Here is a 246,166-nt window from a genome sequence, read left to right as displayed (position 1 = left end):
GTAGTAGTATTNTTTNTTTTCTTTTTTTTCTTTTTTGCGGTATGGACAAAAACAGTTTCTTTCTTGCGCTCTCTCTTTTTCTTGACTGTCAGCATGCGTACAATATCAAGCTGACTGTAGTGTCATACCTTGGGCCAAAGTGATTTCGCTTCGTGGCACTTATATGCGGCAAGGCTCAGCTGAGCTTCAGCTACCCACGTCTCCCTTTTCTAAATCGGTAGCAGGCTGCCACGGGATACCGCTACGGTATGTGAGCCTGCTCAAAAGGTCAAAGTACCAACCCGACAATTTTTTATTTTTATTTTTTTCCCTGTTATCTTGGCTCGGTCGCAGCAGCTTTGAAGCAACGCCCGAAGAGGGCGGTGATGAGATTGAGATGGGGAGATGAGGGGAGGGGGGGCCGAACAAGATGTCGGTGTCGGCGGTCAAACGAAGAAAGATTCCAGAGGTAATAAGCCTGTCCACTGTAATGAAATGGTAAAAGACGCTGTGTGTATGTTACCGTCCGTCCGACTTGAGAATGCCGAGTCCCATTCACCCTTTAGGCGGGCAAAGGCGGTGCGAGACTGGCGGGACTTGGCCAAGAAAAACACCAAAAAAAAAAGGTATATATCTCTCAGGCTATTTGGGGGAAAGTTGTAAGAGCCAGAAAGAAACGAGGAACAGATGCTGCAAAATTGCAGTTTCTTTTTTTTTTCCTGGTGCCTTAATTTCTTCAGCGTTTCTTCGTGTCACCACCACTAACGAAATTTTTGGTGTATCCCACCCGTCTCTCTTCTTTTTTTCTCTCTCCCTCGACTATTTTCCTCTTGCTCTCGGCGCTTTTGTCGTGGATTCTCCTATCCACGGGCTGCACCTGGCCGTGACGAGGTCTGTGTGTGTGTGTGTGCGTGTGTGTGTGTATAAGTGCCGAAAGAGAGGTAGAAGCAGGAGCGGATGGCTGCGTCAAAGAAGGATAAAGTCGTCAAGTCCAACCTTTCGTAGTACCGGTCAAGAATATATAAGAATTTCAAGTGTTTATATAAAAAGAAAAAGAAAAAAAAGAGGTTAAATTGGAAAAGTCCAGATTGCCGAATCTTCAAAAATCGACCGACGGCAGACCCGCAACTTACAAGAAGTTATGGACAGATGGCCCGTGTTCGTGATCAACTTCTCCTACTTACAAGTTACTTCCTCCCACTGCACCAGTTTAACCCCTCCAAGGGAACGAAGAACGGAGTGCGGGCGCTGAATTGTGCGCGGTGCCGCAGCGCAAGAGCCAACTGTTGTTGCCTTGGGTGGCGTCCGCATGATTCCCCATGTATGCGATCACATCACAAAAAACTTAGCCTTGTTCGTCCTTCTGTTTCCATTTTTTTGTCTTTTTCTTTCACTTCCCCATGTCTCTCGTTGTTTAGTCTTTTCTCGCGAGGGTGGTGTGTGTGTGTGTGTGGCGCGCCAGCCCTTCTTGGCTGTCAAACATTAACAAGGACACAAAAAAAGTTGTTGGTGACACCAACGACGGACACAGCGAATAAAACACTTTGTGAGATGAGCAGATGGTTACGCTGCATACAGTATTCACTACTCGTAGCCTGATGTGCAGCCAGACTATCGAATCTTGTGCCTTTTCAGTTGATCCTATAGCCCTTTCCACGGGATCCTATAAGCTGGGCAAGGCTCTCTCTAATCTCTCCGACGACCAATTATAGGCACCTCATGCTTGCTGTCTGCTCAGAGCGTACCGACGCAGCCTCAAATTCGCCACGTCTCGTGAATTGGCCCAAACACTCTTGGCGATATTCCTTCTCGTTCTCTTGGCGCAGTTGGCGCATCCGATGCGTCTCTCTTGGTTATCTCGTTTATCGCTTCAACCACAAATGAGTTTAATGAGCACAACGGAACAGGGTCATCACCATCACACACATCAATGAGCTCTTCGTCCCGTTAGCGCACTTGGCTTCATCCGGTGCGTCTTGTCTTCTTCACTCGTTTTGGGTCGGCTTTGCCTCAGCAGCATGTTGGGCAAAAAGGGGGGCGTCACCATCCATCACACACTCACAAACACGGTACCCTGTCCCTTTTTCCACACCATCTATGATCCTTTTTGACAAGGGGATCAAATTATCTGCGCCTCGTTTTCGAGACAGGGGACAAGGGTATCTTGGGCTTGCGGCCGCGCGGCGCGGCAGCGGTGTGTTCCCGCAGGCGAGTCCACCAACAAGAAACTAGTGAAGGCCGCCGTGACCAACGGCTAATGTTGATAGCTTAAATTGAAATCGCGCTCGATGAGATTAACGAGAGCAATGACCAGGCGGCAAGTCCCATGTTACATGGCCTTCGGGAGGTGGGAACCGAAATATCACAGCAGCCATCTCAAGTACTGTGTGTTGTATAAGTAACGCTCTTGTGCAAGAGATGAGTTCAGATGACAGTAGATTGCCAGCCTGTGTATCGCAGAAAACGGTGTGGTACCAGAAAACAGGACTCGCGTAGTCTTGGCACGAATGACGAAGCAAAGTGATTGTCTTGGTGTAATGCAAAGACTTGAGAAAAAGTAGATCGAGAACAAGTATAGCATTGATCTTTCATACCATAAAAGCAGTTTCTTTTTTAAAGGAGCAGTCGCACGCAATAGCCATGAGCAAAAAATGAATTGCGTGACAATCATCCTCCCGCATAGCTGTTGTCCTCCATATTCTACCCAAAAGACCATTGAAACCCCCAAAAAGCCACAATGCATGAATAAAACCACCGCTCTGAATTAGGGAGCATGGAAAGAGCCTAGTCTGTTATCACCAGAGAACAATGCAGCAAGTATACCACCGGCGACACGCTCTGAAAGAGTGTAGGTAAAGTTCGGTCCGTCATCACCAAAGCACAATGCAGCAAGTATACCACCAGCGACTCCCGCTTAGAGGGTGTAGATAAAGTCGGGTCTGTTATCGCCAAGAGCTTCAATCTCCGCCTCCGACTTTCCTTCAATGAGGGAATCACGCTCACCCGCCAGACGCTTCTTGTTCTCCCGGCTAAGCAGAATTTGAAAGAGCAGACTGCCGCCAAACATGGCAATCACAAGATAGCCGATAATGGTGGCGTGACCGGCAAAGAAACGCGGGGCGTCAAGGAATACGTTGCTGCTGACGACGCCATTGAGATTGCCCCAGCCAATGACAATACCAAGAACGACGCCGCGCTTGTACACGCCCTCGACGTTGTTGGCGACCCATGCAATGGTAAGCGATACCGAAGGATAGATACCAAGAGCGCCGAGAAACGTGCCAATATACTGGACAACAGGTCTGGTCGTAGAAATCATCATGATGAAGCCAACCGTTCCCACAACAGCACATGCCATGTTGAAAATGCCGCGCCTGTTGATCCTGTCAGACCAGAAGCCAATGACAATAGTCATGATGGCGGCCAGAACATATGGCGGGACACTGAGAAGTTGGTTCTTGATAATGTCATTCTTGGGAACCAGATGCATGCTCTGGATAATAGTAGGGAGGAACAGGCTGAAAGCATAAAGTGGCATCAGAGGTCCCATGTAAATGAGCATACCGCAGTAGGTCTTCCAATCCCTGAGTGCTTCCATGAGATAGCTCGTCTTGAAATGTTCATCATGCGCGGATGCTTGCTTGTCATCCTCCAGACGGCGCACCACACGAGCGCGATCCTCTGGTGTCAAAAACTTGGCCTCGGAGGGAAAGTCGTCAACCATGAAGAAGGATGCGAGTGCAATCAGAACTGTGATGGCGCCTTCAATGATGAAGATCCATGACCAGCCAGGGCGACCTCCGATTCCATTCATATTTTGAATGGCAGCAGCCAGCAGGCCGCCAAACGAGCCAGAAATGGCAGCGGCGGAGAAGAAGACGGCCGCGCGGACACCAAACTCGCTGCGCTTGTACCAGCAAGACAGGTAGTAGTTGATGCCCGGAAACAGGCCAGACTCCGTCATGCCGAGGAACCATCGCGCGGCCATGAGCTCCGACCAGTTGCGCACAAAGCCCATGCCAATCATGGTCGCGCCCCAGAGTACCCTGCGCACAGCATGTCGGTGGTTAGCCAATATTCTCGGACACGGGCAGCGTGCCATGTTGTGCGCATGCGGGCGGGCATACACGTGGTCTGGCGTGGCACTTACATGATGACAGGAAGAAAAATGGACGGCCGCAGGCGCTTGAGCAGGACATTACAGACGGGTTCGAAGAGGGCGTACGACACGAAGAAGATGGTGAGCGTCGCATTGTACTTTGACGTCGAGTGTACACCAATGTCTTGCTCGAGGTGCGCGATTTTGGCATTGCCAATGTTGGTACGGTCCAGGAATGCAATGAGATACAGCAGAGAGAGCTAAAATGTACCATGTAAGTAATGTGCGGGCGTGGAACGGAGGATTGGCCCAGTGTGTGTGAGTGGTGACTTACCCATGGCATCAATTTCAAATCGAGCTTCCAGAGTAATTTGCGCTCCTGTCAAAGGGTTACGTACGTCAGCATTGGCGAGATTTATTTCTTTGAGCCGCTCACGAAGCAAAAAGTGTTGTTGCGTGCAATCAGAGAAAAGCACAAAGCACCAGGGCAAACATACAATCTTGGCGCGCTCTTCGGCGGAGAGCCCAGCATCAGGATCCCCGACACTCCGGCTGACCTCTGTTTGGGAATCCTGCTCGAAATTGGGGGATTTCTCCAGATTATCTTCGTCATTCATTGTGTCCGTTGTTCTGTCTTCTTCTTCCTTTTTTTTTCTTCGGTGGCTGGCTGCGCGGATGTCCGGAGATTTTGGGGTGCGAGAACACAGGTTCGGTTCGGTGATGCGCAGCTGGCAGCTTGGGGCTGTCCGACGGGACGAGTCACCGCTTCACACCTTTAAACAGCAACAACTTTGGACGTTGACGACGGGAGTTGATAAGAAACGGCAAGCAGGCGGATGAGCAGCTCCCAAGATAGAAAAGAGAAGAAACTCAAAAAATGATACAAGGAGAGGAAGAGGAGGCGATGCCAAGAACGCCCTGGGCGCAATCGGGAGAGGGGAAAGGGTGTGATTTACATAGAAACGGTCAGCATGGCTTGGGAATTGGTTATTCTTTATGCTCCACCGGCAAAAGAAATCGGGAACAACAAAGTTAGGTGTGGCGCGAGAAGGCCACGGCCAGTGTGCAGACACAAGTGCAGCAAAGGGTTTGGCTCTCTCTCTCCTAATAAAGGCTGCAAGGGGCCATTGTAACCCAGTGCCCAGCTGCTGGAAGCTAGCAGGCAGCAGGGTACGAATAGTTAATATGGGACGGGACAGCGCCATCCATCCTCCAGCCAAGGGGGGTGTGGACGATCACCCGAGATAGGCTTCTCCGTCTCTACATACCTGCTACCTGGCTGCGGGCACCGACTGGCATGAGCCCGCGTATGACAGAAGATGCCAATGGCGGCGCACCCCGGAGGTGGAGGTGTGTGCGGCCCTATTTTGCGCCACTTGAACCAGTGATAATGCCCATATGGCTAGCCTTGTTGGGGGGATTGCGATTATTAGTTCTTGCACCTTTGGAGTTGGGACCACCGGCCCTCTCCGTCAATCTCTCGGCGATGGTTTTTTGGGCTCTTTTACCCCAGGCCAAGTCTTTTTTCGCTGTGGAGGCAAACTAGTCCCAACCTAGCAGGCAAAAATCGTGGAGCGATGCGACGCGTACTGCGGTATCGAAGAGGGAAAAAAAAAAAAAAGGGACACTGAACCAACCTCCCAATGGCGTCACGGACCTTTGTCATATTTTCAACGTAGGACGGCCGGCCGGAAGGAAGTGATGCCAAGCAAAAGCAAGGCTTCCCGACTCTCGGCCGATTCTGCTCCCGCGGAAATACCGATTCTTTTTTTGGTTTTTTTGCTGGGCATTTGACAAGTTTGCAGTAATACCAGAGCAATTGCGGTCAGAATGCGTTTTTGCGCTAATCTCAACCCGTCGGGCGTATCGTATCCTATCCATCACCGTTGAATCTCTTCAGCCTGATCCTGGGACTTTGGGCCAAGGTGAACGGCAGCCTGCGTGAAGCCAGGCCCTATGGCACACAAAATAGTGGCCGACAAGTCCGGATTTTTTTGATTGATTACAGTCTCAGTTTCGGGTTCATGCGCCATCGACAGTTTGCGGGCGTGTGGTAACAGGCTGCAGGGTGCGCCGCATCGAAATGCAACTCCAAGGGACCGGTGGGCAGGGATCTTCGTGTCATCTTGCATCGAGCATCGTTGTTTAATGCTCCTTCACCACTAATAGTGCCAACATTATTACCTTTTGCCAAGGAAAGGTATTATTCAGATGCTCCGTCGCGGGATCCACGAGAGTACCACTAATCCGTACATTGCACAACATCGATCAGCAAAAGAAGAAAAACTGTCCGAAAAAAAATTTCTCCAGCTCACCAAAAGAAGAAATACTCCCTCTTTCTCTCTTCAATCTCACCCACCGTCTTTTTTCCGTAACTACCACGTTTCCTGCTTCCTTTCAGTTGGGGGCCGGCAACTCTGACCAAACGGTGAGGTGAGGTGCACGAGGGCGCGGCCGTATGCATCTGCATTCTGCCTCGTCAGCCGTCCCGTGCGAGAGCCGAGTAGAAGGGACCTGGGCAACGGGCGTCCACTTCGAATCAAAGGAATTCTCCCGTCTAAAACAATGTGTCATCGTTAGCCCGAGCCCGACGGTAGGTGTCTTGACGGCGTATAATGCAAGGGATGGGCAAGGCTGCCGCCCCCCTCCCGTTTGGCTTTGTACTTTATCGGGCGGCGGACTTGTCAGCCACAACCAGCCAACAAGGTAACTAACCACTAACCAAAGGCGTTTGCTCTGCAAACAATACGAATTATATATGCGGTTTGCTATGCAATACAGTGGTCTATACGTTGCCTCGTTTCGTTCTTCTCGTCTTTAGTTTTGTTCCCTTCTCTTCATCCTACTCTCGTTCCCATGTCCTTACCCAGACGTTCGGTCATCGTACAACGCCAAGTCTAATTACCACTACCACATCCGAGCCTAATCATGAGCCCAACGTGGCACACGGAAGGCTTTCCGCATCATCTATGCACACAGCCTTGCGTTTATATCAAGACTTGACAACATTAGCCGGATCCCCCTCTTCTTCTTGTGTTCGACAATGAGCCGCTGTCCACCTCGTCTTCCCGTTTGACGGAAGTCCCTATCCACGGTGTAACGTCAAGTATGGCAAACTTTTCCTATTCCAGTTATACTATTGTTTCGAGAAGGCTATTCGTTTAGATAGTTCCATTTTTGAATATTTCACGCCAAACCAAGATCTTTGTAAAAGTTTTCCGGGTTGGGCTCCCTGCCAAGAAACTCGTACAGCATCACGTTCTCATCCATGCTACCGCCACGCTCAAGCACCAGCTTGCGATATCGGCGACCGGCTTCGCCATCCATCGGGTTCTCCTTGAATGCAGTATAGAACATGTCGGTTGAAAAGACCTTGGAGTACATGTAGCCATAGTATCCTGCATCATACCCTCCAACAAAGTGCCCGATGGTGGCATGCTTCTGGCCCCACTCCCTGTGCATCAAATATTGTTAGCATATCTGCATCTCTTGTCTCGGGTTTGATCTTCTTTCTTGGCGCTCAGCTTACATTCCGTAGCCTACGGCTTCCGGTCCCTTCACGCCGGTGATCTCGCCGCGCAGCTGGTTCCACAAGCGGCCGCAATTGAGCTTCTTCACCGCTTCGTGTGAGTCAGGGCTGTGAACGGTCAAGTCAAATGTTCCGATGGCGATTTGTCCCAAAGTTCCCATGGCTTCATTGAGGTGTTTTGTCTTCATTAATTTGTCAATGAGATCTGTTGAGATCTTTTCTCCCGACTTCCAGTGGGATGAGAGCCCCCGCAAAACGTCAGGTGTCCAGCACCAGTTTTCCAGCATTTGAGAAGGCGCCTCAACAAAGTCCCACATCACAGCTGTGCCGTGGCAGTAGGAAGATTGAGTCTTGGCGACGAGGTCATGAATACCGTGACCCAGCTCGTGGAAAAGGGTGACGGCCTCGTTGTGCTTTAGCAGAGCTGGACGACCTTGCGACGGCCGGCTAAAGTTACAAACGAGAGCAGTAGAAGGATAGTTTCTAGTGCCATCCGCCTTGACATATCCTGGGCCAATACTGAAATTAGCATTATGACCGTACTTGTTGGCTCGCGGGTGGAGATCAAGAAACAAGTAGCCGACAAATTCACCACCAGAGGCTTCATCATTCCAAACGCTCATGACCACCACTTCATCGTGCCAGACAATGTCTTTAGCGTTGCCGGTAGGGCTAAGTCGAGCCTTGGCAGCCTCATCCAGCTCAACAAAATGAAGGCCAAGTAACTTTTCGAATATTCCAAGCATGCCGGTAAACGTCTTCCACATGGGAAAATACTCAGCCACTTCGTTCTCGTCGAGGCTGTATTCCTTTGCCTTGAGAATTCGTGAGTAATAGCCAACATCCCAGGCGTAGATTTCCCCATCAAAATCAAGACCACGTTCAGCGTAGTCTTGCTTCTTCAACTCGCGAAGAACCGCGATTTCCTTCTTTCCGCCGTCACCTACGCGAGTTCTGATATCGGCCAGAAAAGATTTCACTTTCTCTGAATCCTTGGCCATTTTGGCAGAGATGGTAAGATCAGCATGGTCTTTGAAGCCGGCTTGTCTAGCTGTTTCATCTCGCAGCTCGATAATGGTCTGGAAGATGGGAGCATTTTGGTTGACCTGGGCACATGTTAGTCACTTCTACAGTATGCACATCTTCATACTGCGATTCAATATTCTTACCTTGTTAGTTTCGGCGATATAATAATCGCGACGCGTAGTCTCGTTCTTCGCATATTTGAGGAGAGGAGTTGACGTCGTGTACTTAAAGTCGGCCTTGACCTTGCCCTCGTTGTCTCCAGTACCCTTTTCGAGGTCGCCCACGTCAATGTCCGTTTTAGGGATCCCCTCGAGCTGTTCTGGAGTGAACCAAACACCACCTGTCTCATTATTGAGATTGTTCTGTGCCTCTAAGCACAGACGGCTGAGCTCGAGCTGCTGCTTCTTGAAATGGTCGCGCTCGGGACCATGTGGAAGACGAAGACCGCTAAGAACATACTGGGTGTACTCCTTGTCCAAGATAGTAGCAGACTCAGTGTCGAGATTGGCCGATGCCTTGTTGTCGTAAATGGCTTGGACGCGCTGGAATATGTCGTCGCGCATTCGCAGCTCAATGCCTAGCTCTCTCATCTTGCCGTCCGCTTTGAGGGAAGCCTCACGGACAGCGGCGTCGGGGTGAACATTCTGCAGAAAGCAGATTCTGAAATTTTCACCAACAGTCTCGTCGTCAGTTCTGAGTAGGGGCTGCACGGTATTTTGAAAAGTGGCCGTCTCGGGGGTGGTCGAGGCGATCACATTGTCAGCGACACCTCTTTTCGTCTCAATGATCTTGTCAATCCCGGCGCTCAACTCTTCGGGGGTGTAATTGAAGACGGGGGGCCGCTGAGGCGGGTTGGCAAATTTCTCGGAAGCCATGGTGCTGACGAAGCGCTGAGCCAGTGGAATTTGGGATAGCAGTGGTGTCTTGCGCAGCTGCTGGGCCAGGGAACCGAGGCGGAAGACGGAGCGTGAGGGAGCCAGTATGACGGCGAAAAGGACAACGAGGCACGAGATGAGGAGCAGACGAACCGCCTTTAATGCAGAGAAGGCTACCGGTGCTGCACTACGGAGAGTGCCCGGTCGGGGAGGGTCTCGCGTGATGATGGCGGCTCGCAAGTCGGCACCCAATGGGGATGAGTGAGCGCGCGGGGGGGGGTTGCTTGTTACGCCAATTGTGAAGAACGGGTTGGGTTACGTCGATAAAAAAGGTCCAATTGAGCGGAGAAGATGGCACATGGACTTTGGTAATGAAAACTAGAAATTGACGATTGGTGCGAACGCGGTATCTGGAGGCGATGGATACGGTGGGCAGCCAGTGACCAATGCTTGCGCGACGATGCTACGAGACAGGCAGGTCGTTAGAGGATGGAGATGTGGTGTTGCGGGGCAGTATGCAGACATGGTTCGGTGGCATGTCACCGTGTAGATACCGGCGTAGAGTGGCCACGTAGACACAAATTACACGGGCCAGCAGGGGTATTTGTGCCTAATAAGCACGCAAAGTGCAATGCATCTTCAGATTCAATATTGTTCAAACTATCAAGTATCGTATCCTTCTGTTCTTATCTAAGAATTTCTGGCAGCGGACACGGGTACTGCAGGCGGGCAAGTAAGTATAGCGGTTAAGGACGGCACTTGCGCTGCACGGCGGTTTGCATCGCTTCTCAGCTCATTCAAATGCAGAGCTTCATTTGATGGAGCTAGCGTTATCGATCAGCAAAGACAATTCTCGCAGAAACCTGCATGCTGTCGGGCACATGCTTCAGACTCTGGTTCACCCCGTTCCACTTGTTGGGGGCTTTGTAACCATACGGAAGGAATATCACCTTTTGAAAGGGCAAGCAATGGCGAAAAACTAGGAATCGTCTATTCTGGCGCTGAACCGCGCACTTAGCACAAATATACATGACAAGACACTAAAATAAACCCTCCCCGTCTTGTGTCATCGTTGCTTCATTAACCCAATCAAGTTGCTTCCTGTGCCATGTCCCATAGTCAAACAAGTAAGAAAAAGTATCAACGCCAGTCCGTCTGTGTGATGCATTCTGGCCAATTTAGTTGGCAAGGATCGTGCGAACGAGATCTGCATGGTGGTGCGGGGTTAGCAAATGCCATAAAATAGGGGCACTGCGCAAAGAACGTACCAGTATAATTGACCTGGCCAGAGCTGGTATCAACAGCCTTGAGCAGCTCATCGACCTCATCCTCCGTCATCTTCTCTCCCAAATTTGTCAGAATATATTTGAGCTGGCCGACGCCGATGAAGCCCGTCATGTCCTTGTCAAAGACCTGGAAGCCGCGGCAGTATTCTTCGGGTTCGCCGTGGTCGCGGAAGCCGCCGGGGCGGTTGAGAACGCGCTGGAAAGACTCAAAGTCGACTGTGATTCATGTCAGCGCTGTGCTCGTCGCCCGGCATTGATGCGCTGGGATGCAGCTGGCAAATTCGCCGCGAAAATAATGGCAGCGCCCATTGCGACCCAAGCCCGCATCAGCACTCGGCGGCAGAGCATCTACTCACACTCGGGGCCGAGGCCCTTTTGCAGGTCATCAATTTCCGAAAGAGTCGGGTTCTGGCCGCAGGCACGCAGCAGGTCGCCGAGAGAATCGACGGTGCAGCGACCGTTGCCGCGCTTGTCAAACAGGGCAAAAGCCTCCTTGTAGTTGGTCGAGGCCTGCGAGTCAAATTGATTAGAAGACATGGTCATGTATGTGTGCTGAGCGCCCGATATTTGATGCGGCAGAGTAGCAGAGAGAAGATGCTGTTATGTAGGTGATAAAAGGAAGCACAGGAAAGCCAAAATGTATTTGGTGCAATGATGCGACGACTGTCCAGCAAACGCGCAAAGTCACTCCGTCAGCCACAAAGATTGGGCGTGCGTTCTGGGCTGGGCTGGCGAATCAAAGACGCCAGAGGTCCGCGGGGTTCGGCCACTTGTTTACATTGGTGCTGGTGCCTGGGCAACTCACCATTGTTGACTTTTGGACAGGTGTGGTGGGTGGGTATTGTCTGTGTGTCTTGATCGTACGGTCGCTTGTGGTTGGTATCGACGGAGCAAACGAAAGCTTGTTACGACACAGAAACAGAGTTTGTTTCTTCAAGTCGAGATTTATCAAGTCGATGAGTTTCTTGCCAAAACGATGTTGTCAAGAACAGAATGCACAAGACCACACCGGTTATGAGAAAAAGGGACTGGTCCCCCCTTGCTGCCCTCCTGAGACCTCACTAGCCCCACGCTTTAAGCCCGCGACCTGCTCTTCCGTATTTTCTCCCTGTCAGCTCCTCCCTGTCAGTGCCACTTTGTCAGGGCAACGACCACTGAACAAGGTATAAGACAGGGTTCAACGTCTCAGGATCCTCCTCCCGATCCATGCACACGCATTCTTCGTTGCTTCGCCCGTCAGTCACTGACTCACTGGTTGACGGCGAAGGCGGTGTATGGTCTCTCCCACGCTCGAGTCTATCGTTGAGCTAATCTCACAGTAGTGATATAATCGATTCAAAATACACTCATAATACTCCATCTTACTGCTCCCCAATGTCTGGACTGGTATCCGTAGATGTTGGCTGCCAGCGGGAGCACCCCTTTTAGTCCCGGATCATGCGATTTCTTTCGAAACGCCTCTTTAACGCGACCGAGTGCCCTCAATTATTTTCGCTTCGCCATTAGAATAAACGAGCCCCAGACCGTCTTGACCTTCGCATCGCGCCAGTTGTCTCCCATCTCCTTCCACTTTGGTTCCGACGCAACGATCTCGTCCATGAGCATGTCTACAATGTCCCCTTCTCCCCCGTCTGCGCGGCTCTTCCGCTCCGGATGCGCCCCTTTCCAGCCGAGATAGCTACTCGCCGTCCTCACGTAGCTTTCAAAGCCGCCCAGCGTCGTCTCCTGGACCATCCACGCATCGCCAATGTCTGCCTCAGTCGCCTCGTCATCGACCTCGTATTCGATACGCTGCACCGCTTCCCACTGGCTCGCCGGCGGCACAACGTCCGCGAGCAGCTTGCGCAGGATGTTTCGGCCTGGCTGCTCCCAGTGGCGGCCCATGGTCTCGATACCCGGCGCGATATCCTCCTCGCCGTAGCTAAACTTGTCGAAAATCACATTGGCCTTGGGATGGCCGAGTAGCACGTTATCCTTGTAACCCCAGAACGCCAGCGACCCTCCTGGCTTGACCACGCGAGCAATCTCGGGCCACGCCTTGCTGTAGTCGAACCAATGCGCCGCTTGGCCCGACACTACCAGATCTACTGACTGGTCCGGCAGAAAGGACAGGTCTTCGGCCTTGGCCTGTCGAATTTCAATCTTGCCATCCTGTGTCATGCTCTTGGCCTGCGTGACCATGTTTAGGCTGGGGTCTGTCGCAATAACTTTGGCAAATTTAGGGCTCAGCTCGCGGGAAATAAGTCCGTGGCCGCACCCCAAATCCAGTAATGTGCCGTCGGACTTCTGCGCATTGTGATAATTGAGTACTGTCTGGAACAAAGCAGCAGGATACGAGGGTCTGCTCGCAGCGTAGCCAGCCGCCGAAAAGGCTTTTTTCCTGTTGCTAGTCAGCGCATTTCGTCCATCCGTCTGCAAGCGTCGCCCAGTAACTCACGCAAACAATGACATGATGATTAACAGCAGCTACTATCGAGCAACCGTCAACGTACTTTCGCTTCTAAGCGGTCCAAATGATGACTTATATACGTAACTCCATTGGCGGCCACTCCGAGCTAATTGCCGACTCGGCCGATGCTAGCGTCTGTGAATGTTAGGCTCAGCTGATGTTGCAGGGTATGCGTTAGGCGCTTGCGCGCGAAAGCTTTCAAGCATTTGATGGCGACTATATATGTCATAAAAATCCAAGATGAATTGTTCATCAAACCTGGACAATTTGAAAGCATTATTTGAGGAGAATAAAAAAAAAGACATCGTGATTCGCACTGCTGGTTGTTGCAATGTACACGACACCATGAAGTCCATTAGCTTAATTACAACTTAGCTGTGCCACTCAAGCAAGCCATGGTATTCCCGAACACCTACGGATAGAGCGCCATATCATCAATTACAGCGATTAGCCGTAAAGCCTTGCGGTACCTCTGTAATCTATGTAAATTCGAGCGCCATAATAACTAGCTGGCAGACCCTCGATACTCAACGACAAGACTATGGAGGAATTGTCTGTCAAAGACCGTTGAACTAAAGAGTATACTACGGTCTCGGAGAGCAACAATCCCGTACGTATTACAACTTGGACAACAGAACTCATCAATGATAGTTTGTCAGCATGCAAGATGGTATGGGGCAAATTTCTTGCCCGAGTTGCGCCATCACGTCAATCCTCCGGCGGAGGCGGGGCAGGCTGGTTTACCTCCACGTCGGAGCACCCCGCTAAGAATAGCCGTGGCTCGGAGCACTTCATCGCCGTCAAGACGACCGTCTATTCTTCTCCAAACATAATCACACGCTCTGGAATAATCTCAGGCCTCGCTTGAGAGATCAACGTCAAAATTTTAGCAATCAAGATGGCCACTGAAGCTACCGCGCGCAAGTTCTTCACTGCGCCGTCATTCGCCGTTGTCGGCGCAAGCTCCAACCCGGCCAAGTTTGGCCATAAAGGTGAGCCGTCACTATTTACGAGGCAGCATCCCGCTCCGGATTCAAACTTACTTCTTGCCTGGCAGTGCATGCATGGTATCTGGACCGCGACCTCAAGGTCACCCCCGTCAATCCTGCCTCACCGACCGTGACGGTCAATGGCAGCGAGCACGCCACTGTGCCCAATGTCTCAGCCTTGCCCAATCCCAAGGAGACGGGCGTGTCCATAATTACACATCCTGGCATCACGATCGGGGTTTTGAAAGAAGCCAAGGCGGCTGGCATTCCGTCCATCTGGCTGCAGCCGGGTACATGGGATGATGAGGTGCTCAAATTTGCGTTGGCTGAGGGTACGTTTGAGGCTGTCGTCTACGGAGAGGGCGACCGTGGCCATGACGGCTGGTGCGTCCTGGTCGATGGTGACAAGGCCTTGAAGGCCGCCGGAAAGCTTTGATTGGATCATAGCTAAATTGCAATCGACCCCTTTGTAAAAATTCCATGCGGCTTCTGCGGTAGAGTGAAGTCGACATTTGCAACGTGCAATGCGAAGTCGAGCCGAATTAGGACCCGATTCGCATCTGTACGCGTGTTGGCAGCAGCGTGTTGCAGAGCAACAATTGCATCTCAATCAGCTCGCAACTCTTCAAGTTTGTAGGTCCGAAATGGGAAACAGTCAATGTTCTCTCTGATTGAATAATGCAAGTTCATGTATGCAGCTAGAATGTTTCAGCACTGGCTTCGCTACAAAGGCCGCTGTTGTGGCTCGCCGCCCCACTCCAGCACAAAGTAAACAAACGCGGTTCTAAAATGGCCAAGAAATACCACCAGCAACACCACAAGCTTGAAGGGCGACCAATCTTTTTGCGATTCGTGCGTTGAAAAGGTTTATATCTGCATCTTGCATCTTATTCATACAGGAACGATTCTAGATTTGAGATATGGCACTCCGGTCTCTCTAGCAACACCATATCTACCTTCCAACCACTTTGTGACGCACCTCGTCGCGCAGTTGTCGCGCGACCCATCTCTCACGACCTCCTTTGCACGCATTGTCTCTGTCACCAATCTTGCGGCAGCCGAAAACCGACATAATGGCCGACATCGAAAAATACTTTACATACGATGGCCGCCTCGCGTCCTTTCGGAAAACTACCAAGAAGCGCGGATCTACCGCTGGACGCAGCGCAAAACCATTAAACTGGCCACACAAACAGATTACACCCGCAAGTGTACGTAGCCAGCAGTCCAATTGCTGCTAGACTCCATACAGCTAACCGAGATGATTACAGCTCGCAAACGCTGGGTTTTATTTCAACCCGAGCCCCAGTAACCCCGACAATTGCACATGCTTCCTCTGCCAAAAGGGTCTCGACGGCTGGGAAGCTGGTGATGATCCTTTGGTAGAACATCTGACCCACGCCTCGCACTGTGGATGGGCCGTAGTCAAAGCCATCGAGGCCGAAATTGAGGAATACTGCAAGCAGGACCCAACGCTTCCTCACATGGCAGAGGCCCGAGAAGCCACTTTTGGTACTAGATGGCCGCACGAGGGCAAGAAGGGATGGGAGTGTCAAACGAAGCAGGTAAGAATGCCTCTCCCAGTAGAAGGAGCAGTTCCCGATGTTGACTTGCCTCTTTCTTCAGCTTGTTGATTCGGGATGGGTTTACACCCCAACCGACGAATCCGATGACATGGCCACATGCATGTATTGCCAGCTGGCACTAGATGGATGGGAACCTGAAGACAAACCTTTGTAAGATGAACAGACGCATATTTATCCTGATCGTCTCAATTGACATCTTTTAATAGCGAAGAGCATTATAAGCGCTCCCCGAGTTGCGCCTTCTTTTCACTCTCGAGCGAACCCGAGCCTGCACCGAAGAAGACTGCACGTGGCAAAGCGGCCAGAGGATCAAAAGTGTCCCGAGCATCAACACAATCAGTGCAATCTGTTTCTACAAGTGCATCCGAGGCCATTGCTTTTGACGAGACAGCCGAGCCAGAAGACAGTGTTCTCACCACGACGTCAATGGCCCAAGGCAAGAAATCTCGGCCAAAGAAGGCCACGGCCAAGGCCACAAAAGGTGGTCGAAAGAAGATCAAGAAGGAGACGACCCCTGTTGAAGATGCCAGCGATGCTGGTGATGAGAGCGAAACCATCAGCAAGCCGCCTCCCGCTAAATCAACACGCGGCCGAAAGCGAATGAGCGAGGCAGCCGAAGATTCCTTGATGAGCACAGCCAGTGCGCCAGCGACAAAAAAACGAGCCACAAAAACACGGGCCAGTGTGATGGAATCATCTACTGCGTCCGAGGACACTGCTGTGCCTGATGCCCCGGCCCCTGCCAAGGCCAAAGGTCGTCCGCCCAAAACTCGCAAGCCCTCTGCAGCGGCATCGGCAGCAAACACTTCCATTGTTTCACTACGTGTCACACCAGAAGTATTTCCAGATGATGACGAAATCGAGAGACAATTGGAGGCGGACCTTGAGCGCCAGCTTACCGAAGACGAGTTTGTGTATGAATATCAGCGGCCATCAGCTCAGCCAGAAACAGAGCCAGCGGTTGAGGCGATACAGAAGTCGGCGGCGTATAGAATGCTTGACCCTGAACCATCAGAAGCTGATGAGGTTGAGGTTGATGGCGAACTCCAAGCACTTCAAAACGAAATGGAGGTTGAGGAGCCAGTCAAGGAGCTGAAGGTTGGCAAAAAAGGTCGAAAGGCAGCTGGTACACGAAAAGCCGCGAAACAGACGAAAGCGAAGAAGGCAAAAGAGCCTTCTCCTCCGCCACCCCCTTCCCCATCACCCCCTCCTTCTCCGCCTGTCCAATCCATCGAAGGCGAGATTGACGAGTCAGACATTCAAAGTGTTGTTAGCACCGATACTGTGGTAAAGAATGCCGATTCTGTGAACTCAATGACTGAGAAGCGGGGCAGGGCGCAGCCCAGAAAATCATCCGTTGCTTCTGAAGACTCTGTTGACGTGGTCACGTATGTGGAACAGGATGAGACTCCGATCAAACATGGACGTGAAGAAGCAGATGAGGCTGAGCAGTCGCCGGAGCCCTCCCCAAGTCCGTCACCTGGGCCCGACGCTCAATTGACAAGCGAAGCACATGTCGCAGCAGACATGAATGACGACAATCTCCTTGCAGCGGATGAGGATGTGCAGATTGCAGAAGACCCCATTGAAGCTGCTACGTCGCCAATGGCAACCTCGGTGGCAGAGCCACCATCTACGCCTGGTTATGCGACATCACCCGCTCCCTCTGCGAAGCAAGCAGCACTTTCGCCGTCACAGTCGCCTCAGTCGTCTGATGCTGAGAATCAGCCACCATCGTCCAGGCCCAGCGCATCTGCGAAACGCACCGTGTTGGCACAAGTGGCCGCTACTCCGTCTCGAATGTCGCCTTCAAAGCGCAACGTCATTGCGGGGTTGCAAAGTACGACACCATGGTCGCCCACGAATCTGGATGCCATCTTTGGCTCTCCAAAGGCAGGGACCGACAAGGAGAACGGTGTGGAACGCCTGCTCAAACAAGGCAAGGAGTTGAGTAGTCCTGAAAAGCAGATGACTGTGGAAGAATGGATACACTTCAACGCGGGGGAAGCGGAGAAGAAGCTCAAATATGAATGTGAACGGATGGTCAGTCTGTTTGAGAGCGAGGGCACGAGAGCCATGAACGTGCTCGAAGGCTTGACCGTCGAATAGGAGGCATATGGTACATGATGACGACCGGCACTACGAACATGGTATAGAGATTGTTTCTGGGCATTGTTTAAGCGGGCTAGGGTTTTGCACACTTGGGAAGCTGTGCGATTTTGGATTGACGGGATACGTGCTGCATTTACAATGTTGGAGCAGAGGATATGTTGATAATTGAAAGTATATGATTGATTCTGGGCCCGTGATAACATGCTTGATGGCTCTGAACATGTATTGTGCGAAATTATGCCACAGAAGCTGTGATGTAATTGTGCAGAGAAAGTGGTGGGCAATAGCGTAATGCTGACCTCGCCGTGTGCATGGACTTGGGCTTGCCAACTTGGATCGCGTGGCCGATGTGATGGGAAGCGGCACAGATATTGAGGCGAAGCAGCCACTGGGCGTTTCGCATATTGATTGATAGTCCGTGTGAGCCGATCAAGGCCAAAGGACCTCGCGCTCGCAAAGGAAAACCCTTTGATCTACAACGCCCCCCTTCTACATGTTGAAGTCATGCGCAGTGAGGGACAGAGGTCGTTTGCCGCCTTGCCCCACGTGCATCAAACCAATATCGCTGGCGATCCCTCGACCAATGCTGCCAAGGCTTCAGTGACTTTTTTCCTCAGAGCTCTTTTGGAGACGGAGCTAGCTTAACGTTGGTTAGCGCAAAAAGCAAAAAGCTTGTGTCTCAGACTTTGGCCAAAGTGACGATGAACGATAATTTGGGGAAGAAGGGGAGGGTTGCAATTGTGGGGGAGGAAGACGGGAGAAGACAAGGGAAGAAAGGGCGAAAGCGAGGGGTAGATGTGAATAGAAGAAGAAAGAAGAAGCTTTCCAGCCCCGGATATTGGGCAGCTGACCACCGGTTTGGTATGAAGAAGACGGGGGGGGGGGGGGGGGGCGGGTCACTGGGGGAAGCAACGGGATAAGAAGTTGTGGTGTGTGGTGGTGGCGGGGATTTGGACCCGGGGCCAGTGCCGGGCCCAGTGACTTGTGTCTTTTTTTTGCGCCGAGTGTTGGAGGCAAAAGAAACCGAGTTGTCAGAAAAAGGTATGGTGGTGGTAGATGTTGGTGGACGGCGACTTGATCCCATTCGCTCATCGCGTGAGGGGAAGAAATGCCCATGACGATTTCCCCCGCCCAACGTTGGTGTGAACTGTTTGGCCTATCTTTTATCAGCAGTCCATTTCCAAACAAGTTCGGCAGTTGTTGCAAGTTTCGCTCGTTAGGGCCCCGCGCGCGCGCATCGTTCTCTGCCGATAGATATGAGAGGCTGATGCTAGTGCTGGTTCATTAGTTGATTGTGGGTGCGTGGTGGTCTGACGACGTCGGTTTTTTTTTGTTAGAGGCTGCATCGCCGCACAAATGACGAATGGACTGGTACTCGGTTAGGTTTGGGACGCGTTCTGTATGGTGACCCCCGAGTCCTGATTGGGGGGGTTGAAGAAGGGGGTTGTAGGGTTGTAAATTATTAGTTGCAGTGTAGGTATGCGTTGGCGCCCGGTGCGGGACCTTGATGAGGCTTGGCCTGATCATCATCGTGGGGTGTAATCGCAAAAGAGTGTGACCAAAAAAAAAGTATATATTCCGGGTGGCCACTTCACATTTCAAACTTCGTTCTGATTCTTCTTTTTTTCTTCCCAACGAGGAGAAGCGCTCCCCAGCCTCTTTGCTCTCTCATCGCTGGATGAGAGACAAGAGCTGGGGTTGTCGTGGACCTCACTTTGTCATTTTCAGCCTCATGTTGTTTATGCTACTCAAAAGAGCATCTTATTTTTATTTGCTTTCAAAGCACGATTCTTGCCTTTGGAGGCGAATTCATAACATTGCGAAAAGGAGAGGAAAAAAAAAACAGACAAAAGAGGCGAACAGTTTGGTTCAGCTTCTCGTTGAACGTTGCTTCATTTCTAATCTTCTTGTCCTTGTCATAACCAACCGCATTCTACACAAAAAAGAAAAAAAAATCACTACCCCCCCGATACAAAAAAGTCTTGCTCGTCACTCTTCCTTTATTTACACCAGCTGCATCTTTCCTTAGATTGCAATGCTTGGCGTTTCTGTCTACCTCGAAGAACCCTCTTTGCTGTTGTCCGGCGTATCCTCCTCCTCCTCCTCCTCCTCCCCAGCCCAACAACCAAAGTCTTGAGACGTTGTTCCTTCAAAGGTGCTGGGGGCGCCGACACACGCCAATTTTCCGAGTATTTCCGATTCCAAGTACTCGAGGGGGTCTGCTCTACTCGACGCAATTCTACACCACAGAAAAAAGCAAACCAATTGCTTATACTGTCCTTTCTCCCCCCTTTCACGGCGTTGATGGGCCACCTATTCTTTACACTCTTACTTGGGCGACTACCCCTGCGACTCTTTTTCATCACACACAGAAAAATGCCTTTGAAAAAAATAATGGAAATGTCATTTGGTGGATTTTATTCTAATGGGGCTTCTTCTTCTACATAATGTACTATTATTGTCAAACCTTTTTTTCTTTTGGATTCCGAGGTTTTTGCTTGTGTTGTCTTGGTTTCCTGTAATGCAGTATTCTCAGATCGACGGCCTCAATAAGATTGGATACTCTTTTTCGCTACATTTTTTAATTCAAGTGAATGTCCCAGCAACGATTGTCGTTTCAATTAGATCAAGTGTCTTCGTAAAGAAATTACTTTTCATTGTAAATCATTAGCTCTGATGGTCATTAGGTACATGTAATCATGTCTTGGCGAGGCCGCTGACAATGCTAAAAATCAAAGCACACGACAGGTCCTTTTTCTCGTCCTCCTCATGAATCGTTTTTCCTTTCATTCCCTTCTCATGAAAACACATCATGCCTTTGAAATGGCACTAGATTATCAGAACAATCATGGCCACAATCAATGCTGGCGCCGCACCGGCAAGGCCACAGCGACCAGTGACCCCATTCACAAGCACCAGTGGCATACCAGTACTTTTGGGCGTCAAGGTAGCGCTGGCGGTGACAGGGGGATTCTGGCTCGTAGAGTCAGACTTGACAACAACAGGGGTCGTGGACATTGCATGATGCGTCGACGACTCATCTTCTCCCGCCGCACCGCTGTGGTGGGCAATTGAGGAAACGGTTCCAGCTTCCGGCCGACTACTACTAGTAATACTACTCTGGCTTGTCTTGGCGGCAGAAACGGCGCCGGTATTGGAAGCAGTAGTTTGAAGATCCTCGGCGCCCGAATCAACACTGCTAGACACCCTTGGTCTCTCAGTAGTTGTGGCCGAGCGGGTGGCTTGCGCGGTGGTGGTGGTGGTGGTGGTGCTTGGCGAGGGCTCAAAGCCGCCCGAGCTCGCACCCACCTGCGTCGTCGTGTGCAGTGGCTGGGAAAACAGTGCCTGGTCTGGGCCAGCTGGGCTGCTGCTGCTGCTGCTGCTGTTTGGCTGTGCAGAGACCATCGTGCTTCTCGTCGGTTCTGAGCGGCGGCCGTTGCAAAAGTTGAGAAACTGCGCAAACACCGACCCAATGTAGTCGTCAATCGTGCTGCTGCTCGACGACGACACGCTGGCATGCGTCTTGATGCACGCGGTGCACAGCTCGAACCCAACCTGGAACGAGGAGCGGGGCCGACAAAGCTCGTCAGTCTTGCCTCCGGCTTCGGCGATGAGATAGGCATTGTTGCATTCGTCAAAGCATCGAGAGGGAGGAGCCGGTGCTCGCTTCACCAAGGACCGGCCACGCTGCCCCCGTGTCTGACCGGCGTGGTTCACAAACACATCATAGGTGAGGCCAAAGTCTGTTGGATCGAGATTAAAGTAGCCGTTTGACGGGGGATAGTAGTAGCTTGTCGCATTGTCCGACCAGTGAGTCTGGGTAAAGGGCGGCGAGGGGATGCACTCGTTTGCGCGGCACACAAAGTCGTCAGAGGGCAGCCCCGGCCACATGTCGCAGCCCTGCGGCTTGGGCGGCGAGCAGACGCTGCCGGGCGAGCAGCCAAACGTGAGGTTGGAGCTTGGCGCAAGCGGTGCGTAGAGCCCGGTCGGTGCAGGACAGACGGTAATTTTGCTTGTCGATGCCGGCTGGGTCAGGGTAGAAGCTGGCTGGGTCAGGGTAGAAGCTGGCTGGGTCAGGGTAGAGGCTGGCTGGGTCACCGTCGAGGCTGGTTGAGTCACGGTAAAGGCCGGCTGGGTTATCGTAAAAGCTGGCTGGGTCACGGTCTCGTACGAGACGACGGGGTAGCTCGTCGTCAGCGTCGTGACAATTGTCTCCGTCGTAGTCTCTGTTGTAGTCACAGTCACATCATGTGCCGACGTGACAGTAACAGGATACTGTGACGTGCGCGTGATAGTTGCCGTATAAGTCGTCGGCACCCACACCGTGACGGACTGGTTGCGAGTCTGCGTCACCGTCGCCCTGTCGGTAATTGTAGTTGGCACAATGGACACGGTAGGGACCAGGATTGTAGTCGGGACCAAAACTGTAGTCGTTGACGTGTCGGTTATCCATTGCGTTGAAGTCACAGTGTCGCATTCGAGCGGCGCTTCTTGTCCATGGCCAACGGGGGTGCGTCTTGTTCGTGATGCAGACGGCGCAGGCGGCTTCTTGGTGCAGCTTGATCAAATGGTTAGCCGCTGTTTTGTGCGGGGGGGACGTAACAAGGACACACTTGATGAGACTGGTGATGGTGACGGGGTAGCTCTGCGAGAGAGAAATGTCAGCAAAGCTTCCGGCTACTGTACTGTATTTGAGCGGGTTACTGACAGTCGTCAAAGTAGACACGGATGTCTTGGTCACAAACTCTGTTGTGTACTGGATCTGGGTAGATACATCGCGCTGAGTGGCGGTAACAGTAGTCTACGGAAATCGTCAGTCAAGCACCCCCCAAAACAATCAAGAGAAATGCCTCTGTACAGTCTCTGTCTGGGTATAACTATTCTGCAAGTCAGCAACGGCATGTGGTGGGCTGATATATGGTCTGTCCTTACTAGTACGTTTCCCTGATGGTCGTATGAAGAATTGTCTCTGTGCAACACGTTGGACATTGTGCCCTGAATATCGCCGCGGCTTCTACAGTCAATATATTCCTTGGGATGAGAAGCTGAAGATTGGCAGACGCAAGCCCTGCGACAGAGGCCACCGCAAGTGCGAGGAGCATCTTCATGCTGATCAGACTGTCCGCCGCCAGCCGACAACTTGGCCACCCGAAATGTGACTGCAGCTTGAAAGGAATACAAAAATAGGTGGCAATAGGATTTGAATGGTAATTGCACGACTTTGTATTTTTGCTGAAATCACAATGCTGCTGTTTGAGTAGGAGCCTCAGCTTGGGAACGCATTGGCCTGTCAAGCACCTCTGTTGAGATCACAGACGCTAGAGCGTAACCTGATTTGACATATCAGTGATGGCAAAAGTGAGTTGAAAGGAATTCTTCCAATAGATCATAAATCTCTGCACACCTGTTGTAGAAGGGTGTGTTCTGCATGCAGGTCCTAGACTCGTTGCTTGCGTTGCGACGCGACCTGCGCCCGCAAACACGTTACGCAAGTAGTGTCTAGAGACAATTAATTACACAATACCCCGGTCAACCACGTTCTCGAATTGAAATTAGCCTTCGAATCTGAATGAAGGCGCAAACATGCAGAGCCTCAGGCTGCGCACCTCGCGCGAATAATTAGCACCGGAGGGCACCAAAACTAGGGATCAAGCTTTTTTTCCCTTTAGCGTTCGATTTGAACCTTCGAGAGATCCATTGATTCTCGATTGCAACGGTGAACCCCTATGCACACCAGAGAGGAACCCCCTGTTGCCATTCCTGCATCCTTGTTTACACACCTGACCCATTGGCAACTGCAGCAAGTGCAGTCATCACACACAACTCCATTATTATTCTTGACAAACAAAAGACAAAGTCTCAGTTTCCTCGAGAGGCGCCGGGCGCACGGATAGCAAACAACAACGGCCCTCTCGCGGGCCGCGGGCGGCCTTGCTGATTGGTCCCTGTGGCTTTGTCTAAGCCTGTTTGGACAATCACTCGAGAGGTGGCATTTTCAGCACGCCAAGCCACTGACGCCTCTTGAAAATTGAAAAATATATTTGGCCTGAATAGTGCGCTATATCAGTACGAATACGGAACGTTTCAATGCCCGAGTACCGTGTTGAATCAGGCAACTTGGCAATCAATTCGTGTTGAATCATTGATTTTTGTAGAAATGGTGTTGAAGCTCAGTTGAGAGGGGGTTGAGTTCCCTGCTGCGTTGAGAGCGTTTTAAAGCCTCAACGTCTTCGGTGTGCGAGGGCTGGGCATGCTAATAATCGTCTCCACGACTAATTACTTCCTTGTGCCGTTCTCGGAGTAAAATGGTCTGACTTTAGTTAGGATTTATCTTCAGCGGTAAGCGCTCTGACTTACATGCTCGAATTGTGCCGAGTACGACCCGGCAACGTCAACCAATGGAGCATATGCTTCCAAGATGCCATTTGCTACAAGGCAATTAAGCTGCAAAAGTATCAGCATGCAACAAAACTTTATCAAGGTCAAGTCCTACCCCAGCGACGTAGCGATCAACTCCGAGGCGGTCAAGATATCGGCGCGCAAACACAAGGGTACCAAAATTTTCCTTGACTGTCTTAAACACCCGATTGGCCGAGGAAAGAGGAAGATGTACATGCGATGGAGCGTCGTCGTTTAGTCCGTACCCGTAAATGCCATTCTGTAAACGTTAGCGACAGGAAGCGCAAATCAGTCTGGGTCTAGTTATGGCGCAGACCTCTTCGCGGGTGTAGCCGCGGCCAGTCGACCCAAACGTCTCAATTGCGAAGACTTCGCCCTCTTCCATTTTGGTCACATCCGAGTTCTTTATGAATGGAATCATCTTTTTACCGTGAATGTGGTACTGCTTGATGTCGTGGCCACACAGATTTCGCACCGGCTTCACCGGGTAGACTTTGCCATGAATCTCGACCTCGTAGCTCTCCATAGTCTCTTGAATAGCAGCACTGACATCGCAGATGCGCACATCTATACCTGCAGTCTGAAGCCAAATTTTCAGCAATGGCGCACATCTGGTTTCAATGGCAGCCCTTCTTACCTTGATGCCAGTATTCGTGGCGTCCTTGACAGCAGCCAGCAGGTCATCATACATCGGATTAAACGCCATAGTAAAGGCGCTGTCGACGATCCAACCGTTGATCTGGACGCCAAAGTCCACCTTCATAACATCGTCATACTGAAGAACTACATTTTTCTGGCCCGGATTGGGCGTGTAGTGGGCAACGCAATGGTTCAGCGAGAGACCGGTAGGAAAGCCCAGGCCAGACCGAAGAGAAGCGCCAGGCTCGAGACACTGGTTACCGAGGAGTGCCCGGACACCGTCCTCGATGCCAACCGCAATCTCGGACAGAGTGTGGCCAGGTTTGACCGTTTCTTGAACCCAGTGTCTGACCTGACGATGAATCTCTGCAGACTTTCGGTAGTTGTTGAGAAATTCAGCATCGTCCAAGTTGGGACGTCCTTGCAGGCGCAATTCTTTGGCCTTGAAACGCACACTCGTATCCAGAGGCGCATTGTACTCCATGAGCTGGCCTGGCCGGAACTCTCCCAACGGGAACAGTTCATCCAATGGAATCCGAGGAGGCGAAGACTGCTGCAGGGAAGCTGCAGCTTTCTTCTTCTTCTTCTTGGACCGCTTACGTTTCTTCTTCTTGTCCACTGTCGAGACAGCAGCACCTGCTAGCGCGGCGGCGGCGGCGGCTTCTGCCTCGTCATCATCGTCATCGTCCTCATCGCATCCGTCACTTCCCACGCACCCGTCGCCATCGCGAGAAATGTGCTTGCCACGTGGTTCACCGCCCGTGCCGTTGGATCCGTTGGCAGGCGGGGCGTCTTGACGCCATCAGCAACTGCTACAAAAGAAATTGCACTGGCACGCAAGCAGTTTTACGATAAACTTTGACGTACCTTGCCTTCCAGGATCCTCATCTTCCAGAGTCTTGGAGCCCATGCTTGCATAGCCAAAGGGCGTGTTGTTCCGTTTTATCGGTTCGAGGTTGCAGGTTCGAAACTATTTTTCCTGCTGGCCGCGTTCGCTCCGAGCCAGTACTGTGCTACACGTGATGATTTTCGGCAATACCTATTTGGGTAATGGCTAATGTTTGGAGAAACAAGAATTCGGAAAGTTCAACAGCTTCAATTGTGTAATACACATAAAACAAAACTTCTCTTCCGAGTACCATGCCCCGCGTTGCTGTATTCACACTTGTGCCGCTCCTCGTTTCTCATCTCCACCACCTTTGACGGTTTATTTAGCGGCCATTGCGGCTTGCTCGACACCCAGCGAGAGCCGAAGAACTCGGCCGTTCCATATGGCTTTCGGTATTGGCTCTTTCAGTCTCTGTAGCCGTTAGCGTATGTAATGCATCTTGCTAAAATTATCTACTTACTTGACCAGCTCCAGGGTCCCGCCAACCGAGCGATCCAAGTATGCGACCTGCACGTGCCCGCATGAGAGCCTTTTACCGCTGCACAAGTTGGAGAATCAAACGTACAAGGTTTTCTCTAAGAACTCAAGATTCTTCCATCACACCATTATATACTCAAGAACCTTCCAAGGGCTCAGATCCTTCGAAAAGGGTCCGAGACACAGAAATGACATTTCACACCCAAGCAGAGACTTTATGGGGGCAGCCCCATTCTCAAGCGTTGGGCCTAACTAGAAAGAATTGATCTTTCTTTCGCAGGCAGACTTGACAAGTGAAACAACCACACGGGTTGTCGTTGCTGCGGGCGCTGTGGCCAATGCGTGTCTTGACAACGCCCAGCCACCATGTTTGTTTGTTCAACGCCACACCAAGCCCGAGACAATAATGATGAACCACCAGAACTCCGTAGACCTCAATGAGATCGGCGAATGCTGATGCAGGCTACCGCATGAGACACGCTTTGCCACCGCTGGACACTCAACATGGGCACGTAGGGGCAGCAAAACAGCACGATTGCATGCAGTGCTGGTTGCAAAACTGCAGCCCTTGAAACCTTCTACGCCGGCTATCACTCGCACAACTTTGAAATTATTGGTAGAGACACTACAATACTTTTGCGTTATTTTTTGGAATCGCTGCTGTCAGATCCGTTCGTGAAGCTGGTTCAGCTAATCGCAGTTAGTTACCAGTCGCTGGACACGTATCGATACTCAAAACGCAATAAATGTCCCCATGTTACATTCAAATCAAATGAGATCAATGCTGGCGTCGGTATTTATTATCCCAATCGGTCTCACTTGCGCGCAATTCGGTGATTGGGCACCAGAACAAATTAACACAACCATCTGCGTGTGGAACCAACCTCGAGGTAGGTGAGACCCAAGTTTTGCATGCGACAGAAGCTCAATATTCGATAGCGGCTTTGGTGCGCAACAAGATCTATATAGACGGTGGCTCAATATGGTGGTCTCCGGGGTTACAAAACGGAACATTTGGCCCCGTGTCTAATAAAGGTGAGTGCCCACCCTTGACGACAAGATGCCTGCTCACTGTCTCGTCTAATCCTCTCGTAGGAAATTTTCAAGGAATGATACTTTCATATGATCTGAGCAAACCATTCACGCGCGACACGAATGTGACGGGACTTTTACTGGACGGGACTTTGTCAAAAGCCCGAGGTGGCAAGGGCAATGCCAACGGCGACGCACCTGTATACTATGATGGCGCGATTCTCGCCAACGATGCAGAATTCTTCCTCTATGGCGGAGCAGTCTTTCAAGACAACGAGCTGTACGACCCGCCTCCGAGCTATGAAACCCTCAAGTACGAGGCGTACCCTTACGGCCCCGATAAGCCTCTGTGGAAGCCCGGCTTCAGCAGCAGGCGCCTGCCAGACGGCATTACCAGATATGTTGCCTATGGCGGCGCAGCCAGCGCGCCTTCCGAGAACAAAGCATGGCACTTCTCAGGTCTGACGGCTCCCAGTCGTGGTCCCTTTTTCTGGAATGCTGCAGCCTCTCCTGATGTGAAAGCGTCTGTTCCCTCGGATACCCTAATCACTTTGGATATGGCCAGTCAACTGACAGAAAAGTGGACAAACTCTACTTTACCGAGCCATATACAAGGACGAGCGAATCCAGAAGTTGTATGGGTCCCTGTAGGGGAGCAAGGAATTTTGGTCGTCCTCGGCGGTGCAGTATATCCCGAATGGGCTGGCGAGGCGCATGTTTCGCCCAATGAAACCCTCAGTGTAAGTCCGAAGAGGATTGTGTGAGCCCAGAACCGTGACTGATTAAACAAAGGAGAAAGAGAGCCCTGTATTCATGAGTACAGTTGACATATACGACGTTGCGAATGATACATGGTATCAGCAACCGACCAAAGGAGGCCCGGGTACCAGAACGCGGGGCTGTGCTGTCATCGCCCCTGCCGCAGATCGTTCGAGCTTCAATATCTACTACTATGGCGGTTTCGATGGTATTCATTCGTCAAAGGACTTTTATGACGACGTCTGGGTTCTATCGCTGCCATCGTTCACCTGGACCAAGATTGGTGAAGGAAAAGCAAGCCATGCCCGTGCCGGACACAAATGCTTCCTGCCATACCCTGATCAGATGATGGTCATTGGTGGCTACACGCCACTCTCTGGCACCACTTTGACCTGTTTGGAGGACGGGCCAATTGCTTTGCTCAACATCACAAGCGGTGAATGGATGGAGCAATATGACCCTGCAAAGTACGGTGTATATGGTGTACACCAAAAGGTGCAAGCGACCATTGGCGGGAACAGTGCCGGCCATGCCACGGCAACAGCACCCGTGCCGTCTGGATGGGCAACGCCAGCTCTCGGAAAACTGTTTGCGACATCGTATAACTTTGACAAGATGAAGACCCATTGGCCGTATAAGCCATCAAACACAGCCAGTACAGAGTCCCCCAAACAACCAATTCCCACTGGTCAACAGCGCAAGGGCGTGCCCGCCTGGGTCGCTCCAATATTAGGCGTCGTGCTTGGTCTCGTGTTAATGACAGGAAGTCTACTTGCATTCTGCATTTGGCGTCGTCGAAGGGCATCTCACGAGGGATCTGAAACGTCATCTTCGCGCGAGGCCATGCCGGAGCGACTCTACTACTGGGTTAAGGGCCACCCCCAGCGCCAACCAACTCTCACGTCGACACGCTCCTGCGAAGACTCGGGAGCAGACCGCTCTCCTACACTGAAACTCGTATCCCCGAGTGAGACTTGTTCATCTCCAACTACCACTGCATGTCACGAGATGGAAAATACTCAGCTTGCCGAACTCGACGGTAAGTCCAGCTTCAACCGCACCAGTTTCGCTCACGCACCCGTTCGCAGCTAACCTTTGTTTTTCTTTCCTTGTAGACACGTCGTCGCCAGTGGAACTTCACGATACGGGCCTCAGTACTGCAGATGTGATGTGGCGGAACGCTGGTTTCACGCCCCTCTTGACCAGCTTTAGCTCGCGGGCCTCTCTCAGGTCGGCCGTGTGCGAATCACCCGTGATAAGTAGCATCAGCGCCAGCGCCAGCGACGGTACGCCTTCGACGCCCCTTCATCCTCTACGTTGGACCTCAAAGGTGTCCGCCTTTTCTTCTGTCAGCGCCGAGAGCGGCGAGGGAACGAATTCGTGGTCGCCGAATGGCGTCGTCAGTCCCATCGGCCCGACTACATCGCCTATTGCAGAAAGTGTTGCAGAAAAGATGATGAGGATGCCGACCATGACGTTGCGGCGAGAGCGAGTCCACTGCAAAATGTAATAAGCAAGGATGATGTACGACAGGGGTCGAGTTGAATTGGAGTTGTTGCCATATAAAGCGTGGGCCTCGATTTGCCTTTCTATATGTGATTATTCTGACTTGAGGTCACTCCTCTACCAGGAGGATATTTGCCAGGTGACGTGCCGCCGGTTTTGTCTATACAATATCCAATGCATGCTACTCGTTCGATTAAACCTCGGTGATCTCTTCCTCATCGTCTGCAAGCTCTGTAAGTCTCTTCTGATCGAGCTGCTGGCCCTCGCCCTCCTCGTCACGCATGAGAACCTGTACCAATCTGTCGCAGGCCTCCCGGACCTCGTCGTCGTCGACTCGGCTGTGCGTCTCACGTACCACGGGGTAAACGTTGACTTGGCGAAGATAATCGCGCCCCGGTCGCGTTGTTGTGAGCAGCAACAATGTCTCGAGATGCGTCTGAATAATGGTATTGTCCGAGTCACGCTTCTTGTCTGGCGGCAGCAGCTGCAGATCCGGGAGCATGCTCATGGTCTCATCTACATCGTACTCTTCGTTGCCAGTGATTGGCAGAAGAATATATGGGAGGATATCGATGCCCTCTGTGGACAGGAATGATGGGTGCGAGTCGAGATCGAATGCGACGTTTTTTAATGTGCTGGCGACACCTTTGCGGCGAATGTCGGACTCGTGCTCAGTAAACACCTTGAGCTTTGTAATGGGGATGACCTTGTCGTAAGTCTGTTCCGTGACGAAATACTTGCGAATGTCTTCGTGTTTGGATAAATCGGCCAAGACATAGGCGAGATAGTCAAAGTCCGCCTTGGGGTTGTAAGAGCCATTCTGACCCTTGACCAGGAGATCCATAAGCTGGTTGAGAATGCAGTCGTCGGAGCCCAGCTCCTTTGGAGATTCCTGTCTCTTATCGATGATGCGCTTGAGACTATCTGATTTTGTCATGTTGGCCAAGACCATGGCGAGTAGATTGGCATTTTCTTCTTTGGGGCCCTGTGTGCAAAAGTGTTGGCCAAGCCCGGATGATACCAGCCACGGAAACAAGTAAAAAAGCGTACCACGATGAATGACAGAACCAAGTCCAAGAACTTGTCGTCTGAAGCTAGGCATTCTAGAACTTCTGGGTCACCAGAGAGATTTATCAAGCAGCTTAATGCATACTCTGCGACTTTCTGCAAGAACGTGTGTGTAAGCAACGGCTTGCCGTTTATATGCACCCAAAAAAAAGCTCAACATACGTAATGATCATTGAGCAGAACCTTGAGGTTCTTGATCGGTCTCATATCATCCACCTTGAATATGCTGGGTTCTGAGAGCGAGTATGGGACCAGGTTCTCAGTGGCGAGGAGCCGAATCTGAGGGTTCTGATGGGTGATGAAGCCCACAAGCTGCAGCCGGGGTTAGCCATGTGATCTGTGCTAGGGATGAGTGAAATATACCTCTTCGAGTTCTGTAGGCATTTTTGCAGAAAATACAGAAAAGAAAAGTTAATAACAAACAAGGCCTTTTCGGCAAGATTGTATGAAATTGTTAGATGGCTGATGAGCGAGAGCTGCTGCATTGATAAATGCTTGGAGGGGCCATTTTTGATCTTTGGTGGGGCAGCCATTGGCTTACAGTGAGCGGCGTAGTGACTTCTAGAAGGCTAGGCACAGAAGAATAGCGTGTGTATATTACGGCGCAGATAGAATATGGTTGTCAAAAATGGGCTCTATGGGATTATAAATGTCTTTTCGGTTCTGCTCTAGATCTCAATATGTTGTCCAAAATATCATTGCAGCTTGTACGTGAAATCAATCACCCCCACCACATACAGCGAGCCCAAAGGCGGTCAGCGTGAGGTACCAAATTTGTGAGCGCGCTAAGCTATTCAGGGCTAAGAGGGGTGGCAGTACCGCCCGCTAGACACAAAATTTCAACTTTTTGTCGCACCGGCTACAGAGTCCACCAGGAAGAAGTCGACGCAGAATATAACCAGCACATCGTGCAAGTCGTAGCCCTCGAAAATGCCCAAGGCGACGACTCCTACCGCGACTCGCGGCTCCCGCCGTCACAACCCCCTCGAGGACGATATTCTCGCCACCGGTATCCTCCGCAACAAGCCTGCCAAGAAGGGCTCCAGGAACGGTGATGAGGATGAGGGCCAAGATGCCTTTGTCGACTCTAAAGCGTCCAAGAATATTCTCCGTATTGGTCGCGAGCTCGCTGAAGAAGACAACTTCGAGCGTGCGGGTGCCGTTGCCCCTCCTACCGTTGACAACTTTGGCTACGACTCTCGCTTCGGAGATGTCGACGACGAACCCAAGGTCTACGGCGACGACGACGAAGCCTGGGGTGATGAGGAGGAAGAGGTAGAGGAAATTGAAGTTGATCCAAATGATCTGGAGACATACCGAAAATTTATGCCCGATGAGGAAGACGACCTGCTCAAGCATGGCTGGGACCGTCGTCCCACTGGCCATGAACAAGTGGAAGAGCCTACAAACCTCGCCGACCTCATTCTCCAAAAGATAGCTCAACACGAGGCCCAACAAGAACGCGGCCAAGCGGCCCCTCCTCCCGACGACTATGAGATCCCCCCCAAGGTTGTCGAAGTGTACACCAAGTAAGTCTTTTTGTTGATCCATGTTCTCGAGATGTTTGCTAATCAGCAACACAGAATCGGTGAAATTCTCTCCCGCTACAAATCCGGCCCCCTTCCCAAGCCGTTCAAAATTCTGCCCACGATTCCTCACTGGGAAGACATCATCGACATTACCAAACCCGAGAAATGGACGCCCAACGCAACATACCAAGCGACTCGCATCTTCGTCGCAGCCAAGCCCCACGTCGTTCAACGCTTCCTCGAAATGGTCGTCCTCGAAAAGGTCCGCGATGACATCTATGAGACCAAGAAGCTCAACGTCCACCTCTTCAACTCTCTCAAGAAGGGTCTCTACAAGCCCTCGGCATTTTTCAAGGGCTTTCTCTTCCCTCTTGTCGGCAGCGGGTCCTGCACCATCCGCGAGGCACACATCATCTCCGCCGTCCTCGCGAGGGTTTCCATCCCGGTTCTCCACTCAGCCGCGGCCATCAAGGGACTTTGCGACATTGCCGCCCAGGAAGCTTCACAGAACAACGAGGGCGGTGGCGCGACCAACTTGTTCCTCAAGACCCTTCTCGAGAAGAAGTATGCTCTGCCTTACCAGGCCATTGACGCCCTTGTTTTCCACTTTCTCCGGTTTCGCAGCGTCGACCCTGCCTCGGTGCAAGAGGATGAGGCTATGGCTGGTGTCTCCGGCGACACACGAACCAAGCTGCCTGTCATTTGGCATCAGTGCCTCCTCGTATTCGCCCAGCGATACAAGGGCGATATCACAGAGGATCAGCGTGAGGCCTTGCTAGACCTGCTTCTGACTCATGGCCACTCTGCCATTGGCCCTGAGGTGAGACGAGAGCTCCTCGCTGGTAGAGGTCGTGGCGTGCCGCTGGAGCCTCAGGGAGAAGCTCTCGACGGTGATGATACCATGATGATTGATTAAACATTATCCATAATCAGCACAGGAAAAGTCATGATTGCATGTTTCGCGGGGCGTTCTGGCGTTTTTTCCATGGATTGGAATGCAGGCGTGGTCTATAGTAGTCACGCACACTCAATATATCATTTTTGTACAAGCTCCTTCCGAACGTGAGCTGCCAGCCCTTCTCGCTGTTCGTTCCTGCCGCTTCGCCAGCAGTCCCGTCACCTTACAACGTAAGGACTCAGTGCTCGCACGCAATGCAAATCAAGCTTCAATAAAAAACTTCGCCTTCGACCTACTCCCTATCCAGTTCATGTCTTTCCACGCGCTCGTGGTTGTGAGCATTTGATTTTTGTCTGCTTTTTTGCCTGACGAGTTGTAAATTTGTCGCTTCCTCTTGTCTCGTCCGTCTGCAGACTTGCCTGGGATTGCCTGATCTTAAGTTACCTGGAACAGCTGACCACCATGACGACTTCATTGCTCCATAGGCCATGGTCACCTCATGCAGGCTCATCTGGGGAAACAAAGTATGTTGTGGGCCAAGGCGCCGGGGCACGGAACCTCGCACATTGACCATGCACTGATACTCGCGCTATAGTTACTTCAGCCTTCCTATGCAAGCGTTTTCCTCTGCGTCTCCGTTCTTATTTATGAATTTCGTTACGCCTTCACCCGTGAGCATGAACGAGAGCCTCAGACCATCTATGTGGAGGCCTTTGGGAGCTGTCGGCGCTGCCACCGATGCTGCCACCGACGCGGCGTCGTCGCCGCACGCGAATTCACCAACGCAGAATACCGGGTCATCGCCCCCATTTGGGATTGATCCTCCTCGTCCGCCGCGCGAAGGGTACGAGTAGGTATGGTTTCCTGAGGGCTACTGGGCAGAGCGACAACCTTCGTTGCTGCCAAGAAGAGGCAGCATATCCAGCGCTCGCTTTTAGAAATGGCGCTCACGCTCCAACAAGTCGACGAGTGAGCATGAAGCAAGAGATATCTCTTATACATCTCCCATGTCCTCCATGTCCGCTGAGAATCAGCTTCATGTTCAACAATCATCGAGTCCGTATTTGTCCGAGTCAGCCCACGTTCTCTCATTGCAGAGGCCGGTTCAAACTTCTTTATCCCGCCGCGCCAGCCGCCCGTCACGACTTACACCTGTCTCTGCCAGTTCTCAATCAAAAATTCCTGATGTTGTAGTGGATGTTAATATTAAAGCTGAGCATGCTCAGTCAGAGAAGCACCATGCGTCTGCTTGGCACAGACTATTGCAGCATGCGAGGTTTCGTTTCGGCAAACATAAGTCTGTTAGTACAATATCAATGCTCTTTTTCCTTCGGTTTCATTTTCCTAATTATCGTAGAAAAATTGTTTCGGCGAAGACCTAACAGACAATGGCATGTCTTTTTCCACTGACGATCACACGCATCATGAGAGAGCCGTCCCAGGTCTGGGCAAAACAGGGACTTGGCTTCGGGAGGAATTCGGGAGCCCAAAGAGGGCGAAGAAAATATTCGGTCGCGCCCCGTGGAATCGCAAAGATTCTACTGCTACTTTTAGTAGTGTTTCTAGCTCTATAAGAGAAGTCCTCCGCGGAGACACACCGCCAGCCTCGCCCTTGATGCCGTTCACCACTACCTGCGAGTACATTCTCCCGCGCCAGACGCCATTCTGCTAATTTCCCTAGATCACAGCAATACATGGATAACAAATACATTCCCAGGCGGCGTATGTTGCATTCATTGGCAGTCTTTCAGCCTAATGTCTAAACATTGTATAGGAAGCGGTGCGGGTGAGCACTCCCCCGATGGACGAAGACACAGCAGATGGCAAGCCGCGCGGCTTCTTTGGCCCGTTGACACCACCGGAGTCCGATACAACTGGATCGCAGACTTACCACACTCCCATGACTTCTACGTATGCTAGTCCGAAATACAACGCCCACCGCATGAGCGTAGCCATCCCGTCGCGAGAGTGGTGGGAAGGAAAGCTCCAGAAGCCGACTCGACACAAAGACATGAACTGTGCCACCAAATTCGAGTTTGACGTCCCCGAACATCTGCCCAATAGTCCTATGTGCCCAGCAAATGTGCGTCATAAATCTGGCGGTTCTGGCTTGTGTGTCTATCATGGCCGGAGGAGAGCGCTTTCTACAGCTGGCAACGGAGGCCCCAAGAGACATGACTCGAACAGCACCAGTTAATTTCACGTACGAGTTCTTCTCAGGGTGCAGCGGTGCAGCGAAGAACAATGAATTTTGCAATGTGGTCCCTAGTCTTCTTTACACCTAGTATGTATTTGCAATTAATTCTTTCTGTAACACTTCTTATCAATAGCTCAATGGCTTGAATGTCAATTTCTAAGTTTTCAACTTTTTCTACTTTCCATTCTTTGTTGTTGCTTCTCACGCTTCTTGTGTTCTTTGCCTAGGTTGAGTAGTGAAAGTGTACAGGCGCGTTGCGATCATACCTGATGACAATCCTTTTCTAGGGCGTAAATCCCACGATTGGATCTCATCAAGTACCAAGGACGCAACGGTACAAAAAAAGTCCCAATCACTGAAATTACGACGGACATGGGAGAAGTGAATCGCCAAAGTTGTCTCTAGCTCTGTCGTTGCGTGGCTAATAGCTGGTAAATGCACGTGAGATAAGTGCTTATCGAAGCGACCACGTCGACAGCCTACAGGCATGCCACCTTGGGGCGGCGCTATGAGTTCGAGCAAGCTCAAGCTACCTCGAGAAGATTAAACTACAACATCACCGATCGCTGCCCCCTCCGCTATTTTGACCAGGTATCCCAACATATGATAACTGTCGGCAAGAAAGGATAGCTCGGCTCCTAGCCCCACCCCTATTCTGCCATCCCTAGGTTGCCTGGAAGAGGACACTCTACCACGACCTGCGCGCTGCGATTCTACAAAGAAAGACGAGAAGCTGAGCGAGCGCATACGAGAATATAAGCATTTGAATCTCAATACAGACACACCCAGGCTGGCGAACGGAGGAGGGCGCTTCGATTCAAGATGTTTTTTCTCGGCAACCTGTTCTACGTCACCTGCCTCCTGATCAATGCGGTGGCTATTCTCTCAGAGGACCGCTTTCTGGCGCGCATAAACCTGTCTCCGGGATCGCACGATCCCGGATTCGGCACGGGCTCGGAGCCGCAGAGCGTGCAGGCCAAGATTGTACACTTGATTGCCAGTGTACGAACATTGATGAGGAGTACGTCTTGGCCCCCCCCCGCGCGCGCGCGCAATGTACGGAGGAGCTCCGTGGCAAGATTGCTGACCGACGTACAGTGCCTTTAATAATCGCGAATACGTTAATTATACTTTACGAGCTGATTCTCGGATAAGGGTTGGCATGAGAGGGCGTTGAGAACTAGAGACGACGACAAAAACACAATTCATGATGGATAATACAGGAAGATGGGATCATGTTGGCGGTACTACAGCGACTTAATTTCTTCCGCACCTGTCTCAGGATCAAGCACTTGGCGTGAATGGTTATACAAGGCGATGCAATCAAATCGCTCGAGATTAGATAGCTTCTAATACAAAGGGCATATATACAGCTATACCCTGCAGAGTTTCCTTGTCCAAAGCAGATTTCGCTGTTCCATCTACCCTTTTCCTATTTGTACAAAAAAAAAGAGGAGAAAAGGAGATAATATTTCAATTCCCCGGCCAGTTCTGCCAGTCGCCATGCAAACTTTTCTTTTCATCTTTTGAAGAATCACCATCGTGAGAGGAGCATTAACACATCGTGTCTGACCCAACGCCGGCCCAATATGTATCCCAAATTGTTGTTGTTATAGTACACGCGGAGTGCCCTGTCCATCTAGGAGTCGGAGCCTCGCAAATTAGAAGACGCTTGTCATGCAGTTCTATCTGCAACTTAGGCGTTCTTGACGACGCCAACCTTGGCCGCGCGAAGGACGCGGCCGTTGAGCTTGAAGCCCTTTTGCTGCACATGGAAGACGGTGTTGTTCTCCTTGTCGGGCTGCGGGGTCATAAAGGTGGCCTCGTGCTCGTTGGGATTGAACTTTTCGCCCTCGGGCTCGATGCGCTCGAGGCCGTGCTTGGCGAGGGTCTGAAGCAGGATGCTCTCGGTCATCTTGAGGCCCTCGTAAAGGTTGACGAGCTCCTTGAGGTCGTCGTTCTTCTCGGCGGCCTTGATCTTGTCGGTGGGGACATTGTCCAGGGCGCGGTCCAGGTTGTCCACGCTGTCGACGAGGTCCTTGGCGAATTTTTGAATGGCAAAGTCGCGGGCCGTCTTGACCTCACGCTGGGTGCGGTCCTGGAGGTTGCGAAAGTCGGCGACGGTGCGCATGCACTTGTCCTATAAGTTGCGAGCAATCGCGCGGTCAGTCTGGGCGGTAACGGGTACAGGTGCGGGTGTGGGCGCGGCAAACCTTCCACTCGCGTGCTTCGGCGTCCTTGGCCTCGAGGCTCTTCTTGAGCTCCAAGACTTCGTCGGAGGCGGGTGTTTCCTCCTTGGTCTCGGCCTTGTTGTCCTCGGCCTTTTCCTCCTTGGCCTCGCTGTACCATCTCAAGGCAGCGGGCTGGAAGGATCTGAGAGCCGGTGACGTGGCGACGGCGTATGCCTGTGGGCGCACCAGGAGCTGGCTGGCAGAGGCCCTGGGCGCAGCAGCGCGGAGAGATCGGGGGAGAGCGGCGGCAGCTTGGCGCAACATTGTGATTATGGGGTATATGTGTAAGGAAGAAGATGGGATATTCAATTGATGCGGTAAGAAAAGGCCAAAATCAGATGCGCAGGGAAAACTAGGTGCGAGCTGCTTCGGCGAATGTGACCTTTTAGAAAATTCGACGTAGCTCTTATTGCGGCGGTCCGCTCCGGTTTAGGGGAATTCAAGGCAAGGGTGCATGTCTTGGCTGGCGGATCAATGATTGGCCGAGCGGTTTTAGGCGGGTGAGTGGAAGGCTCCAGCAACTCTGAAAGCCGCGGGGGCCGCTACAACCTTGTGTGCCAACTAAGCCACAGCAGGACAGCCCAGTGGCTGGAGAAGCTCTCAGCGAAGGTGCCTAGCCACAGGGCGGCGGCGGCTCTTACGTCGCGCCGTGGCAACCTAGAAGCTCACCAACCGACCGTCTTCGGTGTTCCTGTCTGACCATCATCAATTCTATCCTTGCCAGCGCATCAATCGCGACGGACAGAAAAATACGGGCACCTATACTGCGACGCTCATCCTACCTAGTCGAATTTCTGCGACCGCCTTTCAATCCCGCCTGCGACTCGACCAAATCAAACAGCCCAAGCCCAACATATCCAAAATGGCAGCCGGCGACTCGAGCCGGGTTCAAGAAGCGCAGAAGCTTGCAAAGACAGACCCCAGAAAGGCCGAGGCTATCTACAAAGAGATAGTGTCCCAGGCTCCGGCCGCGACTTCAGATGCGGCAACGCGCGAGTACGAGCAAGCTTTAATCAGCCTGGGAGAACTGTACAAGGATGAGAAGTTAGTCTACCGCCGCTTCGAAAGGACAATCATGGGTGCGATGGCATACTAACAGACTCTTTTCACTATATAGGAAGTCACAAGAGCTGGTCGAGCTCGTACGACAGAGTCGCTCGGTTCTATCCTCATTTGCTAAGGCAAAGTCGTCAAAGCTCAGTATGCTTCCCTGCTCCCGGCCAACACCGTGACTTTACTCATGCAATTTTTCACTGTAGTCCGTCAACTTCTCGACCTGTTTAAGGAGATTCCGAATAGCACCGATATCGAAGTCGCCGTCACAAAAGACTGTATCGAATGGGCTACGGCCGAACGAAGAGCCTTCCAGCGCCAGGATCTCGAAGTCCGCCTAGTTGCTCTACAAATGACCAAGCAGTCCTACTATGAGGCTCTCACTCTGATCAATGGACTTCTTCGCGAGCTAAAGCGCCTGGATGACAAGCTGCGTCTAGTCGAGGTCCAGCTTCTGGAGTCTCGCGTCTACCACGCACTCGGCAACATCCCCAAGGCCCGTGCCGCCCTCACGAGTGCACGCACGAGCGCAGCCAGCGTCTACACTCCGCCGCTGCTGCAGGCCAACCTCGATATGCAGAGCGGCATGCTTCATGCGGAAGATAAGGACTTCAACACTGCCTTCTCCTACTTTATCGAGGCTCTGGACGGCTATCACTCCCAGGATGAGGGCCACAAGGCTCAGGCCGCCCTGCAGTACATGCTTCTCTGCAAGATTATGCTGAACCTCGTCGACGATGTCAATCAGCTCATGACGTCGAAGCAGGCTGTCAAGTACGCCGGCCAGAACCTCGAGGCCATGAAGGCGATTGCACGTGCTCACGGCAACCGCTCCCTCGAGGAGTATGAGCGCGCCCTCTCTACCTACCGCTACGAGCTCGGCAGCGACGCGTTCATCCGCAACCATCTCCGCCGTCTCTACGATGCCATGCTGGAGCAGAATCTCATCAAGGTCATTGAGCCATTCTCGCGTGTCGAGATTGACCACATTGCCAAAATGGTCGGCCTCGACACCCAGCAGGTCGAGCGCAAGCTATCGCAGATGATTTTGGACAAGGTCATCATTGGTGTTTTGGACCAAGGTGCTGGCTGCCTCATCATTTATGATGAGACGCACCGCGATCAGTCGTATGACGCAGCTCTCTCAACTATTGACAAGCTCAGTAATGTTGTTGATGTTCTATACACTAACCAAGCTTCTTTGCTGGAGTAAGGGGAGAAAATTTTTAGTGAAACGCAGGCGCCAGTCTAGAGGATTAGAAGTCTCGGTTTTGCTTTGATAGATAGGCTATCACAAAAAAACCAGTTGCATTTGAATCTGCATTAGCCTGTCCGCAAAGTGAGTTTGTAACCAATACGGGTTTCGCCATTAAGGAGTTAAGAGGCTGTGATGACGATCTAGAACTATCTCTTTGCGAATAGACAACAATTTAGTTACTCCGTAGGTTAGTTGACATTGTTGGCTAGCTGGATGGCAGATCCATATTTCAGCCCCCATATAGGCTACAACCCTGGTTCACTTTTCACGTCTGTACGAGTGCTAGACAAAGTCTAATCAATAGTATGGGTGCAAGTCATATATGTCATATATGTGGTCAGGATGGAGAAGTGTTGCCAGCTGACAGACAACCAGCAAACACCCAACCTGCGACAAAAGCCAACAACAACAACAACAACAACAACAACAACAAACACCAACACTTATATCACCACCAAGCATCAAGCACCGCACTTACCCGCACAGCCTCCTCCACGATGCATCAGATTATCAATGGAATGGCTTTCCAGTTTTTCGTTGCAGAGTGCACCGAGTCAGGCAATCCGACTCCTGCACCTGCGCCCCTTTTAATGGCCCCGACGGCGAGCCCCGTACATCATTTGCCGGTGGAGCAGCGAAGCCTCAAACGGCAACATCTTGAAAGGCCGTCATGCCAGGCTAAGGAATCAGCCCTGCCCGATATCCACTGCCGACTCGCGCCGACGAGGCTCCCGATCATTACTCGCTGGCCATCGAAACTAACTAGTCCGAGAGAGACTTTTCAACTCGAGGCCTGTGGGCCTTGGCCTCTTGCTTGAGTTGAAGAAAGCCTCATCACTACCCCGTTCTTTCGCTCAATCGCCCTTTTTTCCAATCTTTGTCTTCTTTTCCTTCTATTCATCAGTCGCTTGTACTGTCGGTATCGTTGCAGAAGGACATGCCTGCATATCAACGCGCACGATGGCAGCCATCAAAATGGACCACGAGGAACCTCGCATCGTCGCCGCAGAGAAGCCGACATGGTTCAAGAGTCCACTAGCGATTGATAGGCTTCGGCGCCCTTCCGAATCACAGCCGCACCATGACCTCTCCAAAGACTCCTTGTGTGCGTACTCGGACGGACAGGATCGTTACAGCGGCTACCCTCCTTTCAAGCGAGTACGTCCAGTTTATCACCATTGTACGACCGCTTCGCGATCACTAATATGTCAACTAGTACGAGGAGCCAACTTTGCTAGAAATCTTTTACGATCTGTTCTTCGCCGCCAACTACAACGTCTTTGCCCAGAGTCAATCTGTCACCAATCACCGACGCTTTAAGGCCTATGTAGGCTACTTTAGCTTGATCTGGGGCACTTGGTTCGTCGTCACGCTGTACGACGTGCGCTATGTTACGGATAGTATATTTGGTTAGTACTGGTGCTTGTTGCGGTCCCGTATAAACGGCCGCGTCTAACTGTCATTGCTAGAGCGTGTAGCACGAGCTGTGCAGCTCGGCGTGCTTATCGGTTTCACTGTGGTTGCGCCGAATTTCGATCCCGAGAATCAGGACGAGGCAACCATGATGACAATGTGTTAGTGTCGCTCCCTCAAACTGCAACCAACATCCACTAACGGCACAGCCCTCATGTTGTTCGCCTCTCGCATCTGCCTCGCAATCGAATACGCACACACACTTATCCAGATCTACAAGTACAAGCGTGCACGACGACCTCTTTACCTCCAAATCGCCATCAACGTCATCAGCGCGGCTGTGTACCTTGGGATTACATTCCGCTTCGACGGGAAGCAAAGCCGTGTTTACATCACATGGTATATCTTCACAGCTGGAGAGGCCGTCGTGAGCCTTGTACTCTCTAATTATTGGAAGACACTGAGCTTTACGCGCACACATTTGATGAAGCGGCTCAGCCTTATCACAGTCATGATTCTGGGCGAGAGCATTCAGAGCGTGGCACAGAACATTGCCACGATTGTGAACACACCCACAGCATGGAGTAAGCGGACTCTCTCCAAGCAGAGAACTAGCCAGAGCTAACGTTTGAATGTTTAGATTCTTTCACCATTGGTATGATTACATCTGCCACAGCCACAATCTACTGTGTGTTTCTAGTTTATTTTGACTGGATGCGGCATGTTCAACTGCCTGCCATACGACAGCAGATCTGGACAGCCCTACACTACCCATTCCACCTGGCTTTGGTACTCTTCATGCGAGGCTTCACTCAGCTTATTCTCTTCGTCAAGGCGTTTGATATCTTCAAAATGATTAGCGGTGACTGGCTGTTTGACCTGGGCAATTTTGTGGATGATCTCGACGTCAACGGCGACAAATATGGCAATTCGACGAGCAAAGTGTTCGCCGCTATTCTTGCCAACAGGACGGGCCAGGTCTTCGAATGGTTCCCACCACAGGATCCGCTGCCACGCTCCGTCGTGAATAACTCAATTGCGAATATCTCAGCGATTCCAGAGGCAATGTGGGCAAGCCTTTCGTCCTTGGCAACCAATGCTAGTGCGGTACTAGACGATCCCATGGTCAATAACTACTCCAACTTCATATCGCAACTCATAATTATACTCACGACACTGTCCAACACGGTCTTTCAGTCGTTCAAGATTGACGTCAGCACAGAGATCAAGTCAAAACATCCCGGCGACAGCAATCCCTTCAGACAAGCCGAAGAGCAGGTCGAAGTCGACGATAAAACGAGACAGCGCGCTCGCCTCATAGTATGTTTGCACTCGCTCCACCGCCGCCCTCCCACGCTATTTCGTAAGAGACTGAAACCTAACAATTCGGTCTAGTTTGCCTACACATATGTCGCCTGCGGATGCACGCTACTCCTGCTCGTCATGATGGCGCTTGTATCGCGCATGGCGCCTCTCGGCCGGCTTCCGCGCTTGCGTTTCGTCATCTGCACCCTTTTCGGCGTCGGCATCGCCCTGACCGCTGTCATCTTTTACGCTCCTGACAAGGCTGATACCTTCCTCGACAGCGCCTGGCCCATACCGACGGTGCTCTTTGGCTGGTTGGTTGTCACTGCCCTCGTTCATATCCGCGGCAGCGGCGGCGGCTGGGGCAGAGTGATGCTCGATAGGATGCGCAACGTCGCGAGCTTGTTCCGACCGAGGAGGCAGGGCAGAAGAAATCCTCCGCGGGATGACGATGATAGCCAGAAAGTGGCGCTGCGGCTCTGGCCACCGACGCGGGAGAACACGGACGCCTCGGGCACAGAGACGTTGCGAAGCGCTGAAGGCACGAACTGGGAGCGACGGGCGTCGTATCGAGACGTGTCACCAAAGGCAACGCCTCGGTCAGACTCGCCAGATTCTAGGCTTTGTGATGCAGACCGCGATCATCGAAAAGCTGACAGCAGCTATCAGGTCTAGACCTGGGTTTGCCAAGAAAAAAAAAAGTAAAAGAAGAAAGGAGAAACAAAAGTGATATTTCAAGCCATATATTGACATTATCAAGCATTTACGTTTCAGTAATAAGCATCTGTATTTCTCATTAGCTACAGTCGCGTTAGAGCGAGCGGCCTTCATTGCAAGTGCCATGTTCTGGGTAAGGCTCTCAGCTCGTACCAAGAGTTGGATGATTACGTGTAATGGCCCGATGATAGACAACGGGGCACGGACAATGAGGCGTCGAGAATCTGGGGATAAAAACACTGTCACTGTGTATAAGACAAGTGTGCCATAGTATTTCACGCCAAAGCTCAACGCGGGGAGCTATCATAAATTGGCTGTGTTTGAACAATACTATGTGTTATGATCTTGTCCATTATGCTATGACGGTGCTGTACATGACTCTCTCGCGCGTATGGGGCGCAGCAAGTCGATTGAACGGAACGGCAAAAAGATATCGTGACTTTGTATGTCCCAGACTAATCTGACTCTGCGAGAGGTTTGAGGTTTCCGTAGTTGCCCCTAACCACTCCTTCGGCGAAGGTGGTTAGAGAAAGGGTTGTGGTGTTGCTGCTCTGTTACAGGCAATTAATTCTCCGGTCCTGTCGCCGTCCCATTTGCCGTGCAAGTCAGGTTTTACGTCAAATGGCCAATTCATTGCAACAGGATTCTATATTGACGCAGAAGAAAGTAAATTCCATGGTGGAGAGGAAATATAGATCATTTATTCATGTTTTTGAGCTTTCTGCAGTGCATTGTTGTCAAGAGGAAATAATCACAGATTACTCCAGGGTGGGCCGTTGCAACAGCCGAGGCACCTGCTACAAGTACGCAGTCGCTTCCTTGCCGCAGGCGAACTGGATTGGGCAGAACATACATGAAGCAACACCTGTTTCCCTACGTCTATTTCATTTTGAACGAATCACCCGTCCCAGAAAAATTTACTGCTCTCATGGCAATCGAAATCACAGAGCGTCCCCAACCGGGGCAAAAGACGGCGCTCATCACTGGCGCCGGCGTCGGAGGCATCGGCGGCGCCCTCGCAATTGAGCTGCACAGCCAAGGGTACTTTGTCTTTTGCGCCGTGCGCCGCCCCGACAGCATCACCGAGCTCCTCCGACCCGGCATGGTCGTCGTCCAGCTAGAGGTGACGGAGACGGCGTCCATCGAGGCGGCCGCGGCGCAGGTCGCGGCGGCGACGGGCGGCAGGCTGGACGTGCTCGTCAACAATGCGGGCGTCGTCAAGCACCGCCCGGCGCTGGACTCGGATATAGACGGCGACGTGCGGCATACGTTTGACGTGAACGTGCTGGGGCCGATGCGCGTCGTCAAGGCGTTTGGAGAGCAGGTCATTGCGGCGAAGGGCGTCATTGTGAATATCGGCAGCGTGGCGCCGATTGTGCCCCTGGCGTTTTCGACGTCGTATAATGCGACAAAGGCGGCGCTGCATGCGTACGGCGATGCGCTGAGCATGGAGATGAAGCCGTTTGGGTGCGTCCTCAGATGAGGAGAAAGAGGACACTTGCCCTCTTCCTCCTTCGTTCAGTCATCCTGTGATAACTAACTACTGGTTCAATGCTAACTCGTCCGTGACAGCGTGGACGTCGTGACCGTCGTTACAGGCGGCGTCAAGAGTAACATTGGTACGTCATGACTGATCTTCCTTCCTTGTTCACATTTTGCCGTCACTGTGCAACACAACTCGCTAACAATTTGATGGTGAAAAAAAAGTTCGCGGGAACCCGAGCCTGCCCTCCAACTCGCTCTACATGCCCATCGAATCGTTTTGGCGCCATCGCACGCAAATGTCCAATGGCGACGAGTCCATGGCAACGGATGCGTACGCTCGCTCCGTCGTGCGCATGATTGAGTCCAAGAAGCGGCCGCTTCGGTTCTGGGCCGGCGCAAAGTCGACGCTGGCATGGTTTCTTTACAACTTTGTGCCTCTGCGCCTGCGCCTCTACGTGATGGCGAAACGATTTGGCCTGCTTACGCTCGGCCAGGGCGCCAAGTGATGATCAGAATACAAAAATTGTAAGAATTAAATTTAGTCTTATACGGAAAATGCTAGCCGTCCTGAACGTGCCATTTTAAACTGTACCGCATCGTATTGTGCCTGCACTGATTGTGCCACAGGATTGATGCCGATCTTGACGATACAGACTTGCAATTCCCGTATAATTGCCAGACATTGTGGGGTGACAAGACATGGGCCCTTTGTTTTCCCTTTGCTGTGGAGTGATGAATATGTAGAAGAAGGCCGCCCGCCAGTTAGAAACTGTGACATCATTTACAGAGGAAAAGAAAAGAAGAATTAATTCTTGTTTCGATTAATGCAAAGTCAGGAAAACAGCCGAGACAAATCAGCAATATGCACAAGAAAAACCAACAGAAAAGCCACTCTTAAGCCACACCAATATGGCTTACGTATAAACAGACTTTTATTTTTCACGCTCATTGACCTTTGTATGCTGAGCGCCTACGCCTCAGCCACTATAGCCACTATCCAGGAACACCAGCCCAAGTTGATATCTAGACAAATATACCCCGGATTGTGGAAGCTGGCTGTACCTATGGTACTTAGGTTTCCATGCTGTTCGCGGCGAAAGTCAATTACCTTGGCCTCAAAATCATCGCATCCACTTACTTTAATATCTTTGTGCAGGATCCTAACTGTAATATGGAGTGGCGCTCGCGCTCTGCACACAATGAGATGCTCGGACGCCACCATCTGCTTGGGCGATTACAGAACACAAGCCCCAGGCTGAAATATGCTTTCAAATATATTTCAAACTTTGTATATCATTGGAGGTGGCTTTTTTCACAGCTCTTGCGGATGTGGTAAAATGATAATAAAAGCAACGATCCCCCATCTCTCAAGACTGTACTCTTACACACGCCAACCTCCTCCTTGTCACGCCCTCATTCTCGTCTATGCCTCTTCGTCTCACCATTTGCTCGTCATTTTTTTTCTAAACCACCGTCACACTCTCATCTTTCTCAAGCTGCCTACAGGACAACGATGAAGCTCACCTTGTCCATCTACGCCGCCGCGTTGTGCGGTCAGCTCGCCGTGGCCGGGCCCAGCATCATCGGCGGCGAGCTTGCCAGCCCCGGCTCCGCGCCCTACATGGTCAGCATCCAGAAAAACGACATTCACCTCTGCGGCGGCACGCTCATCCGCGACAACCTCGTCCTCACCGCGGCCCACTGCCTCGTGCACGAGCACCCGCGGTCACTGCGAATCGCCGCGGGCTCTCACTCGTACCATAAACGCGCCGTCACGCGCGGCGTCGCCAAGGGCATCATACACGCCGACCACGACGGCAAGAAGCGCATCAACGATGTTGCGCTGATCCGGCTCCGCCGCCCCTTTAAGCTGACCGACACCGTCCGCACCGTCGAGCTCTCCCAGCGCCCGCAGATTGACGGCGGCACCAACGTGACCGTGTACGGCTGGGGATACACCAGCTACCCGCATCAAAAAAGAATACCAAAGCTGCAGGTTCTGCACCGCAACATTGTCGACACGGCCGCGTGCAACGACGCCTACGTCGAGTACAATGGGAAAAATGTCACTGTCAACCAGCTCTGCACGCAGACGCAAGGCCAGGGAACCTGCTGGGGCGACTCGGGCGGGCCCCTTGTCTGGATCGACGACGATGGCAAGGAATACCAGGTCGGCATCGTCTCTTGGGGCGTCTCGTGTGCCAGAGAGTGGCCGGATGTTGCCACCAAGGTCAGCTCGTACCTGAAGTGGATTGAGGACAACTCTGCATAGATGAGGACGCAATCTCTTGCTCGGCACAAAGCGCGGCACAACTCACATTCCCTTAGAGTTTCGTTTACTTCATGGCTAGAATGAACACATTAGTAGAGTAGGAAATGTTTTACCTAGTCGAATAGAATAGCAGAAAGAAAGAATCAACGGGAAAATACTGAATGTTCGAATGCATTTCCATTTTGTTCGCAGAAACACCTCAACGCCAGATTACATAGCAGCTACAGGCTGCAATCACATATCCATGCTCATCAGGTACATTTCCAGAATCCTCATAAACTTGGCCACGAACGCCTCTAGGTGGAAAATCACCTTTGTTCCCGTCTTGATACGGTGTTCGTAGAATGCGGACCATCGAATCACCTCGCCCTTGAGCCCATCGTCAATCATGCTCAGCAGCTTGAAAGTGAGTGTTTTGAGGATCGTCGTCGGGGGGATGCAATGTGTCAGGAGGTCATATAGCTTCGATCGGACTTGCAAAATTCGAGCAGGAGTGTGCTCGTCCATAATCTCCCTGGCAATCTGTCCAATGAGTGCGTCCCAGTCCGCAGGCGGTATCGGAGTGCTGTCAGTCACCTTTTCGCTGCAACAAAAGTCAGTCCAACCCTGTAAAAAGTCTATACGTAGACACGCGAAACCGAGTATATACTGTAAAACATACTTTTGCGCATGCACTGCCTCATACATCAACAGAGCCTTGCGGAGGTTACGCCCGCTCTCCACAGCTATTCTTTGGTGCAGTCCCTTGACTACGCTCCAATTCTCCTTCTTCGCCGCGTAAGCGAGCACGTCGCAGATTTCTTCGTGCGACGGCGCAGCAACCCGGACAAGCAGTGTTCGCGAACGAATCGGGGCGATGATGTTCGAGGTGGAGTTTGCGAGGAGGATCAGTCGTAAATTGGGCGAGTACTTCTCCATGGTGCGACGCAGCGCAGCTTGCGCATCACGGCTCAGGTGATCAGCTTCGTTGATGACGACAACCTTGAAGCGCTGCTTGGCCGACTGATCGACCTGCTGCGTCTGCGCTACCTCCTTGAGGAGGTCCTGGACAACCACCCTATCATAGTTTCCGACGTCCGACGGCGTGATTTCCTGGTGGTAAACGGATGCGACAATATTGAACTCGAGCTTGCGGTTGCTGCTCGTCTGGAAGACGCGCGAGTCAATCTTGATTTTTTCCACGCCGGGCCCGTAAAGCTCCTTCAAAGTGGCCACGATTCTAGTCTTTTTTCCCGCGCCCGACGGTCCGTATACGAGGAGATGGGGGAAATCGCCGCTTTGTGCCTGGTGTCCGGTCAGCTAACGGTGCATTAGGCAACAAGGTCACAGGTCCTTTGTACAAGAGAGCGAAGGCGATCCGTAAGCTCATCGTGATATGTGAGCGCGTCGAGCGATCTTGGCCTATGCTTGTCGACAATGAGAGCCATTGCTGCTGCGATTGCCTGAGAACTTCGTGGTGATGGGGGGTTGTAAGGGCTTTTTCGGTCTGGGTAGCTTAGCTGGAGACGCGTCGGCGCGTTAAGTGTAGTTAGTGGATGACCCTGGCAGCTCCCCACCAATGGTTGCCTGGTCCCTGTCATCACCATATTACAGCGGCCCAATACTTGATTGTATCATCAGCGTATTGTAGTTTGTATGCAAAACTGCGTACTTCAAATAAGTTCCTGCAATACGGACAGATCTAGATCGACATTATGCTGTACAGTTTCAATCCTCTATTGGGCATGTCGCTGCTGGCCACACTCTGTGGCATGATAATATACATAGTTGAAATTATACATTGGATTTGAGTTATGAGGAAGCAGGGGGTTGACCACCGCTGCCTGCCTCTGCAATGGAGGGAGCAGTTCCAACCTCTTCGAGGATCCGCGCTGGTGGAATTTGGCGCCTGGGACGCTTGAGCTCCTCGAGTGTAACACCGTCGAGCTTAGTGAGACCGACAACCGGCGCCTCGCCCTTCTTAACAAACTCCCATTGCCCTGGAACCGGTCAGAACAGGCCTTCCGAGTAGGGTACACTTGATGAGGAATACTTACCGGGCAGCTTATTACCGGCTAGTCGGAAGGCATCACGGACAACCTGCTCGTGGATGCGGCCGCGGACCTCAAACAGGATCTGGCTGACTGCCATTCTCGTCGCCCAGTGATCAAAAGAACCCTTTCCCTTACCCATTCTCATCTATAATGTGTCAGCATAGCATTCGAGGTGTCGATTCGCCGGGTTCTTTGGCTTGGTGATGACGAACCTCGTTACCGCTGACATAGACACCAACGTTGCAGCATTTCCGCTTGTAGATTCGGTACTTTTGTCCTCGGAGTCGCGTTTTGATGGTATCCTCTGCCACCTTCAGTGACTTTGCGCTGATGCGACGTTGCTTGTCCGTCATGCGTAGGCCAAAGTCGCCCCAAATGACAGTAGTGCCCTTTGTTGAACCCCCTGTAGCCACGCGGGCGCGTCCCTTCGCCATCTTCTTCTTTCGGTTGATATCGGGCTCGAGCCATGTTCCGAAAACTGGTGCGGTTGTCGAAAAGGACTTGGGTTGTTGCGCCCAGGCTGTGGACAGGACTCCCGATTGGCGGAGCAAGGGCAACTGGATTTGTCGCAATGGTGACGGACTACATATTTGCAGTCCCCTGAGGGCATTGACCAATGTCGATGAGGTGCTAGGCTTCATCTTGGCGGATAATTGATCACCTACGAGGAGTTGCTATTCCTCCTTGTTCCTGACGCTCCGAAAATCTTAGCCTCAGTCTGCAGTACCACACTGTGGAGGCCTGACGCATCAGGCACTAACAGATGCCCATTAAGCAGCTCGGCTGGTCACGCACCTCGCGTCACCTTCGCGTCCACCTTGTGGAGCTAGCTAGGCAAGTTCAATGTCCATGCCACGACCTCTGCCTAAGAACCTGACAAGAAAAGGGCCGTCAGCTTAGCTACGATTGATGCGCCTATAAAGCAGAGTACTTTGTGTCGCTGCCTTTTGTCTGGCACTGTGCCATTAATCACCCGCAATGCCTGACATTCGCTCGTTTTTCACCCCGAAAGGTGGCGCTGTCGCGGCCCCCGTGAAAGCTGAGCCGCCCAGCCAGAAGCCGCCCGATAATAAAAGGAGAAGTGTGTGACATTTCCAATTCAAATCGCGACTGCATGCTAATGGCAGTATAGAAGTTAGCCGCAAGGTAGTTGAGGATAGTGACGACGAAGAGGTCGTCGAGTAAGACTGCCACGGAAACCACCGGCAGCTCATAGTGCTCACACTCGGATAGGAAGAAACCCGCTGTCAAGCCTACACCGAAGCGCACCAAGAAGAAGGCCGAGTAAGTTCATTTTCAGAGAGGTAAAGCACACCGCTGATGAAGCAGCAGAGATGAGGGCGTCGAGATATCGACTACGGACTACTTCACATCCAACAAGACGCAGCAAAGCACCAAGCAGGCCACACCTAAGAAGTCCAAAGCTGCTACAACCAAGCCCGATGTCCCAGTGAGAAGCAGTCCCCGATCAAAAGTGACTGCTGCAAAACCAGCTGCGCCGTCCAACGATAAACCAGCGCCAAAGCGAACGACCAAGGCTTCGCACAGACAGACACGAGACGACGACGACGATGCATACATGGAAGACGCTGATGAGGATGGTGACGACATATTTGCTGCCGATATCAAGGCCCGCGGCAAGGGAGATGACGACTACCAGGAGGACTCTGACGAAGACTTGCTCCCTCAGCCGTCGCGTACGACATCCAGAGCGAAACAGACTCAGGAGACCAAGCCCGGCCGTGCTACCGCAGCGAGGAAAAAGCGAAAGACTCCTGAGCTAGACTCAGATGACGAAGAAGAGGAAGAACTCCCGCGAAAGAAGCCTACGGCCTCAAAGCCTCGTGCGCCCCGGGCTAAAAAAGCCGACGAACCCGAAGATGCTTCAATCCAGAATATTCTAGATAGCGTTGCTACAGTGCGGCCTCCAACTCCACCCCCAAAGGACCCAAATGTCAAGTTTGATTGGCGAAAAGCTGCAGGAGGTGGAAATGCGACTGTGCAGCCTGTAGGCAGCGCCGACATCCCCGAGGGCGAAGAAGAATGCTTGAGCGGCCTTTCCTTTGTATTCACCGGTGTTTTGCGCACAATCGGTCGAGACGAGGGCCAGGCACTCGTGAAACGTTATGGCGGAAAAGTTACTGGCCAGCCCAGCAGCAAAACTAGCTTCGTCGTCCTCGGCGACGATGCAGGCCCCAGCAAATTGGCCAAAATCAAGTCCTTCGGTATCAGAACTATTGACGAAAATGGGTTGTTCGACTTAATTCGAAAGCTTCCTGCTCACGGTGGAAGTGGCAAAGGAGCCCAGAAGGCTCAAGAAAAGAAAAAGGCCGAGGAAGAAAAGATCAAACAGCAAATCGCAGAGATGGAAGCTGAGGAGAAGGCCAAAAGAGCCGCCGAGATCAAGGCCGCCAAAGCAGCAGCCAGTATACCGGGTGCAGCCCCCCCTCCGCCTCGTTCTGACACCCCTACACAGCTTCTCACCTCCAAATATGCTCCTACTCAACTGAACCACATCTGCGGCAACAAGGGCCAAGTGGAAAAGATCCAGGCCTGGCTGAGGAATTGGCCAAAGGCCAAAAAATACAATTTTCAGAAGCGCGGTGCGGATGGAATGGGCGGCGAGCGAGCAATCATTATTTCGGGACCCCCCGGTATCGGGAAAACAACAGCAGCCCATTTGGCTGCCAAGCTGGAAGGCTATGACGTTCTTGAAAGCAACGCCAGTGATGCCCGTAGCAAGAGACTAGTCGAAGCAGGTGTCACCGATGTCATGAACAACACTTCGTTACTAGGTTTCTTTGCAGGAGACGGGAAAAGCGTGGACATCACAAAAAAGAAGATTGTGCTCATTATGGATGAGGTAGACGGTATGTCTGGTGGCGATAGAGGAGGTGTTGGCGCAATGGCCAAATTTTGCAAGAAGACTGAAATCCCCTTGATTCTCATCTGCAACGAGCGACGTCTACCGAAGATGAAACCTTTCGACCACGTTGCGTTTGACGTACGATTCAACCGACCAACGGTGGACCAAGTGAGGTCACGCATCATGACAATTTGCCATCGCGAAGGCTTGAAGTTGCCACCCCCTGTTGTCGATGCCTTGATTGAGGGGAGCAACAAGGATATCAGACAAATCATCAACATGATTTCGACAGCAAAATTGGACCAGACAAGCATGAACTACGACCAGGGCAAAGCCATGACCAAGGCCTGGGAAAAGCACGTTGTTCTCAAACCATGGGATATCTGCCAGAAGATGCTAGGTGGCGGGCTCTTTGCACCGGCTAGCAAGGCTACGCTCAATGACAAAATTGAGCTCTACTTCAACGACCATGATTTCAGCTTCCTCATGATTCAAGAGAATTACCTCCGCACCAAACCAATGGCGCTCAACGGCAAGGGTTACAACAAGCGAGAGGAGAAGCTCAAGACATTGGAATTATTTGACCAGGCTGCGGAAAGTATCAGTGACGGCGATTTGGTCGACAGAATGATTCATGGTCCTCAGCAGCACTGGAGTCTGATGCCAACGCACGCCGTATTCAGTACCGTTCGTCCCGCGAGCTTCATCGCTGGCCAGCTCATGGGTTCGACTTTCACCTCATATCTCGGAAATCTCAGCAAAACTGGAAAGCTTGGAAGATATATCCGCGAAATCCATTCTCACATGCGCTTGAAGAGTTCTGGCGATCACAATGAAGTTCGCCAGCAATACATGCCCATCCTCTGGAAGCAGCTCATCGATAAACTTCAGCTTGAAGGTTCGGAGGCTGTATCAGAGGTCATCGATCTGATGGACGCATACTATTTGACGCGTGAAGACTTTGATGCTATCCAAGAGCTTGGTGTTGGGTTCATGGATGAAAACAACGTCAAAATTGAGACCAAGACCAAGGCTGCCTTTACACGAACGTAAGTATCATCTGGTCTTTGCAAACTGGATGCCATAACTAATGTATCACTTAGATATAACGCCATGAGCCATCCGGTACCATTCATGAAGGCTAGTACGAATGTTGTAGCGCCAAAGAAATCAGCCAAAGACATGCCGGATCTGGAAGAAGCAATCGAGGAAGAAGACGACGCCGAATTGGTAGAAGCCCCCGTCGAAGATGACGACGAAATTGATTTCAAAAAGGACAAGTATATCAAGCAGCCAAAGGCAAAGAAGGCAACCAAAAAAACAAAAGCAAAGGGGGATGACGAAGAGGATGAAAAGCCCAAGGCAAAATCGAAGGCCAAGGCTAAAGCCAAGAAATAGCGCCTGTCGGATGCCACTGTTTGGGTTGCATAATCCGGAGTTTTGGAGTTGATGGCCACATTTGTATGTATGGACAACTAGCTGTGTGTGTATTGCTGTTTGGGAATATGAGGCAAGCTGATCTTTCTGTGACCTAATTACCAACATTGTGACCCGTTGACGTCGGTGAGATGACCCATCCTCAATCGGCGACATGTTACGACTGCCGATCAGCAGAGCAGCGCTAGTGCTGTTGAGTCATCAGTGGAATGTTATCAACACCCAGACGACAAATAATCAACTTAAAATGACTCTAACTGTGAGATCAAATTCTGGCAACATTTAAAAAGTAAGCACTGTGCACAATGACGACGACAAGCGCCGCCTCTGCAGGGCCCTCTCCCATAGAGTCGCCTGTCTTTGAAGTAGTAAGATTCACCCACATCGCGATCCAGGATAACCGTCGTGGCACTTACACAGATGTCATTTAAAACAAATAGATACGACCTCAGCTCTCCCGGACGGCAAGTGACCAGCGGCCAGTCGTGCTCATGACCTGCGGCATAGCAGGTATGCAGCCCAAATGCACCACAGACATTCCAAAACTCTGGGAACCATGCTCTCGCTCCCTCTCCCTCTCTCTCCCCCATGTTATTAACCCTCAATACAAATATAGGCGCTGGCAAAAGCACCCTAGCCAAGACAGTCACTGCGCGTCTGCCCAACTTTGTGCGCTTCTCCGCCGACCAGACTGTCCACGAAAAGCACGGCCTCTGCGGCATCGACTTTGCGCGCGACAAGCACGCCGGCTACCTGGAAGACGCGCAAACAGTGATCAAGACGGCCCTGGCGGCGCTCATAAAGTCTGGCGGCGCGCGCGACGCCGTCCTGGACTTGTCCTTTTACAGTAAAGAGTACCGCGACGAGTACAAGGCGATTGTAGAGGACGCGGGTGGGCGCTGGGTGCTCGTCTTCTTGGACGCGGAGAAGGAGCTGCTGTGGAGGCGGATACAGGGTCGGCGCGCGGCGCGGGATAGTATACCGGTGGAGAGCGGCGCAAGAGATGGCGACTCGGCGTATGATATTGAGCGAGAGACTTTTGAAATGTATTGGAAGGGGTTTGAGCCTCCTATGGGAGAAGGGGAGATTAGAGTGCAGGTGTCCTAGTGGCGCAGAGATGATGTCATACTATCCTCTGAATACATGTTCTCGTCGGCGGCGCTTTAGGAGTTTTTGAAATTGTATGCTCGGAACTTGGTCAAGTGTAGAGACTCGACATCAAATTGTCAGCGCCGGCCGGCTTAGTCTTTCACAACACCCTCACTCTTTACAGACTGTCGCGCGGCTGGTTTCGCCTCGAAATGGTTCGTGAAACAGGTGACAAAGATGCCTTGTCCAACTAGCAACCTCATTCGGAGTAGAAAAGAAGACATCGATTGCCGTGAGTGGTCCAACCTAGGTCGGCCAACCTTCATCAGACTTCCTCACTTGGGTCTGGAATCCGGGCAGAATTGATGTACATCAACAGGTATGCATGTGAGCACAAGGACGACAGAAAGTGGGCAATGCATTGAAAAGGTAGACACCGTCGTTTTGATTAAAAGATTGTCCCGAAAAGGATCTTCCGTCTAGTCTACACGAACAAAAAACAATGACCTGGTCGTGGTCGAATATGAAGAGATTCCCAAACAAGAATATAGACCCCCGTCTCTCCGTGCCCTCCTTTTCTCTTCTTATTCAGCAGACGCCCTCGCGAGTGCCTCGTGCAAATGCGGCGGGAAGCGATAACGCAGCTGGCTAGTATATGTCGTCAAGTCGAGCGTCATCTGCTTGAGCTGATCCACCATCATCCTGCGCGTTCCCTCGTTGCCGCTAAACTGGCCATTGGTGAGCTGCTCGCGCTGTCGCACGCAGCAGATAATGGTCCACATTAGCAGATTCGGTACGTTAATGGAGACAGGCTGCGGGAGGGCTGAGAATTTAGCCGCGTAGGAGCGAATGGCGCTGGCGTCGCCGCTGGCCTCCAGTGGCAGGATCTCAAGACCGCGTATTTTCTATTTCGTGTTAGCAAGTGATTGGCATGGTCCAAGTATAACATCAACTCACGTCAAGACATTGTGCCCACTGGGCAGTTTCGACAAGGTTCTTGATAGTGCTCATTTCCAACAAGACGCGGCAGGCCATCTTATTGGTGTCTTGGATCTTGCGGTAAAACATGGCATCGCGCTCGTACATGTGCATCATTGTCTTGGCAAGCTCGATCGGATCGTCAATGGCAGCCAAGCTCAGGCTGGTCCCTTGCTGAGCATCTGCATCATTGCCGCCGGCTCTAGGCTTGATGGGCATCAGGCGCATGGGATCCTCGCCAATTTCGAGGGAGATGGCTTCACTGATAGCGCGGCTGACGATTGCAACGACAGCGTCGTACTCACCCGCAAGGTGGTACAGCAGTACAGAGTCGGTGGTTCTCCCGTTCTCGTCGGCAAAACTTGCCGCCTGCAGCGTGACCGTGTTAATGAAATCGTCCTCATCGCTCAGCCCAATAAGAGGACCCCGGATCTCGATAATGCCGCGGATGCGCTGGCCATCTGGGCGAATATCACCGATGAGTTTGCTAAATTCGCGTGTCTCAAGTACCAGTTCACGCAGGGCTTCGTGGCACAGGCTGCTCTGTCGTCGACCAGCTTCGCCACCCAAGTCTTGATTGAGGCAGATCAGCGTCAGATAGTCGACAGCTGATACGACATCGGCGGCACGGAAGTCGCGAGTGTAGTATCCAATCATTCTGCCAAAGTTGATCTGAGACAGATTCTTGCTGCTATAGCTGCGAAGATCGTTTGGCGCCGACATCGGGTCGCTAGGCCGCAAAAGGCCATAGTATTCGAGAGCGATACCAAAGTGGACAGCATCAATGTATGAGAAAGAGTATAGGTAGCCAATCGCATCTTCAAACATGCCGGAAAGTACCTGAAGATAGAAGAACATGCCAAAGCTACCACTGTTGTTATCATCGGAGACAGTCTTGGGAAAGTGCTTAAGACCAATCTCCCGGATACTGGTTTGCAGTTCTGCAAGACCATACGACTCGCCTGCCATCTCTACAGTCTTGTCGCCTTCACGCGCGAGGTTGAATTGCAACCAAATCCAGTCGTTGATGTCTGTGTTGAAGCCATTCAGATCGCGGTTCGCTAGCTCGATTCGACCAATGATCTTGTAACAAGCCATGCGGAACGGATCAATGGAGTTGTCGGGGGCATTGCGGTATCGCTGGACGTATTCATTCGTACAGCGCTCGAGCAATTTTCTGTTTGTGATCCTGCGGTCTTCGCTGGCAGCATAGTTGTTGAGATATGTCGAGAATGTCCTGTCGATTCCTCTGAAATGATTGCTGTTGTCGTTGACATATTTTGCGGCTTCGTTAACGTTGCCGGAACGTATTAGGTAGAATACTATCGCCCACACAAATTCACCCTGAACCTGCTGCAGCTCCGTGTTGTCGGGTACCAAATCCTTCCTCGCTGAACGAAGGCGGATGTATGCCTTGATCTTGCTTGTGATGTCGGGAAGACCACCAAGCTTGGCCTCGTGAGGATGCTTTGCGATGAGGCTCTCAACCTCTCGAATGAATTGCTTTTCCAAAAATGCATTTGCGCCACTGAGAATTTTCTTCTTCATCTCAACAGACTGAGGAGAGTTTGGATTTTCATCCAGATATATGCCAGCGAATTCGCGTTCCTTTGTTGCGCTGTAGCCCAGAGGAGAGTTGACGGACTGCTCCCCGACGACTTCAATCATGGCACGGTATGCCTCGACTATATGGAACGCATGAGGCTCGTGCGACTTTTCTTCAACCTGGCAGAGCTCATGTAGAATGGGATAAGGGCGGTTATCGAGTCGGCACATATTCAGATTGCGAACTTTGTCGGCAAGCTTCAGCTGTCTTTCGCGCGTTCCCCGGTCCTCTAGTCCACCCTTCTTCTTGACATCCGCGGCTGGATCGATGTCTGTAAACTCGGACTCGTGCATTCCGATGCGGCTAGGAGCACCAATTACAGATCGATGCAAGGCGGAATTTCCGAACACTGAGGCGCGAGAGGCCTTGGGAGCACCATCCTGTGCTTTGCTTCGTCGAGAGCGGCCGAAACCGCCCTGACTTTCGCGGCTGGCAGCTCCATTCTCCTGAGGTTTGATGCCAAAGTGGTCATAAATCCGCTTGCGCTGCACATCCCATTCCATCGCAACGTTGTCTTCGAGAAAGTTATCAAAGTCGCGGACCGATCGTTCCAAGCCGTCCGAGATCATGCTTAATGTTGTTTTGGTCTGCAGATTCGAGAGGTAAGTTTCGACATCAATTTCGCTCGGAGCGTAGCCGCCATGCGCGGCGCGTTCGGTACGTCCCTGCACGTCCAAAAGTCCCAGGTCCTTGGCCGCAGCACCAGGGTTGACGCCTGCTGCCGCAAGCAGGTAGTGCGCCTTGCCTTCGAGGGGTTTCTCGTTAGGCTTAGACTGAAGCTTGCGCAAACGGTGGCGGAGATCGCCGAGGCCGAGCTCGAGGCTCGGAAGATCTTCCATATTTGAATTGTTCTGACCACCGGCTTTTTGCGTCTTTGCAAACAAGCTATCGAAGTAAGCGCCTGCGGGCTGCGAGGGCGCGGTCACGCCATTCTGAGTGTTGCTTTGTGGTTGGTTGGTGAAAAGACTGCCGCCAAGAGCAGACCCAGCGGGTTGCTGTTGTTGACCACCAAGAACGCTCGCGCCGGCTGCTTGAAACGCATTGGAGGGCTGGGTTTGCGCCGGTTGACCAAAGACGCTGCCGCCTGTCGCAGGCTTCGCACCGAAAAGGCCACTGCCTGTGGTTCCAGCTTGTTGCGTCTGAGCTTGATTGTTCTGACCGAAAAGCCCGCCGGCGGTTGTAGCTTGTGTCTGGGCCTGGTTGTTTTGGCCGAATAGACCGCTGCCGGTCGTTCCCTGCGTCTGGGCCTGGTTGTTCTGGCCGAAGAGCCCACCACCAGTCGTCCCAGTCTGCTGCGTTTGGTTCTGCGTGTTTTGCCCAAAGAGTCCACCCGTCGTGCTTGTCTGTTGCGTCTGATTCTGCGCAGGCTGTCCAAACAGTCCACCCGTCGTGCCCGTCTGTTGGGTCTGATTCTGCGCAGGCTGTCCAAAGACACCGCCAGTCGAGGCCGCAGCCGGCTGGGTGCTTTGGCCAAACACTCCGCCCCCAGTCGCGGGCTTGTTCTGCGCGCCAAACAACCCGCCGCCGGTCGAGGTCGCGTTGCCCGTCTGTTGCTGATTCTGGTTATTTTGCCCAAAGAGCGAGCCGCCGCCGCCAGTGGCGCCGCCACCACCACCACCACCGAAAAGAGACATGGCTGCTGGTCGGGCGAATGTTGAAGCTCTCGGGTTTCGCAGGGTTGAGCTTTACCCAAAACAACAAGACGTGGGCGGTGGCAGGGTCGGAGTTGGGCGCGGCGAAATCAACGGGGACGCGGTAAAGAGAAGAATCACAAAGCTCTCTGAGTTCGTGAGCAATGAATTGATGCTATTGTGCGCCCAAAGTAAAGTGTTGATGGTGGAGGCTGGATGTGCCGTCGCGTTGATGTTGCGTTGCTACTTTTTGCGTGGTTGCTAGATTTTTGGCGGTTGGTTGCTGGCCAGGCACGGGAAGCTTAGACCAATCATAAGGGTTGGCAGAGCGCATGTGGGGCCGTAGAAACAATAAGTTCATGAGCATCGCTACAATATGTCTTATGCGCCTTTATTTACGATAAGTGTGATTATTCTTTGTCATTTCTAAAAGTGTATATGGTAGGCCATGTTTAGAAGATGGCGACAGGCACACCGTGGACTGATCCGGCAGGCAGAAATCCTGGCTCACTTTGATAACCCGGGCAAGCGGGTGACAGAGCAAGAAGCCGATTGCAAGAAGAAAGTGATAGATAGAAAATGTAGATGATTGAAAAACATGAAGAGGGTAAGAGAAACACTTCAAATATGCGCGTTCGTAGTAGATGTGTCCAAGCCTCTATTTTCTGTTTCGTCATGGTTTCTCGTATCGAATAGGATGCTGGTGCATACTGTCCCCATCAGTAAAATCCGTACCACTCTATATCATAATTATTTGTTTTGTCTATATCAGAATGCGCCTTTCCCATATCGGATTCAATCATGCGTCGCCGCCAAACTCCTTCTTCCACTTTAAAGTAGCGGCGTCCACCTTTTTGCGGTACGCTTGCTGACTGTTGCACATCTCGAGATAGACTTCGTATTTGGCGTCGAGCATTGCCAGCTCGCCGGCATCGGTACCCGGCTCAACCAGACGACCGCGCTTGCTCATGCGATCCATGATGCTCCAGAGCGACTCAGGGTCGCGACCTTCTTCGTTGTGGCTAGCAGCCTTGGCACCCAGCATGGCAGCACCGTGCACGACGGCGGCGTGAACATAGCGAGGGATCAGAATTGGCATTCTGCAGACAGTAGCCATCAGGTTCATCAGAATCGGGTTCTGGCACTGTGAGCCCGACATGAAAATTGACGAGATTTCGTGACCAGACTTGTTCATCTGCTCAATAATTTGGCGCGTCTGGAAAGCGATAAACTCCATGGTAGCATAGTACCAGAGAGCCATATTGTCGGTGCTCTTGTCACTGTCAAGTCCAATCATAACACCCTTCATAGTAGGATCTGCGATGGGAGAACGGTTGCCCCACAGATCACCATAGAAGAAGTGGTGGCGGCCGAGGTATGACACGGCGGGTGCATTGTCCTTCTCGGCCATGTATTCGAGGTGGGCGTTGAGCCAATCGTAAATGTGTTTATCCTCGGCTTTAGCCAGCGCCTGCGTCGCGTTGAAGGCGGGGTGGATATCCAGCATGTGTCGAAGCAGCTCGCCGGTCGCGGACTGGCCACCCTCAGCCATCCAGAACTCTGGTAGGAGTACATCACGGTAGGGACCCCAGACGCCTGGAACAAAAACCGGGTTCTTGGACATAGCAAGATGGCAAGTCGAAGTACCAGCCACAGCAGCCAGGCGAGTAAACGCCTGAGCAAGGTCGTTGTCGGGGACATTGGCGTTGAGCTCGTCATCGCCGAGTTCAACCTTGGCGCCAACAGTTCCAATCCAGCCAGCGTAAGCATCAATGACACCACTGCCGACGGCGATGCCTTGGGGAAGGCCCAACTGAGAGGCAGACTGCCTGCTCAGGGTGCCAACACATTCACCAGCACTGGCGTATCTTCCGTTCTGGAAATTGACATAGTTAGCTTCTGGCCCAGATCATTAAACTCGAGTGAATTTGGGCTCAGTTGGAGCAAAGACGAAAATCAATATGATGGAAGAAGAGAGTGGCTCACCACCTTATCGACGCCTCCCATGCGTTTAAAATTGTCTTCAACCAAATCACTCAGACCAATCGTGTCATAAAAGTCTTCCTGCCAGCCCTTGACACTGCCATCTACACCAACTGGGACAAAACCCTGCTTGCAGACGGTGCTGCAAAAGCTGCGACTCTCATTTCCCGTAGCGATATGAGTGAGGGCATCTCCGAGATCGTAGAACTTGGATCGGGCGAAAAGCTCTGGGGGCATATTATTTTTGAGCCAGAGAATCTTGGGAATTTCCATTTCGATGCTCATTTTGCCTCCGACGTATCTGAGGAGGTTGTGGCCTGTATTGTTGATGAGCTCGGTTTCCTCGACAGGTCGGTGGTCGAGCCACAGAATGACATTGCGGTCATTGCCGTCGTTTTGGAAGTCAGGGCCGGTAACGGCAATCGGTTCGTCGGTGTCGGTCGAGAAGACGGCCAAAGAGCAAGTGGCGTCAAAGCCAATGCCTTTAATGGAGTTGGGGTCGACTTGGGATTCGCCGACTACCCTGCGAACACATTCGCATATGCACTGCCAAATGTCTGTCGTAGATTGTTCCTGTGCACCATATCATTAGTCCACAGAGCCTAGCTTGAGTCTATGCGACGTACGTAGTAGCCAGTCTGAGGCTGCCACAACTTAATGTCCTGTGCAGCGAGGGCTTTGATGTCGCCAGATTCGTCAATGATGCAGGCGCGGGCGGAGCCTGTGCCAACATCGATACCAATGTAATGGTCCTGGTGTGTCATGATCAGTCTTGCGCCGCGCTTCCACTGAGAGCTTTGGGGTTTTTGACAGCGGCGCCAAATGGCGGCACGCCAGAGGGGCAGCTCTATGAGGGCGTCTTACCAGCTCCGCTAGAGGTCTGTTGTGAGATTCTCGGTCAGTTTCCATATTGGCTGGACAAACGTGAGGATGAATGGTCGCAGTACATACTCCATTGGGTTGATAGGCTTATTGTAGGCGTACATGGCGGCAGCTTTGGAGCAATTCGCTGAATAAAAACCAGTCGATTAAGCTCTCCGGGCTGATAAATTGATTACCAATAGGTCGCTAATCGAGAGAGAGAAGCAATTGACCGAGCGCGTTTGTAAGTGTGATACTTGTCGGATTGTCGAGAAAATTACGAGGGAAAATGAAGGTTCGGGGACCACGGGAGATACTGAGGGGGAGGGGATGGCGGGGAACTAGGGGCGTGTGCATAGAATAAGTAGAAGTTGGCAGACGAAGAAACGGGGCGAGATGGAAGTTGCCACTGTAAATGACGATAGTCCGGCGGCCAGCAAATGGCCAGTGGCCGGGGAGCTCGGCGACGGCGACCGAGATGGATAGATTCAGGGCATTTTCCGTCGTTTACAGCGCTGTTGGGCCCGGCATCGCTGGCTTCTCCGCTGTATCTTCCCCGCTATGAGCTCAATGCTGGGGCACCTCCAGTTTTCCGTCTTGCTCGGGCAACATTCACCAGTCGCTGGGATGATTTTTTTGAGTTGACTAAGAATTTGGCAGTCATTTCAAATCTGAACCGAGTTTCATTGGCTCTCGGTTACAAGTTTTCAAGTGGCAAAATGCGCATGTGGCCGAGTTGGCTTCTTTCTTCTTCGGCAGTGAAGAGTGCTTCAACACGCCCCGCAGCATTACCCCGACAGTGGTAACGGGAAAAAACGATTCTAGCATCTACACGTGCCACGTGTATTAAGTATCATATACTAGCTACTCAAGTAGAAGCAATGGAAAAAAAATCCTTGGCAATGAAGAGCAAAACTGAATGAGAGCGTGAGGTGAGCAAAGAATCAAGGTGTGAAATATGTCAGTACCGCACTGGCGAGCTATTTCTGTTTCTTGCATATTCAAATCTGACCGGGTAACTTATTGCTTGTCCCGCGGATGAAAGGATGCTTAAGCTTTTGAACGGATTGAATCTTCACAGTACGGATGGCATCCGTATATAAAGAGGCACATTAATAACTGAGACAAAAACGTTCGTGGCTACGCTAGTTCTGCGCTGAATGCCTGTACGGATATAACGAGGCACATTGAACTGAGACAAAAACGATTCGTCAATATCAGTACGTTCGTTCCGCGCTGCGCTGAAAGAACAGTGGTGCTTGTGTGCTATGTGTCGTATGTCAAAGCCCAAGTCCAGCAGATGCTGCTGCTGCCGTTTCTCCTGCAGTCATCAATTACGATTGCGTCTTGCAACCCCAGTGGTATTGTGCCAGAGCTGTGAATCTAACGGCTTGAACAGATGGCAATATAACTAACGAAAGTAGGAAAAGAAAATGTATCGATCTCGCATATGCTTTGCAATCCGCAGCCCGATGCCAGTCTCTCTGGTGCCGAGGGTCATACAATATATCAGCAGATCTGCCGAGCGGCGGCGAGAAGCGGCCAAAACGGTTTTCTACTCTCAAGGCTGTGGAACTTTCTGTCAATCTCGAGGATGCGCGGCTGAAGACGCAAATGAAGATACTGCACGCACCCATTGTCCCGAGACATTTGTGTAGAGCTGCCCAGCGATATGCTTGTCAAGCACCCTGCCGACGTACTTTAAACATCAACTCGTCAATGATTTACAAGAGCTGTTTTTCGAGCGAATCAGAAATCTGCAAGTAATTGCTGGATTTTCACCAGACTATCCCTGCGATTGGTGTAAGTTGTTGACCTTCGCAGCATGTGGCTGGCGTAAATACCAGCACGTCCCACTCCTGTATTCATGCTGGATAGAAGAACGCATATTTCATCATATGTGCATAGGCCAGAACAAGCCTCTACCTTGCAGCCGCAATTCCCTCAGGCAATTCAGCTAGCCTTGGCTAAGACCTGCAGACAACGGGGCAGCCGGCGAAAATGTCGCTATCAAGTATTGTCATGCCAGTATAAAAGCTTCATGTCCATAGCATGGGCCGTCGTGACACTCATCTTCAATCCCATCATCTCTCGGTTAATTAAGCCAAGGAAAAGCCCATTGGCAATCTGTTATAATGCCAGGCCCAATTCCACTTCGCATGCAGCAAGTGCATCTTGGTCGAGGCGCACTTGGCCACTTGGCCATCAACCCAACACACGATACACCAAAAACTGTTTATGCAGGTGAACATGCGGCACAGGAGTCTATTCTGCTCAAAAGATGCCCTGGAGACATCTGGCCAGGCGGTACATCGTACACATATGGCTGCCCGCGGCCGATCCTCATGTACCAGCACCACCATAAGCAATTGATCCTGTTTCATGAGTCGATCACGGTTGCTATCGTAGATATTGTCAGAAGATGGTTCGCAGATCGAGATGCAAGATTCCCAGAGAGAATGCCACTTCTCGAAGAGGAAGAGAAGTTGTTGCAGGTACGGGATTATGGACTTATCCGGTATAATTCGAGCATGGTAAAGATTCTGACATATTGCAGTGGATGGATTCGCAAGTCGCACAGGGTAACCTCGCACCTTACTCGGCAGCAACTCTCGGGTCCTGGAGACCAGACTTTCTTGTTGAGGATGACAAGGGTTACGAAAACTTTCGTCTAACAGAGATAAATGCCCGCTTTTGTTTCAATGGGTTCATGCATGCTAGCTACGGGCAGACAGCGCTCGACTCAATGGGAATGCAAAGGTCGGGACTGGTCGGTGCCGCAGACGGAGCAGAGGTATAATCACTACGCGCGCTCTTCTCTTTTGACTGGCACACTAACAGCAAAACAGTTTTTCAACGGACTTCTTCGACTTTTCCGACACGATCGACCGCTTCATCTCTTGAAAGGCGAAGAGAAAGGAATCGACATTGGCATGTTTATCCATGCTGTTCAGTTTCGTCTCGGTATGACTCCGCGCCTGATCACTCCTAGTGATTTGAGACTGGTTCCGGACCCCGATGACCCAAATCGCACCCTGCTCTGCTGCTTGGTCAAATTTCCTACCACAAGTACATCAATGTTGAAAACACAAAGCGGAGAGGTGGTGGAAGAGATCCACCAAGTTGGGCTGGAGCTTCATCAGCGCGAGCTCGCCGCTCTAGATGCGGAGATGATGCATCACATCAGCCTGCGCTGCTTCAACGACATGCGCACAATTCTACTCGTGCACGACAAACGCATGCTTGGCATCATCCAGCAGGAGCTGTTGCCCATGGTGCGTCGTGGCGTACTGACAGTGGATCAGGCGCAGGCGCTTGCCAAGGGAATCGCCGACACGGCCCTACCCGGCTCGGCGTACATGGGGGATTTGCTCCGCCAGTCTCAGGCCAATCCGAGCCTGAAGGATGAATATTTGCTCAAGCCTATCCGTGGAGGCAAGGGAGCGGGGATCGTGTTTGGCGAGGACCTTGGCGCCGACCAGTGGCAGGCTGCGCTGCGAGACCTGCAGAGTCCCAAGCTGAATCCTGCGGGTGCGAGCTATGTGGCACAGCGCAAGGTTCTGCAGCACAACTATGACCTGGTGCTAAAGGGATGTGGAAAGATCCTGACGCAGCCTCTGGTTGGAACATACCACACCGTGCATGGTGCGTACCTCGGCATCGGCACCTGGCGGAGCAGCGGTGGTCGAATTTGCGCGGTGAGCAGCGGAGGTGCCTGGATCTGCTCCGTGATTAGCCCTCATTAAGGTGGACATCCTGGGCCATTGAGAACTAAGTTATGAATGTATCCAAGAATTAGTCGGCTTCTAATACGTTGGTTCTGCTTCAACTTTTGTAGCTTTCCAAGCAGCAGATGCTGCCTCGGCCACGCTGGCGTGTAAGTGATGAGCAAAGTACTGACTTGTCAACTTTTCTAAGCGAGATTCTAGACGCTAGCTCACTTGTATGGAGACTTCTACGCTAATTGGGACTTAAATTAACACCAAGCTTAATTGCGACCTGATTGGCCTGCAATTGCAAGGCAGACATTCGTGGGGGTGATGTGATCGGCACCAGGGGACGCCATTCGCCTAAAGGCACTAAAATCGCGACATGGAAACGTCTTGGAGTAATCTCCCTTGAACATACACAATGGCATCGCACCATTGTCAGGAGATGATGCGCAAAGCGACGGCAGTTGCGGCGCTCTACAAATCGAGGTGCAAAGCTGTCAATGGCGTCAATATGGTGTCTCAGATCGCCAACGCCTAGCCGACTATAAGAACAATGAGCGGCGCTTGTATCACAAGAATTGCCACAACATTGTTCCAGTCTTTGCTCCAACATCTCATTGTTCGAATACAACAACGAAAGCCTCCTTCCATTATCATATTCAATCAGCAAACCAATTCACAAAATGAAAGCCAACACCATTGCCGCCATCGTGGCCACCCTCGTGACGAGCGTCGCCGCTGCCCCCACCGAAAAGCGCGATCTGCCCCTTCTTGGCGGCCATTCTGGGATTATCAAGGGCGTCGGTCCTCTCCTTGACAGCGTTGAGAGCCTCATTCCCGGTCTGGGTGGCTCCGGCAACGGGCAGGGGGATGCCCCGGCTAGCAACATCATCGGCGGCCTCGGTCTCGGCGGTGCCAAGTCTCGTCTCTAAATATGGTCTCTAAAGAGTCAGCCTGTCTAAAACACAACGAACAGTCAGAAAATATGGATTGGAAAGATATTGCGTGGGTGGTGCAAGGTACATCTGGGGGTCGAATGCGCGGCTTTACATTCGTGTATAACGTTATCTAATTATATTCAATTCAAGACGAAAATTTGGGATATCACATATATTTCTCCGTAATTTCTCACCTCGAATTGCAATCTGGGCTCGAATAAATGCTCAGTGGGACATGGCAGGTGTCACGGTGTAAAGCCGTGTCACTTGCTAGATAGCTGCTGTAAGTCAAGCTGGAGGCAAGACCCCTGCCAAGAAATCTTTACTCTTCAGTAAAGAAGAATGTCACATTATTAGGTATTCTATTAATGGAAGGGGATGTATCGTCGGTTGGGTCTGGTTATATGGAGCTGAGGAGTTCACTAATTAATGCCACTGTAGCCTTGGCTTTCCTCGGCGTTGGCTTTGGCATGGGGCACAAAATTAAAGGTTTTTTGCGGTAATGCGGTGCCTGCGGAGCGAAGGCTGGTTTAAAGTTAGGGGGTGCTGGGCCCCTACCCCTGTACTGGTACGAGTCGGTAGACTATTAGACTACTAGAATAGGAAGGCGGGGGAGTCTTCAATTATGCATCTGTCGACTGGGGTCTCCAACGATCTTTCGGGTGGGTTTTGCTAGCCGATATATCTCTTCCAAGAAAGATTTGCCAAGATTCTCTTGTCCGTCGGGCTCTACGGGAATCTAGCACCACCTATGTAGTGATGCATATATGTAGACATACTGATGGAGCTGATTTGCCCGATGTTTGCCCCGAGCTCGCCCCCACGTGAGCAGGACCCCTGCTCTTTTACACAAGTCTGACTTTTGAGCCTTGCCAAAACAAGCGCCCCCTCACCCGACGCCGTTTGTACGTGAGTCACCAACACAGTACCATTCACACAATTCCCGTTCTGCCTCTCTGGAGACGTCCCGCGTCCTCGGCATGGCTGCCATGAACTTCTCCAAGGAAGAGGAGATTGTCCTCGCAAGATGGCGTGCAATCGACGCTTTTAAGATTCAGCTAGAGCTGAACAAAGACAATCCGCCGTATACCTTCTATGATGGTCCGCCTTTTGCGACTGGGCTTCCTCACTACGGCCACATTCTGACCTCCACCATCAAGGATGTCATTCCTAGATACTGGGCGATGAAGGGATACCTGGTTGAGCGTCGATTTGGCTGGGATACCCACGGTGTCCCAATTGAGTACGAAATCGACAAGGCGTTCGGCATCAAAGGGAAGCAGGAAATTCTGGCCTTTGGCCTTGCCAAGTACAACGAAGAATGCAGAAATATTGTGATGCGATACGCAGCCGAGTGGAGGACGATGATTGAGAGGCTGGGGCGCTGGGTTGACTTTGACAATGATTACAAGGTGAGTCACGACTTCCTCGCTCTCTTTGAGTCTTCTCGGTGGCTAATCTCTGAGATTCTGGGCAAATCAGACTATGGATTTGAACTTCATGGAGAGCTGTTGGTGGGTTTTCAAACAACTCCACGACAAAGGCGTCGTATACCGGGGCTACAAGGTAATGCCTTATTCGACTGTCCTCACCACTCCACTCAGCAACAACGAGGCTCAGGTAAGTTTTGCGTGGACAGTATTCCCTTGTGTCGCAAATTACTCACAATGCTCGCCTCAGGAAAACTACAAAATGGTACAAGATCCAGCCGTTGTGGTCACTTTCCCCCTCCTCGATGACCCCAAAACTTGCTTACTAGCATGGACAACCACTCCGTGGACCCTCCCGGCCCATACAAATTTAGCGGCGAACCCCGATTTCGAGTACGTCAAGATCTCCGACGAGAAGACGGGCATGAATTACATACTGCTGGAGTCATTGATAGGAACGCTGTATAAGAAGCCAGAAAAAGAAAAGTACAAGGTCGTTGCCCGGTACAAGGGATCAGACCTACTAGGTTGGAGATACGAGCCTCTCTTCCCCTATTACTACGATCAGTTCAGGCAGAATGGCTTCCGCGTTTACAACGATAGTTACGTTACAGCAACTAGCGGTGTGGGAATAGTCCATCAAGCGCCAGCTTTTGGCGAGGAGGACTTCACTGCCGCCATGAAAAATGGCATCATTTCGGCCGAACGGTTACCCCCCAACCCTGTTGACGACAACGGGTGCTTTACCTCAGAGGTCTCAGATTTTGCCGGGCAACACGTGAAAGATGCTGATAAGCACATCATCAAATATCTTCAAGGGCGGGGGAGACTTATTGTAAACTCGACCATCACCCACAGCTACCCCTTGTGTCCCAGGTCAGACACTCCACTCATCTATCGCGCCATCTCTTCGTGGTTCATCAAGGTTCCGCCTATCACGTCCCAGATGCTAGAAGAGGTCGAAAAAACTCACTGGGTGCCATCCGTTGTCAAGGAACGACGGTTTGCGAACTGGATCGGCGGTGCTCGAGACTGGGCCGTGTCCCGAAATCGCTACTGGGGTACCCCGTTGCCTCTATGGGTGAGCGACGACTATGAAGAAGTCATCGCCGTCGGCAGCATTGAAGAATTGAAGCAGCTGAGTGGCTACGAAGGCGAGATCAATGACCTCCATAGACACAACATTGACCACATCACCATCCCTAGCAAGCAGGGAAAGGGCATTCTCCACCGTGTTGAAGAGGTTTTTGACTGCTGGTTCGAGTCAGGAAGTATGCCCTATGCCTCTCAGCATTATCCCTTTGAGAATAAGGAAGCATTCGAAAAACGCTTTCCAGCCGACTTCATTGGAGAAGGCCTCGATCAAACAAGAGGTTGGTTCTACACTCTTCTTGTCTTGGGAGTTCACCTCTTTGGTACCTGCCCGTTTAAGAACTGTGTTGTAAACGGTATGGTCCTTGCCGAAGATGGAAAAAAGATGGCAAAGCGTCTCAAAAACTACCCAGACCCAGACATCATCATGAGCCGCTATGGCTGCGACGCACTCCGACTTTATCTCATCAATTCCCCGGTGGTACGGGGAGAGCATTTCAATTTCAAGGAGTCTGGCGTCAAAGAGATGGTTCAGAGAACCCTCCTACCCCTCTGGAATAGCTATATATTCTTTTGGGACCAAGTCCGATTGCTGCGCAAAGTCGAGGGGATCGAGTTCAAATTTGCCCCGGCAAAGGTTGCGTCCTCCGGGAATGTCGTGGATAGGTGGATCCTGGCTACCTGTCAGTCCTTTTTGAAGGAGCTCAGCGACCAGATGGCTGGTTAGTTAATTCCTCCACATGACTATTGACTGGAAGCGGTATGGGGTATAGCATGCTAATCGACTTCCAGGCTACCGCCTTTACAACGTGGTCCCAAGGGTCCTTGAGCTCATTGACAAGATCACGAATTGGTACATACGCCTCAACCGCCAACGACTGAAGGGGGACCGCGGAGCTGAGGAGACAGTGGTTGCTTTAAACACGTTGTTTGACGTGCTTTATACTGTCGCACGCAGCTTTGCTCCCTTTATACCTTTCTTGACTGACAAGTTGTGGCTCCACCTCCAAGAGTTTATGCCAGCTGACCTGCTTGTTGGCGACATCCGCTCTGTTCATTTCCTGCGTTTTCCAGAACCTCGCCTAGAACTATTTGATGAAGTGGTTGAGCGTCGGTTCGCTTGTATGAGGACGGTTGTTGACCTTTGCCGCATTTGCCGCGAACGAGAGCCAGCCATAAGCCTCAAGCAACCTCTCATGACCCTTACAGTTCTCCATCCTGACCAGCAATACCTCTACGACGTTGCCTCACTCGCCGACTACATCAAAGAGGAACTATCGATCATCACGCTGACCCTCAGCTCCGACGAAGGCCTCTATGGCGTACAGCATAGCTGCACAGCGAATTGGTCTACGATTGGAAAGAAACATCGCCAGAATGCCAAGCGACTCGCAACCGCCCTCGCAGCTCTATCAAGTGCAGAAGTCAAGCGCTTGATTGAGAAAAAATCGGTGGTGATTGACGATGTTGAGGTTTCCGTCGAGGATGTCGTCATCAAACGGGGTATTGCTCCGGACCTAGCGGGATCAGAGAGCGCCGCAGTTGGCGTTGACGGGGACACGCTCATCATTCTCGACAAGACAATCTACCCGGAGCTGGAGGACCAGCGTCTCGGCCGCGAGATTGTCAACCGGGTGCAGAAGCTCAGGAAGAAGGCCGGCTTGCACCCTACCGACGACGTGAGAGTCGAGTACGCCGTCCTCAGCGATCCCGATGGCATTGGCATTGAGAATGCTTTTTTGACCCAAGCAAGTAATATGCAGAAGGTGTTGAGGCGGCAATTGGAGAGATATGACAGAGGCTCTGCAGAGGATGCTGGAGCAGATGCTGATAGTAATGTTTGCGAATCGATCATTGAGGAAGTGCAGGAGATTCAAAACTCCCTGTTCTCGCTGAGAATCTCCGCTCTATAGAGCAAAGGCGAGTTCGTGGTCGTCACGGGGGGGGATTAGTAAATGGCTTTGGTACTACATGATAGTCACACAAATGTTGGATACCTGATGCTGGCAGATATCGGCACGCCCGCTCTGAAATAGCTAGAAAAGCACTGTTGGAAGCACCATGTCTCGATTTTGAGGTCAGACTAACTCAGCGAACTCTCATGTATCATCGACCTCAGCCTCATGTTTGCAGGCCCTCATCGTCAACGCAAGGCAGCCGGACAATCTCGTAGAAGAGAAGAGCAGAATAGATAATACGAAGAATTAGACCGCTTGTAGCCAGTTGAAATGTTTCCCATCTAAATTTGAGAAAGAAAATCCAGACGAAGCATGTGCGACTGCTAGTAATTGTCGAGGTGCGCAATGCGGGTGCGGATTTCATGGCCCCTATCCATATAGACGTCGCTGATTTCGAAGTAAGCGACACAAGCTCGTGGTAGGCGTGCAGAGCGGAGACTAAGAGACTATGGGCGAGTTTCTTCTCGCATCGGGTTGCTTTCGGCATGAGGTGGCTTTGGCAATGACACGGTCGTTTTGGTCGCGGAACATGAGGTCGATTGCAGCTGTGTCTTTGTGCATTGGCCGCAATCGGGCTTGGCTTAATCGCACTATCCAGTGACTGAGTTTACATCATCTTTTCCGTGCATGCGCATGGCGAGCTTACTTTAATCTTGCGTTAACGACAGTTGGAGCAGCCCTGGGCGGGCTTGCCGTAGTAGACCATGATGCAGCATGCACCAATGGATAGAACACTGTATTTGACAACACAGCAAGATTATCAGGAGTGTTTCTTGGCGCTGGGATGCACGGCTGCTCTGCACGTCGTCCGGAGTGTTTCTTGCCAGGCACGGAGACTACAGGGCGGGACGGTGCTCGGCCGCATGAGCATCCGCTCGCGAAGAGTTCCATGCATCCTTGGGAATAAATTGGTCTGCTCGGCACCGTGATTGCGTCAGACTTACTCAAGACCATGATACAGTAGATGACGCGATCTTGCGATGATGCGTTTCACTGCGCAAACCGGACGCGCCGAGCAAACGCGTCATAAGCTTTCACGCTTTACCTTTTGAATTTCTTTTTGCTTGTCCTCTAGTCTCTTGCCTCTGATTCTGTGTAAGCATGGGTCTTGGAAAATCTCAGAGGCGCAAACCGTCCTGCCGCCGCGGAGGCTCTTCTCGAGCTTCACAACGTAGCGCGGCTGTAACCTTGTCACTGCGCCGGCAGGCTGAAGCGAAGGGCATGCAAGCAGAGCCGGAGGAGACAGATGGCCCACGAATCAAAGTATCATGGGCCCGCGCAGGCGTGATGATCACCGGCGAGTATGGCATTTGTGTGGCGCGAATGCCAGCCGTGAAGAACTGGGCAGAGTATGATGGCAAGCAGCTACGTCAGGTGGTGGCAGAGCTTAAGCTTGTAATCAATGGACACGTCGAGGTAACCATGGCTCACGCGCGGCTTCCTGAAGACTTTGGGTCTGCAGTGGCAGCTGGTGCACCGGGGCAAATTTTTTGCGAAAGATTTGGTGGCTGCGTCATGACGGTGCATCCTGGGGTGCAGGACCATGACGTGGATCGATTCAAGGACTTTCTTGGAGGCGATACCACGGTGAAGGGGAGGAAGGAAGTATATGAAGAGGGTGAGCGCCGACGCCCGCATCAACTTTCCAGCTTATGTTCCCCCAACAAGATTCGTGTCCATGCAGACGCTGCCAATCTAAACCACAACAATGACACTTGCGCCGTTGTGTTTTGTTTCCAACTTGAGCCAGGAGCAAACGTGACACTTTGCTCCATGGAGTATTCATTCTATTGCTAACCGCGAGGGCGAATTTCCGGTAACCTGGGCAGTGACTGTCCCCGGTTCTAGGCCTTTATTCCCTCGTAGAACTTTGCGTGGGCACCACTGGGCGGTTGGTAACTATGGTTTCTGCCGCGGTCCGGGGGGGGGGGGTCTGTTGGATGAAGAGGGTGAAGGAGCGCTGAACTGGCAAGGCTTGTGTCTTTCGAAGAAGATGGTGTCTTGCCATTCTAGGAATGGGTGCGCCAGAAGTTGAGTAGGACAAGATTGAGATTGAGCGACAGATATTTAAAAGTGCTTTGGTATATGACATAACCGCATTAAAGAATGAGACTGTGATACGGACAGTTTGAATGACATGGCTGGGATTGCACTGTGCACATCTGCGCATCATCTGGTACGCATACGTCCCGCTGCTGGATGGCGTCGCTGTGGCTGTCATGTAAACTCATGTCTACAGCTAAGTTATCAACGATTCCTAAATACTTGTATTTGCGCCACCTCACATGTAGAAATATACCATATGAAGATTAAAACAGAAATACCCTTTCGAATCATTGGGCCTTGCGACTAGCCAGTAGCCCGCCTCCCCAATAAACATTTGCGCTGTCTGAATGACGGGCTGCTTAAACGTTTCGTGCCGTCCCGCGTCTGCGTCTTTGCAATAGCGGACACATTGCTGATCCTGAGGGGTGGGGGGAAGGGTTTGACGTTAGTTAGCCTGGGGCGAAATTTTTGTGCAAAGTCGGCGCCGTGCGCGGATTAACAAAGACGAGAAGAAAAAAGAAAAAGAAAAAAAAAAGAAGAAGAAAAGGGAGAAAAAAACACACTTGATATTTCGCCAAGAGGATACTGGCTACTCCTGTCATAAGCATTGCTAGGACCAGAAACGGCACGAAAAGCTTGTTGCTACCAGAGGGCATCGTGTCGAACTTGGGGGTTGATTTCGCGACTTGTGGGACGGTGGGACGGTGGGACGGGACGGGACGAACACCTGTGGGGGGTAGGAAACTTTTAATCAGGTAATCCGTACAGTAGGTAGATGCTAGCTCGACAGTCAAACATTCTATATACTACCAAGATACAGGGGGGGAAACCCTAGTTTTCAAGAGTAGGTAAAACCCTATATTTACCCTGCCGGCTCCCTTTACTCAGGCGTATTGGTAAATAGGCATTTCATCCCAGCAGCCCATCCACTTTCTGCACGTGGAATCCTTAATCTCGTAACTACTCGTGATCCCACTACCAACAAGTTGTCTTCCTCCGCTGCACTTAGACAGCTAGCGCAACGATTTTGCCTCCCTCCGAAAAGGTGCCATTAACCGGTGCTTCTGACGCCCCACCTGTTGTCACATAGAGAACATGCTCATCCTTTCTGGTTCGACCAAACACAGTCGCCGTACCCGCGGCGACAAAGGACGAATTGAGATTGCCAGCAATGACTGTGCTCTCGCCGTTCAATTCAATCTTGGTGACGACGTTGGCTATGCCACCTGCAACATACGCCGTCTTGTTCGCATCCAGAGCAAAGTCGTCAGCGGGGACGCCCGTACTGATACGCTCATACGGCCCAGTGGCTTCTCCGGTAACGTTGTCGATGGGCACACGGCCGTAGAGCGGGTTAAAGGTATTGACGTAGTAAAGATAATTTTCCGAAATCCGTATACCGTTGAGCCCAACGGGCAGAGCTGCATCTACAGGAGGTCTGAACGATTCGTCTCTCTGCACCAGGGCGTACTCGCCAGTGTTCGTGTTGAGGCGGAAAATAACACCCTCTGCAGCGTCGCCGACAAGGACTGTGCCGGCTTCAGCATCGAGCGTTACCATGCCGTCGAGGAAGACTGCTTCGGTGATATCCGCCACCTTTGAAACCTTCGCTTCCTCCTCCGCACCACCGCCAAAGTCCGCTTTCCAGATTGCCCAGGTCCCTGGCTCCGGCCCTGTTTGCCGGGTAAAGTTGCCTGCAACAACGGTAAAAACCTCTGGCGCAACTTCAATGACACCGAGTAGACAGACGTATTCCGAGAAGCGGTAGACGAGCTTCGCAGAAGTTGGTCGCTCGAATGGGTTGATTTCGTACAGTTCCGGCCTATCAATGAGGGTGACAAGAAGGTTTCCGTTTGCCCGGACGGCAATGTTCTCGACCCAAGTGCCGTTTTCGAATTGATACACGATGCCATCTTGTCGTTGCGGCTGCGGAGGAGTGCAGGACTGGCCGTCAGAAGCAAAAGAGGCTCCGATAAAGGATAGCAAAGTCAAAAGCAAAGAGGATTTCATCTTCGTTCAGTAGGGACTGGTTAAAAGAATGTCCTGACTGGCTGCAACATGTGCGGTTTGTAGAGCATTTATAAATGCATTGGGCTCTACGGTGGGCTATTTTAAGAGAACCTCTGTTAGCTCTTGTGCATTAACCTAATCTAGCAAGCTTGTACAATCATCGCGAGGGCTAGGCGCAGCGGATTTACTGGTACCTCATACTTACTTCCGATGCATCTTGGCAGAAAACGTCGGCTGAACGCAGTGGACTTAGCGCATGATTCCGATGCATCTTGGCAAAATAGACATGAGATTGCACTCTCTACTCTAATTTTTAACAGGCACCATCATCATCGAGACTATAATAGGTATCATCTTGGAGGCGGCTGCCAGGGACGAACAAAACGTTGTCGGCGTTAGCTAGTTGCCTCTCTCCATAATAACAGCCAAGCACTCGAGCACGGGTACTTTTCGACGAAAATATTGGGCCAAGCTCTTTTCGGGAATATTACATGACGCCCGGATACCTAAACCCGCGTGGCAGGTGGATTAACGCCGAAATCTGCATATATATACCCTGGCCAAGTACGGGCACGTACGTAACCTAATATATCACTACTCTACATAAGTCGAGGGGCCGATTAGACTGGGATATCCATCCATATATGTCTAGATTCAGCATGGGAGCATCAACGCATTGCTTCAACTCATGCAAGAGTAACCGTGCGGCGTGTCAACCCTGGAAGCTAGCCGAAAATGGAGGATCGCGCCGCATCCTAGTCTTTTGTTATCTCCGAACGTCATAGGCTTTATCGTATTTGTAAGCCACCCCCAAACTCTTCTTTAATAATCGGTCCTTATATTATGTTGCGTATAGTACGCCAAATGGCTCGTAAGGCTCTTGCCAAAGGCCTCTTGTCAAAGCCTAGGTTCTGTGGGACTGACTCGTATGCCGTCTTCATACATTCGCGACCTTTGCCGGGTTTAGTACGACGATTCATGCAGCTATCACGCAATTTCTCAACGATTCCTCAAATGTAAAAGAGGAATAGAAATTTGTCTTCTGCGGGTGGCGCTATCGTATAGGACGATTAGGTACTGTTACAGCGGCCCTTCCCATCTGTGATGTCATGGTTTTTGCACCTTTCATTTTAAAAAAACCACTACTAAAAAAAAACTCAATTCACTGTATTATACGTACTGAGGTCGCCTTCAAAGGTCCATTACCACGCTAACCTCACGTAAACCTAAGAAGCAGGGATTCATAAGCAGGCCAGATAGGTAAGCAACACGGCTATTATAGCTAACAAGTCGAAGCTACCAGGGTCTCCAACCACAAAGTGCCGCAAAAAGAAGGTCACAATGTATGATGTAGTTGACAAGACAAAAAATTACGAATATATATTAGCAACCCTTTCCTACTCCAAAGAGCTTGTCGCCCTTGGCCTCTGCTAAGCACCCTTTGAACTCAGGCAGTAGAGCAGGCCGTTTTTTTTTCACGCGACCAACGATGCCTAGCCTCATAGCATCGATACTATTGGCAGCCTCGGTGGCTGCCGCAGAGCCACAGGTTCTCACAGACCGGGGCACTTTTGGTCCTCCTCTGCAGATTGCACACTACTACTACGGTAAGCCAAGAAAGCACAAGTCACATATGATGCTAGGCCGCACAGTTTCTCTGGGGTCGTAGTGCCCAGAGTTGGAAACGATGAGCGTGAATCAAAAGAGGGAGACTAAGAGACCGCAAACAGGCCAGATGCCGACGGGCATCGCCGTGTCACGCGAGAGCCGGCTTTTCTCAACCTACCCGGCATGTCTGGACGGAAACAACACAAACACGCCGCAGACGCCAAACAAGTACCAAGTCGCCGAGTTGATGCCCGATGGCTCCGAGGTTCCATATCCATCCGTCGAGATGAACTCTCCTCCTGGCGGAGCACTCAATATGAGCACGAACCCGTCGACCTCGGCCAACTACGACAATTATCTGATTGGTTGTCAGAGCGTCATCGTGGATAGCCAGAATGTGCTATACATCTTGGATTCTGGTCGAGCTGTTGACCCCGATTCCGGGGCCACCTTGAGCGCAGTCTATGGAGGTCCCAAAGTCATTACTGTCGATTTGAGTACCAACAAGGTCATCCGCACCTACAAATTTCCTCAAACCGTCGTATACAGTGACTCCTTCCTCAACGATATTCGGGTAGACCGGACGCCTGGCCTTTCAGGGCTCACGAGTAATGGAAGCGAGGGCGTCGCCTACATTACCGACTCTTCTTTGGAAGGTCGAAATGGTTTCGTCATTCTCGACTTGACCAGCGGAGAGAGCTGGCGCCATCTGGACAATGATCCCCGGGTGCGTGCGCAACAGCAGGTCGTACCGTGGGTTCATGGCAACCCCGTCCTATTCGCACCCCCGGGACAGCCTTACAGCCGCGCCGCGATTGGCAGCGATGGCATCGCCTTGGGGGCTGACGGGTACGTAAACTTTTCTGTCTTTTCCATTGTGTTTTCATCAGCCGCAAAATCGCGCCAGAGAATCTCGAACAAATTTTCGTGGGTAGATATTGCTAACGCATGTCATATAGCAAGGACCTATACTTTAGTGTCATCAGCGGACGCGAGCTCTTCTCCGCCCCAACGGCAGCTTTACGCGCCCACGATGCAAGTAGCGAGCTGGTGCTGGCGGCGAGCATTACCAACAAAGGCGAAAAGGGCATCAGCGACGGTCTAGAGACGGATAGCAACGGAGTCATCTACGCAGGCAACGTCGAGCAGGAAGCCGTGGTGTCCTACTTCCCTGGCAACTCCTCGGTCCAGACGTTTGTGCGCGATCCTCGGATCAACTGGGTCGATACTTTGAGCATTGGCTGGGACGGCTTTCTGTACTTTACGGTCAATCAGGTCCACCTGATGCCCAACTTCTACCCGGGTACTGAGCGTCGCCAGCACCCGTACGTCTTGTTCAAGGTCCAGCTCCCCGATGGCGGTAGTAAGGCTGGATTGGCCTCAAACGCGACCGGGTTGGCCTCGAACGCGACCAGCTTGTGCTGAGCAAACTCCCTGACTCACACCTGAAACGAGGTAATTTGCGAGGCTGTAATGAATGTCAAGTCTGAAGGGGTCAGAGATCAAGTCCGAGTGGGACTAAGAGCGGCGGAAAGGATACAGCTTGATTGCAGGGGCTTTACAGATGTGCTACAGGTAGTAGGTAGCGAGTCTCACTCAGTCAGCCTTCATCAATACCTGGTCCTCAAAAACTGTGTCGTCTTTGTAGAACAAGGTATCAGTCGCAGCTCGAGTGAACTGACGACGCAAACCATATACCATTCTCCGCAAGGATCACTGCCAGTTTCTGAGCCAAGAAAACTCACTTCCACCCGGCGCCAAATTTTGCTAGCCGACGCTAGGCATCATTGTAGACTATCGTGAAGTCTCTAGCAGCCGGTCAATCAGACGTCAAGCGGCGTCCATCAGGCGTTTTCCACGGCGCGCGTTAGCAAATCCGTGATCCACGGCGTAAACGTCTCTTCGACCCAGCGCTCAAGTGCCGCGAACGATGCTTGCAGGACGAAATTATTCCAACCGGCTTCAGATCAGTGTTTGTTGGGCCGAAGCAATTGACTTGTTGACGATGCGGCGAAGCTGCTCGTGGTCATGCAGTTGCCGCGGCGTATTAGGCGATGGCGGCACTCGCCGGCTGTGTCTCGTCGGACCATGAATGTTGCCGGATTCGCCAATCGTTTTGAAAGTCGGGGTGCAACCGCAAGATGGCCTGCAGCAGCGCCTCTCCAGCCTCGACAGCGGGCAGCGCCTCGAGAAGTGTTTGGGCGCTATTGGTAACAGCTGCCCCGGATGAGGTGCTTCGGAAAGGTGGCGCCACCACATCCGAGTGCGAACATCTGGCAGGAGCCGTCAGAAAAGACTGGCCTGCTGGCGAGCGCGGTCGGTAATGGTGATGATGCCGACCGCGTCGGGCCCCCAGCCATGGCCATGTCGCTGATGCCAGCTTCGACGACGAAACTGTCCATCTCAAGTGGCGGGGCTGGGTAACTCGTTGTCGGCCACAAAGTGAATGTCAAGTCCAAGGGGGCCAAGAGACCAGCCAATCACCATCAGCCTCAGCCAGCTATCGACCATACCAAGTCAGACTCTCTCGCAGACACCTCACGCGCGGTCAGCCAGAGCCACACCTACATCCGTGGGGGCTCCGTTCCTTGACGTCGTCATCAAAGAGACCACGCAGCATAAGACGCGTGAGCATTGGTAGGACCTTGTTCGCGCCGCGCACGTTGCCGTGTATGTCGCCGCGTACTTGGCCGCGCACCAGCGGCAAGCCTGTGGCTTTGTCAGAGCTTATGTTTGTCAGTTGGTAGGTTGTTGAATACCTAGGTAAGGATCGCTTAGAAGTAATTGTATGGGCCCCACAATAGCTTCAGTGGCTGTCAGTTCCCAATTGCACAGGGGCAGAACCTGAACAACAAGTGAATACTGCTCACAAGCTTGCAGAAAAACAGAAATCATTGACAGGTGCCGATACGGTATGCACATCCCGAAATTCTCATAGCACCCCACGGTGGTCGTCAAGCCCTTGTTGGCGCCCACCAGCAGATATGGCCTCTGCCGAAATCACCGTTTCGCCCAACACGCCGATGCCCAAGGGCTACAAGCTTCTACGCAAAGGCTACCCCTTCATGACGGCGCTGTGCCGACGCAAAACGCTCGCGGCGGGCCAGACGCTCTATGTTGTGCGAGCCGGGTCCAGGATGCAGGGTCTGCGCGCACCCAGACACATCATCAACGAGTGCTACAAGGAGGAGGAGCGAACGCGGGCCACGCGCCGCGCCACAGTGGCCGCCCGCGATACGTCAGCGCGAAGTGTATTTGAAACAGCGCTGCGTCTGCAGTTTCCGGAGATGCCCGCGGTGGACGTTGAACAGGTGCTGCAGCGCACGCTCAAGAAGTGCAGCGGGAGGGTGGGCAGGACGTCGAAGCTGGGGACCGAGGACAAGGTGCGGCTGGCAGTAACGGCGCATGCGCGGCACATGCATACCGACTACGACAAGCTCGTCAGGGGCGAAACGAGTCGCGAGGATGCGAGAAAGATGGTGCATGGTCCTGTGCGCAGCGTCCTCGCGAGGTGGGAGGGCAGCCGTGAGAAGCCGAGTGCGTCTCGCGGACAAGATTCGCCGAGACGGAGACTACACACACGAGCGATGACGAGAGAAGCCTCAGAGCAGTCTTTGGGAAGCATGGGTGGCGAGGAGGACTTGACCGAGACTACGACCTCGTCGCTAGACGATCCTGTTCTTATTTCGTCAGGCTCAGAAGACGACAGCGTAGACGTCTTGGTCATATCGTCAGACGAAGAGTGACCTACGCTTTATGTTTAAGGTTCTCATGAGATAATAAGAGGGTATTAAATAGATAAATCTGCATCTCACATGTTATTATTATTAAGTAACTAGTACGGGGCTAGAAATCTATGAGCCCTGATAAAGACATGACGAATTTGTCCTTTGACCTGCTGCCGTGTGCGTGACTGATCTGTTGCTGCTACTCGCCCCGCGCTTCCTATCTGGCAAGTCCCTTTTACTATTTAAGTTGTTGATATTAGCGGGAATGATGAACAATAAGAATTAACTTTTGATGCTACTTTTAGCAAGGTTCTTACTTACCTGCTATTGACGCCAGTGGCGGAAAAAAGGTTTGGAGGAGGACACGTGCCGAGATGTCAACGTGGTGGTGATGTGGTGAACTATACATGCTAATAAATCAACAACACTTTTCACTTTGGGTACAGAATTGGTTTCCTCTCCATGCACATTCTTTCTCTCCCTTTACATTCGCCCTCGACGACCGTCCGTCTCTCCAACCACCCTCACAACTCTCCAAAAAGCCACAGCAAAGATGCGGTATCACGTACAACCTCGGGGAATTCGCTGGAGCCTATGGAAGGATCTGTGGCACAACAACCTTGCCGATCTCAAGACCACCAAAGAAATTTCCCCGACGACAATATTCGTCGCTATTGATACCGAACCATGGCCGGGTCAAGCCGGGACAAATTCCACTGATGAAGCAGCCGCTCAGATTGGCATAGCCTTACTTGCCCCCCGGGCAGATGACGCAGGAAAGATCGATGAGCCGCCTCAGACTCTTGAGGAAGCTCAGCAACGATTCACATCTCCTCACATTCCATCCACATCAATGGCCGAGAGCGGCTGGGGTTGGGGGAAATTTTTTGGAAGCGTGGCGACGAACATGTTGCGTTTGTTGGCCCAGATGAAGTAGAGGACACCGTCCTCAACCTTGTCCATACTTTCCAGCAACAAATGTGCTTGTCTCTCGGCAAACCTTTAAAGCTTACTCTCGTCGGGTTTGACCTTTATCACGAATTTCGTATTCTGTCCCGTCACTACAAGCGGATCCTTGACTGCTTCACTTCATGGGTTGATGTCCAGGAGCTTGTCAAAGAACTCATGCCAGACATCAGCCAGGCACCAAGCTTGCGAAATACTCTGATCGGCGTCGGATACGAACCCGTTTTCCCGACCAAGCCGGCGAGCTCCGATGGCCACGATGCCGGGAATGATGCTATGCGTTGCATGTCAGTTCTCGGCACGCTCTTGCACTACTCGCCGCCAGGTGAAGATTTGGCTCGGGCTCACTCGGAATATCATGCGAAGCGCTGCCATGAAAGGTCAAAGGCGCAGCGCGCAAAGGCCAATATGCAGAGACGTGACTTGTTTTCCAAGGAATGCCCTTGGCCCGCAGAGAAGTATCCATTCCGAGCAAAGGTCGACTTGCCAGGAACCTACATTACGAAATGGCAAGACCCGGCGGTGCTGTGCGAATATTTTCTCAAATACAAACCGGTGGCGGCAGGTGGCAATAAAACAAAGACATTTGGGGGCTGGATCTGCTTCGCGAGCCTGGAGGAGCTGGAGCTGTTCTTGAGAGAGGTTGACGGGATGGAGGATGTAGAGGGAAGGGGAACTTGGCTCGCAAAAACACGGTATAACCCAAATGTAGTCGAGGCGGTCACAAAGGCAGAGCTGGACGAATACCTACGGGACAAGGCAGCCGCCGAGATTGCCGAAAAACGGCGAATTCGACAGGAGAAGAAGCAAAGGGAGGAGATATACGGATAGCAGGTATGTAGACATGCTACCCCTCCCTGCTCTTGATGACCAGCATGGCGTGTTGTTACGTTTACATCTAGTGGCGTATTACCAGTTAACAATATCCGTAACGTCTTGTAGAATACCAAATCTATATGTGAGTTTTTTCAGGCCATTGACTAAACGTATCGTCGTGAATATGTACAGCTATGTACACGGAAAAGTCATACAAGCCCTGGGGAACTGCTGTCCACTCGGCTACTCGGGACGTCTGCGGCCGGTCCTGTGGCGGTCCTTGTCTCGATTAACCCATTAAAAAGGTCCTCTCTCTATGCGAAGAGAGGCGAGAGGGATCATCTAGGGGGGTTAATGATGTTGGCGACGCTTGGGACGCCAATGCTGTTTATAATAAACAGCATCTAATAGCCTGGGCTCAGCGTCCTCCGTCTAAATAGCCGTGGCACCCACCTCTTCAAGCATTCGACTCGGCGCTGATTACCCAGAACTCCATGTCAAGGACAGAGCCTGAGCAGGGGCGCACAAATATTTGTAATTTTAAATTGGCAATAGTCGGGGCGACCCGTAGCACTGATTACTGCACATGGATGATGAATTCATGCGGCGCGCCGTGTTGAAAAGTTGCGTGCTACTACACGGGGCCGCTACAAGATGATCATGTCGTCTGACCGCCCCAATGATTCAAGAACTGTCCAAAATTTCTGGTTGTGTCGTTGCGACTCGAGCGTTTACAATCACATGTGTAGCGTAAGAATTTACCCCTGGGTCGATGGAGTATTTATTTAATCAGTACATCCGTCTGATTATTAGTTTAGCGGGCGGCCTTGACCTTGTCTTCTTGTACCTTATGTATACCCCTGTCCCAAGCTAATCGATTGGTAATTTCTGTGACGTTGGTCAGGGGACTCGACTCTCTTTTTTTGTTTTTTGCCTCTTTGCCTCGACAAAACATCATGTTGGCGTCAAAACTTGCAATTGGATTATACATTCATTGTTTGGTATATCGAAATCGAAACAACAAGCGCCATTGCTCGATCTAGTGTAGCCAGCCGCACGTCCTGCAAGCTACCCACCCACCACCCCATCGCCTTTACTTTGTTTACATTGTGCAGGGATTGTGCATGCTTTTTTGTACACAAGCGGGAGCTGCCGTTCCGACTAAATATTTAGTTAGTCTTGTCCACCAGCTCATTCGACCAAGACATCCCGCCTGCTCCTTCCCCCGTGCCGCGAGCCTGACGGCATTCTTCAATCGGTACCTACTTGCATTCTCTGCAGAGACAATCAACTCAAAGGATCAAGGATCGAGGATCGACGCGCCTACAAGATCGCACCCGCACGCCTCGCCAACATGGATGCTTCAACGCAACGTGGCGGCACTCCACGCACCTCGCGCTTGCCAGTTCCCCGTGCTTCAGGCATTCCTCGGCCGACTTTCTCGACTGGCACTCTGGACTCACCGGCTGTTTCTGCAGCTCGACCTGCCGCTGCTGCGCCTGCAGGCCCTGCTGGCACAAAGGAGCTTCACAACCCCAAGGTGCGCAAGTCGCTTGGCGGCGCGCCACTAAGATCACCTGCTTCTCGAGAGCAGCTCCGTACGGCAAGCATTAGTCGGCCACCGGCGCAGAGGCCTCCTGGTAGCCGAGTTTCCTCGACAGCTCAAAGACGCACCAGTCTTTTTGTCGATCGAATGCCTAGCAGGGCCTCCACCATCGCCGACCGCGATGCTGATGAGCTCCTCGGCAACCGACGGGCCAGCCGTGCCGGCCTGCTCCCAGACCATGACGATGACTTTCCGACTGAAGATGAAGATGTTGATCTGCCTCCATTGGGTGCAAAGTATCTCCAAACACCCAATAAGAGGTCCGGAAAGCCCCGACCATCGTTGACTGAACGCACAATGGAGACCCTGGCCAACGTACCCTCCTCTCCAGCAATAAACAGAAAGCCCTCGTCCCTCTTTGACCATTCCCGGCCTAGATCACGGTCAGGCAGTGTCAGCTCTAGACCCGGCTCTAGCTACAACTCCGATGGCTCAGGACGCCCTCATTCGAGGTCATCAAGCCGTCCCGGCTCCAGGGCCGACAACGATGGATACGGAGGAGCCTACAGATCTGCTCTTTCCACCATTGACGGTACTCCTGAGAGAGCCGGAGGCAGAGGGCTAGCCAAGACGCCCAATTCGCGTATCGGCTTGAAGCCCTCCCTGGCATCAGCCTCCAAGCCATTGCCTGTTCCAACCAGCCCCAGCCCCGAGAAGCAAGCAAAACAGCCACTCAGGTCACGACCTGCACCTGCGAATCCTCTCAAGTCCAAGGCGTCCTCCAACGGCCTCTTCAAGAAACCGGCTATACCAGCTACTAGCACAAATGCATCTGGCTCGAATGCGGGGGATCAGGCCTGGGATGGTGCGATTGCCCCGCTGACAATTACCAAAACCCGCACAATTGCATCAGAAGATCGGCCGGGTCTTGCCCATAGAAAGTCATCCGCTGCACTGCGCGATCAGATTGCAAAGGCAAAGGCTGCCAGAAAAGCTTCCTCAAAGTTGGACTCGCCTTCTGTTCAGGACGTGCCCATCGCGATGGGTGGCGGCATGGACTTTGGTATTGAAGACTACCCTGACCCTTTTGGTCAAAACAAGAACGAATCGGCTGGCGTTAAGGTTCTTCAACAGCGCATTGCTGCCGGTCGAACCACCGGTCGTCTAAACATCGCCGCACTGGGGCTCAAGGAGATGCCTGCTGAAGTTCTCGACATGTACAACCTGAATTCCATATCTGGCGGCAGTAGTTGGGCCGAGAGTGTCGACTTAACTCGACTTGTTGCTGCTGACAATGAGTTCGAAACCTTGGCCGATGTTTTGTTCCCCGATTCGATACCCGATGAATTTGACATGGGCGACGACAATGATGCGCCACCCAACATCTTTGGTGGTTTGGAGACCATGGACTTGCACGGCAATAAACTCGCAGCTGTCCCCATTGGGTTTCGCCGCTTGTGTCAACTGACGTCTCTCAACCTGGTACGTTTGGCCACTTGCATGTGCCGAATGTGTTGCTAATTAAAACAGTCGAAAAACAACCTTGACAGCAACTGCCTCCAAATACTGTCACAGATGACAGCCCTTAGAGATCTCAAGCTCGCTAACAACAATCTTTCCGGTCCCTTGAATGCTGCAATCTCTTTGCTTGATGGGCTTGAAGTCCTGGATTTACATGACAACAAGCTTTCCAGTCTTCCACAAGACATGCACAAGATGAGCCGTCTTCGCATCTTGGATCTGGGTCAGAACAACTTCGAGTCCATCTCCTTTGCGGCTCTTGCCGATCTGCCTCTCAGCCAGCTCGTGCTTCGTCAGAACAAGTTAAATGGAACATTGATCCAAGACCCCATTGATGCAATGCGCACACTGCAGACGCTTGATATCTCCTGTAACCAAATCAAATACATCATGCCATCATCTACCGTGGTTGCCTTTCCAGCTTTACATACGCTGTCGGCATCCATGAACAGGCTGCAAGAGCTTCCTGAGATGTCATCCTGGTCAAGCTTGCTCACTTTGACTCTGGACGAAAATGGCATCGCGGCTATTCCTGAAAGCTTTATGAGCCTTACAAAACTGCGACAAGTTGACTTTTCCGGCAATGACATTCGTATGGTGCCTCCAGAGCTTTCAAGAATGGACAGCCTATCCATGATTCGACTCAGCGGCAACCCACTTCGTGACAAGAAATTTGTGACCGCCACGACTGACGAGCTAAAGGAAATTCTCGCTGGCAGATTGGAGCCTCCGCCTCCCTATCAAGAACAGGGAGAAAATGTAGTCGGCCTCATGGCAAAGCTGGCAGAAGCCCAAAAAACTCGGGGGGGCGCCAGGCATGTTGTCGATGACGAGGGCAAGTCGGACGCTGATGATGATTTTACCACGCCTCCCACATCACGTCCCCATTCACCATCACGGTCACGGTCGCAGACTATGGATAGCGTTCAAACACAATTCCACATGCCCGTGCTGGAGGACTGGCAAGTCAGAGCCGGCGGAGTCCTTGACCGATCTCGCACGGGTAGCTCTGTGCTGGATGCCACCAAGTTTGCCGAAGCCAATGATAGGCAGCCTATCAGACAGCTGCTTCTCCACCACAATCTTTTCACCAATATTCCTGACAATTTGGTTGTAGTTGCGAGGAGCCTCACCTCTCTCTCACTAGCAAACAATCAGCTTACCGGAGCCGAGTATCTAAAACAGCCGCTTGAGCTACCTGCTCTGCAAGAGCTCAACCTGGCTGCGAACCGAATCACATCGCTCGAACCTCTTCTAGAATGCCTTGACGCGCCTTCTCTCGAAACGCTTGATATTTCTACCAATCGCATGACCTGTCTGCCTTTGGGCCTTTTGGACAAGCTCCCACGACTACGTGTTTTGCTTGCCAACAATAATCAAATCTCGGAGCTTCGCCCGGAGTCGATTAAAGGCATCAAAATTGTAGAAATTGCCAACAACGAGATCGGCCAGCTGGAACCCATGATTGGTCTTCTTGGAGGCGCCAGCGGCCTCGAGCGTCTGGATGTGTCTGGCAACAGATTCAAAGTACCTAGGTGGAACATCTTGGAACAAGGGACACATGCGTTACTGCACTGGCTACGTGAACGCGTTTCAGAAGAAGCAATGGAGCGCTGGCGAGAGCAAAACGGGGATGACGATTGAAGCACCAGTCGGAACCATGCTTCCAGCATGTAGACATTCACGTCGGAGTATTAGAGGAATGCAGGTAGCGCCCATGGGCATAGCTTTACGCCTGAGATGTGCACGGGCTCATGTCTGGAGTTAATAATACTGATTTTTGTTGCAGATTTCTCTCCCAACCGTGCAAACAAGCAGTAGCGGCCAATTGCAAGGTTGGGCAGGCGCCGCCACGGACGGCGCCATCTGGGCGCCTCTGGGCGAACCACGAAACTTTAATGCGTATATCTATCTCCTTGTCTATTTTTTTTGTCATTGTATAAAAGCCATGATCATCGCAGACAGAGTATTTCTTTCATCATCACACAAGTATCGACACTCGAACGCTGTTCATCTGCTCACAGCTTCCAACACCGGCACGATGCACATCCATCAACGCGCTCCTCTTCCCACGATAATCACAACAATCATTGCCGCTTCACGACCCACGATCCACCACTCATCTGCTGCCTCTGCCTCTGCTGCTGCTACTCCTACGCTCGCCTTCTCGGCCCTCCGGGACCGTGCGAGCCTTCCCGGCGACTACACCTCGCCCCACGAGAGCATCAACAGCCCCGGCGAAGCGGTGCGTCTGCTGGTGCCCATTTCTGTCGCCGCGTGGGTGCTGGTCGGCTCCGGCTGCATCCTGTGCATCAACGGCGGCAAAGGCCGCGCCGGCGGCTACTGGGTGCCTAAGTGGTACCTGGACGCGGAGGGGACGCGACGTGACAAGGCGCTGGTGGTGGCGTGGTGGCTCGCGGTGCTGCTGCTGTGGCCGGTGATTCTGCCGGCGCTGCTGCTGAGAAAGATGGCGAGGGTGGTGATGAAGCAGGTGGGCAAGGTACAGACTCGGAGACGGGAGCGGGATAAGGGAGTGGGACGGGTCAGTGAGGTTTGAATTTGGTTTAATGGCGGAGAGAGAGAGGAGGGGAGGGGGGGGGGGGGGCTTCGTTTTCTCTGGTATGTTGACAGTCTAACAGTGAGATTTGGCTCGGAGAAATTTTTGTCTAATTCAGCGTTTTAGATGCCTATTCTTTGTGGAGATTTCTCTTTTCTGGACAAGTTGATCTCTGCTTTAACTTTTGGTTTGTGCTGCCATTGGGGTTGCTTGGTTTCGAGGTCTGTTGGGGGGGATGACAAATGGACGTAACTTTTCTGGTCTGGCGTACGAGTTGGGTTTTGAAATATTGCTATAAACGTGGTATGGATAGAAATATATACAATCTTTGGCCGCGAATAACGCGCTTTTTGCCGTGTCACTAGATTCAGATGTACGACCAGAGAGAGATCTCTCTCAACTCTCTTGTGAAGAAAAGCTACGAACAACCGAGTCAGGATTTGAATGCTGCCCCCTTCTACTGCAGTACCGACCAAATTTTCTGAAGATTTAAAATATGTAGGCTATGCCCTGCAGAAGCCTCGGTCAAACCAATCGGGCTTAGGGGCCGGCTACAGTCCTTCCTTCAACGTCAGTCGAAAGTTTTGAGCGACATCAAGTGCCGGCTGCAAACGACAACATGTAGCCCAGCAAAAAACTGGTCAACATCTCGGCCAGCTACTCATCAACTAGTGAGTGCTACTGATCAGAAAGCGGGCAAGACGTTGTGCTGAAAAGTCGACCGTGGGAAAAAAAAAAANAAAAAAAAAAAAAGCAGGATATCAGCAAAAGAGATAAAAAAAAAAGTAGAAGCGGTTTCCGACTGACAAAAGGAAGCTATTACGGAGTTGTGGGAGTGTTACATGACGGACCGAGCGGCTGAAGAGCTTTGAGCCGAACTCATCTTTGGGGGGGGGGAGCTCTTCTTTGCGAGAGTCTGAAAAGCTGGGAGGAAAGATGGGCTTCGTCTTTACAAAATTCGCAAGTTCAGATTTGGGGTCGAGTTGATGAGATGAGTGCGCGCACCTTCCAAGGGCCTGGGAAGGGGGGGGGGGGGGGGAAGAGGGGGGCTCTTTTCATTATCAGACATAATCCGTCAGTTTGTCAAGCTACATGGCGGCTTGCACCTTTTGTTACGTAACTAGATAGAGCAATGATATGAATCTTGGTTTGGAATGGCATCAGCGTTGGGAGGGGGGGGGGGGGCAAAAGTGGTGTTGGTCGAGGCTTGAGTTTAGAGGAGTTTAAAGTATTGTCAAGGTTTTGCCCCGTGGTTGCGGCCCGAATTTGAGGCGCGGACCCGACCCGACCCTGCACCGAACAGAGAAAAAAGTGTTATTGTTATGGAAAAAGTTTATTTGCCATGCTTTCCAGCCACCAAACGCCAAGGAAACAAAAACCAACTTTATCCCAGAAATTGTACTATTCGTAACCCAGAGACATGAACTGAAGACCCAAAAAAAAATATGCACAGTTGGCTTTGTAGAACCTCCGATTATCTCTACCGAAAGCGTGTCTTCATATCAATAACAAGTGGACTTGGCCTTAGAAAGGAATTGTGCGGTTACTGCGTATAACAAAGGAGTGTGCGCGTAAACGAGTGTGCGCGTGTGCAAGTAGCATGCATGGGGGTAACGTGTGGTTTTATCACCACCGCCGACTACCATTACGTTAGCTCGCTGTCAAACGCGGCAATAACTTGTGGAGCAAAGGGCTTACCTAAATGCCGAATTGGTGGGCTTGCGATGTTTTGCTTTTGGCGGGACGATTCTCTCTGGCCGGCGCCGCGGCTCCGAGTCTGTCGACAGCCTGCGGGCGGCGGAGACACCAAGCAGCTCCGCTTCAAGCGAGTTGAGGTCCGAAGACCGGCTCGACACGGAGGACCTTCTCGATCTGGGCGAACGAGAGAGACTGGTACGTCGCTGCAACGAACGCGATCTTTGCCGATCCAGAGGCGGCAAATCGTCGCTATTCCGGTATCGACTAGTACTACGCGATCGGTCCCGGTCCCGGTCCCGGCTGGTCCGACGAAATCTCTTGGTTGGACGCTCGTCTGCATTCACATCCTCTGGCACCGATGACTCTGACCTTGTTCCGTTTCTGGCAGTAGAGCTGCTGTGGTCACGGTTCCGGTCTCTGTTGCCGTCAATGCCACGGATATTCGCCTCTGATAGTCTTGGGGAGTTGAGGAGAACAGATGTGGCGTGGTCGTCTGGGAGCTTGAGAACGTGTGATTCCACTGCCGTGTTGGGCTTCGGTGGCAGCGATGGAACACTCTTAATGAACGTTGGGGTTGTCTCGGTCGCCTTTGGCGTATGAGAGTCTCTCTTGGGTTTATCGCCAGTTTTATTAGGATTGGGACTTCCGTGGTGCTGCTCGCCATTGCTGATTCTTCTGTGACCTTCGGGGGCTCGGGGCGACCTTTGAGGATGCTGATTCAGCGAGTCTCTCGACTGCTGCCGTTGCATTCGAGGCTGATTCGACCCGTGATTACCAGCAGAAGAGCGTCTCCTGTTACTGTGTTGCTTTGCTTGCCAATTTTGGCTCCCATGGTGATGTTGAGCACTAGCATTGCTCTGGACATGGTGATTATGGACAGCCGGCATGGCTTTAGGGCTACCATGATTTCGGCCAGGATGGTGCTCCTTGATATCTTTAGGTCTGTTCTGATGGTGGTCGTGTTTCCGCTTATTGTTTCTTTGATCGCGGCCATGGTCAATATCATGCACGCTCTTCGGCGGCTTTGGTGGTAGCCCGTGAGTAATAGGGACAGGAGGAGAAGACGCCGGTGGCTTTGGCGGCGACGTTACATGAATAGCGCGAGACTTTGGCGGTGACGGTGCAGAGTTTCTGTGAGGCGGCTGTGGCCGTTGATGATGACGCTTATGGCCACTTCCAGATCCTTGCGCGTATGATCCGCTGTAAGCTGGCCGAGGCGGGACGAATTGATGGCTGTCTTGTCCTGCGTAGGGGTAGCCGCCGTATTCTTGCGATGGTCCCGGATATGGTGGCCGTGACTGCTGGGCAGAGTAAGACTCAGAAGGAGGAGGGTAAGGGGGAGGCGGATAGTGTCCATGGCTTGGCGGAGGGGGTGGTAATGGTTGTTGCCCATGACCTGGAGGATAATGATACTGTGGAGGATACGGGGGCGGTTGCGGCGGAGGCACAGTATAAGAATTGTGCGGTGGAGGATATACGGGAGGCGGCGGATAATGCGCACCATAACCTGTTGGAGGTGGTGGAGGGCCGTATTTAGTGATGATGGGTCCTTTAGACTTTCTACCATCGTTGTGTTGCGCGCGACTACTTCCTTGTCGCGTCGCAGAAGCATTTCTCCAAGCTGCAAGACCACTAGAAAAGAAATCAATAAACGGACTTATAGCCAAGCGCAAACTGTCTTACGCGGGTGTCTCGCGTGTTGGCTCGGGACAGGCGACAGCCCAGTGTCCCATGCCACCGCAGTTGTAGCACTGCGGCTCCTCGGTGCGACCGGGATGGGTGACGACTTGGTCGGTCATGTTGACAAGGCTTGGTCGGTTGTCAAAGTTGGCGTCCTACAAGCTGACTTGAGGTTGTGACTGAACGCGCCGGGGTGTCAGGGCGTCGCCATCAGAATGTGTAGCGTGTCCCAAGTAAAGGGTGTGGTTGACAACGTCATCAAAGATACAAGTCTGAGAGCTTATGTCATCTATCAAGCCGCAGCGCGAAACCGACGAAATAGATAGCCGATATCTGAGAGAAAGCAGTTGTGTGAGGCGAGCGATGTTGATAGCCTGTCATGCCTTGGAGCAGTGTCACTCGCGGCTGAGCGCAAGGCAGTAGGCGGTTTACCTGGACCGTTGTCGCACAGTTGATACTGACGGATTTCACGACATACCCCTCCCCAAGCGTAAATCGCAAGCGGGAGAGGGGTTCAGGGTCACAAAATCGGACAGGCAAGACGAGGCGCGCGCGAAGGCCTTTCTGGTGTTGATGAGCGCCAGCGTTCTGCTCAGCGCATCGCTCGCTATGTGAGACGTCGGACCACCACGTGAGATGCTGACGCACGGGCCATGCATGCAAGTAGGTACCTGTGTGTTTGACTTGCGATCATGCAAACAGCGTGCAGGGCTGATGAAAAAGCTTTCCTAAAAAAAAATCAAAGATTTCCATTGAAATATTCTATCTTCTTTCGCGTCTATGGAGTCGAGTCCTCCACTTTCGGAGAGTGCTTGGACATGTTTATGGCCGAATTAGCGAATCGTAGACGCTGCGATGCTTTCTGTATAGCAAAACGCACTGTGAGAAGCGCCTAGGCAGCTGTACGCCCTTCCTCCGGCGAAACATGACAGCCACCAGCCTCGGGGGTTTAAGGTTTACACTTGTACATGGCCCTACTCTATAGTTCATAAATTCTGGTCTTTTGTCTCTTAAATCATCCGTAATCATTGGAGATGCCGTATTCGGTCATGTCGCGGCCGCTCCTGAAGCTCGATAGATAGGCCCACTTCTGTCCTGCCATGATGATTTCTCAGCCAGCGCCAGAAAGCTTGCCGACGAGCTCCGCCAAACAACCTCTTCTCCCCTCGACGGAGGCTATCGTATTCATCTGCTTTATAGGCGCCCGCTGATTCGGTACAATGCCTGCTTCGACTTGAACACCCTTTTCCAACAGCTTTCTCATCCCGCCCGAACATGTTGGCTCATTTCGAAAGCGCCCCTCCAGTCACGACCTTTGCCTGGAGCCGATCTCGAAGAAGCTACCTGATCCCTTACACCGCGACTATTTGAATTCGTCTGAATGTCGAGTCCTACCTAAACCGCCCTTTTCTCAACTCGTTGTTGACGTCGACACTGCGTTCAACCGTGCCGCTACAACGGCAACGCACCAAATACTATGCCTGGCTTACCGGGTGAGCAGCCCACTACCCCTCGGCCTTCGCCCGACGCGAGCCAATCTAACCATGCCTTCGGACAGCTTCGGTCGACTTGGACGAGTGCATCTCGCGTCTTTACAAGAAAGAACTTTTGGTCGAATCGGTCATCGAAGCGATATGCGCCAAGACAAAGGAGCTCCTTATGCGGGAGAGCAACGTCGTCCACGTCCAGGCCCCCGTGACCGTCGTTGGTGACATTCACGGCCAATTTTACGACCTCATTGAAATCTTTCGCATAGGCGGCTACTGTCCAGATACAAATTATCTTTTTCTAGGTGCGTCTTGCCGACTGTACCTGTTTATCTGCTGCAATAAACTGATTATCCGTCCAGGAGACTATGTCGACCGTGGCATGTTTAGCGTCGAAACCATTTCCCTACTTGTTTGCTTGAAGTTGCGATACCCCGAGCGCGTTCACTTGATTCGCGGAAATCACGAATCTCGAGGCGTCACTCAATCATATGGATTTTATACCGAATGTTCACGAAAGTATGGCAACGCTAATGTGTGGCACTACTTTACGGACATGTTTGACTTTATGACGCTGAGCGTGGTGATTGATAACCAAATATTCTGCGTCCACGGCGGTATGTGGTTTGACGGAGCTAATCATTCCATTACAGAGCTGACATGCTGCAGGACTTTCTCCGTCGATACACTCGATTGATCAAATAAAAATCATCGACCGCTTCCGCGAGATCCCTCACGAGGGCCCTATGGCAGACCTTGTATGGTCTGACCCCGACCCCGATCGAGACGAGTTCTCCTTGTCGCCGCGCGGTGCCGGCTACACCTTTGGCGCACAGGTGGTGCAAAAGTTTTTGGCCGTCAACAACATGTCGCATATCCTGCGCGCGCATCAGCTGTGCCAGGAAGGGTTTCAAGTGCTGTACGGTAACCGTCTGAGCACGGTATGGAGTGCGCCCAATTATTGCTATCGCTGCGGCAATATGGCGAGCGTGCTCGAGGTCAACACCAACGGCGACCGCTTCTTCAACGTGTTTGCCGCGGCGCCGGAGAATGACCAAGTCAAGGACATGCAGCCTGCCCTAGATAAGACTGGTGACGGGAGTGCATTACCAGACTATTTCTTGTAGCGGCAGATAATCATGTATGCTTTCAATCAGCGTATTTAGACCAGCTAGAATTCTTGTCATCTTTTCATTGTGCGTCACCAATCAAGACTCGATGCAGTTACGAGTCGGCATGCTGTGAGGGGAGGACTGTAGTCCATGGATTTGAGACGGTTTCTCTGGAACTGTACATATAAGTTGACAGCCAGATAATGCCAGGATATATTGTCCGAATGATAAGAAAAACAAGAACAAAAGCATGCTAGCCTGATGACTTCCTCGTTGGTACTTTTTGTTGTCAATAAATCGCCCTTCCACGCAGCCCTTTACCAATCTTTGGCAATGTCGAAGCTCCACTCGAATTGGAGATGTGTCTTTTTGTCGTCATCGACGAAGCTGGAGACGGCATCGTAGTGGCCGCGTAGGAGCATACCGGACGGAGCCTCTTCCTCTTGGACTGTGCGGGAGCATGTTAGTGGCCTGCAGCACGCGAGAGGATGCGGTCTTGCGACGTACATTTCTTGGTATACGTAGCCTGGTTTTCCGTGTTGGGGGCGTAGCTACCCTGTTTTTGTTAAAAGAACGTTCAGTCAGCATTGCATCAAAGACATTGCCACAAAGGGGAAGGGGGGGGGCTTGCGACGCACAATCATCTCCGAGTCCTTGGAGATGCGGATTCCCTTGCGCTTGACGACTTGGACGTAGTGAAGGCCGCTGAGGATCTCGTGCTGGACCTTGAACTGGGCGCTCATGGTAAACTTGGCGCCCTCCTTAATCTTAAAGGGCTTGTTCTTGAGGGAGAACTCGCTGCCGGGCTGAGAGAGGTCAATGGTGACGGGGTCGCGGCCGGGCGACTCCATGGTGAGGGAGAGGATGACGCAGACGCGGGGGTCCGAGGGGTCGGATAGGTCCCTGCCGCCGCCGAGGCCGAGGGACTGCTTGTAGCGCTGGAGGGACTCGTCGCCGGCATCTTCGAATTTGGGGTCTCTTGTTAGAGGAACGGGTGTGTTTTGGCGCGCAAAGGAGGGGAAGGGGGCACACTGCGGGGAAAACAAGATAGTTGCATGTGCGTGGACGCGTGTGGCCCTTTTGTCTTTCTTGTCTCGGAGCGCGAAAAGAAAAAGAGAAAAAACAATTGCAAATCATGTCGGTTGCAGCACGTGGTCCTACGTCACTCACCCATCTTTTCGTACTCGGCGAGGGACTGCTTGGGCTGGGAGAGCTTGTAGCCCTGCGTCTCCTCGGGCATCGTGTCGTCGTTTTGGGAAGCCATAGTGGCCGAGGGGGGTATCGATGTGGTCTGACGAGTAGCAAGTGAAGAAAGTAGCAGAAGAGGCGGAAGAAGATTTGCAAGAGTGAGGCTTTTGTGTTTCAACTGGATATATGGAAGGGAAAAGAGGAGAAGGAAAGAAGAATAATAGAATGGCGGTTTTACGACGAGACGGTGACGATGGAGGGGCTTTGATGCATAAGACTTGGTGGGGGAGTGGTTGATTGGCACGGCCGCTTGATTGGACAGGCAAGAGGCCGCGGAGCAAGAGGTTTACGACAGCAGCTGGCCGAGGAAATGTTGTTCAATGCAGAAATGGTTTGGCAACTGGTCTAGATTCGGGGGAGGGTTTTTTTTAGCGCAATATATAACCTGATCAAGCAACGGATCTAGCCGTGGACGGAAGAGGAATGATTAAATGGTTCTTTTGGGGTTGAGTTGGGGATGTAGCCGCAAGCTGCCTTATCAACGTTTACTAAGGTATAGCAAGTTTTGGTTGGGCGCCCGCGCGGGGGAGATGGGCACCCAAATAGTGCAGTGAAAGACAGAGCAAGGCTGGAAATGAAGGTGTTGGTGGGATTTGTTGTCATTTCCTTTGTATCAAACAAGTAATTGAATAGTATCTTCCTTGTGGTACACGTGCGCGACCAGGCCTGGCACAATACTCTACAGCCTTGCCCCAGCCTTCCAAGCTTCGGCGAGGCTCGGAAACAAGGGGGGTAATTCATGTATACGGATTGGACAGGCGCGGGCTACACAAGAAAAGCATGCGCATTGCACACATTAGTTGTATCTTGTCAGATCCCAGGATCGACGACGGTTCGCCAAGGAAGAGGAGAGCGCAAGCAGAAGAGGAAGAACACTGGCGCTTCGGAGCGGGCCACGGGAAGGCGTACGGTCGGGCGGGTAGGGTCTCTTTTCTAAACAGTGGGTAATGCCCGCCATTCTTTTCAACCAGTTGGCACTGAGCAGAGCCGCTGTGAGAGCAAAGATGACGGAGCTCTGGTGAATGGTGATGGTGGTGTGGAGGAGATGCTTAACTGCGGATTTAAGAGGTTTTCGTGGAGATGGGCAGTTGGAGGCGGTGAAGAGTGTAAACTGGCACGACTGGGTGCCAACGTGGATAACTATGTGATAGGGAAAACCGTACCCATAATGTGGGCTGGGTGAGGGAAGAAGAGAAAGAGGAAGAAGAAAAGGCCTCGGCAGGTGAGGCTGCTCCAAAGGGCCAAGGGCCCACAGCAGTATAATTACCTGTACCCAGGTAATACCAAGGTAGGTACGCCCAGCTGTCCTGAACAACTTGCAGTGAAGCTCTCTCGACTCGAGCGCTGCAAGAGCCGTCGGGGTTTATGATTTAGCCCAAGATCCCGCCGCCATCATTCGTTCATGGTGATACGCGCTAGTCCAGTTCGGGAGATCCCCACAAGAGCTCTCCCAATTAAGATTACTTCTTTGATTTTTGTTTTTAGTGAGTTTGCCGCTAATAAAAATCAAAATGAAATGGTCGCAGTCACTGGCTGGTCCTCTTTGGGCAGCGAGCCTCAGGTGCAGACTTGCGCTGCTTGGCTGCTTGGCTGCTTGCGACACACGGTACCTCGTCTCGCCTGCCGTGTCCTCAGCACAGATAGGTATCCACGCCTGTCGTTCAGCCCACTCAGTCAACTCCTACGCCAGTTGGCCAAGGCCCGCCCTTGGCTCTCTTTCTCTCTGGCAACTGGTTCGCCTGGTCCCCCCCCGAACCCGCCATCGCGAACCTTTTCCTTGACCTTCTCCTTCAGTGTTTCTCGTCTACACCCCGTCGACGGCGTCGCATCACCCATCTCCCGCGTTCGGCCACTTTTGCTTCTTTTTCATCTCTTCCCCCAGTCTTTCTTACTTGGTCCATTGGCGGATTGCTTTTTTGCTCTGTTTCCCATTCGGCCTTTTTTCATTCTTCTCTTGCGCGCGACATCTTTAGGTACTGCCTTGTCGTCGCGCCCCGGTTAAATCGCGTTGAGCTCACCTGGCCTCTTCTTTTGCCTTGCTCCTCGCTGCCACACCCGTTTTCGTCTTCTTCTTAAACTGTACGCCATCAACGCTTAACTTATTCTCATCTCTGCTTCGACGTGGCAAGCAACCGGTTCGCTGCCGTTTGTCACGTTCTCGTTGCGAAACGCGAACGCGCGCGCATCCTCCACCCAGCATTGCGACTAATCCTTTCGTCTCGTCCTCTTGATCTGCAGGCACCCGGCTCCTCTGCCCATTTCTATCACGCTTGCGACCCCGAGAGTTCTACTGTTGAATCTCGTTGCGAGACTGCTCCGTCGCAATGGCCTCTACACGAACTCTTCCCGCCAAGCGCAACCCGCTCATGATGGAGGACATTCCCGAATGTTGGTCGCTACCCCGTCGCTTACCCCAGCGACCTCAACTTGCCCAGCAACCGACTGCTAATCTTTGATTCATTTCCAGACTCTGATCTCGTCTCACGCCGTCGTCTCGGGCAAACCAAGCTGACTCCCAAGATAGCTGGCAACGAAGATGCCGACGCTACCACCCTCGGTTTCTTCGACTATGCCCACCTTCGTGCCCCCATGCAAAAGGGAATCGTGTCAGGCATCTTCAAGTCGAGTCCCAACAGCTACTTCCTCATGCGCCGCAGCTTTGACGGTTATGTTTCCGCCACGGGCATGTTTAAGGCTACCTTCCCTTACGCCGAGGCCACTGACGAGGAGGCCGAGCGCAAGTACATCAAGTCCCTCCCGACCACTAGCCCCGAGGAGACTGCTGGTAACATCTGGATCCCTCCCGAGCAGGCTCTGGCTCTCGCCGAGGAGTACCAGATCTCTGCGTGGATTCGCGCCCTGCTCGACCCTGCCAGAATCACCATCTCGCAGAGCAACGACTCAATTACTTCTTCTCCCACCCGCAAGATCTCGGCTCCTCCCAAATTTGATCTGGCCAAGGCCACCCAGCCTCTGCTGACCCCCGCCACTTCTGCCGCCGGCAGTGCCTCGAGACGCTCGCGACGCTCCGCCAGCCCCGCCAAAGCCAGCCTCAGGAAGACACCCGCCTCTCCCCGCAAGCGAAGCTCCAAAGCCTCAAGGCTCGCTGCCGAGAAGGAGGCTGCAGCTTCCGTCAACGGCGACTCTGAGTCTTCCGTTCCCCAGGCCGCCGATTTCGAACCCACCGTGGTTTTGCAGCCCGTCGCGTCCGAAGACGAGACGGCTAAGCTCCACGTTATTGAGGAGCCCGTCAAGGGCGCCAAGCACAGCGACAAGAAGCAAACGGTCACCGAGGTCGAGGTTCCACTGCCTACAGCCGGTCAGCCCCCAAGCGCGGAAGAAATTGCCGCCATGATGGCCGAGGCCAAAGCGCAGGTCGAGTCCGCCAAGGAAGCCGACAAGGCTGCCGCTGCAAAGTCGGGCGCCAAGACGGAGTCGAAGAAGGGCAAGCGCAAGGCTACGGACATGGAGACCGAAGAGGGCGCCGATAAGAAAGCTGATGCCGAGTCGAAAGAATCGCAACCGCGCTCGAAAAAGGCCAAGACTGATGCCGAGGTGCGCAAGGACAGAGTTAGAAACAGAGCCTTTATTGGAATTGGAGCTACTGTTGCTGTTGGGTAAGTCGGACTGATGATGTTGATATCACTGATAAAATCGCTAACAAATGCAAAGCGCCCTGGTCCCTTGGCTAGTCAACTTTTTGTAATGAGGAAGAAGATGTTTCGATTTGTAAGGACAAAGGAGATGGAAAGAATGGAAAATTGGGATTTGGCTCCTTTGAGCAGGTTGCTCACGGAGGACGGCAATTGCATCTCGAAAGAGATTGAAGACTGGGATGGGAGGAAAGGAAAACATGGAGACGCGGCTCATTATACTATTCATGTTATTACGTGGCTGCGTTTTCGGTGTTGTCGTTGTTCTGCTTACATGGTTCTTTTTTTTATTTTTTGCCTTCGGCCAACATTTCTCGGTTTTCTTTTGGATTATTGTTTATTACCCCTGCCCTTGCCCTTGCCCTACTCTCTTTCTGTGTATTGTGGTTATTGAGGTTTTGGCTTTGCTAAGGATATTCACAGAGCGAGATGAAGGAAAAATACCCCCCCTTTGACTGTGGAGCTTGACCTCCCGCTGATGGGTTTTATGTTGTAGCTTTTTGAACGAGTCGACAGACTGTTTTTAGTGATAGACGTGTAATGTTGAGATAATTCATGCCTTTGACGTCATAGCAGTGACTCGGCTCTCCTGCGAGTAGTGATGCGACAGCGAGACAAGATCAGCCCCGACTCAAGTCATTCGAGATCACAAAGAAGATGCAATGTCGAGCGAAGCAGTGTCATTTCGTGCAAACTGCGCTCATCGAGCTTCTAGAAACAGGCAAACTTACATGTCGCGATTTGCTTGTTTTTTCGTGTCACTACAGTGCGGTTCCCGATTAGGCTTTCGGTGTCTCAAGTTTGATTTGCGCTTGGATAACGCCACACACAACATTTACGCTACGACAGCAAAGACGGAGCCAGAAGGAGAGCAACAAATGGAGAGCAAAGAAAGTCAGCTTTTCTGCTCAGGGCAGGAGACGAATCCAGCGGCGCGGTCGATCACGGTCTCGTCCCGTCAAGACACCGAATCATTCTCTTCATGCACACGGATACGGGGAGGGAGGGGTTACAGCAGCAAGCACACAAGCAGAAACAAGAATAGTGTGAATAGGTAGTGCGATTGCGGGCCTGGTCCACGATGGCACACTGGTCGTTACAATCAGTGTCCAAAATCAAGTTTTTTTTAGTCTTTTTTGGAGCGAAAAGGGTCCGCCTTTGGTTTCCCTCCCCGTTGTGTCGGCTTTGAAGGTGTGGCGCGACAATTAGTCGCTACTCTCCGCCAAGGCAGCCCCTCTGACTGGGAAATTATTCAACTTTCCTTCCCCCAAGCTCTCTCCTCACTTCCCCTCGCCAGCATTCGGATTTGCAACATCTCTCCTCTTCCCGAATCTGTATTTCCATTCTTTTCTTCTTGCGACATACCTGCCATCGAACCTATCGGAAACTGACAACGCCCACCAAATACATCTCCTCATCGATATATAGTGCAGCGACCATGGCTTCCCCCACCTCGACCGCACTGCCGTCGCGCACCGCTACCGGCCTGAGTTCCGAGGATGCCGTCCCCGGCACAGATCCCACAACCGTACGTCTCCCTTCTGCTCGCCTACACATCAGAATCCCCTAAACCGGGGGGGAAGGGGAGGCGCCGCTAACATATAAATTTCTCCCACCCGCAGACTGCCGGCCTGCTCGCCGAGCGCCTCCAGGCGTGGAAGCACGCCATCGGATACCTCGAGGACTACGTTTCGGCCGTGGAGAAGCTTCACGGGCGGCACGCCAAGGAGTACGAAAAGGTGCTCAAGACAATCTCCAACCCGCTGCGCGAGGGCCACCACTTTGACCAGTCGCTCGGGGGCGTCGCGGGCTTCTTTGAGAACCTGCGGGCCAACACGCAGGCCATGATCAACACCAACCTCGAGACGGAGAAGAGCATCAAGGGGTCGGTGCTGCCCATTCTCGAGCGCCTGCACAAGGAGATCAAGCACAAGGCCAAGGAGCTCGAGTCGGGCGCCAACTCGGGCGCGCGCGAGGTGGAGAAGCTGCGCAACACGACGCAGAAGCACATTGAGCTGCTCGGACAGCAGACGGCCTCGTATGACGCCGCCGGAGGCCGCATCGCCGGCGCGGACGACCCCTACGTCATCTATCGCGGCGTCCTGCACCGCCTGTCTAACCAGGTCATCGCTGAGAACAACCACACAAACGACCTCATTTCTGTGCAAAACAACTTTGAAATGTTCGAGGCCCACATCATCGAGGTGCTGCAAGAGGCCATGGCCGGCTTTGTCCAGCTCAGCGGCGGCCAGGCGGATAAGATCCGCGCGCTGCACAACGATATCCTCGGCACCATCCAGTGCGTGCCCAAGGGCTTCGAATGGGCCAACTTTGCCACGCGCTGCTCCGACCGCCTCGCCAACCCGGACGACCCCGCGCGCTCCGTCGACGCCATCTCCTTCCCCAACATGGATCACGCCGCCACCAAGCCTCTTATCGAGGGCTCACTCGAGCGCAAGTCGCGCAACAAGCTTTCCTTTGGCTACTCGACGGGCTACTACGTCGTCACCCCCGCGCGCTTCCTCCACGAGTTCAAGGACTCGGACGACGCGCGCCAGGATCCTAAACCCGAGCTCAGCATCTACCTGCCCGACGCCGTCATTGGCGCCCCCAGCGGCGAAAAGTTCAACATCAAAGGCAAAGACCGCAGCAAGACTCTCTCCAGCAAGCTCACCGGCAACTCCGAGTTTGCCTTCAAGGCCCACACCGCCGCCGACGCGCAAAAGTGGTTCCAGGTCGTCCAGGGCGTCTGCGGCGCCACCGGGCCCGCTGAGCCCAACTCGCCCGTGTCGCCGAGCTCGCCCGCGTCAATTAGCCCCAAGGACGACGCGCTCCCCCTCAACTCGCCCGTCGAACCCGGCAAGTCTGCTCTGCACCCGGACCAGGAGATTGGCGTCACGAGAAGCGCCTCTGGAGCTGCCCAGAGCATGCGCAGCGTCTCGGGCGCGTCGACTAAGCCTGCGGCCGCGGCAGCGGTGCCATATGACGAGAAAAAGGTCGCTCAGCCCGACCTATCCTGAGGCGGGGAGATTATGAAGAGCAAAAGGAGAAGAACATATCGGTCAGAATGGATTGCCATGCCAAACATGAAATGCGCACATTACTGGTGTAAACATCACCCCCTAATATACGAGCGTTGCTTTTCGGGTTCAGTTTCATCAATATTAGAACATCACGGCAATTTTACATGCTGATTATAACAACATATGCAGTGTGGCTTAGACTGCGAACTTGATAGATATGTTGGATTGTGCATGTTAAAAATCTTCGAGTCTGGAAGAAACCCTGAAATTTGTGGGTTGCGTAGGGTAGGCTGTCGAGGCCTCACTGGATATAGCACACATCCGATCCGTTGATCAAAACTCCAGGGTATTCGCTCTTGGTATCGCGTGCAATCTGCTCTAAAGTTGAGCTGCCCTTCTCGCTTCGGGTGGCAATGATTCGTTCAATCTTCTCAAGGCCAAATTTACGGCGGGAATATAGCCGAATTGCAGAGGAATTGCGGAGGTTGGTCGCGGGTCATGGTTGTGATGACGCTTGAGAATTTGCATATGATAAAAGTGACCGTAATGACAACAAAACATTACCCCTGAAAAGGCACCCTGTTGATCTTGTTGAGTTGACGTTGTGGCTTTCCAAGAGAGCTAGCTTCACGACGAGGTTACTCGGCGCAAACGCACGATGCTCTTGAGGCTACCGTTATCACTTGCGGTTAAAAGTTCTGCGTACTGCATGTCACTGTGGATAGAGAAAGTCTAGGAGTGCATCAAAGGTGTCTTCTGTATTCGAAAAACTAGTTATTTCGAGCTCTACAAGCGAGCGCATGGTGATGCGTCGGTAGTGTATGAAGAAAATGCGAGAGCAGAGCGAAGCTGGCAGATAGGCAGCCTCTCATTGCCCGACAACAATTCTAGCGGGGCACCTTGCCGTTAGTAACGCGTTGAGTCGTTTTGAATTTGGCTTTGACTACAAGCCGGAGCGTGATCTACGTATTTTGGGGTTCATCTGGAAGATCTGGAAAGAGTCAGCGTATGCTTCTTCCCAAGGTAGCAACAGAAAGGGTTAATAGCTGCGAAAATTTCAGACAAGTGCCTTGTCACAGGCGATATCGTCAATGCCAATTGGCTACGTTGACCGTCGTGATAATTGTAGCATCATTTTAAGCAGTGGGGAGGGCAGTCGAAAAGAGAATGGAACTAACCTTTACAAGGCTACGGGCATTGCCGTCTCAAGTAGTTCGTTCAACAAGAGAGACTGAACAAATGAGGCAAGTTAGCTGTGGGCTCTGCCAAAGCATCGTAGCGAAGGGTAGATGGCTTCTGCAATCAGACGTCGAATGAGTTTGTCTTCGCAGCGTGAGCTCGGACATATGCTTGTCATTTTCATTCTTGTTCATCATACAGGATGGAGGTAGGAGGTGAGGTAGGCGTTAAGACTAACCCTTTCGAAAACACTACATCTGATTCTTGTGTCAGCCGTTGTTCTAAACAAAATGTCTTACACGAAGAAGTAATAGGGGGGGATAGGTCAGGTAAAGCATGAATGGTATAAAAAAAGATAGTGTCTGCATCGAAAACTCGAATAAGACTCGTCATCTGTTTCATCATAGAGAGAAAATTTGTTTGCATAGAAGCAAGCACGTACCTTTTGGATTCACAGAATACCAACTCATCTCATCATCGTATTACAAAGACACTGCCAAGCGAGTTAGCATGACAGCCCGACCACAGCATGCTCAAGACGCGAAAGGGGTGTGTTTGAAGTCAGTGGGCGAGGTTTTCTAGGCCTGCCGCAAAGTGGCTTGTCTTGCTCATGTGTATATTTTCAGAGCCCAGTGCCGCTTCATCATTCAACGAGGATATGCCGACGATGCTGGATTGTCTGTGCTTGGTTCGTACCTTGCCTATTAATCTTTGGCAACAGTTAGCAGGCAAGCTTGGAGAATGATTTGCAGTAAAAAAGAGTAGTTGCGATGTGCGTCAGACATAGCCATTTAATATCTTCAAGGAAAGATCTCAGCCGGTAATTTCCAGCGTATATTGTTTACGAATTGATCATCATAACAGAGTGCGAAAAGAAAAAAAGGTTGCGTGCAGACGTACCATTTCAAATTATGCTGACCATCACAGTTCACAGTTGAACTGGAGCCCATCATATATCCGGTGCATTTTCACGCAGACGTGAACCTGCCAATGCGGTTAGCTCGAAGCTCGTCATGTCGACCATAGGTCGAAGCAGCGCGATGCGTGGTTCGTCTTTCAGACTGATGTGTGAAAAGAGGTTTCATTCCAAAGTGGTCAAAGACTCTAGTTTGTGATTTCATCGTGTCATCAGGAAGATTGGGGGAAGCAATGCTCAATGCGAGGCACATTGACCATCCTGAGACTTACCAAAAGTCTTTTTCTGCTTCCAGAATCATGGTGATGTGGTGGGAAGAAAACATGCTCCCAGCAAAAACTCAAAAGGATATAAAAAGTCGATTTTTTTGGTGGAGCTCTTACAGGGTTATGTAAGCGCGTCACGAGATTTCGTGGCTCAGCCGCGGCGGCCGTGAAGTTTGGTGCCAGGAGCGTGGAACGTGCAGGGGCAGTCGCACGCGTCTTGCGTGACGATTGGTTGCCGCTGTTGCTTTCACTATTGCATAATCATTTGTCAAAAAAATATACTTAATATGCCTGAGATCGCTGAGAGTATGTCAAATGTTCCACCTTGCTGGTTTAAATGCTAAATGTTTCTACTAGTCGCACGAGCAGTCCATTTCTTGCGCATTCACCTCGTTGGTAAGCGCATTGCTTCCGCCGAGGCCATTGACGATGCCAATGTGTTTGGCAAAGTCGGCACCACAGGTGCTGCGGTAGCGGCCGCACTTACAGGCAAGAAAGTATGGCTCTTTGTCCTTTTGGGTAAAATGCATCATTGAATGCTGATCAGACTGTAGGTCGTGTCCGCCGGCACGCAAGGCAAATACTTTTGGTAAGCCAGACTATGGATCCATGTTCGTCCACCAATTCACCAACAATTTGCTAGGATAACGCTAGAGCAGCCTCCGCATTTGGTGATGCATTTCGGCATGACTGGTATGTTTGTAGTCCTTCACAAGCCTCCATGTGACTGATTCGTCCAAGGTTGGATTCACGTCAAAAATGACAAGACAGCATACACCAACTACTTCAAAAAGATGGAAGATAGCGAGTACACTGTTTGGCCTCCAAAGTTCTGGAAGTTTCACATCACAACAGACGAAAAGCTTCCTGTAGAGATTGCGTTTACAGACCCTCGTCGGTTTGGACGAGTCAGATTGCTGAATTGCCCAGGAGTCGACATTCGAAAACACTCACCGCTTGTTGAGAACGGGCCCGACCCCGTTGTGGACAAGGATCGTTTCACAGAGGAGTATTTGCGTGGTAAAATGACCTCGCGCCATGTTCCCATCAAGGCACTACTCCTCGACCAGAGCATGATCAGTGGCATCGGCAACTGGGTTGCTGACGAGACCCTGTACCACGCCAGAGTGCATCCTGAGCAGTACTGCGACGATTTCAGTGATAGTGAGATCAAGAAGATCTACGAATCAATCTGCTACGTCTGCAATTTGGCCGTGGAGAAGCTCGGCGATTCCGATGAGTTCCCAGAGCACTGGCTGTTCAACCACCGCTGGGGCAAGGGCAGCAAGGGCTCATCATCCAAACTCCCCAACGGTGAGAAGCTATCATTTATCACAGTTGGCGGCCGTACCAGCTGCTTCGCGCCGGCAATTCAGAAGAAGACGGGCCGAGTGGCAGGCAACGCCAAAACGGAGCCTCTTGTCAAAGAAGAGACCGTTGAAGAAAAAGCGCCGCCGGCAAAGGGTCGAAAGTTGGCAGGCACGCTCGCCACGGCAGAAGCCAACGGGGAAAAGACGCCGGTAGTAAAAGCCCGCAAATCAATGGGCAAAGCTGTTAAATTAGAGGAGAAGGAGGATACACCAGCGAAGGGCAAGCGGCCGCACGCCGCAAGCAGCAAGACTAGCAAAAACAAAAAGACAAAGGTTGAAGCGGATGATGATGGTGGCGGCAGACGTCGGTCGGCGAGGCTCAGAAATTAAGCATTCACATCACTGGATACAATAATGATCGATGCTTGATGGAGACGACTGAGCCAGCAGTCGACTAATTCTAACTGTTTCATCTTTGTAATGTATATACATTGCGTACTGTCAGCATCTAAAGCAAACCAGTATTTCCGCATCGTGTATTGCGGAGAGGTATAAAAACCGTAGCTTCACTGTTCAGTCAAGGGCCAAGGAGCAACTGGTATTCTCCGGGCATTGAGCAGGCAAGCTCTAAACAACTGGGGTATAATAAGAACTCTCAAAGCCAGGCCGTAGTTCTATGAAAACAAAAACGCTGTTCGTAATGCTGTATTTTCAAGCTGAATGCAGATAGTGTGGTTTGAAGAAGAGGATTTGGACAAGGTTGGCGATGGTAGACGTTGGATCAGTCCATGGCCCCATGGAAGCCAACAGAGTATTGTGTCTTGTCGTCAGGCAGGCGAATCGGTATCATGCTGAGAAGATTTGTGAACTTTTCACCATTCTTCTTGTAGTTGGCAATGGAGAGCTGGATTTCGTCTCGAGAGGCTGTTGCTTGTTCTAGTTCCTGGATCGCAGCGATGTGTTGGTCGAGGAGAGGTTCTGCCGCAAGGCATACGCTTTGGGGTGTGTGTAGGAACCGGACATCTCTGCCCAAGACTTCCTTGACGGTGTAGCCAGTCAACTTGGCAAAGGCATCATTTGCGTAGATGATGGGACTACCAGGAAGATCGAGGTTGCTGACGGTCAGTGCCGCAGAACAATCTACAGGTCCCAGATCGATCTTGGGATCCGGACGAGCCAATACACTAAACTGAGCAACGATCAGCGGTGTCCGTATGAAGAAGCATGCCTTGAGTGACTGAAACGTACCAAGACCGTCATGATGTCTATCCCACTAGGGGCGTAGAGGCCGGGGTAGATGATGGGATCCTGTCGAGACTCGAAGCGAGAGCGAAGGTTTTGCTTCTGTTCAGCACCAGATGGAGACTCGGCCGGGAAATTATGCTACAAGTTCAAGTTAGAATACAAGAGGGTAAAAGTCTATGAGGTCTGTTGGGCCATTTACCGCCATGGCACGGGTTTCCCACGGGTTCATGCTAGGCACAGTGATGCCGGCTCTCGGAATCTCAAACATGATGTTGAGCTTTGATTTGCAGCGTTGATAGAGTAAAGCAACTGACTGGTTTTTGAGAGACGAAAACGAGCCTGTAAAAGAGAATACGAAGTAACAGTGTCAGAATCAAGTTGTGGGTTGGCTTGAGATGCCAGCAACTTGTAAGCACCCAGCAGGCGTACTAGCATCAAGCGGGTACTGTATGATATACGGCCATGGTGGGCAACGTGGTGCAAATGCAAATCCACGATCCCGACGAGGCACTAGCATTTGCATATCGACGACGGAAGACTGATGGGTCAAGAATTGTGCACCCGGAGCGGCTTCCTGCTTGGCCCAAAACATCCAAGCCTTTTTTTTTTTCGGGGCGGGGCGCAAGAAATGCGGCCGAAGTCAGAGGGCAAGCCGCCCGATTGCAGTGGATGGTCCTCTGAAACCGCGATCGAGACGGACCTAAGGGTGGGGCCGCATTTGTTGGCCATCTCGACCACCGACGGACGATCGGTCTGGGCGACATCTACGCAAGGCACGGCAGGGCCAGTCTAGTGTCAGGCAGAGGAAAAGGGTGGCCCAGAACTGCGGCACGAACCACAGCAGGAAATCGACATTTTGCAAAGACATCGATCTTTTCGGTCACATCTTGACTGCAGCCTGCAGCGACGCTGTGTTACCGGGGACGGGCCAGCCCAGCCCAGCCTCGCTGTCCGCCAAGCTAGCTATTGTGGGCAATGACGGCGTCAGAGTAGCCCGCCGTGATGTGTCTTTAAATCAGGTCATACATGAAGTAGGTGGCCTATGGAATCATCTGGTAGTGATTCGAGGCGTCTTTGCATCGATTGTAATAAAGGAAATTTGTGGGCAATCAGACGTTGTGCGAGGCTCAATTAATTGGTACGTAAGGTATCTACTAATTGGGAGTATTGTAATGTCAAGTGACTTGCTTATTCAAGGTCTTTTCCGCCACCCGTTCACAGGCAAGACAGCCACGATAGGGCGGCTGTAAGTTCATGAGATATCAGTACCTACCTAGGCAACTACGTAGGTAACTAGATTGGTAGACTCTTGCTGACGGCGGGGTGGCGGGGTTTCAGGGTTACTTCCTAAATTCAGGTGCCTACCTAGGTAGGTACGTCACTGCTCAGTGCTCACCTTCAGCCAGCCGCTTCAGGTGCCCGATTCCACGCGCTGCCCTCAATGCGGCCCCCCGCCCCCCCCTCCCCCCCCCCCAACTTCCTCAACACGCAACCGTGGCGCGTGTTCCTGGCGCGTTCCCCACTTGTCAGATCTCCATCACATTTCATCACCAAAGCTTGTCGTGAGCAGTCGCACAACCTCGTCAGAGCGCATCCGCAATGCCTCAACGCCTAGTCAGCCGAGCTAAATCCTCTGCTGTGAACCGAACAGCGAGCCCGGCGCCCTCTGGCCTGCCAGAGTATGAGCCTCCCGAGTACCCCCTCGACGATGCTGCACGCAATGCTCTCGAGAAGCTATCCACCGACCGCAAGCAGACAAGGTACATCAGAAATCTCAAATCCAGTACCACAAATCTAGCAAATGTTGTCGGGGATATTCAAGAGCGTCTCCGCGATCGCCGAGAGCATCTTTCCAAGCAGAAGCGCCGCCGCAAAGATAAGGATCCTGAGAACGGGGAAGAGGATCTGGATGCCCTCGAGCAGCACTTGGATGAGTTCGCTCACGAAGTGGATGTTAAATCTCGCGAGGCCGAGGTGAGCCTTCGCCTTCTGATTGATCACCGATTCGCGCTGGAAGATGAGGGCAAGGTCATCGGAGAACTCTATACCAGTGCCACAAACGCACAGGCCGAACAGAATACGCGGCAATTGCAAAAGGAGCGCCGACGCGAAGAGGCCATTGAAATTGCACAGGCCAACGGTGACCCGATTCCTCCCCACGAAGAAGATGATGAAGACGACAAACCCCCTCCCGTTCAAAGTACGCTCGAATCTTTCCGCAAGCGGCAGGACGACAAACGGCACGACTATGAACAGTTGAGCGTCCAGGAGCGTTACTCAGTCAACAATGAATATGCAAACTTCAGGAAGCTATGGCATGACGCTGCCGAGGGCGACGACGGGCCGCCGCTACCCGACGCATCGCGCTGGTTTGGCGCTGATGGCGCGCCCATTCTACCAACAGTGGCTCTCCGTGCGGCGCGTGGACGAAGCCTGACTGCAGATCACGGCGGCAACGATTCGGACGACGATATTGCCGTGGCACGAGAGGTTACTAGCTTACGATGCCCGCTCTCGCTAGAAGAATTTGTTCAGCCATACAGCAACAGGAAATGCAAACACACGTTTGAGGAAGAAGCAATTCGTAACTATCTGCCCGCGGGCGGTCAAGTCCAGTGCCCTCAGGCTGGATGCGTCCAGGTATGTTTAATTTGGAGGCGTAGTAGTTGTATCTCGCCGCTTTCTTGGATATGCGAAACTTACTGCTGCATCGCAGGTTTTTACGAGCGCCAACTTTGCCGAGGATTTCTACCTCGACCACGCCATTTTACGACGGCTACAGCGCAAAAAATTACAGAATCAGCTGGGTAATATGGATGTGGATGACGAAGCGAATACGTCGGCCGAATACCAAGTGAGCAGCAGTCAGAGATCTTGGAAGCGAGCGAAGCAGGAGATGTGAGGCGGAGGACCCAATGCGAGGACGAGCGATGACAACAACCGACTCATACAATAGTTTATCTTTCTACGACGGTATGATGGTAAGAAGTCTTGGCTGTCAAGGACGTCCCTGTCGTATGTCGCGAAATATGGCCACGAACCGGCGATGCCGTCACATGTGTTGTTGTGCCCCTGACAGACTTGTGTACGCCAGGCAGTTTTACAACCATATGGCGACGACGACAGCGACGAGCTGTGAATACAGTTTTAGCTCTGATGATTGATCATCCGCCATCGCCACGCCGACTTTCTCATGCCGGAACTCGGTTTGAATTATGGTCATCAAGCAGCTCAAGTATTAGCAACGACCGACGACCCGGGCCAATCAGAGTCACATCCGGAAGAGAAAATTGGGACCACCCGGTGGTCCGGGGACGGTCGGCGCAAGATGCAGCAAAATTGGGCCAAAAAAGGCAGCGGAAGAGGCTCAAGGGTGGTGGCACCATCGACGCTAAGCCGCCTTTGGTCTAAGGCAATTGCGTGATTCTGTTAAACTATCAACAATTTCGCCCCGGACCAGCCAAAGCGACGCAACAAGACGCCTTTGTTGATGCAATTCTGGCCCGCGTTAGCAATGCTCGAGACGGGCCCTCGGCATTGCCGCTATGGCACGAGGGGAGGCGGACCCGTCCGTTTTTTTTCTTTTCACCTTCTTTGAAATAGAGCAAATGCTATTTGTCTTGTGAAGTCTTCATCATTTCATTCACTTCCCTGCGTCTGTTCTCCCGTGTCTGCTCACCCTGTCTGCATTCATTGTGCCTATCAGACAATTGCTGGTTCTTAGACGCGCTGGACTCGAACCTTGACGACCTGTCTACGCACACTTATTACCAGCAACCGTCGAAGGCGATTCGTCATGTCTGCACAGCCCTCCTCTACGCTGCCTTTTGGCCAACATGTGTCTATCGGCGACATCTCTGGCCCAACGTATGTCACGGCCCAGCTGCTCGTTCAGCACATTGCCTACAAGCTCTCCGACAAGATCTTCTCTTACTCGCCCGAGACATATGACCTCGACGTCGCCGCGAAGTGCTGGGCCGCCGATGGCGGCAAGAACATTCACAAGTATACGCCCGAGGTTCTGAGTCTGCAGACTCGCGTCGGCGCTGGTGCTCTCGCTCTCGGCTACATCTTCTCGCCCGATTTCGACGTGACCAAGCGCCACATTCCCCAGACGCTGCTGGCCTCCTCTGGCAGCCTGCAGGCGCTCCGCGCCACGCTCGACCAGCTCTCGCTGCTCTACAGCGTCTCCAGCCCATTTGTCGCCCACGTGGCGGCGGCCGACTACTCAGCCACCAACGGCATCGTCGCCAACTATGACGGCGCACTGCGCCTTGCCGAGGAGTTGGGTCTCGGACTCGTCGCTTCCTCGTCGGCGTATGAAGCCCAACACATGTCGCTCTTTGCGACGCTTCTCGCCACAGTCCTGCCCACACTGCACGTCTACGATGGCGTCCGCGTCGCCCGTGAAACCCTTCGCGTTGTTGACGCTCTCAGCGAGGCCGGCGTCGCTGACCTGTACACCAAGCTTGCTGCTGAGGCTGGTAAGCTGAACCCTCGCCTCGACAACGCCGGCAAGGTTGTCGAGCTTCTCCAAGTCTTCAATGACGAGCTCGGCACCGTCTACGCTCCTTTTGAGTATCACGGTCACGACGCTCCCGACGTAGTCCTCGTCACCTTTGGAAGCGTCGAGGCCCAAGTTGCCCGTCAGGTCCTGACCAAGATTGCTATCGAGGGCGCTAAAGTTGGCGTCGTCAACGTCCGCGTCTACCGCCCCTTCATCGAGGAGGCTTTCCTTGCTGCCATCCCCGCCTCGGCCCGTACCGTCGCCGTCCTTGGCCAGGTAAACACGGATGCGGCCCTGCACGACGAGGCCACGCAATCTGCCCTATATGGCGATGTCCTCACCGCCGTCACCTTTGCCGGCAAATTCACCGAGGAGCCCAATGTGCTTGACATCAAGTACACAGCCGCCCAGACTCTTACGCCCCAGGGCTTGGTCAACACCCTACACCAGGTCTTTGGCAACGAAGGCGAGGCCAAAACGCTTCCCTCGCTTGTTACCGCTGAACAGTACACTTTCTGGAACCTGGACAGTTCTGCTGCCGTTGCCTCGCCTGCTGTTATCGGCACTCTTCTTGCCAAGCAGTCCACCTCCAACGTATTCGTTCGGGAGATCTACGATAACCTCACCCAAGGCGGCGCTGTCCGCTCCGACCTCCGCGTCTCCAAGAAGACCCTCGAAGCTCCATACGACATCAACGAGGCTGACGCCATTGTCGTCGGTGATGAGAAGATTCTCAAGGACGTTGATGTGCTCGCTAGCGTCGCTTCTGGCGGCAAGGTCATCCTGAACCTACCTGACTTTAAGGCAGCGGATATTGAGAAGCGCCTCTCGGCTGCTTTCCGTAAAACGCTTGTCAACAAGGATATTGATGCATTTGTACTTGATCCTGCTATTCTTCCTGCCTTTGAGAAGGACGGCGCCGCCTCCAAACTTCTCCTTGAGCTTGCTTTCCTCAAAATTGCTCAGCCCTCCGTCTCGCCCAAAGACATGACCATATCTGCTGAAAATGTCACACTTGAGCAGGCTGCCGAGGCGGTTGACCAGTGCCTGAGCAAGCTCGAGGTCTCTACCACCTGGGCCGAGACCGAGGACATCGCCGACGAGCTGTCTCTCACCATCCAGCCCAACAGCTTCGTCTCCTTTGCAAAGGATGAGGATGTAGATAGTCTGCAGCTGCAGGACTGGCAGACGCTTGCTCGTGGTATCGTCTTCAAGGAAGCGTACGGCACCCGTGAGGCTGTCCGCCCGGACCTGGCTGTCACTACCCACACCGTCACGGTCAAGGAGAATCGCCGCCTCACGCCTTCGGACTACGACCGCAACATCTTCCACATTGAGTTTGACCTCGGCACTACCGGTCTTACCTACAAGATTGGCGAGGCGCTCGGCATCCACGCCGAAAACGATGTCGAGGAGGTCGAGGCATTCATCAAGTTCTATGGCCTCAACGCCGATGACCTCGTCCAGGTTCCCTCGCGCGACGACCCCGCAGTCACAGAGCTGCGCACCGTGCACCAGGCTCTCGTACAAAACGTCGACATCCTCGGCAAGCCGCCCAAGCGCTTCTACGAGGCCATGGCCGAGTTTGCCACTGACGAGACGGAGAAGAAGAAGCTCGAGGCACTTGGCAGCCAAGCGGGCGCCGAAGACTTTAAGAAGCGCTCCGAGGTCGACACGCTCTCCTACGTTGATATTATCACCGAGTTTACGTCGGCGCGCCCCAGCTTTCACGATCTGATCAAGATTGTCAGTCCGCTGAAGCGCCGCGAGTACTCCATTGCGTCGGCGCAGGCGGTTACTCCCAACTCGGTGTCACTCATGATTGTCGTCGTCGACTGGGTGGACACGCGCGGGCGCACCCGCTACGGCCAGGCGACGCGCTACCTCTCGCGGCTGGCGGCGGGCGCGCCCGTGACCGTGTCGGTCAAGCCGTCGGTGATGAAGCTTCCGGTCAAGGACACCGCGCCGCTCATCATGGCCGGGCTGGGCACGGGCCTCGCGCCGTTCCGCGCGTTTGTGCAGTACCGCGCCATGCAAAAGGCGCAGGGCAAGGAAATTGGCGCAATCCTGCTGTACCTGGGCTCGCGGCACCAACGCGAGGAGTACCTATACGGCGAGGAGTGGGAGGCGTACCTGGATGCGGGCGTGGTGACGCTCATTGGCGCTGCCTTTTCGCGCGACCAGCCGCAAAAGATTTACATTCAAGACCGCATGCGCCAGACCATTGGCGACATTGTGCAGGCCTATATCAAGGACGAAGGCAGCTTCTACCTCTGCGGGCCGACGTGGCCGGTGCCCGACGTGACGGCCGTCTTGCAGGAGGCTATTGCCGCCGAAGCCAAGGCGGCCGGCAAGAAGGTTGACCCCTCAAAGGAGATTGAGAAGCTCAAGGAGGAGGGACGCTACGTACTGGAAGTCTACTAGATGTGTGTCTGTCGTGTTGTGTGTGTGTTTCATTTTTGTTCGTCTCTTTTCCCTCGCATCTCTAAGCGTCATGGAAGAAAGAAGTTGGGAGTTTAGTTTGAGCGGTATTTTCAGATCGGCAATATAAAAGGACGATTTGCTCCGGATCTCCAATCTTGCATGCGTGTGTTGTGTTGCCGATTTCTCTTCCGTGCATGCCGGTTGGGCTGCACATACACTTGAGTCTAGCCATCATGCTGCTGCTTGTCTTGCATCCAATGTCCAACCAGCTGCAACACGAAGCCCAGCATGCGGGTGACAAAATAAATGGCCCATAATGAGGGTACTGAAGTTTAGCTACCTAGATTTAAACAACTCTCTATAGACACTAGAAAATATATATTTACTTCAAGTAATAGTCAAATTAAACTATAGTGACTAAATTATATGTCATGTCTTTTATAAAAATTTTCAATTTTTCTACTATTTTCTATCCTATATATCTTTCGCTGAGTATTGTATATGCCTTGGCGAAATTGGGCCAGCTTTTTTGTCACCCACTTGCCCAGCTATGATGTTGATGCTTTTCTTGTCTTGCATCTAGCGTCCTGCTGGTCCATCCAGCTGCACACAAGCCCAGCTTATGTATGATGTATGATGTTTGATGTTTGATGCTTGATATTCTTGCATCCCATCATCGTCCCTGCTGGTCCTGTCCATTTGCCGTCGGAAAAGCGAAAAAAAAGCATGAAGAATGGAAAAGGGTAATTCATCAGTGCCGAGTGGCTGGCTGACTTGGGCCACCCCCTTTCCCCCTCCTCCTCCTCCTCCTCCTCGATCAGGCAGCCTTGCACCTTATGGCGGTGATTGCCGCCATCTGGCAAACCCCCCCTACCTCTTTCCTGCCCAAGAATGTAGTAGGTACAAATCTGAAAAGTAAGCTAGCTGCCCATCGAATGCGAGGAGCCTAAAAAAGGCAACCGACGCCGAAGGGGGAAAAAAAAAAAAGAGTAAGAGGCACCGAATTATCCAGTGCCGAAAGAAGGGCTGGCTGAAGGCAACAGGTAGGGGGGCAAGGGCAAGGGGGCAAGGGCAAGGGCTTGCAGGGGACAAGGGGGCAACATCTTGGACATCTGTGTGCCCTATTTCTTGTTTCTTCCTCTGTGATCTTTGCTGCAAGCCACGAATGTTGAAGGATTGAGCAGCAAAGCAACCAGCTATAAGCTCCACAATCCATGCCCGCGCAGGAAAGATGCGGCGGGCTTTTACGTCGGTAGTTGCCTTGTTTGCTTCTACCAAGCTAAAAAGGCAGAGAGAAAGGTGGAGGGAAGGGGGGTTTCCCCAACCGGCTATTTGCATTTTCGTCTTCTTCTTCTTCTTCTTCTTCTTCTTCTTCTTCTTCTTCTTCTTTTCCCCCTTGTCCTTTTCTTTAGTAGCAACTTAAGGATGCAGGAACAGCTAGTTGTTGCAGCGTCAGGTTGCAGTCATGGGAAAGAATGTGGAAGAAGAAGAAGCAGGAGGAAGAAGAAAAAGCAAAATAGTTTCCGTAATCCGTACACGTGTGCTTGGGTCACAAACATGGCTTGTTACAGGCGTGCAAGTGCAAGTGCAGGGGGGGAGCTTAGCCCCAAAGCTTGCCTTTCTACCTGCACGAGATCGAAAAACAGGAACCAGAGCATTGGGTCTTGATGAAGAATGTGGAAAGGAAGTGTGTTCAAACTTCTTGGGAGGTCCGTTGCCGCAAGACATGGGCTTATTCTGCTTTGCTTTTTGCATTCTGCATAAGTTTATCGATTTTGCTCCGAGAATTTGCTTACATTACATTACATACATGCACAAATGTGAATGTCTGTTTCTTTTTTCAGCGAGCGGTGTGACGCCGCCTACGATTATTGGGGACTGTATATATATAGATTAAAAAGAAGTAAAACAAAAATAAACACATTAAATTAAAAACTACCAGCTCTGTGATTGGGGAAAGGAAGGGAAAAGGAAGGGGGGGGTGTGGGCCGAGAGTAGGTTGGTTTTGCGGAGGAATCGCGCGATCTGGACCCGAGTGAATGGCTAAAGATGCACCAGCAAAAATTTGCATTATTAATCTATAAAATAGGAAAGAGTGGCTTGCTCAGACATGTCGGGTCGCACAGCGTACAAGGCGTGACCGCCCTTCCCCCCTTTCCCTGAAAGGATGTGATGAGGAATGCCATGTGCAGGAAGGGGTATAAGATCTCAGTACTAACATTATTAGACAGAATGGACAGATATGAACCTGATGGGCCAGAATCAGAAAAGAGTCTTCGTTAGAAAGCGAATAGATCAATAGGAAAAGCACAAAGCCCCCGCCCTCCGCTATCGACGGCCCGCCAAGCCAAGGGGTCCTTGTTTCTCCGTATAACGCGATCGTCAAAGCCCCAAGACCTGTTGTGTGATGGCATCACCCCATTTCTACAGGTACATGTAGTGGCATGGGGAAGAAGTGGTTTTCCTTCTGCACCGACGCTGCAGCATGAAACGACGCACAGAAAGGAAGAGACAGACAGAGAGCTAGAGACACAGCGCAAAGCGTCGTTGGAAGCTGATCATGAAATTGATCGTCAGCATGGATAACCACTCAGCTCGCAATGTTCTGGACAAGGCTGCGGAGGCGCAAAAGTGCAATTCGTGGCCTTTCAACCTTTCTCTACCTTCAGGGTCTTGCAGGCTGCCAATATATGCACATGACCTTTGCAGAGACCAAACAAATCGGAATCTTCCACGATGACGCCGCCGCCTCCCCCCCCCCCCCCCCCCCACCCACCATCACTTGTCTCGCATATACAAGATAAATGAAGAAACCCTTGCTGCGGGCCTCACGCCGCATATCGATACGCGTCGTCTCCTCGATCAACATCGTGTATTGTGTGTCTCTTTTTTTATTACTCGTAAAGGCTTCCTTTTTTTCCCCATCAATTATTTTGGGTCTTGCATCCGTCAATAGTGGCGCCATCTTTTGATTCTTCAGTCTTGCTCCCCTCCCCCGGCGCCCACCGCTACAAGTTCAGCTGTACACGCATCTTCGACGGGAAATGAAGTTCCGAAATACCAATCCTGCGGGTTTCCGTCAAATGGACGCTAAAATTGGTTTTTTTTCTTAAAAAAAAAAAAGAAATTCTCTTTCTTATTTTCCTAGAGGAACTTCATCGTCCTCTGATTCGTCGCTTAGCTCTTTGGTTCTTTTATTCATTCGTTGGCTTCTACTACTTCTCCAACTCCAATCAGCTTGTTTCATGACTCTATATTCAGACACCCTTGTCCAAACAGACTAGAATGCCGGAGGGCGCACAATTTAGAAACTTGTGCCTCGTTGGGTTGTATCATTAATCTAGTATACTTTCCTTCATTATGCTTTCCGCCTGCGTTGATACTGCTGAAGCAAGTCATGCATGCATGCTTCAACTAGAATTCGAGTATCCGCTTCCGGACTGCGTTGCGTCGTTAATTTTTTTTTTTTTTGAGTAAAAAAAAAAAAAAGAAAAGAAATGTACATCAGACAATACATCAGATAATTACCCGGCTAAATGATGAGTTGTCTCTTTCACGCAAAATGTGTCACCACTTGCTTGACCAAAGACAAGATGAGAGAGGCAAAACTCCCCGGAGCTTTCCTCGAGTCCCCCCCTCCTCCCCGTTTTTTAAACTCCTGGCACACATCGGCTAGGGGACTGCCGTTTTGACACATGTGCCGGTCCCATCTTGTTGGATTATCTCATCTTTTAAATTCCTCGCTTAAGGAATATAATCATAATAATAAAGCACCGAATCATATAAGAGTTTGATGCTGCAGATGCGCTAGCAGCTGCCAAAACATGTTGGTGGGCAGGAGTACTTTGTCCCCGAAACAAGCACATTTGAGACACATGTTAAAGCAAGTATTGTTCAACTTTGTGATAGAAAGCTAGTAAGAAGAATAGCAACCAAATGATCATATCTAATAAAAACGCTCATCTGTAAATTCCCCAGTGTATATGCGCCCGCGGTAAAGTCTCTTTGCAGTCACTTCCTCTATTGTTTGTTTAGTCGTAGTCAAATCAGCCTCGTGGGTATCCTTGGCCCCCTGCCATTCTTGTTTTCGTGCAACTCTCTGCTCGTGGAGTCGTGGGCTCTTTGACCCATACCAGCCTGTTCGCTTATGCGAGCCAGTCCTGTAGGTCGCCCACCACCTGGTAGGTGGGATTTGCGCTCTGGCCGGCACCGCCTTTTTTGTTCCACGCCCAGCGTTCTGTATAATCCTCGTCGAGCGTGCCTTGCATCATGTCCGCAATGTAGTCGCCAATTACGGGCAGAAACTTCCAGCCATGGAAAGAACCTCCAGTCGCCACGTACAAGCCCTCGCAGTGAGGGTGTGAAGTGATGAGGAAGTCATGTGTGGGCGTCGAGGCATCCCTAGTATGCATGTAAGTGATTGCGGGAAAACAGAGTATTCAAGCAAACTTACCAGCAGATACGGTACGATTCAATCTCAATACCCTTCATTTCATCTCCGTAGATGCTGTCAAATGTCATCTGGGCTCGCTTCTTGAAAAAGTCGAGGAAATCGTTCCCATTCCAGGTGTTGTATTTCGGATCGCTGGGCGGCAGCGACATTCGCTCGCCAGTTGCGGCAAAGTCCTGGTAATTGGTAAAGCACATATCGCAGTTGAACTTGATGGTACCGTCGGCCAATATGGACATTCCTTCGCCCTTGAGACTCTTGAGGCAATTCTTGAGCACCGGAAGGTGGGCAAACTTGGCCTTCTTTTCACCGTGCAACTTGGCAAAGAAGCTAATAGCACCCGTAGCCAGAACGCGATCGCCAGCGTGCAGCTGTTTGTTTTCCGGGGCGCTCTGCGCGAGCAGAGGCTCAGTGCGGGCTCCAGTGGCCATCAAAACTTTGTCCGCCATAATTGTACCTCCATTTTTGAGATTTACTCCGATGCATTGGCCTTCGAGGCCGAAAGCAAGCGTGTCCATCTCTCCGACAACATATTCGACACCACGAGCGATGCCCGCCTGCACAACGGCGGCCAGCGCCTTGTCTGCCTCAGCGAAGCCGACATCGGGGTTGTAGAGAATCTCTTCGAGATCCTCAAAATTGGCGGTGGCAAAGACCCCGTTCCAGCGCTTGCGAACTTCGTCGACGGAGAGCATCTCGCATTTCCTGTCTATGCCAAGCTCTTTGTAGGCGGCGATGCTCGCCTCACCAAAGTTGCTCGGATCAGCGCGAAGCATGCCAGTTTGATGGTAGAAGGGCTTGTAGAGGTCATTGCTTCTCCACATGGGCATAGCCTTCTCCATCATACGCATGTAAAGCATATCTGGATAGTCATCGCGAACAATCTTGTTGATGTCATGTGAGGCAGCTCTGGGACTGGGGTAAGCAGCGGTATCAAGTAGGGTTACTTGGACGCCGCGCTGGGCCAAGGCCAAAGCGGTGCCGGCGCCAAAGTTACCAGCCCCGACGATGACGACGGTGTTGAAGTCTGGGGTTTCATTATCTGGGGCAGACATTGAGGATGATGAAGAGCGAGGAGTGGCGGGCATCGAAGGCGACGGAGGAGTTGAGGAAGGGGATGAAGAAGAAGCTGATGAATCCAGCGGATATGTGTTGGTGTTTTCGTGCATTGTTGCGGTCATAAGGTTTTTATAAGTAATTGCAAGTTGGTATTGGTGTAGCCAAGATGCCAATGGCAATTGTCGCGACTCAGACAGTTGTTGACGCCCGTGATACTGAGCAAGAAGGGTGTAGTAACACAACTTGAGGCAGTGATACTTCGTACTCTGTTGTTTGGAATTGAGTGTATTGGTAGTCAATAAGCATGAAGAGGGTTGGTGTCTGCAGATGGACAAAGAAACGGTTGACAAAGAGGTGGGCGGGTATGGATTTTTATAATGAAGGCCGCGATTCAGATTGCACTTTACAAGCCGCTCCGAGAAGAAAAGAAGTAGCAAAGGCAAGTTGAGTCTCTGGGGGGGGGGGTGTGGACATGGGCGAGGAGTGCATGGACGAATATCGAGGGGGTGGCTCAACACCTATTGGCTTCGCAGGCGCAAAAAAGCAAGAGGCTTCGCATGCTTCTTTTCTCAATGCCCACACGCCCATCTCGTCTCCTCTCTCGCGGGGGCGACTACTGGGAAAAGAAGAGCTAACCAGGCGTGTGGTGTTAGCCTGAAGGGGGGGGGGGGGGGGGTCCGTTGTGACCCCTCCCCTCTGAACTGCGTGTGGACGGCGCCGCTCCGCCCAGGAAGGGGAAACATGGACCAGCTGCCAGGCACCGCCGGCGAACACGGCGAGACAGCGGACTGCTAGGCTGGACGAGGCTGCCGGCATAACCACAAGTCAGCGAGGCAGCAACGAGGTAAAGGTGAGATTGTGAGCTCGATTACAGCGGCGGTGCGCTGTCCGTGGTGCTAATTAGTTGATACAGGCTGGCTGCTCGCAGAGTTGGCCTCAGCCCACCACTATTACTTTAGCGCAGTCGTCTCTCCCAGATTTTCGGAAAAGAGGCATAGTCTCTCTTGATCATGGACGAAGCGGGGGCTTGTGGGCAGCATCAAGCCCGATCTTGCCTGCATGCTTGTTTGTTTTGTAATCTAGTCTGAGGCGAGCAAGGTGCCAGCGAAAGAGGTTGGTTGGCGGAAATGCAGGCGCAGCAGCAGTTGTCGCATGCGCACAACTCTAGATACGGGGCTGCTGTTTGGAGGGGGTGGATGCTGCGACGATGGTCGGCTTTTTACCGCCAGCATTGCGAGACCATTGCAAGAGGAATTGGGACAAGAAAGCATCCAGCTGCAACCTGTCGTCTGATTAGCATTCACCATATGCATGTGTAAAGCCATAGTGCTCGATGGTCGACAGATCCGCCGACCAATGAGAGTAGCAGGGCCATTGTCCGAGTCGCTCGCCCACCGGCCAGCCATAGCCATGGTAACTACGGGCAAAGCAAACCCACACCGTCTATGTGCAGTCGTGTGTATTCTGAAAGGTGTGCCAAACACACGGGGACAGGTACAGGCATGAGCGCGGGCTTCTGTCGTCGGGGTGCGGCGGTGGCTTTACGATTCGGGTTCCTGTCATGCGATACTTGGGCAGCAAGAATGCCTGGGAGAGGCAGTCTGTTTCGTGTCAAGCCGTGATTGTTCAGCTGGCCTAGCTCCGTCTGCGTGCATTGACCGAGGTCATTCCGGGGGAAATTCTGGGTATCACAGCATCGACAGCGGCTAGTCACGAGATGGAAGCTTGGCTGCCAGAAAGAGACTGGTTGCGAAGAAGAGTCGCAGGTGAGAATGAAACAAACGGATGGAGAGGAGCTGTTTGATGATGGTGAAGCAAAATTGCGGGGGAGGGGAGAAAACATGGACGTTGCACTGTGAGCTTGAGCTTTGCCAGCTGGCAGACAGCGGCAGACAAAGAACAGACAGCAGAGCAAATGTTACACCAAAAGAAAAGAAGGCCCGTATTTACAAGACCTTACAATATCATCCATGATCTGCTTGACAGCAGAGCACAGTCGGAATTGATATGCCGGGCGGCTCTGGGCACCCACGAGATGCTGCAAGAGCCTGCACCTACACCCACTGTAGCAGGTCTTCAACGGTCCGTCACCGTGTCCAGGCACCGCTTATTAGTGGCCTGCCTGTCACAGATCCCTCCGACGATTTCCTCACCAACAGCCGTCTGCCGGTATGCAACCACGGCTCACATTTAATTAATGACCAAATCTATCTCACCTGCAGACTTTACCTAGTCATGGTTACTTTTTACTCGGAGTCATCGCATCACACCTGACGCTGTAAACAAGCACGTGGGCTCACTCAAAACGTCGACCGCCCGTCCCTGGGAAACAAAACACGACGCCAACGAAGAGGGCTGAGGCGTCTGGAACTAACCGCTTGCAGGGTTATTAGTTCTATTTGTTTCTGTCTTTGGTCTTTTCAACATTTATCCGTCCCCTTTCCCCTTTGCTACTTTGATGCCTTTGCCGGGCGGCGGGCATCTTGTCCTACACACTCAAAACTGTGGTCTGCTACCAAACTTAGTAGTTGACTCTTTCCCCCGCTGGAAGCGCCAGTTGCAGTGGCAAGAGCCCGACCCCCCTCCCTCCTCTATAATTACAGGGCACCAATACAGCTACGTGCTACGCTAATAATACAAGCGAGAAAAGGATGCCGCCACCGTCATGGTTGCGGGAGTGGGTAACAAACAGACAGGCAACTGCCTTTGCCTTGATTTAATTTGTTGCTCGAAATGAAAGTCTAAAAATACAACTACACCGTACTCTTCCGCACCTAAACTAACTTTTCCTGTATTATAATATTCACAGTGCTACCTGGTTGCCTCAGGTGCCCTTTCCCTTTCACCGTGGACCCGCAGAAGACACATTCCCGTTTTCCTTCTTCTCGCCTCACACGACTAGTTCAAGTTAGCCCTCTTTTTCCCCTCCTCATCAATGCCCGCCCGCGCCATCGTTCCCCATCGCCCAAACTAACATCAGACTCCGCGCTAGTTGAATACTGGTAAACATTCTCCCTGCTAATAGTTTGAGTTGATGTCTCCCAGATTGACCTAATTGGCCATCTCTAGTTCTTGTTTTCTCTTTTCTCGCCTGCAAACGCACGCCCGCACACACGCAAAACACCTTCCATGTCTCGCACACGCAAAACTACGGAGCCCGTTCGGCTTTTTTGCTCATCAGACATAGTTAAACTTCTACGACCCCTTCTTCCTGCCCCTCGGTTCGTGTCAGACATCACATTGTGGTCCGCACCGCAACGAGAGCACGTGTTTCTTTGCTCTTCTCGGACTGGCGGCATCAGCCATTGCATGCATTCTCTTTGAAGACCATGGCCGTCGGAAGCAGACAAGGTAAGCTGGCAAGGCCATGCAGCGGCAAGTTGTAGCATGCGCCTGCTTGGCAGTTTTGACAGCACCAGCGACCTGGCGCTAGAATGGGATCATCACCCCCCAGTCAAGCCTCTTTCTCTTCCTCACCCCGGGCTCTGCCCGGGAGCCCCTCCTTGCCGGTAAAAACGTCCCGACCGGTTCACCTCGCCGAGCTGTGTGTACCTCGCCAAGCAGAGAGTGGCGGACTGTCCACTCAGACCATGTCCTTGTTGCCGCCCAGATCCTACGTCATCCCGCCAGATCGGAGGCTGCAGCGGGCGGCGTGCACAGGATTTTGCCTGCCCGGTCCCTGTTGTAGTCGTTCATGAGACAGCGACCCGTCGGCTTGGGTCGACCGGGGGGAGGGGGGTTCGGGCCATAACTATCGACGCGAACCTGATCCACAGGAGTTTACCATTGCGCCGGTACCGCAAATACGCGAGGACAACATGAGCTTGTTTCCTGCCGTAGTCCAAGTCGTTCGAGCGCAAGGGAAAAAGAACAATATGCCAAGACTGGCATGCGTACATACAATGCCACAACCTGTCCAGAACGCGTCATTGAAGATCGACTCTTCTTTGACATATTATGGCCTCATGCCATCGATAACCGCATTGTTGTATAGTCGGTACATAATAGTATGCTTTCGCCGTCGTTCGGCACCGGATGCTCCAGCGGGGCATCGTGAGTTGGCCGCCAACTCCCAGGTAACACCGAACTTCTGGGCAGGTACATTAACACGACATATTTGCGTAATGTGAGCCGCATAGTTTCCCCGAGGCATCATATCTCTATGCTCTTTTCGCTTAGGCTCTTTCCACTACCGCTCTCCCCCTCCAAATAACCCACCCAAGCACGAATTCTTGCCCGAGCAAGAGGGGTTGGCATGCTGCACTCTGTATGTGTGTGTGTGAGAGTGTGTTCTTCATGCAGGGCCAACGCATACTCTCTTTTTTTTTGCCCCTTGCCTAGATGACAGGACCCTGACTTATCAAACCTTGAAGAGGCAAGATCCAGCCCAAAAGATGCATGCCATGCTTCTCTCTCTGACATTCGTGGCATCTCATGCACCTTTAAGCGGCCAACGCATTGCCCCTCTCCCTCATAAAGGACAATTAAGGAACTCGTTCCGGGACCATTCCAAGTGCCGCAAGACACGCCCCCCTGGTCATTTTGGCTATCCTACTTCAGGCTGAATCCCCAGCCTTGCCTCCATCGTTCGTAAAGCTGCAGGACTAACTTCTTGTCCCTTGTCCACTGTCGGCAACGCTACGCCGCACCGGTGCGGGGATCTATGAACTCGATCCCAATTACTTGGTTGGCATTCGACAGGCACCACTTTGCTATGGGAAAGAGACCACTTACGATGCGACAAGTGATCTGATTGGATGGATATGAAAATGTCATAACCTCTAAAGAAGGAAAGAAAAAGAGGTAAGAGGAGCACGTGTAAGCCCGGGGCTTTGTCAAGACGGCGCACGCCTCTTTACTCGCTCACCGCCGCCGCGACGTACAGAGTCTCCATACGTCAGAGGCGTCAGGAAGGAATAGTAGGAAAGGAATGCCCGTTCACTGCAGCGGCCGGATCCGCCTTTTACTGCGTCAGCGCCGACCTAATCTAACAGGCAAACTTGGCAATTCGCTTGCCTGCTGCACCTAAGGGGGGCGGCGCATCTTGATTTTTTATGTGGCTTTTCATGCAGCTTTTTCCGTCCGGATGACCTCTTGAGCAAAGCCCGAAGAAGAAGACGAAAAAAAAGTTTTCATCGGTACCCAAAGCAACAAGACGTATGCAGGACACGCCCGCTGTGCGATGAAATGGCCGGCTTTGGCCAAGAAGAGTGCGTGATGTCGTGAAATAGCCGCAAGGCAACCGACGGGCCGCCACATCTCAGCCTCGTCGTCGTGGTCTCAAAGCTAGGCAAGACAATCAAAGGCCACCAAGCTACGTGTTATTGTCGGCACTTGAGAACATGAGACACCGAGACGATTCAGACGAGACTCGTCTTCCACATACTACATCATGGCTCCGCGATCCGTCTCTTATTTCAAGCACGAGCGGTGACGCCAAGATGCACTGGTTTCATTACAAATACTCTTTCCAAATAGCCAGCCATTGCTGCGCCGGTCATGCACGAAGAAGTCATATGAGTCTCTGGACAAGATATTTTAGAGACAGCGCCCGTTTTCTCCGTGTGGTGTGGTTGGGCCGCGGAAAGAATGTTCCTGCGGAACATCTCTTCTTTTAAGCCGAGACTTTTCTGCCTGAGAAAATGTTTTTCCCTTTCTGCACACAGTTAGATGGGCAGAGAGAGCCCAATGAGGCGCACCCTCGCCCAAGGCTGCCACACCGTCTACATGAATTATTCCCATTCATCTAATCACTGGAAAAGTCTTACAAAAATAGGACAAAAATGGGAACAAAAATGGGAACAAAAAAGGGAACAAAAAAGGGAACAAGGATCGGCACTCGGTCAACCACGAAAGCCAAAACAATGACCCAACTACACTGTCGAGCTTGCGTGCATTTTTGAGTGATTTGCACCAGGCCGTACTAGCCTTTTCGATCTACTCTGGAGTACTGGATATGCCATGCCGTCATCTCACATCAACGGGCTTGGTGGCTCGTCGATTCATTCCCCTTTAAACTACTCCGTACGCCGAGCATGGTTACACAAGGAGTCTCGCCCCTCTCTCGTGTGATCATCCGCTTTCCCAGCCTTTATCTTTGAGCTCTTTCCCCTATAGAGTTCAAAGTAACCAAGACTCTCATTTGTGGATGATACCCATATAATAGTGATTTTGCTAAAAGTAAGTCGATTGCACTTGCTCTTACATGTACACCGACTTGCGCTACTCGGCCAAGTAGCGGGCGCCGCCTCCCTCCTGGAGAGCTGCAGCTGCATGACTGCCAACCTACGTCAGCGTACCTGCTGGCTCCATGGCATCACGGCTTGCCCAGTCAAGTCGTGACGACCTTGTGCGTCAATCCACGGATAAGTGCAGTAGAGCATCATGCACAGTGAAACAGTTGGCCTGTCAAATTTCATGCCAGATGTACTAACTGACGCCAATTTGAGACTCTGCATTCTTAGGCTCGTGCTTTACTGTTTGCTTGTGCCGTTCCAGACCGTCTCGCCGGGCGAACCGGCGCTTCTTAGGTGTATTTGGACAGTTTGCCAAGTCACAGACCCAAGGCTTGCGGTGTTTATTACAATGCTGGCTGTTCAGCTATTAGCACGGAGATTATCTTTCGTCGCCTATCCGTAGATCTTGCACACCATGGGAAAAAAACGGCAATCGGGGCACATACGCAAATGAGGAGTTGCGGTCAAAAACAATGACTTTGCCGTCTTTGTCGACGCCGCCTTTGTCGCACTTCGTCCCTTTGGGGCACGTGTGCGACCCCTTGCCTCTCTGTTTGAGTGATTCCATGTCAATAGCAGCAAAGAGCTCTTCGTCTCCAGAATCGGAGTCAGAGTCAGAGTCGTTGCCAAGATCCATTTGCTCAGCCATTCCACCAGCCAATGTGTTCAAATTTTCGTTGGCAGGGTGGCCGTGGCCCATAAATTGAGCTTCCTGGCTTGATGCAGCAGATAGCATGTTGGCAATTGGCAATTGCCCACCACGTGAACATTGACTAGATGAGGAATTGTCTAATATGCCGCCATCAGGGCGCCAGATGGCCTGGACATCTTGAGAGAACTGGGCTGTTAGATCCCGTATTTGCCTGTGTAACAGTGTTAGAAGCTCTCGCAGAGTGAGTGCGGCAAAGTTTTGGGAGGTGCATTTACCGTAAACGACCGAGTTCAACGTCAACGGCACTGATGGTAGATAGTTCGGTAAGATGGGTTACTTCAGCGGAGCGTCTATGGATATCATAAGCAACCTGATCGATGTGTGGCCCATTCAGCAAATGATGCGTCATTGTTGACCACATTTGGGCTGTACGAGTAAAGTAGTCTCCTAGCTCCCGAAGGATGGTTGCAGACTCTTGAGAGAGCAGCGGGCCGGCAGGCGGCGTTGAAGGGGAGTCAGCGCCCATACTGTTGTAATCTTGGACGATTTGGATGAGAGTGTCCCTAATTAGGTTGTCAAAGGCGGTATGGCGGGTATTGCGGGTGGTGCTGTGCAGGCTTGACTCAAAGACGCGAGCTTGCCTCGGCATCGCAGTAAAGGTACCGTCCATGTTATTATATCCTCGAGCACAGGTCTTACGGCGGTACGTAGCTAGGCTGGGTAGGCGAGGAGCTTTGGGCGCGGCTTTTGGTTTCGTGCCACTCGGCAAGCGCAGCAGCAGCGCAAGCACATACCAGCAGGGTACGGCGCAGGGCAACACTCTATTCTCGCGAGACGACAAGTGGCACGGCGAGATCCCTCCAGTAAACCGTGTGCTGCGGTGAAAGAACGGCTTTGTGACTTGGAGCGGCCTGACACCTGTGCTGTGTGCTTTGCAGGCGGCGAGCACAGGTGACGTTGGGTACGGAATGGGCGGGGCACCTCCACAAGTCTTTGAGAGCTTTCTAGGCTTGAAGGAGGGCTACCAGTAACAGTGACCGTAGCACCCTTGCTGCGCCAATGTCAAAACGCGTCAGTAAATAGCTTGTGGGCTACGGTTCCTTTCGTCCAGCTTGGTCGTTGAAACCCTTTCAGAGAGGAGGGGAGGGGGGTCCCAGTATTGGAGGTATTGGAGTGGAAGCGAGTCGGCGAACGAGAGGCGGTGCGGGGGTGGTTGCTTGGCCGGCAGCAAAAGGCCGTCTCGAACACTGATGAGGGATATTATCAGATGCTTGACAGGCGAACCAGAGACGGCGATACGAATCGATGTGAAGCGATCATGCACTCAGCCAAGCAAGGACAGGTGCTGACAGCAGCCAACGGGCGTGGGCAGAGACAATGCCTGGAGGCCCAGCAGAAGACCGCTCGGCCACTGTGAACGGCTTTGCGTCTTTTTGGCTTGCTGGCTACCTGGCTGACAGAAGAAAAAGGAAGGGAGGGAGGGGTGGCGGTTGCTGCCTTCAAATCAAAGACGCGAGATCGCCTAGGCGCTGCGGACGGATAGGTACCTATGAACCGATACGGTGGTTGAAGCGAGATTATACGATGCCAGATCAGCAAGTGAAGTAATAAGTGATGTTTCTGTGTGGTGGCCTGGTGGCCTGATGGTCTGATTGATGGTGATTTTTTTTCCTGGCCGTTTGATGAACAGTTGGAAGGTATGGGTTTGGGGACGGACACGGCCACAGATACTGACAAGCTAAGCAAACTGTGCCAGTGCTAGTATGGAGTACTCCGTGTCTACCTCCGTGCTAGGCAGCAACTGGCTGGGGAAATAGTCATAGTAGCACTATCAAATTCGTTCCTGTATGTGAACTTGAGTGCACAGGTGTACCATTTCATTTTTAGTGATCAAGCTATCAAAATCTCCTTTTAGCTCGTTTTGCGTAAAAGGCATGAAGGATTTCTTGTTCACGCAATGGCTCTCCAATTATTCACTAAGTATGCCTCGTTTCTTTTTTGCCGTAGACTATTTACGAGTAGCTCGGCGTTGCAGAATCAGTACGGATTACTTTTGATGGCATCAGATCCTGTTCAACTGATTTGGTTGGTGGCAAGCAACAAGATTATTCACTGTTGGGTTATAACTAGCAAAAGTGACGTATCTTTTTTCCGTTTTTCTTTTTCTTTTTCCTTTCTTTGTGGAGACCAATTGGCCCGAGCAACTGGGTGCAACTGGGGAAGGCAGAGCCCGACACGACGGATTGCCATCGTAAAAGTCCATGGTACTTGGATCTGGCAGGCTTGCAGCGCCAGGCACAGAGTCCTGCATACCGAACCAAGCATGCTCTGGACCAAAAGCTCATCAACCCCTGGTGCCCCAACAGACCAGGCCACTAAGCCCGATCAGGCCCAATCCCAGCGCCAGTCCTTGGGATCGGCCACGCTGATTGGCTACGATGCTTCTAGAGAGAAGAGACAACAACGCTAGACAGGCCCGGCAAGGCCGCGCGGGTGGATCCGCCACCGAGGGGCCGTTTTAATCCCTGCTAGGGGCAGTTCTGGGGATTGCTGGCGAATAGTAATGGAATGATCAATGAAGGAATTGATGTGTTGATGATACAAAACATAGGTACGCACCACGCCCAGTAAAGTAACTAACAACGAAACCAATAACAAAGCACTTGACAGTTCGTAAAGAAAGTGCTTTGCGGGTCGATGCAGTGGCAGTGGTGATTTTGATGTGTGCGAGAGTTTAGCATATGTTTTAGCTTGCAGTTTACGTCCCGCAGCGTTTACCCGTGACATTTAGAGAAGAGCTGCATCGCCCTGTGAATTTGCTTATCCATCAGAGAACTTCCATCAGAGAATTGAAAATATGAATTCAAGTTGCTTTTTTTCATGCGCCAGCCAACCAGACACACGGGACCAAACTAATGCAGATTAACAGACCTTAGGTTGGCTTCAACGTCGAAGGAGCGGCGCTCAGACAATGGGCCGCATCCCACTAGCAAAATAGCCATACCCCAAAAGGACCACACAGACGCATGCAAGTAAACATGATGCACTTGAACCCACATTGGAAAAGAAGCAAAAACATGTCGACATCTCTGAACCAAAACACAATGGATGGTGCTGGAAGCCTCTCGCTTCTCTGCTACGAAGAATGACTGTAGGCGAGCTGTGGCTGTACCTTGTTTATTCGCGGCGTTGTGGCTTGTAATGATGGCCTGGATCATGCAGCCCAGCGTCCGGATCAGAATTTCTTATTTATGGACAGTCGATCTGGACGAGCCCGCGCTCCTGCGCCTCTCGATCGCGGGAGATGTCTGAGGTTCTGGGGATCGCGCGGCCACACGGCGCTGGCTGATGAGTGTGGCTTGCAGGCACCCTGGCACAGCACTGCCTTGAGCGATTCCGGCCATGTTGTTGGCAATTTTTTCGATGGCACGTATTTCTAGGCCCTGCAAGCCAACCTCAGCCGACGTCTTGCAACGCGCAAGGCCGGAGAGAATCCCAGCTTTTCGGGATGACGCCTGCAGTAGCCTGTATCAGTAATTAGGACCAAAGGCGGGCAGTGGACAAGCACAAAACGTTAAGGAGCCCAATCAATCTGGCGCAGATCTGACCAGACCTGGAGCCAGCAGCCCGCTCACTGCAGCCACTTTTGCATCTGTCTAACCCTTTTACTTTGGTACGAAGTATTACTCCGTACTGGTACTACCTCACTGGAAGATTTGGTCCGCATTAAAGTCATCGAAATCAATCGGTTGGTCGTTTTGGTGATGCCCAAGCTCCTCATCCCCCAGTCGGCAGCTGGCCCATCCCCTGGTGCCTGACCCACCAAAGGACTTCGGCTATCCGTACAGAGTAGTTTTAACAGTAATTATCCGTAGGTATTCGTACTGGTAATAGATGCTCGTTGCCTGCCCTCGAATCGCCTACCGGCCGGATTGCCGTCTGTTTTTTTATTCTATAATTAATTACCGTGCCGCAGGGCCACCTGACTAATTGTCATTCGTCCCTTTTCAGGTCCCTTTGTGCATCTCGTGCGGCAGGCCCTGTCTTGCTCATCTCGGGGGACCGCCACGCCGAAAAGGAATGCGATGGGGATGGAAGCAAGCCTTGCTTCTCTCGTCTACTCTGTTTTTCTACCAGTATCCGTAGAGTACCGTACCAACGTACTGGTACACCGTCCTGGACAATCTGTGCTGACTGGGTTGTTTATTCTATTTATTATATTTACAGTCCGCGCTAAATTCGTCTCCATCCTCGCAATCCTCGCACACCTCGCTACCACTGTGTCGGCTTCGACAGACGGGCGCCTTTTTAGTTCCCGCTGTCCCTGACCTTCCTACCTCTAGCCTCTCTGCCCTCTCCACACTTTCTTTCTCTTTCCCCATTTCTCTTTGCATCTTGTCCCGTCGACCACGAGACGACGAACATATCTTCTTGCCAAAATACTACCTATACAGAACACTATAGTGTGTTTTGTGGTCTTGACTTGCGGCTCCCCCGCTTGCACGCTGTCACGCTTGCTTTGCCGCCGTTTCTGCTGCGTGTTTCCACTTCGGCCCCGCGTATCGCCGCCCAAAGACGCCGCCGGCCTCACTCGTCCTTGGTGGTGGTAAAGTTTATACTCACCAACCTGACCAACCTGTCCTGTCCTGTTCGCGCACGCAGAACGGAGAGTGCTTGCTCTCTGGGTACGCGCGACGACTCTATAATCATCTCGCAAGTCTCTCTATTCGACTTCAAAGTCTAGGACAAACCTCAGCACTCTGGCCAAGCGCAACGCTTCCTCTCCACAAACGTACCCCGGCCACCCCAGCAACCAGCGCAGGGCAAACGGTCACGCACGTCGACGCGACATTTTGGCCTCCGAAGTTTTCGTCGCGAGCCTCTAAATAGCGTCATTTGGAGAATCCGAGTGGTTGATCATCGTACCACGGCCCTTTGTCGCATTCGTTCGTCGTCCGACCAGTAGTCACCATTCAGCTGCGCAAGGGTGCGCTTGCCATCTAAGTGGTCAGTCAAGCTCGGTCGGCCCGTCCGCCTCTCCACTGGTCTAGCTGCCGACAGATCATATCAGGCTCATCAAACGCCCCCTCCCCACCCGAACGTGTACCAAACGTGCAACAGACTTGCAACAGACCAAACGGACCAAAGGGACATCTTGCTTAGCTGCATGCTCCACGAATATCAATACCTATCATCTGATACCATAATTACAGAGTCTGTTGTGCAATTCCCGGTATCGACATTTTACACCAACGGCGTCCCGTCTTCGTCCTCGACTTGGTGGATCTCCCTCATTTGCTAGCGCTTTACTGAATCCTGGTACTATCTTCTTCTCGTCGTCCCGCTAAAAACGCCAGTGCCAGATAAATAGTCTCACCTTGTCGTTGGCTATCCTTCGCGTCGCGCCGGCGCAAACGGCCTCGCTGCGAAAACGCTCTTCTCTCTTCGCGCTTCTCTCCATTGCGCGCCTCATCCAGCGCGGTACATCGGTTTCCACGATAATTATTGCGCGCCTCGATCCTCCTTTGGTACCTATCTCTTCTCGTCTCGTTCTTGTGGCGTCCAGTGCCTGCATCGCGCCGTGCCCTGACCGACTGTCCAGCCCAACCAAGCAAGCTTCCGTCTGAGAACCTGGGTTGCGGGTGCTTGACAAGCACGCCCCAACAGATTTCATGGTCACAGCCCGACCTGCCGCCCACGTCGATGATCCGTTTCAATAATTCACCTTTACGTGTCGACTACATGGGCGACTTTGGCGACGATGACCGCCGCCCGGCCAAGCGCATCAGGTTTGATGAAGCCGGCGCTGGCCAGGGTGCCCCGCCTCCTGATGTCCACGAAGACGAAATTTGGGGCATGTCGCAAACATCCAATCCAGAATGGCACTTTTCAAATTCAGTCCTGGCCCCGGATTCCTTTCCCATGTCCATGCCCGGGTCGTTAGACGGCATAGCGCCTGAACAGATTGTTACTATACCCATGAGCTCTCCTACTGCTTCCGGTTTCCCGATAGACACCATGGTACCACCATGGGGGACTCGCTTCAGTAAGTTACCTCGATAGGCCCATACTATCAATTGTACCCTCATCGCTTTGGATGGTTTGTGCATTGCTCTTGAATTCTGGTGCAACCAACCAGCCGGGCATAGTTGTCTAGCGCTGTTCTCACTTGCCTCTTATCCCCGCAATCGGCCTTTATATTGCTTTCTTCCTCGGCCACGAGCCCGAGTCTGCATGAATGATGCGCCCGCAAGTTTACACCGAGTTCAATTCGTACCATCTTCCCTCACTTATTCTCGCCGGCGTCGACGCATCGACACTAGCCTCTTCTCTCTTCCCCCAGACACCGGCTCCAGCGCACCGACACTAACCTCTTCTCTCGTCACATCAACACATGTCTTCTCGCCTCGTCGCTGTGCGCAACTATATCCGAGCTGACTATACTGACCTCTGCGTGCAGACATCGGTCCGAGTTCCAGTAACATTTCGGACACGTTTCCGCAACCGCCGCCGCGACATGTCCGACTCCCTATGGAAGAGTCACGGCCATTGCGGCCTTCACCGCAACAGCAACTTCCCTTACATTCACAGATTTCGCTGCAATCGCAACCTTTGCCGCCTGTGCAGCTTCTGCCGCGGTCGCAGCTACCTCCACAGCCACGGCCATCGCAGCCATCCCGCAGCCCCTTGCTGATACCCGAACTGATCCACCAAGGACCTCGCCGGCGAAAATTTCGGCCAAAGCATGTCATTACCAGTCCCTTCACGGACTGTATCGACTCTTTTGGGAACCACTTCTCACTCCAACAATTTCCTCGACCGAAGGACGGCACAGTCAACGGCTATGTCAAATTTTCCTGGCCCCGATCCACGAGGCAAGATAGGCAGCCATCGAGGATCGTCGACGTGACGGACCTTGACAATGATGACGATTCGCCTACACCAGTTACAGAGACTCATTCATCGAGGCATGGCCCCGAGCTTCTGCAATATAATCATTGTTCGGCATCACCTTCGGCGTCCACAGTCGTTCTGCCGCTAGACAGTGACTCGCCGTTTTCAACAGCTTCGACCCTCGTTACGTCCCAGAATCTCACATGTCTTCATTCGCCAACAGGGAGCGCTGCGCCCTATATTGGCATATATAGGGAAAACCCCCGTTATGTCCCGTCAAGTTTTGGGTTGGATGCTAAGATGGATAGCATGGACCGAAAGCTTTTCAAGTTCTGTAAGTCTAGTATTAGCCAGGTATCTCTGGGATCGCTTGCTAATTGTTGCGTGTCAGATGTACAAAACTGGTGTCCAGGAAGAAGCGTCTTGAAAAGAACTAACCTATGGTTGACCGATTTTGCACGGCTTCATAACCAGGAAGGTGTCCGGGCCGCTATACACTCCCTAGCCGGTGTCTATATTCACGACTATCTACCTAATGACAGTGTTCGGCGTCGTGTCAACGAAAGGTTCCGCATTGCCGAGGATCGATTAAGCCATCTGCTTCAAAATCCACATCATCTTAGTGACGATGAGTCAAGCGAGCTGGTCACTTTGGTGTCACTTCTCTCCATGCAGGATATCGTTCTGACGGAACGCAGGCTCAAGAAGCCTTATCATCCCCGCTGGTTGACGGGTTTCAAACAGGCGGAGAATATCCTGCAGCTCACAGATCCAGGTAATCGCTTTTACAAGAAGTCAAATGTGCAGGTCGACACTCTGCGTTTATCGCAGTCAGTCATTGTTGGTAGAGCTGTCATTTTGGCTCAGCCAATGATGCCACATCCGCCTATCGCGACTTTTGATCCTGCAGCTGAGACTGCCAGGTTTGGTTTTCTTTTGTACGGATCTGAACAGGAGATCTATGAGATACACGGTGGATGTGGCTTCTCTAAGCGGCTTCTGCACATATTTAGCCAGGTGACGTACTGTTCCGCACGCATGATTCAAGAACCTGAGACACCTATCGTGCCTATAACGGCCAAGATGCTTTACGAACAGCTCCTCACCCTCAAACAGTGGAGTGGCGAGTGGGACAGCTGGGAAGCTGCGCAAGAAAAAACTCAACAACCAATAGACTGGATTCGCCAAAAGGGCGAGACGTACGTCACGAATGAAGCCAGAGAGATGACCGAGGTGACTGCAGAGGCATGGAGATTGGCTGGAATGATCTATTTACAGTGCCGCCTCTTCAGGTAAGTCGTAACACCCGTTGCTTCATTGCGTCGAACCAAGCTCGCTGACCTTTGCCAAGACTCCCCCGAAACCATCCCGAAGTCGTTGCGAACCTAGCCGACTTGGCCAAGACTATCTCTATTATGCCAACATCGGGTCTGGTATTCACGGCTCAGGCACCACTTCTTCCGGTCTTTCTCCTTGGACTGCTCGCCACTGTTGAAGACCATGTCCAAGTTGCGCACGATTGGTTTCAACAGGTTATTCACACTCCTGTTCGCAGTGTAAGTTTATACGCTCAAATAACTTGGATTCTTCCCACGCTACTAGTTGCTAATGCTAACAAAACTCCTGCGGCAGAGTGTTCCGCCTCTTTACGATGCTTTGGTGCGCATCCAGAGCTGGAAGGACATCGAGATTCCAGTGCCCGCGCCATGTATGGAACTGCCCCGTACCATTGCCGAGAGGCAACCCTGGTGGGAGCATATGGTGTCCAAGGTTCAAGAAAAGGAGGTTGAAGTCCTTTGTCTTACATGAGGAGCTGTACGAGCCACGACGTCGTACAGCTTCAGTCTGAATATAGGGAAGAAGAAGCCTGGCATCTATCACCAGCCTATTTACGTTGAAGAGCAGACAACAAACGAAACAAGTTCAAGCACGCCTCGCACACGTTTCAGATGGGTCGTCCTTGGTGCCGTCAAATAATGCCGGCAATACCACTGTCCCCGTCCTCGAGATTATCGTGCTCACTCCTGGTGCGCACAAGATATTGGCCTGCCTCAACTCATTAGCCTCTTCATCTTGTTATATTTCAATGGTTCACGACGGTACAACGTACGGAATTCAGAGCCTGGTGCTGCCCAAGACTGAAGGACAGTCAAACCAGCCTTGGCACACATGAGGCGCACATCTTGCTCCCCGTACTTGTGAGAGTCAAACCAGTCGATTTCTTGCCCCCTGGAAATCACGTTGTCGCCTCCCGGTAGCCGGACATCTTTTCTGGCACGCATGAAGAATCGATGGCGCGTTGTTGGCTTTTCTTGCAACTCGGAATTAAAATCCCAATCTTGCTCTTTGAACAGCTTATGTCCAAGAAGCTTGTTTGCGTTCTTCAGACCATTGAGAAAGAATTCGCGGAACATGTCATCACAGGAATGGTAGGCAGCCCAGATCTTGTCCCGGTTGCCCGCAACAAGGTGACCGTCCATGCCAATCAGCAAATGATCTTCCGGCCGAAGCTCCGAAGCCCATCTTTTAAGGTGGCCTAGCGCGGCCGGCCAAGGATCGTTGCAGAGTACGGAACCCAGTGACAGAAACAGGCGAGGGCCTTTGATCTTGTTCATGTGGTCGAGTCCGTTCTCGAATGTCCCCCATAGGCCGGCGCAGTTGACGACTGAATCGGGGCCAGAGTGATTCGCAGTCAAGCTCGCTATGCTCTGGTCCAGTGAGGTCTTGGAAATGTCGAGGGCAAGGTACGTGGCTTGGACTTTCTTTCTCTCAAACTCGGCAAGAAAGTGGTCGACCTTGTTCGTATCGCTAGATTAAGGAGAGAAGATATATGGTAAGCAAATCTGGGTGTAGCAGACGAGACATGAGATTAATGCGTGAGATTAGTCAAGACTCACCCTGAACCCAAGTCAATCATTGTGATATGACGAGGGAGTTGACGGATAATCTCGGCACTGTTGAGGTCGAAGAGGGCCGTCTCATCATGGGTCTGGTAGAATTGAGGAATGGACATGATTTTGTTCCACATGAGCAAGCCAACGTCGTCATACAACAGCTCATCAGGCAGAGTTGGCGCGTCTTTGGATTCAGCAATGGCAGTAAGCGTGTCCTTGAGCTTGTCGATGTTAAGACACTTCAAGGCACTGCCACCAATGTCGAGAATCTGTCCATGTTCTGGAATGGCAGCGACAGACGACCTGTCAGCCGATGACAGTGCTTGGGCTTGGGTGACTGAAAGCATGATGTTGAGGGTTGCTTGAGTTGGATGGTACTGAAGAGATCAAGGATCAAGGCTGGTGAAGGTAAGCTGATTCGGAGAGGGAATTGGACAAATTTATATGTACAGAAGGCTCGAATTTGTAAGTGTGAATAAATGTCGTTGTGGTTTTTGTCCTTGTCGTATGGATCCAATGCGATAGCGATTGTGGGTGATATTGAACAACGAGTGACGGAACGGCAATATGGGCGGGCAGAGAAATGGTCGCCGAAGCAATCTCGGCTTCCTTCTTGACTCTGAAGAGAATATCTCTGCTGGGGCGTGAGTCGACAGAAAGCGAGTGAAATGCTGGCATCCCAACCAGCGTCGAGCGCGTGTGACAAGGGTGGCGGTGGTGGTTGCTGCAGCGGCGGACACAGCCAGCTGCGCAGAGACCGGCGTCCAAGGGGCAACCGGCCCGCAATGGCAAGACAGCGGTGGAAACTTGCAGTCGGCGAACGGGGTCTTTGGAGCAGCGTAATCGCAGGCTATCTCGGGGTCGTGCAAGCACAGAGATGAGATTAAAATGCCATAGACTGTTGTGAAACGCGAATGGAGGTGTATGATGGAGGTGTATGATGGGAGTGTATGATACAGAGAGATGTACTTTATCGAAGAGTGAATGTGTGATACAGTACGGAGCTTCCTCTTTCTCGAGAGAGAATGGGGATGATGCAAGTTGGTAGATGTGGTCTAGGACCATCTATACTTATAAAGACAGGCACCACACTATCTTAATCTGACGTTCAAATCAAGTAATAAAAATAATTGTTAGTTATGAGAATAAAATCATTTTTTTTTGGTCCCCTTCCCCATGCTTCTTCACAACTACGCTATCAGGCAAGACTGGGGGTGGATGAGATGAAGGGGGGGGGCGCGTATTTAGGATCGAAGAACGGACAAGGCTGCCTTCCGCGTTTGCCTTGCACGCACAAGATGCGGTAAAACTTGTCCGTCCCGGCGAGCTAAGAAATCCATTTGCAAAAGAAAATCAAATTAAAAAAAAATTCAGCCATTCAATGCGAGGCATGAGAGTCGTGGCCCCAGAAGGAGGAGGGGGGTGCGAAAGCATTAGTTAGGTAGGTAGGTAGTTCAAGTGCTAGACTCGGGGGTGTGGTGCCAAGGGCACTTGAGGGCAGACGAGCCCTGGCTGGCGCGAGCAGCAGCCAGCAGGGGGAGGGGACCCAAGTACGACGACCCTTTTTTTTTTGTCGCTTTTTTCTTGTGTAATATTTCAAGGGTGGCGTCCGCGAAGCGTCGAAAAGCGGTCCCCGATGGACGCCAAAGATGGATGTTATGGCAAGAAAATAATGAAAAGGTAACAGTTTCAAAAGAAAAAAAACCGGAGCGGCGTGAGAGAGTTAAAGATGGAGAGCTAAAGAATGAATCGACGTTTCAACTGATGGGGAATCTTTCAAGATGAGATTTTGGATTGTTACTTTACGAGTGGGCTTCTTTTTCTTTATTCCATTATTCTTCAAGTGTTCGATGAAGATTGAATCGTAGAAGGAGGGAGGGGGGGAGGGGGGAGGGGGCGACGATGCTGCAAGGCCAAAGCATAAAACCCGCGAGCATGAATCAAGCAAAAGCAAGCCCTGCGCTGTAAGTACGATCTAACGTTGCTTTTGCAAATTGCCCGACGTCAAGCCCAGCCAATTTCACTGGATGGATTCTTGTCCGATTTCCGATAACCCGATACATGACGACGAGGCCCTTTTTGTGCCAAGGGGCCTCTTTTTTTTTTCTTGACAGACCTTTTCCATGATTTGGGGTATTCGTCACCTCGTACCGCAAAGGCAGATGATCAATTATTTGCCTAATTATTTGCCTAAAAAACAAGGAGGTCATATCGAACAAACGCATAAACAAGGAAAATTAGCAAAAGCAGCCTTGGTCTTTGTTGTTGTTGTCTCCTTTGCGTATTCAGTGAGGAAACAAGACTGGTCGTACATGGCTTAGCCCACGCTGCGGGAGGGCAGAGAAGGGGGAAAAAAAAAGAACTGGTGTGGGATTGGATGTGAAAAGAGCTGCATGTAGCGTGCAGCACGCGCCCGCCGCGCTGCATGGCGGACGCTCGCCGTCTCTCTCTTTTTTTTTTTCCTGATTATTTTTTTTTTGTCACTTGTCTTCTTTGCTGAGACGCACTAAGGACTGCTCGAGTCTGCTGTGGCGTTAAAATTGAATTAAAAAAAGATACAAGTTGGAGGGAGATGGAGAGAAAAGGAAGAGAAAGACTCGGGTGTGGCTGGCGGGACGGGCCAAAAAACGGTGTTCTTGTGAGACTGGGTACAGAAAGGCCGTTCGCAGTTTTTTTCTTCTCCAACCAAAACTTTTCTGGGGGCAGGGGGGGCGGAAGGGTGGACGGTATCTTGCTGTTCTTGGGCTTTTGGTTGGTGACCGTTTTTTATTTTTGTCGCTGCCACCGTTACACAAAACCCGGGCTCGGCCGCTCTGTGGGACTTGGGGCTTGATTTTAACTCATCTTGGCCCGCTCGCCGGTTGTGGCGGGTAACCGATTATGTTTTTTCTTTTGTGCGACTCAAGAAGACGAAGAAGATGTAGCTGACAAGGCAAGTACATATGGATGGATACGCACACCACACTCGCCATATTCAACCCGCAAAGTACCCTTTTGGGGCGAGGGCCGAGCCGCTTGGCTTTTGGATAAACTTCTCCACTGGGTGATGGAGAAAGCTACGAATAGTTAGTTGGAGCCCCCCCCAACTTTATTTAAAAAGTGTTAGAAAAGAAAAGGTTAATAAAAGGGAGGAATCGCACTTGATTCAAAGGCTTTTTTTACTAGAGAAGAAGAGACGTTGGGTGTTGGCACTTTGTAAATTTCGTTCGTTCGCCGAATTGCAGACAGGCTCGCCTTGTCCGAGACTCGGCAAAGGATGGATGGGTCAATTTGTTAAGGACTGGATCGCGCCCTATCGCTTCTAATTCTTTGACAGTGGAGATCGAGTTTTTGATGTCACGAGATCCACCACATCTTGGTATTACCTCAAGATACAGCCCTGACTGACAAAGTGGCTTTCAACCGCGTCACTTACTGTCAGAAGCTATCAAAAGGATATGATTTAGATGGCGCCATGTGGCCTTTCCAGAGCTATGACGTACACATTTTTTTTTTTCCCTTCTTCTTCTCTTTTTGGTGGGTTGCATTTGAAGATAGACCTCGTGGTTGGCGGCCATCCATCGCACTCAGGGGACAAGGCGGGGCGCTTCTCCGTCATTGTCAATATAACGGAGAGAGAGATATATAGTTACCACCAAAAATTGCTCCATAACTTGATTTGACAGTGTGCGCCGCCGCCGCTGCTGCTGCTGCTGCTCAGGGACCAGAAAGCCTGCAGTCGTGATTCGGTGGCATGTCTCGGGGGCCGCTCCGGCTCGTGTGAATTGCTGCTGGGGAAGAAGAAGAAAAAGCAGAGAGAAAAAAAGAGGAAATCATTGCACTTTGCGTCTGCCGGACGTTATCCCCATCTCGATGCCTTGCTGCAACCAAGCGGCCCCAGCGTCCAATGCGGCGCAATCGCTGGCGACACCTAGCCAGGGGTTTCTTTCACGCGGACTGACGTAGCAGGATCTCGTTTTTTTTTGTTTTTATTTTCTTTTGTTTAGTCATTTCCTCCTTTTCTTTTCTTTTCTTTTCTAGAGCTTGATAATGAGGCTGATTTTTTTTTGTTCGCTACTTCATGAATGCTCTCGTCATCTTAAATTCATGGCGTACGTACCACTGTTTGTTGCAACTTCATCCGTCCCCTCCTTCTCCGCTATCGTCTCCGCTCTCTTTTCCGCTCTCTAGGGTCCTCCTCCACCTTGATTTTGGACTCGACCCCGGGCCGGACGGGTTTTTTACCCAACAAGCCGCGATCTACTTCATATGAAGAATTGGGCAGTGTAGGGGTATTTTTTTGCACACGGCTGAATAGATTTGAGCCATATTCACGTTGCGTGCGTTGCTACACTGGCCAATCGGTACAATCCACGATGGATTAAACGGGAAAAAACGAGCAGCCTTTCATGGCAATCTCCACCCCCCTGTCAGTTTCTATAGAGGAAGATCTGCCTGCCCGTAATTACTATATTACTTTCCATCTTTTATTAGTTGCTTTGCAATCAGCCATCAGGCGCAAGGCTGCCACCGAATGGGGGTGGAGAAGTAATATTGCGACTGGATCCCATTGTGTAATACGGAGCAGTTGGTGGGAAATTCGCTGGGGACTAGCTTGATTGCGAGAATCCCATCAATCGGTCGTTGCCTTTCGACTCGTCACCTTGCCAATTGGCCAAGCCAAGATAAAAGACCAGATGATGCTCTTTGCCAAGGAAGTCTCGGAAATGACAAGCATGGCCTCGTCCGTTCGAAACAATGGATCGATGAGTTGGCCGCCATGGCATGTTTCTGAGACATATGTCCAGTTTTTTGAGGCTATTTCTGCGTGTCGCTTTATATGCTGTCTCACAAGAATCCTGGGGAAAACATGGCAAAAGTGGGAAACAGAGATGAGTGGGATACTGATACGCAACGAAAGCCTCTGGATTGCCATTATGTGGTGGCGCATGAAATCTGAACAAAAGAAAAACAAGAAGACTGCGTTGCGACTGCTTCAAGGCGCTGTCGAGCCCCCCCACTCATTGAATTGCCTATACGGTTTCCACTCAAGCCACCCCAAAACGCTGGGGCGTGGCGCCGCCTCTGCATCATCGCCTGACCCATTCGATAAGCCCATCGAGGCCGATGGTCGAAAACTATTACACAATGAGCAATCTCGAACAGGAAAAAAAAGCAAAACAAAGAGGAACAATAAGCTAGGCAATTGGAGAAATGGCAACACTATGCCTTGCACGCCGCGCAAGGGGCGACGATCAATTGGGGAAGACAAACGACGGCTCCAACGGGCTTAATATGTTTCTTGTCGACGCGCCAGCCTCGCCTGGTCGAGCCATGTCACCCACGACGAGACAAAATGTCGAGACACACGCCTATTCAGAGACATGATCACCTGCGGCCGGTTGCTGCGGGATTGGCTGTGTGCTGCATGACGCCAAAATAGGACCTGTCAGAAAATCGCATGCACTCACTGTCGAGGTGCAGAAAGCGCACATCGGGTTTACAACAAGCCGTAGACACACGCAAGAGCCATTGACATCAGCGATTTCGATGATGGGAGCTACATGCAAGGACCTCAATCGATTTGCGCATCTGTTTCCCTGTATTCGACACGAAATTGGGCGATGACGATCTCTCATTGTCCACGGGCTTGCTGGGCTTTTATCTGGTTGCCAATTCACAGGATAACGGGACTTTGCACTCGTCAGCTTTATTAGCGTCTTTCCCACAAACGAACGAGCGCCATCACACAACGCCGCTCCATCCTCCCCTTCCTTCCTTCCTTCCTTCCCGCTTCTCTCCCACACGCCCCCCCATCCTTCTGTTTTCCAACTCGTTTGCTGTCCAACATCACAGGAGTTTATTCCGCAGGCACGGGCCAGGTAAAACCTACATGGGAATGGACTGCGGTATGACGCATCGTATTCTGGCCCAGCTGGATGTGAATAATGCATGGCGGTCCTCATGGGATACAGAAACGTGGATGTGTGTGTGGGCGTCGTTGAAGATTCGATGTGGGACGGGGCGGCAGGGGACGGGACAAGCAAGGGGGAGGCGAAGGGGGGGGGTGCCATCTTGCTCGCGCAGTCGTATTGTCCACCAGCTAAACAACGGAAATGAGCTTTGAGATTAGCAACAAGTCGCTTCTCAAGGTTGAAAAGAGGGAAAAAAAAAAGAGTGAGCGAGAGAGAGAAAGAGCAACTGCCGTGTAAAGTGGACACAAACTAGTTTCCCATTTTACGGTGCACAAGGTGAGTATTTGCAGGGTGGCATTTTTTTACCCCAACTTTTACAGGCTGTTGACCGTGAATTGGGGGGGTGCTAATAAGCCTGCTTTGCATCCCAAGAGCCCGAAAAAAAACAGAGGAAAACTGACAGGTCGTTCAAGGCACTTTTGCGGGCACTCGCAGACTCGCAACGGCCAGCCAGCCACACAGGGGGGGCGCGGAGGAATGCCGTCTGGTGGAAGGAAAATGGGCATTTTCCAATGCGATGCAGCGGCTACGACGGCCAGCATCCGGGTTCCCTCGTCGGCGTCCTTGTCGCAAAATCTCAGCTTGATGCAAAGTGATGCTTGCCGGCTCGGGGAGCACAAGATAAGAAAGAAGAGAAAAACCACAGAAAAAACGTGTTGCTTCACCGATTCAGCGGCCCGAGGTGGTACAAGGACGCACAAAAGAAAAGTTGCGATACCCGTTGATGAGAGCGGGAGGGGGGGGAAGGGCATGGGCCGGCGTGGGCCGGCGGTTTGCATCAATACACCCCCATGCAAATACACCCCCCACCCCGGAATCGGCGAGCAAAAATGATAACGACAAAGGAAAAAAAGGAAAAAGAAATATGCCACATACCGGAAACTCACCGCGCGGCCTACTACGCACACGTATGTACCCGAATAACAGGAAGACATGGGGATCGTCGATGAGAAAGAAGAGGTTCAAGACGCTTGCTAATACAGTTACAGACTAACACAAAACGGTGGTGGGTGGTGGTGGCGCTGATGGCGCTGATGGCGCTGATGGATGCGCTTGAGCGGCTCAGCCGCTCGAACGTTTAATTTTTCCAAACGTCCAATTGGTCTCCACTGATGAATCAAAGAAACTAATAATCATCATTTTCGTTGGTCTTGGCGCGCCAGAGGTGATTATTGGTCATTGCCCCCGAAAAGCAATCGTGTTGCCATTTGCCCTGTCAACCCCTTGCTTCTTTTTTCCTCTCGTTATTATTCTCTTCTCCATCCCGTCTCCGTTCGAACAAGGGCCGTTGTCAAGAGTCTACTTGATGTGCTTGGTAAATTGTACCTGTATTGCCGAATACAGCCTAGTCGTCCCCCGTCCAAACCCGCAACTGTCTTGAAATGCAGCGCGAGGGCCGGACCTGGTCCTTTAATTGAATTTAGACGAGGTGAGACGTCAAGGTGAGACGTCGAGGTCAAGGTGGCTTGCATGATTGCTGCGACCTTTTTGGCTGCTGAGTTGATGAGCTCCCCAACCTTTTTTCCGCCCCGGAACGCCCTACGGGGTAGCTACTCGTTCAAAAAAGACCATCTAGCGCCATCACGAAGGAACCGGTGGTGGCAGAGCGCAGGGAACCCTGTCAGCTGTGCATCGATTTACCCGACGGTGAGGGAAGGGGGGAGGGGGGGGGGACCTTTGGTCATGGACATTGAAATGGGCTTGTCGTGGCTGGGAAAGCTGGCTTGTCCTGATGAACGCGTGATCGGTTTGAATTGGGAATTGCTGTCACTTTCTCGGTCCTTGCCAGCCAAGCATGCCGTCCGCCTAGTCATGCATGAGTCTGATGGCGTCGAGTATTATGAAGCTGAGCTACGATGGCACGTTGAGCCCAGTGGCGTTGGCGAGTCATGAAAATCTGAGAGACAGAGAGGGGGGGCTACATGGATCTGTTTTGCATACGGACCGATACGCTGGACTACAGCATCATGGGCTGCCAAGTTTTGCATCGACATGAAAATCCTCCGAACGTATATTTCTTTTCGTTGATTTTTGCCAAGAAAAAAAAGAAGAATCTGGCGCGGGTAGCCATATGCTGAGTACTCCCGTATGCTACTGCAAGTACACCAACGCGCGAATCCCCTCGGCCGAGGCTTCTGAGGCTTTGATACAAAGATGAAGTCTGAGACTTTTCATTCAGCGAGAAAAGCCATTATTGATACAATGGAGGATTTGCAAAGAGCCTTGTTGTCGAGCTCTATTCTATTGCAGAATTGGCGAATAAAGAGCCGCTGCGCATACTAGAAGGCTGGGCGTTTGCGCGGCACGCAAGACAAACGTCATAACGATGCTCATCGTTTGCTCCGGTGCGAAGAAGTTGTCTGAAGAATTAAGCTCGGACCCTGCAGCAATAGGCGAAGATGTTGAAACTCGTTCAGGGGAGGGGCGGCAAGGCTTGCTGGCATGTTACTGGGAAAGCGGTGCTTGTCATTGTCTGCCTGGCTGCCCCCCCCCCCCCCCCCCCCCCCTTTCCAACAACGAACGACATGACATGGCTTGCCGCAAGAGTTGAGCAAAGTGTCCTGTTTGGGAAAGTAAAGCCGATAAGAAATGAATGACAATTGAAATGAGAGATGCGAGGGACTCAAATCTCTTCCTGTCCAGCATTGACGTGAATATGACACGTCACGTAGTGGTGATGAAGGCGTGCGTTGAGGACCTTGAGGTAGAAGAAAAAGTGTCCCTCGGCCCCAGTCTCTCTGTCTGACAAGGGTTGCGGATCCGCTCAAACGTGTTATTGAAGAAGAAGAAAGATTTGATTTCGGAGCCTTGCCCAAATTGTGTAACAGTGCAGCAAATGGAAAAAAAAAAAATAATAATAAGACGCAGATGACGTGCTAAAACTTCGGCTTAGACAAAAAAAACCGAGAGGTACTCTGAACGGGTAGGTATTACAAGAGGCCGCGGTGAACGGAATCACGCGATTTTGCTGCTCCCCTCCCCCCTTGGCGGCAACGAGGATCGGACATGTACATGTCTTAAAGTTTGTCGTGAAAAAGCTTTTCAAAAAGGACGGCAGAAAGCTGAAGCGCCACTCGTAGGTTGATGCGCATGCGGCGACTTTTCACGAGTCGCGAGCGAAAACATTAATAACGGTTCCTGTGCGGATGGTGGGAGGGACCCCGGGGGGCGCGTAGGTACGTTGTGGGTAGGATCCAGGGCGACATGATGCAACGACGAGGTCAAAAGCCCGTCGTCTGTGTCGGATCGGTAGAATGGTGCATAGTTATTATCAATCAATGATGAAAATAGCATACACACAGTATATAAAATTCGACTTGTCAGGTTGCACAGAGCGTTTTTGTTTCGTGTTCCGATTTGGCAACACGCGCAGGGCATTGAGTGGCGTCGCGACCCTGTCAAACCCGTTATCTGCCCCCCCCCCCCCAAAAAAAAGGCTGACAAGTAACTAATCCGTATGTATTTACAAGGTTAAGGACCCCCCTTCGACGCGCAGTTTTACCAGCATCATGAATCGAGTTTCTTGTCGTGTTACCAGTAGACTGTAGTTACTCTCAGCGTTGCTCGCGAAACCCAATCGATCATTGTCCAACAAACCCTACCCAATTCTATTCATATCCAACGTCACATTAGCCCAACTCAACCCAAAGCCCCAGAAACATGTCCTTGTTACCATCATGGTCGCCCACCTCGTCTTTGTCGGCAATCGAACAACTGGACCAGCGGGGAGTGAAACAATAACAAAAAAAAGCAAATAATTAAGCGCTTTCTAGTTTAGCTTTACGTTGACTGACCATCACGTGCTGTCCAGTAACATGACCGGCATAATCTGGCAGATCTCGCCAAGAACCTCTTTCTTTTTTTTTTTTTCCCCTGTCTTGTCTGTCTGTGCGAGAATGTTGAGACTTGTTTGATCAATTACTCCACGGAACATGTCGCGTAACGTCTCTTTCTTGTACATGCTCGAATTGCGTGATACCTCAGACAAGAAAAAAAAAACACAAGGCACAAAAAGAAACCCGAGTCGTGTCCATGTTCGTCATCGCGGCGCTCAATTGCTGATAACCGTTAAATTGTTTCAGGGTGTGTAAGCGACCGCGACAGACCGAACGTCACATTACGGCACACATCCGATCCAATGATGCTACGGCCACCCTGAGAAAAGCTACCTAGCCTCTCATTCGCAAATATTCAATTTCAAGTCTCATGCACAGGCCAAACAAACAACTCTTTTTTTGCAGGCTGCTGCTGCAAGCAAGGTTGCGTCCGAAATCCTGCAACATCCTGCCACACCTGCAGCCGGTTGACGACTTCCAGATGAATTGGTTGGTCAAATATGGCTGCACCTGCAGGCAAGCCACCTTGAGTAGCGTGTCCAGAGACTCGGGCCGCCATAATAAGAAACGTGCGTTCTTTTTTTTCCCTCCCCTCTCCCTCCCTTTTTGGTTATGCATGCAGGACGTTTTTATTTCCTATTTCCCTTGGCCAATCAGTTGCCCGGCTGCCGTGATGCAGGGGACTCTCGTTGTATTGTGATCAGTAACCTTCTTTTTCAGGGTCTTTGCCGATCATGCCAAGTTTTCCTCACGTGCTTAAGCCTGTATCACAATGGTGTAACACGGTAGGTATGCGTACTCGACAAGCCTGGATCGAGTCATCATCTGCAGCCAACCTTCTCGGCATCACCCGCCTTGCCGCCTTGTATTCACGCCCCCTCCTTCGGGTACGGCCTTGGGGAGGCTTGCTGCTGTGTGGCTTTTGTCTCTTGTGTAAGCATGACAGCGCCCGTCTGCACAGGGACATCATACATCGGCCCATATTGTTGACGTGTTGAAAAAAAAAATTTGTCCGGCGAGATGTGCGTGATGTGATATCATCTGCACCATGGTCCGTCATCGGCCCGGTTACAAGGATTCGTCTTCCCCGGCGAAGCGTCGACATTTCATCATGCATATATAATGTGCAATATTCAGAGAAACATCTATGAACTGAGACTTTTTCCCGGTGCAATTGGAGTTTGTGCATCATTCATTGTACCGGCTTCATCCATTTCCGCTTCAAGCCCAGAAGCCGGGAAACAAGTACTCGACATTCTTCTTCCCTTGCTCACTGCGACCGTCGGGCTTCGTCATAAACTTGATGGCGCCCTCTACGGATCCTGCCCAGTGAGCAGCAGTGGCGACCTCCTTGTGCTCGGCCTTTGACAGCTCGTCCAGGACCGCCCCGACAAGATGCCTGGCATTCTTGCTATTCGCCTGCATATACTTGATGACCATTTCCACATTTACATCCTCGGTCGAGCGCCAGCAGTCGTAGTCGGTCGCCATGCATATCACCTGGTAAGAGAGCTCAGCCTCGCGGGCAAGCTTGGCTTCGGGCAGCGTCGACATGTTGATAACGGAGCCGCCCCAAGAACGGTACATGTGCGACTCGGCACGAGTAGAAAATTGAGGTCCCTCTGCAATCCATGTCAGTCAGACATTGATTGATGAAAGCAGACACGCTGCTCGAAGAAAAAAGAGAGTCAAATGACCGCGCATTTTTCACATACCCATGCAAATCAAAGTGCCCTTGTCGTGTAGGACCACGCCGTCGCCCTTCATGGACGCGGCGCAAGTCTTGACCACATCGGCGAGCTTCTTGTCAAAAGGATCAGCAAAGCCTACGTGGCCAACGACACCGCCCTCGTAAAAGGTAAAAGGCCGGATGCCCTTTGTGCGGTCAATGACCTGATCGGGGAGCACAAAATCCATGGGCTTAATCTCCTCTTGCAGGGAGCCAACAGCGGAGAAAGCCACGACGCTGCGAACGCCAATACTGCGAAGAGCGGCAATATTTGCGCGGTTGGGCACCTCGTGCGGCGCAAACTGGTGATGCAGGCCGTGGCGAGCGAGGAAAGCCACGTTGATGTCGCCGTGCGAGAGGATGTGGATGGGCGACGCGGGTTTGCCCCATGGCGTGTCGGGATTGAGGGCTGCGATCGGCGTATAGCCCTCGAGCTGGCTTAGGCCAGTGCCGCCAATGACGGCGATGTGAACGGGCTCTAACGAGAAATATATGCGTGCTTAGCGGGCAAGACGACAGAAGAGGCCGGCCATGGTCGCATGAAGGTCGCCGATGGACTCACTGTCAAAGGTGGTGGGTAGGCTTGCCATTGTGAGGACGGTGGCTCGTATGTCTTGGGAAGCAAATCTTCAAAGTTCAGGCCGCACTTTCGTCTCGTAAAGTCTGTACCTGGTGAGTGAAGATGTACATGTAAGCTCTGAAGCGCGACTTTCGTCCAGCAGCAAGCTCGAAAAATATTGACCCCACCAAGGCTGTGGAGGGGCAGGCCCGCGGCACAAGATAAGGCGGTACCGGGCAGCACGTCATCCCAGGAACAGTAATGGTGCACTCGTGACCAAATGATTGGAGGCTGGCGTCTGGCCATTTTCATTATTTATTCGTATCATCTCCTGCTGGACCCCTCTAGAGTAACAAAACCACAGATTGTGGCTTCTCCCCTGTGTAGATCTACCTAGATCCGGCTAGCAAATGCTCCGTCCAGGTACTACGTAAAGCTTGTGGCTTCAGCATGTGCAAGCGTCGGTACTGTGCAGTTTGAATCGCAAAATGGATTCCGGCGCTTTTAGAAACCGTCACACCTGCTGTTTCTGAATGCCATTGCTTGGCAGCAATTTGTGACAATGTCCATCGCTGCTGTCCTACCCGGCCAGAGTCGCTTACAAACCACCGGCCAACGGTACCTGCTCTTTTTGCGGGGTCCTTCAAAAACTTCAGGCGACGCTGCAAACACACCGACCACACCTGGAAGCCCCTCTCTATTGTTTGCCGACTGCTGTGCGCTCCCGAATGCTGCTTTGGCGACAAGATGGCGAGCGAAAATGAAAGTATAGAGCTGCCGTCTGACACTGGCGTCGAGGGCAGTACCGAGACTATCGAAGAACGCTGCTTCTCGGCGGCGCTGATATGTCTCGAAGGCCACTTTACACAGTCGCCACCCATGGGCCCCAAGACGGCGGCCAGGGTCAATAGCATGATTTCAAAGACGTTGGAAAAGACGCACATACTCAGGAAAGTAAGGTAAGTGAATCAGCAACCACTCACAGTAAATGAGCGCTGCTGACGTTTTGCTCAGAGAGACGCTGTCCAACAATGTGGAGATCTGGGTCTGGCTCACGAGGATCCTCGCCGCCTCTGTTCCAACTCTGACAGCGCGCTCCGTCGGTCCCTTGTCTAGCCTCAATGACCCCGAAAAGGGCGTCAGTCCGCATGAGAGTACCGGCTTGATTGTCATGAATTACGACAATATCAAGAATGATCTCTCAATTCTCACCAAACTCATGCACATCTCGAGGAATCTGCTCGTTAACGCTGAGCCCCAAGTCCCTCAAGACATATGTGCTGCTGTGCACTTTGACCAAATGGTCTATCAGACAATCATTCTTTGTGTCAATGTCACCAGCAAAGGCTATGATAGCGAGATACTGGACGAGGCTGATAGAATAAAGCTGGCCGAAATTACCGAGCTATGTCAGTACATCATGCGCGCTCTTTTCCCAAACTAGATGACTAACTCTTGGGCCTTCTGTAGATAAGAAATTGCTTGTGACATCATTGCAGCAAGCTCACAATTGGATCGCAAAGCATGATCGCAACAAAATGTCATTTTGGTTCGACGTGCTATTCGACGATGATGGGGTTGTGCCTGGGCACGACGACTCAGTTACCGACTGCTCCGGCTTTCGCCCCGAAGTAGCAAAGCAAGAGGTGCAGCATTGGCTGGAACGCAACTCTAGAATGTGTGACAAGGCGCGCCAGTTGTTGCGCGTTTATGCCAAAAATTTCGCTGACAAAATCCCGGGCAATTTAGCCCCCATCCGACCTCTTGCCTGGAACTGGCTTCCAGAGGCTTCTTCGCATGCTTCTCCCGATGAGGCTAGCGACAAACCGATACAGTTTACGTGGAAGTTGGATGAACCCGATAAGTTCGAGCAGGATCGCCATTATGGAAGAGTTTCTAGAGAGATCGATACTTGGTGGTTGAAATCCCGAGATCCCAACTACGACGGATGGGTTGTTGGCATGCCTTCTGTCGAATCAGCGCAGGCAAGGCTGGAGCACTGCAAGACAAACTTGGTTCACAGATACTCTCATTCCTACCGCGATGACAACTCACTGCCACCGGATGGAGCCGACGATGAAATGTCAGAGCACGATCATTGCCCCAACTGTCATCAATGTCACCATGACGACTATGAGTCGGACGAGCATGAGCACGATCACGAGCACGATCACGAGCACGATCATGAACATACACATGAGCATGAACACGATCACGACCACGAGCATGATCATGACTGCTATCACGGGCATGATCACGACCACGACCACGACCATGCGCATGACCATGACCATGACCATGAATATGAGCATGAGTGCGAGCACCATCGGCACTGTCACCATCATGATCATGATTACGCTCACGACTACGTAGACGACATACTGGACGACGACGAGGCAGACGACGAATCGTATGGAGACGGGCCATTGACTGGCTTGCTCACCGAGGTACCCAACATTCTGGATCCCAAGCAGATTGAGGCGCTTCACATGATTATTAAATCATGCATATATGACAAGTCTGGATCGGGCACTACGCCCGCCGGCGAAAACTTGCAAAGGACTCGATGCAGAATGTTCTTGGCACTAGATTGTGGCAAGAGTCTGTTGCGCGAGCTTTTGGTCTTCATTGCTGTCTGGGATAAGGAAGAAGATAGCTTGATCTACCAAGTCACCATGCAGATTGTTGAGGCTATCCATTGCAGTGCGCTCATTCCTTACGCCTGGAACTCGCTCCGCATTTCCAAAGATATCGTCTCGCCCGCGCAGACGGTACTTCTGCGTCTCGTCGGTGACATGCTGGCCGGGCGCACCGTCGGCGGCTCCATGCCCAAAGATGGGCCTGCCGGAGAGGGCAAAGAAAAGGACGAGCGCGATTTGAAGCTGGTGCACTTCTTCTACAGCTCGTTTCGCAGCCGCATCGTGCCCGAGTGCGCAGCGCTCATGCACCTCCAGGCGCAGATCCGCGCAGGCAAATCCGACGCCTCTGAATTTCCTGTGGACACGTGGGACATGGAGCGTGCCAGGGATGGTTTGGCTCAGTATCTCGACTTCTTGAAGACGGTGGCCGAAATGCCTGACATGCGACTCAAGCTGGTTGAGTGGGAGGCCGTATACGACCTCGTCACCATCTTGAGCGGCGTCGAAGCCGCCGTGGCCAAGAAGCCACTCGTCCATGTGCCCCAGCGAAACGCCTCCGCCGCTGACACTGACCCTATGGTGGAGCGGCCGTATGCCAAGGGCGCTGATACGCTCGCCGCTGGCGCCCCGTCGCCCCTTCTTCAAGAGCCCGCGCACAAGTTCGCCTGGTCTGGCATCAAGAGCCAAATATTCGTCATCATTGCGACGCTACTGCAGCCGCCGCCGGACAGGCACAGCCCAGGTAACCCCGAGGTGCAGATGCAAATGGTGCGGCACAATGGCATTGCCCCGTTGCTCAGCAGCACCGTCTACGACGATCACAACCCATACGCCAAGGAGCGCGTTACCATCTGCCTTAAGTGGCTGCTCGATGGGTGCGACGCGGCAAGCGATTTTATCCGGCAGCTCAACCGCGCCGAGCCCGCGCCGAATCTTCAACAGCCGGCCGCCGGGTCCGCGACAGCCACGCAGACGCTACGCGTCGACGGCGTCGGCGGTGACGTCGACGTCAAGGTTAGGGTCCGGCGCCGCCAGCCGCGCTTGGTGGGGGGGATCTCTCCGCTTCCTGACGACGAGCAGCAGGCGCAGGTGGAGGAGACGACCGAGGCGCTGAGCGGTGCCAGCATCGAAGACGATTCTATGGCATAGGTGATGTGTTTGGGGGGAGGACTACAACGGCGCGTTTGGACAGACTGACATGATGTACTGGACAGACGAAGAACGGTCATGGAGCTGCATGTACAGTATTGGATGAATGGGGTCAAAAGCAGTAGGGATATTGCAAAAACTTGCACTCAAGCACAGCATTAGCGACGGCGTATTCTTAGAGTGGACATGATGTGTTTCATGAATAGGTTAGGCCTGTAAAGATACAATAACCAAGGCATTTGTCAGATCAGTAATTCATCGAGGTGCGTGTGAACCAATTCCCATTTCTTTCCGTACATGGCAATGCTTATAAACAATATATGAAGAGTAATTTTGTGGGTTTTGCTTTTTTTTTTTTTGTTCTTCTTTGCGATTGTATGTGAGAGTCGCTTCCTCTATCCGTAATATGTAACCGCATGTCTACCGTAGCCTTTGTGTGATCCAGTCCACTGAGCATTGAGCTCAGGTTGAACCGTTGCTGGGCAGCTTGCCCTCGGTCTTTTCGACGTGAGTTATAAGGTCGGCAATGGTGCAGACCTTGATGTTCCACTTGCGGGCGAAGCGGATACAGCCTTCGCCCGTCATCATCTTGGCGCCGGGCAGAATGGCCTGGCCGGGCACTTCCTCGGTATCATCAACGATTTCGCAAATGGCAGCGACGGGCTCTTTGCCGGCAAGACGGCAGAATTCCGTAGCGGCCTCGGTGTGGCCGTTGCGGGCGCGGACGCCGCCGGAGACGGAGCGCAGCGGGAGGACGTGGCCCGGACGGCGCAGGTTGGCGGGTGTGGACTTTGGGTCGGCGAGGGTGCGGCAGGAGAGGGCGCGATCGTGTGCGCTGATGCCGGTGGTGGTGAGGGGGTGTTCGGCGTCGACGGAGACGGTGTAGGCGGTACCGCGAGGGTCCTGGGTGTTGGCGACCATGGGCGGAAGGTCGAGGGCAGCGGCGCGGTCGGAGGGCATGGGCACGCAGATGTAGCCAGAGGAATGACGGATCATCCAACCCATCTGTTCGGTAGTGACGTCCTGAGCGGCGATAATCAGGTCGCCCTCGTTTTCGCGGCCAGGGTCGTCGAGGACGAGGAGGAATTCGCCATTGCCTGCGCCGCGGGTAAAGTCAGTACGGAAGTGGGATGAGGGGTATCACATGTCTGCGGAGAGTGTTTAAACGTACGGAAAGCCTCGATGCACGAGGGAATGCTGTCGAATTGGTCAGAGGGGATATTCGGAGACGGCATGATGGGTGACGGCTTTAGTCTAGACGACGGTTTTTTTGGCAGATGGTGGAGGAGAGGAGCAGCGAGATGTTGGTCGGCCCGTGGAGAAGATGTGGTCGGCGATTTGGGGTAGTAAAGCGTAGGGTAATAACTAGTGGTCAGACCCCGTTTTTGAAAGTCGGACGTTTTGGGTCGTGGTTTGCGTGGATTATGCGATTTGGCCGTGTTTTTTTCCTCTTATTCTCTCGTCTTCCCCCACTTTCGTAAAGTAAGAATATTTGGAGAGGTTGGAAAAAAAAGGTGTAAGCGGTGCTCGCGCGGGTTGTGTGTTGGGCAACGGGATGGTAGAGACGAAAAGTCAAGGAAGGGTATCGAGAGTCGAAGAGAGAGGTTGAGGAAATCAAAGACAAGTGTAAAAGCGAACGGAGTCGCAAAGGCTTATAGGTTGGCCGGATCGGAGCAAGTGAGGACCCTTGAGGCAAGACGTGGCGCTCGGCTTTGTCAATGACTCGGCCCCTCCGGCGACGGCGACGGCCTGGTACCGAAAGCTGTTTTTGGTCTTTTTTTCTGGCCTGCGCGGCGTGCGCTAGAAGCCAATCGAAGTTTGGCACATGCCAGGCCAACATTTTGAGGGTGTGTCGAGGTGTTTGATGGCCGTGCTAGTTTGTTTGATAGATACCAGGAGATGGGAACTGGGACAATACATTATGATGTCGCATGCACGACCATGTTTTTTCCTGACGGGCCGGCTGTGTTGGTCAAGCCAGGTAGGCACAGTCACTGTGTAACTACATATGTTGTACCCCAAGGTACGCACATGCAACAAGTCCACGAATTTGAGCAATAAACAGGCAACAGGCAATTTACATTTTGCTTCCAATCTTTCAGCATTCATAATGGAAGGGTTTGAATATAGTTATGCATTTGCACCATTGTTGACACAGCATTGCAAATGCCCAGGGCTTGGTAATACAATGTCAGCAGACAGCTTCGCATGTACGGATACCTCCGTGGTAACTAAGTAATACAGTGGGGCCAAGGTATCTCAGAACAAAACACCACCAAATGCCCATGTTGCTGGCTCAGAATTAGCCTAGGTACCTACTAATACCTAATAGAGGCAATGCAACACCAACCGCCGGCTCCCAACTGTCCCAGCCAGTCCAGCCGAGACGGACCCAGTCCAAAAAAGTTGCCGCGGCCCGCGCCTTGGACCAGTGTCAATCATCTCATCATGCCTTTCCTACCTACCTGCTCGGCCGTCCGACCTCGCTCCTCGATGCTATCAATTCGATCTGATTTGCTGGCCTTTTCCTGCGCTTCCTTGCTGAATCGTATGTTTTCATGCGAGGAAACAGCCAATTCAGTAGCAGCTGCCCCAGTTGTTGATGAACTCGCCAGTTCGACGGAGTCGCCGGCAATTGGCACTGGTCGGCTTTAATATAAGCAAAAGAGACTCTGTAAATATTGGCATCAATTTCCCATCCAAACAAGACTAAAAGTTACTTGAACAGTGTATCGCCGTATCGCCATCTACCCTTCATGGCACCCGGCCCGGCCACCTATTGAGCCATGCGGAGCTCTCCCGCTATTGTGGAGACAGCCCAATCAAACAAAGCTGGTCCGATTCGCCATGCTTTTACCACAACCATCAGCCTTGCACATCCACGACCTACGCGCTTCTCTCCATCACCGATTTCTCTTGCTCACTTGATTGTGTGAAGCTCACAGCGCCATGACGCGCGCACCTCTACGTCGGCCGGCCGCGTGCCTCGGACGATGCTTAAGCACGACCACCCGATCACGGCTCCAAAACGCCTCGATACAACTGCCATCAACCGCAGCCTCACAACGCCTCGCCGTCGCACCCATGCAGCAGCGACGATGCCACAGCGACTTTTCCTCAGTCAATCCTAGCGAGGTGGAGCACTTTACCGCTCTCGCCGCTGACTGGTGGTCGCCGCACGGCTCCTCGCGGCTGCTGCACCTGATGAACCCGCTCCGTCACGACTTTATCCGCGCCTGCCTGGCCAGCACCGACGAGCTGCCGCCCACCAAGCTGCGATACCTCGACATTGGCTGCGGCGGCGGCATCTTTGCAGAGAGCGCCGCCCGCCTGCCCACAACGGCGCACGTCACGGCCATTGACCCGACACCGTCGGTCCTGGCCGTTGCCAAGGCCCACGCCAAGCGCGATCCGGCTCTGCGCGGCAAGCTCGACTATCAGCTGACATCGATTGAGAATCTCGCCGTTCCTGAGCAGCCGTATGATATCGTGTCGCTGTTTGAGGTGATTGAGCACATTGATGATCCCGGCGCGTTCCTCGACCGCGTGCGGCCGTTTGTACGGCCGGGGGGCTGGCTGGTCATGAGCACCATTGCACGGACATGGATGAGCTGGTTTACGACAAATCTCGTTGCCGAGGATCTTCTGCGCATCGTGCCCCGGGGTACGCACGACTGGAACAAATACATCAACGACGACGAGCTGCGTGGCTTCTTTGCGGGCAAAGGCTGGAACAGCCCCAAGATCCTGGGCGTGGTCTACATGCCTGGCTTGGGGTGGAAAGAGGTGCGAGGCAGCGAAAAGGTGGGCAATTACTTTTTCGCCGTGAGGCGAGACGAGTAATGGGGATTGCGGCTGGCGAATACGGCTGCCCAAGAGGATGCAGGATGACACACAACCTGATAAGTAGGTGTCTCTCCTGTACATATCAACCGGACATATGTACAATATGTATCAACAGTGCGGACAAGAAACATGGCGCGCTACTAAAAACCTTCTTCGCATTCCACTTAATTATTCGCTGCAATTGGCGTTGGACGCTCGGCTGGACAAGTATCAATGCCGATCCCCCTTTCCCCTCTTTTGAGTTCTGGGGAAAAATTTAACACGTCAATGGCTGGCACGACTGCGGACACACAAGGCCAATTTTTATCGCAAGAGCCCGAAGCTTTGGCTACATGCCATTTGTGGCGTTAATAGAGTTGTCCATGGAGGAGTTAACGGAGACAACATGGCGAGGCTGAGCGCATTGTGTGCGCGTGGTGCAGGGGGTACTTGGCAAGCCGGCTCGTGCATGAAACTCAGACAAGAGGATCAGTGAGTTGGTGAGGTGATCACTGCCGTGCTCGGGTAGGCTTCAGACAAGTGGCAGCTGAGACGGGTCGCGCTTCGCACAAGGGTGTGACCGAGAATCTGGAGAAAATACTTCTGGATTCTCCGAGGTTGACGGACTAGAGGATAAGGAGGAATATGATGCGCAAATGAGGGCGAGCAGGCAATAAAGCGCCATTTATATATTTTCACCTGCGTCTACTGAGTTGCGTACCTGGACAATACCACGGTATCTGATGAACGGATATGCTGCGGATCGATGGGACCTACCGGAGCCGCTAAAAAATAGTCTCACACTCCCCCGCGGTGTCAGCATGTGCCGGGCCGCCAGCGCCATTTGCACGAGTCACCAGCAAGGGGGGCAGCAAAAAAGAAAGAAAAAGGCCGACTCTTTAGATGAGAGTAGTAAGAATTCTAATAAATGGATAAGACGAATCACGAGCATGCAAGACAAAATGATGGTCAGAATTAGTGTAGCGGGCATCTGTTTTTGTCAGCCAATTCATTGATCACAGCAGTGTCGGTTGGCGAAGGAAACAACAGGCAGGCACAGCAAGCCACACACGACACAAAGCTCTGCCACCACCACCCACCTGCATCCCAGAGGCTTCGTCAGCTCCCAGCAACCCTGCCTCTTCCATTTTTCCTCCCCTTCATTTGCAGCACCGATACATTCGCTTTCCTCGCTTCAATTCATCCACAAATTGACCTCATTTCTTCCTTGTCGGGCCAAAGTTTTCTTGTGCTCTTCTGTCGCTTCTGTTCGCCAGCGATGACGCTCGCTTGATCAATCATTTCACCTGTGGCCGCGCTGGGCTTTGGCTAGCTTCGACGCAATCACGCGTGGCAACTTGCCTGCCGCCCGTACCGGCAACACAGTTCTCCTCTTGGGCAGCATTGTCAAGCTACTTGCTGAACCCAATCGACTTTTTGCTTATCCACGCTCGCTTTGCCTGCCATGTTAGCCCTGCTCTCGAGGCTGTTGCTTCTTGCCGCCGCCGCTAGCGCCCAGTTTGTCGACCAAGAGTATCACAGCCGCAACTTCACCATTGTCAAGTCACCCGGCAGCAGCAACGTCACCGTCGCATACAAGGAGCCAAATGGCGCTTGCAAGACGGCCTTTTCCTCTCAGCAACAGTACACGGGCTGGGTCAGCGTCCCCGGCGACTACCCCACCAACCTCTTCTTTTGGTTTGTCGAGGCCCGTCAAAAGACGGACAAGCTCACCATATGGCTCAATGGAGGTCCAGGATCCAGCTCCATGTACGGCTTCTTCACAGGCAATGGGCCATGTGCTATTGTCGAAAAGGGTCTCAACACATACGAGACTGTTGCCAGGGACTGGGGCTGGGACCGCGGCTCCAACATGATCTTCATCGACCAGCCCAACCAAGTTGGCTTCTCTTACGATGTTCCCTCTGATGGCACAATGCTGTTTCCTAATAACACTGTAAACATTCCGCCAAACGCTACTTCAAGTACCAAAAACCCCTGGGCCGTTGCCAACGGCACATTTGCCTCGATGAACTCACAATACACGGCCAACACGACTGAGAAGGCTGCTTTTGCGGTTTGGCACATGCTCCAGGGATTCCTTGGCACTTTTCCCCAATACTTGCCACCAGCACCTCAACCTGTGTCCATTAACCTGTTTGCGGAAAGCTATGGTGGTCGCTACGGCCCCATATTTGCCGATATCTGGGAACAGCAGAACCAACTTCGCCGGGTTACGCCTGCAAGAACAAATTCAACGCGCCAGGTACAGCTCACCTCTCTTGGCATCGTCAACGGCTGCGTTGATCAAGAGATCCAGCAAGCTCTTTCTCCCAAATTCGCTACCACCAACACATATGGCTTCAAGGCCTACAGCGATGAGGAGGCCAAGTTTTACACGGACAAGTTCACCGCCGCTGGCGGATGCGCCGAGAGGCTCAGACGATGCGCCAACCTTGTCGAAACTTTTGACGCCAACGGCACCGGCACTACGAATGGTGTCAATCAGGCTTGCCAAAGAGCCAATAGTGTATGCACCGACGTCGACAGGCCATATTTCGCTGCTGGAAGAAGTCCTTATGACCTCTCTGCGCCAATCACAGACCCTTTTCCGCCATATAGCTTCGTCGATTACCTGAACCAAGACTCTGTGCTTTCCGCCATTGGCTCGCCGGTCAACTATAGCATGAATAGCAACGCAGTCTGGTTTGCTTTTGACGCAACTGGCGACCTCTCTAGAGGCCAGATTATACCGCGACTAGCTAAGCTTCTCAACCAAGGCGTCCGTATCGGCTTCATATATGGCGACAGAGACTACATCTGCCACTGGTTTGGTGGCGAGGCCATCTCGCTGCAAGTCGCCAAAGAAGCTGGCGGTCAATACCTCACCCAATTTCCGGCAGCAGGCTACTCGCCCATTATTGTCAACAGTGAGTATATTGGCGGCGATGTGCGCCAATTCGGCAACCTATCGTTTAGTCGTGTCTTCCAATCCGGACACTCTGTGGCGTCATATCAACCTGAGACGGCGTTTCAAATCTTTTCTCGCCTCACGACTGGCACCTCAGTCTCAACTGGGCAGTCCATCGACCTGAGCACGTATAGCACGTCTGGCTCAGCCAACTCAACTGCCACAGGCAAGCTGCCCAAAATGAAGGATACTGTCTGCTATATACGCGCATTTCGAGAAACATGCGACGAGGACGCGCAACAGTTGGCTGCCAGCGGTGACGGAGTCGTCATCAATGGTGTCCTTTATAGTTCTTCTGCAGATTGGTCACTCATGACCAAGACGTCAACCCCGACCAAGGTTGTCACCACGAAGACATCGAGCGCGACCCTAACCGGTGCGTACACGGCGACGGATACGCCAAGGAATGCGGCTGCAAGAGCAAGGCCATCATCAGCATTTAATATTGCTGCGCTACTCGGCGCGGCATTGTTGCCAGTGATGGACTGGATCTAAAATGGGAAATATCTGCACAGGTTGATTTTTGGTGGCGGACTAATCTAATTCTATACGCGGAGAAACTTACCCCAACTTTTGTGTAGACCTTGTACATACATGCATTCATCTGATTGGAAGGATGGGCCGGGACACAAGACGGCTAGCTACAGGGCATAGATATGTGCACATGTAGCAATGATGATAGAAATAAATGTTGTTCTCTTTATCGATGGTGTGTTCCTGGTGACAGTATTGCTAAGTCGGGGCCAACTTGCTGATACCACTTTACTTTTGTCAAACGTTGTGCTTTGACATGGTCTGGTTGTGCCAGCGCAACGTCGTGGTAGACGCTCGGATGACGTTGAACCAGCTCCCCAAATGGTACAGATTACTAGATACCAGTAACTAACCAGCGTGGGAGCCCAGGTTGTGTAGCGTTGGTACGGGAAGCAGGTGCCGACGCTGACAGGCCACGTGATCTGGGGTAGAGCTGGTCTGGAAGATGCAACTAGAATATGCAAGAATCGCGTGGTTTTGGCTTCTTTTTCCTTTCTTCCCTTTTCCATGGCTGCATCATTTCATTCACTTTGCATGTTTTGTAATACAATATGCAAGTTCAATCCTACGCACAAATCTCGCACATGGATCAGCCACCGGCTCCACATACCCGTTCGTATGGTGCATAATGGGGGCTTCCTTTTTTTAGGGTGCTTGGCTCCTTTTTTACATAAGATGGTTGGATGGCTTGCAGTGCTTGCTTATTATACGGATAACTGCTAGTTCAACTTATAATACGTGTCACCACACACACACCACCCCACATGTTGCTGCCCGAACTCGGGAACGCGCCCACAGAAATCTCGCACTTTGCCAAAAGGACTAGATCGGACCAGTTGCCTCTGCCACCCAGATCTACCAAGATGATGCATGTACCGGCCTCGATGTTGCGGTGCAACAAAAGCTGCCCGCCACGACCCAGGAACGAATTGTAGAATATGCTTAAACGCCACAAATTATGCATTTAATTTTATTATATACATTAAATAATGCATTTCTCTCCGACATGTCGCCGCCGCCCGCCTGCAGAAAGGGCTCGGTGCCCAAGGTACTTTGAGATATTTGTGCGGGTTTTAGCGCCGGTTTTTTTTTGTCATCGACCGCCATATTAACGCACCCAAGCATTTACCACCTACTAAAGTCTACAAGTCAATTGCTAATTAATATAAAGCTCTGACATGGCAGCTACGTCCCACGGTCTCTAGTATCATTGTTCGACCTTCATACCGTGTCTCCTTCCAAACAAACTGCCAGGCTGCTCATCACCCCTTGACAACGGCGGCGCCCCCACGGTAACCAAGTTCTCGAAAAATCTCTTGTTTACACGTTACATTCCAACAAGTGGCAGCAACAAGACATCGCTAGTTTAGCCCGTACGATCCCAAACGGCCTCTGTGCCTCACCCCCCTGGCAAACACTTGCACACCCGGTAGCAAACGCGGAGCACCAGTTCAAACATGACGCCCAACGTGACGCCGTCCCAGACGGCCTTGACGTCTTACCTGCTGGGCAACCTGCATTGCCCGTCGTGCGTCGCCGCGATCCGCAGCCTGCTGGCCGACACCTATGGCGATAAGATTAAATGGGTGTCGCCGAACCTCGTCACCTCGGTCGTAACGGTCGAGCACCTGGCCACCATACCCGGCATGGTGCAGAGCATGGCCAAGACCCTGGAAGACGGCGGCTTCGAAGTCTGCGCCGTCGACTCGTCCGTCGATAGCACCGAGGACAGCGTCACCATTGTTGATCACGGCGACGGTAAACTCATCGCCCCTCAGCAAGACAGCGCGCTTAATGTCTTTTCATGGCTCTGGAAGTCCCGGTCCTCCCCATCGGTAGAGGCGGCCCGCGCCGCCCATCTCAAGAATTGCGAGGTCTGCCGGCGCGGCGAAGACCACGACGATGCTCCTTCAAGACGGACGTCGATATCACCCCGCACGGCGGTGACTCCCGCTTTGCCGGCTGCCCTCGCCGGCGTTGTCGTCGCCGGCTCGGACGGCGCGGAGTCGTCGGCCGGACCATGGCGTGCGACCCTTTCCATCGGCGGCATGACGTGCGCCGTCTGCACAAACACAATCACTAGCGAGATGGAGAAGCGGCCGTGGGTGTCGAGGGTCGTTGTCAACCTCGTGGGAAACAGCGCCGTCGTCGATTTTCTCGAGCCGGACCGCGAGCAGGACATTGTCGAGGGCATCCAGGACCTGGGCTACGACGCCACGCTCGACAAGGTGCAGGATCTCGGTCGGGAAGGCAGCGCAGCGACGGACGGCGCGCGCGAGGTCGAGATCAAGATTGACGGCATCTTTTGCCCCCGCTGCCCTGACAGAGTCTACGCGACGATGAAGAGCTTCGGCACCAAGCACGTCGACGTTCTTAAGAAGCCGACCATTAACCGTCCATTCCTCAAAGTCCGCTACACACCAGCGTCTCCTACCTTTACCATTCGCCATATTCTCAAGGCCATCGAGGCGACCGACCCGTCGCTGCAAGCCTCCATCTATCACCCCCCTACACTGGAGGAGCGGTCCAGGGCTATTCGTGCAAAGCACCAGCGCGCTCTGCTTTGGCGCTTGATTCTGGCTCTCGTTCTTGCCGTGCCGACCCTCGTCTTTGGCATCATCTACATGAGTCTCGTGCCCGACTCAAATCCGACCAAGCACTTCCTGATGAAGCCGTGGGTCTCGGGCCTCAGCCGTCTGGAAATCATACTCTTTGCGCTCTCGACGCCCGTCTACTTTTTCGGCGCCGACATTTTCCACACGCGCGCCATGAAAGAAGTCTGGACCATGTGGCGGAGCGGTAGCCGCACGCCGCTCGCGCAGCGTTTCTACAAGTTTGGCAGCATGAACTTACTCATCTCGCTCGGCACCACGATTGCCTACTTTTCCTCGATTGCGCAGATGATTGCGGCGGCCGTCAATCATGACGTCGACGTGCCCGCGGACCGCTTCTACTTTGACTCGGTCGTCTTTTTGACGCTGTTTCTGCTCGCGGGCCGGCTGATTGAGGCGTACAGCAAGTCAAAGACGGGCAGCGCGGTCGAAGCCCTGGCGAAGCTGCGTCCCTCGACGGCGCTACTCGTCGAGGAGAGGGCGGGCGGCGCCACGATGACGACGACGATTCCCCTGGACCAGCTGGAGCATGGCGACATCATTCGAGTCCCGCACGGCGCTTCACCTGCCGCCGATGGCATCATTCTGACTGGCGAGAGCAACTTTGACGAGTCTAGTCTTACTGGTGAATCACGCCCGATCAAAAAGAACAAAGGTGACGAGGTCTATGCCGGCACTGTGAACAAGGGGGCCGCGGTTACAATTCGTGCCACAGGCACGTCCGGGAAGTCGATGCTGGACCAGATTGTCGATGTCGTACGTGAAGGTCAGACGAAGCGCGCGCCCGTCGAGCAAATCGCCGACCTCATGACATCGTACTTTGTGCCCGTTGTCACGCTCATTGCCGTCGTAACCTGGGCCGTCTGGATGATTCTGGTGCAGACTGGCAAGGTCTCGGGCGAGGAGACGAATACGCCGAGCGGACGTATTGCGTTTGCGTTTCAGTTTGCTATCGCCGTCTTTGTCGTGGCCTGCCCTTGTGGCCTGGGTCTCGCCGCGCCCACGGCGATTTTCGTCGGTGGCGGCATCGCCGCTAACCACGGCATCCTCGTCAAGGGCGGCGGCGAAGCGTTTGAAAAGGCGAGCCGGATCGACTGCGTCGTCTTTGACAAGACGGGCACGCTGACGGTCGGTGGCGAGCCCCAGATTACCGACTCGGCGATGCTGCCCGACGGCGCGGTCGACGTGCCCGAGTCCACCATCCTCTCGGGCCTCAAGGCCATTGAGCAGAACAGCACGCACCCCATTGCGAAAGCCATTGTGGCGTTTTGCGGCGCCGAGCGATCCGCCGCAAACCTCGATGACGTGGAGGAGGTCCCCGGAAAGGGCATGAAGGCGGCGTTTCGGGATGAGTCGCTCAGCATCGCCGTCGGCAACGAGGCTCTCATACGCGACCTCGACGTGGCCGTGTCGGACCGCACCCGCGCCACGCTCAACACATGGAAGACGGAGGCCAAGTCGGTCGCGCTCGTCGCCGTCCAAAAGGAAGACACGGCGGCGTGGCGCCTCGCCGCGATCCTCGCCGTGTCGGACCCCATCCGCGCCGAGACGGTGCCAGTCGTCCGGGCCCTGCAACAGCGTGGCACCCAGGTCTGGATGCTCTCTGGCGACAATTTGACCACGGCGCGCGCCGTCGCCCACCTCATCGGCATCCCCGCCGACCGCGTCCTCGCCGAAGTGCTACCGTCGGAAAAGGCGGACCGCGTGCGCTATCTCCAAGCCACGGCCGGGGGAGGGTCAAGCGGCAGCGGCCGGGCTATGGTGGCCATGGTCGGAGACGGCATCAATGACTCGCCCGCGCTGACGACGGCCGACATTGGCATCGCCATTGGCTCCGGCAGCGACGTGGCGATCTCCAGCGCCGACTTTGTGCTCGCGAGCTCGCAGCTCACCGCCGTCCTTGTCCTCTTGGACCTCTCCAGGGTCGTCTTTCGCCGCATCAAGATGAATTTTGGCTGGGCGCTCGTCTACAACATGGTGGCGCTGCCGATTGCGGCGGGCTGTCTGTATGCGGTCAAGACGAGCAGCGGCGCGCACGTCAAGCTGGATCCCGTCTGGGCGAGCCTGGCCATGGCGCTGTCGAGTTTGTCGGTCGTGCTGAGCAGTTTGAGCCTCCGCAGCGGAATCCCGTTTGTGGGGTTTCGCGCAAAGAGGGTGGTTGTTGAGTAAGGTAGTCAAAGGAGGAGGGGAGTTTGTTTGCTGTTGTTGGTGGGTTGTACAAGAACGGAAATAGAATTTGTTGGGATAAGACATGATGGGAATGGTCATGAGAGAATTGGTTCAAGCACAAGTAGCGCTGCATAGCTATGCATTTATGAGTTATGAATTTGATTTTTTTCCAGCCGAGTTATTTAATATGTAGCTACGTGTGAACAAGCCCGAGGTTTTCGTTGTATATATACATGGCGTACGAAGACTGAGCATCATATCGCAAGCTACAAAGTACAACTACAAGATTTGTCCCACCTCTGATAAAACTGTAGTAATAAACAATATTCCGAAGCCGGATACAATCTCATACCCAGTCGGAGCTCTAAATGCTCAGCTTGCACGCCAAAAAAAATCGTGACATGTACACGCTGCGACAAGGTACCCAGCCAGACCCGGGGGAAAACCCCCCACCCCCACCCCCCTGCTTCTTCCTGCCCATCGCTAGCTCCACGCCCCCCACCCCCACCCTTCTTTCCTTTCGACGATGGTATTATATACAAGTAGTTGGTTGCAATGTAAGTAAAAGAGTTAGACAAAGGGGAGGGGGGGGGGGGATGCAAAGCAGAAGCTTGTTTGCCAGTTGACGTAGGCGCAAGAAAAAAAAAAAGGCATGTGGACAAACGCTTTGTGCTAGGTGTCTTTTTTCCCTGCTAACCTTACCCAAAAAACTTTCCGAATAGCAGGCATCAGCTGGGCCCTTTTACTCGCTAGCCTGCGTCGCACGTGCTCGACCTCCTGGCCATGGTGTGCAGCACGCGCCAACCCATCTTTGTAACTGCCTCTCTTCTTCGCAGGCGAGCTATATGGCTTCTTTGGACCTTATCTACCCTCTTTTGCCGTACAAAAAAAAAAAAAAAAAAAAAAAAACAAGGAAGCTACAAGTTTAGTTATATTTTGTTACCGCGGCAGCAGAAAGCTTCATATGGTGGCCGTTTATCATGTTTTTTGAACTGGGTCGTCGTATCGCACTTTGTTAGTAAATGTGTAAAGAAGTTCGCCTTTTTCATGTGCATAAAGAAGAAAAGAAAGCAAAAAGTCCTTGTGGGCTACTTTATTTTTCAATGAGAAACGTGTGATTCGATTCCCATTCTCCCATCTTTTCAACAATTCACATGTCTTTCTTTTACTCTTTTACTGGACACAGTGCAACGTTGAATCAAGTAATTGTTTCCCCCCACACACGGCTCACCACCCACCCAACTTACACAGCCCGTATCGTGGGGGCGGGCGATGTGACCGTGTCTTGCGCACACCCGTTGCTTACGACGTGAGTAGACCTCTTGATCATTTCTATTGCATGTGTAAAGTTGCTTAGCACAATGTGCTTCCAGTGGAGGGGTAAAATGACAGAAGCGGGGGATGTGACCGTTGCATGCCGCAGTCAGTGCTACGCTCATTCGCCTGCTTCGTACGGTTCAGCGCAATTAATGAGACGGCAAGGTGAAGATCAGTCACCCAAAAGATACGAATCATGTGAGGGAAAAGTAGCGCGAGGCCATTATTGAGAGAATCTCATGATAGAGATGAAGAGAACTATGAAATCAACCCGAATCCCTCCTCCCAAAAGGTTGTTTCCTGTCCCCAAGACATAGGAAAAGTATTTGTGCTTGCCATACATTTCCGCCAACATGTGCCATCGAGGCCGTAAGTCGTCAGATGCCGCGGCAAGGGCGGCGCCAATGCAAATTTAGATAATGCTATAAAATTCGCCAAACTCCAGTCTGAAATTCCCTTTCCAAAAGATGTTGATGAAATCCAACCACGTGTTGATTTCGTATGCTTGTAAAACAAAATAGGAGATGCGCAAAACAAAGTCCGGGATGTTCTTGTTCTTGTCAAGGGTGTAATTATGCACGAGTGGATATATGAGATATGCAGACGCCTGTGCACGGGCGCATTAAGTGAATCGAAGAAAGAAGCTCTCGGCAAAGGTTGAGTCGTCGATGGGGTCAAGGAACAAGTAAAAGCAATGAGAACCAGTCTTAAAGCTCGCTGAAAAAAAAAAAAGAAAATCCGAAAAGAAAACGCCTTGTTTGTTGCGTGATCGGCAAGTGTGGCTGTCGCCCATGGGCCGGAAGCTGCCACGTCTTATTTGCTCATCGCACGGCCACTGTGCCACCAAGCAAACGGCTCCACATGCCGCGGCGAAGACGCTTCTTGCCGGCGCCGTCTTGAATCTGCTGATAATGGTCATTGGTCATGTCGTGAAGATGCAGTCGGCTGGGTGTCGGCTTGAGAGTGCGGGTCGAAGCGGTAATGGCGTCCTTGTCCATGGACAACTCGACCGGGGAGTCGTACAGGCTGTCGTGGAGAGGTGCCTGGTATACAAAGGGATCCGTCTCAGACTCAAGAGGTGTGGTGGAGCGCGAGTGTTGTCTGCTCGAAGCAGAGGCGACCGACGAGGCATAGGAGCTTGCGGAGCTGCTGTATGTGAGGCCGGGAGGCGTGATGGAACCAGCACGGGCAGCGGCCAGACGGCTGTCAGGGCTAGCATGGCGGGATCGAGACTGGCCACGGGATGAATGCGGGCTGGGGTAGCGAGCGGCGGCAGAGGCGGCGGCGGCGGCGGCGGCGGCATAGAGTTCCTGTTGGCGACGCTTCTCTTCACGGTGGCGCATGCGCTTGGCGTGGGCGTGGGCAATCTTATGGCGGTAAGGCTCGAGGAAGAAGTCGAGCTCTCGGTAAAGGTCATGCTCGACAATACGAAGATCCCACTCAAGAAGGAAAAGAAGCTGTTTTTCCATCAGGTTGACCTCGTGGCTGTTGAAGCCAAAAACATAAGCGTGGTTCTTAATGCGGGTGTAGTTGGCCCAGTGCTTATTCTTGGGAGACGAGTCGTTGAGATACTTGGCGGCGAGAATGAGCGCAGCGAGAAAGATGCGGTGGGTGGTGCATCGAAGGCCGCGAGCCATGGGCTGGAGCTTGGACTTTAGGCGGGTGAGATAGACGAGCGTGGACATGAGAGTCGGAACCTGGACGTTGGAGGACGTTACGAGTTGGGTGATAAACTCCTCGACAGTGGGAAGGCCGCCATCGGCAGGCTGAATAGAAACAGACTCGGGGCTTTCGGGCGGAGTGGGATGACCATAATGCTGCGCGCTGGTGTCTTGTTGCGTAGGCATGCGTGTAGAGTCGCAGGAGATGACGTTGTGGGCGGCGTGGGCGAGGTACGAGACCATTTCGCGGCTGACTGGTTGGTAGATGAATTGCTCGAGAGCATGCTTGTTGAGCTCATCGACGGTGAGCATTCTTGGTGATGAAGAGGCCATGATGTGTGGTTGTGAGAAAGGTGGTTGAGTGTGCATATAGAAAACAGAAACCAATGGCTGGGGTCACCCTTGTGAGTGGTGGTTAAAGAGAGTGAATGAGGTGACGACCAGGCAACCTATTGGATGTACAAGGATAGGTTGACGGCGAAATCTGGAGAGAGCGGCCTCAAAGGTTGATATAAGTAATACGGCTTGTAAGAACAAGGAACGTATCAAGTATATGAAGCAGGGAAGGAGACCTGAAGAAGGGAGAGGGTTGATAGGCGGATCGAAAGGGAAGAAGGAGATGACACTCTGGGGGAGAGGTGAATTAAAAGTCAGAAAAGAGGTGAAGAGCCGGATAGAGGTAAAAAAGGGAGAACGATATGGGGTCCGAAAGCAAGACAAGAATGAAGCGGGAACGAGTTTAGAGGAGGAGCATGTGGACAGGGACTCGAGACCAGAAAGCAGAGAGGGCGAGACAATGGAGCAGGGCTGTTTCCGTCTTTGGAGCTCTGTTCTTGTTGCAGGATGGTTTGGATTTGGTTTGGCGGGCGCAGCAGTGCAAGGAGTGTGATGGTAGCCTGTAAATACCTAGGCTATAGGTAGCGGTGGCCCGGTGGATTGGCGGTGGGATGGCGGTGGGATAGTGAGTGGGCTAGCGGACGGTTTTAGCGATCAAAGTGCCTGAAAAGGCTGGACAGGTGGTGGGTTCCAGGGGGTGGGGTTGTCCTGACAAGGGACGCTGATGCAACGCCGAGGGAGGGGGCGTGGCTGTTCTCAAGGGTGGCGTCAGCGGGTGACGTTCTTGGCAAAAAAGAAAAAGGACCCAGGTACAGATCCACGAGGTCACTCGCCCTTGCAGTGTGCCTGATTCGGGCTTCGTTCAAGAGGTACACGCAAGTTGACCTAGTCTTGCACACAATGCGCAAGTCGCATCCGAGTTCTGCGGGGACGATGAGCCTACCGGGCTGGCCGACAAGGATTCGGACGGACAAGGTGGCGTTGAGCCCAAGTTAAGGTTTGCAGTAGCAAAGCGCCAATCAATGACTTGGCCGGATGTGCCAACAAGTATCGTTGCTGAATCGTCGACTGAAGATGCTTGGTTGCAACGGAGAATAGAATCCGCAAGGCAGAGCAGTCAATTGTAATGAACAAGGTCGAGAATAGATTCGCAGAACAGAATCGTCCGTTTGAATATCGCAATGCAGTCGAATCCGCAAAAGCAAGTCGATCCACCCTCAGGCGAGAATGGTGGTGTACCGTATCGGTGGTGTTGGCGGTGATGGTGTTGTGCTAGTGGTGCAAGGGCGAAAAAGCAAAGGTTTGAGCGATCCGAGGGTACTGTGGCTGCAGTCTCCTTTTCTTGCGCAATTGGCGAGGTGAAGAATCAAGAAATTGATTAACTTTTGTCAGAGTTCTCGATTGGTTTCTTTGTTGGCAAAATATCAAAGAAGTTAATGCAAAGAGCAGCAGCCAAAAGACAGCGTCTTGTTCTCGAGATCGGTTTGAAGTGAATCAAGTATCGGGATCGTCTTTCAAGCCTGTGGGGAAGCGTTGGCTCGCCAAGTATCCGTAGTCAGGGTCGGCTTGCGTAATTGCTTTTCTTATCCTTTCAGCTTTCCTTTTCTTCCGTAGGAACGACTCGGAGGACGGCAACTAAAGAAGACCAAGAAACAGTCAAGAGGTCCAAGCAACAAACCGGCGCCGTCTGCTTTTTGGCCAAAGATGGAGGTTCGAAAGATTGACAAAAAGAATGTCAAGTATTTTGCTTCCTTTTTCCGTTGGAAAAGGAGATGATGAAAAACGAAAAGAGACGAATGGTTCACGTTGTGATATATATAACAGCCGTGAAGCTGCAATGTCAAACGACAGACCACGACCAATAATGCAAACGCTCGACGAGGGAGGTTGGGTGGACTGATTGATGGGCAAAAGCCGTCAGCTGGCGCGGAGGAGAATATTGGGCGATAGTGGCTGTAAAGCCTGTAGCGCTAAGCTTTTTGGCGGATATAACAGTAGAAGGAGATGCCCTGTAATTTGCCGATTTGTCCTGTGCCTTGTCTGCAGAGATGCCCTGTATTGTCTCAAAGAATTAGCGGCCGAGCGCTGGAATGTGGCTGCCAATGACGGGCTGGGCCACTTTTGCTGGAATGCTGTCAAAATTGGGGGCGCCGCACTCACACGCTTCTTTCTATCTATTTCTTGAACAATGCAGACTTGTAAAACAAAAAGGTCGGGACCCTTGCCAGCAAGGGAAAATACCAGATATGCAGGATGGAAATTGGAAATTGGAAATTGGCCAGCAATTTGCGGTTCGTCTGTATCTCAAATACAGAATGGCAATGTATCAGATCAAGTCGTTTCCGCACAGCAGTTTTTGTCTGTAAACAAAGCTATCGCAGCTTATTCTTGTTCTTTCTCTTCTTTCCTGACGGTTTAGGAAAAGAAAAAAGAAGGGAAAGACGAGGAATTTCGACAAGAAAATCGTCAAGCCGCAAGGGAGTGGAAAAATTGCTACCAGGCAACTCGAACCGGATTTTTCCACACAAGGGAGAAATAAGGCGACACTGAAGCAAAAAAGGGAGCGCGTATTAAACAGTAAATGAACCAAAGCGAATATCGACAACAAAGAAAAAGGGCAGAAACAATAGTGAAGAAGAAGAAGAAGAAGAAAGGTATATCATTCAAGGGAGATGGGCAGAACAAGAATCAATCTATCGAAAGTGGACTTGGGCTCCCCCATATATTCAGCAGTCTTGCCCACGACGCTGCTTGCGTGCAGGGGACCAAAATAGAAATTAATTTACGTCCATCAAAAGGTTGTTTACGCCTGATGATAGACTGGACGACCACGCAGGGGCAATACAAGAGATTCACGACAGCCAGCCAGTCCCAGCTCGGCGCGTAAATCTCGTGCCACCCCCGTGTGGTAAGTATCGGCGGATACCACGCCACCAGTGCAAGGCGCATCCTGAATCAACAGAGCTGTACCAAGTACGTACGGAGGTAAATGTTTTTTTACTAATCCGTACCCTGGGCCATGCATCGTCAGTAAACGCTTTCCTGGCCAGTCAAACGGCCTGCGGCGCACTGTCGTCCATACCGTGGCCCCCCTTCTCTGCAGCCCTTCCCAGATGGCGGGCTCCGTATTGAGGTATTGTAGATGCCTGTAGTTTGGTCATGGTTCAACTCCCGCCACTTGTTACAGATTTCAAAGGTGGTGTTCTTGATTTTGAATCAAGACGCTAGCATCGTCGGGTTGAAGAGGCAGGGCAGATTCCCGTGCTAAAAACTGGCGAGATGGCCTCTGCCAAACAAACCGCTTCAGTCGCCCGTCGTATGAATGAATACAAGCCGAAAAACCCAATGGGTGGTCAGGCAGGCCGGCCGGGGGCCGGTTCCATGCGCGGCCCAAAGAAATCTTGTATGTACCGAGGCGCTCTGCGGTGGAACCGGGGTTGGGGCTCTGCATTCCTGTCTCGCCTCCGCCAACGATGCCTCGAGTATTACAGTTGTCTTGAGAACAGATATTGAGATGGACAGGCTGCATTTCTTCTCTTCCTCGGTAGTTGTTACCTATTCATTGCTTCTGCATTGTCGCAATGCTATTCTCGCCTCCAGAAAAACAGCCCGCAAGCCCGAATCTCAGACTCGCATCGCCGCCCGCTCTCGAGATCACCCTCCCCCCCCCCCCTCCCCGGTCAGGCCGTTGCACTAGCACGCTCTCAGGAAGCGGCAGTAGCTTCATCTTGACTGGTTCTCGAGTGCTCTCCCCTGTTAGCTTCGATCCGAACTCCCGGCTGTTCCAGCCTCGCGATTGGTCCAGTCGCAGTGTTCATCCCTGCTTCCCGCACATAACGCCAGGCATCTTGAAACATGCACCTCGGCGGGCCAAACGGGGGGGCGGACCACAGGCTCTGCTGCTGCGCTGCTGCTCTAAATAAATGATTAAAGCAACTCGCTTCTATTTCCCCAACCACACACATTGTAGTGAACTTGTATTTTTTTTCGATTCCGTCTGAGCTATTTACTGGTGCTACTGTCCCGTCCAGTGGATGCGCAGGCTGTCTCGCTCGCTCGCTCAGGAGGCATCAACAATACGAAACACACAGCACTGCAATCTAAAAGGAACGTTTTGCATGTTGCAGGCCTAGGCCAAGCAAGGCTCTTCTGCTTCAGTAAGCGCCGTGACACACACACACACACATACATGTTCTGCAAAAGATTACTCTAGATTCCCGAGTGGGCTCTTTGATGCCCAAGCACATTTTGCACGCTCGTTACACTCACAGATGATGACTGATTAGCTCACATGACAGTCATTGTGCACCCGTGATCTTTGGTTCAGGCGTTGTTGTGCTTTGCTTGACTGCCAAAAGAATGAGAATGTTTTTTTTTTTGATCGTCAGACTAATCCCATCACAGTATCACATCAGAGTAAATTCGTGCAGCGTTGGATCTAAGCCTCCTTTTGCTGTTTTGCTTTTTTTTCGATGCATGAACCTGACACGAGCGCATTCATCATGATTTTTTTTTTAGCTTTGCGTGAATGATGATCAATCTGATTCTTGTTAGCGTGCTCAATGGCATTTCACCAACTCGAACTCTTGTAAATTAACAATGATAATGCATCAATAATACATGATTAACATCAGCCAAGACGGTCCGCTCCCTGTACAACGGTACGCTAGCGCCCGTGTCTGTGCCAAATCATTTGACACGGCAACCGCATCTATTTAGTGGACAATCATTCATTCGTCCGAGTTCATCTTGTCTTCTTTTAGGTGAATGGTGATGCTCGGGCCTTTTTTTTTCCTCTTGCAATGTTGTCTAGTTGTCTAGTCAATGGAGCAGGAATGAGTCTGCTCCCACCTGTATTTGTCGCTGTCAGGACACCGTCAAGAACCCCATCCATTAGTTAGTACTATTTATTACCAGGCCGACCGATATCCACGACTAGCGATTCGCCCAAAGTTTGAAACTTGCTTCAAACGGTTCACTATAGCATAAAGGAGGGGGTAAAGTAGTAGTTGCGCAGCCTAGGAAATGATTTTTTTTTTTTTTGCAAAGGCTCTCAAAGCTCTCTGACCAGATTCCATCACCTCTATCCGACAACAGTCCTTGTAATTTTGCCCATGGGTGTTGCAAAAGAGGCCGCCGCACCAGTCAGTAACTTGAGGTGAGCTCATGTCGCCGCATTTGGCCGCGTCAAGGACCCTCCCTCGTGATAATGCAAGGTTCATTGTCATGCAGATACCTTGACCAAGCAGTTTACTGAGTATACGTAGGCGTGTTTCCCTTTTCCAATAAGAACAACGCATCATCATAAGAACCTGTTTGTTTAAAACCAAAAAGAAACACCTGGCTGTCATTGCCTTTTCAATGCACATTGCGCACCCAATCATCTGGTCCAGACTAGCTTTAACCTTCTACAAGCCGGCTCCCCGTCGATCCCGCCACCTATCCCCTGTTCCTACGCCCCTGGGCAAGTTTGACTGGCTTGCGCCGTTTTGTTTAAGCATTCAGCGCCCACGGGCAGTGTTACAGAGCGCATCCAGAAGCCTTCTTTTGGCTCTGACTTGAAACCACCCCCTATTTAGTTTAATCCGTACCAGGCAGACAAAGTCGTCCCTTTTGGGGAATCGTCTCCCCCCCCCCTCTTTGCGCTTGGCCAAGAAGAGTTACTCGACATCACTGTGTTGCTTGCTTGTTGTGTCGCCCGCCTAAATAGTGATGCATCAACCAACAACGGCGCCTGCAATATCCCACGCGTCTTTTCCCGACACCGCTGTAGTAGGGCGTCGCCAATGTTCCCAACTAAGTAGTCCGACTTTTATCCATGCTCCCGCTCGCAGGCTGGCGCCGCAGCTCCGTTGGGGAACCACACTTGAACTCGTCTGCGCTGCGGGCTGGAATGCCGCCACGCTGGCGTCCCAGCCACAATGGACCGCGCAAGCTTTCTTTAGACTTTTTCGCAACTAACTGGAACCCCTGAATAAAGACATAATTCTCCGCATTCCAACACCATTACGCTACTTGCCAGTTATTCAATCAGCCCGGTGAACTGGACGCAACTCAAACCTGTGATTCGTTCGCTTGGGCTCCCTAGTTCATTTTCCTTGAACCAGTCGAAATGAAATTGTCGGGACATGCCACTTTACGCGGACCTCTCCACGGTGGCAACGCGCTGGTTGCTGGTAAAAGCGCATTCCAAACAACTCTTTGCAGCATTGACCCATGATTTTAATCTGCAAGAACGATCCATGCTCTCTCGGCTCTCCTTTTCTACGCACGCCCCCCCTCCCTTGTTGAACAAAGGCTGGTACTTTGAAAAGATGTATCTTGTTTGTCCTCTTGTGAACTGCATTTTTCCCCGCCTTACTTGTTCGCCTTACTTATTCATTGCTATGCGCAAACTTCGCCTTGCCGCAGACTTCAGCTTTCAGAACGGGTGTTCATGCCTTTGCCCACTGCAGATCCCCATATCCTGCAATTTATTACATTACGAATGCGCAGGTCCGAATGCAGGACATGTTTGGACGATATCTGCCTTATTATTATTATTATTATTAAGGGATCATGGCAAGGCAACGATGCAGGAACCGCCCGAGTCAATCAATTGCCTGCTTAGCCATCAATTTTGGACGATATCTGCTCTATTAGTAATAAGGATCATAGCAAGGCAGCGATGCAGGAACCGCCCGAGTCAATCAATGCCTGCTTAGCCATCAATGCGTGGTAGATCCCGCACTTGCATTGTTGCGACGAAACAAGTTGCATTGAGCCTGTACAAGAAAAGAAGAAAAGACGAAATAGGCAGCTGCTTTTTTAAGCATGCTTAATCTTGGCATGATACGAGCCTTTTGACTCGTACTTGATCATTTTTTTATGCCTTGATGGCTCGATATCGACAGTACTGGGCTATTATCATGATATCATATTCTCATGAGCCCCGTCGCGAATCTGTCCTCGTCAGCCTTGACATGGCCTTTGTCCTCTCGGCGGAACTGCTCCCTTGCAATCCGCTTCCGTCGGAGAATGGCCCGGCCTGTCGGCACCCGGTGCAGCTTCTCGTCACTCTTGTCTCTTCTCTGGTCAAGTTGATTGCCTTTACTCTAATCAAGTCGATTCACTGATCAAACAGGTCCCTTTGCGGCCTGCCCACTGCCCTGCAACCCAATTCTCGTATTGCACCTCTATTATTATAGATCTGCGCTCCATTCAATAGCTGCGTGGCCTGCTTGCACTGTGCGCCGTGCGCCGTGCGGTAAACCTGGCACTGTCATACATAGCCAACCAGTGTCTTTTGTTTTTCACCCGAGCATGGGCCAAGCCGCCCGATGTTTGCTCTGACCTCATCAGCGCCATTTCGTGCGTCCATCCCCGCAGATGCAATCTCGCGCAATCAATAAATCTAACGCCGAGAAGCGAGCGGCATCTTAGATTAAAGTCTCGTTATTTTGCACCAATATTCACGGCGATATGCCCCCATCGAGGGAGAAGTTTGATGAGTTTGATTGCCCTGTTGCCCTATCCGGTAACCAAGTAGGTTCGGCGCCTCGAGAGCCTCCCTTTTGTCGCTACCACCCGGCAACAAGAAGACTAATGAGAAAAAATGGCTCCATCGAGAATTTAAAATTTTTGATAAGACTCCTTCTTTCTTTTTGATGTAGAAACAAAGACAGAGTTCATGAAACAAAGACTTGGGATGCTCCTCTGTCGCCCCTTCAACATGGCCTCCCTTGGAATGCCTGTCTCAGCTCCCAATGCTACCGACTTTGACCATTTCGCCATCTGGTCAGTCCAGTCCAATAGATGATACAGCCCATCCACTCTGACTATACGCTTCAACAACTTGTCAACTTTAGATACTCCATATTAAATCACGCAAGGATTTTGTACCGAGGCCATTTGCCCTGCAGGATGCGGTCTGATAAAGCCATCTGGCACTGCCTGCACCATCTCGCTGCTCAACGTTGGTTCCTAACACGTCCTAAAGCAAATATACATGCCACTGATATCATATGACTCAGCACCCTGACAAGAATGGCCATGAATATCAGTCGTCATGAGACCTGTAACATGGTATTATCGCCCAACTTGGCAATGACAGCGCCGCAGCGTAAGCTGCCAAGTTGTTGATATCGCCGGCAAACCCAGAGCAGACAGGCACACAGACCACACAGGTTATCATCTGCTCCATGTACCAGTCCCCAGCTCGTCTTTTAGCTAGAGTGCTCATACTTCCTGTCGACAGGCAATTGGATATGCAGGTTTCCGCGCCAATGCTTCACATATGCGTCAGTTCCTTGCCCACCACTCCCCTTTGCGGCTCCCTTCCCGGATGAATCAAACGTCGTCTTGCGGCGTTCATGGCTCTGTTGACGCCATAGTAACCAAGACTTCCTAATTTGTTGGAAAAATAGAGTCGTAGTAGTCACATGGTTGAGTAGAGCGAGAATCAAGGACTGGTGAGCTACGCTTTGCTTTTCATACATCGTGCCGGCATGTTGCTAAAGGGACATTGTATATTCAGATTCCCCAGTCATAACTCAAATTCAATTTACAATTTGAAACGTTCTTGATAAGGCCGAATTCTGTTACCCGAGGCATCTTGGCAGAAGAAGGGAAGGTGAGAGCATTGGTCCAGACACCCACTGAAATCTTTTTTGGTTAAGTTTCAATACTATTTCTTTGTATAAAACCAAAAGGTTACTCACTTGCTACTGCTGACCGACGAAATGGCGTGTAGGCCAATGCCGTTGGCATCAATGTCAAAGTAGATCCAATTAACGAAGAATGCTTGCAACAGACCTAGAATGGCCTTGCCCAGAAATGCATCAAGATTGTAGCCACCATTACTCTATTGTGCCAAGTTGTCCTGGCTTACCCGGTACCTGATGGACCAAAACCGCCGCCACGCACCCAGTTCTGCGTTTCCGGCCGGGAAAACTTGCAGACAGGCTAAACAGAGCACGGGCTACCTGCTGGACACTTCAAAAACATTGCCTCAAACTGGTCTTGCCGTTCTGGAACAAGATGCCCACCACAGAGTAGCCCAGCATCAGGGACACAAATGCATTGGTGCGCTCCACGCAGTGCTAAGGAAAAGGCGCGACGAGCTGGACGTTATATGTTGTGTGCGGCGTCTTCGTTGAAGCTACTAATATCAGGTTGGTAGTGAAGCTGGCAAGGGGTGTGTCAGAACTTGTGCGGGCAGAGTGTTTGCGGATTGGACTATAGGAGAACCATTTTACCCGACAAGACATGCGAGGTTGAAGAGGACTTTGAGTTTGGTCAAGACGTCGTTGGACTCGAACCAGCTAAGGGTAAAGGTGACTTTGGTCCAAATCTTCCACGACATGATGAACGTAATGGCGAACCGCAACAGCTCACGACCGGTAGGCTCTTGAGCCATATGCTCACCATTCAAGTGAATAATGCCGACTATTGAAATGGCCCTCCAACCAGCGTGGCCTTCATGGGCTACGTCATTGCCACATCCCGCCTTGTCCCCGAACTTGTCCTTTCGTCCGACATGCTCAACACGCATGCGGGAGCAGCTAACAGAAAACTACCGCGCGCTTGCCAAGGAAGAAATTCAGCACCGGCGTACGCTACTTTTAACTGCCAACGGCTTGGCGATTGCGCTGCTGTCCATGATGGCCATTGCCATCAGCCACAAGCTCCGGGCGTGTCGTTGAAAGGCCATTCCTTTGTCAGCGAGACGCACCATGTACGCAAACAACTCGGCGCAAAGAAGGAAGAATAAAATGAAAATATGCCATGTGATTAATTATCGGGTGGTTTTGCACCGTCTCATTTAAAACGTAGTGCTGTAGGTCGAGGCTTACACATGTATTTGGGACGATTTGAGTCACAGCACCGTAGGTGCTTCTTTCAAAAAGACATTTTCAAGACTATTTGGATCGTAAGATCAACTTGGATTTACTTGACTTTATAATTTGTACATTTCGAGACCTATCTAAACCCCAGGCTTCCCAATCATCAGTGAAAAGCGGGCCGGATTCGCAACGCTATAAACGAATCATCTCGAGCGCAATGTCCATGGCGGGCAGCAGTAGCAGCAGCAGCAGCAGCAGCAGCAGCAGCAGGACGAAGAGGAGGACGAGGATGAGAACAGATTTGGCGACGACAAGAAGCTGACGTAAACAACGGATGATCACCGCGTCGACAGCCCTGGATAGCGCCGGGCAGCTAAACGCCAAGTCAAACGAGCGGTGAGCCGTACGGCTGGTGAGTACATGTGGTGTCAGCAAGGAGCAGAAAAGAGCAAGCCATGTACACAACCAATCGACGGCATTGACAAAGAATGGATATTGCCATTTTGCATTTTAGTGAGCCGTATCAGTTGCTTCATTTCTATTACCCTGGTGCCGAAAACGTAAAGAAGAAGAAAAGAAAAGTTGAACAATAACGACAAAAGAGTAAATCCAGTCAAGAAGAAAAGCCAATCGTTGCCCCAGTCTACACTGTACATGAAAGAGACATGGGGAGCGCGCTCCAATCCCGACTCTGGACTGTTTGTACTCGTCCCTCTCCGCGCTCCCCCCCCCCCCCCGATGTAATGCAAAATAACCAAACGCAGCACGAGACGTCGTTTCTGTTTCGGTCCCCACGCCGAGACACCTTCAACTCACCATGCTCTCCGGAGCACGGTACCTGTTTTGCTCATGTAATATCCTAGAGCTGGTGGGGGAGTTGTTCCAATCTCAACGCCCCGTGAAGAAGCACCTCGAGAGTTGACTGCGTTTTCTTTCGTAAATATATACTTTGCTGCGTCCGTGTTAAGAAAGGGCTCTTTTCACCTACCGCCCCTGTGGAAGGGTACTCGGACCGGCCACTTCATACTTCTAGTTGTAGTAGCCGGTGCCGCGACCCGCAGGCATCGGCTCATCGTCGTCCTCAAAGTATGGGTGGTTGACGGCGGCCTTGGCGGAGAGGCGGCCGGCGGGATCGTATACGAGCATGGCCTCGAGCAGATCAAGGCCGTGTTCACCGAGATTATGGCAGAGGGCGGAGGAAAAGTCTCGCTTCCACTTGGGAAAGGACGACTTGAAATCGGGGTACGAGGTGACGCCCGGCCAGACGTCTTCTGTGGGTGTTCCGAGGGCACTATCAATTTCGCGTGGCCATTGGTTAGATATACGGGAGATGGTGGTGGGTGTAGAAAACAAGTACGCGAGGGCAGTTCAATTCATACCGGAAAATCTTGAAGATTTCGTCAATTTCCGAGTCGCCGGGAAAGAGCGGCTTGCGGGTGCACATTTCGGCAAAGATGCAGCCGACGGACCACATGTCGACGCCGGTCGAGTACTGGCGGCCGCCGAGCAGAATCTCGGGCGCGCGGTACCAGAGGGTAACTACCTCGTGGGTGTAGGTGCGGAGGGGCACGCCAAAGGCGCGGGCGAGGCCGAAATCGGCGAGCTTGAGGTTGCCGTCGCGGTCGATGAGGAGATTCTGGGGCTTGAGGTCGCGGTGCAGGACGCGGTGGGAGTGGCAGTAGCGGATGCCCTCGCAGAGCTGGCGCATGAAGCGCTTGATGACGGCGTCGCCCATGCCGAGGCGGGACAGGTGCGCCGAGGAGCCCTCTGGGAGGGCCTTGCCGCGGCCGCCTTCGGAGGTGGGCAGCGACTCCATGTACTTTTTGAGGTCGAGGTCGAGAAACTCAAAGACGAGGTAGAGCTTGTGGCCGTCGGCGTGCACAATGTTGAAGAGGCGCACAATGTTGGGGTCCTTCATCTCCTTGAGCAGCGAAATCTCGCGGATCGCGGTGCTCGGCACGCCCTCGTCCTCGGCCTCGAGACGAATCTTCTTGAGCGCGACGATGCGGCCGTTATTCGCAAGGTCGCGCGCCTTGTATACGACGCCATAGGTACCTGGATTTTTTTTTTCCCCGGCGACGGAGGGGGAAACACGTTAGCTGGGGCTGGCTGGGGCGACGGTCTTCGTTGTGTCATGTGTGTTCTGCCGTCGTATTATTGCGAGGCGCGCGGAGCTGCTGGTACTCACCCTCGCCGACCTTTTCTAGTTTTTGGTAGTTTTCCATGGTCCTCTGTGTGCGGTCTGCGTGTGTGTTATCGTCCTGTCTTGTCGTCCGGAAAGAAACAGGCCCGCCCGTTGGATGACTCGTTTGGAAGAGAACAACAACAACAACAACAAAAAATAAACGAATGAGAGTGACAACAATAGCCAGACAGGGAGAGAGAGAGAGAGAGGAAAAAAGATTAGACAGAAGAAAGCGTCGAGAGGCTACCCGTACGAAAAGTGCTTAGGTGGGGTGCGAGGCGGGCGAGGTTTATGAGGGTCAAGTTCTCAAGGGCGAGCAGAGATTATGAATGGTCCGTCAACAAGAGGTCCGACCAGGGCCTTTGCTCACAGTCACACCACCAAAAAGGGGCGTCTTGTTCAATCGGCACGCTGCAAGCTCATGTCGTTTTTCTGTTGGAGTAATCTCGTGTCGTACCGTTTCGATGTTCTACATGAAATTGGTTCACAGCTGTTGGCTTCTAGATTGTTTTGGTGCTTGTCAGGGCCTCGTTCGTCCCTCTTGTTTGTGTGTGTTGCCGTGTTTACTTGTGATGGGGGTAGCGGAGCGACGCAACGGCGTTTGTTTTGGGGGGGCTAGCTTATCGAAGCATGGGCAAATATCGAAAGTCTCAAACAGAGCCAAAACGGCATATTTCCCAGCTAAAAAAAATAACGGGGGAATCTCTGTTGCTGTGCATTTATCCTTGCAACATGCCCGTCCGCGTCATAATCCCGCCTTTTGCTCACCCCGCGCGTCGACGCGTTGTGGCGGGGCCTATCGATAACAGCTCGTTGTTGCATCACCAACCCAGCTGTGGCTGTTCTTTCTTCCTTTCTTTCTAGGGATACTTCAGGCTTAACAGCCCGATGGTGCATATGATATACTGTCGAAAGTCACAAACTCGTGTCGTTTCGGTCATTCTCAGCCCACGTTACGCTTCAGGTCCAGTATTTTGCTCAGCTTCAGCTCGCCCCGAGCTCCCCAGCCAGACGGCCCCGACTGCACATCCGGCCGCACAGCCACGTACCAGTTCCACGCTCTCTTGTCCAGCTCATTCTTGCTCAGCGCGCCCGCCCAGCTCTCCACGACGATCCGCAGCGCGCCAAGCAGCCTCCCCAGGTTCTCCTGCTTCTCCGCGTCAATGGCCGTCACTGTCTTCTTGGGGCTGCCCGCTGGCACCACCGCGGGCGACGCAAACGAGCGGAGCAGGTAGTTTCGCGCGGCTTCGGGCCGGTGTATGCCCATGCCGACGGTCGATGTAGCCGGACTCGCGTCCTGCGTGTCGAGACCCCATACGGCAGCTTCGCCGGCCACAAAGCTCGCCGTGCGCCGCTGCGACGCGAGCGCGTCGTTGACGCACTCGCGCATCAGCCGCCACCGGTCCGGCCCCAGCATCACACCGCCGTACCACCGCGTCAGAACTACGAGCGTATTCGTAATATTAGCCTCCCTCAAAATCTCCAGCATAAACTTGCCGCAGCCGGTCTCGCCGTCGTCAAACGAGGCCTGCTGCACCAGCGGCGAATTGCCAAAGCTGGTGCGAATGGCCCACGCGTTGTGCGACGCCGTCTCCAGGTCGGGACGCTCCGTCATGAGCTGCCTGATGAGGCCGGGCCGCGAGCCGGCGTTGGACACGGACGCCGCGTGGGCTACAAACGTAGAAGCCCGCGACGTCAGCGTCGAGCTCGCCGTCCACGTCTTTTCACTCCCGTGCGACGCGCTCGCGCCATCTGTAGAACTGTCCGTCTTTTTCTCTGGTGCACCCGACCATGTGTAGTCGCCACGCTTAAGCACGGGAATCTCGCGACCCATGACGCGCACCTTGGGCTGGCCCTCGGCGACGGGCACCTCCCCGCCAGGCTTCTCGATGCCGATACTGACAGCCTTGCTCCGCGAGTTGGCGCTCACCAGCGCCTGCGCGAGGCTCAGCCTGCTGCTTGGCGGTTGCTCCGGCATCGTCACCCGCAGGAGCTCGACGGCGAAGGCGAGAACTAGCGGCGCTCTGTTTGTCACGACGGTGGTGTCGCGTATCAGGGTTTCGTCCTCAACCAGCGGTAGCTCCATTGACGCTTCTAGATCATCCGCCGCCATTGAGCTGTAGTCTAGGTCGTGTTTCGTGGGCTCCAGCTTGGGCTTCTTTGCTTTTGGTGACGGCGCGTCCTCTGCGCCGCGCTTAGCTGCCGCCGCGGGCTTCTTACTGTGTGATTTGCATGCTGTGTGCAGGCCCTTGGCCAGCTTTGCGTCTTTCAGCGCGTCTTCTACTGTCGCCAGCGGGGCGTCTGCTATTTGTTCGATGCTGGTATTCGTCAATGTTGGTCCCGTACGTGTCCCATGACGTGTGCACCAACCTCTTGAGATTCATTGCCTGGAGTGACTTGACGTGACCCATGGCTGATAACACGGGGACTTTCCGGGCCGTGAGCATGCGCAGCAGCTCCTGTAAATCAGCCTGGCCCGCCATATCAGCGAGCTATGACACAAAAATGCCTCCGATCGTGTTCAATCAGAGCGAGCTGGTGTGGAAATACGACACAAAGCTCAGAAGCTAGGGCGTCTAGCCAGTGTAATTGCAAAAGATGACGTGGGTACAGGGTATGTCGATTCACGTTGTCGGTCGTCAACTTTAGGTCACTAGCAGCGACCCACTAATTTTGGAGAAGCTCAACAGCGGAATCGGCACCGACCCCTCGGCCCGTGGCGACTCCGAAAAAAAGTATCACATTGACCAGTTTAGACCTTTATTTGCACCACCAACATTTGCCTTCAACAACGACCTCGAGCCTTTCTGGGTTGGTTCGCTCGCCAATTACTCCACATCCTCTAGAAAACAGCGATGCGCACTCGATGAATCTCTGCGTGACAACGCGCCGCGGTGCCGCGGCTGCCCGCGCGCACTGCGCCGGGCGCTGGGCGCACAGCAAGACCAAGTCAGCCAAGCCGCGCCTCGGATCCAAGCCCAAGGCCAAGGCACCCATGCCCACGGCCCCTTATAAACAGTACGAGATTCCTTACCCGTCAGTAGCCGCGCGCTTCTCGACTGACCCCCCTTACCCAGAGCCTCGCAGGCCCGCCCGCGACCGCCGCCGCCGCCGAGATCCCACCCCCATCAAGCCGACACCCTCCTGACCGTGTGGCGCGCGACGTGGCTTCCCCTCAGCGGCGCGGCCCTCGTCGCCGGCGCGCTCGGCTTTTACATTTTCGGCACCGCCGCCGCCACATACAAAGCCGGTGCCGCCGACGCCGTCCCGTGCGCGTGCGACGAGTCCGCGACGCCGACGGGCCGTCCGCCGGCCCTGACGGGCGACAACGCCGAGCAGTTTGACAAGGAGCTCGACTGGCCCGAGTACTGGATGGGCATTACGAGCCTCCGGCGACGGCTGGCAGCGCACGCGCGGGGCAACGTGCTCGAGCTGGCCATGGGGTCCGGGCGCAACCTCGCGTACTACGACTGGTCGCCCATAACGAATGCGCTCGAAGCGGCGGCGGCGGCTGCGCGAGACGAAGACGACGAGGCGAAGAAGAAGACGAAGACGAAGTCGACAACGACAACGACGGCCCGCGCGGCGGTCAACACAAAGGGCATCACGTCGTTTACGGGTCTCGACATTTCGGCGGACATGCTCGACGTGGCTTGCAAGAAGCTCACCAAGACGGTGCCCCCTCTCAAAGACGCCGCGCCCATTGTGCGCGCCGCCTCGTCCCTGTCGAGCAGCGACAGCGACAGCGCCGGCCAGCTCTCCTTTCTCTCTGGCCGCCTCCGCCTCGTCCGCTCCGACGCGCACCACGCGTTGCCGCCCGCACCACCATCCTTCTCTTCTTGCGCCTCGCCCAAGTACGACACCGTCATCCAGACGTTTGGCCTGTGCTCCGTGGCCGATCCCGTCGCCGTGCTGGCCAACCTCGCGTCGGCCGTCAAGCCGGACACGGGCCGCATCGTGCTGCTCGAGCACGGCAGGGGCTTTTTTGGGCTGGTGAATGGCTTGCTGGACCGCAACGCCGGCAAGCACTTTGCCAAGTACGGGTGCTGGTGGAATCGCGATATCGAGGCGCTCGTCGAGGAGGCGGCCCGGACGACGCCCGGCCTCAGGATTGTCAAGGTGGAGAGGCCAAAGGTGCTGCAGATGGGCACGTTGGTGTGGGTGGAACTCAAGGTGGAGGAAAACGTCGGCAAGGGAGAATGATACGAAATAAAAGCCGGATATTGAATATTTGAAAGTCGAGATGGACATGTATTATAGTTTGCATGCATAGGTCCACGTGCGAGTATAATATTGGCAGGTGGGTCTTGTAATCATATAATGTATAGATAGATGTGTGCTTGTTAATTGCAAAGTCGTCACGAATTATTCAACCTCAGGATATTCTAGGAGCAGTGAGTGGTATATTCTTTTCAAGTAAACCGCTAAACCAAAATGCACTAAAATCCCCGTACGCCATCCTATAAAAGAGCAAAAGATATAAAAAAAAGAAACCATTTTCCGTAACCAGTCCCTCTTTGTCGTAATCCAGTCTGAGCCAATTGCAGGGTCGTTGCCCAATGGCAACATTATATACATGTATATCATAGACATCCGCCGAATAATCCCCTCGCAACAGCGCGGTGAGGTGAGTATCGAACAAATTTTGTACATTGCGAAGAAAACAGGGGAACTCGCCCCGGGGCGATGGTTCAAGCGCAGCCCATACGCATCGCCCCATCGTACACTGTATAGCAGTCCTCGGCTCAGGAGCCAAGGTGCTTAGTAGGCGTCGAGGAGACCATCGAGTTCATCAATCTCGATGCTCTCAGCGCCCTGCTCGTCTCCAAACAGTCGTAGCCAGTTATCGGCGTCATCATCTTTGCGGATGATAGGGCCAACGCTGGGCTTAATAATGGGACTGGCAAGGAAAGCAGTAGATGAGGCAGTGCGAGTGTCGCTAAACCACATGTCGTCGCGGAAGCCATACTCGGCCAGGATGGCGCGCTCGGCGGGATCAACGACGACAGGTGTGGCTTCGGAGAGTTTGCGCTTGAGGACAACGTCGGCGGTGTGGGTGAACTCGCGCTCATCCTTCTCCAGAGGTGGCGAGTCGTGACGGAAGTCGCGAGCGACTCTTACTCGGCGAGAGGAAAATGAACCAGCGGGAGTAATAGGGAGGAACATGTCATCGAAGCCATCCTCGACTTCGTGAGGGGAAAGATCGACCTCGGGGGAGGGACTGAGCTCGCGGCGGCGACCCTCGACCTCAGAGCCAGAGTCGTCGGTAAGGGAGACGGAGGGGGTGACGATGGCGGCTGGGAGAATAGGCTGCACGATGCTGGGGTCAGGAAGCTCCAGGCGAGGCTGTGTAGTGAGAAAGAAGTAGGTGCGACGGGGATGGACAGTCTCGAGCTCCTTAGCCAGAGGGCAGGGAGCGGCCGAAGACCATACAGGACGCTTGAGGTATGAAGCCAGGCGAGAGGAGATGATGGCGCAAGGGTTGGCAGATCTGATCGTGTTGGGTTAGCGGTTTGAAGGCGCAAGGAAGAGTCAAGAAGGCTTACTGCTGAACCGAAGTGAGGGTCTGGCCGAGGACGATGGCGAGGTCTTTGACAAGATGGGGTCGGTTGCCAGTAGTCTGTAGCTGAACAATGACACCCTCGACAATGTCGTCGTTGACAGTAGACAGGTCAATCTTGGAGGCAGAGTCGGCGTCGCTCATCTCGATGCTGTCGGCGACGGTAGGGGAGGGGGGAGGTGTTTGGTTCAAGGCGTCGATGGGGGCAGGACCGGTGTGCGAACGCTTGAGACGCTTGCTGGGATGGGATTCGGCAGAGTCGGGTGATGGCGCAGTGGGAGATGTCGAAGGACGCGAAGCAGACTTGGAAGCAGAGGCGAGGGCGGCAGCGCGAGAGGCGTGCGTCGTGGGAAGGTGGATGCCTAGGCTGGGCAGCGACAGCGACTTGCGCCTTGTGTTGTAAGGCATGGCGGCGTTTGCGATGCGTGAGAGGTTGTTTGCTGAGGCGCAAGCAGTGTTGCAGCAGAGGAGGCAAAAGACAGGGAGAAGAGGGGTTGGCGAAAGTTTGTTATTGTATCGATATCAACCGTCGTCGCTTATTTAGGAGAAGGGGGCTTGCGGCACGGAGCGAACGCCTGACACGAGGAGGAGAGACGACGGATCCGGAAGCGTAGGCAGTTTGGGGAGTGGATAGCTGTCACCGGGGCGAGCAACGGGAAACAAGATTTGATGTACTGTGAGCAGGACGCTGCTTAACTGACTGTATGAGAGGAGTAGATTAATGTAAAGTGAAGATGTAAAAACAACAAACGAGTAACCCCATGCAAGACTATGAACAAGGGAAGCGGTGATGTGAAATGTTTCGGACAGTGTCGGGGGGTGGCCTAGCAAGAGCAAGGGAAGGGGGGGGCGGGATTCAACTTTTTGGTGGGCTGGTCTGGAGTGCGGCGTCTTTTTTTTTTTTTTTCCTTTTCCCTTTGGCTCGTCGAGCTGGCGCGGGCGCTGGTTTGGGGAGGCAGGAGCTGAGGCGATTAGCAGCCGGACCAGCAGGCCGGGGGGCTTTTTTTTTTGGGGGGGGGCCAAGTTTCCAGAGGACCAGCAAGCACGAGAGCTTTGAACTTTTTTCTTTCTGCATACTTCCTATTGGTTGGCAGCAAGGATGCCTGCATACCAGAGTGGGTCGCTAGAACGTCAGACAGCTGCACGGGCCATGTGCCGACCCTGCTCTTATTTTTCTGCCTCAGTTTCCCCAAGGGAGCAGCAACATTCCAACAAAGACGGTATTAGCAGAATACAAGTAAGACTTGTGCAGACATAATCTAATCGACATTTGATGAATTCAAGTCAACTATAGCACAATGTCTCTACTGGGTATTTATTTACATTTCACCCCGCCTTTTCTTCCTGTGCCAGACTGCATGGCTGCATCTCCTTGAACGTTTTGGAGTGATGCATCAAAAAAAAAAAAAAAGCTCACCGCCCACATTTTCCAGGTTCCCCACTCAGCCTCGGAGGAGCATCAGGAAATGCAGGTGGTAAGGGTCCAGCGAGGTACCGTTGCCGCACTACTGTACGGTGACGGTACTTTATTAATCTGCCTACCTACCTTACCAAGACGACCACATTTTTACCATTGTGTGCATGAGGCGGCTGGCTGTCTTTGTTTTGCATACAACCGAGATGGCGGTAAATAAAAAAAGAACAGTTCATATGCAAGTGCATTACTCGTTCATTCAACATTTTCTTGGATTGAAATATTGTCCCCCTGTGCATGTCTTGCAGCGGACTAACTTAACTCTACTTCGTGTAATAGAATCATTCTGCAAATCTGCAGCCGCCCACTACTTATCATCCACTCTAATAAATATTACCCATCGGACACTCCAGGTTTTCGTCGCCATGGCCGCCTGCACTTTATTTTTTTCCTTCTATCCGCGGCCCCTTGGCTGCTCTGCGTACAAGTGTATACATTTTTTTCCCTCGTCGCAGCCAGATTCAGCCAACAAGCCCCGCCCGGCGGTCCCTTTGGGGCAATGTTCCTGTGCCCATCTGTGCCCGCTCGTGACCAATCGTCGTTTGCCTAATGTATGCTCGTCATCCCTCGGCGACCGAATGTTTGTCCTCGCTGTTAGCCTTTTATTATTGTCAACGCTGTGTTCTCACCCAGAATTGTTGACATTGTGTAATATCAACCAGCCCATGTATATACAAACAGGGGCGGTGCCAACCAGAGTGAGATTTCTTATCAGTGATTCTTTTATTATCTTTTTTAATACCCTCCACCCTGCAAGTTACTCACTCCTTAACTGCTCTGCTGTCTGGTGCGCTTGATTGTACGATTAACAGACGGGGCAGTACACACCACTGCAATGCCTGCCGCAGACTTGTGTGATGCGCTGAGCTCTTCTGCTGGCCAGCACAATGAATAACCTGCTTGCCGCCTCGAGTATAAAACTGAAGCAGCCCGATCCGCACCAATAGGCCAGGCCATCAAAGTAAAACCCTGCAAAACACCCACAACTGCTACACTGTACGAGTCGTGACATCAACCGGCCCCTCTCTCGTCCAAGAATGGCAAGGAGAAACTCATACCCACCCACATTGTTTATAATAAGTTGGAGCTAACCGATGGCTTCCTTCAACTAACTATGATTTACTGCTCATTATTATTAGTTGCCAACTGACAGTTGACGAGAATAATGACAGTGTCACTGCACAAGTTTACTACGACGGCGATTTAGCACTGTGCCACCTGAATTTGCAACTTTTATTCTTATTCACTCCTTTGCAGTAAACTAGCCATCGTCGCTTAGCGTCACCTAAGGTACACTAACCTTTTGGTCCTGCACTTTGTCATTTAGTATGATCATCACGAGGTGTGATAAGCTTTCACCAAAAAAAAAAAAAAAAAAAAAACGGCCGAGGAAAAATGACACGACGCCAGCTGCTACCTATTCCGCACTTGCTGTTTCATCACCGTTGGTTCCGCGTTCTGTTCCCCCGTCATTCCAGCATCACCACGTCAATCCCATGCGGCTCTCTCCAAAGCCCCCAAGCCAGCCCCTTCTCGAAGGCTTGGCCTGGGCATGGCATCTTCGTCTCAGTGGGGTCCTTTGCTAGCCTCTTTTCCCATGTTCCGCCACCGCCCGACGGTCCCCAGCGACTTGGTAAACGGCAATGCTTCTCATCTGCAAGCCCCCCCCCTGCCCCCCATCTGACGACCATCTTTTCATCTTGCATCGCTAGCCACTTGCTCGGCGTCTTTTGTTGGCGCGCCCCCCTCTCTCTTGGCTTGTTGCGCCACTTTTCTCGCCGTGTAAGCCGAGCAAGGAAGAAAAAAAAAAAAGGGATGGATGTTCAGGAAGCCGTTCGAGGACTGGAACTTGCCGATTCATGACAAGTATCAAGAAGCTTTTGACAGCTTCCGATTGTTCTCTTGACTGTCTGCAGACAATGAAGCTCATGTCAATGTTAACGACTCCTTTCCCCTTTTAAATTTGCTCAGCGAGTTGCTCGCCCTCAAGACTGGTACCAGCTTCTCGCACCATCATGGCCGACTCGCTCCGATAATGGACCGTCCTGGCTCACCAGACTCCAATTTCCCGGCTTACTATCTGTGAAGAAAAAGAGGGGACCCTCATTTTTCTATCCTCTTTGTGGTGGAACTGCCAATTGCCCGCTTGTTGCCGTAGTAAAAAGCATCAAAATAAAGCTGCAGCAGCCAATTGGGCTCCGCTCGCCACAATATTGGCAATGGAGCACAACGCAGGTACGACGCCTTCACTGGAGCCTGTGGCTTGCATGTCGGCTGCTTTTGCTCTATAATATTTCCTATTATGCCTTTCAATATCATCTATCGCGCGAAACATGCCCCGGTCAATCTACCAATGGTCTGCTAATAAATAATAGCGATCATGGCCATGGTTTCTCACTCGGATACCGTTGTGCAATTTACAAAGCCACTCCATCAGCAGATGACATGCCTGTCTGTGCACTGCCGAACCGTCCGGGTCGCCGGGAGCCTGACAGCTGCAGACAAAGCTTTACCGATAAGCTTTGGCCTAGCCTGCTGTCACGCTACGTGTGTCGCGAATAAGGTTGCCTCTGCTGCGCAAGTCGACTGTGATGGTTGCATGTAGCCAAGCACAAGATTCAAACTGATGAGAGCACCAGACCACGGCCTAGATGCACCATTCGTCGCCTTTAGCCTGCGCTCTCCCGCGCCGCGCCAACGCTAGATGATGACACCCAGCAGACGATGACGGCCAGACTATCGATTGATCAGATTGATCCAATCCTTGCCATTTTCTGCTCCCGGCTGCTCGCGTGTTAGTAGTGCGGCCGCCCATAGCCGGCTAGGCGGGGAGACTCAATGCCTGCCATTATCTGTTGCCTCTGGCGCAGTGTCTCATGAGGTGTGAAAAATACAGGGGAGTCCGTTTTATCTTGGTTGCCTGCCATGTTTTGCACCAAGACCATTATATTGGGTATAACCATCTTATCAATGTATTTGTCTTGCTGTCCAATCAGAAAAAATGATTGACTTATCCTTTGCAAAATTCTTTTCTTGATGTGTAGGGGCAGATGGAAGACTCGGTGACTCATCGGCAAATGCTCGGCTATCAGTTCATGGCCACACATGTGTATACTTTTGTTATGACGGAGCCTCTCGTCTTGTTCCTACCGATCACTTACACGGCCTCCACAGCCCACTTTAGCCTGTCAACACCAGGGCGCGAGAGCGGAGATGCATGTCATTGAGCATATAAATTCAAACATGACTGTTTTTTAATGTGTAGATCAATTCAACCTCGTTATTTGGTACCAAATATCACAAAAAACAGCCAAGCTGCACTTGTAACCCAAGAGAAACAAATTCTCGCAAAATCTCCTCTCACTTATATTTACAATCCCTTCCATCATCACCCCGCACCCTCCACAACGTCACCACACTCAAACCACACCCATCACCATGGAGCTTCCCTTTGAGACCTACGACGTCTTCACCGACACGCCCTACCGCGGCAACCCCCTCGCCGTCGTCACCATCCCCGCCGACCTGCCCGCGCCGCCCACCCAGGCCCAGAAGCAGGCCATTGCGCGCGAGTTTAACCTCTCCGAGACCATCTTCATCCACGAGCCGGCCGCGGCGTCCAGCAGCAGCAGCACCTCGCGTGACGTGGACATTTTCGTCACCACCAGCGAGATTCCCTTTGCCGGGCACCCAACCATTGGCGCCGCCGTGTCTCTCCTCAACGCCGGCGGCGGCGTCGACACCATTGTCACCAAGGCCGGCCCCATCCCCGTGTCCAGCACCGGCGCCGATGCCGCCCGCGCCGCTATCCCGCATAACGTGCACCTGCACGCCAAGAAGCTGCGCGACCTGCCCGCGTCCTCGCCGCACCTCCAAGGCCTCTCCGCCGTGCCCGCCGTGCGCGCCGCCGAGATGGACGCCCCCATCTACAGCATCGTCCGGGGCATGAGCTTCATCCTCATCGAGCTGCCGTCGCTCGACGTCCTCGCGCAGGCCACCATGTCGTCGTTTACCGGCCCCGTCGAGGAGCTGCTAGACGACGGGTGGCGCACGGGTCTCTGCATCCGATTCTACTATGTGCGGACGGGCGCGCGCAGCGGCGACGACGGCACCGAGGTGGTGACGCTGCGCACGCGCATGATTGACGCGCTTTGCGAGGACCCCGCCACCGGATCGGCGTCGTCGGCTCTTTGCTGCTACTTGAGCGCGGCGCTGGGCGAGCAAAAGGCGCCCAAACGTCGCTACGAGCTGACGCAGGGCGTTGAGATGGGCCGTGAAAGTAACATTGTCGTCGAGATTACCACCAAGGATAACAACATCGACGCGGTTCATCTGTCGGGCAAGGCCGTCAAGGTTATGAAGGGTACCTTGGTTGTTTGATAGAACCCATCGCATAGTAATGCAGAAAATCGCATTGTCTATAAAACAGAAAACCACCCTTTGCGCCGTGGTATTACCTCAATAACCTAGGACTACCCTATTATACATTGATGCATTATACCTAGTACAAGAATTTTCGTCGCTGGATCCAAATGTCTACATCCCCCAATGCAGAGACCAGGTCCTCTTGTCAACGTCATTTCCATTATTTCCAAATGCTTCATGCACCACTTCAAACCCGTCTTCAACTTCCTTGATTGATACCTTACATCATTCAAGCTCAACTACTGGCGTATCTGTCGTCAAGATGGCCGGGGAGTTCTAAGCCAGCCATTGAATCGACCCTTCGGGGGCAACCTAAATCCGCTGAAGAATATTATCAAATCTTTCCGCCACCTGTGTAAATTGTCAATACTTGCATTCGATCAGTACTCTAGATAAGTAAAACATACCTCGGGAGTAGACTTCAGAAATGGCAGATCGAAAAACATGTACTTTTCGTTTTTAAGGAGCTCAACGACCGTGTACATCAGTCCCCATGGCTGTGGCCAGAATCCAATGAGTCTCTCTAGCAAGACTCTCGTGATCTCTTGGCGGATATCTGTGTCTTCCGGATCATGCAGGTCCTTGCCAAAGATATGCAATAGCAGCTGGCTAAAGAACTCAGTGTGCATGTTGGGGTACCGTAGCTGGTTTATTATGCCTGATACTAGATAGTATCTGGCCTCGGAAGTCACCTCGTGCACCAGCACAGACAACGCTGCAGCTTCCGGCTCCTTGCCGTTGATCGTCATCGGCTCGGCGCCAAATAGTCGTTCCGCTGCGTGATTGCCAATATAAATGACGACGGCATTAATAACATCAACATTGGCAGAAACTGGGACGTGGCCAAATGTAGTCTCGTTGGATCCGGTGCTCATATTGTGGACAATCTGTGCCATGATACCCTCGGAAGTGGCCCCCTGAACGACTTGCTCGATACCCTCGATGAGGCCTGCCTGCTGCAGTATGGCTTTTGCGTCATCGACGAGACCGGGATAGACCTTCGTCTCTTCGGATTCAGCAGCCCTCTTGATCTTGGTGGCCGCCCTCATGTTGTAACTTTGCGGCGGGTGAGCGGCGAGGACAGCGTTGAGTAGCTGGGTGCAGTGGGGAGGAATGCTCTTGTAGAGATCAACGTGATGCGCCGCGACGAAATCGGGAAAGTCGTGTTGAAGAATGACGAGGAGTTTGAGCGTAGCTCTGTACAAGTCCTTGGCCACAGGCGACACGCTGAAGGCCTTGAGCTGCTCGCTAAGACAGTCCAAAAGCTGACGTAGGAGTCTAGCGAAGGGCTTCCACCCGGCGTAATCAGGCACAGTCAGCAAGGTTGGCAAGAAGGATCGGTGTTGCAGAAGCGAGAGCCAGCCAAAGACAAAGCCAGGCAAATGAAATGGACCGAGTGGCTCCATTCTGCTGGCGATGGTCAGAATGATTTGACTTGATTCGTCCTCGGGCAGCAAGTCGCATATGCTGTGCAGCTCGTGGAGCAGCATTGAGAAGAGGCGGAAGAACAGTCGCTGATTCAGGTGCTCACCGCGATTCGTATGATGGTGATAAAGTACCAAGGTAACAATGACAAACACTGAGTCCACAAATGATGCACGAGAAGTGACGCCGTCCTGGTGCATGCTGACAAACAGGCCAATGAGCTTCGCAAGAGCATCAATCATAACGTAACCGTCACCTCCTGTATGGATCAGGTGCTCGAAACGGTCGATAGAGAAGTCAATGCTTGTGCGGACAAACATAAAGAAGTCGCTTTTGTTACGAATGACCTGCGTAGCGCGCAGCTGCTTGACAAAGACGTCAACCGCGCCATCTGATGCATTCTGGTTGTTGCATAAGTGCACCCATTCGTCAAAGACATACTCCATTTGATCTCGTCTCGAGGAGGACTCGTTGCCATTGCTTTGTGACGGCGCGTACATACCGGAGCCGACAAGCTTACCCTTGAGCCTCTCTCCGACAACGGATTCATCATCCACGTTGATCCAACTCCATGCCTCCTCCAACGTGCGGACGAAATCGGAATAGAGAGCAATGGGGCGACTGTTGAGCAGAACGAGGTCGAACATCTGTTCTAAGAACTCGAGAGAGCCTTCCTTTTTAGCCACGAGGGCCTTGGACATGGCAAGGTCGATGGTTCTCCAATCAAGGAGATCAGTGCGCGTAAGGGCGGCAAGCAGAGGCAAGCTGAGGAAGCTGCTGCCTGGCTGTTGACTGAACAGAGCACGCACACGGCTATTCAAACCGGGACTAGAGATTTTGCGTAGCGTTTCCAGGACGTGAACGAGGCTCTCCAGAGTCAAGTTGTCTTCCACCTGCTGGAAGATGACAGCAGTGATCTGCTCAGCAGCATAAATGGGGAAATCTTCTGAGTTCTGAGAAGTCTTGATAAATAATTGAACTAGCGCGTCGACGACGTCAAGAACTTGATGAGGGCGGGGCAAGTCGGCAAAGTGCTCCTCGCGGGCATCGCCAGCAGTACGAAGCAGTTCTTGCAGCAATTTAGTCAGACGTTCTGCCAAAACATGCGCCTCCGTAGGGAAACTGCTTGACCTTCCGTTGGACATGCTCCCCCCCGCACTTTGTGGAGGACCATATGCTTGCATTTGCGAGCCGAGCTGTGGGAGTGAAGGTGTCTCTGCAGGTGTGGGAATATTTGCCATAGTGGAGAAAGGCTCTTGTAGCACCTCGTTGGCGAGCGATCTTGTCGCATCAGAAGCCGAGGGCTCGTGGTTCGCGCCAGATGCCGCTATCGTTGTTGTGTTACGCGGCTGGCGGGCAAAGTCTTCGTAAATGGCCATTTGCTCAGGGTTAAGACCGGGCATATTAGGAGATAGCTTAAAGGGGTTAGGGATGGTCATTGCCCAGCGGTTGATGTTTGCTGGGTATGTTGACTCGTTGGGATGCTGTACCTTAAACCGTCGTCTTGCCTCGAAATCAGGTTCAAGAAGCTCCTCGATTTCGGGCACAGCACGTTCTTCAGCCTGTTGCTCAATGATGTTGCAGGCAAGATCAAGGTTGGAGTTAACACACATAATGATCGTGCCCTCCGGAAGACCAGACGGAAGATCGTTCGAAAGGTTGCGCATATAATTTGTCAAGTTCGCCCGGAGAGGCTCCTTGGACGTAACAAGTGCGAGACTTCCAGCAGTTGCCTTGACCATGTTAATAGCTGAAGTACGAACCCGGTTCTCATCTGGCTCGCAAACGAAATCCTTTCTGATCATCTGCTGCGTCGATATCGCAGCTATCGTAACCGACCTATCGACGACAGGCTGGATGATATCATGCAGGGCGCGGCTGACGGCGCTTCGAACGATTTCATGCAACCTAGTGGTGCTGACTACCATTTCATTTGTCGGCGGGATGGTGATCTGCGCACTCAGGTCAGGAATGGTCGGCGCCACAGTCTGAGGGGAGAGCCCGGCGCCGACGCCAGAGCCGAGGCCATTCAATGATATTGCCTCGAATGGCTCAAGTTGCTCAGCGGCCAGCGCCACCGCAGGCTCCTCCACTGCTGGCCTATTGAGAATCTCGCCCGAGGGCTCAATACTTTTATGATCCAGACTGAGACCCTTACAGAGGACTTCGATCTCAAATTTGAGATTGAGTTTGAGCTCGGCGTGATGATAAAGTTCAATGAGCAGATAAATGATATCCATCAGCCAGGGGTTGGGAGTTCGAAAGACAGCCGAAGTAGCGCCCTGAAGGAGGACTTTGCAGACGAATGGGATCACGACGATGAGTCTCTTGGTGTCGTGGGCTTCAATGAGCAGTTGCTTGAAGGCAATATTCTTGTGCTTGATGGGCCTATCTCGAGCAAGCGTCAGGAGCCCAAGCCAGCCACCAAGATTCTTCAAATGTGTCCGCTCAGTCGAGTTTTGCATCGTGGCTTCGGAGTTGAGCATACGAGCGACGCTGATATAAGTCTCCCTGAGCACCTCGCTCCACAGAGATGGATCCTCGAAGAATTTGACCAGATCGAGGTACACGTGGTGGTAGTTTGGCTGCATCTTTGCCCGCTCTGCGACCAGATGATTTGCAAACCATTGTTGATGCTTGTCATCCAACATGTCACGAAGCTCCTCACACATGGATTCGAGAGTCTGCTCTGTAATGTTGTTGAGTACGAATTGAATCTTGCCCTGCTCTTCCTCGTCGGGATCTTCGTATACGGCCCCTGGGGGGACAGGGTCGATACCAATAGCTGAAAATGGCGCTGTTGGCTGATTAGTCAAGGCAAGTTCGTCGCCATTCCCGTTTGCTAGAGCATCGCCAGCAAAGCCTAGCGAATGAGGAGTGCCGGCGCTGCCTCGCCCTCGAGCCAGATCATCCTCATGCTCACGGACGATCTCTTCGGCTTTTTTGTGAGCCTCCGTGCCTTGCAGACCAGGAACCTGAAGCAAATTTTTGCAGAAGCCTGGCCATTCGCGAAATCTAGCAAGCAGTTGCATGAGGGCCTGCAAGCCGAATTTGTACATTGACTCATCCGGGCGGTGGTCGCGAACAGCCTCCAAAACCATGCCGAGACCAATCTTCAACGGAAGATCAGAAATCAATTTGTGAGAGATGATGCCTCCAAATAGAACAGCGGTAGTCGCCAGAGCTTCGAGAGGGTAGTCAACGAAGTGATTGTATTCGTCAAACAGACCGTGGATCATACAAGCAAAGACATCCTGGTCGAGCAAGTCATTCGAGTGCTTGTAACGTTCGAGGATATCAACGATTGTGCGGACGGGTATTTCATCGCCGTACATTCTTTTGTAATGTTCCTCCATCTTGCTATTGGCTGCTTGAGGGAGCCCGTTGCCACGTGCCGAATTTGCATTGATGATCTCGTCATGACCTTCACCGTAGTTGATGAGCCGTGGATAGGCTGTGATACACTGACGTTGAACGACAATCAAATCTTGTACTGGGGCCTTGGGCATAAAATCCTCGAGAATCTGTAGCAGAGCGGCTACCGTGCGAACGTGAAGGCTTGTTTGAGCCTTGACATTTGGCTGCGCATCCGGTCGTTGAGATGCAATCTCGAAATTACACTTGATCAGAAGAAACTGAGTAAGTGTCCTAGAAACGTCCGTCTCTCGATCAGCGAAGTATCTTGCCCATTTCGCGAGATCAAGATATCCTTCAGCATGAGCCAGCGCTGCCAAATCGAGACCAAATCCACTGGCCGAATACACGAGCTCATCTAGCCAGTTGTGTTTGACTGCATGCTCGAAAAGCAGCGGCAGATCGCTTGGCTTCACAGCATGTGCATCGGCAAGACGAGTGGCCACCCACTCCTTGTCTTTCCGCCAAAGACTGTCGAGTACAAAATCATACTCGGAGGAGCGTTTGTACAGAAAGTTTTCAAACAACGAGCCCAAGGTCTCGATCGCCATATCGGCCCAAGATTCTCGAGGGACCTCGAATGCGGAAACAAGGAATATATCTAGATTCGGGACCACAACGTCTTGAAAGAGTCGCTTCGCTTCGATTGTTTGGGAGGCATGAACCGAGCTGAGCGCAGCGCTGAAGATGGCGGACAGAGCGACAACAGAAACCAATGGATGCCTCACAGCGACTGCTGCTCGTTCGCGTGCTTTCTGTGTCGAGTTTGCGTAGTCCTCCAAAGTGATGCTTCGCTGGAGATTGGGAATCGTCGTAGCGTCGAGCTGTTCCGGGGTCAACGAAGCATATGCGCTAACAAAAGACAATTGCGCTTCTGGTTCGGACCATGTGCCGCCCCACAGGCGCTGTATGTCAAAGTCGAACTTCGAGTCCTGGGCCACCGGTAGAAGAGCCTTATACAACCGCAGAAACTGAGCTGATGTAATTCTCGCCGTAGGCTGGTCGAACGACCCGACGACATCATTCCAATCAAACGTCCTGGGCACAATCCGGCGGAGAGCAGCAACTAACACCGATGGATCGTGCTCAGGTGTTTGCGTGATAGTCACAAAGGTGAGTGCCGAAGAAACTTGCTCCGGTGTGAGCTGGAAGTTGCCGTTGCGGCCTTGCAGATGCGACAAGCAAGTGTCTTCATCGCGAGTAAAATCAGCGCCAGTCCTTTGTATGCATCTGGTCAAGGCATTGGCAGGCTTGTCGGTTAAAACCCGTGCAAGATCTAATACGGCAAGAACCTGCGAAGGAGGAGGCTGGTCCATCAACGCGTATCGCTTTCCAAGAGCATTATGGAGCTCTCGTCTAGATGAGCCGTTGAAGCTTGGAGGATGATACTGTAGGAACCGATCGATAACTAGAGCCATGAAGTCAGGGATAAGATCTGCATGTATCTCAGGCATTCCCAACATCTGCACAAAGGTACTGAAATTGGCTGACAGTATTGCATCAGCCTTTGTCTTCAGATCAGCCCTTGACCCCATCTTGAAGGCTAGTGCAAGCAGCGTCTTCGTAAGCGCATCTAGCTTGAAGTGTTCCATGAAGGTGGACAGGTCAAAATCGCGAAAAATGTCCTCTGTGCCACTCTCAACAGATTCTGCAATCTTGACAGCCTGATCTGGGACAAACGCAATCTTCTGCATCTCATTGACAAGGATGTGGTAGTTGCCGGGGTTAGCAACTGGCCTATTCAGGCCAGGAAATATTTGTGGCGCATTGCCGACGACTAGTCGGGTGAAATATTTGGTGAAGACTTCCATGCCGTGGTCATCGATAAGCTGTCACGGGAATGACGAGTTAGACGTTGGCTTCATCGAGAATGCGTGAATGTACGACCCGATTTCTTACCTTTCTCAGTTGTTCAAGTTGCAGTTCCCACTTGGCTCTGTCTCTGTCCTCTTTGATTGTACTGAGGAGCAGATAGACTTGTGCCACAACAATTTTAACAAGGGAGCTGGCCCCCGTCGGACTGCTGGTGCTGGGGCTGGCGCCAGCACTGAGAACACCAGTGTGCGACGGATGCGGTGAGTGGCTTAAACCTGTCTGAAGAGCTTGTGCAGGATTTGGCGAAAATGATCCCGCTCTTGGTGGAGGGACCATGGAGGTTTCTTGGCGAAGGTCGTGATATATGTGATGGAGCGCCTGCCTGGGGGGAGGGGGGCTGGCAGGCAGGGAGGCTCGAAAGAGGAACGAGACTGTAGGGACGGGTCGTTGTTCGTGGCAGTTCCTACATGAATAGAATCCGTCTAGAAAGTAACCGACCGAGATCTTTCGATATCGCGGGGGGGCGAAGATCGATGGGCGTTCGAAAGCAAGCTGGTTGTGTCGCGATTCTCCTGCTCGGCAGAGCTTGAAGCAGTGTGCTGCTGTAGAGGTTTAGCTGGCAGGCCGCGATCGATCGCCAAAGATTGGGCAGCGCTTTAGCTGGCAGCGAGAACACGTCGCAGTAATCTGCGGCGCACTAATGATTGGGGATCGGAACACGGCGTGGGTGAGCGGGTGATGGCGTTGAGATTAATGATGGCAATATGCTGTGGGTGTGTGGTAGGCAAAGTCAGTACAACCAAAGCCTGAAACTGGATAAGCTGCCGCTTTGCGGTAAGTTCCGCCAGCCCTCCCAACACGTCGCGAAAATCGAAAGCAGGGTGATCAGGTCACGTGCTCGACAGAGGTGGGCGTTGCTCTGCCAACCACTCGACCTTGGTCAACTAAACAACGCCAGGAGGCGTCATCGGCATCTCTGGCAGTGCTCTCCACCTCGTTGAGATGATGCGAGTTTCGAACCTGAACACCTTCTGAATCTCTTCTCCTCTATTATTGCTCTTGTGCTGCATCAATATTTTCTTACCGTCGCGGCGTGACACCCACCATCTATAGCATCCTTTTCTGTATACGGGACGGGCAGTATGCCTGCAGTCACAGCCGAAGCACCAGCCGTTGCGCTGTCTTGTAAGTCGCTCTACAATTTCAGAAGGTTGTCGTTTCCCTGACATGATTCTAGTTGCCAATAACTTCTGGGGTAAAGATGACGCCGGCGTCCAACCCCTCCTGGATCGTATGGCGGCAGCCAAGCAAACGAATGACGAACTAAAGGCGTTCTATAGCGGTAGGACAAGGACGCCCCTCTTCAATCAATAGAAACACCAGGCTAACTTCGGGAACAGCGCGTGCCTCACTCGAAGATGAATACGCCAAGAAACTTCTCAACCTGAGCAAGAAATCACTAGGTTCGCACGAGACAGGCAGCCTGAAAGCGTCCCTTGATACCCTTCGAGGCGAGGTCGAGAGCATGGGAAAGCAGCACCAGAGTATTGCAGCGCAGATGAAGACGGAGTTGGACGAACCTCTGTCCGCTTTCGCGGGTGGTATGAAGGAGCGCCGCAAGATTGTTCAGAACGTCATTGAAAAGATCTTAAAGACGAAGATTCAGCAGACACAGCAGGTCAACAAGGTAAGCACATAACAGTTGTTCCATGGATAACATTTACTCAATACTTTCAGACGCGAGACAAGTATGAACAAGAATGCTTGAAGATCAAGGGCTATCTGGCACAGGGCCATATGGTCATGGGCCAAGAAGAGCGCCGCAACAAAGCCAAGTTGGAGAAGACACAGATCAGTCTCGCAACATCCAACACAGAGTACGAAACTGCGATCAAAGCCCTCGAAGAAACCACAGTACGTTGGAACAGAGAATGGAAGGCTGCTGCGGATAAGTTTCAGGACTTGGAAGAGGAACGCCTCGACTTCACAAAAAGTAGTCTGTGGACTTTTGCAAATATATCCTCCACAGTATGTGTGAGTGATGACGCTTCTTGCGAGAAAATTCGGCTCTCGTTGGAGAACATGGAGGTTGAGAAAGATATTACTTCCTTCATTACAGAGAGAGGCACTGGACAAGAGATCCCCGACGCCCCCAAGTATATCAACTTTCGTCGCGGCGATGTGGACAGCCAGTCCGAAGTCTCAGACGACGATCACTATTCCGTCGCTCAGTTCCCTCGCAGTATCAACCCTGCCTTCCGATCGTCGTCTCCACAGCCATCGACTTTCGAGTCGCACCACGATCCCGCGTCAAACTTGACAAACGATCTTGCTCACCGGGACAACATGGCGTATCCCGGTAGCAGGGAAACTACAGTCACTCCTCAACGTGGACTACCCAGTCAAGGAAGACCTTCTGTCGATGAGCAGTTCCGTCGAGCACCTCCCAGCCAGGGAAGACCCTCCGTCGATGAGCAGTTTCGTCGAGCACCTCCGCAAATGAGCGCTCAGCAGCAGCAGCAGCAGCAGCAGCAGCAGCAGCAGCAATATGACAACAAGCAGCATGGGCCCCTGGCTGCTGTACCCCATGAACCTTACCCTATGGATGGCATGACTATGCTCTGCCGTACTGGCCCGCCCTCGGACCTTAGTTCCCAAGTTACATCTGGTAGGCCATCCAGCAGGGATTCGCGCAGTGAGTGTTCCAACCGGAACTCTTTCTCCAGTGTTGAGCCTCCCAGCGGAAAGACCTCACCGGTCAAACAAGATCCTGAACCTGCACCGACCCCAGAGAAACGCGTATTCAAAAAGAAGAGTGGTTTTTTCCAGAACCATAGCCCATTTCGACGAAAGAGCACCAAAGAAATCAATTCTGAAACGAATCGCAATACTTGGCACGCCAGTGCTAGTTCTGGAAGCCCGCAAAGACCACCTCTGTATAGCCAAGAGGAGCAGAGCAGACACTCTGCTGTAGCCAGAGCCCCAAGCCCAGAGCCTATCGATGCCAATGCCAGCCTAGCGCTTGGTGTTGGCCAGAATGTGCTACCCGTCTCGACTGCTGACACGCGACGACGAGGTGGTCACGCCCCTGGTGCCAGCGTCGACGAGACCGACCCCATTGCTGCAGCACTCGCTGAGTTGAGGGTTGGAGGCAGCAAAGCCGGCTCCGTCCGTATGTCTGCTGACCGCTACCACGGCGTTGCAACTCCGGCACCTAGCAACCATGAGGCTGCTGCACCTGCTCGAGGCACTCCGCCTGCATACAGCACCCAGTCTCAGGTTTCTCGGCTCGGAGTGCCACCACCCGCCGTGACCTCAAAGGCGATGAAGCAGGCTTCCAAGAAGGTCGCCAATCAGACTCGCAGTATCTTTGGTGAAGACAAGAGGGACACAGGTATGTCACCGAATTCGCGCCCTGGAACTCGTAGCGGATATGATATGCCGCGATCGGCGTCCCCTGCTCCTACGCGCAGTGTATCGCCGCAACCGAAAATAGGTCACGATACTCGCTACCGCTCTGCGTCCCCAAACCCTCGCACCCAGCACCAGCGAGGCGGCTCGCAGCCGCACAACGACCCATATCGTCATGCATCTCCCCATGGTTCAATGAGGGGCTCGGTTCGAGGATCATCGCCTGCGTCTTATGCGGACTATGGCGCTCGTCCTCACAGCAGCTATGGTGGTAGCGATATGGCAGTGCAGTTGGCTCCTGTGGGTGGCGATATGTACGACTCCCGCGCCATGGGTTTATATGAAGGCGGCTCCCGCCCTCGCAGTAAGAGTGTAGTTGATTCTTCTCGTCAGTACACGCGCGACGGCCGGGTTATCTTGCACTTTGGTACGAACTCAGCGTTACATTCAATACTGAAACATGCTAACATTAAAATCTGCAGCTCGTGCTCTCTACATGTACCAAGCGGCCATTCCAGAGGAGTTGGGCTTCGCGAAGGGGGATGTCCTCGCCGTCCTCCGACACCAGGATGACGGCTGGTGGGAGGCTGAGGTGCACGGTGGCAATGGCCGCGTTGGGCTGGTCCCCAGCAATTATCTCCAGCAATGTTGATTGATAATGTGAGAGGCGATATATTTGATTTGTACATGGTATGTTAATAAAGATTGAATGCAACGCAATGAGAAGGAATGGGGGCTTGGTTGCTATGTATGTATGTACATGTATGACTTGCTTTTTCACTTGCAGCTACGAGGCTCTCTCGAGATAGCACGTTGTATATGGTTCACGAGTTATTGGCACGCACAATATTGCTAGGCTAGAATTATTATTGGTTATGCGTTTTTCTCCGTAATGGGTCAAGATTAGTTCTCTTTGTCTTCATGAGTACCGTAGCTGTGCTCCTGCTCATGCCTGGTGTCGTCACATGTGTGACACAGGTAGGTACCTTAGGTAGGTAGCTGAGGCGGGCCCAGTTTTGGAAGCTGTCCCGCGCTGCGTCACCCGACTAACGCCTTTCACCATCCTATGCACGATAGCTCTCACGGCGCAAACATGGTGCGCATTATTCTGAGACCTTTATTGCGATGTCATATCGATGGCTAATTGTTGCCGCGGCTGACACGGTAGCAGGAAACACTGCGAGATGCCGCCCGTACTTTGACGTCTAAACCGATGCAACGGGCGGTCGTAAATGCGATGCTGCTCGCGTCAGGAATTGGCACCCTACTGGGCATTGCTGCACTTTCCTCAGCCCTGTTCTTCCAAGCCTATCTGCCGCATCAGGTCGTCACGGCGCCTGTGTATCTGCAATATGGGTATATCGCCCCTGCCACAAGGAATTAACCAGTAGCTAACGCCGGGCGCAAACAGGTCGAGCTCAAACCCGTACGGCGTGGCTCCATTGGTAGCATCGAGGATGAAGGCTCTGCAAGATTACGACGTGTCCGTTACGTTTACGATGCCCCGATCGCCGGCGAACCTCGACCGCGGCAACTTCATGGTTAGCCTGCACCTGATTGACTCTGGTGACCAGAACACAGTTGGGGCCCGAGCCGACGAGTTTGCGAGAAGCCACATCGGATTTGGCGTCAGCAAAGTGCTATTTAGCTCTCGTCGGCCGGTGTTGATGCCATACGTGGACCCGCTCGTTTCTCTCACGTCCCGCGTACTGTTGATGGCTTACCATTTACTATCATCCAACTCGCAGCGACATACGCTGACGGTGAAGTTGGCTGAGCGCGTCTCGTTTGGAAAGGACTCGTTGAAGCCAGCGGCCGCGTACATCGAGGTGGAAGCCGGACAGGACATTCAAATCTACAGCACGCAATTGACGCTCACGGCGCAGCTCCGCGGACTGCGCTATCTGATGGTGCACTATCGTTTGCTGACTTATATCGTGTTCACGCTGCTGTTTTGGTTCTTTGAAGTATTGTTCATGAGCGCTGCTTGGTCGGCCTGGAGCTCCTATACGTCTTTACCGGCAAGCGGGAGCAAGTTGCGGATAAGGGAATCAGCGCCTGGAGACGCCACAGACTTGGGTAATGAGCTGGAACACGATGACGGTGACGAAGACGACGATGGCGATGAGGCGGTACCTAGAGGAGCCTTCAAACACGGCAGTTCCCCATTACTGAAAAGAGAATCCGGTATCAAAGCGGAAGAAACATTTGAACGATCCTTGGCAGATATCCCACTTGCTGGAGCTGAAGCGGATGATGAGGATGAATCCGAGGAGGAAGATGGGAAGCGCCAGATTGTGTCGGGAAAGGGTACGAGCTATAGCAAAGAGGGGGAAGAGACTGTGCGTTCGAGAGTCTCGCAAAGATTCGTGTAGTTGATGAGCGTACCTGATTGCCTCTGAAGGCAAGCTAGAATGTGTGGTTGATTGATACCCTTGCTTTTAAGAGAAGTGACAATTCGGCGGTAATGGATTGCTAATGACCTGTGCAACGTGCGTTGCATGAAGTGTGCTGGTGGATCCCCAGAATCATGATATTCATGCAGCTGTGAACCTTTTTTCCTTTGTTTTCTAGCCTAGTCAAAATACATCTATTCTTTGATATTGAGGCGCGTCGTGACAAGCGGATTCTTTAATGGAAATTGGCATTGTGAGCTTCAGTATGTTTCACAAGCGACAGAGTCCGTGAGACAACCTTTTTCTTTATTCAAGTCTTTCGAACTGGCTCTAGCATTCAAATCTGTTTATTCGAGTCTACTTACTAGACTTTGTCGGGTGACGCCATCGTATTCACCTCTTGTCGTGGATAAAGGCACGCTAGATGAAGCTCGGTGCTGATTTGGCCAGAATACCATAAACAAAGTGTACGCGAAACCCCCCTGTAACTATTGATACTAGGTACCTTAGGCATACTAGGCTTGCTGGGGGAAAATGCAAAAGCTGCCGTGGGGCTCACTCGCGGTGGCACTGGGCGCTTCCCGCTCTGTGCCGCCGAGCAGCCTAAGGTTAACTCTGCTCGATCCATCACTAACTAGGACACGGTCGTTGTGTCGAATTGCTTCTCCTTCCCAGCCTTCTCGTTTCAGCAGTGCTTGCATCGACTGCATCACGAGACCAGGCCAGTCGCAGCCTGCATCGGAACTTTTTTCTTCGTTTTGCTCGACTTGTGTCAAGCCGCGTGTCCGCAAGCTCGCTTTAGTTACCTTGTCCCCCCATCCCGCATGAGGGCAATTCAACGGTAGCTACCTTACCTACCTAGTCACCTCGTTCGAAGAAATCCGACAATCCCCCCCCACGCCTGCGAACCGAAATCGGCCCGTGATTGCACCTGCAAGAGAGCGACAGAAGCACAAGTAGAAACATCGCTGTAACAGTCGAACCACACCGTCTGCTGGATGCCATCCACGCAACGCTCGACGCCCTGGTGAAGCTCTCGACTTGTGGCTCCCCACTGTTGCTACTCCGTACCTTTGCTATTACTTAGGCGGTCCCTACCTCCAAAACCCCCACCGCCCTTCCCCAACAACGACGACAGAAATCGCTTTCAACCTCTTTTGCTTTGCTTCTCTCGCTCTCGAATTCGCGTCCTCGAACGCACGGTCGGCCGATCCTACCTGTTCGCGAAACTGTTGATTCGGTTACTCGGGTTGAACCCTAGGCCCCAAGATGCCCTGCTTCAAGGGCATTGCGGTGAGCGTTCACGCCAACGGAACCCCGCTGCCGGAATATGGCATGCAGAAGCAGTCCAGGTTGTCACGCATCAGCACCTACATACCGGTTCCGCAGCCCTCGATAAGCGATGATCCCAGCAAGCCCGAGCCTGCCAAATTTGCCATATCCATTACTCTCCTCACACCAGGCTTGCCGATCCCCTACTCCGCACCCAAGCCGACCGAGGCCAATCCCTACCCCAAGCCTCGATTCGTCGGCGGCGTTCTTCCTGGCATTCATGGTGGCGGATCTTTGGGATACGTCAATCCTTATGTCCCCATGACCAACTCGGAAAACGAGACGATTGCCGCATACATTTACTTCGACGGCCGCGCCAAGGAAGAGGTTGCGACACTTCTTCGCCCCGGCGAAGAGACGTGGGTTAACAGCAGATGGGTCCAAGTTCCAGACTCCGAGGGTGGTGGTCTTGCCGAACGCGAGTTTCTCTTTCGCGAAGTTGGCCTCGAGAGATGGCTCAACGGCCTAGATCTCCAAGGCCACGATGCTGCCGAAAAGCTGGAGAAGCGTAGGCAAAAGTTTCAACGGCGCCAGCAGCGCCAGAGCATGTCCCTCGAAGGACAAGATGCAGGTCGCAAGAAGCGAGGTACCTTGAAATACGGCGCAGATGATGGATCTCCCATTGAAGCTGTCTACGACTACTCAGAGTCATCCTCGGATGACGACGAACCACCAGAGGCCACTGGACAGATCAAAGTGGCCATGTTCCGAGTCCTCGCCTCTGGAGAGATCAAGAAAGGGGAGTACTCCCCTCAGTTTGATGCCCATGACGGTGACGAGGAGGGAAGTACCGAAAAGAGTGGCATAGACGCCGACGTTGAGCACACTACAAGCTTTGCCAAGCCAAAGACCCTGGATCCAAAGACTATCAGTACACAGACTGTGACCGGGATTGATGGCCCGGACAAACCTTTTGCGGTCTTCACTTTCTTTTACCGTGGTGATCGTGAGTATATATACCATACGATTAAATTGCTGCTTCCTGCTAAATTTTCAAATCTATCTCAGGTCAATTACAAAAAATTGGTGTCATGCAATCGGAAAAGACACAGACCCCGTCCGCATCTGCTAAACGGCGATCTGGTCAGCTAGACTTTTCCAACCTAGGCCCGTTGAAGGCTGGAGGAACTGTAGGCTTTTCTGCTTTCCGTGACCATGTAACGGAAGCTTCACGACGCCGCAAGTCCCGCAAGAAGAGCAACGGACTCATCGCTGATGACAGCGACGATGACGATGACAGCGATGGCTTAGTCAATATGGACCAAGGAGATGAAAAAGACGAAGATCCAAAGCTAGCGCCAGAGGATGCGAAGTCGCAAGGTGAACTGGCCGATGGAGTGAATCGCATTCACGTAAGCCGCTGACAAGATTATTTCCCGCCGCTGCTCGGTATTGACCTATTCTTCAGCTTAAGAGAGCACACTCAACCGATCCAGACGCAATTTCATCACCCGGCACCCCGCAGCTCGGTTCAAACAACGATACGCCCGGCGAGTTGGGCTCCAGTTCTGCTCAGCCGATTCCGGTACCATCGGGAAGCGCTCATGCCATTGATGCCATCTCAGCTGACGCTACTGTTGGAAGTCCCCTTAAGAAGGCCAGAGCAAGCGTTGACCAGAGCGTTTTTGGAGGCGACAAGTATACAAATACGCAAAGTCTGAGTGCTGCACTTGGCTCCGTCGTATCGTCTTCTGCACCAAGTGTCATTGCAGCTGCATCGGAGCCGAAATCGACGGCAACCGAGGAGGAAGAGTTGTAACGTGCGTACAAGATTTGACGCTATATCTTGAGCAAAGAGCGTGCTCCCTTATTTTGGCTATAAGCGTTGTATACGTGCACCCAATTCCAGGATGCATCTCGGGGAAAGATCGATAGGATTCAACTGGTGGGGGGCATTTGTTGTTTGACCATGAGCTCAGTCATGCGTACCATGCAGTGTCGCTATGCTACATGGCTTAGATCTCACCTTCTCTATACGGATCGTGAGTAATGATTCACACGGAATGAACAGTTATATATGTGGCTGTAGCGAAGCGTGAACCGTTTCTGCTTGCCCTGAAATTTTTCTTTGCTGTTGTATGCTCTTTGCTGGGTTGCTGTCGGGGCTGAGCAGGCGGGTGAGCCTGTGGATAGGGATTTTAGCTTTTGTACGACGGACAGTACCTTCCCATGCAAATTGCATATATCGTTTTTTTTTCTTGAGTAAAAAATCGAGCGGTAATTGGGCGGCTGCGTGCTGCATTGTCTCGCGTATTGATAGTGTGACAATTGTACATTGGCTTGCTTGCGCGACACCAGATTTGAAGATGGATGCTTCGTGCTTGAGCGCTCCTTCTGAGAACACGCCGGGTACTCTAACCAGCTAGTCGGGCCTTGTCGAACGAGCATAGCTTGAAGGGTGACGTCTCCCCCGCTAAGTATGATCGACTCCTGTTTTCGTCGAAAGTCGCCGAATTGTGTGTTTTTTTTTGTTCGTCTACAGACTGTTTCGTCGTTGCTTAAATGGTGGTTGAAAAGCCATTTTCAAGCTAAGATATTACAAGAAACCAGAGAGACAGATTGCGCTTCGATTGGGGCGATTCCTCAACAGTTGAGAATGGTGTCATTGAGAAGCACTGTCCTGGCGTTGTCCATAGCCGTTGCGCACGCGGCTCAACGCAGCGATAGCCAGAAGCCAATTATACAAAAACACCAAGATTTACTGAATCCACTCAATGACACATTTGCGAAGTTGGTTCAGGAGTCGCTTGATGTGTGGCACGTCCCCGGCATCGCGGTCGGTGTCATTGACGGTGACCACATTTACACCGAGGTGAGTAAAACAACTTTGCGAGTACTCTCCCTGCGTCATTCAGCTAAAATAAGGGAACCCGGAATCTCCAGGGTTACGGCTACGCAACACTTCCGGACGTGCGTGCCACCGCTGACACGCTGTGGTACGGCGCGTCGACATCCAAGGCGCACGCCGCGGCGCTGCTCTCACAGCTCATCCATTCGGGCAACTACAGCCAATTCCCGCTCGGCTGGGAGACGACCATCTCGTCTATCATACGAGACGACTTTGTGCTACCGAATGAGTGGGCGACGGCGCACGTCACGCTCAATGATGCCGCGAGCCACCGCACCGGCATGGGCCGGCACGACCTAGCGATGCACCACCTGCGCAACGGCCGGCCCGAGACGCCGCGAGACGTGGCGCGGCGTCTGCGTCATCTCGGAATGACGGCGGAGCCGCGCGTGCGGTATTCGTACTGCAACTTCATGTACACGACGCTGGGCCACGTGCTCGAGACGGCGACGGGCGCGTGGCTCGGCGAGGCGCTGCGGATGCGCCTCTGGGAGCCGCTGGGTATGGCGTCGACGTACTTTGACGTGGAGGACGCGCTGCGCGCGCCGGAGCACTTTGCGGCTGGCTACGCGTGGGACGAGCGCGCGGGCAACTACACGACGGTGGACTACATGTCGGTGAAGGAAGTCGGCGCGGCGGGCTCGGTCATTTCCAACGTCAAGGACTATGCGATATGGGTCAAGAGTCTGCTGGACAAGAGCGGGCCGTTATCGGCGGAGACGCATGCGGATATCAGAAAGCCCCGAATGCTGGTCCTTGAAGAGCTTAAAGACAGCTTGGAAGCAAAGACGTACGGCCTTGGCTGGATTCGCGAGACCATCCATGGTCATGTTGTGTACCAGCACTCGGGTGGCATGCATGCATATGGCGCCGAGGTGTTTTGGTTGCCCGATATCAAGTTCGGCATTGTTGCTTTTGGCAACACTGCCATTTCGTCCAACTTTGTGGAGCTCGAGGTTGTGTACCGCCTGATAGAGGACAAGTTGAACATTCCGGCTAAGGAGAGGATCGATATTCGAGCTAGGTGAGCTTGCATAACCTGATTGTGCGATGCGTTTACTGATGATAAGTCTACGTAGATCGATGAAGATTAGGGACAGTGTGTTGACAAGAGAAGAGGCCATCAAGTTGCTCTTCCCGGACCGGCCCGAAACGCCGCAGCTGGGATCTTTTGACGTCGGCCAGCTTGTTGGGCACTACAGGGACGAAGGCTGGGGCGATGTCGTCTTCACAGTGTCGCATGACCTAGACATCAACAAGACTGTTCTCATTGCGCCGCGAGAGGAGGCCACGTTCAGGCACACCTTCGTCTTGGAACACATTACGGGTGACTATTGGCTCGTAAAAGCCGCCATGCTGGGCAACAGTCGCTACACCGAAGAGTTTTTCAGTGCGAAATTCGTGGCCGGGATCGATGGAAAGCCCACGACGATGGAACTGGACACGGCTCAAGGTGCCGGAGACCCCGGCGATGGAATCATTCGGTTCGTCAAGTCGGATTGAAGAGCAAGTAGCCTGCAGGTTTGTGTAGGCAAGTCGGCTTCTAGACACATATCTTGACAATGTTAGCGTCTTGTCATTGACAACAATGTAATATATCAATAAAAGGAATAACGCGTAATTCAAGTCAGACTGTTGAGCTTGATAATTGAATGATCAACATGGAGATTCAGTTGGCCGTTCTTAATGGAAGTTTTTGTCATCATGAAAAGACATGTGCTGTAGGGGCAGGACGCGAATATGAGAGAAGAAAAAAGAGAACCTACCAAAGTCGATCAAGAGCGGTGCCATGAGACTCAGCTAGCAGCTGCGGATGCATGATTTGCGTCTAATAAGCAGAGTATACGCTCATGTCATCAGCTGTGACCAGTCCAGCACCCAATTGAGAATGACACTGTACGAGCGTAAAAACTCTGTGTAGAAGTAAAGGTTTGTGAAGCCTTGTTAGCGCTCGATTATTTTTTTGTACGATGTGATGCTGGTTCCCCGACATCTGCATATCCCGCTTAACTGAGCTTCTATTCAGCTAGTTAGGTACAGGTACTTTGGGTGGGCAGAAAATTTGGTGACCGCGGCGGGTCTCTGTGTGGCTCTCGGCGGCTGCGGGCAATCAATGAATTAAACAGCAGCAGGGGCAGCGCCCAATGTCGCGCAGGCTGACCTGCCTGCAACAGGGATCCAGGAGTAAAAAATTGTTTTCAAGTATTGGGTACCTTACTTGCTTACCTACCGTGTGCGTGCTACCTACTGGCGCGCAAAGGAGTGTAATTAATTAGGTACCTAGGTGTTGTGCTGAGCTGTGCACTGTGCTGCCCCTCTTCCCTGACGGCCAGCCCCACCATCCACATCACAGCCAGCTCGTTGTTTTGGGCACCCGCTATTGCGACAACCCGACAGACTACTTACGAGCTCCAGAGCCCTTTTGATTTCCTCTTTTCCACATCTTGTTGGGTCGAACTCCAATCTTGTCTTTTGCACCAACACAGAAAATCTTTTGGTTGTTGAAAGCCCCAACACCGTCAAGATGGCCGGCAGTATGTGCTTCAGCTCTACCCCTCCCAGGAGGGCGGGCAACCCTGACAAACGCGACAAATCTGCAGAGTGGCTAACCAAATAAACAGCACCAAATTACGAGGAGATTGCTAGTATGTGGCCGCCGCATCGATCCCTAACACTGCGGCGAAGCGAAGTCTAACGAGAGACCTCAACAGAGCAATTTATCCAATTTTACTACGACAAGTTCGACACTGACCGCAAGGACCTTGCCTCTCTTTACGTGAGCGAAGCCCGCCAACCCCTCATCTAGCACAGGATGACGATGTTCGATCTTGGACTTCTTGGGTGCTAACCATCCTTCTGGCCAAATAGCGCGATCAGTCTATGCTGACTTTCGAGTCCGCCTCTGTTCTCGGTGTCAATGCCATCATCGAAAAGCTTGCCGTACGTCATGCCGTGTTCCCTGCAATGCGCCCCCATCGCGAAGCGCCTCTGACAAGTCTCCAAACAGGGTCTTCCTTTCGAGAAGGTCAAGCACCAAGTATCTACCCTGGATGCCCAGCCCGGCGTGGCTGAGGGCGGTGTCGTCATCCTCGTCACCGGCCAGCTTCTTGTAAGCCATTTGAACCTCACGACAGGCAAGCCGCTTTTCGCGCCGATTGCACCTACTGACACAGCTTCCGCTACAGGTCGATGAGGAGCAGCGCCCCATGAACTATACCCAGGCTTTCCAGCTTGCCTTTGACCCGGTCGCAAACTCGTACTTTGTCTGCAACGACCTGTTCAAGCTGGTCTACGGTTAGACGTCGACTCATTTTGGCCCGTAAGATGAAGCGCATGTGAATGGCATATAGAATGGGAGCACGAATTATGATATGGCCTTGTTGGTGCAGTCGGAATCTATTGCAGAGGGCTCTATAAATTTCGACGGACACGTTGCCTCTTCGGATTCACACCGGGTTCCGTGCAAACTTTTACCATGCGTGGCACGATAGAGACGCACCAACAAAGTATTGTCGCAACTACCATAGAAACCACAAGTAGTGAACACACTGACATTTCTTTCACCTTTCTCCTGCCTACTTTCTTTCTCTCGTCATTGACACTATAGAACATGTGCTCTCGGTGGTCGTTGGATGCAAAGTACTACCCCTTGACTTTGGGATTAGGAATTTCCCGACCAGTTGAATCTTTGTAAGTCAGTATGATTCACGTGAATTATCGAATACAGAAATCATCGATGTGTCGTTTGCTGGAGGCCAGAAATCATTTGAAGCTCGCCAATACATAAATAGATAGGTAGGCGCTCACTATTAATGGGCTTCTGTCATCTGATGCTGGGCTATGTTTACCTACCAGGTACCTACCTACCTATGCTCGCACTGTGCCGCGGGGTACCACCTGTCAGGCTCTGCACAGTGTCTCACGCAGACAATAGCCCATAAAGTTCTCGCGCTAGTGTCAACGTAGTTGCTGGGGCAATTATGTCATGCTCATTCAAACAAAGTGTGTCAAAGAAACCTGAGTTTTGTGCATGCAACGTTCAATTTTGCACTCCATGCAATTTCCGACCACCTCATGCGCGAGAACGAGCGATTTAGACCAGGGGCAGGCTTTGCATTTAAGCCAGCAAACAGTATCACTTCCTCAGAGCTTCCAGACTTTTCAAAGTCGCCAAGGAAGCACAGCAAGACCCTAAATTCAGCACTTTACGAATTACGCGACACAATGGTTAATGTACGCGCACCACCTTCAAAATCTTTGGCTAGTCGGCTCGCAGGGGCTGACAGTGCTGGCTCCGCCAAGGCGAAATCTTTGGACGACGATGATGATATTAGTGCTATCGTCAACAATTGGGCCGCAGTCAAGAGCATCGTCCGCGAAGGACGGCCAAACCCAGAATCTACCACGGTGCCACACCTTGGGCATCCGACGAAGCTGGTATCGTCCCGCAAGCAGAAAGCCGACGTCTTCATCCGTCAGACAACCCGACCCGAACACCACATAAGCAGCACCAAAGTCAATGCTCCAAAGCCCCGCGCATACGCCGATCGCAAACCCCCTCCTCTGCCCGTCTTCAATTCAAATCAGCCCGACAAGCCTACCCGCGGCAAGTTGGGAGAAGAAATTTTCTATACCGACCCAGCAAAGGCCAGTGCAGATTTGAAGGCTCTGCTTGAAGGTGGCGTGGAAGATGAGGCTGAAGAAGAGGAGCAGCCAGAGCCTTCAGGACCTGCAGGCATATCGGACGAAAAGAAGACCGAAAAGCCCAAGAAGCAAGAGAAACAGCGAATCAGCAAGGATGGCAAGATTGACGGTCTGAAGGTCCGGCTATTACCTCATCAAGTGGAGGGTGTTGAATGGATGCTTGGTCGCGAACTCGGACCTGTAAAGCGAGGTACTGTGCCGAAGGGGGGGCTACTCGCTGATGACATGGGTCTTGGTAAAACTCTCCAGACCATATCTCTCATTCTTTCCAACCTCAAACCCGAAAAAGGCTCAGAAAATTGGAAGGCGCAATATGAAAAGACGGAAAAGACTACTTTGGTTGTCGCCCCACTGGCACTCATCCGGCAATGGGAGCACGAGATAAACGACAAAGTGGAAAAAGCTACCGGGTTGAAGGTTCATGTTCACCACGGCCCGCAAAGAACAAAGAATTTTAAGGATCTCCTCAAATACAACGTTGTCATTACGACGTATCAGATTTTGGTATCAGACCATGGCAACTCGTCAGAGGCCGAAGATGGGAAAAAGACCGGTTGCTTTGGCCCAATGTGGTGGCGCGTTGTCTTGGATGAAGCTCACACCATCAAAAATCGCAATGCCAAATCAACAAAAGCTTGCTATGCCCTACGTTCAGAATATCGCTGGTGTTTAACTGGCACACCGATGCAAAACAACCTCGATGAGCTGCAGTCACTCATAAGGTTTCTGCGAATTAAGCCATACGACGAATTGCGACAGTGGAAGGACCACATTGACCAGCCCTTGAAAAATGGCAAGGGGCATATTGCCATTGGACGCCTTCATAGTGTTTTGCAGTGCTTCATGAAGCGACGCACAAAAGACATTCTCAAGGAAGAAGGTGCATTGAGACCTGGAGGTAAGCCCGTCAAGGGCGAGGAAGACGATCCGGGTCCTGGCTTCAAGCACACCGAACGAAAGATCGTCACCGTTTCCGCCGAACTTTCTGCTGCCGAGCGTCACTTCTATGACCGTCTAGAAGATCGCACTGGCGAGAGTATGAAGCGTATGATGCAAGAAAAGCTCAACTACCTTAATGCCTTTACGCTGCTCCTGCGTCTGAGGCAAGCGTGCAATCACCCGAAGCTCGTGGAGGGCAAGATTGAGAAGGATCGAGATGCTATGACTACCGACAGCAGCCAAGGTCAAAGCCAAAGTCAAAGGTCACAAGAGACCGAGATTGATGCCATGGCAGACCTGTTTTCTGGAATGGGGATAGAATCCAAGAAATGCAGTGTTTGCTCTCTGGATCTTCCCAAAGACGACGCCGCGAAGGGGCTAAGTACTTGCTCAGATTGCACGGAAGACATGGCCCAGTTCAAGGATTTTGAAAAGAGCAAGAAGAATAAAAAGGCAAAGAAGCCCAAGGTCAAGAGCAAAACCAAATCGCACAAGCAGCGCCAACCTGAGCGAAAGCTGCCAGCAACAGCCAGCCAAACAACTCGACGTCCACGAAACCGCAATACTGTCATTGACAGCGATGACGAGGATGATGACGAGGGTAGCTGGCTGGTTCCAGACGGCGAGAGAGGTTCTCTCAACCTGGGCAAGGCCGGAGGTGAAGAAGACGAAAATGCTGCTGGCCCTACCGAGTGGCTTCGATCCGACTCAGAAGAGTCTGAAGATGAAGACGAGAGCAATCTGAGCAGCTTCGTTGTGGATGATGAGAACGGTCCAAAGCCTACACAAGACTCGGATGATTCTCTCCTGTCGATGGACGCCTTGACTAGGCAACTTGCGTCACAGACACTGGATGACAAGCACACTAGAGTCTCTCAGGCTTCTGCAACAGAGAGCGAGGACGACGGTAGCTCTAATGATGAATCGTCAAGCTCCACGTCCGGTATTGACGAGTCGGAACTGTATTCTGACGACGACGACGTGCGTCCGGCACCTGGGTCGAGCCAGATTGTAGCCTCGGCCAAGATTCGCGAACTCAGTCGCATTTTACATGCCGAAGCCCACGAACACAAGTTTATTGTCTTTTCCCAGTTCACGTCCATGTTAGACCTCATCGAGCCCTTTATCCGTAAAGACGGCTTCAAGTTTACGCGCTATGACGGCAGCATGCGCAACGACGAACGCGAAGAGAGTCTACGGAGACTGCGCGAGGACAAGAACTGCCGTGTGCTGCTGTGTAGTCTCAAGTGTGGCAGTCTGGGTCTCAATCTCACGGCCGCCACTCGTGTCGTCATTGTCGAACCTTTTTGGAATCCTGTACGTTGCTCGACCTCGCATCGTTTCTTGTTTTTGCCCTCTGCTAACCACGCTCTTGAACTAGTTTGTCGAGGAACAAGCCATTGACCGCGTTCACCGCCTCAACCAGACCGTCGACGTGATTGTGTACAAGCTGACCGTCGCCAAGACGGTCGAGGAGCGCATCATTGACCTGCAGGATAAGAAGCGCTTGCTCGCCGAGCAGGCCATTGACACGGGCGCCAAGAAGGGCGCGCTCAAGCTTGGTCTGACTGAGATTATCGACATGTTTAAGCCTGGCGGCCACTTTAGCGGCGGCACGGGCTCCCACGGCCTTGGCGAGCAGATTCAAGCCGCTTCGCGCTTCGTCGGTGCTGCTAAGAAGGCGCCGTCGTCGAGACGAGAGGAGAGTACCGTCTATGGACGGCGTTGGTAGACTTTTTTTTTTTTTGTGCAGAGTCTGAGGGGTTCATTCACAATGCATTTGTGGCGTTGATAGTCAAGCGAATGCTGGTTTCTTTCTTCAAGATTTGATTACTGGAGAGATTTAACTTTGGTGAGATTGTTTCTTTACGTATAACTTTTTCACGCATGAAATTATGGCAAGACATGGATGATAGCTACATGAAAGGTCATCGTTTGGGCTTTAATGATACCAGACAATTATGCTTTTGCTTACAGGATTACATGGACACGTAGAGCAAAGGCGCATCACATGATAACTGCAATGGTTCTGTCAAGTAAACCAAGAATTTCAAACAAAACGTGTCGCTAGCTAGCTAGTGATGATGTGTGCTGCTATAGGTGCATCCCCCCTCTCCTGCGTGTTTTTCATGTCACGGAACCTTGCCGAAATTTGCAAGTCACTCACCACATAGATCACTTACACCAAGCTTTCTAACATGGGGTAAGAGAAAGTCTTGACCTATTCTCCCTGACAGATTCTGCTTTCCCATCCGCTTGATTTGCTTAGTAGCCGCCAGGCTGGCGGTAGTAGTCGTTCGGGCTAGGCGCACTGGGGCCGTCGGAGGCAGAGGCTCCGGGTGGGACATATGGCTTATACTGAGGCACGCCGCCACCAGGGGCGCCGCCACCAGGGACCTGCGGGGGCTGGCCGGTCGGCACCGGAGGAGGGGCCTGCTCAGGCGGTGAGTAGCTCTGGTAGTGCGGCTGCGAGGGAGTCTGCTGCTGGTGCGAGGGCGCCGGCGCGCTGGCAGAAGCTGCTTCATCCTGGGCGTAGAAGCTGTTGGGATTGTGCGGCGCAATGGGAGAGTCGTAGACCGAAGTGGCCAGCTCCTGGGCTCCGTATGTGCTCTGGGGCCGCTGCGCCTGCTGGGAGGGCGGGTGGTACAGCTGCTGAGGCTGAGGCGAGTAAGGTGTATAGCTTTGGCCCTGAGGCGGAGGCGATGCGCTGTTACCAGGCACGGACGGCTGCGAGGATGAAGGAACATGCGGCGTGGAGTCGCGAGGGGGGTATTGCTGGGAAGCGGGCGGTTGGGTTCCGATCTGAGATGGCACCTCGGCTCCGCCTACGTAAAACGGAGCATTGCCAGGTTGGCCGCCGGGCGGAAAATTGGGAGGAGGAGAAGATGCTTGGTAGCCCGAACCGGGCCCTGCTGGAGGCGCAGGGTTATAGTATTGGTTGGGCTCCTGAGACGGGGGAGGCTGGCTGGGATAGCCTACAGGCTGAGGGTAGCCTTGGCCGGGTCGCATTGCATATTGCTGGTAATTATGTTGAGGGGGGTGTGCCATGGAGGACTCAAGAAGAGACTCGTAATCTCGGCGTGCCTTGATAAACTTCTCGTTGAGTTGTGTGAAGTCATCTACCAAGTATTAATGCGTGATTTCTTCTGAGCTGTGAGTGTGATTTACCTTTCTTCTGAGAGTACTTTTCGATCAGCTTGATGAGCTTTGGTCGAATTGCCAATGTTTGATGATAGAGCTTCTAGTAAAGGTTAGTGTATCCAGCCCTTCCATCTTTGCTAAGTTATCGTTCTTACTGAAATCTCCTCGTTGTCCTCCTCTCGAGGACCCGTATTGGAGGCACTTAGCAGGGTCAAGAGCTTCTCTACGTTTTTTATTTCTGCAAAGACCTCGGCTTCCATCTGCGCTTCTCTCTGCAGCTCATCTGGTGTCGGATCCGTGAGCTTCTCGACATAGTTGAGCGGAAAAATGCCGGTATTGCCCTTGAGTGAACCGCGCCACCAGTCCTTGTATACACTCTCGAGAACAGCAATGACATCGCCTTTCTTGAACTCGAGTTCGCCGGGTTCAGAGGGTGCAAAGTCGAACAAGGCGCGCACTCTGCTGACCGTGGCTGCCGTGGTGCCGGCAGGCACTGGTGGAGCTGGAGCAGCCTCTTCTTTGCTAGAGGAGCCAGGCTGCGCAGAGCTGGAGGATGTGGCAGCCTTCTTGCGGTCGTCTTCTTGTAAGCTCAGCTTGAGTGCCATCTGGAGTTCTTCGTCTTCCTTTTGCCTGTCTGACGCGGTGAGACCTTGCTTCTGCGGCGCGCTCGGGGCTTGCAGCGTGGGGTTGGTTTGCTTCAGTCGGTAGTAAGCGTCGTACATAATGCCTAAATCGGCATCCTTGCTAAACATGTCACTCCAATCCTTCATTTTTTCCAGAATCTTGCTCTTGACTTGTTGGTGGGTGTTACGGTCGTTGGCAAGCTTGAGTAGGGCGTCGGAGAAGGCACGGCTGGACACTTCGCGGTGCATGGGCTTTCCGCAGTTTTGGCAGAGAGCGTGTGCAAGCTGGAGTAGATCAGCATATATCCTGAAAGGAGAGCCCTGACAAATTTACCTCGAGTGTATATAATTGGACATTCGCATTACGATGCGCAAGGCGCTTGATCATGCTTTGGACAGCTTCTTTGGGGCCAGTTGGGTCGCTGGTAGCCTTGTCGCATACCTCCATGATGGCGCCCCAGTCCTCGGAGGTGAGGTTCTCGTCCGTCGCCTTGGCTAAAGAGAGTTAGCATTGCTACATGGAGGAGGTGAATCACCGGCCGTCACACGACTTACCGACTGCATCATCGAAAGGACCGACCGCCGCCGCTCGAAACATGGTTGCGATGCTTGGGTCGACAAGCGAGTGGGCGCGAGTTGGTGGAGGTGGTAGCTGAACGACAGGCGAGAGAGGCGAGAGAGGCGAGAGAAAATCCGAGGTTTTCACGAGTCGGTATGTGATTGATAGGTGATGCCGAGGTATCGCGAGTGGTGTCGAGTCGATGCACAACCCGTTGCAGGAAAAGAAGAGGTGCGGTGGCGAGCTCGGTAAGGTCGTCCGTCAGTGGGTGGATGTCAGCGTCTTGCAGGCAGGCAGACTGGAGCCAGAACCAGTTCGTCATCAGGACGCGAAGGCTGGGTGGCTAAGTGGGGTTGCACCAGGCAAAGTTGGCGGCAGGGCAGCGGCAGTGCAGCGGCAGTGAGAGCTGGTGGTTGAATATTGCTACAAAAATAGCCAAGTGACGATTTCCGGAAAGGAGAAGAAATGTAAAAAAAAAAACTACATGGACTAGCTAGATAGTAACAATGGCTCTCGGTTTCATTTCTGCTATAATTAGTGGTCCTCTTGACCTGCTTTCCATTGACATCGAAGACCAATAATGAGCACTGCCGGATACGCTAGCGCGGGTGACTTGTTAGGCTTGGTCGCCTGAGCTAAAGTAAGGTAGCGCTGTTTCTTTGGCACGAGGGCACCTGCATGTGCTTCTGCCCAACAAGGCGAACCAATACCTACCTAGGTATCCAAGGGCTTGTTCCTCTTCCGGCCTACAAGCTGTGCGGCTGACGGAGGATAAATCACTGCAGTTCAAGAACCACGATTTCGGCTGGTCCATGCTTGGATGCTTTATTAACTACTTTCGAAGCTATAGATGACGAGCCCGGCGTAGTAAGAAGTGAGCTGGACGAGAGACAACTTAAGCTGGACGAGAGGAATATACACCAGACCAGAGTTCATTTTGATTGGAAGGATGAAAGCACCAGACCGAATCTTGGTGGATCTATATCAGGATGAGAGAAGACTACATGGACAAAATCTTATAGAACCGTCGCTCAACCAGAGTCATCAACTATAGGCAGTAACAAACGGCCAACGAGCCATGCACTCTCAAGCACAGACACGCAATTGTCGACATTGCAGATCTTTCTGCACTTGTGGGATGACAGCTGTTCTGTAATACGTGGCACAGGCCAGACGAGAGCTCTCTTCGGATAGCTGGCGGTGGCACATTTTCACCCCAGCTTGGTGGACGCCAACAGTGACACGACAGTGCAGACAGAGCTGCAGCATCCACAACAAGCGGTGCATGCCTGAACGTGGTCGAGGTTCACTCGATTATGCACGAGTTGGCGAGTTAATCGTGAATGAGGTCTGTGTAACTTGTGCGGCGTGATGCATAGTAGCTGCTCGCGACAACATCACCCTGAGTGACACTCGATTGGCTGCAACCTGTAGGCCAGGTCAATGGCTCCCAATTTGCCAATTTCCCCCCTGCAGTGACAGAGCACTGTTTATCACAGTCAGCGCGTGTCCATGGCCCCAGTATCCTCGACATCAAGGTTGTACAATCCAAACAATGTGCCTAGATGCGATCTGGCAGCCCGAAACTGACCCCGTCTCTTTTTTTTTCTCTGCTTTTCAATCATGTCCCGGACCCGGCCAGTGGTCGCAGCATCCCCAGGCTGCCCTCAGTGCGGGTACCAGATACTGCATCGGGACCTGAGGAGTGGGTCAGTCAACGGGCGCCAATGAGGTATCAGCAGCCAGCGATTGGGTACAAGATACTTGCCGTGACTCTGGGAGCCACACACTTTAGCTCAGGCATGCTTGTCTTCTTGCCTGTGCGCCCCATCAAGGGCCTTCATAATGGACGCCAGGACACACGCCTACCTAGGTACCTAGCTAACAATCTAGCGCCGCCCGAACAGCTGCCTGGCTCCATTTAGCTGGTACTTGCCTCATCTACCCTTTTGTACCAACCATCAGGTATCACGATAGCAACTGCTGCCCCCAGAACCCGCTTCTTCTCCACGACTTGTTAGGGAGCCCTTGTGCCCATTGCGTTATCGACGCTGCCGTTCGAGTCACCTCTCGCATCAACCACCACCGCTCTTCTTCTTCTTCTTCTTCCTCCTCACTTAACCTCTTGGTAACCTCCTACGCTACCTCTCCATCCTTCTCTGAATTCTCATTCCTACTAGTCCCTAACCTTCCTTGTCCTTCCTTGCCGCCAATCCTCTCCTGCGGCCGCCCTATGACGAAACCTATCTACCGAATCACCATCACGAGGTCCTCGACGAGCCGCTACGAATGACCCGGCCTCGGATCCATCTACCACCATAGCCCGCCAAACACAAACCACTTGACAAGTTCGACATCCCTCTCCCATCTTCGATACCTATACTTCCTACGCTGCCCCAGTCCTGCGGTTGTACTCGCACCAGCCGGCCCTGTCCTCTTGTACGGTACTTTGAACTACCCTTGTGTCAGCTGCTGTCCGACCACTGGTGACTAGGTAGCTAGCTACCTACTAGTTTGGCTCCTTGTCCATCTACACACTCATCCACAACTACAATTTCTTGATATTACAATCATTCACCATTACTATCGACTGCCAAGCCACGACGATGGAAGAGCACACTTCTATTGCCTAATTGCTCCCCGACGTCCACTCTCCTCCCCATCGGCCGAAACCTTTTGCCTCTCGCTATGCATCAACAAGCAAGGATACCCCAGAGGAAAGCCTCATCGCCCGCGCCATCGCCACAGCTTCCTTCCTCTCGGGGTGCGCCCAACGCTGATGCCGGCATCGGCGGAGCTCGCCCTAGGGCGGGACCAACTCTCTCCATGAACCAGCCTGCAGCAGCTCCAGCTGTTAGTGATAGCACACCGGCCTCAGCTTTGCCCAGCGATTCCGTAAAAAAACTGGACCAGATTGTGCAGGTGTGTTGAACCAAAGAAAGCTCACGTCGTCGCTTCAGTGCTGATAATCTATGCAGAATTTCTACACCAAAGCTGCCGCATTAATTCTGGACTCAAGGATGAAGTTGCGGCCCATACTTAATTCTAGTGGAGCTCCCAAGGTCAATAAATGGGTGTGTGCGCCCTGCCTCGTCCGCCAGCTTCCATTATGCTGACCGTTTATGCAGTACCAAATAGAAACAGATGAGATCGATGACTTTCGAGAAGAGCTCAAGACTTGGAAGACATGCGGCAGTTTGGAAAACCTTCCGCCTCCAATGGTCATCGAGGTGTTTCTAGATGCCTCCTCCTTAAAAGAAAGTCAGAGTCTAATTACTATTGACGAACAAGGCAAACGCTGGGATGTCATGGAACAGCTGCAGTCGTCCCGCTCAAGTGAAGGCACGTCGCCCAGTACTTTCGGCCGCAACACAGAAGTCGTCTTGGAACGTTGGACGGTGGAGCTGATGCCCAATACCTCCATGCCAACAGAAGACTTTGGTCCCATCCTCCCAACCATTTACAAAAAAGCCATCGTCTTCTTCAGATCCCTCTTCATTACCACGAGGCTCTTGCCAGCCTGGAAATTCACAAGTCATGGGCGAACAAAGGGCTGCGTTGCGGCTCTCTCCCCTCGTTGCAGGATACTTATGCAGCGTCCGCACAGAACATCGCCAGACCTTCTGAGGAGCCCCATTGACGGCAAGTCCGATCCCATTACGGAATACATGTTTGGAGACTTGGATGTTCCCGTTGGCCGCCTGAGCACGTCAGTTACGTACAGAAACGATTGCAACTTCAAAATCGATGATGCGGAGTCGCTTTTGAGCTCTAGGTTCATGGGTATTGACGAGAACTACTTCAAGCCCTCCATACCCACGAGAACTGGTTCTCCCAGAGCTACACAACCCGAAGTTGGCTCACTACGAGACCATCGAAGACGACCTGGCATCGGTGATGTTCAACAAACCTACGGCAGTCTATCAACGTTTCATGGCGACGGGCCCTTGGGAACCAGTCCCATCACTGCGCTGAGATCTGTCAAGCATCCCGGCTCTGACACAAGCTCCCCGCCAGCCTCGTTGCCGAGGCAATCAGACTTCGATGCTCCTCACTCATTACCCATTGGCACAAAAGGACAATCAAGTCGTCATGCAACCCGACCTGATGGATCTTCTAGAAGACCATCCATCTCTTTCCAACCATTCAAGGCGGGCTCTCTCTCGGGCTCTCCCGTACCTCGATCTCTCGAACCGGAATCTCCAGCATCATTGCAAAGCCGAACCTCAGCTTTCCCACCGATGCAGCCTAGGCAACGAACATCACTTACCGCTGGCATGCCCGCGTCCTTGCGAGGCGGACCTCCGCAACCAACCGATATTCCCGTCGTTGGCTCGCCGCGCCCTTCCTCTTCCAGCCGCTATAGCAGTAGTTTTACCCACCGTCGCAATCGTCCGTCCATTAGTGGGCCGAGTAGAGGAGGACCCGATGATGAGCAAGGTAGCAGTGGGCGACAGAGCCTGGCCTCCTCGGTGGTTCAACCTGGATCTGGACTATTAGCTGAGCCTGAAAACACTAGCTCCGGGTCGCTGCCTGCCGAAGAAGACGACATCTCCGACTTCTTAAAGATTCTGGATAGCAAAAAGACACTCAAGAGTTTCGAGCCAACCAAGCGAGAGTCGGCAACGAATAAGACCGTTGCGCAGTTGTCCAGGTTTCACCTCATGAAGGAGTCAAACAACGCCCTGGGAGATTCCATGACGTCGTCTATGCAGCTGCAGCGCTCGTCAAGTAGCTCCAGCCGGCAACTAACGAGTGTACCCGGAATGGTAGCGCCGGCATCAATGTCGCCGTCTTCATCGTCACCTGGCAAGCCCATTTCACCACATACCCCCCATACGCCCGCTATTCCATCTCGCCTCAGCGAAAACTCGATAGTCGATCACTCAGACGAGCGTTCTAGAGCAGTTTCTCGAGGAGCACGCCCCGAAGGCCCCTCGATCCCGGAAACAAGTCGCGAAAGCACCATTACCCAGGAAGGCACTACTGCTATCGATATACCATTGTCGCCCCGCCTTGGCTCACATCAGAGACGATCAAGTTCGGTTGCACAACAGACCAGGGCGACTGCTGACGACGAAGAAACGGACTTGGCTTTTGCCAATCGAAGCATCAGTCTGGGAGCAGAGGATAGGGAGCCTCCGACTCTCAGCACGCTTCGTCGCCAGTTGCAGCTGCAAGACGAGTCTACCGCCCGTGAAAGCCCGCCCAGCAGCCTGCGACCCGCCCCTGAGATTCGGTCTGCGAGTGTCTCGGTGGCGATGCTCCGCGGTTCTACAGAAGAAACACCCCCAGACGGTTTGATTTCTGTCTCGCAGACCTCGTCGCCGTTTCAACGAAAGCGATATACTGGAATGAGCGCCGGGCGTGGCCAGACACCGCCACCACAGCTCACGCAGTCTGGTAGAGGCAGCTACACGGGTGCTTGCAGCAGCCGCCTCATCCGTGGAGATGATGAGTCGGTCGGCGACGAACCACTCATGTTTACGCTCTCAGAGATGGATGCCCAGGGTCGTCGCAGCATAGAAGAAGGGCGCGGCAGTGTAAATACAGGAAGCAATACCGGCTCAGAGAGAGCCGTATTTGAGCCTCGCGGCACAACCAGAAGGGGCTGGTAAATTGGAAATTGGAGATATTGAAGCATAAAAATTGTATAAAGAAGACGTACTTTTTCTCGACATTTCACAGAATGCAGAATATTGGCCCTATACAAGCATTGCACATTTATTAGTTTGCATGGGGTCTTGCGCAAGGATAAGGTGTTGGTTGATGTTTTTGATTTAGGATTCTAGAAAATGGATATCATGCATATAACTTGATAACGCCCAATGTGGTAGCTACTAGGCTGAAAAAAAAAAAAACCGTCGAATAATCCCTTGATTCTTGCAAAACCTGATGTTGCGATAGATGTCGTAGAAATGGCATCTTGATAAGAAAAGAAAGAGCCAGTTGAAATGTTTGCCAAATGCGCAAAAGATTGGTTGGTGATGGAAAGGGATGAGCTCGAAACCAACCCACCGTTAACCAAGTCGTTGACTTGTAGATGTAAATTCAATTTACAAAGTCGTCAAGTCGTATTCTCTCGTAAAGCATAGTACTGTCGTGAGCAAAAGAGTGAGCAAGAGTCGTGGGTGCCAGTAATTTGGCTAGGATTTTGTGCCAGCTTATTATTCTTCGTCATTGTCGTCTTGGTTTTCATCGTCGTCACTTTCGTCCTGTTCATCAGAGTCCACCTCCTCTTCTGATTCCTCTATATCATCATTCGGCACACGACCACCTCTGCCATTGCCATCTTCTCCTTCTTCTTCATCATCATCATCATCATCGCCGTCGTCGTTTTCGTCATCCGAGTCGCTCGACGACTCCTTCTCCCAGGACTGTTCCCGCAGCCGCTGCGCAACGTGCGCTGGCCCTGGAGACTGCTGCGGCGCAGAGCGACGAGATTTCACTGCTCCGATGGCGCCTTCGACATCAATCTTTATCGGCGTGGTGTCGCGGTCGCTGCGGACAAACATGCTGCCTTCGGAATTCTCCGAGACGGGGCTGACAGAGGGGGGGAATCGGTAGCTTCCTTGCGCCGGCAGCCCTGGGGTCATGTGTCGGGCGGGTGAGGGGCCACTGCCGCTGCCGCCGTGGCCGTCGATGTAGAGGTCAGAGCTCCGGCTACGTCTTGTAGCGCAGGGAGAGGGAGGAGGCGCGTCAGCGTTGGCGTTGACGTTGTAGCTGCTGCTGCCGTGGGTATGTGTGGTCTCATTTAGATCGGTATTGACCATGGCCGTGTCGACATCATCACCATGCTCGGTGACGCTCATCTCTTCGTCGCTCTGCTCGCCGCGCTGAGGAGCGTCGGACATGAGCACGTCGTCGTCGGAGGGGCCCGCCACAGAAGCTGGGCCTGTGGTGCGAGCGACGCGACGGGGGGAGTTGCGACCATGTCGACGATCAGGGCGGTGGTTGCGTCCTCGGTCGTTGTCATCATCGCTATCGTCGTTGTCGTTCTCTCCATTGCCGCCGTGGAATCCTGGAGTGAGGCCGTGTTGGTCGTCGGGTCCGGATGGCGGGGCCTCATCCTCATCCGGCTCGCTCTCCGGCTCGTATTCTAATCGGTCTCCGTCTCTCTCTCTTTCAATCGTGATTTCCTTTTCGATCCAGCGCCTCTCGTGATTTCTGGGCAAATACCCACAAAGAGGAGCAAGGTTTTCAAATTTTGCCAATCTCTCCTTCTCGGGGGCTTTTTGTCTCGTCGTCACCTCATTCAACAGCCCAATAAAGTTATGGTTACGCAGGCCCGTCGTCTTACCTCCCTTGATATAGAAATCATAGTCGTAGAGTCGCATAGAGTAAAGTCCTCGCAGACACCAGATGTAGTCGCCGCCCTGTATCGTCTTCATGTCGCGAAAAAGCCGGAAATCCGGCTGCGTTATCGTGTGTCCTTTAAGGAATCGAATAGCTCCGCGTGGTTCGTGCTTTCTGCGCATATAGAAAGGATCGCTCTCGCGAATGTAAATCTCAATATGCTTCAGCCGGATGCTCTCCGGCAAGTACATGAGCGGCTGCGTGCGGCGCGATATATACTTGCCACGCTTCTTGGTGGGGGCGTTGCAAACCTCTTGATTTCCAATCCATAGCAGGCTGATAAGCTGCAGTCTTTGTATTCTCGCTCCAATATTGCCCGCGAAGCGACCCTATTCGCCCAACGAGGAGAAGCAGAAGTGATTGAGACTGTAAAAGAGGTTGCTGCCGATGTAGTTCCACTGCTTGCACACGCTGAGGGGAGCGAGCAGAACCTGGGGGGGCATCTCACAGGTAAGACTAAATGATGCGTTTCCGATGTGGAAACGATTCAGCAACCGGAGGCTGCCGTTGACGAGGCCCGGGCCTGGCTCGTAGTGAGGGTCCAGTCGCGAAACGACGTGGATAGGCCGACCATCAAAGACAAGAAGGTTCCGCAGAATCCCCCCCAGAACTTGGACGGGGAACCGGGAATTCAAGTCTAGGCCGGTGGCCGGCTGACGAGCCTGCCTCTGCGCCTTGCTAGCCTGCCTCTGCGCCTGGAATTTGGCCATCCACTCGTTCCATACGTGGTACTGCTCCAAGTCCGCCTCAGACGGTCTCCGGAGCTTGAGTCCTGGATGGAGATATGTGTAAGAGCTGTTCTCCTCCCAGGTAGCCATCTTCACAATTTTACCGTATTCAAAAGCGCCGGGCTGACGGAGCAGGCGCTTGGCAAGCTCCCCTCTCCATGTCTGCTGTTTAGTTAGCCTCATCTCATAGCAATGCAGTCGTGCGACGATGACTGGTAGTTTCACTTGCCGTTTCGGTTTTTTTTGGCTGCCTCCTGTTTCTAGCTTGCTGCGCCCGGTCTCGCAGTCTCCTGTTTGCCTGTCGCAGCTGCTCCCTGACATTACTGAGTCGCTCGCGTGCGCTGGCCACGTGAGCCCTCAGTCGCCTGATCCTCTGCTTCCTGCGAAAGGCAGCCTCTCGTCTGTCTCTGAAAGGAGGCTCGCATGCTTTCAAGCAGTCGCCTTGAAAATTCACCTCTGCCTGTGAATCCCCACTTTCGCTACCACTGTCGGTGAGATCCCCGTCGTCGTCTAACAAGGCCGGATCAAAGCCTTGATGAGTGGCGTCATCGCCCTGTTCAGGGTCGTTCATGGTGGTTTCAGACCTGCTAGTCGCTCCCTATAGGTAATTAGCACGGAACAAGCATGTCAAGTTTGTAAGTGAAACGGAGAAGAAAGGGCAGAGGAGAGAGAAGCATGAGTGAAGAGACTCCAATGAGTTGACTCTTGCATCAACCCAGCGCGCGGAGGCCGTGTGACAAAATCGTTGAAGACCTCGCGTCACTGATCTTGGGTGGTGTAGAAGATGCATAGGCAAATATGGCACGCACCTGTAGACTTGTAGGCTGGAAAGCAACGATGGCTCAAGAATGCAGTGATCAGTGCTGCCGCAAAGGGCAGTGAAAGCAGAATATAAAGAAGAAACAATAAGAGGCTAAAAGAGAAAATAGATAAAGAAAGCCAATTGAAGGATTAGATTATCATTAGAGGTGTTCAGAGTTCGTGGGTGTTGTTGGAGTTGTGTGTGGTGGAGGATGAAGGGCAGAAGGCGGGTGGAAGTGGGTGTATTTATAGGGGAATCTAGGGAGGGATGAGTGCATTTGTAGAGGGAGGAGAAGAGAGGAAAATTATGAGGAAAAATGAAAATGAGGCGCTTTTTTACAAGTATTCTTATCGTGTTGGCTGAATTCAAAGGCTCTCCTGCAAGGCGGCGTTTGTGTGCATGAAGGCGTGCAGCTGGCAATTGACGCAACCAGGAAAACGACTGCCAGCTCACTGCAGACGACACACCTTGATACTTGAGATTGGCTAGGCTAAGAATTCTTCTAGATTGTCTATCACCGCTGCTATATCGCATCGCATAGGCGCACGTTTCATAAATCCCCTTGATGCCGCCAGAAAGATGACAAAAAAGATAAAGTTCGACGGAGAGTTAAGTCTCAACCCCAGCAGCATGCCCACACACCATGTATATGTACAAAAGGTAGGCTTCTTGGCGTTCATTATTTCTTTTTCTTCTCCATTCATATTCCAAACACGTTTTGACAGGATGCTACGTAACCTCGGGTGGTATCACTTTTTTTCATGCTTCTTGAGAGAATTTAAACTTGCCACTGGCGGAAAGTGTCCATGACGGTAGTGAAGACGACGAGGAGAATACCGCCTCCGGGGCCAAGACGAAGGACCTGACAAGAGTTAGCGTTTGCGTATGGGTGCGAGACAATGGGCGAAGGGACATACCTTGGGAAGGAAACCCTTGTAGAGAGCGCCAAAGCCCTCTTCTCTGAACACGGTGACCACGCCGGGCCAGGCCCAGTTGTACTTGGGGATCTGGCCGGCCACCTTGGGAGTATTTTGAATTCTACTCTTGACGACATCCATGGGTGTGTTGAGGATGGTGCCGACGGTACCACCGACGGCGCCGGAGATGAGGTCGTTGGTCATCTTGCCGCTCTTGGTGTCTTGTTTGGGGAGCATTTGACGGACCTGGAAAATGCAGCCAAAGTAGCCAGCGTTCCAAAGAATGTGGCGCCACAAGGTAGACTCGAGACCCTGGTACATGGTGAGGACGCCCTCGTTGCGGACCGTTTTGACGACACAGTCGACCATGCCCTTGTATTTGCCGGCCGAGGCCTTGTCCTGGAGACGAATCTTGACAAGCTCAAAGGGAACGACGACAAATGACTCGGTAGCACCAGCGGTGGCGCCGGTAAGGACGGAGAGCGACTGGTTCATCTGGGTGACGCCAAACATGTTGCGGTAGAACTTGCCCCATTCGTCATTGGCTGCAAACTTGGTGGCACGCTTGGGGGCTTCCATCAAGATGGGAGCCGTGATGCCGCGATAGAGGCGGGAGAAGCTGGGCTAGTTGTCAGCAATTTTTACTTGCCCTGAGTCGGCGTCGAGGTGGTGCCGTACCCTTCATTTTTGATAATCTTGCGGAAGCAGTCGACCATGCCATTGTAACTCTCGCCGGTAGCGGTACCGGTTTGCAATTGACTAACAGCGTGTTAACGTTACGGTTCTCGCAAGGAAAGGTCAATTGAAGCTGTGGGAGAACAAGCGTACACTCGAGTCTTGACAACGTCCAATGGGTACCTGGGCGCGTGACGGTTAGCGGGATGTTCTCGGCGAGTTCGGCGTCAACACCGAAGTTGATGTATGCAGGAAAAGGCTCACATGACCAGAATCTAAGGAAATCAATTTAGTGTGTGTTAAAATCAGCGGTTGGCAAGTCCTGTTACCTCAGAAACACCGGCAATGGCGCCTGCAGGAGACGAATGTTAGCCATGAGCTCTCAACGGTTGTAGGTAGTAGCGCCACGAGGGCCACGACGGCGGGCGGCACGAACCGGCGGCGAACTGGTAGACAAAGGGCAGAGGCTTTTCCTCGGCCATTTTGAGCGGTGACGACGAGAATTGGGATTTGTGCGTGGGAATGGGCGGCGAGGTCGAGGTTTTCGAGGACAAAACGGTGCAACGGCAACGGTGAAAGGTCGGAGAGAGGGCGCATGCGTAACAGAGAAGAAGGCCGAGACGAGATCGGGCGGGAAATGATTTTAGCGGGAATTTTGGCAGGACGGCGTCTGCGGGGTGGCAGTCGGGCAGCGCAGGCACGCCAGTGGCAGGCGCTGAGACGGGATCGTTGGCGGCTTCTAACTGGCCAGTACCAGCTGATCTTGCAGGGGTTCACGGCTGTTTTTACAGGTACCAACCTGCTAATTCGAGTGCCTACCTAGCCTAAGGTACCTAGGTAAGTAACCTTCGTACCTACTATTTACCTACAAACAATAAGGTGCACATAAGCCGCAATTTTGATCCTGGTCGCGGGGCCACGATTGTCTGCGGCGTCTGCACGCGACGTGGTAATTGAGCTAGATTGTAGTAAGAATATGGGGAAGCTAGAGGGGTATGCATATTTGATTTCCATCAGAGGCACAGATGGCTGTATGCATGCACCCTGTTAGCTGTATTTAGTTTGGTTTCTGAATCCAAGGCAATGTTGTGCGCCGACAGAAAGAGGCTGCACAACCTTGGAAGATGCTTCTCTGCGTCTGCTCTGACACTTTTTTTGTGAGATTGTCGACTGCGATGCGATGCGATGGCGCGTGCAATCTATTGTCTTTTATGTGCGTGGTTATCACGGCTCATCGAGCCGAATTAAATCGAGGCGGTTATGTTCCTTCTTCTATTCCGCACGTACATGTACTCGGAATATCACGGATGGCTTCACTCGCCACAACTGCCACCCTCCTCCCATTTCTGTCATCATAATACACGCGTCGTATAACAGGCACATGAACCTCTAAACCTCCAAGAATGAATATCACGGGAACGGAGTGACTCTGCATGTAACACGGGCAAATGGCAACTAGCCCTGGGCCACATGTGCAGACGCCACGGTTTAAACCCCCATCGGCCCAGGAGAGCAGCACAGGTAACAGCGCTGAGCGGCCATTGGTCACGGCGGACGAAACTCTCTGCAACAATACCTACCTACCTGCCTGTTGCCTGCTTTAGCAGAGTCCGGACCTTCGAGGCCGTTGCCAGCAGCAGGTACCCGAAATGCACCATCACCCCGCTAGCTCCTTACCCCCCATCACATGTACTCTCCATGTACCTTGTGCCTGCCTTGGATTGGTCCAGGGCTTGGCTTCCTCTTTCGCACCCGCGACGCGCAAAGCAACACCCCCACCATCCCCGAATGAATACGTTGTAATAGCCTTTAATTAAACACCTCCCCAAAACCTCAAACCCGCAATACCCTGCCCAGGCCTTCAACCCTTTTAACACTTTCCATACACGCCCACTAGTCGACCTTTTCACCTCTTCAACTCCAACACTTACTTGATTCTTTCGAGGGCACCTTTCTCGCAACCAGCAACGCTCCAGCCTGCCACCATCTCCGTCGACTCCGACACCTCATTTCCGCATCTCCGGGTTCGCATTGTCGCGCCGTCGCCCAAGCACCGACTCCTATCGCGACATAAATACAACAGGGCGCGGCCCTTTCCACTTAACACACGAGCTCATCAGTACGCTTAATCCGCGCCTTTAAACACGCCGTGGTCCCCGAGAACCACAGCGAGGTGCCCTTTCAAGCGTATCGGGCTCGTTTCCACCTCTTGACCGGCCGATGAGTCACTTGCTCTGGAAATCCTACTGGGAAAATGATGTCGACAGGTTTCGACGTTTACTGAGTCCTGCCGGTTCCGCAGCTCCGGTTGGTTCCAAGAGTCCAGTGATTGCCAGCGTTGGCTGGCCCAGCCCTGGCGGCTTTAGCTCTTCGCCACGCCTCGCCGGCAAGTCGCGCAAAGCCTCGGCCAAGTCAAAGGACTCATCAAATGCTATTGGCAAGCTTGAAATCAACAGTCGAGACCATGCCGGCCTCACTCTCCTCCTGCGCGCCGCCTCCTCGACCGACCCTACCGCCCGCGACTTTGTTCAAGCTCTCGTCGACCATCCAGCCATCGATCTACATGTCCAGGACCCAGAGAGCGGCTGGAACGCACTTCATCGCTCTTTGTACAACGGAAATGTCTCCATTGCCCGCATAATCCTTGCCAAGGAGAGGGAAAACATCCTCTCCGGAACGAGCGCATCCATGGGCAGAGTTGGTAGGCTCATCAAGACCAAGGATCACGAGGGAAACAGTCCCTTTGACGTCTACAACTCGACGATAGCCACCCGGTCTCTTAACCGAGGCCAGCTGAACGAGGCTGCTGACAATGAATCTGACAGCGGAGAGAGCACGACAGACTACAACGAAATGTAAGCTCGATCCTCGCGCCATGCACCGCTCACCCTTTTATTAATAACTCCAAACAGCGCAAAGACCACTCATGCTACTTCCTCCGACCAAGGGGATGAGCTATTTGTCTTCGGGAGCAACAGGAATATGTCTCTTGGTGTTGGTGACGAAGATGACCGCCAGTATCCCGAGCGTATCCACCTCCGGCGCCCAGATGGCCTTTTACGCAAATTCTACGAATCATACCTAGGCGAAGAGGATGCCGAGTCCGTTGCCTCATCATTGGAGATTGAGGATATTCCAATCTTGGTTCGCAGCCGCCCTCTTGTCATTCAAGATGTTGTCTTGTCTAAGCTCCACAGTGCCGTTTTGACTACAGATCCTGTCAGTAACCTGTTTATTGCCGGTCTTGGTCGAGGTGGGCGTCTTGGACTTGGAGACGAGAATACAAAGTTCAAGTTTGTGTCAGTTCAGGGTCCTCTAGCCGACAAGAAGATTCAACAAGTTGCTCTGGGCCAAAACCACACAATGGCAATTGCTGGCAACGGCGAGCTGTGGACCTGGGGTCTCAACTCGGATTCGCAACTGGGTTACGCGCTGCCCCCTCCGACAAGAGCCGACGAGGAACCCATGAGCCTAGTGCCACGTCAAGTTTTTGGGACACTCAAAAAGGAATTGATCCAAGGCGTTGCCGCATCCACCATCCATTCCGTTGCCCACACTGGAGCTTCGCTTTTCTGCTGGGGTCGCAATGCTGGACAGCTTGCGCTCATGGATGCCGACTCTCGGTCTCTCGACATCCAAGCCACCCCACGCAGAGTAGCCGCGTCGCTATTGACGGCGCCCATTCTCATGGTGTCTGCCATAGATAAGGCTACTACGGTTTTGCTGGCTAACCACAATGTCTGGGTCTTTACCAATTACGGATACAACCTGGTCAAATTCCCAACCCTTGATCCATTCGTCAACTACAATCTCTCATCATATGCGAACAGGCGCGAGTCGGGAAGGAAAGAAATCATCTCCATCGCATCCGGTGGAGACACTATTGCTGCGGTGACATCTCGCGGTGATTTGTTTACTATGAACATAAACAGCAAAGGCGAGTCGGATCAACCCAATGGCTCTACCACAAACCCTGCCAAGATCAAAGGCGCAGTATCCCCGCCTCAATGCGTATGGGATTCTCGCAAAGATGGTGTCACTTCCATGAGTGTTGGAGAGCATGGCTCCGTGATCATCTGCACCGAGTCCGGCGCTGTGTGGAAGCGAGTCAAGCGTACCAATGGAAAGCTGTTTTCCAGCGCTGGCCACAAAAAGAAGGACTTCAAGTTCGAGCGCGTTCCCTATATCACCAACTGTACCAAGGTCCAGAGCTCGACTTTTGGAACTTTTGCTGCCATTCGAAAGGATAGTAAAGTCATGGCCGAGGAAATATCCGTTTCCAAACCATCCATCTGGGAGGACCTCGGCTCACTTATGTGCCTGACCAACTTTGAAGCGTCGTTGCCCAAGTCAGGTCTGAACGAGTCTCGAACAGCTTGGGACAAAGCCATCGCCAGAGAAAAACACAGCTCTGTTGTTCACGAGCTGCTGAAATCACCAGACATTGAAACAGATCTCACGCAGATGCTACAATTTGGCTCGACGCAATTCAAGAGCATTGATCTTCGCGTTAACACAACAACTGCACCCGATATCAAGATTCCTGTGCACGGTTGGCTGCTCTCTGCTAGAAGTCTCATCGTCCTTGATGCTCTCTCCAAGTTCCGCCGCGGCGGCCGTCAATCGAATCAAGACATCTTTGAACTCAGCGAATACGAGGGCAGAATTCTCATGACATTTCATCAGATCGATATACTTACTCTGCTGAATATTGTGGTGTTCTCATACCTCGATACCATGATGCCGGTCTGGAAGTACACCAAAGAAGCACCTTCCCTGGCCCACCGTTTCAGACAGGTCAGAATTGAGCTCATGAGAATGGCGACCAAGCTGCAAATGACGAGGCTCGAAAGTGCGGCCCGTTTACAACGGAGTGTTGAACCTTCACTGGACTCGGATCTCCAAGGCGCTATCTCTGATAAGCGCTTCTTCGAAGATGGTGATATCTTGGTGCAGCTCGATGGCGAAGACTTCCCTGTCCATAGTCAGCTTGTGTGCAAGCGTTGTCCCTTCTTTGAAGGCATGTTCCACGGCCGCTCGCAGGGAGGATGGCTCACGAGCAGACGCTTGGGTCAAGCCGCTGAGGATCGTATCCAAGTCAATCTTGAGCATGTTAACCCAGAAACATTCATGATGGTCATACAGTACATCTACGGTGATGTTGGCGAGGACCTTTTTGAGGATGTGACTTGCGCATCTCTAGACGAGTTTTCTGAGATTGTTCTGGATGTCATGGCCACTGCAAACGAGTTGATGCTCGATCGCCTTTCACAAGCTTGCCAATGCGTGATTGGAAAGTTTGTCACCACGCGCAATATCGCCAACTTGCTCAATGAGATTAGTGTCTGTTCTGTCACCGAGTTCAAGGATGTTGGATTAGAATATATTTGCTTGCAGTTGGAAAATATGCTTGAGAACGGCAACCTTGACGGCATGGATGAAGAGGTACTTCTGGAGCTTGACGAGGTTGTGCGCGAGAATCAGCTTGCTCGGTTTCCGTTTGTGCGAAGTGGGCGTGCCGAGCTGCTTATGCATGAAAAGCATCCAGACCTCCTTATCGACATTGAGGAGGAGCGTCAGCGTCGTGTCAAGGAATTCGCTTTCAAGGTTACTCAACGAGAAGAGGAGAAAAAACTGTCCTCGTCATATCGCGCGCGCTTTGGTAGTCTGGATGAGATGGCGGCCTTCTCGAGAACGCCTGATGCTGGCCGGCGCAAGTCTAGCTATGCTAAAAACGAGCCTTTCAGCCCAAGCCTGCGGCCGAAAGAATCGCATGGAGATCTCATTTTCGATATGGAGGAAGATGTGGCCAAGCATGGCGATGTATCTTCTCCAGCTGCGCCACGTCCTCTCCCTCAACTAGATCTGGACGTGGAGCCGATGACACAGCTTCCAGAAGCAGCTTGGCAGCAAACCAAGAGGACATATCCAGTCTCATTTTCCAAATCGCCTGGCTCTTCTGCGCCCACGGTGGCGTTTCCAGCATCTCGAAACTTGAGCGGAACCCCCGCTACGCCGACTAATAATTCGATGCGCAAAGCAAACGGCCCCTGGGCCTCACCGATTTTGTCTACGACGAAGCTGGATCTACGAGGCATCATATCTGAGGCATCTTCAAAGCCCACATCTGCACTAACGACAAGTCTAGCAGCTGCATCTAGGGATGCGCCGTCGCCAAAGCCCCCGGCCAAGATGTCACAAAAGGAACGCAAGAGGCAGATGCAGAAGCAAGCAGAGGTCCATGCTGCGACAGAAAACGGGAAGATAAGTGCCAAGCCATGGCAGCCCGTATCTTCAGGTGGCGATCCAGCGCCGTGGAAGGTAGCGTCGCCTGCTCCCAAGACGTCCTTGCAAGAGGCTATGGCTTCTGAGGCTCAGAAACGCGGGCCAGTGCCCAACGCAAAGCCTCTTATTGCTGCTGAGACGGAGCCTCAGGCCAAGCGTCGCACCGCGTCGCCCGATACCAAGTTCTCCGGGCAGAACCGCAGCCGACGAGCCGTGATAGATTCACCGGCGTCTAGCAGCCAGCAGGCGGCAAGTCCACTTATCCCACACTCCAAATCGTACATCACACGAGAGCGGAAGGAAGAGCCGCTTGTGGGGGGAACGCTGGCGGATATTATTGGGCAGCAGAAGCGCGAGCAGGAGCTCGTCAAAGAGGCCGTGGCTAAACGGTCCTTGCAGGAGATTCAGCAGGAGCAGGCGTTCCAGGAGTGGTGGGACCAGGAAAGCCGTCGAGCGCAGCAGGAAGAAGCACAGCGCTCTGTCCGGCCGGCCAAGGAGAGGGGAGACGGTGGAAATAAGCGCGGAAGAAGAAGCCGCGGTGGTGGCAGTGCCGGCGGCGATGCTTATACTGGCAAAGACAATTCGGGCCTAGGCAAGGAAGCCACCAATAAAGCAGAGCAAGCCAGCGCGTCTTCGCGCCGCCCTAAGGCGCGCGGCGGAGGCAAAGCTGCGACTGTCAAGACGGCAGCCGGGAAAGGCGGCAAGAAGTAGAAGGGATGGTGTGTATATATGTGATGTCGAGTATGATTTCGGGCCTAACTTTTGAATTTCTGGATATTGGGCGTCTATGGCTTACGAATGGGTAGCTTATCTTGATACAGAGCTTCAAGGATTGTTTCTATATTTTCAAGTCTTGTTTCAAAATAAACGGATGATTGCTAGTTTCAAGACAAATTTTGCTCAGAAATGGCTTAATTTGGAATCTCTACTTTTCTTCTCGTACTTGTCGTTTGATGTGGCAAGTGATGTGCGCCTTGCCAAGGTGGATGTGTGGCAGTGCTCCTTGGAGGCGAGTTTGACACTGAATAGTACATTGCAACACGGTTTGACCATTGCGACGCAATCTCATCAAATGGGCAACTTTATATCAATTTCTCAGATTCAAGTCTTATGGGTGGTTGGTACCCTAGTGTCGGTAATCCCTCTGCCACGCGGCAGTCTTTTGTTTTTACGCGCGCCATCAGGGCGAGGAGACGTCATCGGTTTGAGTAAGTTGATGCATCAGTGGGCTGATCGTTAGGTAGATACAGCCGTGGTGGTCATGCGTGAGGAGGTCTTGCGAATCAGCGAGATTTCAGTAATTTCTTAGAGCGCCATATTGGTTCGGTAGATTGTCACGATTTATGTGAATCACTCTTTTCATCAATTTGCCTGGTGTCGCATGCGCACAATATTGTTCAAAGTATCAGAGTACCTAAGTATGTGCCTCGTGCAGCCACCAGCCACAGCCGTCTGGTGCACCCACCTTGCCACTTTGTGTGCAGCGCTGAAAGGCCAGCTAATACAGCCGAGTTTCTTGCACAAAGCCCGCTGTAAAAAGCTTGGGTTATTGACTCCAGGTTGTATCCCTGTTGCCCCGCTGTCCACCCGAAAAAGGCTCTTAGCGCCAAGAGTGACAGCCTCTTTGCCTAAAAGCACTGGCAAGTTGGCAACACAACTCCTCCTGCTGCGCTGGCAAAAGGCCTCTTCCAAGCCTCCAAGCCACACCCACCACGAGTCGTAGCTGTACCTTTCAGGTAGCCAGGCTACTAACTCCATCCCCGGCCTCGTGCAGACATTCTCCGCCAAATCCCCCATCGCCAGCCCTCTCTATTCCTTCATCATCGCCATTTTTTCAAAAATCGTGCCACCAGCACAATACCAACCTGTCACTGTCCTCAACTTGAAGCCCTGCGCCCGCTAGCGAGCTTGCCCGCTCCCCCTCCGCTAAAGAAAAGCCCGCGCGACATCATAGATTCGACCGTCCGGCGCTTCGGCTTAGCGTCGGCGACGTAGTGACGACGCTCGCCGCCCTCCCGAAACCACCGCTGCTACTTTTCTCACAAACACACCGCAGTCCTCTTTCGAGGCATCACAGTCGCCCGCCATGTCCAAGGTTATGCGAAGCATCAAAAATGTGACCCATGGGTATTCTAGCATTCAAGCCAAGGTCCGCGAAGGTTCGTTTGTCTCGTCCCGCCCGCTTCACCACCCACGACAACCCCTCAGCTTGGGCGAGCTGCTCGCGCTCCCCGGAGCGACAGCGCATTCTTTGCTGACTCTCTTCCTTTACCTCACTCCCAATAGCGACCAGCAACGATCCATGGGGCCCGACCGGCACGCAGATGAGCGAGATTGCTCAGATGACCTTCAACACGTAAGTGCATTTTTCTGTTGGACGCCGTCGCTCCTGTCGCGCCATATACGTGCGGGGCCTGCCACTGACCATTACTCGCCGCTCAACCAGCTCGACCGAGTTTTACGAGATTATGGACATGCTCGATAAGCGCCTCAACGACAAAGGAAAGAACTGGCGACACGTTCTTAAGGCCCTCAAGGTCCTTGACTACTGTCTACATGAGGGCTCCGAACTCGTCGTCACCTGGGCCCGCCAGAGCCTTTACGTCATCAAAACTCTACGCGAGTTCCAGTACATCGATGAAGACGGTCGCGATGTCGGTCAAAATGGTATTTAGCTCTTCGAAATGATCCCAAAAATAACTGCAGGCTAACTCGAGCAACCCAACAGTCCGCGTCGCTGCCAAGGAACTTACTTCCTTGGTTCTCGACGAGGAACGTCTGCGCGCTGAGCGTACTGACCGAAAGTCTTGGAAGTCCCGCGTCACCGGTCTCGAGGAGCACATGCCAGAACACATGGGTATTTCCTCGCAGCCCCAGCGACGGCCTCACCGACGCCCGCAGAACGACGAAGACGACGCCGAATACAGACTTGCCCTCGAGGCCAGTAAGGCACAGGAGGAAGAGGATCGCAAGAAGAGAGAAAGCAGACAAGGCGCCGCCGACGACCCTGATTTAGAAAAGGCGCTCAAGCTGAGCAAGGAAGAGGAGGAACGACGACGCCGCGATCTCGAAGACCAGAATGCGAATGCCCTTTTCGGCTTCGACGAGCCTTCGCAGCCTTCGCAACCTCAGCCCACCGGCCTAAACCAGGGCTACCAGCAGGGCAACCAAGTCAACTTCATGGGTAACCCGATTGATCAGAATCAGATGCTGGGCCAGCCTACGGGATACATGCAGAACCCCTACCACACTGGCATGATGCCTAATCAAACTGGCTTCCCTAACTATAACAGTAACGGTTTTGGCATGCAGCAGACTGGCATGGGTATGGATCCATATGGCCACCAGCAACAGTCGATGCCTTCATTCCAGCAACCGCAGCCCACCGGCTATAACCCCTACGCCCAACAGCAAATGCAGCCTCAGCAGCAGCCATCGGAGCCTTCGCCTCAGCCTGGCAGCAACAACCCATGGGCCACCAACCAATCTCAGCAAGCTCTGAGACCCATGCAAACTGGCTCCAACAACCCCTTCGCCCAGTTTAACAATCGCCCGCAAGCCTCGTCGCCCATTTCGTCACTCTCGGCCCTGCCAGAGCAGAAGACGCTATCTACTTTTGGCCAGCAGCAGCAACAAACCCCGCAAGCGCAGCCTCAGCAGTCGCAAATGAGTTTCAACCAATCTCAACTCGGCCTGAACAACCAGCCCAAAAAGGAGCTCAGCGAGCACGAGAGCAGACTGAACGCATTGCTGGCGTCTGGTGACGGCATGGACACGTACGGCAACACAGGCGATCTCCGAATTCCCTCGCAGCACACGGCGCCTGGTATGTTTATGAACAGCGCCGGCTCTGGTGCCGCCAGGCTGCAGCCCGAGGCCACGGGCAGCAACCCCTTTATGCGACAGCAGTTTACGGGCATGCCCAGCATCAACTACGGAGGACAGAATGGAACTTTTGGCCAGCAACCCAACAACAACCCTTTTGGTGTTCAGCAGCAGCCGCAAAGGCAGCAGCAGCAACCCGGCCATGACCTAATTCAGTTTTAAAGTGTGGAAGCAGAAGATGTGGGAAGGAAAGGGAACGTGTCACAAGTCGACAGCTATATCTTTTCGATTTTCTCTACTTTCTTGTCTTTTTTTTTTTTTTCGTTGCTGCTGTTGTTACGCTTTGCGACTTGATTTTGTTTCGTTCAAGAGAAAAATGTGCAAGATTATTTTCATAAGCTGCCATGACCTTCTAACGCGTCACACCATTTTGTTTGTGTGCCTCTTGTGAGTGGGAATCTACCACGTGTTGTTTTCTGCGAAGTTGCTGTTGTTTTCGGGAGGAGAAGGCGACTCTATACCTATCTCTACTTTTCTTTTTTTTTCTCTTCGTCTTTTATATCTGAGTTGTTTCCAGAGAGGGAAAGTAGGAGGCCCCAAGGTCGGCGTGTAGATTGACCACAAGGCGTGGGCATAAAGGGTAGCTAACTAACTAGCTAGCAAAGACGGGGAAACAGATGTATTTATTCAACCTGCAATGTACGCGGTTCGAAACAAAAGACTCGGAATGGCTGCTACTGCGTTGTTGTGGGGGTGTGTTGGCCATGCAAAAGGCGCATTCTCCTTGATTGCATACAAAAATTCTAGATTTGATTCCTTTTTTTTTTTACTTTGTTCTGTCCTGCTGTATCAAAATGACCCGGTGCCGAAGACAGCATCAACCGAAACTCCAACAACGCCACGCTTCCCTTATTTTCCTCGACCGCTCTGTAGTGATGTGACAGCTGCAGCTCGAAACGACAAAGTATATCAAAACACCAACGTTCAAAGTCACCGAAACGCCTTTCGACTCGGCTCCGCGCCCGTACTTCTTTGGCGTGTGGGCGATATGAAACGGCAGTAGCCGCATTCTTCTTCAAAGTACAACCAGCCACCCTTTCATTAGTATAATCTGGGGCGTTGTCGCAGATTCGCCATTGCCGCTGGTGCGACGCGGCGGACGCCATAGATTCTTTGTTGGCCCAGCGGCGCGGGGCGGGGGCGTTGCTGTAGCTTTGCGTCGCCTCTTCTCAATTTCTCTCCCGATGACCCGGCCCAGCCAGTTGCACCACTTTGGCCGAAGAGAAAAGAAACACCCAAGAAATGGTTGCAAAGGAGAAAGAAGCGGGGAGCGCGATCCTGTTAACCAGCCTCCTCCATCATCTGCATAAACTCGTCGAGGTTGACGCCGCCCTTGCCCTCGTGGTCGAGGTGGTCAATCATGCTGAGAATCTCCTCGTCGGTCAGGCTGCGGTCCTCTTTGATGTCCTGGGCGAGGTGGCGCATGTCGTCGATGGAGATGACGCCGTCCTGATCGTAGTCGAACATGGCAAAGATCTTGGCGGCCTCCTCGCGAGGGTCGCGGCCGCTGATGAGCTTGGAGGCGCAGAGGCGGAACTGGTCGAGATAGATGTGCAGACGGTTGACGGGGCACTGCTGGTCCTGCCAGTCGGGAGGGACGGTGCCGTAGGCCTCGAGCTCGCGAAAGTACTCTGGCTTGGAGAGGTCAAAGCCGAGCGCGGCGAGGGAGTGGCGGAACTCGTAGCTGTTGAGGTAGCCCTTTTTCTTCATGTCCATGAGGTCAAACTGGAGGGGGGGTTGTGTGTGTGAGTAGACTGTTTCCCAAATTGTCGGAAGGAAGGTTCGGGGGGGGAGGGAAAGCTTTGCTTACTACTTCGTCAATGTGCTCGCGGTCTTCGTCGGGGATGCCCGCGTATTCTTCGTTGGATGACACTTGCGGAGGAGGTGGCGGTTGGCGCTGTCGCTGGTCGTGGGCGGAGCTGGCACCGGCAAGGGACCGCCCGGCAAAAGGTCGTGGCGTCTGCGAATTGAAGCCCGTCGGTCTGGAAGCCATGATCGCGGCTCGATGCCGATAGGTTTTAAGTCGATCCGGAGACGTGTTTTGTGTAGTTTATTGCAGTGTCCAAAAAGGGAGAAAAAAAAAAGGAGCAGTCGTCCAAAACAAGGTTATGGGAAGAAGGAAAGCAAAATAGAAAAGACGGGGTGTTAATCGAGATTCATGAGCAGAATTGTTTGTAGATAAAATTGTATGGTACAGCAAGGCAGAGCGATGCGCGGCCCCTGATCGATAATCGCGTGCGTTAGGAGACGGAGGATGGCAGGGTTGAGGTTGTATGTAGATGGTTCGCCGATGGCCACTTTGCGACGCGACCCGAGGCGCCTCTGCAGACGCGCCCGCGAACTGGGGGTAAAGCCAGGTACTTGGCTGTGTGATACCTCGTAGGCAAACACCAGGCAGCAGGTCACCTGCCACAATGTTCCTCTTCGCAGCGCTGTGATTGGTGCAAGCTCACTCAGCAAAGCTTGCCTGGCCAATGAGCAAAATGAATTGGCTGCGGGTCACAAGGCAGCCTGACAGATTTAGCCCGCTGGGCACCTAACAATGCGACCTCCCCCTCCCTCCAGCCCCCAAGAAAGCCCAGGCTTCAGCGCCCCCAGAGCTGCTGGTAAGTGGCAACCCACCTTTTGGTCCAGCAAACTCCTCCCCTAAACGACAGTGCAAAAAAAAAACTTTGGCTCGGCTCCAGGCGTGAGCGAACTTCAACCCATCTCCAAAGCTCCGTGCTAGAGCGAAACCTCTCGCCACATCGACAAAAGCTCGAGGTCATCTTCCCCCGGCGCGTCACCGCCATTCACCTCTTGCTTTCATCCTTACCAGTTGATGGTTTTGACTTCCTTTTTGACGACTCTCGGCATCCATTCATTTCATTCTCGTTTTCTTTAGGCGCGTAAGCTACGTGACGGAGCAGCAGGTCGAAATTCACCCATCTCCGACACGCGCAAACAGAAGCGCGAGATTCCGTATCTAGGCACCGCCTGAATTTTCTCCTTCCGTCGACCGAATATCTCATCGCTTTATTCTCCCTCTTCCCAAGTAGATGAACACATCACGCGCGACTCGTGCCGACTAAGATTTTCCGACTTCGGCGGGCTCAAGCAAGGTCACGGCGCGCCATCACCTCGCCCTCTGCATCACGACCGATAATCCCACTCATCCCCAGCGACCGTCATCATGTCGTTTGGCGGTGGTGGCTTCGGAGGCTTCGGCCAGAATAACAATAACAATCAGCAGCAGTCTTCTGCTTTTGGTACCTTTGGCCAGAACAACAACACTACAAACGCAGGTACGATCCCATTATGCCGGTCCCTCCCCTTCTTCTGTCGCGGCCATCCCTATGATGGGTGATGTGCTGACAAAAGCTTTTCATCGCAGGCTTCGGTGCTGCCGCAAACCCTTCAGGTTTTGGCACTACTACCGCCGGCGGCGTGTTTGGCTCTGGCAACAATACTGGTGGTGGCTTCGGCAGCGGAGGTAGGCTTTATCGGCGAGAGCCCTCAGTCTGGCCGTTCGGGCTCGACGGCTAGAATGCATGCGATTACTAACTTTCACAGGCGGTTTCGGCACCAACAACAATGCTGGCGGCGCCTTTGGCAGCAAGCCGTCTGCCTTTGGCGCTCCTGCGACGACGACCGGCAATACCATGTTTGGCGGCACCACTACCAACAACACCACAAACACTGGCTTTGGAGGTTTCGGCACCACTAACAACGCCAACACGGCCTCGGCTTTTGGCGCCAATAACACCAATACCACTGGTGGCATCTTTGGCGGCGCCAAGCCTGGTGGCTTCGGCGCCGCGACTACGGGCAACTCCCTCTTCGGCGGTGGCAATACCACCAACACGACTGGTGCATTTGGTGCCAACACTGGATTTGGCGCAAACACCACTCTAGGTGGTGGCGACCCCCCGGGTACCGCTGTTGCTCCTTTTCAAGCTTTCAACGAGAAGGAGTCGGGCAGCACAGCGTCCAATATTTCAAACTCCTTCCAGAACATCTGTTTCCAGGATCCCTACAAGAAGTGGTCTGCGGAAGAGCTTCGACTTGTCGACTACGTTCAAGGCCGAAAACACGGCAACGCCAGCGGTACCGGCGCTTTCGGTGTTTCTTCCGGCTTTGGCGGCGGCTTTGGCGCGACCAACACCAATGCTCAGACGACCAATGCTTTTGGTTCCAATACTGCGAACAACACTGCTGGGGGCGGTATCTTCGGTGGCGGCAACAACAATGCCAACACCGGCGGGGCTTTCGGCTCTGCTGGGACACCTGCTTTCGGAACCACTAACGCCAACACCGGAGGTGGTCTCTTTGGGGCTGCGAATAAGCCTGCTACCGGCGGTGGTATATTTGGTAGCAGCGCTCCTCAGACTCAGCAGACTGGCGGCGGTCTCTTTGGTGCCGCCAACAACAACACAAGTGCTTTCGGTGCCAACAACAATAACGCAACCAACAGTGCATTCGGCGCCCCTGCAAACAATACCGGCGGCGGCCTCTTCGCTAATGCTAACCAGAACAAGCCTGCTGGAACCGGTTTCAGCTTTGGTCAGACTGCCAACACCAATGCTGCCGGTTCTGCTTTCGGCGGTGGCAACACAGCCAGTCCTTTTGGAGCTGCAAATACCACAAACACTGGCGGCGGTGTCTTCGGCAGCAACACTAATAATGCCCAGCAAACCACTGGTGGTGTCTTTGGAAATGCCACACAACAGCAAACTAGCACGGCCTCTCCCTTTGGTGCGTTTGGGGGTCAGCAAAACCAACAGCAGCAGACTGGTGGCGGTCTCTTCGGAAGCCAGAACAAGCCCGCGACCGGGGGTCTCTTTGGTGGCGGCGCGAACACCACTGCCAACGCTACTGGCGGAAACCTTTTTGGTAATGCCAACAATGCCAATAACCAGCAACCTACCTCTGCATTCGGTCAAAACACAGGGGGGGGTCTGTTCGGAGCAGCCAAGCCTGCTAGCGGCGGGGGGCTGTTTGGAAGCAGCACCAATGCACAGACAAACACTGGTGGTGGTAGCCTCTTCGGCGGTGGTACTCTTGGTCAGAACAACACCCAACAGAACACCGGAGGCAGTCTTTTTGGAGCCGCAAACAACCAGCAGAAACCTGGCGGTCTTTTTGGCGCCTCGAATCAAAACGCCGGTGGCAGCGTGTTTGGCGGACAAAACAACCAAGCTCAAGGCTCTTCTCTCTTCGGTGGTGCCAACAATCAGCAAAACCAGCAGGGCTCGGCATTTGGTGGATCTCTACTGGGCAATTCTCAGCAAAACCCCAGTGCCCCTCTCGGTCTTACTGCCAACCTGAACGATGTCTCGGCGTACGGTACTCCAGCTCTTTTCGCCAACCTCGGAGGAAATGAGTCTCCCAACCCTGGGCCCCTTGCCACGCCCCTTAACGGCAATTCGAAGCCTCGCAGGAGCTCCATTCTCCCCATGTACAAGCTTGCCCCCGCCTCTGCCTCTCGCTTCGCTACTCCGCAGAAGCGTGGCTTCGGCTTTTCCTACAGCAGCTACGGCACTCCTGGAGGCAGCCCTGCCAGCAGCCTATCGAGCACTCCTAGTGGCCTCGGACGCAGTCTGCTTGGTTCCGGCTCCAGTGGAAACCTGAGCAAGAGCATGTCAACCAACAATTTGCGTCGCACCTTCAACAGCGAAGATAGCATTCTCGCCCCAGGTGCCTTCTCAGCAAGCTCCAATAGCCGCTGGTACGGAAGTACAGGGTCCAAGAAGCTCGTTATCAACCGCGAAATCCGCAGCGATCTCTTCACAACCCCTCAAAAGGAGAAGCCTGTAGCTGAAGGCAACGGAACTGGTCGTAAGCTACTGAAGCGCGTCAGCTTCGATACCAGCCACGTTGATTCCGAAGAGACAGCGACGCCGGTCCGCGCTCCTTCTCCGCCCGACGACAGTCCCAGCACGCAGAACGAAGACACTCCTCGCCAACCCAAGCCCACCGTTAATGGAACCAAATCACCCGAGATGGAGCAGGTATCTAGCGGCAGAGAGCTTGCTGTTGTGCAGGAAGATAGCACTACTGCTGACTCCGCTACTGCTACTGACGCTCCCATCAGCAACGGTTTTGACAATGCTCCTGGCGGGTACTGGATGCGGCCCAGCAAGGATGAGTTGATGGCCATGAACCGCGTTAACCGATCCAAGATTGATGGATTTACAGTTGGCCGAGACAATGTTGGTCAAATTAGGTTCAAGGTTCCAGTTGATCTCAGCACCATCGATCTGGATGAGATTTGCGGCGGCATTGTCCAGCTCGAGCCGCGGTCCGCAACTGTCTACCCTGTCGCCGCCAAGAAGCCTCTCATGGGTAGGGGTCTCAATGTTCCCGCCAGAATTTCTCTGGAGCAGTCTTGGCCTCGTGGTGGACGCGAGAAGCGAGTCACTAGCGATCCCAAGCGCTTCAGCAAGCACGTCGAGCGCCTTAAGCGCATTCCCGATACTACCTTTGAAAGCTACGACAAAGATACTGGCGTTTGGACCTTTTCCGTTGAGCACTTTACCACGTACGCCATGCCTGACGACGATGATGAGACGGATGGCGACGGCTCTTCCGAACTCCCGCCTCAAACGGAAATCGAAACTGCTCCTCAAGCTATGGCTCTCGACGAGATTGCAGGAGCTCCTAGTGAGAGCAACAGACAGGCTCTTCGACGCAATGGTGTGCCGGGCGCCTTTGATGAGTCAGAGGAAGTTCATGGAGAGGAGCAGCCCTTGAAGCAGTCTTTTTTAGGGATTAGCTCCGCGGATTCGGCGCCCAACGAAGTCAGACTGGCTCTAGAGATGGATGACCTTGTTGACATGGGCGAAGAATATGACGAGTTCGATAGCGAAGACACGGCGAATGCTTCGGTCGAACCGCATCACGCCACGGAGCTTGAACAAGCCTCGCCGGAGGATGAGCAGGACGCTAAGATGAGCACTCCTGGTGGCATTCTCAGAGCCAGAATGAGAGCTATCAAGGAGTCAGCTGGCCCTGTTCGACTCGAGGTAGCTGATGGAGATGATTGGACGGAGATGTTGCGCAAGACGGTCAGCCCGATGAAGCGCGACAGACAGGAGCTCCGTGAACTGAACGAATCGCCGTCGAGAAGAGCTGGTGGACAGCTGGACGACAATCTCAACGCCTCTGTTTGGGGACGTCGCAGCATGGGACGCCCAGATAAGCATGAAGGGTTCGCAGCAAACGCAGCGCTGGAAAAGAGTGTCGGGTTTGCGACCAGTATTGACTTGATGAACTCGTTGTTTGAGAAGCCCAAGCCTATTCGCGAGAAATTGCGTGTTTCTTCCAATGCAAAGGGATTTTCCCAGGTCGGTACCCTTGTTACAATTTGATTTTCTTCCCTCTATTCACGGAGATATTTTTGTATCTAGCCCGGGAGCTCAGTAAATACTAAATTGTTTCATTCTGATAGTTGCTACAAATGCGAAAAGACAAGCCCTTCGATACTGATGAGAAGGAACATGCCTCTCAACGCACCCCTCGAGTTTCTTGGGGTCTGGACGAGACCCTTGTCGTCACGCAGCCACGCGACTCGCACTTCTCAAGTCAGATTCTGCGTGACAGTACCGACATTTTGAGCATTACAAAAACAAGCGTTGGAAGCGTCATGCACGATGTTTATTTGGGCAAACTTTATAGCCAGGTATGCTTGATGTCTCGGCCAAAGCACAAGATTGTTCTAACAAGTGGAAATAGTCGTTCACGAGATATTTGCAAGCTCAGGATAAGCTAACCGACGTTCGCATGCTCGATGGTGCGCCTTTCGCTGTTCTTCGTCAGACAAGTCTCCAGGACATTTTCCATCATCAAGACATGACCGACCCTGCCAATCTGTACGAGAAACAAGTATGGGAACTTGCCGATATTCTCTTTGGACATGCCTCTACTTCCAACCTTTCTGATCACCTTGCGCGCAAGAAGAAGCTCTCCGAGTTTTGGGCTGTGCTCGTTGAAGAAGCTTCATCCATCGCGATCGGCAAGGCTGCCTCCAGTGAAGAAAAGGCAATTGCCTGTCTTGCCGGTCATCGCATCACAGAGGCTTGCAAGTACCTATTGGAAGGGAAAAACTTTCGTATTGGTACTTTGGTCTCCTTGATTGGAACTTGCGATTCTGCCAGGAAGGAAATGAAGGAGCAGCTCCAGTCCTGGCAGGACTCCAAGATGCTGTCGGAATTTCCGGAAGCTATTCGGGCAATTTATGAGGTGCTCAGTGGCAACGTATGCGTTTGTGGGGGTCTCAAGGACGTGCCCGTCGAAGACCGTATGGAATCGTTTTTTATTTCACAAAGGTTCGGCCTTGACTGGAGACAAGCCTTTGGTATGCGCCTGTGGTATGCGCTGAGCAAAGACGAGGATGCCAAGTCTGCGGTTAAAAGGTTTCAAGAGGACATTAACGAGAACAGAGAGGATCTACCTGAGACGTGGTACATGGAGCAAGGTGTCAAGCCCATCTGGACCGATTACGACCTGGGCAAGCGCCAAGATCTTCTTTGGGGCTTGCTCCAACTGTACGCCGAGCCGAAGACGGATCTGGAGGCCGTCATCCGACCCGAAAACTCTCAACTGTCACCTCTTGATACTCGACTTTGCTGGCAACTTGGCCAAGCTCTCACCTCCACGGGCAAGGTCTCATACGGGGACCACGACGCTTCCAAAGCCGATGCTGCCACCGTTTCTTATGCTGCTCAGCTGACCAGCGCCGGTGAATGGCTGGACGCCATCTTTGTCCTGC

At 52.4% G+C, this 246,166-nt stretch overlaps 75 protein-coding genes across 75 annotated transcripts in view; 44 read left to right on the top strand and 31 right to left on the bottom strand.

Annotated features, from left to right (window-relative positions):
• Nucleotides 1-2,893: 2,893 nt before the first annotated feature.
• Nucleotides 2,894-4,695, bottom strand: BBA_02916 (MFS transporter, putative; the record flags this gene model as incomplete). Its single annotated transcript, XM_008598013.1, has 4 exons — nucleotides 2,894-4,025; nucleotides 4,130-4,338; nucleotides 4,413-4,457; nucleotides 4,576-4,695. 4 exons carry the CDS (start codon nucleotides 4,693-4,695, stop codon nucleotides 2,894-2,896), a joined length of 1,506 nt encoding a protein of 501 aa, XP_008596235.1.
• Nucleotides 4,696-7,264: 2,569 nt separating this feature from the next.
• Nucleotides 7,265-9,508, bottom strand: BBA_02915 (peptidase family M3; the record flags this gene model as incomplete). Its single annotated transcript, XM_008598012.1, has 3 exons — nucleotides 7,265-7,532; nucleotides 7,608-8,713; nucleotides 8,777-9,508. 3 exons carry the CDS (start codon nucleotides 9,506-9,508, stop codon nucleotides 7,265-7,267), a joined length of 2,106 nt encoding a protein of 701 aa, XP_008596234.1.
• A 1,178-nt stretch (nucleotides 9,509-10,686) lies between these two features.
• BBA_02914 (myosin regulatory light chain cdc4) lies at nucleotides 10,687-11,331 on the bottom strand (the record flags this gene model as incomplete). Its single annotated transcript, XM_008598011.1, has 3 exons — nucleotides 10,687-10,715; nucleotides 10,777-11,010; nucleotides 11,151-11,331. The coding sequence occupies 3 exons, from the start codon at nucleotides 11,329-11,331 to the stop codon at nucleotides 10,687-10,689; spliced, it is 444 nt and encodes a 147-aa protein (XP_008596233.1).
• Nucleotides 11,332-12,279: 948 nt separating this feature from the next.
• On the bottom strand, nucleotides 12,280-13,245 carry BBA_02913 (methyltransferase domain-containing protein; the record flags this gene model as incomplete). Its single annotated transcript, XM_008598010.1, has 2 exons — nucleotides 12,280-13,174; nucleotides 13,232-13,245. The coding sequence occupies 2 exons, from the start codon at nucleotides 13,243-13,245 to the stop codon at nucleotides 12,280-12,282; spliced, it is 909 nt and encodes a 302-aa protein (XP_008596232.1).
• An 896-nt stretch (nucleotides 13,246-14,141) lies between these two features.
• On the top strand, nucleotides 14,142-14,668 carry BBA_02912 (CoA binding domain-containing protein; the record flags this gene model as incomplete). Its single annotated transcript, XM_008598009.1, has 2 exons — nucleotides 14,142-14,235; nucleotides 14,301-14,668. The coding sequence occupies 2 exons, from the start codon at nucleotides 14,142-14,144 to the stop codon at nucleotides 14,666-14,668; spliced, it is 462 nt and encodes a 153-aa protein (XP_008596231.1).
• A 637-nt stretch (nucleotides 14,669-15,305) lies between these two features.
• On the top strand, nucleotides 15,306-17,927 carry BBA_02911 (AT hook domain-containing protein; the record flags this gene model as incomplete). Its single annotated transcript, XM_008598008.1, has 4 exons — nucleotides 15,306-15,443; nucleotides 15,504-15,797; nucleotides 15,859-15,968; nucleotides 16,025-17,927. The coding sequence occupies 4 exons, from the start codon at nucleotides 15,306-15,308 to the stop codon at nucleotides 17,925-17,927; spliced, it is 2,445 nt and encodes an 814-aa protein (XP_008596230.1).
• Nucleotides 17,928-20,759: 2,832 nt separating this feature from the next.
• Nucleotides 20,760-25,878, bottom strand: BBA_02910 (methionine aminopeptidase; the record flags this gene model as incomplete). Its single annotated transcript, XM_008598007.1, has 8 exons — nucleotides 20,760-22,488; nucleotides 22,544-22,575; nucleotides 22,639-22,731; nucleotides 24,288-24,374; nucleotides 24,424-24,588; nucleotides 24,646-24,909; nucleotides 24,967-25,760; nucleotides 25,836-25,878. The coding sequence occupies 8 exons, from the start codon at nucleotides 25,876-25,878 to the stop codon at nucleotides 20,760-20,762; spliced, it is 3,207 nt and encodes a 1,068-aa protein (XP_008596229.1).
• A 1,565-nt stretch (nucleotides 25,879-27,443) lies between these two features.
• Nucleotides 27,444-29,635, top strand: BBA_02909 (kelch repeat protein; the record flags this gene model as incomplete). Its single annotated transcript, XM_008598006.1, has 3 exons — nucleotides 27,444-28,106; nucleotides 28,159-29,164; nucleotides 29,241-29,635. The coding sequence occupies 3 exons, from the start codon at nucleotides 27,444-27,446 to the stop codon at nucleotides 29,633-29,635; spliced, it is 2,064 nt and encodes a 687-aa protein (XP_008596228.1).
• A 189-nt stretch (nucleotides 29,636-29,824) lies between these two features.
• Nucleotides 29,825-31,083, bottom strand: BBA_02908 (protein family UPF0507; the record flags this gene model as incomplete). Its single annotated transcript, XM_008598005.1, has 4 exons — nucleotides 29,825-30,616; nucleotides 30,682-30,795; nucleotides 30,862-31,011; nucleotides 31,063-31,083. The coding sequence occupies 4 exons, from the start codon at nucleotides 31,081-31,083 to the stop codon at nucleotides 29,825-29,827; spliced, it is 1,077 nt and encodes a 358-aa protein (XP_008596227.1).
• A 546-nt stretch (nucleotides 31,084-31,629) lies between these two features.
• On the top strand, nucleotides 31,630-33,144 carry BBA_02907 (bystin-like protein; the record flags this gene model as incomplete). The annotated part of the gene is made up of 2 exons (XM_008598004.1): nucleotides 31,630-32,228; nucleotides 32,283-33,144. 2 exons carry the CDS (start codon nucleotides 31,630-31,632, stop codon nucleotides 33,142-33,144), a joined length of 1,461 nt encoding a protein of 486 aa, XP_008596226.1.
• Nucleotides 33,145-33,803: 659 nt separating this feature from the next.
• BBA_02906 (uncharacterized protein) lies at nucleotides 33,804-35,323 on the top strand (the record flags this gene model as incomplete). The annotated part of the gene is made up of 4 exons (XM_008598003.1): nucleotides 33,804-33,976; nucleotides 34,684-34,764; nucleotides 34,815-34,848; nucleotides 34,901-35,323. The coding sequence occupies 4 exons, from the start codon at nucleotides 33,804-33,806 to the stop codon at nucleotides 35,321-35,323; spliced, it is 711 nt and encodes a 236-aa protein (XP_008596225.1).
• Nucleotides 35,324-36,145: 822 nt separating this feature from the next.
• Nucleotides 36,146-36,430, top strand: BBA_02905 (protein transport protein YOS1; the record flags this gene model as incomplete). Its single annotated transcript, XM_008598002.1, has 2 exons — nucleotides 36,146-36,325; nucleotides 36,422-36,430. 2 exons carry the CDS (start codon nucleotides 36,146-36,148, stop codon nucleotides 36,428-36,430), a joined length of 189 nt encoding a protein of 62 aa, XP_008596224.1.
• Nucleotides 36,431-37,019: 589 nt separating this feature from the next.
• On the bottom strand, nucleotides 37,020-37,818 carry BBA_02904 (GrpE protein; the record flags this gene model as incomplete). Its single annotated transcript, XM_008598001.1, has 2 exons — nucleotides 37,020-37,463; nucleotides 37,537-37,818. The coding sequence occupies 2 exons, from the start codon at nucleotides 37,816-37,818 to the stop codon at nucleotides 37,020-37,022; spliced, it is 726 nt and encodes a 241-aa protein (XP_008596223.1).
• A 598-nt stretch (nucleotides 37,819-38,416) lies between these two features.
• On the top strand, nucleotides 38,417-39,820 carry BBA_02903 (putative 26s proteasome p44.5 protein; the record flags this gene model as incomplete). Its single annotated transcript, XM_008598000.1, has 3 exons — nucleotides 38,417-38,598; nucleotides 38,672-38,754; nucleotides 38,814-39,820. The coding sequence occupies 3 exons, from the start codon at nucleotides 38,417-38,419 to the stop codon at nucleotides 39,818-39,820; spliced, it is 1,272 nt and encodes a 423-aa protein (XP_008596222.1).
• A 1,005-nt stretch (nucleotides 39,821-40,825) lies between these two features.
• Nucleotides 40,826-43,258, top strand: BBA_02902 (uncharacterized protein; the record flags this gene model as incomplete). Its single annotated transcript, XM_008597999.1, has 6 exons — nucleotides 40,826-41,023; nucleotides 41,082-41,274; nucleotides 41,335-41,439; nucleotides 41,488-41,862; nucleotides 41,919-42,598; nucleotides 42,674-43,258. The coding sequence occupies 6 exons, from the start codon at nucleotides 40,826-40,828 to the stop codon at nucleotides 43,256-43,258; spliced, it is 2,136 nt and encodes a 711-aa protein (XP_008596221.1).
• Nucleotides 43,259-44,228: 970 nt separating this feature from the next.
• BBA_02901 (short chain dehydrogenase) lies at nucleotides 44,229-45,291 on the top strand (the record flags this gene model as incomplete). The annotated part of the gene is made up of 3 exons (XM_008597998.1): nucleotides 44,229-44,767; nucleotides 44,873-44,919; nucleotides 45,008-45,291. 3 exons carry the CDS (start codon nucleotides 44,229-44,231, stop codon nucleotides 45,289-45,291), a joined length of 870 nt encoding a protein of 289 aa, XP_008596220.1.
• Nucleotides 45,292-46,298: 1,007 nt separating this feature from the next.
• On the top strand, nucleotides 46,299-47,057 carry BBA_02900 (chymotrypsin-like proteinase 5A precursor; the record flags this gene model as incomplete). Its single annotated transcript, XM_008597997.1, has 1 exon — nucleotides 46,299-47,057. One exon carries the CDS (start codon nucleotides 46,299-46,301, stop codon nucleotides 47,055-47,057), a length of 759 nt encoding a protein of 252 aa, XP_008596219.1.
• A 234-nt stretch (nucleotides 47,058-47,291) lies between these two features.
• BBA_02899 (putative activator 1 subunit 5) lies at nucleotides 47,292-48,484 on the bottom strand (the record flags this gene model as incomplete). The annotated part of the gene is made up of 3 exons (XM_008597996.1): nucleotides 47,292-47,640; nucleotides 47,719-48,341; nucleotides 48,398-48,484. 3 exons carry the CDS (start codon nucleotides 48,482-48,484, stop codon nucleotides 47,292-47,294), a joined length of 1,059 nt encoding a protein of 352 aa, XP_008596218.1.
• A 364-nt stretch (nucleotides 48,485-48,848) lies between these two features.
• On the bottom strand, nucleotides 48,849-49,731 carry BBA_02898 (ribosomal protein L16p/L10e; the record flags this gene model as incomplete). Its single annotated transcript, XM_008597995.1, has 3 exons — nucleotides 48,849-49,036; nucleotides 49,094-49,235; nucleotides 49,303-49,731. The coding sequence occupies 3 exons, from the start codon at nucleotides 49,729-49,731 to the stop codon at nucleotides 48,849-48,851; spliced, it is 759 nt and encodes a 252-aa protein (XP_008596217.1).
• Nucleotides 49,732-50,068: 337 nt separating this feature from the next.
• Nucleotides 50,069-53,354, top strand: BBA_02897 (replication factor RFC1 C terminal domain-containing protein; the record flags this gene model as incomplete). The annotated part of the gene is made up of 5 exons (XM_008597994.1): nucleotides 50,069-50,171; nucleotides 50,223-50,271; nucleotides 50,324-50,374; nucleotides 50,423-53,005; nucleotides 53,060-53,354. 5 exons carry the CDS (start codon nucleotides 50,069-50,071, stop codon nucleotides 53,352-53,354), a joined length of 3,081 nt encoding a protein of 1,026 aa, XP_008596216.1.
• Nucleotides 53,355-53,698: 344 nt separating this feature from the next.
• Nucleotides 53,699-54,500, top strand: BBA_02896 (ATP/GTP-binding protein; the record flags this gene model as incomplete). Its single annotated transcript, XM_008597993.1, has 3 exons — nucleotides 53,699-53,761; nucleotides 53,834-53,903; nucleotides 54,010-54,500. 3 exons carry the CDS (start codon nucleotides 53,699-53,701, stop codon nucleotides 54,498-54,500), a joined length of 624 nt encoding a protein of 207 aa, XP_008596215.1.
• Nucleotides 54,501-55,066: 566 nt separating this feature from the next.
• Nucleotides 55,067-58,700, bottom strand: BBA_02895 (nucleoporin NIC96; the record flags this gene model as incomplete). Its single annotated transcript, XM_008597992.1, has 2 exons — nucleotides 55,067-55,387; nucleotides 55,440-58,700. 2 exons carry the CDS (start codon nucleotides 58,698-58,700, stop codon nucleotides 55,067-55,069), a joined length of 3,582 nt encoding a protein of 1,193 aa, XP_008596214.1.
• Nucleotides 58,701-59,496: 796 nt separating this feature from the next.
• Nucleotides 59,497-61,666, bottom strand: BBA_02894 (FGGY-family pentulose kinase; the record flags this gene model as incomplete). The annotated part of the gene is made up of 5 exons (XM_008597991.1): nucleotides 59,497-60,573; nucleotides 60,684-61,253; nucleotides 61,307-61,432; nucleotides 61,545-61,560; nucleotides 61,632-61,666. The coding sequence occupies 5 exons, from the start codon at nucleotides 61,664-61,666 to the stop codon at nucleotides 59,497-59,499; spliced, it is 1,824 nt and encodes a 607-aa protein (XP_008596213.1).
• A 2,010-nt stretch (nucleotides 61,667-63,676) lies between these two features.
• On the top strand, nucleotides 63,677-65,287 carry BBA_02893 (Ser/Thr protein phosphatase family protein; the record flags this gene model as incomplete). The annotated part of the gene is made up of 3 exons (XM_008597990.1): nucleotides 63,677-64,036; nucleotides 64,099-64,335; nucleotides 64,391-65,287. 3 exons carry the CDS (start codon nucleotides 63,677-63,679, stop codon nucleotides 65,285-65,287), a joined length of 1,494 nt encoding a protein of 497 aa, XP_008596212.1.
• A 650-nt stretch (nucleotides 65,288-65,937) lies between these two features.
• On the top strand, nucleotides 65,938-66,186 carry BBA_02892 (uncharacterized protein; the record flags this gene model as incomplete). Its single annotated transcript, XM_008597989.1, has 1 exon — nucleotides 65,938-66,186. One exon carries the CDS (start codon nucleotides 65,938-65,940, stop codon nucleotides 66,184-66,186), a length of 249 nt encoding a protein of 82 aa, XP_008596211.1.
• Nucleotides 66,187-67,172: 986 nt separating this feature from the next.
• BBA_02891 (isoleucyl-tRNA synthetase, cytoplasmic) lies at nucleotides 67,173-70,627 on the top strand (the record flags this gene model as incomplete). Its single annotated transcript, XM_008597988.1, has 4 exons — nucleotides 67,173-67,604; nucleotides 67,675-67,812; nucleotides 67,873-69,436; nucleotides 69,507-70,627. 4 exons carry the CDS (start codon nucleotides 67,173-67,175, stop codon nucleotides 70,625-70,627), a joined length of 3,255 nt encoding a protein of 1,084 aa, XP_008596210.1.
• Nucleotides 70,628-71,773: 1,146 nt separating this feature from the next.
• BBA_02890 (uncharacterized protein) lies at nucleotides 71,774-72,469 on the top strand (the record flags this gene model as incomplete). Its single annotated transcript, XM_008597987.1, has 1 exon — nucleotides 71,774-72,469. The coding sequence occupies one exon, from the start codon at nucleotides 71,774-71,776 to the stop codon at nucleotides 72,467-72,469; it is 696 nt and encodes a 231-aa protein (XP_008596209.1).
• Nucleotides 72,470-73,723: 1,254 nt separating this feature from the next.
• On the bottom strand, nucleotides 73,724-74,728 carry BBA_02889 (uncharacterized protein; the record flags this gene model as incomplete). Its single annotated transcript, XM_008597986.1, has 1 exon — nucleotides 73,724-74,728. One exon carries the CDS (start codon nucleotides 74,726-74,728, stop codon nucleotides 73,724-73,726), a length of 1,005 nt encoding a protein of 334 aa, XP_008596208.1.
• A 1,489-nt stretch (nucleotides 74,729-76,217) lies between these two features.
• On the top strand, nucleotides 76,218-77,761 carry BBA_02888 (Major royal jelly protein; the record flags this gene model as incomplete). Its single annotated transcript, XM_008597985.1, has 3 exons — nucleotides 76,218-76,335; nucleotides 76,459-77,185; nucleotides 77,296-77,761. 3 exons carry the CDS (start codon nucleotides 76,218-76,220, stop codon nucleotides 77,759-77,761), a joined length of 1,311 nt encoding a protein of 436 aa, XP_008596207.1.
• Nucleotides 77,762-78,383: 622 nt separating this feature from the next.
• Nucleotides 78,384-78,738, bottom strand: BBA_02887 (uncharacterized protein; the record flags this gene model as incomplete). The annotated part of the gene is made up of 2 exons (XM_008597984.1): nucleotides 78,384-78,609; nucleotides 78,677-78,738. The coding sequence occupies 2 exons, from the start codon at nucleotides 78,736-78,738 to the stop codon at nucleotides 78,384-78,386; spliced, it is 288 nt and encodes a 95-aa protein (XP_008596206.1).
• Nucleotides 78,739-79,320: 582 nt separating this feature from the next.
• On the top strand, nucleotides 79,321-80,082 carry BBA_02886 (alanine and arginine rich protein; the record flags this gene model as incomplete). The annotated part of the gene is made up of 1 exon (XM_008597983.1): nucleotides 79,321-80,082. One exon carries the CDS (start codon nucleotides 79,321-79,323, stop codon nucleotides 80,080-80,082), a length of 762 nt encoding a protein of 253 aa, XP_008596205.1.
• Nucleotides 80,083-80,617: 535 nt separating this feature from the next.
• On the top strand, nucleotides 80,618-81,861 carry BBA_02885 (uncharacterized protein; the record flags this gene model as incomplete). The annotated part of the gene is made up of 2 exons (XM_008597982.1): nucleotides 80,618-80,936; nucleotides 80,993-81,861. The coding sequence occupies 2 exons, from the start codon at nucleotides 80,618-80,620 to the stop codon at nucleotides 81,859-81,861; spliced, it is 1,188 nt and encodes a 395-aa protein (XP_008596204.1).
• Nucleotides 81,862-83,200: 1,339 nt separating this feature from the next.
• BBA_02884 (leucine Rich Repeat family protein) lies at nucleotides 83,201-86,557 on the top strand (the record flags this gene model as incomplete). The annotated part of the gene is made up of 2 exons (XM_008597981.1): nucleotides 83,201-84,874; nucleotides 84,923-86,557. The coding sequence occupies 2 exons, from the start codon at nucleotides 83,201-83,203 to the stop codon at nucleotides 86,555-86,557; spliced, it is 3,309 nt and encodes a 1,102-aa protein (XP_008596203.1).
• Nucleotides 86,558-86,861: 304 nt separating this feature from the next.
• Nucleotides 86,862-87,470, top strand: BBA_02883 (uncharacterized protein; the record flags this gene model as incomplete). Its single annotated transcript, XM_008597980.1, has 1 exon — nucleotides 86,862-87,470. The coding sequence occupies one exon, from the start codon at nucleotides 86,862-86,864 to the stop codon at nucleotides 87,468-87,470; it is 609 nt and encodes a 202-aa protein (XP_008596202.1).
• Nucleotides 87,471-89,096: 1,626 nt separating this feature from the next.
• On the bottom strand, nucleotides 89,097-90,967 carry BBA_02882 (zinc knuckle protein; the record flags this gene model as incomplete). Its single annotated transcript, XM_008597979.1, has 3 exons — nucleotides 89,097-89,109; nucleotides 89,169-90,800; nucleotides 90,852-90,967. 3 exons carry the CDS (start codon nucleotides 90,965-90,967, stop codon nucleotides 89,097-89,099), a joined length of 1,761 nt encoding a protein of 586 aa, XP_008596201.1.
• Nucleotides 90,968-92,325: 1,358 nt separating this feature from the next.
• BBA_02881 (serine/threonine-protein phosphatase PP2A catalytic subunit) lies at nucleotides 92,326-93,462 on the top strand (the record flags this gene model as incomplete). Its single annotated transcript, XM_008597978.1, has 4 exons — nucleotides 92,326-92,341; nucleotides 92,407-92,640; nucleotides 92,698-92,952; nucleotides 93,005-93,462. 4 exons carry the CDS (start codon nucleotides 92,326-92,328, stop codon nucleotides 93,460-93,462), a joined length of 963 nt encoding a protein of 320 aa, XP_008596200.1.
• Nucleotides 93,463-93,764: 302 nt separating this feature from the next.
• On the bottom strand, nucleotides 93,765-94,711 carry BBA_02880 (RHO protein GDP dissociation inhibitor; the record flags this gene model as incomplete). The annotated part of the gene is made up of 4 exons (XM_008597977.1): nucleotides 93,765-93,895; nucleotides 93,955-94,003; nucleotides 94,086-94,408; nucleotides 94,618-94,711. 4 exons carry the CDS (start codon nucleotides 94,709-94,711, stop codon nucleotides 93,765-93,767), a joined length of 597 nt encoding a protein of 198 aa, XP_008596199.1.
• A 2,308-nt stretch (nucleotides 94,712-97,019) lies between these two features.
• On the top strand, nucleotides 97,020-98,401 carry BBA_02879 (KilA-N domain-containing protein; the record flags this gene model as incomplete). Its single annotated transcript, XM_008597976.1, has 3 exons — nucleotides 97,020-97,083; nucleotides 97,163-98,312; nucleotides 98,368-98,401. The coding sequence occupies 3 exons, from the start codon at nucleotides 97,020-97,022 to the stop codon at nucleotides 98,399-98,401; spliced, it is 1,248 nt and encodes a 415-aa protein (XP_008596198.1).
• Nucleotides 98,402-99,786: 1,385 nt separating this feature from the next.
• On the top strand, nucleotides 99,787-101,368 carry BBA_02878 (PH domain-containing protein; the record flags this gene model as incomplete). The annotated part of the gene is made up of 2 exons (XM_008597975.1): nucleotides 99,787-99,876; nucleotides 99,971-101,368. The coding sequence occupies 2 exons, from the start codon at nucleotides 99,787-99,789 to the stop codon at nucleotides 101,366-101,368; spliced, it is 1,488 nt and encodes a 495-aa protein (XP_008596197.1).
• A 2,651-nt stretch (nucleotides 101,369-104,019) lies between these two features.
• On the top strand, nucleotides 104,020-105,432 carry BBA_02877 (formamidopyrimidine-DNA glycosylase; the record flags this gene model as incomplete). The annotated part of the gene is made up of 5 exons (XM_008597974.1): nucleotides 104,020-104,038; nucleotides 104,090-104,229; nucleotides 104,287-104,321; nucleotides 104,376-104,425; nucleotides 104,474-105,432. 5 exons carry the CDS (start codon nucleotides 104,020-104,022, stop codon nucleotides 105,430-105,432), a joined length of 1,203 nt encoding a protein of 400 aa, XP_008596196.1.
• A 391-nt stretch (nucleotides 105,433-105,823) lies between these two features.
• BBA_02876 (vivid PAS protein VVD) lies at nucleotides 105,824-106,555 on the bottom strand (the record flags this gene model as incomplete). The annotated part of the gene is made up of 3 exons (XM_008597973.1): nucleotides 105,824-106,231; nucleotides 106,291-106,425; nucleotides 106,487-106,555. The coding sequence occupies 3 exons, from the start codon at nucleotides 106,553-106,555 to the stop codon at nucleotides 105,824-105,826; spliced, it is 612 nt and encodes a 203-aa protein (XP_008596195.1).
• Nucleotides 106,556-107,886: 1,331 nt separating this feature from the next.
• BBA_02875 (DNA repair protein MMS21) lies at nucleotides 107,887-109,189 on the top strand (the record flags this gene model as incomplete). Its single annotated transcript, XM_008597972.1, has 2 exons — nucleotides 107,887-108,927; nucleotides 109,004-109,189. The coding sequence occupies 2 exons, from the start codon at nucleotides 107,887-107,889 to the stop codon at nucleotides 109,187-109,189; spliced, it is 1,227 nt and encodes a 408-aa protein (XP_008596194.1).
• Nucleotides 109,190-110,083: 894 nt separating this feature from the next.
• BBA_02874 (Cytochrome P450 CYP505D4) lies at nucleotides 110,084-113,218 on the top strand (the record flags this gene model as incomplete). The annotated part of the gene is made up of 1 exon (XM_008597971.1): nucleotides 110,084-113,218. One exon carries the CDS (start codon nucleotides 110,084-110,086, stop codon nucleotides 113,216-113,218), a length of 3,135 nt encoding a protein of 1,044 aa, XP_008596193.1.
• A 4,145-nt stretch (nucleotides 113,219-117,363) lies between these two features.
• Nucleotides 117,364-118,837, bottom strand: BBA_02873 (sarcosine oxidase; the record flags this gene model as incomplete). The annotated part of the gene is made up of 2 exons (XM_008597970.1): nucleotides 117,364-117,619; nucleotides 117,672-118,837. The coding sequence occupies 2 exons, from the start codon at nucleotides 118,835-118,837 to the stop codon at nucleotides 117,364-117,366; spliced, it is 1,422 nt and encodes a 473-aa protein (XP_008596192.1).
• Nucleotides 118,838-125,156: 6,319 nt separating this feature from the next.
• On the bottom strand, nucleotides 125,157-126,285 carry BBA_02872 (uncharacterized protein; the record flags this gene model as incomplete). The annotated part of the gene is made up of 3 exons (XM_008597969.1): nucleotides 125,157-125,319; nucleotides 125,410-125,826; nucleotides 125,891-126,285. 3 exons carry the CDS (start codon nucleotides 126,283-126,285, stop codon nucleotides 125,157-125,159), a joined length of 975 nt encoding a protein of 324 aa, XP_008596191.1.
• A 5,072-nt stretch (nucleotides 126,286-131,357) lies between these two features.
• Nucleotides 131,358-134,318, top strand: BBA_02871 (uncharacterized protein; the record flags this gene model as incomplete). Its single annotated transcript, XM_008597968.1, has 5 exons — nucleotides 131,358-131,661; nucleotides 132,076-132,843; nucleotides 132,901-133,801; nucleotides 133,861-134,065; nucleotides 134,142-134,318. 5 exons carry the CDS (start codon nucleotides 131,358-131,360, stop codon nucleotides 134,316-134,318), a joined length of 2,355 nt encoding a protein of 784 aa, XP_008596190.1.
• Nucleotides 134,319-134,478: 160 nt separating this feature from the next.
• Nucleotides 134,479-135,750, bottom strand: BBA_02870 (DUF323 domain-containing protein; the record flags this gene model as incomplete). The annotated part of the gene is made up of 3 exons (XM_008597967.1): nucleotides 134,479-134,555; nucleotides 134,620-135,317; nucleotides 135,407-135,750. 3 exons carry the CDS (start codon nucleotides 135,748-135,750, stop codon nucleotides 134,479-134,481), a joined length of 1,119 nt encoding a protein of 372 aa, XP_008596189.1.
• Nucleotides 135,751-146,414: 10,664 nt separating this feature from the next.
• Nucleotides 146,415-147,512, bottom strand: BBA_02869 (methylthioadenosine phosphorylase; the record flags this gene model as incomplete). Its single annotated transcript, XM_008597966.1, has 3 exons — nucleotides 146,415-146,815; nucleotides 146,909-147,400; nucleotides 147,485-147,512. 3 exons carry the CDS (start codon nucleotides 147,510-147,512, stop codon nucleotides 146,415-146,417), a joined length of 921 nt encoding a protein of 306 aa, XP_008596188.1.
• Nucleotides 147,513-148,228: 716 nt separating this feature from the next.
• Nucleotides 148,229-151,269, top strand: BBA_02868 (essential cytoplasmic protein Ctr86; the record flags this gene model as incomplete). The annotated part of the gene is made up of 3 exons (XM_008597965.1): nucleotides 148,229-148,440; nucleotides 148,496-148,890; nucleotides 148,952-151,269. The coding sequence occupies 3 exons, from the start codon at nucleotides 148,229-148,231 to the stop codon at nucleotides 151,267-151,269; spliced, it is 2,925 nt and encodes a 974-aa protein (XP_008596187.1).
• Nucleotides 151,270-151,731: 462 nt separating this feature from the next.
• Nucleotides 151,732-152,504, bottom strand: BBA_02867 (3,4-dihydroxy-2-butanone 4-phosphate synthase; the record flags this gene model as incomplete). The annotated part of the gene is made up of 2 exons (XM_008597964.1): nucleotides 151,732-152,366; nucleotides 152,441-152,504. 2 exons carry the CDS (start codon nucleotides 152,502-152,504, stop codon nucleotides 151,732-151,734), a joined length of 699 nt encoding a protein of 232 aa, XP_008596186.1.
• Nucleotides 152,505-154,218: 1,714 nt separating this feature from the next.
• Nucleotides 154,219-155,112, top strand: BBA_02866 (3-demethylubiquinone-9 3-O-methyltransferase; the record flags this gene model as incomplete). The annotated part of the gene is made up of 1 exon (XM_008597963.1): nucleotides 154,219-155,112. One exon carries the CDS (start codon nucleotides 154,219-154,221, stop codon nucleotides 155,110-155,112), a length of 894 nt encoding a protein of 297 aa, XP_008596185.1.
• Nucleotides 155,113-156,559: 1,447 nt separating this feature from the next.
• On the top strand, nucleotides 156,560-158,560 carry BBA_02865 (serine carboxypeptidase; the record flags this gene model as incomplete). The annotated part of the gene is made up of 1 exon (XM_008597962.1): nucleotides 156,560-158,560. One exon carries the CDS (start codon nucleotides 156,560-156,562, stop codon nucleotides 158,558-158,560), a length of 2,001 nt encoding a protein of 666 aa, XP_008596184.1.
• A 1,496-nt stretch (nucleotides 158,561-160,056) lies between these two features.
• Nucleotides 160,057-163,380, top strand: BBA_02864 (heavy metal translocating P-type ATPase; the record flags this gene model as incomplete). Its single annotated transcript, XM_008597961.1, has 1 exon — nucleotides 160,057-163,380. The coding sequence occupies one exon, from the start codon at nucleotides 160,057-160,059 to the stop codon at nucleotides 163,378-163,380; it is 3,324 nt and encodes a 1,107-aa protein (XP_008596183.1).
• Nucleotides 163,381-165,518: 2,138 nt separating this feature from the next.
• BBA_02863 (cyclin domain-containing protein) lies at nucleotides 165,519-166,691 on the bottom strand (the record flags this gene model as incomplete). The annotated part of the gene is made up of 1 exon (XM_008597960.1): nucleotides 165,519-166,691. The coding sequence occupies one exon, from the start codon at nucleotides 166,689-166,691 to the stop codon at nucleotides 165,519-165,521; it is 1,173 nt and encodes a 390-aa protein (XP_008596182.1).
• Nucleotides 166,692-175,774: 9,083 nt separating this feature from the next.
• Nucleotides 175,775-176,091, bottom strand: BBA_02862 (uncharacterized protein; the record flags this gene model as incomplete). Its single annotated transcript, XM_008597959.1, has 2 exons — nucleotides 175,775-175,859; nucleotides 175,931-176,091. 2 exons carry the CDS (start codon nucleotides 176,089-176,091, stop codon nucleotides 175,775-175,777), a joined length of 246 nt encoding a protein of 81 aa, XP_008596181.1.
• Nucleotides 176,092-177,547: 1,456 nt separating this feature from the next.
• BBA_02861 (Cell division control protein 2) lies at nucleotides 177,548-178,743 on the bottom strand (the record flags this gene model as incomplete). Its single annotated transcript, XM_008597958.1, has 3 exons — nucleotides 177,548-177,809; nucleotides 177,898-178,573; nucleotides 178,707-178,743. 3 exons carry the CDS (start codon nucleotides 178,741-178,743, stop codon nucleotides 177,548-177,550), a joined length of 975 nt encoding a protein of 324 aa, XP_008596180.1.
• Nucleotides 178,744-179,646: 903 nt separating this feature from the next.
• BBA_02860 (Ribosomal protein S5) lies at nucleotides 179,647-181,186 on the bottom strand (the record flags this gene model as incomplete). The annotated part of the gene is made up of 2 exons (XM_008597957.1): nucleotides 179,647-181,021; nucleotides 181,074-181,186. 2 exons carry the CDS (start codon nucleotides 181,184-181,186, stop codon nucleotides 179,647-179,649), a joined length of 1,488 nt encoding a protein of 495 aa, XP_008596179.1.
• Nucleotides 181,187-181,569: 383 nt separating this feature from the next.
• Nucleotides 181,570-182,906, top strand: BBA_02859 (methyltransferase OMS1; the record flags this gene model as incomplete). Its single annotated transcript, XM_008597956.1, has 2 exons — nucleotides 181,570-181,721; nucleotides 181,781-182,906. 2 exons carry the CDS (start codon nucleotides 181,570-181,572, stop codon nucleotides 182,904-182,906), a joined length of 1,278 nt encoding a protein of 425 aa, XP_008596178.1.
• A 558-nt stretch (nucleotides 182,907-183,464) lies between these two features.
• BBA_02858 (mucin-like protein) lies at nucleotides 183,465-184,671 on the bottom strand (the record flags this gene model as incomplete). Its single annotated transcript, XM_008597955.1, has 2 exons — nucleotides 183,465-184,194; nucleotides 184,250-184,671. The coding sequence occupies 2 exons, from the start codon at nucleotides 184,669-184,671 to the stop codon at nucleotides 183,465-183,467; spliced, it is 1,152 nt and encodes a 383-aa protein (XP_008596177.1).
• A 4,504-nt stretch (nucleotides 184,672-189,175) lies between these two features.
• Nucleotides 189,176-190,117, top strand: BBA_02857 (phenazine biosynthesis protein phzF; the record flags this gene model as incomplete). The annotated part of the gene is made up of 1 exon (XM_008597954.1): nucleotides 189,176-190,117. One exon carries the CDS (start codon nucleotides 189,176-189,178, stop codon nucleotides 190,115-190,117), a length of 942 nt encoding a protein of 313 aa, XP_008596176.1.
• A 357-nt stretch (nucleotides 190,118-190,474) lies between these two features.
• BBA_02856 (CCR4-Not complex component) lies at nucleotides 190,475-197,152 on the bottom strand (the record flags this gene model as incomplete). The annotated part of the gene is made up of 3 exons (XM_008597953.1): nucleotides 190,475-190,513; nucleotides 190,570-196,830; nucleotides 196,901-197,152. The coding sequence occupies 3 exons, from the start codon at nucleotides 197,150-197,152 to the stop codon at nucleotides 190,475-190,477; spliced, it is 6,552 nt and encodes a 2,183-aa protein (XP_008596175.1).
• An 806-nt stretch (nucleotides 197,153-197,958) lies between these two features.
• On the top strand, nucleotides 197,959-200,879 carry BBA_02855 (cell division control protein; the record flags this gene model as incomplete). Its single annotated transcript, XM_008597952.1, has 5 exons — nucleotides 197,959-198,001; nucleotides 198,054-198,158; nucleotides 198,217-198,503; nucleotides 198,554-200,654; nucleotides 200,710-200,879. The coding sequence occupies 5 exons, from the start codon at nucleotides 197,959-197,961 to the stop codon at nucleotides 200,877-200,879; spliced, it is 2,706 nt and encodes a 901-aa protein (XP_008596174.1).
• Nucleotides 200,880-201,464: 585 nt separating this feature from the next.
• On the top strand, nucleotides 201,465-202,602 carry BBA_02854 (tubulin-tyrosine ligase; the record flags this gene model as incomplete). The annotated part of the gene is made up of 2 exons (XM_008597951.1): nucleotides 201,465-201,583; nucleotides 201,639-202,602. The coding sequence occupies 2 exons, from the start codon at nucleotides 201,465-201,467 to the stop codon at nucleotides 202,600-202,602; spliced, it is 1,083 nt and encodes a 360-aa protein (XP_008596173.1).
• A 1,290-nt stretch (nucleotides 202,603-203,892) lies between these two features.
• BBA_02853 (uncharacterized protein) lies at nucleotides 203,893-205,714 on the top strand (the record flags this gene model as incomplete). The annotated part of the gene is made up of 3 exons (XM_008597950.1): nucleotides 203,893-204,901; nucleotides 204,964-205,307; nucleotides 205,364-205,714. The coding sequence occupies 3 exons, from the start codon at nucleotides 203,893-203,895 to the stop codon at nucleotides 205,712-205,714; spliced, it is 1,704 nt and encodes a 567-aa protein (XP_008596172.1).
• Nucleotides 205,715-206,551: 837 nt separating this feature from the next.
• On the top strand, nucleotides 206,552-208,306 carry BBA_02852 (penicillin-binding protein; the record flags this gene model as incomplete). The annotated part of the gene is made up of 3 exons (XM_008597949.1): nucleotides 206,552-206,767; nucleotides 206,839-207,827; nucleotides 207,883-208,306. 3 exons carry the CDS (start codon nucleotides 206,552-206,554, stop codon nucleotides 208,304-208,306), a joined length of 1,629 nt encoding a protein of 542 aa, XP_008596171.1.
• A 1,021-nt stretch (nucleotides 208,307-209,327) lies between these two features.
• BBA_02851 (nuclear transport factor 2 domain-containing protein) lies at nucleotides 209,328-210,102 on the top strand (the record flags this gene model as incomplete). The annotated part of the gene is made up of 6 exons (XM_008597948.1): nucleotides 209,328-209,337; nucleotides 209,425-209,448; nucleotides 209,515-209,579; nucleotides 209,672-209,743; nucleotides 209,811-209,912; nucleotides 209,989-210,102. 6 exons carry the CDS (start codon nucleotides 209,328-209,330, stop codon nucleotides 210,100-210,102), a joined length of 387 nt encoding a protein of 128 aa, XP_008596170.1.
• A 925-nt stretch (nucleotides 210,103-211,027) lies between these two features.
• Nucleotides 211,028-214,178, top strand: BBA_02850 (SNF2 family domain-containing protein; the record flags this gene model as incomplete). Its single annotated transcript, XM_008597947.1, has 2 exons — nucleotides 211,028-213,763; nucleotides 213,828-214,178. The coding sequence occupies 2 exons, from the start codon at nucleotides 211,028-211,030 to the stop codon at nucleotides 214,176-214,178; spliced, it is 3,087 nt and encodes a 1,028-aa protein (XP_008596169.1).
• Nucleotides 214,179-214,711: 533 nt separating this feature from the next.
• On the bottom strand, nucleotides 214,712-216,808 carry BBA_02849 (VHS domain-containing protein; the record flags this gene model as incomplete). Its single annotated transcript, XM_008597946.1, has 5 exons — nucleotides 214,712-215,565; nucleotides 215,615-215,687; nucleotides 215,743-216,495; nucleotides 216,545-216,705; nucleotides 216,766-216,808. 5 exons carry the CDS (start codon nucleotides 216,806-216,808, stop codon nucleotides 214,712-214,714), a joined length of 1,884 nt encoding a protein of 627 aa, XP_008596168.1.
• Nucleotides 216,809-219,457: 2,649 nt separating this feature from the next.
• Nucleotides 219,458-222,387, top strand: BBA_02848 (autophagy-related protein 13; the record flags this gene model as incomplete). Its single annotated transcript, XM_008597945.1, has 3 exons — nucleotides 219,458-219,691; nucleotides 219,748-219,843; nucleotides 219,898-222,387. The coding sequence occupies 3 exons, from the start codon at nucleotides 219,458-219,460 to the stop codon at nucleotides 222,385-222,387; spliced, it is 2,820 nt and encodes a 939-aa protein (XP_008596167.1).
• A 549-nt stretch (nucleotides 222,388-222,936) lies between these two features.
• Nucleotides 222,937-225,424, bottom strand: BBA_02847 (uncharacterized protein; the record flags this gene model as incomplete). The annotated part of the gene is made up of 3 exons (XM_008597944.1): nucleotides 222,937-224,401; nucleotides 224,468-225,015; nucleotides 225,308-225,424. The coding sequence occupies 3 exons, from the start codon at nucleotides 225,422-225,424 to the stop codon at nucleotides 222,937-222,939; spliced, it is 2,130 nt and encodes a 709-aa protein (XP_008596166.1).
• Nucleotides 225,425-226,433: 1,009 nt separating this feature from the next.
• BBA_02846 (mitochondrial 2-oxodicarboxylate carrier 1) lies at nucleotides 226,434-227,729 on the bottom strand (the record flags this gene model as incomplete). Its single annotated transcript, XM_008597943.1, has 7 exons — nucleotides 226,434-226,517; nucleotides 226,573-227,191; nucleotides 227,251-227,331; nucleotides 227,401-227,430; nucleotides 227,512-227,522; nucleotides 227,577-227,599; nucleotides 227,684-227,729. The coding sequence occupies 7 exons, from the start codon at nucleotides 227,727-227,729 to the stop codon at nucleotides 226,434-226,436; spliced, it is 894 nt and encodes a 297-aa protein (XP_008596165.1).
• A 1,738-nt stretch (nucleotides 227,730-229,467) lies between these two features.
• BBA_02845 (BTB/POZ domain-containing protein) lies at nucleotides 229,468-234,243 on the top strand (the record flags this gene model as incomplete). The annotated part of the gene is made up of 2 exons (XM_008597942.1): nucleotides 229,468-230,102; nucleotides 230,160-234,243. The coding sequence occupies 2 exons, from the start codon at nucleotides 229,468-229,470 to the stop codon at nucleotides 234,241-234,243; spliced, it is 4,719 nt and encodes a 1,572-aa protein (XP_008596164.1).
• Nucleotides 234,244-235,618: 1,375 nt separating this feature from the next.
• Nucleotides 235,619-237,579, top strand: BBA_02844 (ENTH domain-containing protein; the record flags this gene model as incomplete). The annotated part of the gene is made up of 4 exons (XM_008597941.1): nucleotides 235,619-235,691; nucleotides 235,819-235,888; nucleotides 235,979-236,199; nucleotides 236,261-237,579. 4 exons carry the CDS (start codon nucleotides 235,619-235,621, stop codon nucleotides 237,577-237,579), a joined length of 1,683 nt encoding a protein of 560 aa, XP_008596163.1.
• Nucleotides 237,580-238,698: 1,119 nt separating this feature from the next.
• Nucleotides 238,699-239,410, bottom strand: BBA_02843 (EF hand family protein; the record flags this gene model as incomplete). The annotated part of the gene is made up of 2 exons (XM_008597940.1): nucleotides 238,699-239,142; nucleotides 239,228-239,410. 2 exons carry the CDS (start codon nucleotides 239,408-239,410, stop codon nucleotides 238,699-238,701), a joined length of 627 nt encoding a protein of 208 aa, XP_008596162.1.
• A 1,179-nt stretch (nucleotides 239,411-240,589) lies between these two features.
• Nucleotides 240,590-246,166, top strand: part of BBA_02842 (nucleoporin autopeptidase) — a gene marked incomplete at both ends in the record, with an annotated part of 6,308 nt that continues 731 nt past the window's right edge. Inside the window, 5 exons of the mRNA XM_008597939.1 lie at nucleotides 240,590-240,701; nucleotides 240,791-240,889; nucleotides 240,970-244,742; nucleotides 244,847-245,077; nucleotides 245,131-246,166. The exon at nucleotides 245,131-246,166 is cut by the window's right edge and continues 560 nt beyond it. Of these exons, the coding sequence (XP_008596161.1) occupies nucleotides 240,590-240,701; nucleotides 240,791-240,889; nucleotides 240,970-244,742; nucleotides 244,847-245,077; nucleotides 245,131-246,166 (5,251 nt within the window). The remainder of the gene's footprint in view (nucleotides 240,702-240,790; nucleotides 240,890-240,969; nucleotides 244,743-244,846; nucleotides 245,078-245,130) is intronic.

The sequence above is a fragment of the Beauveria bassiana genome (assembly GCF_000280675.1).
Source record: "Beauveria bassiana ARSEF 2860 unplaced genomic scaffold BBA_S00006, whole genome shotgun sequence".
NCBI classification, from domain to species: Eukaryota; Fungi; Ascomycota; class Sordariomycetes; order Hypocreales; family Cordycipitaceae; genus Beauveria; species Beauveria bassiana.
This window is presented reverse-complemented; position numbering and strand designations above follow the sequence as displayed.